General features: G+C 36.8%; 1 protein-coding gene across 4 annotated transcripts; it reads left to right on the top strand.

The window, feature by feature from the left end:
- Window positions 1–5,708: 5,708 nt before the first annotated feature.
- MBD5 (methyl-CpG binding domain protein 5) lies at window positions 5,709–198,832 on the top strand. 4 transcript variants are annotated; one of them, XM_081261072.1, is made up of 16 exons: window positions 5,709–5,777; window positions 46,672–46,795; window positions 74,307–74,382; window positions 74,495–74,565; window positions 133,309–133,482; window positions 144,560–145,228; window positions 148,630–148,732; window positions 149,771–149,951; window positions 154,546–156,681; window positions 168,749–169,774; window positions 171,356–171,564; window positions 175,298–176,506; window positions 187,362–187,474; window positions 193,024–193,110; window positions 195,025–195,100; window positions 198,170–198,832. In XM_081261072.1, the coding sequence occupies exons 6-16, from the start codon at window positions 145,077–145,079 to the stop codon at window positions 198,239–198,241; spliced, it is 5,364 nt and encodes a 1,787-aa protein (XP_081117198.1). In that variant the 5' UTR covers window positions 5,709–5,777; window positions 46,672–46,795; window positions 74,307–74,382; window positions 74,495–74,565; window positions 133,309–133,482; window positions 144,560–145,076; the 3' UTR covers window positions 198,242–198,832. The 4 variants fall into 4 exon arrangements, with proteins under 4 accessions (XP_081117198.1, XP_081117199.1, XP_081117200.1 ...); XM_081261073.1 differs by lacking the exons at window positions 74,307–74,382; window positions 74,495–74,565; window positions 193,024–193,110 and having other exon boundaries at window positions 5,712–5,777; XM_081261074.1 differs by lacking the exons at window positions 74,307–74,382; window positions 74,495–74,565; window positions 193,024–193,110 and having other exon boundaries at window positions 5,713–5,777; window positions 187,401–187,474.
- The last annotated feature ends 89,526 nt before the right edge of the window (window positions 198,833–288,358 follow it).

The raw sequence follows: 288,358 nt of genomic DNA on the forward strand, positions 1-288,358 counted from the left end.
GGAAATAATTGTTTCTTCCTCTCTTCAACATTTTACTTAGAAAGTTTCAGTTGTCATTCACAGTATTTGTAGAGGATTATGTTAAGCACAGTTGAGAATACAAAGTAAGTGTAAGGTCGGGTTCAATGCACAATAATTATATTGGTAAATTAACTAAGGAACAATTATGAGAAATGGTAAGAGCTTATGGAAATATTGGGTCCACAGTGGGAGGGTCTGCAGAGTCTCAGGACAAAGGGAAGGAGAGAACCATAATCCAAGATGCCACACATACTCATATACACAAGTAAATAATTCCTTTCCTCACCTCTAATCTTGTTCCCTCTCCAGAGGGAATCGCTGTGAATATTGTTTATGAGGACAAACATAAAAATAAACACTCAGCTTTCATGTGCAAAAACAACAACAAAACAAGCTTATGGACAGCCCAAAGCCCTAAGTCTAAAAAGAAGGATAAGATTTGGTAATGGAAAATTTGGCGTTTATATGACACTTTGATATATTTGTAGAAATTTTTCCTTTTCTTGAATTTTACCAAAGAAAGTCTTAAGCATAAACATAGTTAATACATCCTACATATACTACACCCATTCAGAATATCAGCTGTGTCCCAAAGTTTCTACTATTCTATGATTTTTATGCCCTTTTTATTTGTAATATCTTTTGTTTGTACCTGCTCCATTTCATCAGTCTTGCTAGAGATTGGCCTATAGTATTATCTTTATCATTTTCCTCCATCTTCTTTTTTACATTCTCTCATGTTTTTCTTACTTCTTTGATTGAAACACTATCTGATTGGTTTTTGATCTATTCTCTGATTAATAAATGCATCTGAGGCAATGCATTTATTATTGTTTTAACCAATCAAGCAGGGGTTTTGAAATCAAGTTAATGTATAATTTGCATAAAGCAAAATCTTCTTGTTAGTTTGTAATTCTGAGTTTTGGCATGTATACACATTCATTCATTCACCATCATAGTCAAGAAACAGAACTTCCATCATCCACAAAAATTTTCTCATGCTCCATTCATAGCCTCCCCAGCTCCATACCCTGGCAACCAATGATTTATTTTCCTTCCCTATAGTATTGCCTTTTCCAGAATGTTATATAAGTTTAATATCATATGTGGCCTATTTGTCAGTCTTCTTATAACTGACATAATATATAATGAGATTCATTCATCTCATTATGTGAATCAAAAGATCATTATAATCAGAAGTCTGGTTTATATGATTCTTATTCTTTGGTGCTTATCAGGACATTTGGAGGTTTACAAACGTGTATGGTCGGTTATCAGGAATGGTCCATGTAGGTGGTGCTTGAAAGGAATTCTCCAGTTTTTTACTATAGAAATCTAAATGTAGCTGATAGAAAATCTTATTGATTTTGTTGTTCAAAACAATTGTTTTTACTAATTTATAACTGTATAATCTCTGGTTTTGATAAGGGTATATATGTGTGTATATTTGTGTAAATGTAAATCTCTTGCTGTATTTATGGATTTTTAAATTTATTTTGGTAATTTGTATGTTTTTCAGTATACCAGTATTTTAAAATCTAGATCAACTGTTACTTGTTAATATACTGCCGTCCGTCCCCCCCCCCTTAAACTTATTTACCCTAAACTCTGTTGTTCTAATTTATTTTATTTGTTTGAAGCAGGGTTCTTCAGAGACAGAACAGAAAAGATAAATAGATATATGAAAAGAGATTTATTTGGGGAATTGGCTCACTTGATTAAGGTGAATGGAGGCAGATTTATTTTTATGTATCTTTCTCTAGACTTGAAAATGGTGCTTTCAGTCTGCAGTATCACATTGATCTTTAGTACTGGACATATCTCAGATGTTATCTGTCCACACTGCTTATCTGCTTTCTCTCTTCTACATTCTACTTCTGAAATTTGTTTTGACATGAGCTGCTGATATTAACAGGGGTATGTCACTCTATCCTCATTTACATTTAATTACTGTTTCAGTTTTCCTTTTTCTTTCTTTCTTTTTTTTTTTTTTTTTTTTGGTGCCAGGAATTGAACCACAGCCCTTAATAATTGTATAATTTTGAGTGTGTCTTCCTAAGTTGCTTAGAGCCTCCCTAAATTTCTGAGGCTGGCCTTGAACTTGCAATCCTATTGCCTCAGCATCATGAGCTGCTGATATTAACAGGCATATGTCACTACCCTCAGTTCAGTCCTATTTTCTAGTTTACTGTCTTTTCTGCTATATCCCGTTGGTGATTTATACTACTAGAGTTTTCTTTTTTAATTAATAGATTTTCATTTTCAAAAATGTGTGGTTTTTTTTAAGTCTACATATCTTTCCAGTTGTTGTGGTTGTTGACTCTCTTGGTCTTAGTTTTTTTCAAGTGCTCTTGAAATTCGTTTATATTTTTTTCCTGAAGGAAAATATTTGTTTCTCTGTCTTTGCTTATCCCAGTCATTGAGTCAGTGGGTAATGCACTGAGACCAGTTCAATTATTTTGCCAGGTAGTTCTTTGTAGTCTGATGGCTAACAGATCTGGAGCCTAGCAAGCTTACAGTGTAGCTTTGCTTACCACTTTGTGCTCTGTTATGTGGTGGTTTCTGTTTTTAGTACAGTTAAATATTTTTCCTTTATTTCTTATTTTATTCTCTAACTTTATAATTCATCTTTTATTTCATCATATTGCTGAGTATTTGTATAAGAAGGGGAAAGAATGTATTTGTATCTATATTGTTGTTTCTGTCTGTCAAACATCAGGAAGACTTGAAACAGCAATGACTAGAAAAGGAGGTGGTACTGGCACAGATGGAAAAAGGGTAGAAATAAAACAGATAGTATATACCACTTAATATTGTTTTTATTTTCAAACCATATAAGAGGTAAGAAGATACTTAAGAAAGAAAACGTTAAAAGACCTGAATAGGTGTCTAAATTTATGTGTTAACTCTTTACTTGGCTCAGAGTAGCAGCAATTTTACTTTAAACTTTGTCCTTCTGTAGCAAGTACAAAGTGTGTTCCACTTTGAGAAGTTTCAGCTGTATCTGAGTATGGAGAAGATGGAGAAAAATTATAATGGGGACATACATTTCTTGTGACTTAAAATACAGCCACCAGCGAAAGATAAACAGCTTAGTCCTTAGATTTGTTTAGTCCAGTCCACTAACGGTATGTAATGATTTTATCTGAATGGAAAGAAATGCCTGCTCAGCTTACTTCAGAACTATAATGTTGTTTCTTATATTTCTGCTTCAAATTGCTAAAAATTAAATGTTGTATAATGTGGCTCAAAGAACAAAGGATTCTAATACTTTGGTCTCAGTGTTTGAACCAGATACAAATAACAGATAATATATATCTACTTCATTGTCATCCCCTAAGAGTCATTCTCCATAGAACTTTCACTGAGAGTTTCTCTTTCTACAAAAAGTACAGAATAAGTAGTCCAATCAATAAATGAGCCAAGGAACTAAACAGACACCTCTCAGAAGATGATATAAGAATCAACCAACAAATATATGAAAAAATGTTCAACATCTCTAACAATTAGAAAAATACAAATCAAAACTACTCTAAGATTTCATCTCACTCCAGTCAGAATGGGAGCTATCAAGAATACAAACAACAATAAGTGTTGGCGAAGATGTGGGGGAAAAGGCACACTCATACACTGCTGATGGGACTGCAAATTGTGCAGCCAATATGGAAAGCAGGTATTTTGTCACAGTGACAGAAAGCTGACTAACAGCTTTCTGACACTGTGACAAAATACCTGAAAATATCAACTTAAAGGAGGAAGGACTATTTTGACTCTTGATTTCAATTAATAGTCACTTTGACTCATTTTTTGTGGTGAGGCATTCTCTCATGGCAGAGAGAATGTGGCAGAGCAGAGCTGCTCACCTCATGGTGGTCAAGAAATAGAGAAAGAGCTGCAGCCAGGGACAAAATACACATCCAAAGCTATGCCCTCAGTGACCCCACTCTTTCAACTAGGCCCTACCTCTGAAGTTTCCATCACCTCCCAGTAATGTCAGCAGCTGGAGACCAAGCCTTCAAAACATGAGCCTTTGGGGGAATTCCACATCCAAACTACAACAATAAGAAGTGACACATACTATTTATATAATACTTTGAAATTTTTTTTAACTGAACAGTTTGTATTAGAGTTTGGGGTATTTTGTTGTGGTTTTAATTCTTTTTTTCAAGTTTTATTTGCTCTAATTAGTTATACATGAATATAGAAATTCATTTTGACACATCATACGTAAACAGAGTATAACTTTTTATTCTTCTGGTTGTACATGTTGTAAAATTACACCAATCTTTTAGTCATATATTCACATAGGGTAATAATGTCCAATTCATTCTACTATCCTTCGGCCATACTACCTCCCCTCCCTTTACTCCTGTCTGTCTAATCCAAAGTACTGCTATTCTTCCTAAGACCTATCCCTTATTGTGAACTAGCTTCTGCATACCACAGAAAATATTTGGCCTTTGGATTTTTAGGATGGGCTTATTTCATTTATCATGATATTCTCAGCTCCATCCATTTACCAGCAAATGCCTTTATTTTATTTTTCATTAGGGCTAAATAATATTCCAATGTATATGTATACTACATTTTCTGTATCTATTCATCTGTTGAAGGACACTGGATTGGTTACAAAGTTTAGCTGTTGTGAATTGAGCTGCTGTAAATATTGATGTGAAAATCATAGCATTTGCAGGAAAATGGATGGAATCGGAGAATATAATGCTAAGTGATGTAAGCCAATCCCAAAAAACCAAAGGCCGAATGTTTTCTTCGATATGAGGATGCTGACTCATAATGGTGATGGAGGGGGAGCAAGGGAAGAGTGGAGGAACTTTAGATAGGGCAAAGGGGAGGGAGAGGAAGGTAGAGGGCAAAGGGGTAGGAATGATGGTGAAATGAGTTAGACATCATTATCCCCTAAGTACGTGTATGAAGACACAAATGATGTGAAAATACTTTGTGTACAATCAGTGACTACAAAAATTGTGCTGTATATGTTTAATATGTAATGAATTGCATTCTGCCATTGTGTATAACAAATTAGACTAAATAAATAATAATAAAAAATATTGATGTGGCTGTGTCACTGAAGTATGCCGACTTTAAGTCCTTTGGGTATAAACTGAGGAGTGGGATAACGGGGTCTAATTGTAGTTCCGTTCCAAGTTTTCTGAGCAATCTTCATACTGCTTTCCAGAGTGGTTGCACCAATTTGCAGTTTCACCAGCAATGTATGAGTGTACCTTTTCCCCCACATGCTCTCTGATGTTTTTATTGTTGCTTGTATTTTTGATAATTGCCATTCTGACTGGAGTGAAATGAAATCTCAGTGTGGTTTTAATTTATGCTTTTCTAATTGCTAGAGGTGTTGAACATTTTTTCATATATTTGTTGATCAATTATATTTCTTCTTCTGCAAAGTGTCTGTTCATTCCCTTAGCCCATTTATTGAGTTATTTGCTTTTTTGGTGTTAAGTTTTTTGAGTGTTTATACATCCTAGAGGTTAATTCTCTATCTGAGGTACACATTATAAAGATTTTTCTCCCATTCTGTACGCTCTCTCTTCATGTTATTGTTTCCTTTGTTGTTAAAAAAAAGAGCTTTTTAATTTGATTCCATCCATTTATTGATTATTGATTTTGATTTTATTTCTTGTACACTAGGAGTCTTCTTAAGGAAGTCAGTTCCTAACCCAACACAATGGAGATTTGGGCCTATTTTTTCTTCTATTTGGTGAAGGTCTCTGTTCTAGTATGTAAGTCTTTGATCCACTTTCAGTTGAGTTTTGTGCATGGTGAGAGAGATAGGGGCTTAATTTCATTTGTTACATATGGATTTCCAGTTTTACCGGTACCATTTATTTAAGAGGCTATCTTTTCTTCAATATGTATGTTTATGGAAACTTTATCTAATATGGAATAACTGTATTTATGTGGGTTTGTCTCTGGGTCTTCTATTCTATACCATTGTTCTACATGTCTATTTTGGTGACAGTACCATGCCGTTTTTGTTACTACACCTCTGTAGTATAGTTTAAGGCCTGGTATTGTAATGCTTCCTGCTTTACTTTTCTTGCTAAGAATTGCTTTGGCTACTCTGGGTCTGTTATTTTACCAAATGAGTTTCATGATTGCTTTTTCTGTTTCAATGAAGAATGTCACTGGGATTTTAAAAGGAATTGCAATAAATCCATATAACACTTTTAGTAGTATGGCCTTTTTGACAATGTTAATTCTGCCTATCCAAGAGCATAGAAGACCTGTCCACCTTCTGAGGTCTTCTTCAATTTCTTTTTTAGTATTTTGTAGTTTTCATTGTATAGCTCTTTCACCTTTTTTGTTAGATTGATTCCCAAGATTGATTTTTTTTGTTTGTTTTTTGAGACTATTATGAATGGGGTAGGTTTCCTAATTTCTCGTTCAGTGGATTCATCACTGATGTATAGTAACATATATAATTTATGGGTGTTAATTTTATATCCTGCTACTTTGCTGAATTCATTTTTTAGTTCTATTTCTGGTGGAATTTTTTAGATCTTCTAAATATTAAATCATGTCATTGGCAAATAGTGATATTTGAGTTCTTCTTTTCCTATATGTATTGCTTTAATTTCTTTCCTCTAATTGCTCTGGCTAGAGTTTCAAAAACGATGTTGAATAAAAGTGGTGGAAGAGCCAGGCATGATAGTACATGTCTGTAATTGCAGTGGCTGGGGCAGGGGAGGCTGAAGTAAGAGGATCGCAAGTTCAAAGCCAACCTCAGGAGTTTAGAGAGGCCTTAAGCAATTCAGTCAGACCCTGTCTCAAAATACACAAAAAGGCTAGGTTATGACTCAGTGGTTGAGTGCCCAGCACCAAAAAAAAAAAAAAAAAAAAAAAAAAAAAAGTGGTGGGAAGAGGTCATCCTTGTGCTAATTCCAGTTCTTACAAGAAATACTTTCACTTTTTCACCATTTAGAATGATGCTGGCCTTTAGTTTAGCATATATAGCTTTTACAATGTTGAGATATATTGCTGCTATCCCTAGTTTTTCTAATGTTTTGAACATGAAGGGGTGCTGTATTTTGTCAAATGGTTTTTCTCCATCTACTGAGATGATTATATGCTTCTTGTCTTTAAGTCTATTGATGTGATGAATTACATTTATTGATTTACATATGTTGAACTAACTTTGAATCCCTGGGATGAACCCCACTTGACCATGGTGCATTATCTTTTTAATATGTTTTTGTATGTGATTTGCCAGAATTTTATTAAGAATTTTTGTGTCTGTGTTCATCAGGGATAAAGTTTTCTTTCCTTGATGTGTCTTTGCCTGGTTTTGGTATCAGGGTGATATTAGCTTCATAAAATGAGATTGGAAGAGTTCCCTCCTTTTCTGTTTCATGGAAAAATTTGAAGAGTACTGATGTTAATTCTTCCTTGAAGTTCTTATAGATCTCAGCTGAGAATCTGTCTGATCCCAGGCTTTTCTTAATTGTTAGGCTTTTGATGGCCTCTTCTATTTCATTTCTTGAAATTGATCTGTTTAAATTGTGCATGTCCTCCTGATTCAGTTTGGATAGGTCATATGTCTCTAGAAATTTGTTGATGTCTTCAAGATTTTCTATTTTTATTAGAGTATAAATTTTTTATACCTTTATTTTTGTTTATTTATTTTTATGTGGTGCTGAGGATCGAACCCAGGGCCTCACACGAGCTAGGCAAGCGTGCTACCACTGAGTCACAACCCTAGCCCCTAGAGTATAAATTTTCAAAGTAGTTTCTGATTATCTTCTGTATTTCAGTAGTGTTCAACATAATATTTCCTTTTTCATCATAAATGTTAGTAGTTTCAGTTTTCTCTCTTGTTCTTTTCTTTCACATGGCTAAGGTTTTACCAATTTTATTTTTTCAAAGAACCAACTTTTTGTTTTGTCAATTTCTTGAATTGTTTCTTTTTAAATTTTGTCAATTTTTTTGTTTTGTCAGTTTTTTTTAATTCTTTCAATTTTATTGATTTTAATTATTTCCTGTCTCCTACTGCTTTTGGTGTTGATTTGTTCCTTTTCTCAGGCTTTGAGATGTTAGGTAATTTATTTGTTGATTTTCTATTCCTTTAATGAACAAGTTCAATGTAATGAACTTTCTTCTTAGTACTGCCTTCATAGTATCCCAGAGATTTTGATATGTTGTATTGCTATTCTCATTTACTTCCAAGTATTTTTTTTTATTTCATCCCTGATTTCTTCTGTTAAACATTCATCGTTCAGTAGTGTATTATCTAGTGTCCAGGTGTTAGAGTAACTTCTGTTTTTTTTTTTTTTTTTATTTTAGCATTGATTTCCACTTTCATTCCATTATGATCTGACAGAATACAGAATAGTATCTTTTATCTTTTTGGTATCTGTTAAGAGTTCCTTTGTGGCATAAGATATGATCTGTTTTATTTTTTTAATTGCTTTTATTTTTTAAATACATGACAGTGTAATGCATCACAATTCTTATTACACATATAGAACGCAATTTTTCATATCTCTGTATATAAAGTATGTTCACACTAATTCATGTCTTCATACATGTACTTTGGATAATGATTTCCATCACATTCCACCATCATTGCTAACCCTCTGCCCCCTCCTTTTCCCTCAAACCCCTCTGCCCTATCTAGAGGTTGTTTACTCCTCCAGTGCTCCCTCTCCCTACTCCACTAAGAGTCAGTCACCTTATATCAGAGAAAACATTCAGCATTTGTTTTTTTAGGATTGGCTAACTTCACTTAGCATTATCTTCTCCAAATGCATTTATGTACCTGCAAATGCCATGATTTTATTCTCTTTTATTACTGAGTAATATTCCATTGTGTATATATGCCACATTTTTTTAATCCATTCATCAACTGAAGGGCCTCTAGGTTGGTTCCACAGTTTAGCTATTGTGAACTGTGCTGCTATATACATTTATGTGGTGCTGAGGATCATGTGTCCTTGTAGTATGTGTCCCTCTATGCCTTCCTCTATCTCAGTAACTCTTAAATTTGGTCCTTTTATGCTATCCCATATTTCTTGAATGTTCTGCTCGTGGGTTCTTACCTTTTTCATTGTGTGGTATACATTCTTTACAAGATTATTTATTTTGTCTTCAATGTCTGATGTCCTGTCTTCCAAGTGGTCTACTCTGTTGGTGATGCTTTTATTTAGCTTTTAATTTGGTTTGTCGTTTCTTTCGTGTCAATGATTTCTGTTTGGTTTTTGTTGTTGTTGTTGTTTTTGTTGTTGTTGTTGTTTTAAGAAACTCTGTCTCCCTGTTGAGGTGATCTTTTGCTTCCCATATTTGTTTATATAGCTCCTTATCAAAGTTATCTTTCACTACCTGTATTTGCTCTCTTATATTTTCCTTGAGTTCACAGATCATTTTAACCATGTATATCCTAAACTCTTTCTCTGTCTTTTCTTCTGCTGTGGCTGCTGATGATTCTAATGATGTGGTGTCTTCATTTGTTTGGGGCACTTTCTTCCCTTGTAAAGACATGTTGCTCATGTCCAGTACTGTGGCTCTAGATTGTCAATGTTTTTACCCTGTAGGTTTGTAGTATTCTTGTAGGGCTCAAAGACCTCTCCTTTGTGAGAAAGGACAATGTTAACAGATCCCAATATCAACAATATACCATCTATGAACTATTTGTAGTTATTAAGATGTTTACAGTTTAGTCTCAATATACAGAAATGTTGGATTCAATTATTATCTAAGATATAATCAATAGTTTTGTAAAAGGTTTACAGTTTCTAACGGTGGACAATAAACTGGGGGTGGGGCTTAGAACCATACGCTGAGAAGGTAGGATGTGAGGATATAGAGTTAATATAGCTTAGGAAGTGTGAAAGAGAAATCTAATGAAGAGGGTTAGTAGCAAGAGAATAACAGGAAGTAATTTAGGGTGGGCAAGTACATGGGATGACAGTAGAGTACATAGAACAAACACAAATATGTATTTAGAAAAATACAGATGTTAAAACAGTAAAATTTGGAGGGGGAAAGAAAAAGGAAAAGAAAAAAGAAGGGTATATACAACACCTCTATATTATATTATTCAGATTACTCGATCCTCAAAGTCTTATTTCATGCAGAGTTCTTGGTTTCATATATGTTGGGGATGTGAGGGCCAGAGAATGGAGGGATAGAAGAGAAAAAAACAAACAAACAAAAAACAAAGAAACTAGGGTGTTAGCTACTCTTAGAAATCCATATCTTCCCTGCTTCTCTTCTCATCCAATAGGTGGGGTTGTCTGTTGTAAGCTGGTATCTCTGCCCTCCAGATGGTGGAAGTAATCAAAGTGGGAAGACTGGTCCTAGAGCAGGGCTCCTGGATTTGGGGATTGGCCTCCGCCAGTCCCTGCAGGGAGACTGCACCTTACAGGTCTCTTTTTGGGACTGCTCTATGATTTGAGTGCCCGTACTATCTTCATTGGAGATTTCCCAGTTTCTGGTCTCTCTGTTAGGCTCCAAACTTTAGCCCCATCTCCCTCTCCCCTAGCAGTTCCCAACTGAGGAACCTCTCACCCCAGGGCTCCTGGTCTCACTGCACACCTGTGTTGGATTACCGTCGCTGGGTGGTGGGGGAGGTTGGAAACCTGGTACCTGGTCACTGGAGATCTGATCTGGGAACTGCCCCCACCTAATATGGCGAGAATGTTGAGCAAGATGGAAGCAGTCTGCTTTCAATGCTGGGGTGTCTGGTGAGGTGGGGGGAGCCTGATGAGGTGGGGGGAGCTGGCAATGGTGTTGTGCTGTGGGTAGGTAGCAGCTGAATGACCTGCTTTGGAGCAGTCTTGGCAATCTGCAGATGTGTTGATATGTGATACTGCTTGGCGCTCACCAAGCCTTGCGTGGGCTAGAATTTAGGGCTTCGGGTCCTGCTCCAATGCCAGGTATCCTACTCAAAGGCTGAGACCTGGAGCATTGCACTGGGTCACAGCACTGGTGATTTCTACGGAGAGCAGCTGTTTAGGGGTCCTCTAACACTCTCAGAGGTGTTGTATTGTGTCTAGGTGAGATCTGGATCACAGAGCAACACAGAATGCTGCCTCCCTCTGGCCTGCCATCTTGAGAAAAGCATGGTCTGGTTTAGAGAAGGATCCATATGCTGCTGAGAAGAAAGTGCATTTGCTCATTTTGGATAAAATATTCTATATATGTCTGTTAAATCTAAATTATTGATTGTATTATTTAGTTCTATATTTTTTTGTTTAATTTTTGTTTGAAGGATCTATCCAGTACAGAGAGAGGCATGTTACTGTCACCCAGTATTATTGTGTTGTGGTCCATTTGATTCTTGAAATTGAGAAGCATTTGTTTGATGTACATAGAGGGTGTATTGTTTAGGGAATAAATATTTACAATTGTTATTTCTTGTGGATGTATAATTCCTTCAAGCACTTTGAAATGTCCTTCTTTGTCCCTTCTGATTAACTTTGGCTTGAAGTCCACTTGATCTTACCTGAGGAAAGAAACGTCTGCTTGTTTGCAAGATCCATGTGAATGATGATTTTCCCATCCTTTTACCTTTGGTCTGTGGAAGTCTTGCCTATAAGAGTCTCTTGGAGACAGAATATTATTGGGTCTTATATTTCAATCCACCCTGTCAATCTAAGCCATTAATGTTCAAGGTTAATATTGAGATATGATTTGTATTTCCAGTCATTTGGGTTTATTTCTAGTTTTCAGTTTGAATTAGTTTCTCCTTTGACTGACTATTCTTTTAGTGTAGTTCCTTCCTTTGCTGGTTTTCACTTTTTTTATTTTTTTTTTTTTTCATCTTCATGGAATGTTTTGTTGAGAATGTTCTGTAGTGCAGGCTCTTCTAACTTGTTTATCATGGAAATTGTTTTATCTAATATTCTTATCTGAAGCTTAGTTTTGCTGGATATAGAATTCTTGGTTGGCAACTATTTTCTTTCAGAGCTTGTGTATATTATTCCAGGACCTCCTAGTCTGGGTTGAGAAATCAGCTGAGATCTAAATTGGTTTTCCCTATACATAATCTGATATTTTTCTCTCACAGCCTGTAAAATTCTATCCTTATTCTATATGTTAGGCATTTTCATAATAATGCGCTTTGCATGGGTCTGTTGTAAGTTTGTACATTTGAGGTTGTGTAAGCCTCTTATATTTGATTTTCCATTTCATTTTTTAGGTTTCAGAAATTTTCTGATTTATTTTATTGAAAATATTGTACTTTCATTTGGTTTTATACTACTTTCATCTATTCCTATAAATCTTAAATTTGTTCTTTTCATGGTATCCCATAATTCTTGGAAGTTCTGTTCATGGTTTCTTAACATTGTCTCTCCATGGTCAACTTTATTTTCAAAATTTTGTATTTTGTCTTCATTGCCTGTAATTCTGTCTTCCAAGTGGTCTAATCTGTTGGTAATACTTTCCATTAAATTTTTAATTTGGTTTATTCCTTCATTTCAAGGAGTTCGGCTTGATTTCTTTTCAGAATACCTCTTCATTGAATTGATCTTTCACCTCCTGAAATTTGTCTCTGATTTCTTTCTTCACATTGTCCTTACGTCACAGATCTGATTAACTATGTATGTTCTAAACTCCTTTTCTGACATTTTCTTCTACTGTGTTTTCAGTGGAATCTATTATTGGAGCATCTTAGTTTGTTTGGGGTACTTTGTTCCCTTGTTCGTTTCATGTTGTTTATGTGTCTCCCCATCTAGCAGTGTGGATCTGAGGCTGTACAGATTCTACCCTGTAGACTTATAGTGTCCTTGAAGATTTCCAGTAGCTCACAAATAATAACAATACCCAATGCTAACAATATACAACCTTAAACCAAATAACTCCTATTAAGATGTCTACAGTTTTGTCACAATAAACAGAAATGATATGTTTGTTTATTGTCTACAATATAAACAGTAAGTTTGCAGAAGAGTTTACAATGTCAAATGGTGGACAAAGAACAGAAGTGATGTATAATGTGATGTTTATGAGAAAGGTAGAAGTCAAGAATTATAAGAAGAGTGAAAGAGGAATTAATAGCGATTGGCTGTTAGCAGAAGAAAAGAGAGAAAGAGAATCCAGGGATATAGATATATTAGAGAAAGAAGAAAAAAAGTAAAAATAAAAGAATACACAACAAAACTAATATACTATTCAGACATCCCAGTCCTCAATAAACTGATGCATGTAAAATATTTGTTTCAGAAATGGTAGAAATGTGAGTGGGAAAAAAAAAGGGAAAAATTGAACAATTGTTTCCATTGCAATTCAGAAGTTTCTTAGGTTCCCTTCTCAGCAGTTAGTTGGGGCTGTCTGGAGTTTGATGCTAGCTCCATCCTCAGGATGGTTGGGGTTGCTAGAATGAAAGGGATAATCCTGGACACAACTTCTGGAGGTGGGCTGTAGGCTTAGGTATGCTCCAGTTCTCCTGGTCTGGAGATTGAAGTCAGCACATGGCCAAGGCCCAGCAATTGCCAGTCCACATTGGAAGACTACACCCCGGAATTTCCTTTGGGTTTCACTCGTGTGATATAGGAGCCTGTTCTTAACCCACTACTTTACTTTCAGACTCCACAATTCCTGGTCTCTGATTCAATCTCGAATTCCATCTCTCCTGCCCTGGTTCTTTCGAATTCCTAGTCAGGTGCTTCTCTCCCCACTGATCCTGCAAGTAGCTAGATTGGAGCTGGAGGGGGAAGCCAGGTGGGTTTCCATGACCAGTATTCCCCAATGTAAACCTCTGTCCATGCTTGATTTTTTTTCCTGATCACTTAGGACACTCTTGTCACACAGCTTAGGTTTGCCCAGCTTATTTTTTGGGACAGACTCAGATCTGCCAGTAATTGACTACCCTAGCTGTTGACCCCTACACCATGGCTGCAAAATTGTTCATTCTGCTGTCCTCTGCACACTGCCAAGACAAATGGTGGCTTCCCTGTCTTACATGGATACTGTAAATCACAGTGTTCTTTGAGCAGTGTCTCTCATCTCTAAGCTCTCTGTACCTTAATATGCCTCAGTCTTTCCAAGAATGGGGGTTCCTTAATTCCTTTATGCTTTACTACATTCACATAGGGACTATTCTGGCTTGTGCCTCCAGCTGCTGTCACAGCTATAGGGCTGGGGATCCCCCCTACCCCATTTTATTATACAACATCTCCTGAGTCCCTTTTCTGTTTTGAGTGTCCTGTGTTAAATTCCAACAATGTTCCCCCTAATTCTTGATCATTTACCCATAGAGCACCAGGGAAGCAACCCTTCTATTTTGCCATCTTCCTCCTTGCTCTGTTGTTTTAATATCATTAAATAGTATCTTCATTCTTTTTGAGAGCTGAATTTCATTCTATTTGAAGTATATTCCATAATTTATTTAACCAGCTTCTCATGGAGTATTTGAGGTATTTTCAAACTCTTGCTGATATAAATAATGGGATAGCATGTATTCTCGAATATTGTCATTTTTAAAATGTGCTCAATAACTGTAAGATAAATTTTCAATAGTTGATTGCTGAATCAAAAAGTAAACTTTAAAAACTTTATTATTTCAATTACCTCAGAACAACAGAAAATGGGACCTTAGGGATCAAACCAGCAAGAGGTATGCGGTCAGGCCTGGGTTTAATCTGAGCTTTAACACTCTCTTAGCACATGGCTTTAGGCAAGTCATTTCCCCTCTCACAGAGCCTCTGTGTCCTCTGTAAAACATGAGACTAGTTACTATCTTAATTAAGTGATTATAAAATAATGTATGATAATGGATAGAAATTATCTCTACTGCTTGCCTTAAGGTACTGAGCTTATTAGCCTAAAAGTGTCCACAACTCTTATGCCTGCATGCTAGACTCATCTTCTCTTTTCTGCCTCTTTTTTTAATCATACAGTAAAATTGGCTTTTTCTTTTAATGCATAATTCTATAAATTTTAATACATGCATAGATTTGTATCACTACCACCATTCTCAGGATATAAAATGGTTAATAAATGCATTTTGAATCTTGATAGGTATTGTCTAGTTAACTCTCCATAAACATTGTACTTGCACACTGCACTGCCCTGAACAAAATATGAGTGACTTTTTCCTCACAAGAGATAAGAGTTGATTATTTGTCTTCTTTGTGTTTGTTGTTATGCCATTCACAGTACAAAAACATGAGCAGTGGACTAGGGCTACAGCAGCTGTCTGGTCCTTCTTCTCTTGATTAAAGTTGCTTAAGCCTAAAATCTGAAGCTTAAAAAGAAAAATAAATTCTAAACACAGGCTTCCTATTTTAATCACATTTTAAAGAAGCTACTTTCCCCATCTGCTCCTGGAACAAATAAACAGCTTAACTTATAGCACTTTGTCATTCTGAATAACTAAAAGATAACTGAAGGAGAGCAGAAGTAGTCACAATTGCAGTTGTGTACCTTTAAGATGATAACTGTTCTTTATTATGTTCACAAGTTCTTTTTATCATTTTTTTATTATTATGTTAGTAATTTTCAAAAGCAGTGTTTTATTTTTTCCATATTTTATTATTTTTTCTATATTATAGTTATACATATGGTGGTTTCATTGTTACATATTTGTATATGCACACAATATAACTATAATTTGGCCAACATCATTCCCCAGTTAACTGTTCACAGATTCTGGTTTACATATATCTTTTTCTTTCTGTTCTGCTTATGCCTAATGTTAAAACATTTGGAAATAAAAGCTGATTAAAAAGATCTTACAATTTTGAATTTCCATTTGTAACTTACTGACAGAAAAGATAGTGGTAATGGGATTGATGTGAGAAAATTGGACTCGGGTATTTGAAACATCTTCTGTCTGTACTATAAATGTAAATCATCTACACATAACCAAAACAACAGGCTTACAAACAAGTATCCTATGGGTCAGATTCAATTAACAGCCTGTTTATCATTGGCCTCACATATACTTCCAAAATTGGGAAGTATTACATTCAAATACAAATACCTGGCTTCTCTTGCATAAGAAGGATTCTGACCATAATTGCTTATATCATCACATCACAACTGTTGATTGAGGCATGCACTCTAATTTACTACATTTTTATTCCTGACTACCACATTCATTTTTTTCTAGTTGTTCTTCAGAATATTATAAAATTTAGTTAAAGTTTTAATAAGTTTTAAGGTCAGCAAATACTTGTTTTTATTACCAGTATTTTCAGCTACACATATTATACTAAGCAATAATATTTAATTTTAAAAATTTACACATGTGACTAAGATGTTTATTCTCACAATCATGAAATCTACCATTTGATTTAATGACTAGACTATTTAGCATAAAGCCTTTTTTCCTCCTTTTTATGAACATAGGAGAAATGGGGTGAAGGGAATATATGAACATATATTTTCTCAATGATTCTTCTGCCTGATATATTGATTATTCCATATCTGTGTCATTTGACTTTATAAATATTTAGTCACTAAAAACATTGCAGCAGATATAATTAGAGTTATCATATTTCTTCTATATTTTGATCCCTGAGCTGATGAGCTAACTTAACATATAACTTCTCATTGATTTTAATCTTCTGGACTTTGTAGGCCCCTATTTACTTAGGTGAGTTTTAATCACTTAGTTGCCTACTCCCTACATTCTCTGCATTAAAATCTATCATGATATAAACAGAGATTGAAGATGATGGACATTATTTACTTTCTTTAACACTCTAGAACAATGGGATTTATCTGGGTGATAAATTCTTTGCTTATGTGCACATTTAATTAAGATTTACATCTGAATTTTAAAAGAACTCACTGAATCTGGTTGTATTCATTGTTAAGACTCAAAATTTGTTTTATGACATGTCCTTTATAATTACTGTTGCTATGTAAGAATAATTGGCTACCAGGACCAAGAATACACTAAATGAAACAGGAACCAAAGATTTGTGGTATATAGTGAGGGCATGAAAACAAGGAGGGAAGGTTTAGTGAGATTTTATTATGAAAAGTATTGAGCCAGTTGTTATATAAGTTCAAGTTATAATTTTAACTGAGGGACAAATGAAAATCAAAAAAGAGCAATGACATTTTGATTTTCTCTTTTGTAATTTCTAACAAAGTTCTTGGTAACACAACATGACATCCTGCCCATAATGTTTAACTTTCAGCATGATTTTCAAGAGGTTCTTCATTTTGCAAGAATATTGAAAGTTTTTCAGTTTTCCTAAGGATCTCTCCAATCCTTTGATATTCACAATATTCTACATCATATATCCATTGAATTATAATCCTTGCTGATTTTCTGTATTTCACTTTTTAGCTGGTCTTACTGGCTTTATGTGTCATTTAAGTAGTGTTCCAATAACACTTCCATTAACTCCATGAAATCCTACATCTTTCCCCATATTGACTTAGGTTAACTTGTATTGTATTATTCAGAGCCATAAATGCATCGGAAAAAAAAAAAGAGATACATTTATACCCTTCAGTAATTGGGAAAACAGACCAACCAAATTTGTCATGAAGGGTAAGAAAAGGCTCTTTAGTGCTGGGCAGAAAAGCATATATGAGTAGGGTCCAATTTGTGAGTGATCTGTACCTTAGTAGGTATTTTATACTGTGAGAACTTTTGACTGAGTATATTCAGACAATTAGACTCTCTGTCTTATCTTTATAGTGTTCTGAGTATGAGAACTGTGCCTTTCTGGGTGATAAATTCTGAAGATTTTCAAGTTTATTTTAATACCTTCCCCATCTTACATACACTCATCAACTATGATATTTATTTTAAAGTACTATAAAAGTGCATTTGTGTGGGAGAAAGAATGTATATAAATTTGACTCAATTGAAAAAAAGTGAAATGGTTTCTCAAAATAACAAGATAGAAATTCATAACATTAACTAAATTGAGCTGCCAGTATTAATAGTGATGTTTATTTAGCATGAATAATATTGTGCTATCCAAGAAAGATATTTTTCTATGCAATAAATATGAAACAAAAGAATCTAGTACCAGCTGACTCACCATTATGTTATAATAGATGCCGTAGGCACAAGTATATACCAAGGAAAAGAAAGCCTTGGTGACAGGAGTAGGTGATCCTCAGGTGCAATTAACCACTCAATGCACAGATTAATTTAGTATAACCTATCACACAATAATTTGTTAGAAGTGAGTCTTGAAGTAGAAATGATAAAAAAAAAAAAAGAACAGTAATCTAGCAGTGGGGAATACTGATGGTTTCTAAAGGTCAAATTTTGTAAATACTAATTGAGTAACATAATTTTTAAAAGACTAATGTTATGCAAATACTTTTTGTAGACTTCCTATGTGTTTTTTAGGTTCTGAAATTAAAAAGTAACTCTCATCTTAATCTACAGTGATAGTGGGCATGCGCTCCAGCGCGCTCGCGCGTGCGCTCGCTCTCTCTCTCTCTCTCTCTCTCTCTCTCTCTCTCTCTCTCCTGGAATATTAATTTTCTGTATTTTTGTCTTTGACAAATAATTTTGTGCTGATCATAAGTAACTTCTGCTAGTTTTTGAAGCTGTTTTACTTAAATATCATATTGTTATTGAACTACTTTTATGCTTAAACATATTCAACCAAACTGTAAGCTTCTTGATTTCTGATATCCACTACAGTTAATAGTGGATTTAGGAGATGTATCCAAAATGTGTTTTTTTCTTTGCTGTCCAGATTAAGAAAAATTAACTTGACTCCTATTTAATGTATAGTACATTTATCTCACAAAACCGTACAAAGCCTTCGTAGCAAATGTTAATTATCGCCCCTAATTCTAAATGTATGAGTACTTCTTCCAACATAGGCTAAAAGTAAAATTTCAGGTTCATGTGTTAAAGGCTTTCTAAAACAATAATGCTCATGAGAATAATATTCATGAGGGCCTTAATGGACCTTCTTTCATTTTATCAGGACCAAGCCATTTGAATGGCTGTCCATTTTCAGTATAGCAATCCTGACTCCTACCTCACCCATTATTCTTTTTTTCTTTCTTATGAGACCAACCAGAATGGTCCCTCATCCATTTGACCTAATCACTGGTGCTGAGTCCTACCTTGTGTTCTAAGTAGAGCACCCAAGTGAAGCTATATTTCTGTTTGAAATGATCTCTCATATGTTGTTTAATGTCACTGAAGTAGGTGGCTCAAACCCCCGTGGCACAAAATTTCAATTTCTTAAATCCAGTTTGCATCAGAGCCCTAATTAAGGCATACTAGTGTAGCTGGATCATGTCTTTTTCAAATATACATAACTACTTTATTCATATGGAATTCATATGTTGCATAATTTACTTTTTTCCCACCTTTTGTAATTTAGACAGTCTTCATCACAATATATTTTAGAATATTCTTCTCAGCCCGAAACATAACCTGGTCTCATTAGCAATAATGGCTCATTTCCTTGCAAGTTTCATCCTATCTCTTACCTCAGCCTATGCAACTACTGGTATTTATATTTGAAGAGATTTGCCAATTCTGGATATTTCTTACAAATGGAATCATACAATTTGTGGTCTTTTGTGACTGGTTTCTTCCACTCAGTATAATATTTTTATTGTTCATACAATATTGTAGCGTTATCAGTATTTTATTCAATTTTGTTGCCCAGTAATATCCTACATGTGTATACCACATTTGATCTACCCATTTATTAACTAATGAACATTTCACTTTCTATATTTTAGCTATAGTGAATAATTATACTATGATTATTTGTGTACAGGTTTTTGTACAATTTTTCATTGTTCTTTGTAACATAACTGGGCATGAAATTACTAAATGTTTTATAAGATTTGGATCTTAAATGTCCCTCAGAGGCCTGTATGTTAAAATCTTGGTTGCCATCTTGTGGTGTTGTTGGGAGATTGTGGAACTGGAACCTTTAAGAGTAGGGCCTAGTGGAGGGAAGTTAGGTCATTAGAGACATGCCCTTGAAGAGCACATGGGGACCCGTTCCTTCCTGTCTCTTTGCTTCCAAGCTGCCATGGGATACACAGACCTCCTACACCACACATGCCTTCCATGATGTATTATGCCACAACAGGGCCAAAGTAAATGGGGCCAAATAATTGTGGACTTAAACCTCTGATACCATGAACCAAAATAAATCTTTTTTCCTTTATGTTGATGATCTCAGGTATTTTGTCACAATGAAAGATAGCTGAATAGCATACTGAGTCATACAGTGACTCTGTATTTAACACCTGAGCAACTATTACACTATTTCCAAAAAGATTGTCCTGTTTTACAACCCTGTCAGGAGTGTATGAGGGTTTCAGTTTCTCTTTGTCAATATTTGCCATTATCTGTCTTAGTGAACTGGTACCAGGTTTCAAGAGTTCTTTATATTCTAAATACAAGCTTATTTCAGGTATATGATTTGCAAATATTTTGTCCTATTCTGTGGAGTGTCTTTTCACTTTCTGTGTGTTTCTTAAAACATAGTTTTTTATTTTGATGATGTAAAATTTATTGATTTTTTTTTCCCTTTAAGATTTTCTCATTTCCATCGTGTGTATTTAGGTCTATTATCTTTTTTGAGTATGTTAAGAGGAACAGGCTCAACTTCTTTTTTAAAAAACATGGGTATCCAGTTATCATACCACTGTTTGTTTAAAAGGTTTTTCTTTCTCCACTGAATTTTCTTGGCACCATTGTTGAAAATCAATTGACTATAAATATGAGTGTTTCTTTTCAATTCTTTTGAATTCATCTACATATATATCTCTATGGCCTGTGACTAAGCACCTCTATATCTGTTGAAACATCATAATTTTTATTTAGCTTTGATAAGTTTGAAATAAAGAAATAGGAGTCTTCCAACATTTTTCTTGTTTTTCAACATTGTTTTGTCTACTTGGTTACTTGGGGTTTTGTTTGTTTGTTTGTTTTTGCTATTTTGAGTCCTTTCAATTTCCATGTGAACTTGAAGATCACTTGCCAATTTCAGCAAAGAAACAGGCCTGGATTTTGACCAAGACTGCATTGAATCTGTAGATCAATTCAGGGAATATTACCATCCTAACAATATTAGGGCTCAGAACCATGATCATGAGATGCCTTTATATTTGCTTAAATCTTTGATCCCTCTTAACATTGTTTTGTGGTTGTTAAAGTGTAAGTTTGTACTTCCTTTGTTATATTTATTACTGAATATTTTATTCCAATATGATTTTAAGTGGAATTATTTCTTCATTTCCTTTCAGATGATTCATTGCAAGTTTAAAGAACATAACTTTTTAAAAATTTTATCTTAATCCTGTATCCTATAATCTTGCTGATAGTTTTTTACAAGATTCCATTGGCTTTTCTATGTACAGGATCATATCATATGAATTAGTTTTACTTCTTCCTTCTCAGTATGATTCAGTCTTAACTATTTCCCTTGCCAGATCCTTCAGTACAGTGGTGAATAGAAGTGGCAGGCAAGAGTAGACATCCTTTTTCTTATTCCTGATCTTGAAGGAAAGTACTCATTCATTCACATTTAAATATAATGTGAACTGTAGATTTTTTTTCATAGATAACCCTAATGATTGTGGAAATACCCTTGTATTTCCAGTTTATTGAGTATTTTTTACATGAAGAGGTATGGGATTTTGTCAAATGCTTATTCTGTGCTTCTTTATGTTATTGTCAAATATATTACTATATGTCATATATTATTATATGTCAAACTTTATTTACATTTTGTTTTGGATATTTCCTTTTTAAGTCAGTTAAGAGAAGAAAGGAGAAGAAATGTTCATACATACTGTCTATTATAATTACCTTTACTGGTGCTTTTTGTATTTAAAACATGGGTATTGTTTAAAGTTAAATTACCAACTGAGGCCCTGAAGAACTTTGTTAGTATTCTTTGTAATGTAGTTGTGTTTTTTCTTATTTGAGAACATACTTATTTCACCTTAATTTTTAAAAGATAGCTTTTGCTGGATGTAAGAGTCTAGGCTGACGAGTTTTGAGTGGTTTTTATTTTATTTTTCCTATTTTTCTTTCAGCACTTTGTATTGTATTATCTCACTGCCTTCTGAAGATAAGTCAGTTGCTGATCTCATTGGTATTGCTTTGTATGAGACAAATCCTTTTTCTCTTACTACATTTAAGATTCTTTTTCTTAAACATTTTTACCATAATGTGTCTTACGTAGGATCTCCTTGTGTTTATCTTATTTGGAGTTTGTTGGGTTTCTTAGATATGTTCAATCTATAATTTCCATTATATGTGGAAAGTTTTCAGCTATTATGTCATTGAGTGTCTGTTTCTTTCTCTACTTTCCTTTTGCTACTCTCATTATGCATTTGTTTCTGTTTAGTGATTGTCAACATTTCTCTGAGGTTCTATTCATTCTGTTTTCTGTGTTCTTCCCTCATGTAATCTCTATTCATCTTTCTTCCATTTCACTGATTCTTCTGCCAGCTCAAATCTGTGACTAAGCTCCTCTATATCTGATGAAACATCATAATTTTTATTTAGCTCTTTAAGCATAGTTTCTTTTAGTTATTTGAATATATTATGTTTAAATGACTTCTTTAAAGTCTTTGTTAAGTCTGACATTTGGGTCCACTCATAGGCAGTTTCTGTTCACTGCTTTTCCCACCCCACCCCTGTGTATAGGTAATATTTTCTTGTTACTTTGCATGTCTTATAATATTTTGTTCAAAACTGGACTTTGGCGATAGCTACATAATATCTGTTTGCTTCTTTATCTGTTTAGTGACTTGGCTGGATCATTTTAATCAAGCCAGTTTCACCACGTATGTAACACTTTTGGTGTTACTTCTTAGGAGACACACCTTGTCTAAGCATATATTCACCCTGAGATGCCAACTGTTATGACAGTTCTCTTCGACTGTCTTTTTCCCTGTTATGCCTTCTGCCTCTATTAATTGTGTCCATCTGTTAACTTTCACTGCTTGCTGGTGGAATGCTCTGTTGTCACAAATTACTTGAACAGTTTGTTCCAATTAAATTCTAATCTCTTTATTAGAGTAATTTTTCAGACCATTCTTTGAAGTTTATTCGGACCTCAAAAAGACTCTTCTTACTTGTCACTTTTCTTGATTCTCTAATATTCTCACTTCTATAGGTATATTTTTCTTTCTTTTTTTTTAATAACTAATATCCAGTCATTTTCTGCTGTTCACTGGTGTGGCCTAACACTTGTCTCATTTCTTTTCCCGAAGATACTAGATACTAGTCTCCTCTTAATTACTTACTACCAAAATCTCCATTGTTTCAAGAGCTCCTTGAGGCGTATGCTTTTTTATACTCTATTCTAAATAGTCATTTCTTTTGGGAAGAGCTTTGGAACTTTTTTTTTTTTTTTTTTTTTTTTAAAGAGAGAGTGAGAGAGGAGAGAGAGAGAAAGAGAGAATTTTTTTAATATTTATTTTTTAGTTCTCGGCGGACACAACATCTTTGTTGGTATGTGGTGCTGAGGATCGAACCCGGGCCGCACGCATGCCAGGCGAGCGCGCTACCGCTTGAGCCACATCCCCAGCCCAAGCTTTGGAACTTTTTGATCTATGGCCTTGTTCTTCCCCTGGGTAAAATCTCTGAGCCAATTCTCTGAAATTAAGGGCAGGAACAGTTTTCTTAGAGTAACACCCCTGTTTTATGAACAGGGCAATGTGCAGAACAGTAGCCTCTAATCTTCTTGGTTTGCTTCTTCCAGCATAAGAAAAGGATGATGTGGGGCCCAGTGTTTTCAGTTTTCAGTTTACTTACCTGAAGTAGAACTTCTGCTAACCAGGTAGAGCTCAGTGTAAGAAGGCAGTCTGTGACCTCTCAGCTATGCTTGCTTAGAATTTGAATTCTGCAGCTTGTAGCTGGGATAATGATGACTGGCCCCTCCCTGAGAGATAAAGCCATTGACTTGGAGCTTGGGAGAGAAGGCCCCTATATTTTTGGCCACACCTACATGGAATGAAGTCCCTGTTTTACTGAGCTGGTGGGTGAGAGTGAGAGAGGAATGTGTTGTAATTCAAGTGCCACTTACTTTTGTTGTTCTTTCCAAGTGCTAACCAACTATCTTACATAAGTGTTTTTTTTATTAGTTGTGTACAATTAAGATGATTTCCAATAATTTTAAATAATTTTGTTTTCATAATTTTTGCCAGTTGTGGTTATTTTACTGGGAGCTCTTCATTCCTCATCCATTCCAGAAGGAGGTATGAGCTACCTTTCTGTTCTTCTCAGAAGGATTTTTATTATTACATGATTTATACTTATCAATACATTACTTATAGCTCTAGAAATCACCATCATCATTCCATTAACCACTTTGTATACTACTTATTAATGACTAACAGCATTCTCAACTATCAATAATATATGCATGGTCTTAGAACCAACGTGTATGAAAAGGGATTACCTAACTTAAGTTCACCTGTTTATATACTTGTTATTTTATAAGCCATAGCTCATCTTAGTTGTTGTCATGCTACCACCACCAATTCAATATGACATTAAAAGAATGAGGAAAATCTCCCCTTTCTCTGAGAGAAGATGTTTTCTCAGTTAATCCATACTAAGATGGCATGGCCAGGCCTTTCTTCCTTCTTCCAGAGTCATTTGCTTCCCAGAGCTTTCCTGGCAAAAGGTGATCTTTGCCTTGTCCCCTAATGAACTTAAGTGAAAAATTATGCAGGGCCCTAAGAGTTCTACTGTAGTACTGCAACCCTTACTTCTCCCCTCCCAATCTCTGTTAACTACTAATCCTCCATCCTGATTTAACCAAGAAAAATGGAGAAACAGACGTTCAGCTCTCTTGCTTGATTAAGCCTAATATATTTTATATACAAAATATATTAAAAGTTCTGTTTTATTCCATTTCCTTGGATTATTTTTCTGTTTTGTTTAATAACTAATATCCTGTCATTTTGTTGTTAATCATACTTTACCCACATGCAGGGTTTATAAGCTTCTACAGTACATCATTTCCATTTTCAAAAATGTCTGGGAGCCTGTAAAATAAACTTCAAACTCTTCAGGAATTCATTTGTAACCTTTTATATTTGTACAGTTTTCTTTCTTGTTTCCTCCACAGTCTTCTCCCTATGCTCCATTTATCCTGGGCCAACAATTTGCTACTTTCTCCAAACATAACATTCATTCCACATATCCATGCTTTTGCTTTCATAGATTTAACCAAGCAATTGACAGAATATCCTAATAATAACATGAGGTGCCAGAGATGCAGTCCACACTACTAAATCAATACCTTTATATTTGAAGATTTTTTAAAAGCTCTTCAATTAATTCTAAGACTACTTAAGAGTTTTAGCTATGTTGTTTTGTCTTCCTACAGTATCCTCCCTATCACTTGCTTTCACTTTGCCTGACAGAATCTTGCTTAACCATAGCAAATAAAAGAAAAAGAAAAAAAAAACAACTAAAATATTATCTTTTCTGAAAAAATTCTCAACTCTGTTTTTATTCGTAATCTGATAAATATGTTTTGTAACTCTTGGCTAATTCGTATCAGAGCCCTCTTTCTGTGTTTAGAGAGTACTCTGCCTTCTGAGTCAGAGAAAATTCCTGGCCTGGAGGCTCAAAATGCCAACTACTCGGCCTCTCTTTACACACTGGGCATGAGCTCACAATCAGACTTTGCCAGTCAAACACACCCACCATGAATACTGAAGCAAAACTAGAGATATGAAAACACAGAGACTGCAGACTCCATTTCTGGAGATAGATAGATAGATTCAACCTCTGTTATGATTATTTCTTTGAAGTTTACATAAAATTGTCCAGCTTTAACTTACAGGACTTTGGGAAAATGGTAGCTTTAGTTCTCAGTTATGTCAGGTCAGAAGGATGGAAGAAAAATTAGAAATGGTAGTTTGGGAAGTTGTGGCTATATATTGGAAGCAACTAGAATAATTCAAGATTCATTCCAGTTTGCAGATAAATGACAAAAACCTCAGACAGTGAACAAGGTAATACTCATACCAATAGGTGCAGTATAGTTTCCCACTGAAACAAAATTTCTTTTGATGGTCACCTCACTTTTTATTCTTGTTTACAAAATAAGTCTGCTTTCATTAAATTGGGCCTGGTTATTTACAGAAGTGTAGGAAAAATAGTAATTGACCACATGGCCATTTTAAAATTTGCTTTGATGGAAATTTTCATAAGGAATCTTATATTAAGCTTTGAAAAGCCTTTTGAGAGTAGGAAACCAACTGTTGGCTTGGCCAAGATTTTGCCACTTGTACCGTTAGCCACTTGCCACTTGTTATCACAGAATTGAGTGTTATTACAGAATTGAGTGAATTCCCCTAATCTCAAGGTCCTCAAAGTTTTCTAAATTCTCTGGGCTTGCCCAGAAGTGATCATCTATACTCAGTTGTAAGAATAGGAAAGCTGTAAGCCAGGTATTCCAAGAAAGCTGATAAGCATTGGCTTCACAAAGCCAACCACATGCCTTAAATTACTAAATCTGGTTACATCTGATTCTGTGCACATAATTCTCAAATGTGCCATTCAGATTCAAGCCTTTGTAATATAATCAGTGTTTCTACTTCTGTCCTACTATAAGAAGAACAGATTCTTATTGCATTCACGCAATGATGTTCTAAACTCAATAATAGTATACATATATTGGAGGAAAAATTAATTTTGCTTACAAAGTTATAATCTATCAACTTGCTGCAAATTATAGACAATTTAAAGGTAAAAAGAAAAAGGTTTCCTTAAATCTGAAAAACAAAACAAAACAATAAAAAAGCAATATTTCAAATAAAAACTCCATAAAAATCAATTAATTCAGTCCCATATACTTAATTCTAGTTCTGTTTGATCTTAGGTTAGCAGTTTGTGGATTAGCTTCTGAAAATCTGATGTGAATTCATTTGTCAAGAAAATTTTAGTATTTCTGTGACATACCAAAAAAGAAAAGAAAACAACCAACAATAACAACAGGTAAGGTATTAACAGATTTTTAGTTTTGAACTTCATACAATTTCTGGAACACTAACCTTAATAATATATGCACATACAAATGTAAAGTTAAATCATATACTTCCTCTGTAATTTAACATAGTAAATAAACCTAATTAGTGTCACATTTCACATTTTACAAGGTAAGAATATTTAAGATTTTATTTTTGGAAGTCTGGCAAAAAAAAAAGTTAAAAGTTAAACATTTGATTAAATGGCATCACAATACTTTAATTATTCATTTAATTAAAGACTAGAGTAACAAACTTTTTAAAGACAAATATGGAAGGATACATATATGTGCACACGTTACTCAGACACATTTACTCACACACATACACACACATATATACATAGAGATACACATATATCTGAGAGTGAAATTAGTAAAGCAATTTCATTCACAGTGACCACAAAAAAATAAAATACCTAGGAATAAATTTACCAAGGAAGTAAATGAACCCAATAATGAAAATAACAAAATACTGATGAATGAAATTGAAGAGGACACAAATGGACACACACACACACAAAAAAAAAAAATGTTCTATGTTCATGGATAGGAAGAAGTAATATTGTTAAAATGCCCATACTACCCCCAAGCAATCTACAGATTAAATGCAATTTCTATCAAAATACCAATGACATTCTCCACATAACAGAAAAAAATTTTTAAAATGTGTGTGGAACTATAGAAGACCCTGAATAGCCAAAGCAATCCTGAACAAAAATAGTGCTGGTGGTATTACAATAGCTGACCTCAAAACTCACTTTGGAGCTGTAGCAACCAAAGCAGAATAATACTGGTATAAAACAGACACATAGACAAATGAGACAGAATAAAGACCCAGATATCAATCTACATATATACATCCAACTGATTTTCAACAAAGACACAAGAAGTTAACATTGAAGAAAGGAAGTGTCTTTAATAAATGGTGGTAAGTTGTACTGCAAAGGAAACAACTGGGAACGTGAAGAAAAAACCTACAGAATGAGAGAAAATCTTTGCTAGCTACTCTTGTGCCAGAGGATTATACCCAGAATACATAAAAAACTATGCCCCCCAAAATCAAATAACCCAACTAATAAATGAGCAAATAAATTAAATAGATACTTCTCAAAGGAGGAGAGTAAATGGCCAACAAATATATGAAAAAAATGTGCATCGTCATTAATCATTAGGGAAATGCAGATCAGAACTACGCTGAGATTTCATCTCACACTAGTCAGAATGGCAGTCATCAAGAATAAAAATAATAATAAATGCTGGAAAGGATGTGGAAAAAAACACTTTACATTGTTAGTGGGATTGTAATTCGTACCACCACAATGGAAGTCAGTATGGAGATCCTCAAAAGACTAGGAATGGAACCATCATATGACTCACTTCTCAGTATTTATCCTGAAGAATTAAAGTCATCATATTACAGTGATACAGGCATGCATATATATGTGTATAGCAGCACAATTCACCTTAGTCAAACTATGGAACTAACCTCAGTATCTGTTAATGTATGAATGGATAAAGAAAATGTGGTATATATAGACAGTAAAATTTTATTCAACCATAAAGAAAAATGAAATTATGTCATTTACAGGAAAATGGATGGAACTAGAAACCATCATGTTAAGGGAAATAAGTCATGTGTTAAAGGTCATATGTTTCCTCTCATATGTGGAAGCCAAAGGGAAAAGAAATAGAAAAATCAAAGGGAGATTGGTCGAGGAAAGGGATGAATGAGTGGGAGGCTGGTAGGGGAAAGAAGTGCTGAGGAGTGATATTGGACAAATTATATCATCATATTGTGTATTTTGTGCGTGTATAAATATGTGACAACAAATCCCATCAGTATGTACAACTGTAATGCACCAGTTTAAAAAAGGTAGGAAAACAAATAAATAGATAAGTGATGTTAAGAAAACTGGATATTCATATGCAGAAGAAAGAAACTAGAGCCCCATCTTTCACTATATAAAAAAATCAACTCAAAACAGATCAAAACCTTACATGTAAAACCAGAAGTTATGAAAATACCAGAAGAAAAAGGCTAAATGCTTCAAGATATTAAACTAGACAGGGCTTTTTTTTAATAAATAAGAATTCAAATGCACAGGCAAAAAAATGACAAAACTTACAAATGGAATTACATCAAACTACACAGCTTCTACATGACAAAAGAAACAAACAAAAGAGAAAAGAGACAGCCTATGGGACAAAAACTTTTAAGCCGTTCATCTGAAAAGGAATTTATATCCAGTACATATTAAAATAGCAAACAAACAAATAATATTATCTTAAAATGAACAAATGACTTGAATAGATATTTCTCAAAAGAAGATATACAAATGGCCAGCATGACAAATTTTTTAGAAAATGTTCAACATAACTAACCATCAGGGAAATCAAAACCAAAAGGAGATATCACCTCACTCCAGTTAGAATGGCCATTGTCAAAAGGACAAAAGATCACAGTGCGGGCAAGGATGCACAGAAAAGGAAACCCTTTTACACACTTTGGTTAAAGAAAAAAAAATTGAAATTGAATCATGTGATCCTGCAATTCCACTACAATGGAATATTACTCAGCCATAAAAACAATGACATTCTGTTATTTGCAGCAACACAGGTAGAACTGGAAGCTTAGGTTAAGTGACAAAAGTCAGGCACAGAAAGTAAAATACTTCATATTCTCACTCTTATGTGGAAGCTGAAAAGTTTACTAATTGAAGTAGCAAATAAAATCATGGTTACCAGAACATGGAAAGGCTATACTGGAGGGGAAGATGAAAAGAGGATAGTTAGTGGGTACAGGGGTGCATTCAAGTAGGAGGGAAAACTTTTTATATTCTGTAGCACAATAAAACTATTGTGGCTGACATGGCAATTAATTGAATATTTCAAAATAAATTTGTTTAGACTTTCTATTAAATGAATGGATGAATTTATAAAGAAACCCGAGACTTTTTTTTTAAGGAGAGAGAGAGGGAGAGAGAAATAATTTTTTAATATTTATTTTTCAGTTTTCGATGGACACAACATCTTTATTTTATTTTATGTGGTGCAGAGGACCGAACCCAGCGCCCTGCGCATGCCAGTCAAGCATGTTACCGCTTGAGCCACATCCCCAGCCCAAGACCTTTTAAGTTGTGTGTGTGTGTATGCGCGCGCATGCATATGATGCTGTAGATCAAACTCAGGGCCTTAAGCATGTTAGAAAGCACTCTACCAGTGAGCTACACCCACAGCAACTTACATCTTTCCATTTTGAAAAGGCTTCAGTTTTTTAAATACAGATGATCTCCCACTTTTGTAGTTGTGTGAAAGCATACTCAAATGATGATTCTGTTTTTCACTTTGGGAATATATTCAGTAGATTAGATGAGATATTTAGCACTTTATTGTAAAAAAGGATTTGGTAGTTGATTTGCACAACTGTAGGCTCATTAAGTGTTCTAAACACATGTAAGGTAGGCTAAACTATAACATTTAGTAGGTTAGCTATATTAAATGCATTTTAACTTGATATTTTCAACTTACAATGGGTTTATCTTAATATAACCCCATACACTTCATAAGTTGAAGTGTATCTATAATCAAAAACATGATAAAGCCAAAAAAGCTTTTCCTTTTAATACAGAGTAAACCATTCTAGGGTTTCTATCCATACATTATCGAGCCCTTTACAAAATTATAAATACATCCATCCAATTTTAGTTTCTTGAGTATACCTAAAATTTATTTTCTATAAACTTTTTGCAACAGTTTTACACCCATTTGAATTTTGGCCCTATTGTTTTCTGTCTCATTCTGGAATAACCAGACATTTTACTTTCACACAAAATCACTCCTTTTTTCCCCCTTACCAAAAAGACAATCTCTGTATCATTAAACTCTTCCTCATTAAAAACACATATTACTTTCCTTGAATACTTTGAATATAAATTACTGATTGCTTTTTATTATTTTTGTAGTTTTTAACTACATGTGTATATTGTGATAGTTTTAATCCATCAGTAACTTTTCTTCTTTTTCTTCCCCACATCCCACCCCCTACTCCCTTTCCTTTACTGGTCTCCCTTTGATTTCTATGACATCCCTTTGCCCCCATCTTTCTTTTCCTATTTCTTCTCTTAACTCCATCAAAAGATTACTAGAGGAAAGACAAAAAATTGGCAAAATAGAGGTTACAAAATCAACATACAAAAATCAATAGCCTTCCTCTATACCAACAACAAATCTGCTGAGAAAGAAATCACCACAACAATTCCATTCCCAATAGCCAAAAAATAAAAAATAAATAAAACCCTAGGAGTAGAATAAATTTAAGGAAGAAGGTAAAAGACTTCTATAATGAAAACTATAGAACATTGAAGAAAGAAAATGAAGAAGATTATAGAAAATGGAGAGACCTCAAATGTTCATGAGTGGATACATTAACATTGTCACAATGGCCATATATAAAATCAATATACAGATTCAGTGCAATCCCCATCAAACTATCAATGACATTCTTCACAGAACTTAAAAAAAAACAAAACCTAAAATCCATTTGGAAAAATAAAAGACCAATGCTGGAGGCAATACAATACCTGCCTTCAAATTATACTATCACAATATAGTAGTAAAAACTTTATGGTACTGACCTAAAAATACTTAGATCAGTGATACAGAACAGAACACACAAAGACAAACCAACATGGATATAGTCATCTGATCCTTGACAAAGTTGCCAAAAACTTAATAAAAGACAGCCTTTTTAACAAATGGTGCTGGGAAGACTGATTATCCATATGTAGAAGAATGAAACTAGACCTTTGTCTCTTAGCCTGCACAAAATATTGACTCAAAATGGATTAAAGACCTAAGAATTGGACCAGAAACTGCAACTCCTAGAAGCAAACATAGGGTTAGCAGTACAGCATATAGGCACAGGCAATGACTTTCACAGTAGGATCCCTAAAGTTCAGGAAATAATGCCAGAAGTTGATAAATGGGATAGCATCAAATTATAAAGCTTCTGCACAGCAAAGGAAACAATTAGGAGTGTGAAGAGAGAACCTACAGAATGGGAGAAAAACTTTTCTATCTAGTACTCTGACAGGGGATTAATATCCAGAATATATGAATAACTCAAAAAAACTTTACACCAAAAACATCAAATGACCCAATTAATAAATGGGAAAACAAATGAAATAGACACTGATCAAAAGACGAAGTACAAATAGTCAACAAATATATGAAAAAATCTTCATCATCATTAGCCGTTAGGAAAATGCACATCAGAACTACACTAAGATTTCATCTCACACCAGTCAGAATGGCAGTTATCAAGAATAAAAATAAGGGCTGGGGATGTGGCTCAAGCGGTAGCGTGCTCGCCTGGCATGGGTGCTGCCCGGGTTGGATCCTCAGCACCACATGCAAACAAAAGATGTTGTGTCCGCCGAAAACTAAAAAAAATAAATAAATATTAAAATTCTCTTTCTCTCTCTTTCTAAAAAAAAAAAAAAAAAGAATAAAAATAATAATAAATGCCGGAGAATTTGTATAGAAAAAGAAACACTTTTATGCTGTTGTTGGGAATGTAAATTAGTACAACCACTATGTGCCGCAGTCTTGGCTGGGCACAGAATCACGAGCCATTCAAGCAGGAACAAAACTTTATTTTTGAAAAAGACGCCAATACTCCGTAGGCGCCGGCAAGCCAAACCCGGTCCTCCCACGCGGGCGTCTACCGGAACTGGCCGTCTACCGGAACTGGCCGGCGCCGGAACCGGGGCGCCCCCCCCACCTCCCCCGGAATTCCCTCCTACTATCCTTCACCAACCAATGGGAACTCTCCAGGAGTCCCATAACATGAGTCCCGTAGCAGGCCAAGGTGAACAGCAGGAGTCCAATTTCCATATGAATGTAAATCTTGACATAATCATATGTCTCAGTGGCTAGCTGGCTTCACTTTACAACCAAAGGTGCCATGCATCATATTATTTGCTTGTGGCTCCTAGCAACTATGGAAGTCAGTATGGAGGTTCCTCAAAAGACTAGACAGGGAACAACTATATGAGATAGTTATACCACTCCTCAGTATTTATCCTCAAATTTAAAGTCATCATAATATAGTGGTACATGCATACCCATATTTATTTATTTATTATTTTTTTAGTTGTTGATGGACTTTATTGTCTTTATTTTTATGTGGTGCTGAGAATCGAACCCAGTGCCTCATGCATGCCAGGCAAGCACACTACCACTGAGCCACAACCCCAGCCCCGCATACCCATATTTATAGAAGCTCAGTTTATACCAGTTAACTATGGAACTAGCCTCAGTGTCCATCAGCAGATGAATGGATAAAGTAACTTTTCTTTTATAGAGAAAATTTGGAAGTAGAAAATTCAATTGTATATTACAATACCAGCATTCTGTAGGAGCAGACTAGCAAATTTTATGAATATACCATCTCACATTTTGTAGAGGCATATGCTTCCTCATAGTACAGTTTTTCAGATGGCAAAAAAAAAAAAAACATGTTTCTTAACAGAATCAAATATGTTTTGCCTCTCTATGCCATATGAAAACAAGATACCTAAAGTATATAAACTTGAACTTACATTTAGTTTCTAATGTTTCAGAAATTATCTTACTTAGAAATTCATATCTAATTCTAAGGCTTCAAGGTTCCAAAACTATTTTCGAAAACTGTTTTAGATAGATTATTATGAAACATGATTATTGTTGAAAAGTTCATTCATAAACTTTTATCTGACTTATGTCTGTTGAATTCATTTATTTTTAGCAACTGTCTTTGAATTGCTCAGAAAATTTTCATGATACATTAAATAAAGCTAGACGTCATCTTGTTTTTTTTTTTTTTATAAATCAGGCAAGTATCAAACAATCACAGCAGCAAACAGCTTTTAAAAAATAAGCAAACAGTATTCCCTTCCTCCCCCTTTTTAAAAAAGTATTGCCATATGCTTGATAAATGTCAAGCAGTTCATTTTTATCATACACTTTATTCTTAGGTTGAATTTATAATTGTGTAATCTTAAACATGTAGTAGAGATAAATGAATGTATTTGACTAATAAATATTGGTAGAATAAAATTATATGTAGATATTATATCTAGTGCTGACAATTCTGAAGTTATACCTGGTTTTTAAAATTAATCCAACAATATTAAATTAATCTTATTTATCAAGAAGTAGTAAACCCACATGAATTTGAAGAGCATTTAAATTGGTTTCTATATTTTGGTGAGTTTAAACAATTTATTTATATAGTGCTTATTTTTATGTGAGTTGATTAAAATAGAACTCTTTTTAGGAATTATATAAATTTGGTAATACCATCTACAAGTGGAAATACATACAGCATAGATATACATACATATATAGGCAAATGAAAATAAAAATCTTATGGTTTTCATTTTTAAAGCTCTAACCATGAGACAATAATATAAAATTGTAAAATTTATAGAAAACAGCTCTTACCTTCTCTCTGTATTTATCTGAATTGTGTTTCTATCAAAAATGGGCAAGTTGAACTTCTCTACTCAATGAAGGCTAAAGCTTCTTACCAATATTTGTATAAAAGACTTTAAAACTTTCTTCACCCTGATGGGAAATCTTGTGGAGTCTGTGGACTGACTGTGTTTTAGAAGGGAAACAGGAGGCATCTAGCAGTTGTTTAAAAGCCTCCAAAGGCCATGTAGCTATTCCTAGCTAGCCTTACTCTTTTTTAGCCTCAGTTGGCAGACACTGAATCCCTTGATCACTACTGATGGAGGTAGGGGCCAAAGTTCAAGTGACTTAGAGAGCTGAGGAGCTAGAATGGGAAGAGAAAGGGATAATGGGTAAACAAAGAGGTGGAACTTAAAGGGATAATAGCTTGAAAGGGGACCTACAAAAGGAGCTAAAAAGAAGACTGAAAGTGGTAGGAGGGAAGAATGGTCCTAAGCAATGAGAAAGGAGAGGTCTTAGAGAAGCTAGTTTGGATACATCTTAAATTTTCTGAAGAGGTCATAGAGTCTCTATGTTATTGCAAGCAAAATTATGCCAACAAAAAGTAAACAGTTAGCAGAGCAAGGATTTAAGTAAAGAGGTTTCCATAGCCTGAGAATTTACCCTGGGAGCTGGATTAAAAGGTCTCACAAAGGCAGGATGTGGTGGGGCATGCCTATGATTTCAGCAGCTTGGGAGGCTGAGGCAGGAGGATCGAAAGCTCAAAGCCAGCCTCAGCAATTTATCAAGGCCCTAGGCAATTAGTGAGACTGTCTCAAAATAAAAAGGACTGAGGAAGTGGCTCAGTGGTTAAGCATCCATGAATTCAATTACTGGTACAGGAAAAAAAAAGAAAAAGTCTTACAAAGGGGCACAGGACAAAACTTTTTTTCTTTTTTTCTTTTTTCTTTTTTTTGGTCCAGGCTGTCATGGCATCATAAATATTAAAGAAAAATTATCCATGATATCTTAAAAGATAGTAAGGAAGACTTTCAAGGGGGCATTCATGAAAAGTATAGGTAGCCATTGCTTTACCCCATCTTAAAGATAAGAAAAGAGAAGTGGTTCCAGGTATTACATTTATTTCTTATCTGTGATTTGAAATAGAATCAGGCATCAGTGTTTTTAAGTGATATTTGAGTCTACCCTCTATGGAGTGATGGGTCGAACAAGATATTTTGGAAAATAGAATGTCTCAAGATCTGTGTTATGGAGATGGGAAGAGGTATAGTAGACTGAATTGTTACAACCCTAAGTATAAATGATCCTTATAATCCGAAGCTAGGAATTTTGGAATAATAAATAAAAATAGATAACCTTTGTTAACCACTTTCTATGCCTCAGGCATTTTTCTAAACACTGTTCATATGTCATTTAACACTCACAGGGTCCGTGTGAAGTGATGATTTTTACAAATAAGGAAGCTTAAGCAAAAAAACAAACCAAAAAAAAAAAAAAAACTTTGTCCAAGAAGTCTGGAACCCATGTTCTCCTTCCTATTGTGCCTATTTTTGTTTATCATTAATGCTTAAAGTAATGATGCTTAGATACCTTCCGGGTTCTGACTGACTTCCATAGCAAATGTTTTGTCTTCTACAATACCTGTTTTCTAAGAACTTACTCTATAAAGTTGTCTATTGAAGCAATTCATGCGAATTTATAAATGCCTACTCAATTTCCATAAACATTATGTTTAAAGTTACTTTTTATTTTTGTTTTATTTTTAATTCTTTTTAGCCATTTTTTGGCATTTATGGAAACTAATATTTTAAAATGGCATGATGACATGGAACCTCAGTGTAGTTTTAATTTGCACTTCTCTAATTGCAAGAGATGTTGAACATTTTTTCATATATTTCTTGACCGTTCATATTTCTTCTGTGAAATGCCTGTTCAGTTTCTTTGCCCATTTGTTGATTGGGTTATTTGTATTTTGGTGTTTAATATTTGGTTTTTTGGTGTTAAGTTTTTTCAGTTCTTTGTATATCCTAAAGATTAGTGCTCTATCTGAGGTGCAGGTGGTAAAGATTTTCTCCCATTCTGTAGGATCTCTGTTCATATTCTTAATTGTTTTCTTTGCTATGAGAAGCTTTTTAGTTTGATGCCATCCCATTTATTGATTCTTAATTTTACTTATTGAGCTTTAGGAATCTTGAGGAAGTCTGTTCCGTAGCCGATATGATGGAGAGTTGGGCCTACTTTTTCTTCTAGTAAGACCAGCGTCTCTGGTCTAATGCTAGGTCCTTGATCCACTTTGAGTTGAGTTTGTGGGTAGGGTGAGATATAAGGGTTTGATTTCAATTTACTACATATGGATTTCCAGTTTTCTCAAGCACCATTTGTTGAAGAGGCTATCATTTCTACAATGTATGTTTTTGGCACCTTTGTCTAGTATGAGATAACTGTATTTATGTAGGTATGTACTGAGATTCCATCTCACTCCAGTTCAAATGGCAATTATCAAGAATACAAGTAGCAATAAATGTTGGCAAGGATGTGGGTGAAAAGGTACACTCATACATTGCTGAAGGGACTGCAATCTGGTGCAACCACTCTGGAAAGCAGTAAAGAGATTCCTCAGAAAACTTGGAATGGAACCACCATTCAACCCAGCTATCCCAGTCCTCAGTTTATACCCAAAGAACTTAAAATCAGCATACTACAGTGACACAGCCACATCAATGTTTATAGCAGGTCAACTCACAATAGCCATGCTATATAGAATCAACCTAGGTGCCCTTCAACAGATGAATAGATAAAGAAAATGTGGTTTATATACATGATGGAATATTACTCCGCTATAAAGAAGAATGAAATAATGGCCTTTGCCAATAAATGGATAGAATTGGATGATGATACGCTGAGTGAAATAAGCCAGTTTCAAAAAAAACCAAAGGTCACATGTTCTCTCTGATATGTGGATTCTGACCCATTACAAGGGAGGGTAGGTTGGGGAAGTATAGAAGTTTATTGGATTAGACAAATGGGAATGAAGGGAAGTGAAGTGGGATGGAAATAGAGAAGATGGTAGAATGAATTGGACACAACTTTTCCTAGGCTCATATGAATACTCGACCAAAGTAACTCCACATTATGTTCAACCACAAGAATGGAGTCAAAACTGTAAAGGGTTGCACCCCATGTATGTATAATATGTCAAAATATACACTACTGTGATGTATATCTAAAAGCAAAAACAAAACAGTTTCCACAAAAAAAACCATAATATTTCTATTTCTTGATTTTATTTTTTACAGATACTTTATTAATTTTCTAATATTAAAGCTATAGATTTAGATCTCTTTTTTTTTAATCTTCTAACTCCTCACCACTAATGCAATACCTTCTCAGTATGTTGTTGATCATTATTTTCTAAACGTATAATAACTATTAATGTAGCATTTACATGGTTTTGGAACTATAAGTCAAGATTTTTTAAATTATAAGGGAGGTTACATACAATATTTGTATGTAATATTTTGTGAGTTTGCTGTGTGCATGAACATTGGAACATTGGAACCATTCTCCTGAGAACATTGAATGGGACAGTAATTATATCCTGATTGCAGTATGTTAATGTTTAGTTACACAGAGTATCATAACTAAACCCATTTCTTGGCAGGTCCATATCATGTATCTAATTTTCTACTTTCTCTAAAATTAATTATTATTTTATTTTTCATTTGCTTGGTTGTCTATGTCCTTCACTATCAACTTGGGATTTCTTTTTGTTCCTGCTTTGATTTGGATCTGCTGTACTTAATGTCTTTTTCTTCTTGATTTACTCTCTCATTTTGATGGAGCATTTTCTATAGCTTTGACCTTGCCTGCTGAATATATCTTTATTCTCTACTGACATTTGATTGATGTTATGGCTAAGTATAAAATTCTAGTTTGGAATGAATTTACTTTTAGTATTTTTATGATCTCCTTCCATTGTCTTCCACTGTTGAAAAGTTGAAAGATACTCTAATTTCTGTTTTATGTATTTTTCCTTTCTAAAGCTTTTAGGATTTTCTATTTGTCCTTGAGTTTTGAAATTTTATTAGGATATGCTTTGGTGGATATTTATTTTCATTCATTTGGCTGGGTACTCAAAGAGCCCTTTTTAAAAAGAAACTTGTGTTCTTTAGCTCAGGAAATTTTTCATGAATTATTTCTTTGAATATTATTTTCCTCTTCCTTTTATCTATTCTCTGTTTCTGTTGTTTGGATATTGGTCCTCCTAGTTTAATCTTCTCAGTTTCTTGTCCTTTCCTCCTTATGTTCGATTTCTTAGTTTCTACGTGCTGGGAGATCCAGTCTTTTTTATTTTATTATTATTATTTTTTAACCAATCTTCTTCTGTTACTTGGATGAATACATACAGTTCTTTTATATCTTTGGAGACAATGTTTTTGAAATTGTATATCCTTCAATAATTCTATTTCTTGTGTGTAGCCTTATTGTTAGAAGTTTTCCTCAACTGTATAGTGGACATGGCTGTCAGCTTGTATTTAAGATAGTAGGGAAAGGGATGCCTAGATAACACATGATTGGAGTTTAATAACTATGAATTCCCTAAACTTCTGTTTTGTCTAGGAACCAACATCATTCTATTGAACAACTTTCTTTGGCACCCTCTCCTCAGAGAGAGCATTAATATCCAGAATATATAAGGAACTCAAAAAACTTAACACCAAAAAATCAAATAAAATAACTAATAAATAGGCAAAAGAACTAAACAGACATTTCTCAAAAGAAATACAAATGGCCAAAAAATATGTGAAAAAATTTTCAACCTCTCTAGCAACTAGGGAAATGTAAATCAAAACCACATTGAGATTTCATTTCACACCAGTCAGAATGGCAGTTATCAAGAATGCAAATAATGGTATCTTAGGGTGGTTTTGATTTGCATTTCTCTGACTGCTAGAGATGGTGAGCATTTTTTCATGTACTTGTTGATTGATTGTATGTCCTCCTCTGAGAAGTGTCTGTTCAGGTCCTTGGCCCATTTGTTGATTGGGTTATTTGTTATCTTATTGTCTAATTTTTTGAGTTCTTTGTATACTCTGGATATTAGGGCTCTATCTGAAGTGTGAGGAGTAAAAATTTGTTCCCAGGATGTAGGCTCCCTATTTACCTCTCTTATTGTTTCTCTTGCTGAGAAAAAACTTTTTAGTTTAAGTAAGTCCCATTTGTTGATTCTTGTTATTAACTCTTGGGCTATGGGTGTCCTATTAAGGAATTTGGAGCCCGACCCCACAATATGTAGATCGGAGCCAACTTTTTCTTCTATCAGACGCAGAGTCTCTGATTTGATATCAAGCTCCTTGATCCATTTTGAGTTAACTTTTGTGCATGGCGAGAGAAAGGGATTCAGTTTCATTTTGTTGCATATGGATTTCCAGTTTTCCCAACACCATTTGATGAAGATGCTATCCTTCCTGCATTGCATGCTTTTAGCCCCTTTATCAAATATAAGATAGTTGTAACTTTGTGGATTAGTCTCTGTGTCCTCTATTCTATACCATTGGTCCACCCGCCTGTTTTGGTACCAGTACCATGCTGTTTTTGTCACTATTGCTCTGTAATATAGTTTGAAATCTGGTATCGCTATACCGCCTGATTCACACTTCCTGTTTAGAATTGCTTTTGCTATTCTGGGTCTTTTATTTTTCCATATGAATTTCATGATTGCTTTATCTATTTCTACAAGAAATGCCATTCGGATTTTGATTGGCATTGCATTAAACCTATAGAGAACTTTTGGTAATATCGTCATTTTGATGATTTTAGCTCTGCCTATTCATGAACAGGGTATATTTTTCCATCTTCTAAGATCTTCTTCTACTTCTCTCTTTAGGGTTCTGTAGTTTTCATTGTATAAATCTTTCACCTCTTTTGTTAGGTTGATTCCCAAGTATTTTTTTTTTGAGGATATTGTGAATGGAGTGTTTTTCCTCATTTCCGTTTCAGAAGTTTTGTCGCTGATATACAGAAATGCCTTTGATTTATGCGTGTTGATTTTATATCCTGCCACTTTGCTGAATTCATTTATTAGTTCTAGTAGTTTCTTTGTAGACCCTTTTGGGTCTTCTAGGTATAGAATCATGTCATCTGCAAATAGAGATAATTTAAGTTCTTCTTTTCCTATTTTTATGCCTTTAATTTCTTTCATCTGTCTAATTGCTCTGGCCAGTGTTTCGAGAACTATATTGAATAGAAGCGGTGATAGAGGGCATCCCTGTCTTGTTCCAGATTTTAGAGGGAATGCCTTTAACTTTTGTCCATTCAGAATGATGCTAGCCTGAGGCTTAGCATAGATAGCTTTTACAATGTCAAGGTAAGTTCCTGTTATCCCTAGTTTTTCTAATGTTTTGAACATAAGGTATGCTGTACTTTGTCGAATGCTTTCTCTGCATCTATCGAGATGATCATATGGTTCTTATCTTTAAGTCTATTGATGTGGTGAATAACATTTATTGATTTCCGTATATTGAACCATCCTTGCATCCCAGGGATGAATCCTACTTGATCATGGTGCACAATTTTTTTGATGTGTTTTTGTATTCGATTCGCCAGAATTTTATTGAGGATTTTTGCATCTAGGTTCATTAGAGATATTGGTCTGTAGTTTTCTTTCTTTGAGGTGTCTTTGTCTGGTTTCGGAACCAGGGTGATGTTGGCCTCATAGAATGAATTTGGAAGGGCTCCCTCTTTTTCTATTTCCTGAAATAACTTGAAAAGTATTGGTATTAATTCTTCTTTAAAGGTTTTGTAAAACTCCGCTGTATACCCATCCGGTCCTGGGCTTTTCTTGGTTGGTAGTCTTTTGATGGCTTCTTCAATTTCATCCATTGATATTGGTCTGTTCAAATTGTGTGTATCCTCCTGACTCAGTCTGGGCAAATCATATGACTTAAGAAATTTATCGATGTCTTCACTATCTTCTATTTTATTGGAATATAGGTTTTCAAAATAATTTCTAATTGTCTTCTCTATTTCTGTAGCATCTGTTGTGATATTGCCTTTTTCATCCCGTATGTTAGTAATTTGAGTTCTCTCTCTTCTTCTCTTCGTTAGCATGGCTAAAGGTCTGTCGATCTTATTTATTTTTTCGAAGAACCAACTTTTAGTTTTGTTAATTTTTTCAATAGTTTCTTTTGTTTCAATTTCCTTGATTTCCGCTCTGATTTTAATTATTTCTTGCCTTCAGCTACATTTGCTGTTGTTTTGCTCTTCCTTTTCTAGGGCTTTGAGATGAAGTGTGAGCTCATTTATTTGTTGTTTTTTTCTTTTTTTGAGGAATGACCACCAGGCGATGAATTTTCATCTTAAAACTGCTTTCCTTGTGTACCATAGATTCCGATATGTTGTGTCTGTATTTTCATTTATCTCTAAGAATTTTTTGATTTCCTCCTTTATGTCTTCTGTAACCCATTGATCATTCAGTAACATATTGTTCATTTTCCATGTGATGTAGGATTTTTCCTTCCTTCTTTTATCATTGATTTCCAGTTTCATTCCATTATGATCAGATAAAATGCAAGGTATTATCTCCACCCCTTTATATTTACTGAGGGTTGCCCTATGGCATAATATATGGTCTATTTTTGAGAAGGATCCATGTGCTGCTGAGAAAAAAAGTATATCCATTTGATGATGGTTGATATATTCTATATATGTCAGTTAAGTCTAGGTTATTGATTGTGATATTGAGTTCTATAGTTTCTTTATTCAACTTTTGTTTGGAGGATCTGTCCAATGGTGAGAGAGGTGTGTTGAAGTCACCCATAATTATTGTGTTGTGGTCTATTTGATTCTTGAACTTGAGGAGAATTTGTTTTATGAATGTCACAGCACCATTATTTGGTGCATAAATATTGATAATTGTTATGTCTTGTTGGTGAATGGTTCCTTTTAACAGTATATAATGTCCTTCTTTATCCCTTTTGATTAACTTAGTCTTGAAGTCGATTTTATTCGATATGAGGATGGCCACCCCTGCTTGCTTACAAGGACCGTGTGCATGGTATATTTTTTCCCATCCTTTCACCTTCAGCCTGTGTATGTCTTTTCCAATCAGATGTGTCTCCTGTAGTCAGCATATTGTTGGATTTGTTTTTTTAATCCATGATACCAGCCTATGTCGCTTTATTGGAGAGTATAAGCCATTAACATTCAGAGTTACTATTGATATATGGTTTGTACTTCCATCCATGTTTGATTATTTATCGTTTTTTTAAAAAATTTAGTTTGTTTCTCCATGATTATCTTTCCCCTCGCCCTCTATCTTTACCGAGGCACTTCCTACTGATGGTTTTGGTTATTGTTTTTCATTTCTTCCTCGTGTAGTGTTTTGCTCAAAATGCTTTGCAATGCTGGTTTTCTGGCTGCAAATTCTTTTAACTTTTGTTTATCATGAAAGATTTTTATTTCGTTGTCATACCTGAAGCTTAATTTTGCTGGATACAGAATTCTTGGTTGGCATCCATTGTCTTTCAGTGTTTGAAATACATTGTTCCATGACCTTCTTGCTTTCAGTGTCTGTAATGAAAAATCCGTTGTTAACCTTATTGGTTTACCCCTGAATGTAATCTGTCTCCTTTCTCTTGTAGCTTTTAATATTTTCTCTTTGTTCTGTATATTGGATATCTTCATAACAGTGTGTCTTGGCGTTGGTCTACTGTGATTTTGTGTGCTCGGTGTCCTGTATGCATCTTCAATTTGTATATCTGTTTCCTTTTTTATTTCTGGAAAGTTTTCTGTAATTATTTCATTCAGCAGGTTACTCATTCCCTTGGTTTGAATCTCTGTACCTTCTTCTATCCCGATGACTCGTAAGTTTGGTTTTTTTATGTTATCCCATAACTCTTGGATGTTTTTCTCGTGATTTTTTTACCAGCCTTTCTGAGTTGGCTAGACCCTTTTCAAGATGATATATTTTGTCTTCATTATCTGACGTTCTGGCTTCTACTTGCTCCACTCTGTTAGTGATACTCTCAGTTGAGTTTTTAATTTGGTTTATCGTTTCCTTCATTTCTAGAATTATTGTTTGATTATTTTTTATAATCTCTATCTCCTGATAAAGATGCTTAACTTCTTCTTTTATCTGTTTATGTAATTCATTCTCAATGTGTTCTTTCGCTGCTTGAATTTGCTGTCTTGTATCGTCTTTAAGGTTCCATTCCATCTGTCTAAGGTGTTCCTTGAGTTCTTTATGTGACCATTTTTCTGATGACTCTAGGTCCTCCTGAATATTTAGGCTGTCCTGCATTGTTTGTACTCCTTTTCTTCCTTGCTTTTTGAAGCTGCTCATGTTACTTCTTGTTCTGTTTGACTTATGATACATTTATTGGATGCTTGGGAGGAATGGTATTAGAAGGGAAGGGAAGAAGTCACTAAAGAGAATGAGAGTAAGCAGGTAGAATTCAAGGAAGGGGGGATAAGATAATTGAAAAGAAATGAAAAGACAAAAGAAGAAAAAATAGCAAAGAAAAAAAGAAAAAAAATTTAAAAAAAATAATAATAATAATAAAAAAATTAAAATTAAAATTAGAAGAAAAAAATTTTAAAAAAATTCTAAAAAAAAATTTAAAAAAACAACAAGAAAGAAAAATGAATTTGAAAGAAAAACCCAAATCAAAAAAAAGAGAAAAGAAAAAAAAAACTAATAAATGCAGTCTTAGAGTTTGATTAACTTCTCTTCCAGTAGGTGGCGCTGTGCCCACCAGGCCAAGTTTCTCCTGTCAATACGCGGGAACCAATCACTGTGCAGCAGCTCCTCCCAGACTGGGCGAGTCTCCAATCCTGAGTGCCTAGGGCCTCCTCTTGTGTCTAGTCACTTCCCACTTTTCCTCTAGCCAGGCCCCTCTCACGGTGCCGCTCACCACAATACTGGCTACACGCCAGGTCTGCTGCTCCTGGGAGCCCTGTTTTCATGAATGACTGGGCACACTCTTCCAGTTTGCCATTCCCTCAGACCCTAAGTTTGTAGAGCTTGGGGCTGAGAATCCTCAGCGAATTTTACTTGCCCTCCGGTAGCCACACCCCCAGTAGCTGGTGCAAGAGACCTCAGCTGTCAGCACTGGTGGGAGTGGTAGTTCCGCACCACGTCTGATTCCCTCGGGCTGGCTATCGCGCTCACGGGACAGCTGGGAGGGGCCCTTACGGGAGAGCTGGGAGGGGCCCTTAAGGTTTCCCCGATGTGTGGAGGGGGAAGGCTAGGGAATTACACACCTTTAGCCGCAGGTTTCAATGAAGTTATCTCCTCCGCCGCCGCAGTCTGATGACATCAGTTCTCTGCTATGGTGGTATCTCTTGCAGATGGCGACAGTTCCTTTCCCTTTGCCGGGCGACCAATGCAACGGGTGGGTCCTTACTGTCTCTCCCAAGCCCCGTTTCAAACCTGTGGCCACTACCTATGAAGGCTCGGTAGGCATTTACCTCCGTAGGATCAGAAGGGCTGACCAGTTGTTTCAGCCAGATAGATTAGTGCTGAGTCACAGCTGTTTGTCTGCGGGAAGCAGGTGAACGGGAGCTTGAATTCAGCCGATCCGGGCTCAGTGTGTGTTCTGAGAGGCCCAGACTGATCGCCCCAGATCCACGTCAGCTCAGCATTGCCTAGTGATCCTGAGCAAACAGATTTAGGTTGTTTACGACTCCCTATGCCTGCACAGCTGAAGAGGTCAGAGACTTGATCTCTCTGCGCCCGCCGCCATGTTGGAATCCCTGTATACATTTTTAATGAAACCAATCCAATCATTAGCAACATGTCCCTTAATTTAGAATTTTCTGAATTTTTGTTATTAAATTCAGGTTAAACATTGTTGGCAGGAATACTACATTAATGATACTGCACCTTCTCCAAGTATTATATCAAGGTAAAAAGAAACTCTTAATGCAGTAGAAAAGTAGAATATTATGATTCAATGCAAGGTGTAAATTGAGTTTTCAACTCTACTTGCTTTAATTTTATACTAATCAGGCATTTTGTATGTGATTTGGTATTAAGGTAGATTTTATCAGTAAGTAGTGGTCCTTTTTAAATTGATTAACTTCTTGTGAATTTTTTTAACAATTCGAAGAGCAGATAAATAAAATCAGGTTTCTGATTTTTGAAGCTAAGAGCCAGGGAATAGTAATGTCTACATTATAGGACTGAGGTCAGTCTTACTCAAGATGTTAATAGAAGTGAAATGTTACTGACAGTAATATGCTCTGTGAAGGGACTATTAACATTATTAACCCCATCCAGGCATTTATTTAAAACACACACACACACACACACACACACACACACACCCCATTTAGTATTGTGCCTAGTACTGTAAGTGCTTCATGAATGTTAAGTGTTATAACAATACCAACCCCACCATTTACAGTTAGGAAACTGAGGCCCAGAGAAGATAAGTAATTTTCCCAAAATCATATAGCAAGTAAACGGTAATGTGTCCCACTCTTTAGCTGTGAGACCCCTCTTGGAAGCAGATAGGCAGTACAGATACAATCTGTACTTGAGAATGATTTTCACTCAGCTTCTTCTTCCTACATAGTTGCTTCCTGCATCTCCCCCTGGCCTCCCTTACCTGGTACTATTTTGCCATACTGTGGTAGGTACTCAACTATGACGACACTATAAGCCATGCAAGTGCATAACTCATTGTGTTTGTTTGCATACATGTATCAGAAAGCTTAAATTAGTGATTGTTCTTACTAGTACTTCATTGCTTTCTCCATCTTAATACATTTTTTTTTCTTATTTTCCTTTAAGTTACATTTTAAGGCTTAGAATTAGGTAGATCCAGACTTAAACTTAGTATGTCAACCATCCTCTCTAAGGTAATGTTCCTGTCTAAAAATGTTGGAATATTATTGGATTGTCTGAGGATTAAGTTAGATCATATTATAGATAATGAAATCCATATAAAATGTTTCATACATATTTTATACTGTATTTAGCTATTATTCCTTTTTGTTGTTGTTGTTGTTGTAATGAAGATTGAACCCAGGAATGCCCTACCAATGAGCTACATCCCCAGCTCTTTTTATTTTTTACTTTGAGACAGGATCTCACAAAGTTGCCAAGGCTGGCCTCAAACTTGTGATCTTTCTGCCTATATCAGATTACAGACATACACCACTGCATCAGTTATTATTCTTTCTTTGATATTTTACCCATTTTAAAGTCTTCAAATAAATGTGTGTACCTGTATTGTTTCTATTACAGAAAGAAGAGGAGGGACTCCTTCACTGAGACTCATAAAGGCATAGAGCCTCTGGAGATCACTGCCTCTATTACACTACTGGATCTCATAGCACTTGTTATGTTTTCATCACTTTCTCTCCAGAAGGTAGGAATCTTGTTTTCTCTTCATTGGTTCTTCATACAATTATAGTTTTCTTATCTATGGACTTAACTTTTTAATAAACATGAAAAGTTTCTGGTACCTAGTGTTGAAAAATGCCACATGTCTCTGTTTAAACATGTTGTCTCTAATAAGTATTTTTTTCAAAATTAATACATGTGCAACATAAACAAAAGATAATACAGGAAAATATAGTAATCCTACCACCTTGGTATACTACTGTTCATATTTTCTGGTATACTTTTCTCAATATATTGATATTTGTATTCTGTATAACATGAATCTATATAATTATAATAATTATGACTGGAAACCATAGGATATAAATGCTCTTTGGATACCCTGCTTTTTTCACTTAAAATTTATTGTAGCATTTTTCATGTCAATAAATGCCATGCATTTTTAATAACTGTATAATATTTCAGTTTAAAGATATAACGTAAATCAGGTAACCACTTTCCTATTATTAAATATTTGGAATGTTTCCAAGTTTTCCCAGTGGTAAACATAAGTTCAGTGAACATTCTGTACAGACATATTTGTACTCAGCATGTCTGATGGTTTTCAAAAGACAATTTCTAAAAACAAGTGTTGCAGAAACTTAGTTCCTAGCATGCTCTCTGATGAAAGCGTTCCATGTCATATAATAAAATGGAATATTATTATTCACCATCTTAGATATATGTATACCTGTGTATAGTAGTAGACCACAATCAAACTCATTTGACTATAGAATCCTTTCTTAAAATAACATATGTTTTCAGGATGTTGGAAATGGGAGAGACAGTTTGGGGGAAGTAGTATATGAAAAATTTTTGTACTTTGCACTCAGTTTTTATCATGAACCTAAAACTACCCTGAAAAATAAACTCTATTTTTTAAAGGGAAAATATTCTTTTAAATGTCATTGTATAAATTTGCATTTAAAATTAAACAAAGGCCTACACATACAAACAAATATCTATCAACACCCCACTGAATTCTTGAAAATGTTATCTTATGATATATTCAAATAATTGGATTGGTGCACCAAAGAGTAAATGAATTGAAAGGCTGTAACAATTTACATTCCTGACAATAGCATGAGAGAGTTTGAGAGTACCACTTTCTCAACAGTTTGTCAACATTTAGTATTAGCTGATTTTGTTTTAAAAATAAATCTCATAAAAGCTTTTGGCATTTAAATATTCATTTATGTGATTGCTAGTAAAATCTTTTTCTATTTTTATTTGAACTTTGAGTCCTTTTGTGAATATCTAAATCTTGCTTCATGCCCAGTTCTTATTAGGGTCTTTGAGGTTTTTTATTGATATGAATCAGGAATTATATAAAAATATTAAATCAGTAAATCATGTGTTACAATTATGCTTTTCAATATTTTCATTTTTATATTTTATTTTGATGGGGTTTTTCCCATTTTTTTTCATATAAGGTAATAATGAAGCTCTTTTACCTCAACTTGGCATCAATAATTAAAACTCATAAATAATATTGTTTTATTTATACTTCCAGTATTATTTTAAAGCAAATTCCAGACATTATATCATTTTATTTGTTAATATTTCAGTGTATACAATGACTCTAAATGAAACTTTACTTAACCCATATTTTATATCTGCCATGGTATGTCCGGAGGAAATCAGTTACTTAGACTATAACATACTTATAATATTATATCAAACATCAGCATTAGTTAATATTAATATAACCTAATTTACTATTTTTAAGTGATTCCTATAAGAATTTAATCATACTAAATAACTTGTAACCAAAATAACGTGTTGCCTATCTCTCGAATATTATAAGCAGAAAGCTTAACCTATAGGAAAAGCTTCCGTTTCCTTTTTTGCTAACATTGTCTTATTAGAAGCTATAACTCTTCTTTATAACATTATATAAAATTTCATTTTTCTAATGTCAGAAGGGACTATACTTAATTGTAAATTATACAGCTATATTACCATGGACTTTCCCTGGTCTCTTGAGTAATATGTTACTCAAGAAACATGTCTTCTCCAGAAACATAACAGTTGTTGTTTTTTTAAATCCTTCAATCAGATAGAATACTCTATGTGATTAACATCTGGTTTTGTTGGGTTTTTTAAAATATTTTTTTAGTTGTCAATGGACCTTTTATTTTGTTTATTTATATGTGTTACTGAGAATCGAGCCTAGTGCCTCACACATGCTAGGCAAGCACTGTTACCACTGAACCCCAACCCCAACCCCTCTGGTTGGTTTTTAAGGTGTCAGTTCAGAAGATAGTACCTTCCAGAGTCTTCTTTGGGGCTTGATAATACATGTAGTAGCTTGTCATAGGACATCAGGAAAATATCCCATGACAGCTAATTCCAGAAAAAGTACAAAATATCCTCAATGTAGTTCTTAAATTTAAAGAATATACAAAAATAAAGTTAGTCTCCACTAGAAGTAGAATTGGCATTCCATTTAAAGAGCAAAGAGGGACACATAAGTCTAGAATCTTAGTAACAGATATGTAAAATCATACATGTTTTTATAGTTAGGAGAAATCTTTGGGGTGATAAAGTCAAATCCTTTGGTTTTATGATCAAGAAAACAAAAGAGCAAATAATTGAATTCATATTTTTCCAAAACCACACAAAGTTTTTTTTTAATATCCTTTGAAGAATTTGAAAAATAAATAAAAAATTCTAAAAAGTTATACTTGAAAATGATAACAAACTTACTTGTGCTTACTATATATGAGATGACCTACTTTTTAAAATAATTTGTCTTGTTTAATCTTCATAATATGTACTTGAGATAGGAATTATTATTATCCCTTTACACACATAACAAATCTGGCTCTAACCCAGGTAATCTGAAACATACAGTTCTTACATTTAGTCACTGTTCTTGAAATAGGAGATTATGTTTGCTAGCTTTATTAATATATAGTTAACAAATAAAAATTGTATATATTTTCTGTATACAACAGGATGTTTTGATATATGTATGTGCAAACATGGTATAAGCAAATCAAACAAATTACCATACCCATTACCTCACATAATTTTTTGTGCTTAGAATATTTTAGATCTAGTCTCTTAGCAATTTTTGTATACACAAAACAATTGTCATTAACTGTGTTCACTAGCTGTACAATAGAACTTCCACACTGTTTTCCCTAATGGATTCTAATTTACATTCATACTAGCAATGTACAAGCATTTCCTCTTCTCCATACCATCACCAGCCCTTATCTTTGTCTTTTTTTTTATACTATGCATCCTAACAGTTTTGAGGTAATATTTTGGTGTGAAAAAGGAAATTCTTAAATGTTATAATCAGTAGGAAATGGTGTTTCATTTTCAACTGAAGCAGATACAGTTTCCAGAAGAAAAGGCAAAGGATTGCAATTGTCAATCCTAGAAATAAAGCAATAATAGAAAGTTTTAGCACATGGCAATAAATAATATTTTTATTGCCATTGAATTATTTCCCATATAAGAAAAAGTGAAAAAATCTAATTAATCTGTGGCATAATTTGACTAATCTCCTTATTTTCAGAGACCATTGCATCCCTAAATTCACTTTTGAATTTACCAAATTATTTTGGTTTTTGAAATGGAAACTGACTAATGAAAACTGTGTGACAATATTCTAAATTGATTGAAATCTTCTCCATTATCACAGTTTTTCATGTACTCTTTAAGGTGCTTATGTATCCAGATACATGTATTACTCAATGTAATCTTGAGGCATTTTGTTATTAGAATACTTTTTTTTATAAATGAGTAAAAAAACTATTCAAAACAGATTTCTACTCTAGGTTTTAATGCTTGCTATAATTTGTATCTAAAGGTACACATGAATTAAACAAAAAAAATGAAGTCATGAAACCAAAAGAAAGGATGTTTAAAATGAATTTACAAGTTTAGTTCTACTTAGCAATCACAACTTTAGCTTGAGGCTTTTCCAAGGCATCATGAATAATGATTAGGTGAGATTATAGGCCCCAGGCAAAGCCTCAGGACAGTAGTGCTCCTACTCAGTCATTTATCCTCAAAAAGTAGTCTTTAGATTGTGGAGTATTGGTTGAAATACAAGGGAGAATCAAACCTGAGTCTGTCACTTTATCCCAAGAGTCATATCAGGAGTCAAGCTTTTAAAAGTAAGATAAATATTGAAAAAAATGAAAAGGCTTCGTAAGTTTTTCATTTACTGTTAGTTTATTTTTACTTTTTCTGTATATATATTTTTATTTACCTGCAGAAAGAATTTTGTAAAAAAAATTGTAACCCCAAGAAAGTAATGATTATTAAAAATTATCAAGAGATAAGTAACAGTAAGATTTTATCAAAACAAAAGAATAAATTTCATCTCTCATTTTTATTAGAATTTCATGGAAAATTTATAGTCAAATTTTGTGGGGTTTTTTGCTAAAATATTCTTCTAGACTCATGTGGTAAAATAATGAACTGATTAGTGTGGATATTTTGAAGGCCCTGAAGTCTTGAATTTATGGTTAATTATGTATTTTCAGTTATTCAAACCTCATTTTTCATTTTCTTGTTATAACAACTTTCATTAGTGAACACTTTGTGTCTAAAAGTTATAGGAACTACACTCACTCCTTTTAAGGACATATTTACATAATAAATAGTAAAACATAGGGAATTAGCAAACTATTTACTTAACTCACAAGCAATCATCTAATAATATGATAAAGAACTACTAGGCTTTAAATAGTGTTTACCATTGCCAGCACTATTCTGACTCAAATTCTAAATCACAACTCTATTATTGTCCTCATTTTGCAAAAGAGGAAACTGAGTCAATAAAAGAATAAATAAGAGATTAAATAGTATATGATAAATACAGGATCAAAAACTAAACTGAAAATGTATCCCACTTATAGAAACCTAGAATTAAGAATACAATTTTATTCTGCTAAGACTATTTTTCTTAATCCTTTGAAATCAATTCTCCTATTTTCCCTGATAAAGCATAAAGCCGTGTCATTTCTATTTCTACTTAATTTTTAGAATATATTAAATATAACAACTAAAAATTAAGCAGCAGTACACACACCAATGTTTTTAAACTACTCTTCTTTCCTTCTTTATTGAGGCTCACAATTTGAAATAATATTAGTTCCATATATCCCACAAATATTTATTGAGATTCTACTATGTATCAATCATTATTCTTTGGGCTGTTAGAATGTCTATACCAGGATCTCCTTCCATTAGTTAACAAAAAAACAACTGAATCTATTTAGATTTAAATCCTTTCTAGGATTATTTGCTACTCTCTTATTAGCTATTGCTTAGTATGTTTAAATTTGCAAGACTTTCCTGAAAAAAAAAAATTCTAATGCTGGGGACTGAACCCAATGTTTTGTGTATGCTAGGAAAGTACTGGACCACTGCATAACACACCTAGCCCTCAAAATTTTCTTAATTCTTCAGAGCCACTAGGCCTGTAATTCATGAAGCATCCATTTATTCTGTTCTTTCATTGAATGCCCACTGTGGAAGAAAGTCAGCCAGAGCCAGAGCACATAAACCTTTATTCAAAAAATACCGAACATGAAAAGACTTTATAGGTGTACTCTGATTTGGAGGAAGATAGGATATCTTTTAACAGGAAGGTCAGCCAAAGTTCAGTTTGGGGTAGAGTTGTTTAGGAATGGTTTTTGCAAGAGAAGGAATTGTTCTTGCAGACTTGAAGCCATTGTGGGGCAATGTGGATTTTGTCAAGAAAGAAGAAGAGAAAGTCATAGGAGTTAAAATCATGTACAAGAAGTGATGGGTAGGAACAAATACTGGAGACAGGACATGGGAGAACTTCAGTGGAAAATTCTCAGTCTTTCAGAGTCTCAAATCAGTCCATAGAAGGCATCGTGCTTTGTGCTAAAGATGTAGTGATAAATAAGGTAGACCTAGTTCCTAATTCATTAAAGACAAAGTTATACAATCACTTTTTCCACTGCCGTACCACAAGATGATGCGAATGTATCTATTGGGGAACCTCATCTAGGAGAATCAGTTAAATGATTTCTAAAGCAGGCATTTTAGCTGAAAACTGAGGATTGAGTAGGATTTCACAAGGTACAGTGGCTCTGAGGAGTAAGACAGACTAGTGCTACATGGTGATTTTTCATAAGCTCCTTCCAACATAAAAAAACGTTCTAAGTATATTTTTCAACTACTGCAATATAAAGATGAATGTTAATATTACTATTAAACATTTTCTTTGACCTAAATGTCCTTTTTTCTTGTTATATTAAAAGAAATTAAAACATTTTCATAAGCTTCTAAATATATTGTGAGCCATAGGAACTTTGCCTTGTGGATGGGAGAAACTGGACCAAAAACATTTCCAATAAAGGGAACCTCCTATAGAGAAGCTTCCAGGAGTTGGCTTGCTCCTGGAATTAAAAGGAGGCCAATGTAGCTACATCAGAGAGTGTAGGAGAGGGCAGTCTGAAGTAAGGCTATTGAGACAAGCAGTGTCCCATAGACCCTGTTTAGTGTTCTGCCATTATCCCAAGAGTAGTGGAAAACCACTGAAAGGTGTGTGTTTGAATAGGTGTGAGTATTTAAATCAAAGTAATACATGTACATGCTTAAAATCAATAATTATTTACCTAGTTTTTTACATTTAAACCTCAATTCTCTTTTTTTAATTAATTGGTTTTTAAAATTTATATATGATAGCAGAATGCATTACAATTCTTATTACACATATAAAGCACAATTTTCATATCTCTGGTTGTATACAAAGTATATTCACACCAATTCGTGTCTTCATACATGTACTTTGGATAATAATATCCATCACATTCCACCAACATTTCTAACCCCATGCCCCCTCCCTTCCCGTCCCATCCCTCTGCCCCAGTCTAGCGTTTATCTATTCCTCCCGTGTTCCCCCTCCTTATACCACTAAGAATCAGACTCCTTATATCAGAGAAAACATTCAGCATTTGGTTTTTTGGGATTAGCTAACTTCACTTAGCAGGACATTCTTTAACTCCAAAAATTTACCTGCAAATGCCATGATTTTATTCTCTTTTATTACTGATTAATAGTCCATTGTGTAGATATGCCACATATTTTTTATCCATTCATCTATTGAAGGATGTCTAGGTTGGTTCCACAGTTTAGCTATTGTGAATTGTGCTGCTATAAACATTGATGTGGCTGTGTCTCTGTAGTATACTGTTTTTAAGTCCTTTGGGTATAGACTAAGGAGAGGGTCAAATAGTGGTTCCATTCCCAGTTTCCCAAGGAGTCTCCATACTGCATTCCATATTGGCTGCACCAATTTGCAGTCTCACCAGCAGTGTATGAGTGTGCCCTTTTACCCACATCCTCGCCAACACTTATTGTTGTTTGTATTCATAATAGCTGACATTCTAACTGGAAGCCTCACTTCTCTTTGCACTCTTCCTTCGATATATATCTCCACATAAAAGCAATTTGCTTCTCCTGTTTTGTTTTGTTTTGTTTTGTTTTGGGTATTGGAGATCAAACCCAGGGACTGTGCATGGTAGGCAAGTATTCTACCACTGAGAGCATCCACCTTATATTTTTATTCATCACTTTTAGACATCATATATTAATATACACACACAACACACATAAATAAGGGAGGCATTACACATTAGCTCACTCCACTTTGCCTTTAACTTTGCTCTCCCTATCACTCTCCAGTTAGTTTTATCTTCTCTTTTAATTTTCTGTTAGAATTGTAGAAAATAAATGAATACCATTATTTTTGTCCCATTAACTATAGGTGCTATTTGTGATTTTTCCCTTCTGTCAGATGAGGATATTAATATATCCACCTTCTCCTCTAGCTCTTCTCTCTCCATGATTCTGTCCCCAGTTTTTTTTATTTTTGTATGTCTAAAATTAATGCCATTTATATCTATTTTTTTAAAGAGAGAGTGAGAGAGGGGGAGAGAGAGAGAAAGAGAGAGAGAGAGAGAATTTTTAATATTTATTTTTTAGTTCTCGGCGGACACAACATCTTTGTTGGTATGTGGTGCTGAGGATCGAACCCGGGCCACATGCATGCCAGGCGAGCGCGCTACCGCTTGAGCCACATCCCCAGCCCTATATCTATTTTTGTAACCACAATTTAGTAAGTAGATTCTATTTTGTTTTTGCTGATACCTTCAGCATAAATTCACCCACATGGCCACATCACTTAAGTTCTTCCTTTCTTCCATCCTTCCTTAAGTTCTTGATCCCTATGGCAGCTGCTCAGTACTACTTCCCTAGTCATCTTACTCTAGAGAGAAACTTCTCTACCTAGAAATCTCTCTGCTTCTTTCATTGTTTTTCTTCATCTTATTGTTCATACAAATTATATTTTATTTTACTTCACTTTTTAATTTATTGTCACTCTCTGTCTACTGGACTGTGATAATTTGAGGAATGGAATAGTCTAACTAATTTGATTTTTTGTTGTTGTTTATTTTCCCCATTATTGTCATATTTGTAGTATCTTAAAGGGTGCCATTTTCCCAACTGGCATTAAATATTATTTAAATTGATAATTAATTAGAGTTGCAAGTTATATTCCCTTATCTATGCAATTTTTTTTCTTAAAATTCCTCATTGTCTTTTGTTGTTTGTGCAATATTTTTCTTTAACATACTCCTAGTTCTTTCCAACTCTCCATCATATGAAACATTCTGGTGCATATATTTTTCCTTTCTTTTTCCTGAGAACTGGTCTTCAGTGTGTTAATATCCTTTGACTTCACAAATTGTCATCCTGGGGCTTCCCTTTCCTGCTATCCTGGTTAGCAAACTATTGCAGCCTACATTTCTTCTCTTTTACATTTACATCCTTTAATGAACCATATCTCTTAGCAACTTCCTACGAAAGACTATAGGGAAAATCAATTTTTTAAAAAATTTCAGAGGTTTGAAATGTATTTTATTCTCAGGAAAAATGTATCCAGGTCCTAACATCAGAAGGTACAAGCCTCAGGGCAGGGCCTGACTGGAGAAAGGGTAGAGGTAGTCTATGTGTAGAGACAGAGAAAACACATTTAAAAGGTGCTATGTTGGATGCCTGCTTTATGAGACACTGTGTAAAAACTAGCTTTTTATACTGGTTCTCCTAATTTCTTCTTATAATAAACTTAACAATCATAACATTAGAAGTTATAGAAAGAGCACTATCTTTAAAGAATATGCTGAGGAGAAGTAACTGATACCCATTTAACTGTCTGATTCTTAATTCTAGTTACTATGGGATTCTAGGTTACAAATCATTCACCCGCTTCTAAAATTCAAAGGCAGCTTTACTTGGGCTGGGAAACTAGCTATTTCAGTCCCCTCAACACTGTTCCTTGCTCTAGGTTTGATTTCTCCCAAGAACTCTTTGATTAAGGTGTGTGTGTGTGTGTTGTGTGTGTGTGTGTGTGTGTGTGTGTGTGTGTATGTGTGTATTTTGCTCAGCCCTAACCCTCACTCCCATGCTCACTTTCCTCTTACCTGGACCTCTGAGGCCCTGCCCATCTCTTGATTCTGTAGATTGATGGGTCCTGGCTACTCTAGGGTGAGGCTTCCTTGGACCCACTTCAGCAGTTCTTCTCACTCTGTTTTTTCCAGCTTACATTAATTTATTGAAATCTTTCATCTGTTGATGACCTGTCCTCCATCTATTGTAGTCTTTCATTCCTGTACTATCATTTTAATGGGTCCTAAAAGAAATAAAAATGTGTTAAACCTGCCATCTTTAAGAAGTCATTATAAGTTTGTAAGCAGAAAAATGACCATATGGAATGGCATTTTGCCAAGATCACTCTAAATACAGTGTGAGTCATGGTAACATAAACTAACATACTGGGTTTTCCTGCATTTAATTATGTAAACCTTATAAAACAGCATAAGGTACAAATAATGAAAGTATTTATTAGAATAATAACATGAATATTATATCCTTCGATATAAAAAAATACATATTTAATATTTAAAGAAATACAGTCATCTAGGAACAAGTTAAATACTTTCTCCTATTAAAATAAAATATAATTTTAGAATTCCTAGGCCAAAGCTCAAGTGACTTTCTTTAGAAATAATCTGATCTCTATCTTCTGTAGCAGTTTTCCATCACTTAATTCCAACTCATCTCTTATTTTTGAACAGTTAGCTATTTAGGCAGTACTGCAGACCAAACTCAGGACCTCTCGCATGCTAGGCAAGCACTCCACCACTGAGCTATACCCCCAGCCCTCTAGAAGCTTATAGTCTTTTATTTTCAATTAGTTAACAGAATTAGGGATCAAAATACAAAATACAAAGCACATAGGTTAGCAGTGATAACTAAAATGAAATAAATTATTTGATATTTATTTTTCCCTTCTTTTATTATCCCATGTTTTAAATCACCGGTGGAATATCTCTGTAACTATAGTAAATTCCCTAATCCAAGTCCTCCAATTTGTATCTGTATGAAAGTTTTGGTAATTTAAAAGGGAACTGTTCATGGAAAAGTAATGTCCAATTCATTCTACTATCTTTCCTATTCCCATCCCCGCCTCCATTCCCTTCACTCTTCCTTTATCTAATCCAAAGTACTATTCTTCACTGCTCACCCCTACCTTATTCTGAATTAGCATCCATATATCAGAGAAAACATTGAACTTTTGGTTTTAGGGGATTGGCTTATTTCACTTAGCAGTTCCATCTACTTACCAGCAAATGCCATAATTTTATTTCTTTTTATAAGTCAGTAGTATTCTATTTATGTACTACATTTTCTTTATACATTCATCTCATGAAGGGCACCTACACAACTAATGTAATTCTATATCATGTACAACCAGAAGAATGGGAAGTTGTACTCCATATATGTATTATATGTCAAAATATATTCTACTGTTAAGTATAAGAACAAATTTTTTTTTTTAATTTAAAAAAGGAACTGGGCTGGGATTGTGGCTCCGCAGAGGAGCGCTCGCCTAGCACGGGCAGGACCTGGGCTCGATCCTCAGCACCACATAAAAATAAAGGCATTGTGTTGTGTCCATCTACACCTAAAAAATAAATATTTTTTTAAAAAAGGCAACTGATGCCAACTGATGGAGCATACATTTTAAAAGTGTCATTCCTGTTTCTTTTGTCTTAAGCAGCTCCTTTGTGTACTTGATTAAAGAATATGTGTTAAGTTTAAGTACCATTACAGAAACATTCATTTATTCTCTTTAATTCTGTAGATCTTCTTGATAACATGGATAATCTATTAATGAAAGTTCTAACTCTACAAATTCTAGTCATTTAAATGTGGCTTTCAGTGTTGTCCCTCTTAAATGTTATATTGGCATATCTGTGATGCCCTTTAGTGTTTTCAAATGGATTAAGAAAACTGCACTTTGACAGTTGTTTTCATTTTTATTTTCCATGTGAAGTAGTATATGTATATAAAAATTATATACTAAAAGTTTTATGATAGAGTAGCTGGGTGCAGTGATGCAGGCCTATATTCCCAGCATCTCAGGAGGCTGAGGCAAGAGGATCTCAAGTTATAAGCCAGCCTTAGCAACTTAGTGAGGCTCTAAGCAACTGAGCAAAAACCTGTCTCCAAATAAAATATTTAAAAGGGCTAGGAATGTGGCTTGGTGGTAAGCACCTCTGGGTTCAATTCCTAGTACCAAAAAAAAAAAACTTGTTTTTAGGAGAAATATTCTTATTCTTCACATGTAAACTTAGAGAAAGGATAAGGAGAAAATTTAAATCCATAGATTAAATATATTCAGTAGATTTCAAGGAAAATAACGAAACTATAAAAGACCATTTCAGCTTCCACATATCTGTAACTATATGATTACAATGAAAAGAAATTGCAAAAGTGGTATGCATTTTTCATAATTAAAATATATTGTAAATTCTCTGAGTTTTTTTCATGTAAACAAAAAGATTGTAATTTTAGTTATTATTATTATCATCATATGTATTTACCTTTATTATAAATCAAAACTATAGTTTCTGATTATTGCTAACTACAGTGGGATTTTTCTCAAAATTGCATATACTTTTTTATTAGCAATACATTTATTTTCAGTACATATTATTTTTATCTGCTTCTGACGGTTCAGCATGCATACATATGCATATTGAAAAGAGCAATGAAAGCAAGACATTTTATTAAATAAATAATACTCCTCAAAATAACAGTTTACTTAGTAGATGATATGTTCATTTTCAGGGCACTGTCTTTTACTTAGTATAGGGTTTTTTTCATAATTTAAATGTTGTTATGATTTCTTAGTGGCTCTACAGCAATCTTTCTGCGTTTTTTTCCTATTCACAGTATTCAAAGTAGTTCGTATGACCTAGATATTGAGAATCAAGGTAGAATGTGCTGCATTGCTGATATTTACTATGAAACCTCAGAAACAGTCTGATTCTATATGCTAGAATTACAGGGTGCACCAAGTTTATTGCTGTCATTTTGAAAAGTCTCTGCCAGTCTATACAATCATTTTTAAAGTTAGAATGAAAATATTGTAAAACAATATTTTTAAATGAACAAAATTTTAAAGTAATGCTTTAATATTCCAGTTAAATGCAGCAATTGATGTTTTACTTTTTAATTATAGATCAAGCCAGATAAGAATCATGATAAATTTCCCACTCATTATTTATGAGGGAAATTAGATTATTTCCCTATATATTTAGGATCATAGTAACCTATTAAATTTAGAAATCTAACCCCAATAAGGTACAATTATTAATCAGTTGCTCTTTCCTAATTTAGAGAGAATGCTGTTAAAAGTGTTAAAAAAAAATAAAATATCATCTAGAATCTACATTACAAAAGTCTGTTCATCAGGATAGGTTAATCATATGTCGGATTGAGGTAGAGATCTCTTCAAACAAAAGCATCTTTTGCATTCAGGAAGCCATTTTCTCCCAGAAAGCTGTTTCTTTCTTTAATACTATTGTTTGAAAAACGAAACTCCAAAAATAAAAGCATTTGCACAGGTGACTGCTTTCAGGTAGAGAATCATATATGCACTTAAAGAATCTGATTTGCTTTTCTTTTCACATTGCAGAAAATTATAAAATAGAAATGACAGATTACATCACAAGTCTCAGCTGAGAAAATTAAAGCAGATATGCTAAAGATCTGCTCTATAGTTTTGTCTATCCTCTTCTTTTTTTTTCTGTCTATGACTTCTGTAAATTTAACATTTCTTATATGAGGTATAGACATTTCCACATATTAGGCAGAATTTTTATAATTTTGTACCAGATGCAAATAGAATATACTCTATTAAGGATTGGATAAATATTGAGCTAATACAGAAAGTTGCCTGATCTTGTATTCAAGGTCTAACAGAATAATCACTTGGCAAGTTGGCAGGAGAGATACGAGTATCACAAATCTGGCACGTAGAGATTTCCTTTAAGATATTGTCCACTTTTTAGATTTTTTTTTCACTTTTCAGATTTTTGTCCTCTTCTTGATAGGAAAAAAAAAATAGCTTACCAAATGCATGTATAGGTTTGTATAGCTAGAAAGAACAACAGAGTTCCAGGTCAGATGGCCAGAATCATTATTGAGAAGGTTGTAGGCTGAACAAACATTCAGTGCCTGTAATCAAAACTGAAATGCAAGGATAGAAGAAAATGAGTATGGAATGCAACTGGGTAAGGCAGAAGCTGTACAGAATCAGATGCAAGCAACAAATAAACAAATGCAAGGGAGTGGCCCATGACCAGGATTCAAATGTGGTGCAAGGCATATTAATCTTTTTGAAGAATGGGCCTGAGACACTTACTGGAACCCACTCCTATAATTTAACAGTAAATCTAGCTCTCATTTGTTTTGAGCTCCTGGTTGAATTTGTTCTTTCTTTCTTCCCAAAGTGTTTAAATTGGTAATTCATAGAACTGTCTTCTAAAAGCTGTATTATGAGGGCTGGGGATGTGGCTCAAGCGGTAGCACGCTCGCCTGGGATGCGTGCCGCCCGGGTTCGATCCTCAGCACCACATACCAACAAAGATGTTGTATTCGCCGAGAACTAAAAAAATAAATAAATATTAAAAATTCTCTCTCTCTCTCTCTCTCCTCTCTCACTCTCTCTTAAAAAATAAATAAATAAAAGCTGTATTATGAGACTAGGGAGAAAAATACCAGTTGCTAAGTAAATTTGGGGAATTAAAATATTCACATGCATGCACATCTATGCACACTCTTCTTATTTCTCTTTCAAAAAAAAACTTCTCAGAACTCCTGGGGAAAAGAATATAAACTCAACATCTCCAAAACTTGTTTGACCATCAAACATATACAGCCCTATATTGTGGAGCAGAGTGTTCCATGACACCAGTTGGGAGGAACTGTCTTCTTTGATTTAAGTTTCAATGTAGAAAATTGTAGGAAAGCAAAGTAATTTTCAAGAGGTAGCTTATGTGTTGAATGACATGGATGAATTTGTCAAATATTTGTAGCTATTCGAATTTGCACAGAACCCTGACTATGACACAAGAAAGGCTGACATTATTTATAAAGTTAGACAAATAGGAACTTAACCATACTTACTTTTTTGTGTGTGTTTTTAATAGTTCTTTATTTAGTTTTTATTTTAATTAGAGCTTTATAGTTGTACACAGTAGTTGAGTTTATCCTGACAAACTCATACATGCATAGAATTTGATTTCAGGTCATGATCACCTACTTTTACCTCCCCCTTTTCTTTCCCCTCTCCCATTCTCCTTCCTCTACTAGACTTCCTTTTGCTTGTACATTAATTTATACTTGATTGGTTCTTTATGTTATCCTTTCCTTCCTTCCTCCTTTCCTTTATTTTACTCTAGCTTCTTCATAGAAGAGAAACATTTGACCTTTGAGTTACTGAGTTTGGCATATCTCACTTAGCATGATATCTCCATTTCCATCCATTTACCAGCGAATGCCATAATTTCATCCTTTTGTATGGCTAAGTAGAACTTAATTTTATATATGTATACCACAGTTTCTTAATCCATTCATCTACTGACAGGCATTTGGGTTTGCGCCATGATTTAGCTATTGTGATTGTGCTGCTGTAAACATTGAGATGTCTTTTTTACTATAGTATGATGATTTTAGATCTTATGAAAAAATACCACAGAGTGGATAGCTGGGTCATATAGTGTTTCTATCCTGAGTTTTTTGAGTAATCTCTATACTACTTTTCAGAATGGAAATGTGCAAGTGTACGTTTCCCCCCACATCCTTGCCAGCCTTTATTTTTCATATTCTTGATCATTGCAATTCTGACTGGAATAGGATAAAATCTTAGTGTAGTTTTTATTTGCATTTCACTGATTGCTAGAGATGTTGAACATTTTTTCATATGTTTGTTGGCCATTTGTGTTTCTTCTTTTGAGAAGTTTCTGTTTAGTTCTTTCTCCCATTTATTGATTGGGTTATTTGTTTGAGGGTGTGTTAAGTTTTTTGAGTTTTTACATATTCTGGATATTAATCCCCTGAGTAGACAGCCTTGTCAAGATTTTTTCCCATTCTCTAAGCTCTCTCTTCATGCTCTTATTTCCTTTTCTGTGCAGAAGCTTTTTAATTTGATGGGATCTCACTTATTGATTCTTTATTTCTTGTGCTTTGGGGGTCTTGTTATGGAAGTCAGTGCCAGCACCAATATGATGGAATGCTGACCTACGGTTTCTTCTAGTAGTTGTAAAGTTTCTGTTCTAGTTCCTGAGTCTTTGATCCATTTCAATTTTAGTTTTGTGCAGGGTGAAAATAGGGGACTAGTTTCATTTTTCTACATACAGCTATTCAATGTTCCCAGCATCGTTTGTTTAAAAGGCCATCCTTTCTCCAAGATATGTTTTTTCATTTTTGTCAATTATCAGGTGGCATTAAGTGTGTGGGTTTGTCTTTATGTCTTCTTTTCTGTTACATTGGTCTTCATGTCTATTTTGATGTCAATACTTCATGTCTATTTTTATGCCAAAAACAATGCTGTTTTGTTACTATGGCTGTGTAATGTAATATAATATCAGATGAGGTATTGAGATGCCTCCTGCATCACTTTTCTTGCTCAGTATGCCTTTGGCTATTCTATTACTCTTCCAAATGAATCTCTTACTCTTCCAAATGAATTTTAAAAATGTTTTTTGTATTAATTCTGTGAAGAATGTCATTGGTATTTTTATGGGGATTGCACTAAATCTTTATATTATTGTGATAGAAAGATAACTAGATCATTTTTTAAATATTATATATACTATATATACATATATAGCCATTTTGACAATATTGATTCTGCCTAGTCAAGTATATGGGATGCATTTCCATTATCTAAGGTCGTCTTCAATTTTTTCTTCAGTGTTCTATAATTTTCATTGTAGAGTTCTTTTACCTTCTTGGTTAGATTAATACTCAAGTTTATTTTGTTGGTGGTGGTAGTGGTGGTGATGGTTGTTTCGTTTTGATATTATTTTGAATGGGATGGTTTTCTAATTTCTTCTTTGGCTGAGTCACTGTTGCAGTATAGAAAAGGTGTTGATTATGGGTGTTGATCATTTATCTTTCCACTTTACTAAACTCCTTTATAAACTTCAGAAATTCTCTGATAGGGTTTTTTGAGTTTTCTAGATATAGGATCATATCATCTACAAACAGATAGTTTGACTTCTTTTCCAATTTGATCCCTTTGATTTCGTTTTCTAGCCGATTACTCTGGCTAGTGTTTCAGGATTATATTGAAGGAGTGGTGAGAGTAGACAGCCTTGTCTTCTTCCTGATTTTAAAGGAAATTTTTTAGGTTTCCTCCATTTAGTATGATTTTCTCTTTGGATTTGTCATAAATGGTCTGTACACTGTTAAGTTCCTCAGTTCCTAGCTGCTTCATCATTTTTAGCATGAATGGTTGTTGGATTTTATCAAAGGTCTTTTCAGCATTTATTGAGATGATCATGTGATATTTGTCCTTAATTTAGTTTAAGTGATGAATTACTTTATTGATTTGTGTATATTGAACCAATCTTGCATCCTGGAATAAAATCCACTTGATCATGGTGTATTATCTTCTTCTTGATGTGATTTTGAATGCAATTTGCTGATATTTTATTAAGGTTTTTATGTATTTGTGTTCTTCAGGGATATTGGTCTGTAATTTTCTTTCCTGCATTTGTCTTTGTCTGGCTTTGGTATCAGGGTTATACTAGCTTCATAAAATGTATGTGGGAGTGTTGCCTCCCTTTCAATTTCATGGAATAATTTGGAAAAGACTGGTATTGGTTCTTCTTTAATGGTCTGGTAAAAAGGCAGAATGTTCTCTCTGATATCCAAATGCTAACACACAATAAGTGGGGGGATAGAAGCTCATTAGACAAAGGGGAATGAAGGGAAGGAAGGAGGGATGGGAATAGGAAAGACAATATTATGAATTGGACATAATATTCTTATGTTAACATATGAATAAATGACCAGTGTGACTCTACATCATGTTCAACCACAAGAATGGGATCCTAATTAGAATAAATTCTACTCCATGTATGTATAATATGTCAAAATACATTCTACTATCATGTATATCTAAAAAGAGCAAATTTTTAAAAATAAAAATAAAAATGTTGTAGCACTCAGCTAAAAATCCATCAGGTCCTAGAAGGCTTTTAATTACTGCTTCAATGACATTACTTGATATTGGTCTGTTTAGGTTTTCAGTATCTTCCTGATTCAATTTGGGCAGGTCATATGTGTTTCAAACTTTGTCAATATCTTCCAGATTTTCCAGTTTTTTGGAGAATAAATATTCAGAATAGGTTTTGATAATCCTCTGGATTTCAGAAGGATCTGTGGGGATATCTCCTTTTTCATCTCTGATCTTGTTGATTTGTCTACTCACTCTTTCTTTTAGTTAATTTAACTACAGGCTTGTCAATCTTGACCTTTTCAAAGAACTAACTTCATTGTATTGATACTGGGTATTGTTTTCTGATTCTCAATTTTATTTTTTTATTTTTTAGCTCTGATCTTAGTTATTTCCTGTTATTTACAGGTTTTGGAGTGAGTTTATTTTTCTTTTTCCAAGGTCTTGAGGTAGAGCATACTCTTATTTATTTGGTATCTATTTTTTTTAATGTAGGGACTCAGTGCTATAAATTTTCCTCTTAGAATTGCTTTCATACTGTCCCAGAGAACTTGATATGTTGTATTTCTGTTCTCCTTCATTTCTAACAATTTCTAGATTTCTATTCTCATTTCTTCTTTGACCCATTCTTCTTTTAAGAGAGAATTGCTCAATCTCTTGTGTGTTAATGTGGTTTCTATTCTTTTTCATGCTGTTGATTTCTTGCTTAATTCCATTATGATCAGATAGAATACATGAGATTATATCTATTTTTGTCTTTTGGGGGTTTTTTATTTGTTTGTTTGTTTTGTATTTGCTAAGATTTTCTTTTTGGTCTACGATATGATCTATTTTTTTAAAACTTTCATGTGCAGCTGTAAAGAAGATAAATTCAGCTGTTTAAGGGTAGAATATTCTGTAGATGTACATTAGGTTCATTTAATTTGTAGTGTTGCTTGTTGGAGATTTCTTTATTGATTTTATGTTTTGGTGACTTGTATATTGGTGGTAAGTGTGTATTGAAATCACCCAGTATTATTGTGTTGGGGTCTTTGTAGGATTTAACATCAGGAACTATTTTTCCATGTAATTGGGTATGTTTACATTTGGGTCATAAATGTATACTATTTTATATCTTCTGTTGGGGTTTTCCCCTTTCCTAGGATGTAGTGGCTTTCTTTGTCTCTTTTGGCAAATTTTTGCTTAAAATCTGCTTTGTCAGATATTAGAATAGCTATTCCAGCTTGTTTTCTTGGCCCATATGCATGGAATATTTTTTCCAAACCTTTTACTTTCACCCTATGGACGTTCTTGCTTATAAAATGAATCTCTTGTAAACAACATATATAGTAGGATATTGTTTTTTGATCCATTCTGCTAATCTGTGTCTTTTAATTGGGGAGTTAGGACCGTTAGCATTCAATATTGATATGGATATGTGTTTGTGATTGCCTGCCATTTTGGTATTTTCCTATATTTTATCCTGTCTTGATAATCATTTAGTGGATTATTTTTCTACTGAATTTCCTCTTTTGGGGAGATTTGGAAATTGTTTTATAGTTCCTCTGTGTGCAGTTTATCTTTGAAAGTATTCTTTGTAGTGCTGGATTTGTGGTCAAGAACTTTTAGTTTATTCTTGTCATGCAAAGTTTTTATTTCCTGCTCAAAATTGAAACTGAGCTTTTCTGGGTATAGTAGTAATCTTGGCTATCAGTCATTTTCTTTTAGGGCTTCGTATCTTATTCTGGGCCCTCCTAGATTTTGGTGTCTGAACTGAGAAATCAGCAGTGAGCCTTATCAGTTGGCTGTAAATGTGACCTGATGTTTCTCTCTTGAAGCTTTTAATATTCTTATTTTCTATATTATGCATTTTGATTATGTCTTAGTGAAATTTTCATTTGATTAGATCTGTTTGGGGTCCTGTTAGCCTCCTGTATGTAGTTGTCTACCTCATTTCTGATTTGGGAAAAGTTTTTTCTGACTATCTCATTAAAAATGTTCTTAATGCCTTTACCTTGCATCTCCATATTCTCTTCTATCTCAATGATACTCAGGTTTGGTCTTTTAATGTTGTCCAAGAATACTTGTATATTCTGGTCATGTTCTGTAATTTTATTTTTCCTTTTATTGCATTCTGTGTACTGAATATCATATACCCTGGCCTGCCTTTATGGCATGCCTTTATGTCTTCAAGGGCTGAGGTTCTATTTTCTATGCATCTAATCTGTTAGTGATGTCCTCAAGTGATCTTTTAATTTGATTATATCTCATTTCTTGGAGTTCTCCTTGGTTTCTTTTCACTATTTTTTATTTCTTTATTAAAATTGTCTTTCATCTCCTGTAATTGCTCTCTTAATTCCTTCCTTAGATCTTCTTTTAGTTCATTGAGCATTTTAATAATCCATTTTTTATAATCTTTCTCTGGGCTTTCATCTACCTCACTATCAGTAGAATCCTTTGTTGGGATATTGTTGATGTTGGGCGGAGATATTTGCTTTTTTCCTCATGTTTTCAGACATGTTGGATTTGCGCATCAATTGAGGTAGATACCCCTATCTCTTTTGTGTGTGTGTGTGTGTGTGTCCTTCACTACTGTGACTAAAAGACCTGACAAGAGCAACTTTAGAGGAGGAGCAGTTTAGTTGGGGCTCACAGTTTCAGATTCCTCAATTTATTTCTCAGGGCTTGAGTTGTCAGAACATCATGGAGGAAGAGTGTGGCTGAGAGCATCACATCAGGAAGCAGAGAGTGAGTCTCCATTTACCAAGTCCAAAATTTATACCCTAAAGTCATGTCCCCAATTACCCACCTCCTCCAGCCACACTTATCTGCCTTCAGTTACCACTCAGTTAATCCCTATTAGGAAATTAATTCATTGATTATGTTAAGGCTCTTATAACCCAATCATTTCACTTCTAACTCTTCTTGAGTTTTTTGAGGCCACCTCATATCCAAACCATAAAAATGTATAATTATCTTATTTATTCCTGGACTTCCGTCTGCTTTTGATGTATGAGCAGATGCCAAGGGGTGGGACCTGAGTTCCCTCTTGGATTGTTCTTCCTGTGTCCTTGTTGTTGATTCCCCTGCCCCCTCACTTCATTGAGTTGGAATAATGTCTGGGAATGTTTAGTTCAGCAGAAGAGTCTCTAACCTGTGAACATTTATTGTCCCTGTTGGTTCCCAGCACCTCACAGAATGAGTGAATTAATAGTAACAACTGTTGCAAACAGACCAAACATTAAAGTAAATGCCCGATTCCTACTATGATATCTTCAACATTAATTACCTTCAATAAACAGGAATGGTGGGTTCGGCAATTGTCAACAGTAAAAACAATGACCATGAACTAGAACTGGTTTTAAAGCAAACAGCAGGTGTCAACTATATCATCCACAGCAGTAATGATTATGTTAGCATTAATGGTGGGAGCAGCATTTATATAAACCATTTAATTCTGAAAGATGGTAAAAATGCAGTTAGTTAATTAGGGGAAAAGAATTATGTCAGTAAGTTAGAGAAGAGTTAATTTCTAAAAATGAACAGAGAATGCAGAAGAGATGTAGCAGGTGATGTTTATACGGAATGAGGGGGAAAATGGGGAAGCAAGGAATTGAGAGAGAGCAATAGAATGTGGCTGATAGCAGGAGAAGATTAGGAGAAATAGAAATAAGAGAAATAAACAAATGAAAACAAAACAAAACAAAAATATACATTTCAAAAAGCCCAAACCCTCAAAAGACTGCTAGGAAAAATAATTACATTTCAAAAATGCTAAAAATGGGAGAAAAAAAATATATATATATCCCCACCAATCAACACAGCCGGAATTCACACATGTGCATACACACACACACACAGAATAAAAATATATTAAAAATTGTAGCGCGGTGGCAGAGCACTTGCCTAGCATGTGTGAGGTACTGGGTTCGATCGTTAGCACCACATAAAAATAAAACAAAATAAAGGCATGCTGTCCATCTACAACTACAAAAAAATTTTCTTAAATAAAAATAATTTTTTTTAAAAAAGAACCAAAATCTTAATGAAGAATGAAGGAATCATCTGCACTGAGGTGGTCAAAAAATTGACCAGATTAGATGGTCAGTATGTCCCATGTCCTTCTTTCTAATTCTTCTTCAGTTTGTCCTGATAGAGCAAGAGATGAGAGTTGTTAACCCCTTCCTGTTTTTGTGTTGTTCTCTGAGTTACCAGTCAAGAGTGGCCTAGGATTGAAGCTGTTTGATAAAAGACTCAGCTTCCCTTCTCACCAGCATGAGGTGGGATGAGTCAGGAAGTACTGTCAGTTGGCATTTTGTCCATTTGAACCAGTTTGGTGCACTCCCAGGTACAATTTCTGCAGAGTTCTGTTAGGGAAGTTCAAGTAGGTGGGGCTTAGGTCTAATCAAGTCTCAGGGGCTTTGTTGAGTGGGGCCTGCTGTGGAGAGATTTGATTGACAGGCCCCTATGGCTTGACAATTGCTGATCTCTGATGTAGGTCTGTTTCTCAGGAGCCTCCCAAGAAATCCATTTGTGGGGCTAGGGAACCAGTCCTCCACTCACTGCTACCCAAGAGCACACCTTGAACGTATTGACCCCCACTCCCTCAAACTCCCAGACTGCTTCATCTGGTCATGTGAACTGCCAGACACAAAGGAGAAGTTGTAAGGCTCTCCTTCGCCCTTCTGACTCAAATCCCCATAGATACACTCTTCACAGGGCCTGTTTTACTCACATTCCACGAGGCCTAGTCTAGGTCACACTAGGCGATATACACCTGCTAGGATATTATGACTGTGTTGCCCTGATTTCCGGGTCCTGCATCATTGTAGCAGCGATCACCCCAAGATGGCTCTCACCTCACCACTCCATGGCTGATTGAGATACAGAGTGTATTTTTTTCAAGCACTAGCATGCAGTGCAGACTCTGAGTCAGCTAAGATTAGGCTGCAATTTTGAGCTCAGGTTTTTTGGTACCAAAACTATGTTCTCCCATTCTGGTGAATATCCGCGGGTCACTCACATGTATTTGTTCTCCTTTGTTTATTGTACCCGAATTTCTGAGTACTTGAGCAACTTTGAGTGTCCAACATTAAATTTTAGTGAAATCCCTCTTTCACCTACCCTGCCAAAAAGCTACACACCTGCTGCTTTGGTCCAAGCCATGATGCAGCTTAGGATGCAGCTTTACTCAGTCATCTTTTGTCTCACATACTTATTTTTAAAAACATATTGCTGATACCTTCTTTTGGGCAGCAATCACTGTATTAATAAGAGCATCAAGACTTGTTTCACATTAATTATCCAGGAGATATGCATTTTTCTATTCTGGATCTGCCATCAGCTATCTATAATACATTAAAATGCAAGTGTGGCTGGGCACATGGCACATGCTGTAATCCCAGTGGCTCGTAAAGCTGAGGTAGGAGGATTGTGAGTTCAAAGCCAGCCTCAGCAATTTAGTGAGGCCCTGAGCAACTCAGCAATACCCTGTGTCTAAATGCATATGACCTCTAAGAGTTACTAGGTGCTATTCATTGGCTGTGATCAAGTTTAAAACTATAATATTAAAAAGGGCTGTGGAGCTGGCTTAGTGGTTAAGCATACCTGGATTCCATCCCTGGTACCAAAAAAAAAAAAAAAAAAAAAAAAAAATTCAAATGTGGTGGTACACATGCTTTCAACACATGAGACTTTGGGAGGCATTCCAGATCCAAACAATAACACCACTCTATAAAGATAATTGGTTATCTATTACATTGAGAAACATGTTTCCTTAAAATGAATTTCTTTGTTCAAGAAGTTGCCTAGTTTTTTATACTCGCTTTGTGTCATAAATTATGTTTGTTTTTATTTTTAAAATGTAATAATTATTGAAATATGCTCAATTTTAAATATTTTACTATGTCACATTTTTTAAACCTGGTACAAAATGTATATTTACATTGTTTTAATTTCCTTACTTTTCTCAAAGTATAAATTCTGCTTTCTTTGTGCTTATAAGCTATCTGATCTTTATTCCCAGAAATGTAATATTGTATTTTTCTGTTCAGCAGTGAAAATTACTTTTTGGTTGTTTCAACAATGAGAATTGGTAACTACAACAAAAATCCAGAGACTAAATTATACTATGATATATTTTTAAAAGATATTTGCCATTAGACAGGAGGAAAAGACAGTTATACATTCAGGCATCATTATAATTCAGAGATGTGATAATATTTTAATCTATGAATTTAAACAAAAGCAAAAAGTGTAGGTAAAAGGAGTAAACTAAGGATCAAGTATTTATAAATATATGAGAATGTTTGACTCAGGATTCCAAAATTGTTTGATGCTTCTGTGTAAGGAGGAGTATTATTGTTAACATTATAATTATGAAGAAAAATAAAGGATTGTTTCCTCATGGAAAATTTAGTAGCTTTCTAAGAAAAGGGAATTTTAAGTATTTCAGAAAATGAATTATTTATCTGCTGTATCTTAGTTTTTTTAATTCCACCAAAAATTTTATAGTCTACATTAAAAATGTACTGAGTAAAACATGTTAATACTATTCTTGCCCTTTAACATCCATATAATTTCTATGAGAAAATGATTACATATTATGTAAAATTATTTTATAGAAATCTGATTAACTTTGTTAAATTATTTTATAGAATTAAATCTCAGAGTCTTTATTTACAACAGAAAGGATTCAGCATCAGTATCAACCTACTCTTTTCTCTCATTGAGTTTTTTTTTTTTTTAGCAAGATAGTAACTGTCTCACACCAGGATATAAAGCTAGAATTCTTACTGTAACATATTAAAAAAGAAAAACTTATTTTTTGCTGTCTTTCTGTAATTTGAATATAAGGTTACACCATATCAACAACTAACAGATGGAGAAAAATAATGCTCTAAGAAGCTAGGCTATAAATACTAGATTAATTCCAGAAATTTAGAATTCTCAGTATTTTTCTAAGACTTCCCTAGACAATATGATTTTTTGTCGGAAATTTATAATTTAGAATATAAAAGAAGGGCACAGAATTTTAACTTAAGGTCTGTTTATTATGTCAGATTGTCCTTATTGTCTTATATTTAATGTGAAAATCATTTCTGTTTCTCTGAACTCTTAACTTGTAGGAATAACTTTATCAGGAATATTTAAGTGATTTTTTTCTCTACCCTTATTGAGTTACATATAGTGACCTGCCTATAAAATATCCACATATTAAATTCACCATTCATGTTAGAATGAAATGCCCTTTTGAAAAGCTGCTTTAGCTTGTACTTATTCATTCATTCAGCTTAAATATTATACATATATGTAGTAGATATTGTGGTTGATCTAAACCAATAGACATAGATGACAGAGTTTCCATTCTCAAGAGAAACCAGAGAACCATGACAATGCAATATAATGTGATAAAGGTAAGCATAATGTGCTGTGGAGGTGTACATAATAAGAGCACTGAACCCATACTGTGTAGGCAGTTGTGGAAATCAATTAATTTGATTACATAAAATTGGACTAGAAAAATATGAAGTGAATTTTATGATCCAAGTCAGGATTTTTTCCTGTGTATGTTTTTTTGTTTGTTTGTTTTGTGATGCTGGGGATCAAACCCAGGACTTCATGCCTGCTAGGCATCTGTTCTACTACTGACTAAGCTACATCCCCAGCCCAACCAAATTACTTATTATTTCAAGATAAGCATAAGTCTTATTAATAAGTGTGCCAATTTATTGAATGTCTATAATATGCTAAATGTTAACAAATTCAATCTTATTATCATTCATGAGGTGTCTAAAATCATAATAATAATAGAGTTTTTTTCTTAAGAAATATTTGTCTTATTTTTTTCCATTTGTTCAGCTCTTTCCAATTCAAGCCACACTACTCACTCATACCATAGACTTTTAGAGGGACTTGGGGAAAAGAATATTAATGCAAATCAATCCTTTTCTACTGAAAATACAACTCAGAATCATGGTTTACTAATTAATGATTGTTGGATTATTAACTTACTGTTGTGTGTAGAGGACAATAAATCATGATCATAAGTCCTCTTTCTAGTAGGAAAGTGTTATGATTTATTGTTTCTAAAAGGTACTAGTGGTGAATTGGAGAAACAGTCTTGAATAAAGAATGGAAATTGCCAAAATAAAAATAATAAAATAAAGAAAAATGGTAATACAGGTTAAAGATATAAGATAAGAGACTGGGAGAGAGATTACCAAAGTGAATATGAGTCTACCTGAAATAAGTTTAAGACAGTAGAGTGGGTTCATGAGTGGGCTCAAAAGTTTGAGGATTGTGATAGTTTAGTATCATGATAAAAAGACAATGCAAAGTCACTTGTACTTGAAGTTGGAGTGTTGAGCATTCATTGTTAGTTTCTACAGTTCTTCCTCTGAATTTCCAGTGATTTATGCTATTAGTGAACTGATGAAAATAATTTAACCTTTAAGCAGTTGAATTTAACTCTCTGTAGTGTAATGAAGACTTGTATCTTTTCTTTTAGTCACATATTGGAAAGAACACACTTTAAACTGAAAAGTGAAAAATCAGTTTTGTAATACTACAGGAAAGCAAAATGTTCTATTTATATGGATGTGTACATATTTATATGTATGCATGTATATATGTGTATGTATGTATGCATATGTATACACATATATCTCCAGTAATAGACCATAGACTTTCTTGAACACACTCTTAGAACCTGTAGGATTTTGAAAACTAACAGTACAGATATTGTATAAATATGGATCATGGTTTAAATTTTAAAATGGACAAGCTTCTGTCCATAAATTACCTTTTTTTTTTGAGACCCTGGGATGAGTTAAATATATCAGAAAACTGTTAATGAAAACACAAACCAAATAAGCTACTCTTTAGTCATCAGGTGACTATATTCCTTTTAAAAAAAATGTTTACTAGTTAGAATTACTCATAACATTTTAATTGACTTTGTGACTCTTCCCTGTAAACGCTCTCCTTGTTCAGTACATTTCTTTAAAGGATGAATCTAGGCCTACCTGATTTCAATATTGACATAAACACTGGAATACTTAATTAGGTTGGAATGAACTACCAGATGTCAATTTGCCGAACTCAGAATGCTGCACACAGGCTCACATACTTGTTTCTAACAAAATAAGTACACACAAACATACATGGTTTCCATATATATTTTTGCTACAAAGTCACATAGAGGAGGGAACAACTCTGAATGTACATATCAATGTTTAATAATCCTCAATTATATCATCTCTTACAATGTAAAAGACCCTTACGCAGTATTAAACAGTAAGAGACCCCATTCTGTTTTTCTTTTTATGTCTACTTGTTCATTTATTTGTAACTGCTATAAATTAGTAGGTTAATAAGTGCTTATTATAGTTAGCTAATAAGTACATTTTCTACGAATATCATAAAATGTAAAATGATAGTAAAAAGAAGAAAATTAAGGTCCTGCAGACCTTCCAGTTAAATGTTTTCCAATAGTAGGAAAGCCTAAAGCATGGCTCATTTGCTCCCTTACCCTGAATTAAGTTTGGGAGGACAGACTACCTCCTCTCTGGACTCTGGGATACTGGAGAAGATGATCTCTCAGGCAGATGTACAAATAGGTACAATAGATACAAAATAATGATAGTGCAGATTATGCTATCCTCTTGCCAATATTGGTGATCTACTCCTATAGACCCAAATGCTCGGAGACTGAGGTAGGAGGATTGTTTGAGCCCAGGAGTTCTAGATCAGCTTGGACAACATAGCAAGACTTCATCTCAAAACACAAATAACGAAACACTGTTTTCTTAACTTGTCATGTCTAGCTTCCTTTCTGCTATACATACATATGACTATACTTGTATTTATTCTTTTACTCTTATATGTGCTTTCTTCTTTTTTAATATTTATTTTTTAGTTATAGGTGGACACAATATCTTTATTTTATTTTTATGTGGTGCTGAGGATCGAACTCAGTACCTCACACATACTAGGTGAGAGCTCTACCTTTGAGCCACAACCCCAGCTCCATGTGCTTGCTTCTTTTTTTTTTTTAAGAGAGAGAGAGAGAGAGAGAGAGAATTTTTTAAAATATTTATTTTTCAGTTTTCGGCGGACACAACACCTTTTGTTTGTATGTGGTGCTGAGGATCAAACCCGGGCCGCACGCATGCCAGGTGAGCTCACTACCGCTTGAGCCACATCCCCAGCCCCATGTGCTTGCTTCTTAACATCAGAAAACACTGTTTTAAATAGTTGATAACTTGCCAACTTATTGGTATTGTTTTGAATTTGTTTAACTTTAAACTAACATTATTCAATACCTGCTATGTATAAATATTATGTTACGTATTGATTTTGAATGCCATAACCTTGGACTTTTCAGAGTATAATACACATCAGTAATGAAAGTACTATAAGCACAAGATCCAAAACACTGATTTGACAATAAAATGACACAGACCTACTGCTGAATCTTTAGGCACTTTTTTCAAAAGAATTTGGAGAGGACATATATTTTTACATTATACATTCTCAGTTGAGATTCCTTATTACAAACAACATAATCCTTCTGGGCCAACTTAACAAAAAAGGAACATTTTAAAGTAGCTAATAGACATCAGCAGAACCAGAGACAGTTCTGATGTTGCCTAGTCAGTGCCATTGTGTAAACACACTCCAGGAGCTAATCTACCAAAAACACTATTTTCACTGGCACTCAGAACCTATGATGCATTGGTGTGAATACCACTATCATCCCTTCTTCCAAAAAAGCAAATCTCCAGAAGAGTTACATCATTAGGTTGTTGACTTCCAATTTAAAAATCACACTCTGGGTTTGATTGCTAGGGCCTGGGATACTTACCTAGCTCTAAGACATACTGGGAATGTTAGTTTTCTGATTTATGCTTTAAGAAGATTGGAGTCATGTTGTAGGAAATTACTAAAATACAAAGAAAAAGTTCAAAATCTTGGGTGACTGCATGTGACAGATGTCCACAGATACTAGTGAACTAGATTAATTTTTATCTTAAATCTTCATTGTGTCACTATAAATACCAGGAGTCAGATACAGGTCACTGTCATTCTCTGGAAAATATATCCCTATTTTTATCTTCAGCAATCATTGAAATTATTTTCTTAGTAGGTCACTTCCACCAACAGCTTCTTTAACCATCATCATTCACTGCTTAAACTGAAAGGGAGAAGCACATCTGGGATTGTAATAAAGGGTTTCTCAAACTTGGCATTGACATTTTGGAATGAAAAATAGTTATTGGATGTTTACTTGTATATTGCAGGATGTTCCTCTTTCTGCTACATGCCAATAGCGCACATGCTTACTCACCCACAGTGATATCAAAGTTGTCTTCCCTGTGGGAGTTCCAAGGAAAGATTCTGGGGTACTGGTTTTATTCTTTTATTTAGAATGATTCTAGTTACCTGGATACATTCACTTTGTAAAAATATATCAACTCTACGTGTTTGATTTATACTTTTTAACGGTTTATATTTCAATAAAATGAATTTACAAGGGAAAAAGTTGTCTTCAGATGTTGTCAAATGTCCTTTAGAGTATTAAATCATTACTAGTTGAGAAACACTAAGAAAACTATGTCCCTGCTTAGTGGGCAATTAAAAGATGTTTCAAAATGACATAAAATAGGAAAAAAAAGATAAATACATGAAAAAAATGTGAATTTGTAGACTAAAATACAAAATTCTAAGGCTAGTCACAGACTTCCAAAGGCCAAATAGAAGAAAATGAAGGATAGACATTATTTATAGAGATAATGGCTAACAGAGCATGAAGATGCCCAACTGTAATCCTAATGACTTAGGAGGCTGAGGCAGGAAGATCTCAAGTCCAAAACCATCCTGGGAAACTAGGTAGACCCTTTCTCAAAAAAAAAAAAAAAAATACCCGGAGATGTAGCTCAGTAGTAGAGTGTCCCTGGGTTCCATCCCAGTACAACACACACAAAAAAATAGTAATAATAATTATTATTACTATTAATTAATTATTATTATTATTTTCCAGAAATAGTAAACAGAGGTCCAGAAATAATGGAAGCACAATGTATATAGCAAGTAAGAGAAGGGAAAAGAAATCCATACTTTGTATTAGCATGGTTAAAATGCAGCTCACCAAAGATGAGAAAAGATAATAAAAAACAACCTAGGTACAAAAACACAGACCTCCTGAAGAGAAACTAGGAAATGAACAACAAACTTCTCAAAGACCTTAAATGGAAGCTAGGGGGAAAAAAAAACGAAGAAGAAGAAATATTTTTTTTTTAATTAACACATATTTATTTGCATATTTACAAAATACATTATGATATTTCAATATATACATACAATGTGTACTGATCAAATCAGGGTGATTAACATTTCTGTCTCCTTGTCATTTCTTTATATTTGGATCCTTCAAGCTCTTCTAGTTCTTCGTAAAATAGGTTATTGTGAACTATAGTTACCCTACTGAGCCATAGAACCCTAGTATTTATTCCTCCTAGCTGTGTCTTGGTACTCATTATCCATCCTCCCCTATCCCTCTAACCCCCTGTCCTTCCCAGCCTCTATTAGTCTTCTACAGTCATCTAATTTGAAATCAGCACTTTTAACTTCTTTATATGAAAACATGCAGTATTTGTCTTTCTGTGTTTAACTAATTTCACTTAGCATAATGTCTTATAGTGAAAGTTAGTTTGCCACAAATGACAGGATTCCATTCATTTTATGACCAAATAGTGTTTTGTTGTGTATACACACACACACACACACACACACACACACACACACGTGTTCCTAATCCATTCATCCATCAACGGACACCTATAATGATTCCATATCATGTCTGTTGGGAATATGCTGGAGTAAGCCAGGGATTACAGGTATTCTTTGAAATGTTGGTTTCATTTCCTTTGGATACATACTCAGAAACAGTAGAACTGGTAATATGATAGATCTATTTTTAATTTTCTGAAGAACTTTTATACTCTTCTTCACAATGCTATGATAATTTACATTCCCACCAATGATAGATTCCCTTTTCTGCCACATCCTTGCCATCATTATTTTTATTCTTTGATAATAGTCATTCTGACTGAGGTGAGGAGCTATCTCTTTGTGGTTTTGATTTACATTTTTATGATTGCTAGTGTTGAGTATTTTTCGTATATTTTTTGGTCATTTATATTTCTCATTGTGGGAAATGTCTATTCATATCATTTGTCCATTTTTAATTGTATCATTTATTTTTTGTCTTTTTTTTAATTTCCTAGTATATTAATTAATCCTTTGTCAGATGAATAGTTTGAAAGTATTTTATGCCATTCTATAGGTGACTACACTGTTGACTGTTGTTTGGATATGCAGAAGCTTTCAAGTTTGATTTAATCACATTTCTATTGCTTTTGTTGATTGTGCTTTTGGGGTTTTATCAAAAAAATCATAGTGTATATATGTTGTAGTATTTCCCTTATTTTCTTCTAGTAGTTGCATAGTTTCAGGTCTTACATGTATAGATCTTTGATCCATTTTTAATCAGTTTTTTTTACATGGTGAGAGATACATGGTCAAGTTTCATTGTTCTATATGTAGATATCCAGTTTTCCCAGCAACGTTTACTAAGAAGGCTGTCCTTTCTCCAATGTGTATTTTGGGCACCTTTGGTAAGAATCAGTTGGCTGCAGATTCATAGATATGTCCCTGGGTTCTCTGTTGTGTTCCATGTTGGATGTGTCAATTTTGATGCCAGTACCATGCTGTCTTTGTTACTACAGCCCTGCAGTATGTCTTTGGTTCAGGTATTATGATGCCCTCAACTTTGTTCTTTTTTCCTCAAGATTGCTTTCAACTATTCAGGGTACTTTGTGCTTTAATAGGTATATTAGGACTATTTTTTTTCTATTTCTGTGAGGAATGTCATTGGTGTTTTGATAGGGATTGCATTGAGTTTGTAAACTGATTTGGGTAATATGAACATTTTAACACAATATTCATTCTTTCAATTTGTGAACATAGGAGTTCTTTCAATTTTTATGAGTCATCTTCAATTTCTTTCATCATTATTTTGTAATTTTCATTGTAGAGGCCATTTACTTCCTTGGTTAAATTTATGTTTGATATTGCTGTTTATAAATGCTCCAGATTTTTATTTGGTTTTGTAATCTGCAACTTTATTGAATTTTTTATCAGTTCAAGCAGTCTTTTGATGAAATCTTTAAGGTTTTCTGTATGTAGAATAACCATATCTATAAATGGGAATAATTTAACTTCCTTCTTATTTGAATGTCTTTTATTTTTTGTCTTTTCTAATTGCTCTAAAACTTCAGTCCTATACCGGAGAATTATGGTTAAAAAAAGAAAAAATGGTAAATGTCTTTCTCCAGATAGAGGCAATGCTTTTGGGTTTTCTTCATTCAGTATGATGTTGACTATAAATTTGTCATACACTGGAAGTACTCTATTGAGATGTGTTTTTTCTATACTAATTAATTCAAAGTTTATATCATGAAGGGATATTGAATGTTATTAAGTGTTTTTTCTGTGTCTCATATTGTGTTGATATCCTGTATTATGTTTATTGATTTGTGTATATTGTACTATCCTTACATCACTGGGATAAATTCCACTTAATCATGGTCAATGGTATTTTACATACGCTGTTGAATTCAATTTTATAGTATTTTGTTGAGAATTTTTGCATCTGTTTTCATCAGGGATATTGTCCTATCTGGTTAGGTATCAGGGTATTGCTGGCCTCATAGAATGAGTTTAAGAGAACTCCCTCTCTTTCAATTTTTTGGAATGGTTTAAAAAGAATTGGTGTTAGTTTTTTTTTTTAAGATTTCGGTAGAATCCAACAGCGAAGTCATCATTCTTGGGCTTTTCTTTGTTGGAAGACTTTTTATTAAGGAATAAATCTCATCTCTTGTTATTGGTCCTTTCAGGTTTTCTTCCTGATTCAATTTCAGTAGGTTATATTTGTCTTGAAATTCATCCGTTTCTCCTAGGTTTTCCAATTTGTTGGCTTATAGTTGTTCTTACTAGTCTCTGATGATCCTTTGTATTTCTTTGGAATCAGTTTTAATGTCTCCTTTTTCATTTCTGTTTTAGTTTATTTGGGTCTTCTCTTTCTTCTTTCCTACTCTCATTTTTTCTTGAGTCTAGCTCATGGTTTTAGAAGTTTACTCCATAGCTTTGGTCCTGAGGTGAGGCACAACATCATGAATGAAAGGAATGGCAGAGCTCTGCTCACAAGGAACAAAATATAAACCAAAGGCATGCCCCTAGTGACTTACTTCCTCCAGCTATACCCTTCCTTTCAATAGTTACCACACAGTTAACCCATTCAGATGGATAATCCACTGATTTGGGTACACCTCACATAACCTAATCATTTTATCTCTGAACATTCTTAAATTATCTCACATGAGCTTTTGTGTGATACTATATATCCAAAGCATGACCTTGTATTTCCGTTTTCATTTGTGTCAAAAAATTTTGAAATTTTCCTTTTGACTTCTTTGATGACATTGCATATTCAGTAGCATGTTGTTTAATTTCCTTGCATTTGTACAGGTTTTGAATTTGTTTTTGATTTCTAGTTTTACTCCATTGTGGTCAAAGGAGATACATGCTGTGATTTCAGGGTTTTTTTTTTATTATTGATTTCATTTTGTTTTATTGGCCTATCAAAGGTCTATCCTGGAGAATCTTCTGTGTATTAATGAGAAGAATGTATATTCTGCAGCTTATAGAAGATTCTGGAAATACCTAATAAGACCATTTGGTCTATACTATAGGTTAACTCCAGTATTCCTATGTTAATTTTTTGGTCTGGATGGCCTGTCATTGATGAAAGTGGGGTGTTAAGGTCCCCAAGTATTATTGTATTGAGGCTTGTCCTTTTTAGATCTAATAATGCTTGCTTTATAAAACTGAGTGCTCTAGTATTAGGTGCAATTGTATTTTCTTGTTGAATTTATCCTGTGATAATTATATAGTGGCTTTCTTTGTCTCTTTTTACAGTTTTGACTTAAAGTATACTTTAAGTATGGCTACTCAAGCTCACATGCTTTTGGTTTCTTTTGCAGAGAATATTGTGTGTATATGTGTGTGTTGACAGCAACAGGTTTCAAAGACAGATCAGGTTGATTGACCAAATAAGTTACAAAGTTTAGGGTTTAGGGTTTTGAGTTTAGGGTTATAGATAAGTTACTGTAGACCTGTAAATATTTATAATTTATTTCTTCATTTTGTATCTTCAAATCTAAGTACCATTAGCTGAACAGAACTATTGTTTTATACACAACTATAAATTGAGCTTAGAACTGTCCCTATGGGAGTAGGCACTGCACATATAGAGTTACTACAAATGTCTGTTGTGGAGCCTTACACACAGGAAACACTCCACAAATCAGAGGGAAGAAAAGGGTTCTTGGAGTGCTGAAGTCACCTGTGCAGATCACATTGAAAAGTTCCAGACTTAGTTCCCCAGTCCTCAGGTGGGTCTACTGTTCATTCACCCATTTATCTCACTTATTCAAGAAAGATTTATTAACATCCACTATGCATATTCTATTTTATTTCTACTGGTTTCCAAGATACAGCACAACACAAGGGATAAAGTCTATACTCCATCCCAATCCCAGGAGACACAGTCTCCCAGGTGATAGTGACTTGGCATTGGCCTCATCCTTCATAGAAGACCTGGGTTGACATAGCTGCCAAACATGGGTATCTGTCATCACCCTCATCATCAACTTAACCAAGACCACAGAATATCTTTGTCCATCCTTTTCTTTCAATCTGTATTTATCTTTACTGGGGAAGTATTTCTTGTAGGCAGCACATTGTTGAGTCTTGTTTTATAAGTCCATTTAGCAAGCCTATCTTTTAATTGGGGAGTTTGATCCATTTACACTCTAGATTACTATAAATCTATAAAGACATATTACTGTAATTTTGTTAATTTTCTCTGGTTGTTTGAATATCCTTTGTTCTTTTCTTCCTCTCTTCTTGTTTACCTTTGTGGTTTCGTGGTTCTCTGTATTGATAAGATTTGAATATATTTGTTTTGTATATCTGCTTTAATATTGAGTTTTATATACTTTTGCATGTTTTCATGGTGACAGTATTCTTTCACTCCTACATAAAGGACTCCCCTAAGCATCTTCTGTAAGGTCGGTTTGGTGGTGATAAATTCCCTTGGTTTTTGCTTGTCTTGAAAAGTATTTATTTCTCCTTCAGTTCTGAAGAATTGTTTTGCTATGTATAGTGTTCTTGGCTGGCAGGTTATTGTTTTCTTTTAGAACTTTGACTATGTCATCCTATTTCCCACTTCTGAGCAATCTGCTATTAATCTAATGGGAGTGTCCCTTAAATATGACTTGGACCTTTTTTTTTCTGTTTTTACAATTGGTTCTTTGTTTTAGACTTGACAGTTTGAACATAATATGTTGAACTGTTTTGGTCGAATCTCTGTGGGACAGTTTGTGCCTTCAGGGACCTGGATGTCCATTTCTTTCCTAAGGTTGAGAAAATTTTCAATAATTATTTCATTGAATGGGAGTCTATGTATTTTCCCTTCTATTCAACTTCTGGACTCATAATTCAGAAATTGGTTCACTTAATGAGTATCTCATAAGACTCAGAGGTTACTTCACACTTCTTTTTTTAAATATGTATTTTTTAGTTGTAGATTAATACAATACCCTTATTTTATTTTTATGTGGTGCTGAGGATCAAACCCAGTGCCTCACGTGCGCCAGGCAAGCACTCTACCACTGAGCCCCAGCCCCAGCCCACTGAGCCATAACCCCAGCCCCACACTTTTTTTAAAACTTTTTTTATTTTTGTTTCAACTGGGTTATTTCAAAAGACCTGTTTTAAAGCTCAGAAATTCTTTCTTCTACTTGATCTAGTCTATTGTTCAGGCTCTCAACTATATTTATTAACTTTAGGAAGTTCTTCATTTAAAAGATTTCTATTTGGTTCTTTTTCATGACTCCTACCTCCTTGCCAAATTTCTCATTCATATCATGAATTGTTTCCTAATTTCATTGAATTACTTGTATACTCTTATATCTCACTACGTTACTTTTATTTTTTTAATATTTATTTTTTAGGTGTAGATGGACACAACACAATGCCTTTATTTTGATGTGGTGCTGAAGATCGAACCCAGGTCCTGCCCGTGCTAGGCGAGCGCTCTACCGCTGAGCCAGAATCCCAGCCCTCATTACATTACTTTTAAATCATTCCTTTGAATTCTTTTTCAGGCATTTCATCAATTCTTTTTTCTTTGGGGTCTGTTACTAGAGTTACTATATTTTTTTTGGAGATATAGTATTAACTTGCTTTTTTGTACTTTCTATATCTCTGTGTTGATATTTATACAACTGCCAGATCAATTTTCTCTACCAATTTAAAAGTGTGGCTTTCAGCATGAAAGACTTCCTCTGAAATCAGTCTTACAGTGTTGGTTTGGTAGGCTATGTTGGCTTTGATTCCAGTTGTGCTTTAGTATAGTCTTTATTTCATTTCTTCTAGTGGGTGCATTGCTTATGGGAATGGGGTTGGAAAGCCCATCTATCTCCTCAAACCTTGCAGTTCTGGGAACAGCAGCTCTGGTAGTTGTGGTGCACAGCAATGGGATGGGATAACAACTGTGTGGACATGCCAGTGGGCCTAGGCAAGTAAGTGCAAATCATTGTGTATACATGGCAACGAGTTTCTGTGGGCTACAAAGGGGTAGAGACACTCCAGCATGCCTGGCAGGTATGGTTAGGTGCATTTATTAGCCATAATAGAGCATTATTCAGTATCAATAGGGCTACATAACAGCAAGGCTATTCCAATGGGCCCTAAGTGGGTGGGATACAGGTTGCACAGCAGCAGAGGCAGGGTTCTTATGCAGCATGGAGCACACTTGTCAGTATCTGAGGACTGAGCAGAGGTGGGGTCACTCTAGCATGCCTGGGTACAATGCATCATAGTTCAGGTGGTGTGTTTGGTCAATCTGCAGGTCTTGTAGAATTGGAACTGTTCCAGTGGCCTAGGAAGTGAGTCACACAAAGTAATAGGGGCAGGGCACATTTGGTTTTTGTCTCAAAATGGTGTAATGCAACAGCAGCCTGGGTGGGAGAGGTCACTGTGTGAGCTGAGTTCCCCTTCTGGAGCAGTACAGTGGTGTGTACTCCCAGATAATTCTTCTAAACTCAAGGCATGCAAGGTCTGTAGAATTCCTAGTCAGCCAAAACTTTGGATGTCCTTGGAGCCAGTGTGGACTCTTGGACACCCCTTTGCTTTTCCTACAATAGGAGTTCCTGGATTCAGAAGGATCTGAATAGGGGCAACAGGGCAGGTGATGCAAGGCTCGTTGTTCCTTTCTTTACCAAACCATCCTGAATCTCTGCTCTAGAATTTCTCCATTTCTTCTGCACTGTATCCGAACATTCTTCCCCAAATAGTCTAGCCTAATAGTTGCTGATTATTTTTCATTCTTGATCCTCCTTTGTGGGAGAAGTGCATCTGGTGCTTCTCATCAGCCATCTCCCTCCCTTTCCAGAATAATATTTTCAAAGTGCTGAGGGAAAATATTTGTCAACATAAAATTGGATGCCTAGTAAAACTTTATTTTAGGCCAAAGTTTAAAAAACAGTCAATGGAAGATAGTTTACCACCAAGACATAATCTATAAAGGAACTTCTAAAAAGAAAAAAAAATGAAATTAGTCAACAGAATAAATGGAAGGAGACCCTCATGGTTATACAAAATTACATACAAGAGGAAGTGAGGGGAAAGGGGGAAAAAAACAAGGGGGAGAAATGAATTACAGTAGATGGGGTAGAGAGAGAAGATGGGAGGGGAGGGGAGGGGAGGGGGGATAGTAGAGGATAGGAAAGGCAGTAGAATACAACAGACACTAGTATGGGAATATGTAAATCAGTGGATGTGTAACCTATGTGATTCTGCAATCTGTATACGGGGTAAAAATGGGAGTTCATAACCCACTTGAATCAAAGTGTGAAATATGATATGTCAAGAATTATGTAATGTTTTGAACAACCAACAGTAAAAATTTTTTTAAAAATGGAAACAATTTCAAAAGAGAAGTCTAAGATACTGGAAAGAATGGTAAGTGAAAAAAATATTGGCAAATGTGAGTAAATTCCATAAAATTTATATAAAATACAATTATTCCTTCTGTCACTAATAATAATAATAGGTTTTATTACATCTAATTTTTGAGGTTGACAAAGGGACAAAAATAAATATTAGACCGCAATAGTATGAAAGCCAGGAAAGGGAATATCAATATGAATATTAAAATTTCCAAGGCAACTTATGATTTAGATATGAGGTGTCCCCCAAAAGCTCATGTGTGAAACACTACAAGATTATTCAGAGGTAAAATTATTAGATTATGAAAGTTATGACCTAATCAGTGTATTAATCCACGATAGGGATTAACGGGGTGGTAAGTGCAGTCAGGTAGGGTATGGATGGAGAAAGTAGGTCACTGGGGGCATGCTTTGGGTTTTATATTTTGTTCCTGGTGAGCAGGGGTCTCTCTTGCTTCCTTGGAGCAAGAGAGCTACTTTCCTTCCACCAGGATGTTCTGCCTCACCTCAGGCTCAGATCTTTGAAGTTGTTCAACCATGGACTGAACCTGTGAAACCATGAACCAAAATAAACTTTTCCTTCTTTATGTAGTTCCTGTCAGGTCTTTTGGTCACAGCAACCAAAAAAAAAAAAAAAAAACCTGACTAAAACAGAAATCCATTAATATATTATAAAACTAATATATGTTACTCAGTCCAATACAAGGAGAAAAATGGGGTAAGTTTCAAATAAAAACTACCAATTTATTTTTAAAACAAGGGGGTTAAAGTATAGAAAAAAATGGGACAAATAAAAAACAAGGTAAAATACACAGAACAAGTCCAAATACATTAACAATTAGTAGCACTTTGAAAACATAAAGGTGTGAAAAGGTTGAAAATAAAAGAATAGTAAAATGTCATGCCAGGCAAATAACACGCAAACAAAAGCTGAGGCAATGTTAACGTGACAGGAAGGTCAATGCATAATAAGGAAAGGTTCAGCTCACTAGAAAAATCTAAGAAATATTCAACCTCATTCCTTTCATAAATATATAAAGTTCAATAAAATTGAAGAAATTTAGAAATTCACTGTCATAATAAATTTTAAAATATATTTGTCTATATCTGAATAACACAGCAATTAGAGAATATGCATTTTTCTCAAATGATTGGTCTCAATAAATTTCAAAGAATTGCCATCTTGGAGACTACATTCTCTGACAAATAAATAAATTCAGCAGCAGAAAGATCAATTTTGAAATTATTTTACATGTGTAAAAATATCTTTGAATAACTTATGAACCAGAAAAGAAGTACATTTAGCTTTACAAATATGAACATAATAAACTTATAGGATATGTAATCTTAGATACTTGCATTGATAAGAAGAGAAACTGAAAAGTAATGACCTAGGCTTTCAATATAATGAATTAGAGAATGAACAACAGCCTTTAAAAAGGAATAATGAGATAATAAAGATAGAAATTAATAAAATGAAAATGTCCATTCAGCAGGTAGTATGATCAGTAAAACCTGAAATTGTTTCTTTTAATAGACCTATAAAATAGAGAAACTCTGGAAGTTAAATTTCAGTTAAAAATTAAAGAGAGAAAGCAGAAATTAAATGACATTATGAGTTAATAAGAAGGAGAGATTGGTGGTGTAGCTTGCATGTGTGAAGCCCTCGGTTCAATTCCTAGCACCGTAAATGGATGGAGAAATGAGATGGCACATGCCCACAAATCAAGTTTAGATTTAAAAGACTGGAGATACTATTAAAAGGTTTATACAATAAATTGTGAACTCTTTGATGAAATATATGAATTGCTAAGAATTACAGCTTACCAGAAATGACTCAAGAAAACACTGAAATCCAAAATAGTCCTGTAACCATTAAGGAATAAAATATTTAATATTTTATATCTGATCTCTGTATTTGTGGGGCTGAGGATCAAACCCAGGGCCTCAAAAGGGCTAGGTAAGCCTCTAGCACTGAGTTACAACTCCAACCCATACATTTTTTTTTTATTCACTTGACTCATTCATGAGAAGAAAATAAAGAAGAAATACCTTTGTAAAATTGGAATAGAAGGGAAGTCCTTAATTTGACAGAGTATCCAAAGTTTGCAGCAAATATTCTTGCCAATGAAATACTAGAAGCACTTTCTTTAGAGTTGGAACCAGACATTTTAACATTTTCATGACAGTCCCAGTCCCCACACAAGAACAGGGAGAAAAAATCTAAGCATTGAAAAGGAAGAAATAGAACTGCCTTTATTCATATATGACATATTGTTTACCTAGAAAAACTCAAAATAGTTCTGAAGTAAATTATTAGAATAATAGGAAATTTTAGCAAAGTCCCAACTATAAAATCAATATACAAAAATAAGTTCAATTTTTAATGCAAAAAAAATTGCAAAAGTACTATTTACTACAGTAACATAGCATATATATTATATATATATAGAAATAAAAGTACCAACAATTTGTCAGGTGTCTATAAAATCTATAAACTTTATTGTGCAATATTAAAGATCTAAATGGAGATTGTACTAATATGTTAGATTGAGTATAATCAACATGTCAGATTTATCCAGTTTGATTTATAGATCAAAGTGATTCCAGTGACAAATACTAACAACATTTTGAGTAAATTGACTTGGTTCTAAAGTTTATATGGAAAAGTGAAGGGCCTGAGAAGCTAAGGCAATCCTAAAAGTGAATTTACTGTGTCAGATAAGATTTGTTATACAGCTGTAGGATTTAAGAAAATGTTATATTGGAAGAAGAATAAACAACCAAAGGAATAAAATATATTGCTTCTAGATACTTAAATATGTGATAAAACTTTTATTTTTCCTAAAGCAAAGGAATGATGGATATAAACTTGAAGATAATGATTCTCTCTGGGACAGGAAGTTTGAAACTAAAGAGTTAGTATGGATTTGTGTGCCTTTATTATTATGCTTAATAACTCACATGTATGTTATATACATATTATATGCATAATATAATTGTATTGTTGGCCTCCATATCCACACATTTTGCACCCATGGATTCAACTGCAAATAAAAAATTTAAAAAATTATATTTGGACTTAACACATAGACTTTTTTCTTGTCATTATTCTCTAAACAAAGCAGCTATTTACATAGCATTATATTATGTTAGGTGGTATTAAAAATAATCTAGAGATGATTTAAGGTATGCAGAAGGATATATTTAGGTTATGTGTAAATACCAAACAATCTCACATAACAAGACTTGAATATCTGAAGATTTGGATAGCCACCAGTGGGCCTGGAACCAATCCCCCCATGGATACCAAGTGACGACTGTGTTAGTTTTCTAGAGTTGCCATAACAAAATACCACAGACTAGATTTGTTTTAACAACAGATATTTATGTCCTCGTGGTTCTGGAAAAGTAATTTCAATATTAAGGTCCTGGTGGATTTGGTTTCTCCCAAGACCTTTCTCCTTATTGCATATGACCTCTTCTCTCTGTATGCCCATGTTGTCTTTTCCTATTCTTGAAAGGCACCAGTCTTATGAGATTAGGGCAACACTCCTATGACCTTCTTTAACCTTAATTACCTCCTTAAAGTCTCTCTTCTAAAATAGTCATATTGAGGATTCGGGCTTCAACGTGTAAGCTTGGGGAGAAATCAGTCCAATTCATAACAATAATTTTTAATTAAGAACTTACAACTCACACACTTATCCTTTTTGTTGTCCAGAAGTTCTTAATAACCTGTTTTGGAATTTCTTTTTGTATTTCTATGAGAAGAGCATTTAATTAAAAAGGCCTATACAATAGTATAGAAATAGTTACATAATTTAACAACATATTCACAGATCACTTATACATCTGAAAGGTTTACATTTCAACCCAGTAGATTAAAACTCCCAAGACTCTTCAATATACCTAGTTAAGAAGAAAATGCTCTGAGGTTTCTGAGTATTCTATTTAATCTTAGATAGTCTCAAGTCATTTCAAGATTTATTTTCTTCCATAAAGGGCTAAAAGAAATGCTCATTATTTTTTGATGTTTTAGAAGAGAATGTTAAAGAACAGTACTTACTAGGAAAAAAATGTCTAAATATAGTTTTATCACAAGAGCTCAGATTTTAGCACACAAACAAAAAGATACAGATTTAATTTGCAATGCAGTTATATTTTACAATTTCTTGCTTTGCTCAGACTGAATGGCTTAGTGGCTTAATATTTCTCTGTAGTAAGGTTTTAGAAAATGCCAACATGATTTAATATAATTTACAATATTTAAACCTCTTTTTCTTGCCTGAATGTAATGCTTGACTTTAGAATGCTTTTCTTTTGACATCATATACTTCACAAATAATGTACTTTGGGAGCCACCTAAAACAACATCTTATTAGCAGACAGCATTCCTGTCTAGTATGTTCACCTTTTTTAAGAAGTATGTCAATAAGAATTAATGGAAGCTTTAAAATGTTTTGTACAATAGAAATATTTCATCAATTATTCTGTATCTTGTCAAAGCTTAATGGCCTGAAAGCTAATAAATATATTGATAATGTTGTCAGATAAAAGCTAATGTTTACAAATCCTGATTCTATAAAGAGACCAGGTAGTATTTATTTGCTTAGGTTTTGCATTTGTTCCTCAAGGGATATAGACATGCATGATGTATTCTATAAGAGGATATTTCTGTTGACCTTTATATACCTTCTTTTTCCCCCATTCTCTCTGACTTGGGTCAAATTATTGAAAAATGGAGGAAACTATATTTTTTTGCTGTAGTTTACCTCAGTCTGGTATAGTATATTATATAAATTTGCTTATTTTCTCACAAACTAGAAACTGCTTTATTGGGTTTCTTTAATGGAAGAATGATGCTGTTTGGCCTCAGCAACTTAGCAAGGTCCTAAGCAATCAGTGAGACCCTGTCTCTATATAAAATACAAAAAAAGGCTGGGGATGTGGCTCAGTGGTTAAGTGGGTTCAATCTCTGGGTTCAATCCCTCGTACCAAAAAAAAGAAAGAAAAAAAGAATAGTGCTGTTTATTGCAAATGTTGATTTTTCTAAAAATGCAGACAAAGTTCACATTACAAAAGGTTTTTTGGAATACTTGATGTCACATTTTGCTATTGCCATGGTTATTTCTGTAATAATAACAATGTAGATAGTACACAGCAACAAAGCATAAATTCAGATTTCAAATTTTGTTACAGGTTTTGATTGATTTTTATTAACATAATCAACTGGGGAACTGCCAAATACTCTTTTTTTAATATTATAGACCAATGTTTTTTAATATGTTGTGTCTAGACCTGTACTGCTATAAAATTACCTGGAAGTATTTGTTAAAAATACAAGTACCTAAGTGCTACCATCTTTCCCAATCAGAATATCTTCAGTCTAGCCTGAAGTCTGCAATTTAATAAGCAATACTGGTAACTCTTAAGTACACTATTGTTTAAGAACAACTGATACACATCATAGCCCCAGTATTGTACAAGCTTTGTCCCTGCTTTTTTGGATGTGTTTTGTACTCCAAATTATTTCCTAATGTCCTCCAGTTCTTTCATGTCTTAAGTCAAACAGCAACTTAAACCAAGGAGAAGTTCTGGCTCTGTATTAAGTAGCCTTCCCTACTTTAGTTTACCTGAAGACTTTCTGTTCAAATGTTATTGGTCCATTTTCTGTTGTCAATACCACAGCTTAGGTAAATTTTTGTTTGGATTTTTGGTTGTGTTTCTTTTTAGATATACATAACAGTAGAATGTATTTTGACTATTATACATACATGAAGTATAACTTCTTATTCTTGTGGTTGTACATGACGTGGAATTATACTGGTTGGATATTCATATGTGAATTCATATGTGAACTAGGAAAGTTATGTCTGATTTATTCTACTGTCTTTCCTGGGTAAATTTTAATGTAAACAAGTTTCTTTGGGCTCATGGTTCTGGAGGTTCAGGATGGAGGGGCCACTTTTGCTGGCAGAGTTCCTAGGCAAAGCAAGACATCACATGACAAGAAACAGAGAACATATGTGTATGTCTCATCTAGTCTCTCTCCCTCTTCTTAAAAAGTCACCAGTATTTAATCATGAAAGCTCCACCCTGATGATTTTATCTAATCCTGATCACTTCCCAAGGCCCCAGTTTCTAAACACCATAGTCAAATTATTTCTACCCTCTTAATGCTTTGCAATAGGTATTAAGTTTCAACACATGAACCCTTGGGGGACACTGTCAAACCATCACCAGCCTTTATAGCCTGTGTTCGTGTTTATTAGGCTTAGAATATAATTATCATTTGTAAAATAGGGAGGGCCATTCTTTGTTATTGTGAGCATTGGAATTATTATCTCTTTTTTAGCTTTTTTTTAATTTTTAATATTTATTCCTCAATTTTCGGTGGACACAACATCTTTGTTTGTATGTGGTGCTGAGGATCGAACCCGGGCCGCACTCATGCCAGGCGAGCGCACTACCGCTTGAGCCACATCCCCAGCCCGGAATTATTACCTCTTGATTCATTTAAAGAATGTTAATTTAGGGGACAATGGTTAAAATGAAAGATTCACTTTATCCTTGTATTCATTGGAAGTACAATTTGGAGAAGTTTAAAAGAAGTCGTTGTACTTCAGTCTCTTGAATATATAGCCTATAATTCTCTACTAGGAGGCTCAATTTCTTTTCTGCATTTCTGGGATTGAGTTAGTTCCAGAAATATTATAGGCCACAGGACTTTTGATCTTCTTTTTGTTATATAGAGACCAAGGGAGCTAAAGAAAGAAGCCTTCTAACAAATTGTTCACCTTTCACTCCTGTAGGAGTTTCTGAATAAAATAAGGAAATACCAGCATGTCTTAGAGAATTGAAAAGTTTGGCATTCCATTGCAAAAGTATTCATTCCAGTGTAACCTTTTAAATTTAAGTCCACTTAATCTGTTTTAAATAAGTTTCAGAATCTTCTTCTCTTCCAAGCACAAATCCCAATGGTCCAGGAGGCTGAGGCAGGAGGATCGCAAGTTCAAAATCAGCATCAGCAATTTAGCAAAGCCCTAAGCAACTCACTGAGACCCTGTCTCAAAATAAAAAATAAATGTAACTCAGTGGTTAAGTGTCCCTGAGTTCAATCCCCAGTACAAAAAAAAAAAACAAAATTAAAATTTTGAAAAATTAAATCTCCTCTCAACTCCTATGATACTAATATTAAGAAATGTCACCTCCAGAGCCAAATAAAGGAAGTAAACAGTACCTTATCAGACTTCTTTGTTCCCCTAACTAGTTAAAATAACAAAACTATAAAGCAATGCAATCTATGATCAATATCTCCCTTTCCCAGGCTTCTCTTACCTTATGTCATCTTTGAAGATTATCAGGGAATAAATGTTGAAGTCATATTGGAAAAACAGATGGCCTTTGCCCAAAATGTAAAACAATAAACTGCTAATTTATTGATTCCTGTGCACTATCCAAAAAAAAAAAAAAGAAAAAAAAAAGTCTGTTAATTTCAACTTATCCAAACCAAAGTTAAGCAGGGGGCCAGCAACAGACTCACCTCATGATTTGATTGGCCTCTTTTAACTTTTATCCTAGTTTAAGAAGTCTGATCTTAGCTCTACTTCACAACTTTGAAAGAAAACATCCCATCTCCTCCAAGACAATAGCAGGTGTTCCTTGTGTTTGTGTTCATCCTAAAACACCTAAGGGATTAGTATTAGTGACACAGTATAATGACAGATGAGGAGAGTTGGAGGTATGAAGGGTTGTTTAACATCTCTGTGGATACAGGGTAATTTTGAATGGGAAGGAAAAGATCATCTTATCAATGTACACATTTAAGCAATTTTAAGATATTGTTATCTAGTATGTTATTTACACATTTCACTGCTTTATGCTACAAATCTTAAGATTTACAAATAGCAAATGCATTTTTGCGTCAATCAACATAGGATCCTATTCTTGTTTTCTAACATACTAATACCATTGTGCAGCTAAATTGTATAAATTGTGGTATTAATTTTATCCTGTATTGGAATGATTATATTAGCCTCGTGATAATTTGGATAGCTTTTGCACTTTTTGTATTTTCTGGAAGAACTTATATGAAACAGTGACAATACTTGAAAATCTGGTAGAACCTCCTAGCAAAGCTGGTCCTATACTTTCTTTTGAGTAGTGGTTTTTAACTGTCATTTCAGTTTCTTTATTTAAAGTTCTTTTTTTCTTCCTGTAACAATTTTGATCTTTTACATAGCCTGGGAATTTACTCATTTCATCTCTTTTATAATATTTTAGTATGAGGTTGTTCATAGTAAGCATTCTTATGTTTACTTATTTATGTAGTATCTATAATTATTTTCTCTTTTTCATTTTGGACTGTGCACATTTTCTTGGATATTTTCCCCCCAGTACAGGGAATTGAACCAGGGCCTTACATATCCTAGGATCTTAAGCAAGTGGACATTGCACATGATATCTCTCTCTCTCTCTCTCTCTCTCTCTCTCTCTCTCTCTCTCTCTCTCTCTCTTTCTCTCTCTCTCTCTTTCTCTCTTTCTCTCTCTTTTAGTTTTAGCAGAAGTCTGCTTACTCTATTAGGCTTTTCAAATAATCGACTTTTAGTTTGATGTTCTTTGGTGTTATTATTGTGATTGTCATTAATGTTTTTCTCTGTGGGATCCTGTGCTTGTTTTATTTTTTTTTCCTTCTTGTTTCTTTGGTCTTGCTCTGTATGTCTTTGCAAACTTCTTTAGTTGAATGCTTAACTCATTAATTTTAACCTTTTTGTTTCTTAATTAATGTATTTGAAGCCACGTGTTCTTTCCTTAACATCTAACATTCACAGCAACTTCCTTCTACAGTTCTACTCCCTTGGTTTTGATAAAAAAATATACATTTCTACAGTGGTGTTTATGACCTTCTGGCTATTCTTTTTTTCCTTTTATAGGCTTTTTCTATGCTTATGGCTAAAATGTTGATATCCCTCAGATTTGAAACTTAACCCACCCCTCTTTATACCGCGTACTCTCCACTTTTATATTTTATTGGTTCCAAATTTCCCATTTTTCAACCTAGATTTCTTCATCAACCTTCAGATTCATATAGCTATGACGATCTTTGGATATCTCGAAGTCAACATATCCTAAACCAAATTTATTGCTGCTTTAAAATTTTTCCTCTTGTTTTGTTTTGTTTGTTTGTTTGATGGTGTTTGTTTTCTATTCTTCTTGTGTTTTGTTTTTGTTTGTGGTGCTGGGGGTTGAACCCAGGCCCCTGCACATGCTGAGCAAGTGCTATACCACTGAGCTAGCTTTTCCTCTTGTATTTTTGTTTCATATATTGATGCAACCATTCACTAGTCAGACAGTCTTGAAGTGTGGCAGTCCAGGGTTGGAGAACATATGACATACATGCTATTATATTTCCCCGTCCCATCCCCAGAAGAGACATAGGACCCATAAACATGCATGCTGCCAGTCTTCTTTTCACTCTCATAATAGACACATGCCTCTCATAGTTTCAGATCCTAGTGAGATTGAATGACATCACAGAATCCTTTTCCAAATAATGTTTTAGGCAACCACCATCAGTCAGTTAGGATTGGTAACCTGCTTATTTTTCCCCTTTGCTATGTTTGCAATTACCTTTAATGTTGTTCTCTGTGGCATTCTGTGTTGTCTTCCCTTGTGTGTTCTAGTTGCATTTGGCCCAATGGGAAGCATTCAGGGAAGATCAGAAAGGGGAAATGAGTGAAATTTGGGTATTCTTGTATGGTTACCATAGGTGGAATACATCTCTCTTTTTTTAATATTTTTTTGGAATACATCTCTTTACTGAAAGATACAGTTCTGGTCAACACCCAGAAACTGCTCTGTTCTGGCTTAAGTGTGATGATGACTTTATAGCATTGCCAGCCCTAGGGTCATACACTATCCCTAATTAGTTCCCCAAATCTTCCCATATCTTGTGAGTTTTCTAATAAGTACCTAGTTGCTATATATTTTCTTGTTTTCTGCCAGGACCCTAACTCATATAGCATATAAATTAAAACTTATTTTCCATTCCTTTCCTAGATTCCTTATGTCATCCACTGACCCCACACATTCATTTAATTACTAAAATGTGCTGGTTTCATATCTCAAATGCAAGTACAGACTATCTTTGTCCTTCCTTTATTTTCACTCTAAAAAATTCCTTTATTTTCAGGCCCTCAATATATATCTATGGAATGAAGAATGTGTGAAATCAAAAAAGAGTGATATTAAGGTAAACTGTTTAGCAAAGGTTTACAACCCTTGGCAAACTGATTACCTGGTCTTCTTAATATAGTTGAACTTATTCTCTGAGTATATAATGAATGTGCATCTTGTGGGTCCTGTTCTTCTGTTTTCTATTTCTTATATTTTAAAAGATCATTGTGGGCTTTTGTTTTGTTTTGTTTATAAATGTAGAATTTCTTGTCTAACAGACTCTCAAATGGAATCCTAATATATAGAGTAAATCAAAGAGGAGCTAGTTCCGGTTAAAGCAGAGTTAGCACCTAGGACACATTAGGAAAATTACTTCTTAATATCTAATACCTGTATATACTAAATATTTGTTTCTGTCATCTGTTCTCCAGCTCCAAACTTTATACCATCCCAGCCCTGTGCTGAACTGACATAAAACAGTAATAAATAAACTTCTCCATTTAGCCATAAAACAGTAATAAATAAACAAAACTTCTCCATTTTGCTAACAAAATTTGTCCTACCCATATTCACGAACTTCAGTTTAGCAGAAGAATCTCCCATATTAATGTAGAGTAAATATCACAATTTGGTAAATATGATCTCCTTTTCTCTTACCAACTGTTTTGTATGAACAAGCCTACTGAAACTTGGAAGTGTTTACATCATATACTATAAATTATATCTCTTTCACCTTCCATTTAATCTCATTTTAAGGCCAAAAAATGTATCCTTTTTATGATATTTGGACTATAATTCTGTTTTGCATCCATTCTTCTAACTCAGTGCAGATACTTTCTAGTTAATGGAAAACAATATTTATTTAACTAGATCTGCAGAGATCCACCAGTAGGGAGTTCTAATAGACTGGCCTTGTGAATTGAGTCATAACTCTGTTCAGTCAATAAAAATATATTTGGTTTTTGAGTTATCATCTAGCTTTTATATAGCCATCTCGTCCACAAGGAGATTTTGAATAACTTTGCAAAATGGCTTCTTGAAATCAAATTTATTATGTATAGAGCACTTTTTAGAACTGTTAGCCAAGTAATACTGTGAAAAAAATTATTAAGACTAGTCTGACAGTATGTATTCCTGGTGAAGCCAAACTAGTTCATAATTATCCTTACCTTCCTTTCTAAATACATGTTAATACTCATCAATGTCTCTTAGAAACCTGCAAAGTTTAACAGCATGGTTTAAGACCTAGCTGCTTATAATCTGAGTCTCCATACTCTTTTCCTTTAAGGGAAAAAAAAAGTAGATATAGTTTCTAGGCTAGTTTCTTTAGTCCTCCAGCATTGCTTCTTTCTCTTCAAAGATTCTTCAAAGATTACCATCATTAATCCACTCATTTCAACTCCAGGTTCTCTCATTCATTTATTTCAGGAAATCTTGTGAGTCAAGATGCTTGACTTTAAAACAAATAGAAGATTTTTACTACTGTTTCTTCACCAGTCTGAGCCTATGATTTATTCTTTATAAAAATTTTTACATTGTATTGATTTTAGGTTTACAGAAGGGTTGAAAAAAGTGGTAAAAAGCATTTCCATATGCCCTTTACCAATTTTCCCCTAAAGTTAAGATCTTACATAACTATAATTATTCTTATAACATTGAGAAATAGAATTAGTACTAAAACTATAGTCTCATTTTGCAGGGGAGGGATTAAACCCAGATGTGCTTTACCACTGAGCAACATCCCCAGTCCTTTTTATTTTTTATTTTGAGACAGGGCCTTGCTAAATTGCTGAGGCTAACCTCAAACTTGTGATCCTGCTGCCTCAGCCTTCCTGAGTTACTGGGATTACAGATATGTACTGTCAGGCCCAGCTAACTATAGATTTTGTTAACTGAACTATAGAATTTCTTCTGATTTTGTCAGATTTTTCATTAATGTACTTTTTCTGTTTCAGGATTTAGTGCAGGATTCCACATTACATTTCTTTTGGAATTCCTTAGCCTCACCTTATCTTTCATGACCTTGATACTTTTACCACTATTAAAGCATTTTGTAAAACAACCCTCAATATGGGTTTATCTAATATTTTCTCCTGATTAAGTTGAGATTATATATCAAGGGGCAAATGCTTAGAAATGTTGTAGCCTTGTAAGTGCATTATAGTAGGGGCACATGATGTTGGTATTTCGTATTATAAATAATATTAATGTTGATCACTTTTTTTATTTGTTGGATTTCTGCTTTGTGACATTGCTGTTTTCCCTTTGTAATTATTTGGAAGGAGAAACTTTGAAACTATGCAGATATTTTCTTTTTAAACTTTCACTGACCATTTTTAGTATTAATTGATGAATCATGTTTGCTACAGTTATTGTGGGATTCTAAAAGTGATTTTTTATTTCCCTCATTCCCTCTACATTTTATTAATTGGAATTATTCTCAAAGGAACAGTTTTTTCTTTATTCATTTTAACAGCTTTATTAAGATATAATTGACATGTACTGAATAGCACATTTGTAAAGAGTACATTTTGATATTTTGACATATTTGAAACCATTACTACAACCAAAATAATGAACAAACACATAACCATCAAAATTTTTTGATTCCTTTCTAAATCTCTCCTTCCCCATTCTCCCTCTCTTTTTCTATCCCCAATTACTATATTATTAGTTATTATTTATGGCATTCTATATAAATGAAATAATACAGTATATATTCTTTGTTTATTTGGCTTCTTTCAATCAGGGTAATTATTTTAAAATTTATTGTTGCTGTTCATGGATCAGCAGTTCCTTTTTTTCATAGTTATGTTCTACTACACAGATATACCACAACTAGTTTATCTATCTATTGATCTGTTTATGGATATTTAGATATTTTCCATTTTGGCTGTTACAAATGACAATTCTAGCCTACCTTTGATTAATGTTAACAAAATTTATCTTTGTCCATAATTTTAGTTTTTGCATATTATGTCATATCTAAAATGTAATTTTTATAGGCAGCATATACTTAGATCTTGCTTTTTTAACATAATCTGACAACCTGTGCCTTTTAATTGAAGTGTTTACATCATTTACATTTATTATGAATCACTGATATGATAAAGTTTAAAATGTTTTTCTTATTTGTCCCATATTTCCCATTTCTTCCTTGTTTTTTTTCTCTTTCTGCCTTCTTTTGAATTGAGTAATTTTTATGATTTCATTTTTATTTCTTTTTATTGACTCATTAGCAATTAACTGTTTTGAAACTTCAGTCATGTTTTAGGGTTTATAGTATACATTTTTAACTTTTCATCATCACCTTGAAGTGATGTGATAGCATTTTATTTATAAAATCAACACCTAATGAATGTACTTCTATTTTCTCTTATCTGGCTTTTGTGGTATAGTTGTTATATATTTTATCTTCTTATTCGCTATAAACCTCATGTATGTTTATTTTAAATAGTCAATTCTTTTTAAAATTTTTAAATAGAAGAAAAATCTCTTACATTTTTACCCATGAAATCACCTTCATTTTTTTTGAGAGAGAGAGAGAGAGAATTTTTTTTTAATATTTATTTTTTAGTTTTCGGCGGACACAACATCTTTGTTTGTATGTGGTGCTGAGGATGGAACCCGGGCCGCATGCATGCCAGGCGACCGCGCTACCGCTTGAGCCACATCCCCAGCCCCTCATCTTCATTTTTGAAAGATATTTTTACTATATATTGAAAAGTTTCTGGATTTGATGAAAACTATAAACTCATAGACCCAAGAAGCACAATAAATCTCAATAACAAAAAGTATGATTAAAAACAGAACTACCTAAGGCACATCATAATCAAATTGCTCAAACCAATGATAAAGAAAGAAAAGCCTTAAAAACAGCTGGCAGGGGCTGGAGCTGGAGCTCAGTGGCAGAATGCTTGCCTAGCCTGTGTGAGGCACTAGTTTGATCCTCAGTACCACATAAAAATAAACAAATAAAATAAAGGCATTCTGTACATCTACAATTACAAAAAATATTCCTTAAAAAAAACAGCTGGCAGTAGGGATGGGACATGTTATAGAAAGAGGAACAAAGTTAAGAATCAGTTTTCTCAATGAAGAATAATGTAGGTGGGGAAAGAGTGGACCCTCATCTCTAAAGTACAGAAAAACAAAACTTTTCATCCATTATTTCTTTTTTCTTTATTAACACGTATTAATTGTCCATGTTAATGGGGTTCTGTGTGCTAGTTACATAAATGCATACAGAATTCATTGACCAAATCCAACCACTCTCTTTGCACCACCACCACTTGTTACCTTCCCAATCCCTTGTAGTTACTACTCTACTTTCAGATTGAATTTTATATGAGTTTCTACATATAAGACAGAGCTTACAGTACTGGTCTTTCTGTGCCTGCTTACAGTACTGGTCTTTCTGTGCCTGGCTCAATTTCACTTAACATAATGGCCTCTCTTCCATCCATTAGGCTGTAAAAGATTTTGTTTTTTCTATTTGTCTGAGTAATACTCCTCTCGGTATATACACCACTTTTTTTTTTTAATCCATTAATTTGTTGATGGGCATCTATCAGCCATTATTTCTTTTAAAAATTATTTTTTGTCGTCTGCTATCTTCTTTTATTGGAGGATTCCAATTATATATATAGTAGGCTATTTGAATGGATCACTGACGCTTTGTTCATTTTTAGCCTTCTTTTTCTTTGTTTTTTCCTGTTTATCTTAGGTTTTATCATTATACCTTCAATGAGTTTGTTAATCTTTTCTTATATTTTATCTAATGTCTTCTAGTGTATTGCTCATCTCAAAGATTTTGGTTTTCATCTTTAGAAGCTCACTTTGGATCTCTGCAAATGTGTTTTGTATATCTAGTTTTTAAACATATAGAATACAGTTAGCTATTAATGTTAATTTAGCTATTAGTGTTCTTACATGAAAATTCTTTAATCTGTGTCAATTCTATTCAATTGATACTTTTTATATATATTTTTAGTTGTAGGTGGACACAATACCTTTATTTTATTTTTATGTGGTGCTAAGGATAGAACCCAGTGCCTCACATGTGCCAGGCAAATGCTCTACCACTGTGCCATAGCCACAGCCCTCAGTTCTTTTTACTGAAATTGTTTGAGTTAATTGTAGATTTGTATGCAATTTTTTTTAACACCCATATTGAGTTCAGGGGCACTCAACCACTGAGCCACATCCCAAGCCCTATTTTGTACTTTATTTAGAGACAGAGTCTCACTGAGTTGCTTAATGCCTCACCATTGCTGAGGCTGGCTTTGAACTCAAGGTCCTCCTGACTCAGCTGCTGCAGTCTGGCTGGGCACAATTCAGGAGCCACTTGTCAAAAGAAATGAACTTTATTTTTAGAACACACACACTGCACCACACAGCTCTTCAGGAATTCCCTCAGAGCCCAACTGCCACCACCGGCTTCCCACAAGCCTCTCAACCTCCCCCACTCCTCCTGCTCTTGAGCCCGATTGGCTGGGTCCCGTGAGCAGAGCCAAAAAATGTCCCCCAATGAGCAGCTCTGTGGTCTGAAAGGGCGGGGAAACAGCCCAATGAGCATCACTGCAGAGGAGCCAATCAGTTGGCAGCTAGAAGTTTGCTGGGGCTGCTGTGAGCCAATCATCAGCTGGCAGCTGGAAGTTTGCTGGGGCCCCTTTGGCTGTGGCTCTCAACACTCAGCCTTCTCAGCCACTGGGATTACAGGCATGTGCCACTGTGCACAGCCTGCATGCAATTATAAGAAAGAATGCAGGAAAACAAGGTTTGGTGGCATATGTTTGTAATTCCAGCTACTTGGAGGCAGAAGCTGTAGAATGCATAGTTCAAGCCGAGCCTGGGCAACATATTGAGATCCTATCTTTAAAAATAAATAAAATAAAGGAGAGCTGTGGGTGTATAGCTCAGTTATAGCATGCTTACCTGGTATGAACACAGGAAGGACAGAGGGAGGGATGGAGGGAGGGAGGGAAAAAGGTAGAAAGGGAATGAGGGTGGGATTTTATGTACCCTTCATCAAGATTGAGTTTCCCTCAATGATAACATCTTATAAAACTGTATTAAAACATCACAACTACAATATATTGATAGCATACACAGATCTTGTTCTTATTTCTCCAAATTTATTTATATTCATTTGTGTGTAGGTATATATTTAGTTCAGTAAAATTCTATCCCATTTGTAGGTTTACATATCTAATTCCAGAACCAGGGTACAAATTACATCCTCATATTGCCCTTTACAACCACATCCACCTCTATCTTGCCCCCACCCCTAATCCCTATAACAATTATTCTGTCCTCTACTTCTAAAATTTTGTCATTTCAAAATTGTCATATAAATTAAATAATAGAACATGCGATCTTTTGAGATCTTCCTTCACTCAACATAATTCCCTGGCTGTTCATCCAAGATTGTTTTTTCTCCTCATTATATGTTGTATTTTCCTTCATTTTTGCACATCTGATCATCTTTACTAGATGTTAAACACTAGGATTTTTATTGTTGTATTCTGAGTATTTGCTTATGCCTTTAAATATTCTTTAACTTTCTTCTAGGGTGCATTTCAACTACTTAGAAAAAATAATTTGATCCTTTTAGACCTTACTTTTGAGACTCATTTGTTAGTATCAAAGCAGTGTTTATGTCTTTTTATTTCCCACTAGTGAACAGGACACTGCCATGTGTTCTACCCTGTACCTTGAATGAAGAAGTGTTTGAGTTTCCAGTTCTTTGTTACTACTATTCCCTTTTTCCTTTCAGGGGATTCTTTCCTCAGCCTTAGTTTTTTTCACATGCATGCAATTATGAATATTCTGCTTAATACTCAAAGGAAACTACTGCAGATTTCTGCAGTTCTTTCTGTGTGGCTCTCTCTTCTCCAGCACTCTCTATTATAAACTCATATTGCCTTGGTGTCTCCCATGACTCATGAGACACATTTCTTTAAAGGGTCTGCTAATTAAGCTCCAACTAGGTTCACCTTCTCTGCATGCAGCCTAGAAATTCATGTTCAGTAGTAAGCTAGGGAAGTTTGGGGACTCATCTCATTTATTTACTAAGACATCACTGTCTTTCAATGGCATGTTTTATATATTTTTCCTGCTCTTTGTCTTTTTGTTTGTTTGATTGGTTTGGGTTTGGGATTTTTTATTTGTTTTGGTTTTGGTTTTTGCTTTGTGTTTTAGATTTTTTTCTTGTTGTCTGATTCAGTCTTCATCAAATATATTTTATTACCTAAGGTATATTTTCTTTGATCAAGTAGATGAAAGCAAAAAGGAAATTGAATTTTCTTTTCTTTTTTTATTTTTTATTGTGTGTGTGTATGTGTGTGTTAGTGTTCACCCAAGTAAAAATCTTTTTCTTATTCTTCTTGTTGTTCCAATAATAACTATGAAGGTTCATAGCTTCAGTATTTTTTGAAACTGGACTTCATTAACTTTTCATTTATCTCACATGCTTTTTCGTTTTCCCTTTCTTCTTTTCATCCTAACTTTCTTCCTTCTTTCCATCCAATAGATTTTTTTGTTTAATTGGAGTATTATAGTTATAGGTAGTAGTTAGGTTCATTCCAACAAAATCATATATATATGGTATTTGGTTTTTGTTCATTCTTCCCTCTTTTCCCTACTCCACTCCCATTCTCCTTCCTCAATTGTACTAGACTTCCTTTCACTCATCTGCTGTTTATTTTTGATTGGCTCTTGTTACTCATATATAAAAACAAAATTGTCTGTGGTATATTTATAGATGCCCTAAGATGATTTTTTTAAGAATCATTCTGCATTTCCTCCCCTTATCTATTACTCCACTATGCTCTCAATCTCCTTCTACACTACTGATCTTACCTAGATCTTTATAATATGCTATCCTTTCCTCCTTCTTTTCTTTATTTTACTCTAGCTTCCTCATATAAGAGAAAGCATTTGACCTTTGAGTTTCTGTGTCTGGTTTACTTTACTTAGCAAGATCTTCCCCACTTCCATCCATTTGCCTGAAAATGCCATGATTTCGTTCTTCTTTGGGCTGAGTAGAACTGGATTGTGTAGGGCATCTAGGTTGATTCCATAATTTAGCTATTGTGAACTGTGCTACTATAAACAATGAGGCACATGTATCACCATAGTATGCTGATTTTAGTTCTTTCCAAAAACTACTAAGGAGGGGGAAAGCTGGTGGCTCCATTCCTAGCATTTTGAGGAGTCTCCAAATTGCTTTCTAGAGTGTTTTTACTAGTCTGCAATCCTATCAACAATGAACAAATGTACCTTTTCTCTCAAATTCTTGCCAGCCTTTATTATTGTTTTTATTTTTGATAATTGCTATTCTGGCTAGAATGTGGTGAAATCCTGGTAGTTTTTATTTGCATTTCCCTGATTGCAAGAGATGTTGAACATTTTTTATACATTTGTTGTCCATTTGTGTTCTTCTTTGGAGAAGTTTCTGTTTAGTTCTTTCTCCCATTTATTGATTGCGTTGTTTGTTGAGTATTAAGTTTTTTGAGTTCTTTATATATTCTGGATATTAATCCCCTGTCAGAAGAGTAACTGATAAAGATTTCTCCCCATTCAGTAAGCTTTCTCTTCATGCTCCTAATTGTTTCCTTTACCATGCAGAAGATTTTTAATTTGATGGCACCCCACTTACTGCTTCTTGGTTTTACTTCTTGTACTTTTAGGAGGTCTTGTTAAGGGAAGTTGGTTTCAGAACCAATATGATAGATTTCTGATCTAATACCTAAGTATTTGAACCATTTTTATTTGACTTTTGTGCAGAGTAAGAGATATGAATCTAGTTTCATTTTTCTACATATAGCTACCCAATTTTCTCAGCAGCATTTGTTAAAAAGGCTTTCTTTTCTCTATAATATATTTTTCACACCTTTTTCAATTATCAGGTGGTTGTTGTAAATATGTGGCTTTTTTTTTCTGAGTCTTCTGTTCTGTTCCATTGATCTTCATGTCTATTTTAATGTCTATAGCATGCTGTTTTTGTTAGTACAGCTCTGTAGTACAATTTCTGATTAAGTATTATGAGGCTTCTTGTGTCACTTTTCTTGCTCAATATGGCTTTGGCTATTATGAGTCTTTTTTGTTGGGGGTGGGGGGGGGTGCTGGGGATAAAACCCAGGGCCTTGTACATGCGAGGCAAGCACCCTACCACCTGAGCTATATCCTCATCCCCTATTTTGGGTCTCTTATACTTCCAAATGAATTTAAGAATTGTTTTTTCTAATTCTATGAAGAATGTCATTGTATATTGCTTTTGGTAGAATGGCCATTTTAACAATATTTACTCTGCCTATCTAAGAACATGGGAGGTCATTCTGTCTTCTAATGTCTTCTTCAATTTCTTTCTTCAGTGTTCTATAATTTTCATTGTAGAGGTTTTTTACCTCCTTAGTTAGATTAATTTCCAAGCTGGGTTTTCTTTTGTTTTGTTTTTAGGTTATTGTGAATGGGATGTTTTTCCTGATTTCTTCCTCAGTTAAATTACTGTTGAAGTATAGGAAAACTATTGATATATAGGTGTTGATTTTCTATCTTCCTTCTTTGCTAAACTCATTTATAAGCTCTAGAAGTCTTCTGGTGAAGTTTTTGTATTTTACCACAAACAAATAGTTTGATTTCTTTTTTTCCTGTTTGTATTCTTTTAATTTCCTATTTTTTGCCTGATTGCTCTGACTAGTGTTTCAAGAACAATATTGAATAGGAATGGTGAGAGTAGACAACATTGTCTTGTTCCTGATTTTATAAGAATGCTTATAATTTTTCTCCATTCACTGTGATGCTGGGCTTTGGGTTTGTCATAAATAGCCTTTATGATGTTGAGGTAAATTCCTTTCATTCCTAGTTTCTCCAGCATTTTTAACATGAATGGGTACTGCATTTTATCAAAGGATTTTTTCTGCATTTATTGCAATAATAATATGATTCTTATCCCTAATTATGTTTAAGTGGTGAGCTACATTTGTTGATTTGCATGTGTTGAACCAACCTTACATCTCTGGGATGAAACCCACTTGATCATGGTGTATTATCTTTTTTGATGTGTTTTCCAATGCAGTTTGCTAATATTTTATTAAGGATTCTTGCATCGATGTTCTTCGGCCATATTGGTCTGTAGTTTTCTTTCCTTGATTTGTCTTTGTTGAGCTTTGTCTATCAGGATTAGACAGGATTCATAAAATGTATTTGAGAATGTTCCCTCCTTAAACTTCATGGAATAATTTGAGAAAGACTGGTGTTAGTTCTTCTTGAAAGGTCTGGTAGAACTCAACTGAGAATCTGTCAGGTCCTGGACTTTTCTTTTGTGGAAGGCTTTAATTGCTATTTCAGTATCATTACTTGATATTCATCTGTGTTTGTTTTCTACACCTTCCTAATTTCATATAAGCAGGTCATATATATGTGTCCTCGAATTTGTCAGTATCTTCTAGATTTTCCAGTTTATTAGAGTACAGATTTTCAAAATAATATCTAGTGATCATCTGGATTTCAGATGTGTCTGTGATAATATCTTCCCCCGCCCCCCCGGTACCAGGGATTGAACTCAGGGGCACTCAACCACTGAGCTACATCCCCAGCCCTATTTTGTATTTTATTTAGAGATAGGGTCTCACTGAGTTGCTTACCACCTTGCCATTGCTGAGGATGGCTTTGAACTCCCGATCCTCCTGTCTCAGCCTCCGGAGCCACTGGGATTATAGGCATGCGCCACCACACCCAGCGATATCTTCTTTTTCATCTCCAGTTTTGTTGATTGGTCTTTCTCTCTCTCTCTCTCTCTCTCTCTCTCTCTCTCTCTCTCTCTCTCTCGTTAATTAATTTGACTAAGGTTTTATCAATCTTTTTATTAAATTATTTATTTATTCTAACTTATTATATATGGCGTCAGAATGTAATTCATTTCATATTACACATATAGAGCCCAATTTTTCAACTCACTGGTTGTACACAAAGTTTTCACACCATTCATGTTTTCATACATGTACTTAGGGTAATGATGTCTAACTCATTCCACCATCTTTCCTACCCCCATGCCTCTTCCCTTCCTTTCCCTCCCCTTTGTCCTAAGTAAAGTTCCTCCATTCCTCTCATGCTCCCCATTCCTACTGTGGGGCAGGCCTTTCCTTGGGCTAGGGGGCTGTGGGACATGGGACGGCCTTTCTAAAAGGTCAGCCTTTCAATCTGGATTTATCATTTCAAAGAACAAACTCTTCATTGCATTCGTCTTGTATATTGTCTTTTTATTGTCAATTTCATTGATTTCAGCTCTGATCTTAATTATTTCTGTCTTCTACTGATTATGAAATTCATGTTACTCTTTTTCTAAGGACTTTAGGTGAAGCAGAAGATCTATTAGGATCTATTTTTTTAATATAGGCACTCAATGCTATAAATTTAATTCTTAGAACTGTTTTCATACTATCCCATAGATTTCAATATGTTGTATCTCTGTTCTCCTTTGTTTCCAAGAATTTCTTGATTTCTACTAATCAGTCATTACTTCTTTGATCCATTCTTCATTTAAAAGAGGATTGTTCAATCTCCAAGTTTATGTGGTTTCTATTGTTTTCTTTTTTTTTTTACTTTTTATTTGTCAATGGACCTTTATTTTATTTATTTTTATGTGGTGCTGAGAATCGAACCCAGTGCCTTGCACATGCTAGGCAGGTGCTCTACCACTGAGCCACCACCCCAGCCCTCTATTGTTTTCTTGCTGTTGAATTCTAGTTTCATTTCATTATCATCTGATAGTATGCATTGGATCATAGATTTTTTTTAATTTGCTAAGATATACATTGTCACCTAAAATATGGTCTATTTTGGGAAATAGTCCCTGAGCTACTGAGAAAAGGTAAATTCAGCTGATTGGAAGTGAAATATTCTGTAGATACCTATTAGATCCATTAAACTGTCTATTGGTGATAAATGTGTGTTGAATCCCCCAGTATTACTGTGTTGAGGTCTATAAAAGATTTAATGGCAAGGAGTATTTCTTTATGATATTGGATACACTGACATTTGGAGCACAAATATTTGCTATCATATCTCATTGGATTTTTCCCTTCTTTATCTCATCTGATTAATTTTTTTCTTGAAAGATGCTTTGTCAGAGATGAAAATAGCTACTCATGATTGTTTTGGGGGTCCATTTCAGTGGGATATTTTTTTCCATCCTTTTACCTTCAGCCTGTGAGTCTTTGCCTATAAGTCTCTTGTAAGCAGCATATAGTTGTATCTTCTTCTTTTATCAATTCTGTTAACCCATGTCTCTTAATTGGAGGTTGATATTATTAACATTCTGTGCTAGTGTGGATATGTGTTTGTGGTTTCCTATCATTTTACTTTTTTGCTGTACTCAGTCCTGTTTTGATTCTCATTTAGTGGATCACTCTTCTATTGATCTTCCTCTACTTGGGAACTCTGTGGTTTGTTTTGAGGTGTCTATATGTGCACTTTATCTCTGAATATTCTTTGTAATGCTTGCTGGATGGTCATGAATTCTTTAAAAAGTTTATTCCTGTTATACAAAGTTTTATTTCCCCTGAAATTTGAGACTGAGCTTTGTTGGATGTAGCAAGCTTGGCTTGCCAATTGTTTTCTTTTAGAGCTTGTAATATCTCATTCCAGGCCCTCCTTGATTTTAGCAGCTGAACTGAGAAATCAGAAGTGAGCCTTATTGGTTTGCCCCTAAATGTGACCTGATGTTTTTCTCTTACAGCTTTCAATATTCTTTCCTTATTTTCTATTAGGCATTTTTAATGTGGTATATCTTACAGAACTTCTTTGTGATCAGGTCTATTTGGGGTCCTATAAATTGCCTCTATGTGGTTGTCTATCTCATTCTGATATAGGGAAAGTTTCTGTAACTTTCTCATTGAAAATGTTCTTAATGCCTTTAGCTTGCATCTCCATATTCTTTTCTATCCCAGTGATTCTCATGTTTGGTCTCTTGATGTTGTTCCAGAGTTCTTATATATTCTGATTCATGGTTTATCATTTTTTCACTTTATTGCATTTTGTGTATTCTAGTTCATGTACTCTGTCTTCAAGGCCTGGATTTCCGTCTTCAAGGGCTGAAGTTCTATTTTTTATGCAATCAAATCTGTTAGTGATGGTTTTCAAGTGAATGGGGGCAGGATGGTACCACAGATTGAATCCAGGGGTGCTTAATTACTGAGTTATATCCCTAGTCCTTCTTATTTTTTATTTTGAGACAGGATCTGACTATGTTGCTTAGGGCCTTACTAAATTGCTGAAGCTGGCTTTGAACTTGTGATCCTCTTACCTCAGCCTCCTAGGTCCCTGGGATTATGGGCATATGCCACCATGTCTGGCTCAGGTGAATTTTTAATTTGATTGATTGTATCTTTCATTTTTAGGAGTTCTCATTTTTTTTCAATTTTTCTATTTCTTTATTGAAGTGTTCTTTCATCTCCTATATTTGCTTTCTTAATTTCTTCCTTAGATCTTCTTTTAGTTCATTGAACATTTTAATAATCAGTTTTTTTATAGTCTTTCTCTGTGATTTTGTCTACATCTATATCAGTGGAATTCTTTGTTGGGAGATTGTGAATTTGAGAAGGTGTAATTTGTTTTCCTGTTTCCTCATGTTTTCAGAGATCTTGGACTTGCGTGCATCAGTTGAGATGAATTCCCCTTCCTGTTTATTATGTATGTCCTTTTTTGTGTAGTTAGCTTATTTGTCCTGGGACTTCTCTCTGTTTTTGATATATGGATAGATATCAAGTGGTGGGACCTGAGGTTCTAATTATTGGTTTGGGGTTTTTGACTCCTTGTTTCTTTGAGTTGGAGTAATGTTGAGGCTCAGGTGGGCCTACATCATGTAATGAATGAGATTTACTATTGTTTGACTGAGATGAGTATTTTTCAGCAGTAGGATTTCTGCTGTGTGATCTTGAAGTGTCCTAGTCTCTTTCCAGCACCTCTTAGAAGGGGAAGCCAGGAATTTTAGCAACAGATGTACAGCCTTAAGATGAATGGTCCACTAACACTCATTGCCACCTATATAGGATTGGTAGGATCAGCATTTAACAACACTACCAACAATAAAAAACTAGTGCAGGAGAAAGATATTAATGTGTATGTAAAGTTATATGAACATATATGTATATTTTTAAACCTATTTATGCAAAGAACATACACAACCACATATGCACACTCATATACACAAAATCATGCATGATGAAAATGAGTGAAGAATAAGACAATAACATGAATTGATGTTTCAAAAAAATTTTAAAAACATTAAAATTTAGAAAAACTAAAACAATGGAAAAATGGAGGGGGAAAAAAGAAGAAGGAAGAAATAGAAAAAAAATGTTTTTTTTCCTTCTCCCCATCCCCTGCTCTCCTGTTCCCTCCCCTCCTGTCCCCTTCCTTCCTCTTTTTTTTATTTTTTTATTAGTTGCTCAAAACATTACAATGATCTTGACATATCATACATTTGATTCAAATGGGGTACGTAATCGTAATCTTATTTTTCCACGTGTACAGATTGCAGGATCACATTGGTTATACAGCCATGTTTATACATAAGGCCATACTAGTGTCTGTTGTATTGTGCTGCCCTTCCTATCCCCCCTCCCCTCCCCTCTTAATGAGTGATAGAGGGATTGTTTCCTCTGCAGTAGTCAAATCTGTTGGCAGGGATGGATTTTCATTCTTTTTATTTATTTTCGGCTCTGTATTTTTGGCCACTGTTTTTGTGCTCCTCAGCTAGGTGCAGAGTATAGTAGCTCCCAGCTTCCAATCTCCCACTATTGATTGGGATAGACTGGTCAGTACTGATGAATTGTGTAATCCTATAGCAGGGATAATGCAGAGTTCTAGATTGGAGTTTCCAATTGTTGGGGGTTTGGACTTTGGTGGGTTTTAGAACTTTCTTGGTAGGTATTCAAGATTTGTTCCATGCCCCTATTGTTGTGGAACTGCCAATCTCTGCTTGACTTCTGGATCTCTTGGGCTTCCAATAAAATCTGCTTTTTAGGGGATAGGGACAAATCTTCCACAGTTTTCACATTCACCACTATGGATGTGAATTACCAGGTATTCACCCTGTTGTGCATATACATTTTTGTGGTCATAATGAATATCTTCGCAATAACTTTTATGGGATGCTAGCTATTATGAAAATTTTCTCCATTAGGATCCAGAGACTGAATATCCAGGTAAAATATGGTGAATGAAGAAATTTTAAAATGTGCCTATTTTGTGCCCATTTCAGTCTCTCTGGTTCAGGCGCCCTCTGGGAATTTTTTAGTTGGCCTCTTGTAACTTTCTTTGAAAATTCCCAGTACCATATCTGTTCACAAATATGCAAACTATGCCGGGACAGCTTTCAATGCCCAGGAACATTTTTCTCACCCGCTGGTGTGTTCTGTACCCCACAGAGGGCTTTCCACCCCTTTGGAATAATTTTGCCCTGCAAAACACTTTGCATTTGTTTTACTGCCATGTTTCCGATAACCAACTCTGTGTTCATTAAAATCAGCCTTCCTCTATAAACCACTTACTTTGCCAGTCAATTTTCTTTATTTTTTAATTTCATCATTCACCAGCCACATGTCTGTTTTTTCTTAGCTCCCCACTCCATTCTTCTTCTTCTTCTTCTTCTGCTGCTGCTGCTGCTGCTGCTGCTGCTGCTGTTGGCAGCCAGAGTTGGCGCATCTCTAAGGTAGTTATCTCATATTTAAGTTACCAACTTTCTGTAGCTCTATGAATTCTTTTTATAGATCAGTATTGAGTGGAGGTCTTTAGTTACCTCACTGAGGAGCAGTCTTCCCTCTTTGTAAGTTTGGTCCTGAGGAACTGCTGGGACCTGCTTCTTTTCTCCAATCAGCCATCTTCTCTCTGCTCAATAGATACTTTTTTTTTTTTTTAATTTTTTATTGATTATTTAAAGCATTACATAGCTCATGATATATCATCTTTCATACATTAGACTCAAATTGTGTTTTGAACTCCCATTTTCACCCCAAATATAGATTGCAGAATCACATCTGTTACATATTCACATTTTTACATAATGCCATATTAGTGTCTGTTGTATTCTGCTACCTTTCCTAACCCCTACTATCACCCCTCCCCTCCCCTCCCCTCCCATCTTCCCTCTCTATCTCCCCTGCTGTTGTTCAATTCTCTCCCTTTTTTTTCCCTCCCCCTTGCCCCTCATAGCCTCTTGTAATTTTATGTATCCTTGAAGGTCTCCTACCATTTCCATATGCTTTCCCTTCTCTCTCCGTTTCTCTCCCCCCATTCGTCTTTGTTATCTGTAGTCTTTTCCACATGCTCTTCCTTCCTGTTCTGTTCTTAGTTGTTCTCTTTATATCAAAGCAGACATTTGGCATTTGTTTTTTAGGGCTTGGCTAGCTTCACTTAGCATAATCTGCTCTAATGCCATCCATTTCCCTGCAAATTCTATGATTTTGTCATTTCTTAGTGCTGCATAATATTCCATTGTGTATAGATGCCACATTTTCTTTATCCATTCATCTATTGAAGGGCATCTAGGTTGGTTCCACAGTCTAGCTATTGTGAATTGTGCCGCTATAATCATTGATGCAGCCGTATCCCTATAGTGCGCTCTTTTAAGGTCCTCAGGGAATAGTCCGAGAAGTGCAATAGCTGGGTCAAATGGTGGTTCCATTCCCAGCTTTCCCAGGAATCTCCATACTGCTTTCCAAATTGGCCTCACCATTTTGCAGCCCCACCAGCAGTGTACAAGTGTACCTTTTTCCCCACATCCCCGCCAACACTTGTTGTTTGACTTCATAATGGCTGCCAATCTTACTGGAGTGAGATGGTATCTTAGGGTGGTTTTGATTTGCATTTCTCTGATTGCTAGAGATGGTGAGCATTTTTTCATGAACTTGTTGATTGATTGTATGTCCTCCTCTGAGAAGTGTCTGTTGAGGTCCTTGGCCCATTTGTTAATTGGGTTATTTGTTATCTTATTATTTAATTTTTTGAGTTCTTTGTACATTCTGGATATTAGGGCTCTATCAGAGGTGTGGGGGGTAAAGATTTGTTCCCAGGATGTAGGCTCTCTATTTACCTCTTTTATTGTTTCTCTTGCTGAGAAAAAACTTTTTAGTTTAAGTAAGTCCCATTTGTTTATTCTGGTTGTTAACTCTTGGGCTATGGGTGTCCTATTAAGGAATTTGGAGCCCGACCCCACAATTTGTAGATCGTAGCCAACTTTTTCTTCTATCAGACGCAGTGTCTCTGATTTGATATCTAGCTCCCTGATCCATTTTGAGTTAATTTTTGTGGATGGCGAGAGAAAGGGATTCAATTTCATTTTGTTGCATATGGATTTCCAATTTTCCCAGCACCATTTGTTGAAGATGCTATCCTTCCTCCATTGCATGCTTTTAGCCCCTTTATCAAATATAAGATAGTTGTAACTTTGTGGATTAGTCTCTGTGTCTTCTATTCTGTACCATTGGTCCACCCGCCTGTTTTGGTACCAGTACCATGCTGTTTTTGTTACTATTGCTTTGTAGTACAGTTTGACCTCTGGTATCGCTATACCTCCAGATTCACACTTCCTGCTTAGAATTGCTTTTGCTATTCTGGGTCTTTTGTTTTTCCATATGAATTTCATGATTGCTTTGTCTATTTCTACAAGAAATGCCGTTGGTATTTTGATTGGCATCGCATTAAACCTATAGAGAACTTTGGGTAATATCGCCATTTTGATGATGTTAGTTCTGCCTATCCATGAACAGGGTACATTTTTCCATCTTCTGAGATCTTCTTCTATCTCTCTCTTTAGGGTTCTGTAGTTTTCATTGTATAGATCTTTCACCTCTTTTGTTAGGTTGATACCCAAGTATCTTATTTTCTTTGAGGATATTGTGAATGGAGTGGTTTTCCTTATTTCCATTTCAGAAGTTTTGTTGCTGATATATAGGAATGCCTTTGATTTATGCGTGTTGATTTTATAACCTGCCACTTTGCTGAATTCATTTATTAACTCTAGCAGCTTCTTTGTAGACTCTTTTGGGTCTGTTAAGTATATTATCATGTCATCCACAAATAGCGATAGTTTAATTTCTTCTTTTCCTATTTTTATGCCTTTAATTTCTTTTGTCTGTCTAATTGCTCTGGCTAGTACTTCGAGAACTAAATTGAATAGAAGTGGTGATAGAGGGCATCCCTGTCTTGTTCCAGATTTTAGAGGGAATGCCTTCAATTTTTCTCCATTCAGAATGATGCTAGCCTGAGGCTTAGCATAGATAGCTTTTACAATGTTGAGGTAAGTTCCTGTTATCCCTAGTTTTTCTAGTGTTTTGAACATAAAGGGATGCTGTACTTTGTCAAATGCTTTTTCTGCATCCATCGAGATGATCATGTGGTTCTTGTCTTTAAGTCTATTGATGTGGTGGATAGCATTTATTGATTTCCGTATATTGAACCATCCTTGCATCCCAGGAATGAATCCTACTTGATCATGGTGCACAAGTTTTCTGATATGTTTTTGTATTCGATTCGCCAGAATTTTATTGAGAATTTTTGCATCCAAGTTCATTAGAGATATTGGTCTGTAGTTTTCTTTCTTTGAAGTATCTTTGTCTGGTTTTGGGATCAAAGTGATGTTGGCCTCATAGAATGAATTTGGAAGAGCTCCTTCTTTTTCTATTTCTTGAAATAGCTTGAAAAGTATTGGTATTAATTCTTCTTTGAAGGTTTTGTAGAACTCCGCTGTATACCCATCTGGTCCAGGGCTTTTCTTAGTTGGTAGTCTTTTGATGGCTTCTTCTATTTCTTCTTTTGTTATTGGTCTGTTTAAATTGTGTGTGTCTTCCTGTCTCAATCTGGGCAATTCATATGCCTTAAGAAATTTATCGATATCTTCGTTATCTTCTATTTTATTAGAATATAGGGTTTCAAAATACTTTCTAATTATCTTCTGTATTTCTGTAGTGTCTGTTGTGATATTGCCTTTTTCATCCCGTATGTTAGTAATTTGAGTTCTCTCTCTTCTTCTTTTCGTTAGCGTGGCTAAGGGCTTGTCTATCTTATTTATTTTTTCAAAGAACCAACTTTTAGTTTTATCTATTTTTTCAATGGTTTCTTTTGTTTCAATTTCATTGATTTCTGCTCTAATTTTAATTATTTCTTGTCTTCTACTACATTTGCTGTTGTTTTGCTCTTCCTTTTCTAGATTTTTGAGGTGTTGTGTGAGTTCATTTATTTGTTGGTTTTTTCTTTTTTTGAGGTAAGAACTCCAAGAAATGAATTTCCCTCTTAAAACTGCTTTCATTGTGTCCCATAAATTCCGGTATGTTGTGTCTGTGTTATCATTTGACTCTAAGAATTTTTTCATCTCCTCCTTTATGTCTTCTATAACCCATTGATCATTCAATAACATATTGTTCATTTTCCATGTGATGTAGGATTTTTCCTTCCTTCTCTTATCATTGATTTCCAATTTCATTCCATTATGGTCAGATATGGTGCATGGTATTATCTCCACGCCTTTATATTTACTAAGAGTTGTCTTATGGCATAATATATGGTCTATCTTTGAGTAGGATCCATGTGCTGCTGAGAAGAACGTGTATCCACTTGATGATGGTTGATATATTCTATATATGTCGGTTAAGTCTAGATTATTGATTGTGCTGTTGAGTTTTATAGTTTCTTTATTCAGTTTTTGTCTAGAGGATCTGTCTAATGGCGAGAGCGGTGTGTTGAAGTCACCCATAATTATTGTGTTGTGGTCTATTTGACTCTTGAACTTGAGGAGAGTTTGTTTTATGAACGTTGCAGCTCCATTGTTGGGTGCATACAAATTGATGATTGTTATGTCTTGTTGGTGGATGGTTCCTTTTAACAGTATATAGTGACCTTCTTTGTCCTTCTTGATTAACTTAGGTTTGAAGTTGATTTTATTCGATATGAGTATGGCCACTCCTGCTTGCTTCCGAGGGCCATGTGAGTGGTATGATTTTTCCCAACCTTTTACCTTCAGCCTGTGTATGTCTTTTCCTATCATATGAGTCTCTTGAAGGCAGCATATTGTTGGATTTGTTTTTTTGATCCAGTTTACTAGCCTATGTCTCTTGATTGGTGAGTTTAGGCCATTAACATTTAAGGTTACAATTGAGATATGATTTGTATTTCCAGTCATGCTTCTTTATTTATTTATTTTAGTTTGGTTAGTTTTGCTTTTTGGTTATTTTCCTCCCCCTTTACTGAGATACTTCCTGCTGTTAGTTTTGGGCACTATTTTTCACATCCTCTTCTTGTAGTGTTTTGTTCAAAATGCTTTGCAGAGCTGGTTTTCTTGCTGCAAATTCTTTTAGCTTTTGTTTATCGTGAAAGATTTTAATTTCATTGTCAAATTTGAAGCTCAATTTTGCTGGATATAGTATTCTTGGTTGGAATCCATTATTTTTCAGCGTTTGAAATACGTTATTCCAGGATCTTCTCGCTTTCAAAGTTTGTGATGAGAAATCTGTCGTTAGCCTAATTGGTTTACCCCTGAAAGTAATCTGCCTCTTTTCTCTCGTAGCTTTTAATATTCTCTCCTTGTTCTGTACGTTGGCTATCTTCATAATTATATGTCTTGGGGTTGGTCTATTATGGTTTTGAATGTTTGGGGTCCTGTAGGCTTCCAGGATTTGGCAATCCATTCCATCTTTCATCTCTGGGAAGTTTTCTAGAATTATTTCATTTAATATGCTGTCCATTCCTTTGGTTTGAATCTCTGTGCCTTCTTCTATCCCTATGACTCTCAGATTTGGTTTTTTTATGACATCCCATATCTCTTGAATAGATTGCTCGTGGGAATTAAGCATCTTTTCTGTGTTGACTATATTCTTTTCAAGTTGATAAACTTTGTCTTCATTATCTGATGTTCTGACTTCTACTTGATCAAGTCTATTTGTAATATTCTCGTTTGAGTTTTTAATTTGGTTTATAGTTTCCTGGAATTCTAGGATTATTGTTTGATTTTTTTTTAATATCTCTATCTCCTGGTAGAGCTCGTTCTTTGCCATTTGAATTTGTTTGTTTAATTCATTTTCAAAATATATTTTTATTTCTTGGACTTGCTGTCTCATGTCTTCTCTAATATTCCTTTCCATTCGAGTTAGGTATGCCTTGAGTTCTTTCCCTATACCTGTTTCTGAAGTTTCTATGTCCTCCTGTAGAATTGAGTAGTCTTGCATTGTTTGTAATCCTTTTTTCCCTTGTTTTCTCATGTTGTCCACGTTACTTTCCAGCTCTTTTTGATTGTCGTGTTTCTGCTCTCCTCTATAGATTTGTTTTGTTTCTGTATTACTCTGATGTCTCTCCTTTGTGTTGTTGAAGTATGACTGCTAACGTGGATTCCGCTGGGAAGGAATTCCGACGTTCGAGCTCCAGTGACGACACTACTCTGCTATGACGGGCCCCAGTCTCCTTGCTGGGGTGCCCTAATGGGGGGGTGTGACTGGACTGTCTCTGTGTGGTTTCAGCTCCCGGTCGTGGCAGGCGGGTAGACTCCAGCCGCCCAGTATCACAGGCCGCGGGCAGGTGATCCGTCACCAACGGGAGGGCGTTCTCCTACCGCCAAGTTACGCGGGCAGTGGGTGAACTGTCGCCGGTGGGCCTGCAGTTTACAGCTGCCCAGTCGCGAGGGCCTTGCCTCTAGGCTCCTGGTTTCTCCTGCTAGCCTTGGTTTCTCCTGCTAGACCAGATTTCCCCTCAGTGATGATACTCGGCAGTTCAAACTGTACTCTGTGCCTGTTTTGTTGTTGCAATCTGTCGGACAGTGGCGGTGGATACTTCAGCTGTCCAAGATGGTGGCCGCTGGTTACCTTAGTGGAGTGTCCCTTGTGGGGGGTGGGGCTGTACCGCTTCCGTCCCCGCCAACAATCCCGAACTCAGCCCGGGGGTCAGTGCGGGCTTGGGCTTAGCTGGTGGGATACCACCGTGTCGCAGCCACTTAATTCCCTGCTGACTCGTTAACCCCTTCTCTGGGGCGCCACGCCTTCTGTAGCCTCGGGGCAGGCCGCGCGAATCAGACAGCCTGGATCTCCGGGGTCACACCGTTGGCTTTTGGGATCCCCAGCACTCTATGGTTTTGATTTTTTCTGCTTGCCCCTCCCCAGCGCTGGCTAGACAGGTTTTCTTTTGGCCGCTGATGGGAGGGGGGGGGGGTTGAGGGTCAGGTGCCTCTAGCTCTCCTTTAGTCTTTATGCAGGCTCACTCTGATAGTCCCTCCCCCTGAAAGTCTAGGAGAGATTTTAAGCGAAATCCCCCTATGTATGGGGGCTGAGCTGGGTGATACACACCTGTTTGTTGTTGCAATCTGTCGGCGAGTGGCGGTGGTTACTTCCGCTGTCCAAGATGGTGGCCGCTGGTTACCTTAGTGGAGTGTCCCTTGTGGGGGGTGGGGCTGTACCGCTTCCGTCCCCGCCAACAATCCCGAACTCAGCCCGGGGGTCAGTGCGGGCTTGGGCTTGGCTGGTGGGATACCACCTTGTCGCAGTCACTTAATTCCCTGCTGACTATTTAACCCCTTCTCTGGGGCGCCACGCCTTCTGTAGCCTCGGGGCAGGCTGCGCGAATCAGACAGCCTGGATCTCCGGGGTCACACCGTTGGCTTTTGGGATCCCCAGCACTCTATGGTTTTGATTTTTTCTGCTTGCCCCTCCCCAGCGCTGGCTAGACAGGTTTTGTTTTGGCCGCTGATGGGAAGGGGGCGGGTTGAGGGTCAGGTGCCTCTAGCTCTCCTTTAGTCTTTATGCAGGCTCACTCTGATAGTCCCTCCCCCAGATACTTTTTTTAAGGTCATATAATATGCCAGATGTTGGCTAGGCACTGGACATAATGTCATAAAAAGGGTAGACAAAATTATTGATCCTTTATTAAATTCTAATAATGGAAAAATGGCAATAAATACATGAAATTATTTTAGTTAGGAATATCTGCAGTGAAGGAAATAGCATTAATTTTAAGGTGATATTTGAGCCAAAAAGTTAGCATTGAGTATCAGAAAAGTGTTTAGTCTAAGTCTACATATCCCCTCTACTAAGCAAGGTACTTCTGAGTGTTCCACTCTAACCTGATGAGTTAATGAAGTAATGAGCAAGAGCAGCCAAGAAAAGAGCTGAAGGAGTATTACAGAAGATAGAACAGCAACTTTGGAAATCCAAAATAAAGAGTAGGTTTGATGTGTTCAAGGTCAGAAAGGACAGCATGACTGGAGAGTCATCTGTGAAGATGAGAGTAATACAAAATAAGGTCAAGGAAATATTCAGAAGTCAAATCACATAAGCCTAAAGGGCCAATTCTTAGACTGTATGCCTTCCTTTTATTTTTGAAACATGTCCTTTTTATACCTGAGTCAGTCAGAAAACTCCCTTTGCAATCACTTGAGCCTATATAGATCATATATCTCTCTTTTTCATCTTTGTGCCTATGCTTGTTGTATATTCAGAGTGTCCTCTTTCCCCCACCTTAATATCCTGTAGGTCCTTATTTGTTACCATTATGTAACAATTTCAAAAACCCTTCTTTGTCATCTGTATCACAGATGATGGTCATGTACTTTGAGCTGGCTTTGAAAACTCTGAACTATGTTTTTTATCCAGTCTAAAATAACTGTGTGACTACTCCCAGTGTTCACTTCTTGAGCTTTTATAATCTCAAGAAAATATTCCCAGTATTCCAATAATGCCTGCTGTTAATGATTAAAATTAATACAAAGATGCTGTTTTAAGAGAGAGTTGTAAGCAAGGCATTTAAAATCAGATGTCAGCTTTTAAAAGTCCCAAAGTCTTCTAACAGATTGCTTTACCCAATCTATTCTCAACACAGCAATAAAAGATACATTCCTAAAGTACAAATAAGGCTTTGTCCCTCCTCTGATTATACTTTTTTGATGGCTTCTCATTGCAGTTAAAATAAAAACCAAAACATAATGGTAACAAATAGAGCCCTACAAGATTCCTTCCCTTCGTATTTCTCCAACCTCATCTCATGCCATTCCCCTTTCTCTCATTACACTGCAGTTATACACCATAATGCTGCATCTCTTCCCTTGGTTTCCAGAACATACCCAAATTTTGTCTAACTCTTGAGTATTTTGCAGGCAGTTTTCTTTGCCTGGAGTACTTTTCCCTAATTCTTCTCTCATGGTCAGTTTGTTTCTCACTATTTGGCTGGAATGTCACCTCCTCAGAGAGGACTTTCCACCCATCTAAAAGAGTTCTTTCCTACCCCTCACCTATATTCCTTTTTGGGCCTTATTTAATTCTTTCATCACACCTAACATGATCTTCAGTTATTTTGTTAATATATTTATTTACTGGTTTTTGAACTATCTCTACTACTATGATGTAAGCTTCAGAAAAGCAGGATCTAGATCTCTATTGTTCTTTATAATATCCCCATAGTAGGCCCTAATGAAATATTTAAATAACTTCATTCAAGTTTATACTTAGCTCATATGTTGTTGAATGGATGAGTGAACAAACACAAGAAAATTATGAAACTTATAACAAAATTGAATTTTCAATTAATATTTTCTTTAATACTGAAGTATTAAAGTCCAGTGATGGGGAAAGGACATATGTGATATAAAATCCTCATTATCTGAATTTCTGATTCAATGTTACCCTGTTAATCTTGTGAATCCATTGCTAAATATTAAAAAGATTAACATTATAATCTTATAGCATGCATTTTATTAAATATAATATCATTTTTAGTCATTTTCAGCAAGTCTTCCTCTTGTATTTGTTAGACTGATACAGACTTAGTAATGTAAAATTTTTCATCAGCTCTCAAATATATACATAGATAATAGGTAGATATAAAAAGATTGAGGCTGCTAAGAATTTTTTAGAAAAATAGAGCCAGTCCCAAATAAACCAAAGGCTGAATGTAACAATTTCAAAAATTTCATATGTGTATACTAATCCACAACACAAAAAGGTGAGAGGAAAAGAATAGAAGTCCATTGGATTAGACAAAGAAGAACAAAGGGAAGGAAGGGAGAGAGGAATAGGAAAGACAGTAGAATTAATCAAACATAACTTTCCTATGCTTATATATGAATCCACAATCAGGGTAATTCAACATCATGTACAACCACAAGAATAGAATCCTAATTAGAATAAGTTATACTCCACATATATACAATATGCCAAAATATATGCTACTGTCGTATATATCTAAAAAGAACAAATAGTTTTTTAAAATGCAGTTTATATAATATTGAAATCTTTAGCAATACATGGTATAAAACCATAATTGAAAATATGAATAGTATGGTATTTTATCTTTTTATAATTCAGCATTAGTCACACAATACTGTTAAGTCACAGGCTTGTATTATAATATCCTAACTTTTTTTCAAAAATGATATTGTGTATTGAACTGTTCATGCTTAAAATATGCAGATTAACTATAGTTGTTTATTGAAGTGTTCATGCTTAAAACATTAGAATTATTGCAGACATGTCTTTAGATTTAATTGTTCATTATTAATAAGAACCTTAATATCTAAATTTGAAGTGTGAGGGTTTCAGGATTATTTTCTTATCAATTTGGTATATTCCCTTCATTTGTCCCTCTTCTTTTTTAGTACAAAACTTTGGTTATATTCTATAGTTTCCTACTGTGCTTAATAGATTATTTATATGTCAACATCTGTTTCTGATTCCATTTTGTATCTTTTTGATAAAATGAACAAGTCAATATCTAGCAATATTGCTTAGCCATGAGCCAGAATTAATATATTCTTCCAAATATTATGTAACCTATTTCAGAGACTTTGTATAGGTCATTAGAGACTGGTTTGTCAGATGATTTGTTTCTCTGACTCACAAGTATCCATCTTAAGAACTATTAAAAATTAAAATATAACCCATTTGTGTTTAAAACAAAAAGCTGCAATAAAAAACACATTCTTCAAATGATACTATACTTATAAATAAAGAAATCTTTATCTTTTTATTCTATATCATTGCTTCTGTTTCAGGTTGCCATGGAAATTTTTTCATTAACATTAGATTGATTTACCCAGAGAAAAAATTGCTTGCATCATTTCATCTCCTAATGTTCCTTAAGCCTCCTAAGCCAACTTAGCATTTTAACCTCCAACTCATTCCAGATTCCCAGAGTTTCTTATGATGAGTATTATTGAAACGCAAATACAACACATTGGTGTGCTCAATGTTAGCATCAAGGTCATTGTCATGTTTTCATTCGGTATTGGTGCAAAAAAAATTAAGTATTTTAAGTCATTAAGGAAAAACTCTGGGGGCTGGGGATGTGGCTCAAGCGGTAGCGTGCTTGCCTGGCATGCGTGCGGCCCGGGTTCAGTCCTCAGCACCACATACGAACAGAGATGTTGTGTCCGCCGAAAACTAAAAAATAAATGTTAAAATTCTTTCTCTCTCTCTCTCTCTCTCTCTCTCTCTCTCTCTCTCTCTCTCTCTCTCTTTAAAAAAAAAAAAGGAAAAACTCTGGATTTTAAGCTGAAGAATTCCAAGGACATTTACTTAATAAAATAAAGTCAAAAGTCAAAGTCTCCATAACACCTTCAATGTCATGGTCTAGGATTTTTTTTTTTTTTTTTTGCTATGACATATCAAAATCCATGTTAATAAGCATAGCAAAATGGTATTTAATTGAGTAACTAGACCTCATATACCTGTATATAATGTGTTAAAATTTGTGTTTGTAAGTGAATATTCAACTTGCAGAGATTGCCTAAAATAAACATAATTTTGTCCTTTCTAAATACTTTGATTGCTTCATGTCACTCAAGTGAATCTCTCAAGTGTTGTCCAAGTTATTCCATACGTTTTAAGGGAACATGCCATATAATTATTTGGTTTTAGTATCTAATGACTAAAATACAAAGAATACTTTTACTAGGTCACCCAAGCTGTAAAGGTCAGAAATTAAAGGTATTTCATGTTTAAAAAAAAAAAAAAAAGAACCCAATTTCACCATTTATAAATACTAAATTACTACAAGCTTGTGTGGGATATTTAAATGTTTTTACATTTAAAAAAAATGTTCTTCAAGTCACTTCACTGGACAGTGAACAAATCTAAGAAATCCTACCATACATCTACAAAACTACCTATTCTGGATGTGTGTTCTGTTCCATAGTGTGAATATACTATAATTTGTCTAGTCTCTAGTAGGAATTTAGGTTGTTTCCCATATTTTTCACTCTAATGACCAATGCTGTAGAAAATATCATTTTCATGACTCTTCTTTGTGCACATATTTTATTGTTTTTCACATATATTAAAGAAGGGGAATTGTTTCAAATGATATATATTTCTTAAATTAATGTGAATACTGATCTTATGATTAAATGGCAATACTTCTTTATTGCTTTATTTTGCATTTGCTGATTACTACCAAGATGGAGGGAGCAACATTTCTTATGTTTACTGGCCTTTTTGCATTTCTTCTCCGTCTGTTCATGCAGAGGGAGGATATTTATCTTTTTTTATTGACTTATAGGTGTTTTTTAGACATTCCAATTATTATTTACACTTTGACTTTTATCTGTGTTGCAGAAAATTTTTCCCAGACCATCAGTTGACTTTTAGGAGTTTATTTGTTTCTTTGTTATGGTTGTTTTGCTGAACAGAAATTTTAAGTTTTTATGTAGTAAAATTTACCAGTCTTTTACATTATGCCATTTTCTTTTTATATTTGTTTTAGTAAACCTTCATAAATTCAGCAAAGTTAAATGTATTCTTTTATGTTTTCTTAATGTATTTATATTTTAGATTTGCTTTTGCTTTTTTTATTTTTGCTTTTTACTTAAGTCATGAATCATCTGGAATTCATTTTTGTGAATTACATCACTTACAGAACTATTTTTTTTTCCCAAATGGATATACAGTCACTCCTAATACATGTATTAAATTTATCATTCCTTTTCCACTCCACTGATATGTACCATCCTTAAAATGTCACTGCTATGGTGAAGAAAATTTGTTTATCTATGGGTTATTTGTGACCATGCTCTTCTTTTATTTTATTTCCCTATTTCTGCACCAATACTCCAACTTTTGCCATATTTTGCTATTGGATAGGGCGATTTTCCTTCCTACTTTTGTATATTAATATTGTATCCAGTGATCCTCTAATATCTTTCTCAGTGGTTGTAATTTTTAATTCAGGTTTTCTGAGTAAGTAGTAGTATTGACTTTAAGATTAACAGTCTTTATTCTTACTAATTATGCCTCATATAAGAGTTATTTGTCCTACAAAATATTCAAGACCAATCCAATTCCACATAAACATCTGTGGAGGTTTGAGTTATTTCTCCTAATTTCTATCATGCACCTACATCTTTTAAATATAAATGTAAACATAAATGTACATGTATACATACACACACATATATACCATCCTTTACCTTTATTCTAACTCTCATATGAGGCTGGGGAAGATATTCAAAAGTAGAATAGCTCATTATGATATCAGCAATTTCTGACCTGATATGAATTATGTTTCTTTCCCCTTTACTTACATGAGCATTTAATTGCTTTTTCATGAATTTGGTTTTTTAAATATTTTTATTTGTTGTTGATGGATCTTTATTTTATTTATTTATTTATGTATTTATTTGTATGCAGTGCTGAGAATCGAGCCCAATACCTCACACATGCCATGCAAACGCTCTACCACTGAGCCAAAACCCAGCCTTTCATGAGTTTGTTTTTGTTTTTTCAACATTTGATGTCTGTCAGTCAAATTATTTCTCCTGCCACTTATGTGCCCAGTGTCTTTCCTTCCCCCCTTATATTTATATACTCTACACCCTTTAACTTCATATACACCTTTTATTACAGATAAAATTCCATTTTCTGTATCTTAAATAATATAGCTCCAATATCCAAATATTGGTTGGGTTTTTTTATGTTTAAAAAATTCATAATTTGAAATAATACCAGCCTTACATAGAAGTTGCAATGATGCAAATTACTCTCTTCATGCAAAGAATAGCTTATCTAAGGATAAGAAAACTAACATGGATAAGAAACTGAGGATTAGAAAACTAACATGGTCTAAGTCACACATCATGGAGCAGAGGTCAGATTTTAATCCCAATAAGTGTAAATCCAGAATTTATGCTATTAACCAACATACTGAGCTAATTTTTCTACTTTCCCTTGTTGCTTTTTTAAAATGTATATCTATACTTCTTACAGATTTTTATAGTTCTCTGTATATTTCCAGCAGACCAAACATGTTAGTTATATAGTTCAGATCTTGTGCATCTTTATTAATTTCTTGCATAGTAGATGTCTCATTTTTAAGAACTACTTGTTTACTTATACCAAATAGAGAAATGTCCATTTGTTAATTTATAAATTTCCTATTTAAATTCTATCATCTTATGGCAATTATTTTTAGAATACTACGAGGTTATGTATTTTCAGAGTTTTTATTTCTTGATAATAGATTTTTCATTCAATATTTAACTCTTATCAAAATGTTTTTTTTAGAATGAAAATAAACCTCATACTCCAAACAGCTTCATCTTTTCAACATGAAATTTCAGACTTTCAGTCACAAACAAGTATTACTTTTATAGAAGCAAGGGGAAATCTCTTATCTAACACAATCTGAACTTTAGTTGTTCCAGTAATTTTAAAGATTTATTAAAACAGAATTATAAAAACTACTTGCAACTAAACATTTGTATTTTAACTTATAATAGAAAAAATGTATGTTCAACCAGTAGTCTTTTTGATCAAGACCTTTCTCTTTATTACTGTATAGATTGTAGTAAAGTCCAAAATCAGTATAAATTATCTTTACATCAATAACATCATATATGCTGTCAATCTCTCTCTCCCCACACACACATCTTCACTTTAGGAAGTAATGGGAACTCAAAGACATTAGCAGTAAACAAAATGCAAAATTATTGAAGATTTTTAGGGTCTAGCCCCCAATCGACAGGATTCTTCTTTTTTCTCATTCAACCTTAGATGTTAAAACTTTGTTTTCAACTTAGTTTTTGTGGACACGATCATTCACTTTTTTATAATTGTATTTCATCAACTTACAAAATATTTTATTAAATTTCTAAATCAGACCAACAAATATTGTCAGCTCAGATAGCTTTGGAAAAAACACAGGTGATTTGGGGAATCATATAACTAATAAGAACAGAGTTAAGCATTCCATCTGTTTTCAAAAGGATATGCAGTTTTGATGAATTCTGTGATTTGTTTTTTTTTAATTGATTTTTTAAAAAAATAAATGTCAGCAGAATGCATTACGATTTTTATTACATATATACAGCACAATTTTTCATATCTCTGGTTGTATATAAAGTATGTTGACACCAATTCATATCTTCATACATGTACTTTGGATAATGATGTCTATGAATTCCACCATCCTTGCTAACCCCCTACCCCCTCTCTTTCCCTCCAACCCCTCTGCCTTATTTAGAGTTCTTCTACTCCTCCCATGCTCCCCCTCCCTATCCCACTATGAGTCAGCTTCCTTATATCAGAGAAAAGATTTAGCATTTGTTTTTTGTGGGGGGATGGCTAACTTCACTTAGCATTATCTTCTCCAGTGCCATCCATTTACCTGCAAATGCCATGATTTTATTCTCTTTTATTGTTGAGTAAAATTCTATTGTGTATATATGCCACATTTTTTTTATCCATTCATCAACTGAAGGGTATCTAGGTTGGCTCCACAGTTTAGCTATTGTGAATTGTGCTGCTATAAACATTGATGTTGCTGTGTCCCTGTAGTATGCTGCTTTTAATTCCTTTGGGTATAGACCAAGGAGAGGGATAGCTGGGTCAAATGGTGGTTCCATTCCCAGATTTGAAAGGAATCTCCATACTGCTTTCCATATTGGCTGCAGCAATTTGCAGTCCCACCAGCAGTGTAGAGTGTACCTTTTTCCCCACATCCTTGCCAACACTTATTGTTGTTTGTCTTCATAATAGCTGCCATTCTGATAAGAGTGCGATGATATCTTTTAGAGTAGTTTTGATTTGCATTTCTCTAATTGCTAGAGATGATGAACTTTTTTTATATATTTGTTGATTGATTGAATATCCTCTTTTGAGAAGTGTCTGTTCATGTCCTTGGCCCATTTGTTGATTGGGTTATTTGTTTTTTTGGTACTTACCTTTTTGAGTTTTTATATACCCTAGAGATTAGTGCTATATCTGATGTGTGAGGGATAAAAATTTGATCCCAGGATGTAGGCTCTCTGTTCACCTTACAGATTGTTTCTTTTGCTGAGAAGAAACTTTTTAGTTTGAATCCATCCCATTTATTGATTCTTAATTTTAATTATTGCTCTATAGGAGTCTTATTAAGGAAGTTGGGGCCTAGTCCCACATGATGAAGATCAGGGCCTACTTTTTTTTTCTATTAGACACAGAATGTGGTTTACTTCCTAGGTCCTTGATCCACGTTGAGTTGAGTTTTGTGCATGGTGAGAAATAGACGTTTAATTTCATTTTGTTGCATATGGATTTCCAGTTTTCCCAGCATCATTTGTTGAAGAGGCTACCTTTTCTCCAGTGCATGTTTTTGACACCTTTGTCTAATATAAGATAATTGTAATTTTGTGGGTTAATCTCTGTGTCCTCTATTCTGTAACATTGGTCTACCAGTCTGGTTTGGTGCCAATACCATGCTCTTTTTGTTACTGTTGCTCTGTAGTATAGTTTAAGGTCTGGTATAGTGATGCCACCTGCCTCACTCTTCCTGCTAAGGATTGCTTTAGCTATTCTATGTCTCTTATTTTTCCAGATGAATTTCATGATTGCTTTTTCTATTTCTATGAGGAATACCATTGGGATTTTGATCGGAATTGCATCAAATCCTGTATAGTACTTTTGGAAGTATGGTCATATTGATAATATAAATTCTGCCTATCCAAGAGCAAGGTAGATCTTTCCATCCTCTAAGGTCTTCTTTGATTTCTTTCCTTAGGATTCTGTAGTTTTCATTGTATATATCTTTCATCTCTTTTGTTAAGTTGATTCCCAAGTTCCTTATTTTTTTTTTAGATTATTTTAAATGGGATAGTTTTCTTCATTTCCTTCTCAGAGGATATGTCACTGATAAACAGAAGAATTCTGTGATTTGTTTAAGTGAAGGTAAGGTAAGAGAGTTTCTTCTGTAGTTCAAATGAGAATATATTCTTCAAGCAAATAAAGGCAAAATTGCTGAAGTTATTTATATCTGACAGGTGTCTTTATCAGAAAATAACTGCAGAGGAATGAAATTACTTTTTTATGAATTAAATTACCTACAGACCATCAATGTTTATTTTAGAGGTTTCAAGAATCTTTAATACTGGCTGGTTTTAGTTTATGTGATAGGGATTTTTCCTGTAATAGGAAGATCAGCATGTTTTTTTAAAGTCATAGTTTTTGTTACCCCCTAATTCAAGTTTTCTACTTCTGTTGGATCCTATTCTTCTGTCCTTCTGTCTAATCTCACTAAATGTGGACTGAAAAAACTGGAAATAATTTTTATAATCTTTCTGGCTTTTAAAACTTATGTAGAAATAATAGAATTAGAAAGAAGTAAAAAATGCACACTCAAATAATTAATCCAATTGTAACATTAGAGATCACACAAAATGAAATAAAATCATACAAAAATAAAGTGTGCTGCTAGTTAATGTTTATGGATTTCTGACTAAAGTTTCCCTACAAATTTTTATGAAAATGTTTGAACTTACAAGTATTTGTTTGTATTTTAAATTTTATAGTTGGCCTTTTTATAAGCATGGGTTCAATATTACATATCCAAATCAAACTAAGCAAGCAAGAACACTGCTCCTGCATCTTTGCCAGAATGATGAAATACAAACAAGATATGTGGGCATCTTCCTACTGCATGTCCTTACCACTTCTCAACAATTTTGCAGTGGCTCCAGGTGCAGTGCTACACTCCTGTAATTCAGTATCTTGGAAGGCTGAAGCAGGAGGATCATAAGTTCAGTGTAGACAGTCTAGACAACTTAGACTCTGTCCCAAAACAAAATATTAAAAGGTCTGGGACTGTAGTTCAGTGGTAAAGCACCCCTGGGTTCAATTTCTCATTTCCAAAAAATACATATTTTTTGCACTGACAATTAATGTAATAATATTTTATATTAAAGAAAGTATTTTTGCTTAATTTAATTTTAGGTAGTTCTTGCCCATTTTTTAATATTCATGAACACAAACATGAATAATGATTATATATAGGAATTTTTGGAAACAAGATTTTTTTTAAAGAGAGAGAGAGTTTTTTTAATATTTATTTATTTATTTATTTTAGTTTTCGGCAGACACAACATCTTTCTTTGTTTGTGGTGCTGAGGATCCAACCCGGGCCACACACATGCCAGGTAAGCGCGCTACCGCTTGAGCCACATCCCCAGCCCCTGGAAACAAGATTTTTTTTAACTCTTCCTCCAAGCTTCTGGGCAATTTTAATTGTAGAATCTTTTAATATTGCCAAATTAGCTATTTTTTTAAATTGTTGCCATTTGTAGTAGCTTATCTGTGGTAATTAGAATGAGTCAATACTATAAAACCAAAACAAAATTTTTATCAATCAAAACAGTCCATTTTTATTAATGGATTTTATGAATAATAACATAATTTGATCTTATAAAATGATCAAATATCTATTTGGTTATGTAATTGATGCTCCATTTAGATTTCATTTAACAGTAGAGGCTACTGATAAAGTGATCTGGCCCAATCTATTAATTTTACAAATAAAAAATTTTACCGGGGGCTGGAGTTGTAGCTCAGTGGTAGAGTGCTTGCCTAGCACATGTGAAGCACTGGGTTCAATCCTCAGCACCACATAAAAATATATAAATAAAATAAAGGTATTGCATCCATCTACAACTAAAAATATATTTTTAAAAAAAAAGAGGGCTGGGGATGTGGCTTAAGCGGTAGCGCGCTCACCTGGCATGCGTGTGGCCCGGGTTCAATCCTCAGCACCACATACAAACAAAGATGTTGTGTCCACCGAAAACTAAAAATTAAATATTAAAAAAATTCTCTCTCTCCCTCTCTCTCTCTCTCACTCTCTTTAAAAAAAAAAAAAAAAAAAAAAAAAAGAATGTAACCATTTGACCCAAAGGACTTAAAATCAGCATACTACAGTGATGCAGCCACATCAATGTCTATAGCAACTCAATTCACAGTAGCTTAACTATGGAACCAACCTAGATGCTGTTCAACAGATGAATGGATAAAGAAAATGTGATATATATACACAATGGAATATTACTCAGCCTTAAACAAAAATGAAATCATTGCATTTGCAGGTAAATGGATGGCGTTGGAGAATATCTTGCTAAGCAAAATAAGCCAATCCCAAGAAAAACAAAGGCCAAATGTTTTCTCTGATATGTGGATAGTGATCCATATTGGGGGGTGGAGCGGCTGGCTAAGAATGGAGGCACTTTGGATTGGGCTGAAGGGAGGGGAAATGGTGGGGATGCGAAGGATGGTGGAATGAGACAGACATTGTTACCCTATGTACATGTATGATTGCATAAACAGTGTGACTGCATAGTGGATATATTTTTGGAAAAGAAATAAGAAGTTGTGCTCCATTTGTGTAGAATTGAAATGCATTATGCTGTCACATATAACTAATTAGAACAAAAAAACTTTAGAAATAAATTTTTTTAAATAATTTTTAAATATTTAAATCAGAAAATAACTGATTTACAACTCAGTTTAAGTGTCTTGCTCAAAGTATGTAACTAGAAAAACCACAGATAAAATCTTTCTAACCCTGAGTTCACTGTTGTTTCTGTTTTGTTACATTATCTAGGTTCCTGGGATACATCTAGTTTTTGCCATGACATTTAGCATTTAATGACATGATTTAAATACAGACATTCATTTATTTATTCAAAAAGTCATTTTGTGGGTACCAGGCACTCTTCTAGGCACAGGAGACATACTCTGAATCTGGAAATTGTGCTGAAAATAAAATAAGAAAAATAGTTTCTAGTCAAATCTCCATTCAGTGTTGGGTAGATATATATTTGGAATTATCTACCTTGTGTGTGTTTGTATACCACTTGCTATTTTTTGACATATCATTAATAATAACTTTTCTATCTGTGATTATATTTTAGAGAAGTAAAAAAATGTTCTTTAGTATTTAGAAAGACAAGAAAAATGAATTCAACAGAAGGCATGTTATTTGTACGCCATATACCTAATAATATGTTTAGTAACCAAAAACACAAATGAAACAAGGAATGTGTGTACATTAAAATGGAGTATGGTAAGTGTAAGCAGTGCTGTAGGCTGAAAGACGAATGTATGAGTAACTTAGCAGAACAAAAGGTTCATTATCCAAAGTACATATATGAAGACACAAATTGGTGTCAATGTACTTTATATACAACCAGAGATATGAAAAAATGTGCTGTATATGTTCAATAAGAATTGTAATGAATTCCACTGTCATTTATTTTTTTAAAAAATGAAATTAAGTTTAAAAAAAAAAAAGTTGCTCTGAGAAAGTGAAAAAAATCTTTGTATGCCCAGGGAATAATACATGCATAAGCATAGCCTTGTGAGCAGCACAGACATTTCCAAGAAGGTTTAAAAGTTTAGTGCAGCAGGATGCTATGTGTTCTTGGGAGGAGTGATATGTGAGAATTTCTAGGCATAAGCAGCTAGTTGAAGAATCGGAGTAATTAAAGTGAGAACTTCTTATTTTATGCCTTAGGTAATCGTTATGCTTCTACCTTATTTCTATTCCTTAGTGCAAGTTCTTTTAGACAAGCACTTCATTTTGTATTTTTCTATATTATGGTGACTAGCTGAGTCAGGCTCAGTATATACTTATTGATTAACTTTGCTCTTTATCCACTCAACAAATGTATTTGACTCAAACATACATGAGATTCTATGTGCCATGGGAAGAAAAAACTTGTGATTCAAAACCAGCCTTTCAAAGAGCTATTGAACTCAGGTCAAGAAATACAAGGAGTTTTTGTTGTTGTTGTTGTTTGTTTGTTTGTTTGTTGTTGTTGTTATATTGACTACTGTATCCATACTACATAGCAATAAATGCTAAGGAGAAAAAAAATGTATGTAAGAGTAATATACATTATCAAGCCTAGAAAGAGAAAGTAGTTACTTTATTTTGTCTTGCCTTAATTTCCTCAACACTAGAACAGAAAAAATAAAGTTTCCTATCATATACTGTTGTAGTAAAGATTAAATAAGTTAACATATGTATGTATAGAGTGCTCAGTGCAGTTTCTAGGAGATGGTAACTTGACTATCATCTACATATTTGGCTAAAATACCTTCAGCACCACAGTCTTCTTTTCATCATTTACAGACTTCTGTTAAATCATGTACTTTCCAGTAGTTTAAACTACTTCATCTAATATTCCCTTTACCCATGTATTGCTCCTTTTGGCTTTGTCTCCAATATACACTCAAATCTGATATTCCTTTCTCACCAAAATTAACCAATCATTCTTTGATATTACTTTTTCTCAATGACAATATTTGCTTCTGTAGATATTAGGACATCATTTTTTATTTCAGGCATACAGTAGACATCCACATCTTCCTATGGAAAATATTCATTAATTAATGCCTCATCACTTATCACATCTCAAGGTTAAAAAGTCTAAAAAGATGAGATATTTATGTTTGCTTACCAACTAATAATGAGTACGATATTGGAAGTGTTGTTAACAGACAGAAATGTAAAATCCGTAATATTAGTCTTTCAGAAGAGAGATTGTTTGCATAGATTAGGTGAAGTTTCAAGTCTCCTACTAACCTTTCTTTGTCTATTTAACCTCTGTGCATCCCTAGATATACTCTTTCCTTACTGCATCCCCCATCCATGAAAACCAGATTAACTGTGCTCATTTAGTATTCCATGCTTAACCTGTACCATAGCCAGGATCATTTGATATTACCTGACTGCTGCACTCCCCACTCTCACTGTCAGGCAGTTGTCTGCTTGAGATGGGGACCGTGTTGGCTTCATGTTTGAGTTCCCCATGTTTATCTTGGTGCTTCACATATAGATAAACATGTAAGACATTAAATATAATTCCAGAATACCTTTTACTTCACAGGTCAGTGATTTGGGTTTTTTTTGGGGGGGGGTTGGTTTTTTGGGGGGAGGGGGTTGGGTTTGGGTTTTTTTGGTTTTTATTTTTGTTGTTTGTTTTGTTGTTGTTTTGTTTGGTGTGTGTGTGTGTGTGTGTGTGTGTGTGTGTGTGTGTGTGTGCTGGGGATTGAACCCAGGGCCTTGTGCATGTGAGGCAAGAACTCTACCAACTGAGCTATATCCCCAACCCCCCAGCCCCAACCCGGAGCACTTTTTTATATCAGGATCATAGAAACATGGTCATTTAGCCTTGGCTGCACGACCCTTAATTTGCTTCTTTGCCTCTCCTGGCTGCTTTCTAAGGAACAGCACTGTCTAATCATATTCCCACATCCCATGCTACACATTACCTTGACCTGGGTGATGATGTCATCAGAGGAAGGTGGCCCTAAAGCAAACAAACACACTAAAAACTAAAACAAGCAAACAAACAAATGGTAGTCTGGCCCTCAGGGAAAATCTCAAAGGTGGTAGGCACCCTGTGGAGTAACTGTGGTACAGGTTTTGATCCTAAACTCTTCCAAGTTAAAAACTTGATTTTGCTATTTACTCTCAAGAGTAGTGGGCTTCTGGGATCTAACAAAGACCTTCTATATTTACAAAAGCTTTTTTAAAAATTAATTTCTATACCAGGTGACCTATTTATTATATATGTATGTTTGTTTTTAGTGACTAATATTTGTACCTGCTATCCAGGTTGTTAACTAAATTATATCACAGTGCCTATGAAATCTATCACATAATTAGAAGATTGTTCAGTAGCTATGGAAACAGAAAAATAAGTTAAATGATTATAAAGATTATTTTACCCAGGCTGCAGAAGACTTGTCGAACAGCATAGTTTATCAATGTCTCCCTGAAGGCTAGAAGAAAATAAAGCAAGCAGTTATGAGGTCTCAAGTACACCTTTGAAAGACCTTATGAAAAATGTTCTTAATTGCTAAAAGAAAACAATGTTGTAAATTCTGGGAGTGGTGAGTAGGAGAGGTAATCAGTGGCATTTTATATATCTTATTAAGAATAAATTATATAGTTTGGTTCCAAAATTCTTTGCTCTCAAGATTAGTTCTTAAGATAATGGTAATGTGATATTGTCAACAATGGTGCTAAGAAAGAAAGGTAGAGGACTAAAGTGAAATGGAAGGTCTCATACTATTTACATCCTCTAACTCAAGAATTACCAGTCTTGGGGAAAACTCACTTTTACTAGAAAAGTTGTCTGGATACTTATGGTTTTAGCTGGCTTACTGGTGTTTTTATATGTACTAATAATGCATGATAATCTACCAAGTATTCATTTAAAAAAGAAACTGAGATGTAGGCTAAATGATCAGTAAAAATGAGTTTTACCTCTTGTCAAGAGCTACATTGAGTCCTTCAACCCTTATCTCAAGGTTCTTTCTATTCCAGAGGTTGGAAACCCAAATGCCTACAGAGGCCAGACTGGTGGGAATGAAGCAGGAAGCCACTGCACTGAACTGGAGAGCCAAGTCCTTTCTGGAGGAGCAGCCACTGCTCCGTTCCAGATAATTGTTGCAAGGCAGGAATGTTGGCCTATTGTTACCACATTGTCCAGTTTCTCAGGTAAAGCAGGAAATGCAAATTTTCATGTGAATCTTTTGATATAACTATTGTCAATTAATTATATTATTTACGAACCATGTAAAAGGAAAGCACTTCTTTATGTGGAATTTAGCCCAGCATTCTTTTTATAACTGATCTTATATTTTGCTTAATTATTTGTTAAATTAGAAATTTTATTTTTACTGGTTTTGCTTTTTTTAATATATCATCTCTAAAATATTCTATGCTTAATTTTGTCAGAGTGAAATTCCCTAGCTCTTGTATCTGTATTTATCAGTTTTCTTTCGCTGCTACATTTTTCCTGCCATTCTCAGCATTCCAGCAAGCTGTCAGTTACATGCTAAATGAAGTCCCTATGCGGCACTACATATGATGCTGTTAAACATCTGTGGGTATTACTGCCTACTGGTTTTGTTCCTGATGTGTGAGCTACAAAAACACAATAAAAAATCATTTATCTCATGGAGCTTGTGAGCTCTGTGGGCCTCCCCCTTTCTAAAAGCCACACAGAAACGGTCTTCCTCATCTTGTTTCTTGAGAGAACTTATCAGACATTTTATTTAGACTATAGTTATCTTTTACATTTAGTTGTTTCGGAGACATTGATTGGACTTGAGTATTCCTAGATACTTATATATATTCAGAGACAATGTTTTTGGATGAGTTTCTTCAATGGGTGAGTAATATCATTTTCACTTTAAAAATAACCTAGTTGGGCATGATGGCATATGCCTGTAATCCTAGCTATTCAGAAGAATGATGCAGAATGATCCCAAGTTCAAGGTCAGCCTTGGCATTAGCAAGTATCTGTCTCAAAATAAAAAGAGTAGGTAAAGTACCTGGGCTCAATCCCACCATACAGAGAAAGAGAGAGAATATATAACCTGATTTTCACTCAAAATGGATTTAAGACTTGAAACTATGAAATAATAGAAGAAAACATAAGGGAAATGCTTTATAAATTGACCAAGGCAAGGATTTTTTTTTTTAAGATCCTAAAAGCACAGTCAGCAAAAGCAAAAAAGAACAATGCTCTGAGTTAATGTAAGAAGCTTCTACATAGCAAAGTAAGCAACAGAGTGAAAAGACACCTACAGAAAGGAAGAAAATATTTGTAAACTATACATTTGACAAGGGGTTAATATTAAAAATGTATATAGACTTGACTCAGTGGGAGAAAAAAGAAAAAAAATAACCCGAAAGATCTGGAAAGACATACAAATGGCCAACAAATATGTGAAAAGATGTTAAACATCACTATTCATCAGGGAAATGCAAATTAAAATAACGGAGACATCATCTCACTCCAGTTAAGGGTGTCGATTATCCAACAACAAAAAAAAAGTCACAAGTGCTGGTGCAGTCATGGAGAAGAAAAACTCACATACTGTTGCTAAAGTTAGTACAATCATTTTGGAAACCAAGTATGGAGGTTCCTCAGAAAACTAGAAATAGAAACTTCCATAAGAACCAGTAGTGCTACTACTGGTAATGTATCCAAAGGAAATAAAATTAGTATGTTGAAGAGGCCTCTGCACTTCCATATTTATTGCAGCACTATCACAATAGCTAAGACATGGAATCAAAGTAAGTATCAACAGATGAATAAATAAGATAGAATCATAGGTAGATAGATAGAGGAAAGATATAATGGAATACTATTTGGCCATTAAAAAGAATGAAATCCTGTCATTTACAATAACATGAATGAACATGCAGAGTATTATGTTAAGTGAAATAAGTTAGGCACAGAAAGACAATTAATGCATGATCTCACTCTTTAGTGGAATCTAAAAAAGTTGATTGATCTCATAAAAGTAAAAAGTGTAATGGTGCATACCAAAGGCTGGGTGGCTAATGCTACAGGGAGCAGACATTGGCTTAGTATATGTAATTATAGTTACATAGGAGGAATAAAGTTCAAGAGATCTTTTGTACAGAAAAGTGACGATAGTTAATGATTATATCTTGTATTTTTAACAATGTAAAGAGAGTAGATATTATATGCTCTCACCATAAAAATTATAGCTACATGAGGTGATACATTTCTTAATTAGCTAAATCTAATAATTCTGCAATTTATATGTACTTCAGAATATCATGTGGCACAAGATAAAAACATACAATGGTATACATAAGTTTTAAAATAAGTAAAAATTTTGAAAGAGTTTGGATAAGGCTTAGTGTAAAGCACTTGCATAGTGTTCATGAAAAACCCTGTGTTCTGTCTCCAACCTCACACACACAGAAAAGAGTAACCTTATTTTCAAGGTTATTGGGGGACTCATTAACTCTGTTTGGTACTGTTTGCTCCAAGTAGGAACTTAATCCACTCTCAAATTAATTGAAAAATGCTAAATATTTTATAGTAAAATAATATACATATGGGTTATTTTGGAATATTACAAATATAAGCATAATTTGTTGTTATTCTCACAGCACAGTTTTAAGAAAAATCAATATTGATGTACATCAGTTTTCAACAACGATTTGACCTGTGTATTTTAAGTTGCATCTTAAGTGACTAAAATACTACTGATGCAATAATAAATGGTGAAAATTACCATTTAAATCTGCTGAGTTTACTCTTAAATAGATTATGTAAATGCAGACAAGTTTTTTTAATCAATATTCTCCATGAGAAACCTAATATTATAGAAAAGCAAATAAGTAACATTCTATGCTGAGAACTAATATGCAGAGATATATCATAATAATTTTTTCCTTCTGAATTATACTAAGTTTGTCAATTATTTTATAAATATTCTAAGGCAACCAGAATATTCTTTAAAGTTATTCTTTAAATTTTTTAATCATATGTATTTGAGAGCTGATGACTGCTCACCTTTTTACTTTTAAGAGAGAAAGTTTTCTACATATGCATTCATAACCTCCCTTTCCACATCTTTTCATATTTTAAAGGTAGAAAGGGAAGATTTAACTTGAAGCTCTCTGTCTCCACCACTTTTTCTTTGTAGTCATGTAGGATGCCAAGGACAAAGAAAAGTTCAGTTATAAGGAGTAATTCATGAGGAGGAAAGAAGTGGGTATTTTAAGAGAATTACAAAGGGAACCTAAGTGGGACTTGGAAACTCAGATATATTTGAGTTTGGAGAAATTAAGGAAGACCTGTGAGTGACATTTAAACTGAAATAAATAGGAACTAGTTTAATGAAAAACAAGAATATAGGAAAAGAAGATGGTATTCTAAGCTGACAAATAGGATTAAGCCTGGAGGCATTTTAGAACCAAAGTGACAGGCTTAATTTTTCTTTGTAGTATTTAAGTTGTTCAGGTTAGTGCAATGTCCTCTCTGAATCTCTGTATATTCTCTCCACTTGATTAAATATTATTCTCCTTTTTTTTCAGTTGTAGATGGACATAATACCTTTATTTTATTTATTTATTTTTATGTGGTGCTGAGGATCAAACCCAAAAATACTATAAAATAATTGTGGAATGTTATTGTGGAACCTTAGAATATTTATAAAATAATTGATGAGGGCTGGGGATGTGGCTCAAGCGGTAGCGCACTCGCCTGGCGTGCGTGCGGCCCGGGTTCGATCCTCAGCACCACATACAAACAAAGATGTTGTGTCTGCCGAGAACTAAGAAAAAATAAATAAAATATTAAAATTCTCTCTCTCTCTCTCTGTCCCCCTCTCACTCTCTCTAAAAAAAAAAAAAAAATTGATGAGCTTACTAATTCAGAAGGAAGAAATTATTTATGATAAATCTCTGTGTATTAGTCCTCAGCATAGTATGCTATTTACTTGCTCTTCTATAATACTAGGTTTCTCATGGAGAATATCAATAAAAAATACTTGTCTGCATTTACATAATCTATTTAAGAATAAACGAAGCAATGGTAATTTTTACCATTTATTCTTTCATTAGTAGTAGACTAGTGCTCTACCGCTGAGCTACGACCCCAGCCACACAAACATTATTCTTATTTCTAGTAAAAGTTTTCCTTAATGCTCTTAAGGATTAAGAAAACAATTAGCTAATCTACAGATAACAACACTTTAATTTATGGAAATAACATTTTTCCTGATTACAGACCTAATGCTTATTTACTGTAGAAAATTTTGCAAGTACAGAAAAGCAACAAAGAAAATATGTTTTTTCTAAAGAACTTAACAGTAGTAACTGGGCAAATAATGCTATTCTATTCCTATATTTACATATGGAGTAACATTTTGTAATTTAAGATTTATCATTGTATATATGGCTTTGTATTATGTTTTTTCCACCTAAAAATAACATAGTCCTTTCCCAGTGCTGCAGAATTTTCTATAACATGATTTTAATAGCTTATTCATAATAATTTGGATATTTACTATGTCTTAGGTACATATAATTAATTTATCTTTTCACAGAACAATCATATAACGTTATATTCTCTTTTGCCCAAGGTCACAAGCTCATAAAGGGTAGTGCCAGTGTTCACATACAGACAGTCTGACTCTGGAGCTTATACTCTTAACCAGTAATGCTAAGAGCCTTTCAATACTATAATTAAAGTCTATTTTAGACTTTCATATTATTTCCAGTTTGGGTTTTGGCTATATGAAATAATACTTAACAATTCTGTGAGTTGGCAGTTTAGTCTGGACTCATTTGGGCCAGCTCATCCTTATTCCACATGATGTTACCTAGGCTCATTTTCATGTCTTGGACCCCACTTGCCCTGGATGGGCAGCTAGACTTCTGTCTATACAAGTAGTCTTTCATTCTCAAGTAAGCTAGTCCGGGTTGTTTACATGACAATGGCCTTCCAAGAAACCAGAATGGAAGATGCAAGGCCTCTTAAGGTTAGGATCAAAACTTGAACAGTATCATACCCATTGTATTCCAATGGTCAGTGTAAATCACAGGCCAGATGAAATTCAAAATGGGATAATAAATTCCACTTAATAATAAGAACTGCAAAATATTTGTAGCACTTGCAGTCATACCATACTTAGCATTTACTTCTCTGAAAACTTCTTTATGACTAGAATATGTAAGTTGCTAAACTTTCATAGCAAAAAAAAAAAAAAAAAAAAACCACTCTTCATTATAAGTAAACTTCCTCCCTAGAGGGAGGAATGTAGGCCAAGGTACTTCTTAACCTTGACTCTGAGGATTGGCCTAACTCTTGGGACCCTGTCCCTATACTTCAAAGTTTGTGAAAAAATGTAGCCGTCCAACTTGAATTCAATCTCTTATTCACTGATTGTGAACTTTTATACCCTTCTAAACTAAAAGTACAAGAACATCTGAAACTGAAATACTTTAGTTGTTAGGGCAGGAAAGATATGCTTATTGAGCATATCCTGATACAATTGTGTTAAACAAAATGTAAGTACACAAATGTAGTTTGAATGAGTTAAGTGGAGGCAGGCAAAGATATTGGGTCTCTTATAAGGATATATTATCTCCTCTCTTACTCTCTTGCTCTCCTTCTCTCTCTTACTCTCTCTTCTCTCTTCCCCCCCCCTCCTCCCTCCTCCCTCTCTCTCCCCCCTCCTCTCCTCTCTCTCTCTCTCTCTCTCTCTCTCTCTCTCCACCCCCTTCTCTTCTGTGACTGGCCGCTACAATCGTGCTAATAAAATCTCGGACAGGTTAAAAAAAAAAAAAAGATATATTATCTGAAAAGTATGTGTTGGAAGAGGTGGCTGCCCAGTGATAAGAGCCAAATGGAAATAATAATCAGAATAAAAATGGGGTTAATTTATTGCAAGATTTAAAAAGAATGAAAGAAGATATACTGTAAAGATAAATATACTCATATATCAAAATGCCTAGCTTGAAAAACTAAATGAAGGGTTAAATAGATGAGGAAAAGTTGGGGACTGGTTAGGTAATCCAATCACACATGTTGTATGTATATATTGTTTGAGAATTTAAGTACAGAGTCAGAGGCAGGATTTGAGGGGTTTTTTGTTTTGTTCATATATTGGGAATTGAACCCAGGTCCATGCTCATGGTAGGCAACTGCTCTTCCATTTAAGCTACATCTTCAGCCTTTTTTTTTTTTTTTTAATTTGAGATGGGGTCTTGCTGCATTGACCAGACCATTCTCAAATTTGTAATCCTCCTTCCTAGACCTCCTGAATAGCTGGGTTGCAAGCATATACCACCACACCCAGCTCAGAGACAAGTTTTATGTGGGACTCAATTTCAACTAGAGAACATAAGATGTTCACTCTTGGCAATGTAGGATTCTAAGTGGACTTATTTATCTTTAAATATTTCATGAGCTAAGTTTATAATCATGTTATAAAAAGTATGAATGATAATTTAGGCATATCAAATAATATGTTTTTCTTAATTTACAGTCTCGTGATAAATTAATAATTCATTACATGTTAATTCTATACCACTGTGTATTCAAGTACACAAGACCAGTAAGCATAAGATCAATGTGTGATGACATTATAAACATTTTAATAGAATTTACTCATAATAATCACCACTCTAAAACCAATTCATTACTTTTACCATTAATTAAATTTGACTTGAAAAATGTATGATGTTTGATGTTACTTAGAAGAATAGCTATTTACTTGTTTTTGTGATGTCAGATTCTCTGATACTCAGTCTTTATGATATTTTGGGTATGATTTTTTTAAAGTACACACTTAACACTGTATAAAGTAATGAGTTTATTCTTAAGTTAACAAGATTGTCAGTATAACAGAAAAAGTTCATTGCATTAATTAGCATCTTATTGAAATATAATTTTAATTTTATGTTGTTGCATTTATTTACTTTACCATTTTTATTCAATTTAAATGTGTTCATAAATCGCTCAATAAATAAAACTAATAGCTTACAAATAAATTTTAAAGTTAACATATTAATTTGATTTTTTTTCCTTTTGCAGTACTTAGTATCAAACCCAGGGCTTTGTGCATACTAGGCAAGTACTCTACTACTGAGATACATCCCCAGTGCAGCATATTACTTTTCTTAAAAGGCCTATCATATTCATGCACAGAAATTATCAATCAAAAATTGTGAGATCATTAGGGGAAAATCTAGAGCTTTTTATATTTTATCAACATGTATACTCATTAGCTTATTTTAACAACTTCTCATGTATTGATAAAATTTTGTAAGTTTATATGGCAAAGTTCAGAATGTAAAATTACATTATCAATTAGAATATACACAATCTTGGGCTGGGGTTGTGGCTCAGTGGTAGAGCCCTTGCAGTTCGATCCTCAGCACCACATGAAAATAAATAAATAAAATAAAGGAATTGTGTCCAACTAAAAAATAAATATTTTTAAAAAAGAATATACACAATCTTCAGGAACTAGCCAACATACCTACTCTGTGCCAGGAATTATATCAAGAACTAGGAACATAAGGACTTGGAGAGACAAGGTCCCTACTGCTCTGAATGTGTTTATATTCCTAAAGGGAAAGATAGTTAATAAGCAGTAATAATAATCAGAAAATAAGAGGTATCAGTGAATTAACAAAGTCTAAGAGAGTGGCTGGGGTTTGCAATTTTCTTGTGGAGATGACATCTAATTTGAATTCTGGATGATCAGAAGAAGCCAATACAAAAAAAGAAAATCAAGTCACTCAAATTCAATTCACTGGTAGCCAATTTTAAGAGACTTAATTTGCATATTGAAAGGAAAGAGGAAAAATGAAAACATTAGTGGAATTGTGTGTTCTCAGAACACACACACAAACACATAACATGCTTTTTGAATTTTATTGTTATTGCTACAAAACTGTTTGTCAAATACATATAAATTAAGTCATAAATATATGATCTCTCTTGGATCCTGAGTATTAGTGAAATGGAGGGTAGCTTTTATATTACAGTATCTTTACCTTTTTAACATGTTTTATTGGGCTTTAATAAAGCCACATTAAATAGGTCTTTAGGGAAGGAGAGAGAAACATGTGGAATATGTAACTTTTTTTAAAAGCATAGTAATATTAATATGTTAAATTCAGAAAACAGGAGAAACTGCAATTTTTACAATGCAAACTATAGGAAAAAAGACTGACTAATTTTGGACAATGGGTCTCTGTAGAACATAAAATTCCAATGTCTTGGAAGCAAGTAGAACATACTTTCATATTTAACCAAAGAAATCATACATGGGTTTCAAAAGTTTAAGACACATGGCCTGAAGTGCTTTCCTAAAAGTATCATCCTAATACTTAAAGAAATGAATCGAGAGCCCTAAAATTACACAATTCTATTTTAGCAAATAATTCTGAGTGAATTATCAAGGTGGGCATAGATTTACATGCAGGAATATTTCTCTTGTATTTATTTGTAATTATGAAAGTTTGGGAGAAATGCTATCTCCACAAAAGGAACATAAATAAACAAAATTTTAAATAAATAGCCAAAATTTTCCATCCAGTATTTAATGTTCATGTTTTAGAAAAATATTTAATGCCATATAGTAAAATGCCTAAGAAGAAAAAAAATACAAAATGGGATGATTCAATATTTAAAAGGAAAAAATCCCACTTATATAGAAAATATTTAGAATCAGTATAACTGCTTTGGAGAACAATTTGGCAGTGTCTATAAAGTTGAAAATGTACAAGCTCTACAAGCCAGCATTAATGTGCTTGACATAATGATATATTAAGAGTTGTAAAATCTTAAGATAGAATATTACTCAAATGTTAAAAATTAATGCATTTGAACTGTATATCTACAACAAAGATAGGTCTATATATTTCAGCAGAGACAGTTTTCAAAACAATGTTAAATTTTAAAAAGAACGTTGCAGGATGGTATAATATGGTAGTGTTTATATAAAGTTTTAAAACACATATAACAATACAAATATTGTTTACAATACACATGTAGGAAATAAGCACATAAAATTATAACCAGAAATGATACAGGCCAGAATCATGATGGTAGTAGCCTTTGGGGCAGAAGGGAGAGGAATGGGTCTGAAAAGAAAATCAAGTGGGACCTGATGATGGTATTATACTTTATCTGAAATATTTTCTATATCCTTTATTTGAAAAAAAAACTGACAAATGCTTATATTGCAAATTTTAGTGGTGATGATACATTCTTGTTTATTTTATGAAACTCATTTGTGTGTGTACTTTAAAACTTTAAAAAACAAATGATTGAAAGAAAATATGTCAATGTTTGCAGTGATTATTAATCTTCAGGGAGATGACTTCAATTTTTATTTTCATATTCAGGCTTCCACATTGATGCTGAACATTACACTATGCTTAGGATAAAGTGGTACCTTACTGCTTGAGTCCATTCAGGCTACTATAACAATATTCCAAAAACTAGGTAGATTAGAAACAACAGCAATTTATTTCTCACAATTCTGGAAGCTGTAAAGTCCGAAATCAATGAATCAGCAGATTCAGTGTCTAGTTAGCTCACTTTGGGGTTCATAGATGATACTCATAGCAGCTAGCAGAGTGCCTACTACACAGAAACTGCTCTGTAATGTTGAAGGAAATGTGAATAAACACATAGATGAACAGCAAAAGTCACAGTCAAAAGTACAGTGAGTGGAAGACAGAACATTAAGTGGGTCATTTCCATGAGAAGCAGAGCACAGTGGAATGGGCCCAGTGATGCAAATTACCACCTTCGGACGGTTATTATTTGGTACTTTTCTTTATATCCTGACTTTTCCCTCAATAAATTTTTGCTACCTTTCTCATTTCCTGCCAGTGCTGGCCACACCCATAAACACAGTCCCTGATTTACAGCTAAATGAGTCTTTACTTTATTGCATATCCTTAAACTGTCTCAGAGCCAAGACTACACATAAATACAAATAAGGCATATACCTGATGGGCTTTGCTATAAGATAATCTCTTGCTTTCCTAGTGAGGAGATCCAAAAAAGTGTTTCTGACCAACTTAGGTGTATAGAGTTTTAGGAATGCAGATTAAATAGTCATGTTCATTCACATTTTTTAATTTGTTAATTTATACATGCATATTTAAAGCATTATCTAGAAAATGCATTAATTTTTTTCATTTAAACTTTATGAAATCAGTTTAAAGCTTCCATATGAATCTCAAGTCATTTAACATAGATTTCCAGAGCAGAGCATCTTCACTTCTATTTCAGTTCTTTGAGGTACAACATTTTTTGATTTTTGTGGATGAAGCTATCACTGAAAACTTTTTATCACAAATCACAAGTCCCAACATATAACACTAGGATAATTTTTTACTCATCTTTTAGTGTAGTTTTATGAGGCCAACAATACGACTAAATGCTAAATACTAAATTGATCATTAAAAGGCTTGTTTACAACAATAAATGGTGCTACCAACTGTGACATCATATTTTCCACAATATTAAGTACTAAATCTTTTCAAAATGTACTTGTCTTTTTTTATGCAACAGCCTCATCAAGATGAATTCTATAAGCATTCTACAGTTGCAGTGGTCACTACAGTTTCGAGTTAATGTGTTTTCTCCAAAAAAAAAAAAAAAAAAAAACCCTGTGACTTAATAAAGCAATTAAGAAAGTACACCTTTATGTGAGGGATTTTGTAAAATCTTGACTATAAAGCAGCTCCCAATCTGAACAGTCTATAACACTGGGGGGAAATCTTCTATTTGAAAATGTACTATAAATTTATTTTCTTTAACTTTTTTAAAAAGAGAAACCTTATCTTCTTTATGCTAATGATTAGGAAAGAAAGCTGAAGCATAGCTGCATGTAATATTAAGGAGTAATCAAAATGTGAGTGGATTAACATCATTTTTTGGTTTACAGGACATTAGAGGTTTGAATATATTTTGATTTCAAGTTAGAAGCAGGCTCTGTGTGTATGTATCTGTGTATGTACTTGTAATGCCATAATTATGGGTCTATGTCTAGGAATTAGAAAGTTGCAAATGGTGAAGAGCAAGTAAATTGGTTTAACTAGAGTAAGTGGATCAATTTAAAAGAAAACAAGTTCACTTCGATGTGTTATTGTGATGGCAGAGGACATCAAAGTGATAGGGAACAGCTAATAGTTTATTCTGTTTGAAAATTGTGCAGCTTCTCAGTTTTCAACATTAAATATACAGTTTACATATTTGCATATGTTTCAGGCTACATTATTGGAATTTTGAAGTCATGAAAGCATCAGATGAACCAGCCTGCAACACCTTGGATTCAGATTGGAAGATAAAGTTTAGAAAATGTGGCCTTTAAGGACTGGTAGCACCTGAAAATATTAATCGACTCACATTGTAAAAATGACACCAATTTCTAAACAGTAGAAATTATTTTAGTTCAACATCAAGGTTCAAGACAAAATGTACAACTAAAAACTTTACACTCCTCCCTCCCCCACTTCAGACAGGTGCCAGCATTGGTGAATTATGATTTTCCTTAGTTGTAAGCACTCATTTTTACCCATGTAAACCATCCCTAGGAATTAAGTATTGGTTATTTAATGTAGAGTATAATGGGAAACTGATTAATTTTACAATGGCAGAGTTCAAGGACTTGGTTCCAAACTGAGCCGAAGCTTCCCAATGCTTTTTGTACAGTCTGAGAAAAACTGTGCTGCATTGGCCCATTTTTGAAGGCCATCATGCTCTGTAATATGAAGATATCATCTTAATGCTGATATCTTTGGAGAGTCCCAAGCAGACACAGAAAATGAATGGAGGCAAGGAGTGTGACGGAGGGGACAAGGAAGGAGGTCTTCCAGCTATACAAGTTCCTGTGGGTTGGCAGCGTCGTGTGGATCAAAATGGAGTTCTTTATGTCAGGTGAGCCCTTATTTATTACCTATGTCACCTCCAAAGTCATAGTTCCAAAGTTAAGGAGGCAGAGTCTGTTCTTCTTTGAGGGAACAAAATATTGTGACTGACAGCACCTCAGATAAGTTTCAATAACTGACCTCTGTGCTAGAAGTGCACAATTATTTTTATTCTATACTGTTTTGTAGTGTAAATTGACATAGATTATCAGAGAGAATTTTTATGCATTAATTGTGTTTACATGAGGTGTCATTCTGCTTCTCTGTAATAAGGATAAAAAAAATATGAAGATTTCTAAAAAACTTAAAGCATCATTACTACATTCACAGAAGAATGCAAAATACTGGAAATAGACCCAATACCATTTGGCAATATTACTCTGTTCTTAAAAGTACTTCAACTGACTTTTTCTGATACTAAAGTTCTGTTTTTAATCTATTAGCAGTCTTACTTATTAGACTTCTTAATGCTTGATATTAACCAAAAATAATTTGCTTATTTTTTTCTGCACAGTTTTTAATCTATTTCCTTGCATGTAATAATAAAAATAAAGTCATGATGGAGATAGCTCTTCATATTACAAGTAAAAATCATACGACTAAATGCAAATGCCTCCTCTTTAAAATTTTTATGTTATATCTCTTTTAGAACAAGTTGAATGGAATAACTGAACTGTTGGCAAGAAGTTTTAAGTCTTATTTAATAAATAATTGGCATCTAAGTTCCTTATTTATAATTTTCCAATAAATTTATAAAAGTTTAGTTTACCATAAGTCTTTCTTCATGATATAATAAAAAAATTAGAAGTAGACTTCAGATTTTATTAATTCCACATTAAGCAGCATCATTAAATTGATGTTATTACTTTCAGTGTGGCTCTTTGCATCCCAGCTTCAATAGAATTTTCAGTTCCCTATAGATGTATTTGTATGAATGAGGTATTTTCTGTGGTATAAACAATTTCATGCTTTAACAACTCAAAAGTCAGTTCAGATGTGGGTTTATTGTTTGTTTGGTTGGTTGATTTGTATGCTTGTAAAGTGCTTCTTGAGGAAAACTTAATTACCCACTGAAATTCTTTTGTCACATAAAATTCTTATATCTGTAATATTAATGATGTGCTCTGTATTCGAGGAGGTGAAGGAATAAAAACTCAGGGAATGTGGAGCTCATCCCATAATAGAAAATATGAACAAAGACACAAGGAATAACTTTTTCCAAGTGTTTATATTACCAACGTGGCTCATAAAGTGCCAGAAATACTTTGTTATAAATATAACAAATTATCAGTGATATATGTTTATATTTATGGTTATTCTAGTTTGTAAAGAGATGATGTATGTTCAACTTGAAGCAAATGACTTAAAAATCTTGATGATTTTTTTTACTCCATCTTATGAAAGATAAATCAACTTTTCATATTGCTATGAGCAAACCATGTCAAGTCTGGGAATCAAAAACTAAGAAGTCTAAAAGTTTTAAAAAAAAGAAGTCTAAAAGTTGATCAGTCACTTTCAGTTAATATCAGTTCATAATTTTCCAAGACTGACTTCACTTTTCTGATAATCATGTTAGTATGAGTTCTCCAAATTTAAGTCTGTACACTTGAGAATTATTTTTAAAACTAAACTTTTGCAGGTAAGGTTAAATGCTTTCAAATTAAATCAAGCCACCTGGGCTTGATTTGTTTGTATATAACCAATTAAAATACTACTTGAATATATGTATAAGGCTAGCCTACCTTCAATAGCTACCTTTTCAATGTATAGTTTACCTCTCATTTTTAGGTTAATCTTCAATTTCTCCTGCCTCCTGGTAGCATTTTGAGGTGACACATTAAATTTTCCACGTGTTTCCAATTTTCTAAACTGTATCCATGCTGTAAAACTTGTAACTATTTTTTACATTAATTATTGCCCCCAAAAGTTAATTATAAGAACTACAACTAAAGGAAAGAATCCAACTGACTAAGAGGAAGAGTTTCAAGAGGTCTAGAATACTGTAAAGGAATTTAGGAATTCTTGCCTTTGATTTTAATTTCACAATGAAATTCCTTTAGGATTCAGTGCACACACTTTCTCTTAAGCAAAATGTTGGCAATTTCTCTTCCCCGAATTCATCAATTTTTATTGTGAAAAATCAATAAGGTAGTTATTGGTGACCTTGTTTTATTGAAATTATTATACCTCCAAAGCCTCTTGTTGCCTCTCCTTGCATATCATCTAAAAGTAGCCTAAACAAATATGACGGTTTTCATTTAAATTGTTCTTTGTGCCCAAGTCATTTGGACAATTGTCCTTAAACAAAATATGAATTGCATTTTAAAGCTAGTTCATTTATGACTGCACAACTGCTTCTTGTGTTTTTTAGAGGCAGGAAGTCTATGGCCAGTAGTGCAATACTTTGTGTATGAATTGGAGAGTATTGTTTCTGGATGAATTGGATCTAAAGGCTTAAGTGAGGGTTTTACCTAATAGTCATAAATAAAAGAATTTCAAATGAAAAGTTCATAGGAATTTCAAAGCATAATACTGATTAAGTTGTAAAATCAATATATTCATAAAGCCCCAAAATGTAAATTACCCATTTTAAACTACTCCTCATTGTAAATAAAAAAATCAAAAACTTATCCTATCATCTAAATTAGTATTTAATCTGTTTTACTAATTTTTGTGACCAGAAGAGCAGTAAGATGAAAAAACCTACCCACTTACCAGCCCAAAAAATGCAAGGCACCTTTTGTCCACCTAACATCCGGTTTCCTCAAAAACTTCCCATCTTTTGTCAGCTCTGTTAGATTCCTCTCTGCACAATGTTTCTTCAGTACAATTTGAAGTAGGCCACAATGATCTATCTTCAAAGAAACACACTGGTAAAGGAGAGAAAGAAATGTTTTTACATAGGGTCAACTTGGTTTTAGACTCCAAAATAAACAGGGAAGAATATATTAGCTCTGACGTTTGTAGACTTGCCAACTTTCTGGTTTGAACTTTAATATGTTCCTAAGTTTCAGTTTTTCCTCAACAAGCTTTGAAAGTAAATGTCGTAGTTTAAAATGATAGTGATTACTTTTATGTAGTTTTTTCCCCCTGTTCCTTTCTTGCCTGTTTCTGTCCTTTCTTAAGAGTAGTATTTTTCCTATCTTTAGTCCACTCTTGGTTTTCAAAATACTTTTGTTTAATTTTCTGTGAAGATCTGTATTTTTCTGAGAAATATTTTGGTACAAAAGAAAGAGCGATAGTGTTAAAGGCTATAATTTAGTAGCTAGCATAATATTGACAAAGAAAATGCTTTCCCTAGCAGGAAAATATTATCCTGTGAAGGACAGTAAGACTATAAATTATGCCTTTTTTCATATACTATGTGCAGTCAAAATTATTTCCTGATGTATTTTTAAACTATTTTTACAGTCCCAGTGGGTCTTTGTTATCTTGCTTGGAGCAGGTTAAAACATACCTGCTTACTGATGGAACATGCAAGTGTGGCTTGGAATGTCCTCTTATTCTTCCCAAGGTAACCATTTCACAATAGAGCTACAGCAGTTTTTTATTTTTAGGTATTTTATATATTTGCTTTTCTCATTTGGCATTTCATTTTTATATTAGTTCTCCAATCATGTATTTGTTTTAACTTTTTATCTAATTAGACATCTTTTACATGCATTTTGGAATGATTAAAGATTGTGGGAAATTTATTCAGGTCATTTTCAAAGGTGACAAACTATATTCATATTAAATATTTCTTTAAAACCACAATTACACCTTTTTATTAGAGCTGTACCTATGCTCAATATTTAGTAATGCAGTATTTTCTTTAACTTACTCTAACTGCAGTATTACTTTTAGCATGGTTATTGATAAGTCTGTCATAGATGTTTCTAAAATTGTAAAGCCAAACCCTCATAACCAAAATATGAAAATGTTTTACTCCTTTACAAGGTAAAAAGTAAAATTACTTAAAATAGTAAAATGTTATTTGCTATAGAAATAGATCATTCTCTGAATGTTTTATAGTATTAATTTTCAAACTAAAAATTAATAAACAACTTTTTTCTTTTTACTATGTTACTGCATCATAAAAAAATTCTAATAAGTAAATTTTTAATAGAGCAGTAGATTTTCTAAGTCAGTGAAAAGGTAATATAAATACAGTAATAAAAGGAAGCCAAAGGAAAGTTAGCATGTAGAAATATCATAGTTTTTTGTTTTGTTTTTGTATCTAGATTTTATCTGTTTTTGTACTGGTATAATAATATCAAGAACTATCTAAAATTGGAAACATTATTAGATATTAAACTTTTCCATATATTTATCTTGGCTATCTTAGAATTACTGTAATTTTCATTATTTATTTTGCTACTAAAAACCGTAAGTTCAGCAGAAGTATTTATTAAGTTATATAACATTGTTTTCCTTAAGTTTAAAAACTTAAGAAAGTTTTATTCAGATTTATGACTTAATCTCAGTACAACGTTTTTCTTTTTAAACAAGAGGATCTTTTTATTAAATGTTTTTGCAGACGTATTCTAAACAAAGACTGTGCTTTTTCCAGGTATTTAATTTTGATCCTGGAGCTGCTGTGAAACAGAGAACTGCAGAAGATGTTAAGGCAGATGAAGATGTCACAAAGCTATGCATACATAAAAGAAAAATCATTGCAGTGGCCACACTTCATAAAAGCATGGAAGCCCCACATCCTTCTCTGGTGCTCACCAGTCCCGGAGGAGGAACAAGTATGTAATATGGCTAAGGGGTTAGGAATTCTCCTCCCTCACTCCATTGCAAGAGAAGGAGATGCTGGAAATCACTTTGCCAAAGCATTTTCCCTTTTCACTTTTCAAACATGCACAGTGTTTTTAAGGTTTTATATGATCTATCATTTTAGTGCAAATAGCAAATTAATTCTGAAAAATTACCATGAGGTTATTTCCCAGAATTCCTTGTGCAGATCATCTGATTACATAATCAGAATAAACACTAATTAGCACATCCTAATGCTATGCAGATGTGCAGAGCTGAGCTCACAGAAAAGAAAGTGCCATTGGTTTTTAGGAAACAAATGTAGCCATTTTCATAGGGCTGTACTGGAAGATGTGATGTTAAATCCCCAACAATTTAGCAGTTTTGTTAAAAACAAGCTGTTTCTTTTCTTTTTTCTTTTTTCTTTTTTTTTTAGTCATTTGATAACTATTCGTTGAACACCTACTAAACAAAAATCATCTTGCCAAGAACTTTTTATGAGCCCCCACTCAACTCTCTCTAAATCTCTCTCTCTAAATCTCTCTAAATCTCTCTCTCTCTCTCTCTCTCTCTCTCTCTCTCACACACACACACACACACACACACACACACACACACACACACAATTTTTTTTATATCTTTATTTTATTTATTTATTTTTATGTGGTGCTGAGGATCGAACCCAGGTCCTCACATGTAATAGGTGAGTGCTCTACCACTGAGCCACAACCCCAGCCCACACACACAATTTTTTTCAAAAATTAAAAGCTGCAGAAAAAGTACAAGGATGGTTCATTAAGTAGCCATCTACCATTTGCTTAGAAAACCACTTATATTTTGTTATAGAAAGTTGCAGGTATTGTCACAATTTACCCCTCAAGGACATTTCCCTACATAACAACAATCTAATGATCACATTTGGGAAATTTAACAGTAATATAAAAATGATGTCTAACATGAGGTTTGTATTTTAATTTCTCCAGTTTTCCTAACAATATCTCTTTTCACTTTTTAAAAAATTGACTTTAAAACCAGAATGCAATCAAAGATGGTGCATTGCAGTTAGTGTTACATTTCTTTAATCTATATCAAGTCCCCAGTGTTTTTAGTCCTTCATGGGACTGAAATTTTTGAAGAGTTCAGGCCAACCAGATTTGCAGGCTGTTCCTCAATTTGGATTTGCCTGATGGTTTCTTCATACTCAGGTAGTACACATTTGATAGGAATTCTGCATGGATGAAGTTATATCCTCATCAGGATAAACACCTTCACCCATATCTATGACACTGTTTGATTGCTTGGTTAAGTTTGTGTCCATCCAATTTTTCCATAGTAAAGTACCCTTTTTCCCTTTGTGATTAGTATGTGCTTTGTGCCATTATACTCTGAGACAGAGGAACCTCTTTCTGTAAAGGCAAGAATATGAATTCCCTCTAAAATATTACAATCTGCTTAAGACTTGATTAGTGGTTCAGAATAAAATATGGCAAGCACCAAAGCATGAGTTGATGAGGGGTAATTGATAGTGTTCTGCAAAGTTCTGAAAAATAGGGACAATGAATGTGACCTGTAGAGCTCAGAGAAGGCTTCATGGCAGAACCCTGATTTAGACCAGCTTTGGGAAAATAATAGGATTTAGGCATATGAAGGGAATAGGAAAATTATACTTCAGAATGAGTGTGACATAATTAAGGTATAATGTGGAAACTAACCTAACTTGAATGGAAGATAAAAGAAGTATAATAAATTGCGGCCAAACTATCGAGAGCCTGGAATGTTAAAAAAAACAATTGCTACATCATACAGGTAATTAAAATCTCTGACTTAGAACTCAGGTGAAGAGACAGATTTTGCAGCTATAAGCATAAAGCCTCTTTCCAACAACCCTCTAACCTTTAAATATAAACGGGACTAATTTTTACAAATTGATCCACTTCTATATACTAAGATATATAAGGAAAAAAAACTTTTAGGGAATGTTATTCTTTTAATAAGGTACAATTTTTAAATTAAAAGAGTTGCAACAATTTAAACATAAGTTTAATAATAACAGATTATTTAAAATTTGCCATTAACCTGCCACCTTGATGTTTTAATTTTTGCATATTATCCTGAATGTATTTTTGAACATACTTTTGTCTGCTGTTGATCTCACATCACATTATGTCATACAGTTTTACCTTTTTCTACAGTCTGCCTTATTGCCTTTCTTAAGACCCAGAAGAATCTTAATCTAAGTCCTTTGTCATACCTATACATACAAATTTAATTATTGAAATTAAGGATAAATATTGAATTAGTATAGGCAATAATTGGTATATTTCTATCCCTTCTAAGTGGTACACTTCATTGGATTAATTGTTACTCTTACTCTCTTCAGCAGTAGCATTTTTTTCATAACTTTAAATTATTTCATGAAGTTGAGGTTTAATAATTAAAAATCAAAAGTCTCACATAGTAGCTTTTATCTCCTTTTAAATAAATATATAAACATTTACATTGTTACTGTTTATTCTTTAAAAGGTCTACCTGAATGTTAGTGGGTGCCTGGTATTTACACTTGCCAACTCTTGTATACCTTACTTCCTAAATGTCATATAGCCTCAGCCTGACTTTTGCTAGTTTGTTTAGTATTTCTGTTACTTTAAAGAGGATAACTATTTTGCCTTAAATATGGACAAAATTCCTTCTAAAACACAGCGATTGTCTAAATTCTTTTCGTTGAATATAAAAATGCCAATATTCATATTATTTTTAATCACTGAACTATAGATAATTATATGAATACATTTTTATCTGAGAAAAGATGCAAGCAAGTGATTATGATTAAAGAGAACACAGCCAGTCCCATTATAATTCTAGTGATATGATTACATGTAACTATTGTTACTATATTGCAAGCATAGTACCCTACATATTTTTAATGTTATTTCTTTAATTACAAACTTTAAAAATAGGCTTCAAATGACTTTATCTGCTGCCATTCTGTTATGTTATTGGTTCTCAACATTTTCTATATTATATCCCAAAATTACCTTATTAAATAACCTCTACCATGCTAGAATTAGAAAGTCTGCATTTTCCAAGAAAATATCTGTTCACTGCTTTCTACTTGAATGTACTCTACCTTGACTTCTGTATGTCCCAGGTTGTGACTGACTACTGTAAAAATCTTTATTATATGATTTCATCTGTATACTATCTAGCAAGTAGAAGTATTTATCTTAAATGTGCATTTCACCTTTTAGATAAGTATACCTCTGATTGCAAATGAATCTAAGTATATTTGCTAATATGTTTTGGGTCTATAAATAGTTATGGCAAATATATAGTAAGAAGGGTATGACTTTCATCTCCTCTGACCTGACAGACTCATTGGCATTTTCTCACAGAGTCCATCTAAGCTTAGCATCCTTTTCAATACAGCTCTGTAACCAGCCTCTATAAATTGATGGGAATTGGCATATGAAACAAATTTTATTTGCCATCTCTGTTTTAGAAGGCACAACTTCATGAAAGAGTTAAACATCCGTAGGGGCTTAGAAACTGAAACCTAGAATTCTGACATGATAGAGTGAAAATTCTGTATGATGAACCAGCTTGCTTTTGTTGCCTCTATTCTGTCTGATCTCCAGAAGAACTGAAGGGATTCCAAAAAGCCAGAGAGGGAGAAATGCATTCATGTAAAAAGAGAATTCTCAATAGCAGCCCAGTACTGAAGGTTTTAGCACTCCATTGAATTTTACATTAGAATTCTATCCTAATAAAAGATTTGTAATCTCTTACCTAAATTGGTTGATTAAAGCCATTTGACAACAATGACAAAGGGCAAAGAAATTATAGTGTTACAGTGTTGTAGACATCATGAAGCTAAGAATGATTGTAATATCACTGCATTTATTCTTGTTATCATTCCTATTTTAAAAGATGCAGAGTCCCATTCATGTAATTCACAAAAATAAAGAGTCTTACTCTCAGAGTGAAAATGTTGAGATAAGGAAATAAGGAAATAAGGAAACCTGATAAGGAAATAAGGAAATAAGGAAACCTGTCCTGAGCAGGTTTCAGTAAGGTAATAGATGCATTGATAGAGTAACAAATTTTCTTATAGAAATGAATATTCATTTAAGTCATACAAGAAAATAAATATGTCACACAGATTACGATTTCCAATTGTAATTGTGCACTCAAAAATTTTAAATCCAATAAGATAGTAACATCACCACTTCCATCTGGGCTGTCAGTCTTGATTTTGCATATTCTAAATCTTATTAGAATGACTGATGTCAGTATGTACTGATTTAGATGCCTAGGCTTTCTCAACAGAAAAGAGGTAAACAAGACTAATGAACAATTACTGAGAATCTTTGGTCAACTAAGGAGAATAAAGTACATTTTTTAAATCAAAGTTTAAGGTAGCTGTTTGCAGAACCTTTTTTCATTGCATAGAATCATAATTTTTATTTGCAAATTTGTATTTCCTGATGACCTTTTTCCTATTTCTTCCTGATTTCCTCCTTCCTTTCCTCCCTGCCAACACAAAAGAAAGAAAACTATTAACAGAATCTTTTTTCTCTTTCATATCAGATGCAACTCCAGTAGTACCTTCACGGGCAGCAACTCCAAGATCAATAAGAAATAAGTCTCATGAAGGAATTACAAATTCTGTAATGCCTGAATGTAAGAATCCTTTCAAGTTGATGATTGGATCGTCAAATGCCATGGGAAGGCTATATGTACAAGAACTGCCTGGAAGCCAGCAACAAGAACTCCACCCTGTCTACCCCCGGCAGAGATTGGGCAGCAGTGAACACGGACAGAAATCTCCATTCCGTGGCAGCCATGGAGGCCTGCCAAGCCCAGCATCATCAGGTTCCCAGATATATGGAGATGGTTCAATCTCTCCACGGACTGACCCACTTGGAAGCCCTGATGTTTTCACGAGAAATAATCCTGGTTTTCATGGAGCTCCCAATTCTAGTCCTATTCACCTGAATAGGACTCCTCTTTCTCCACCTTCAGTAATGCTACATGGTTCTCCTGTACAGTCATCCTGTGCAATGGCTGGAAGGACTAATATACCTCTTTCCCCAACTTTGACTACAAAGAGTCCAGTAATGAAAAAACCAATGTGTAATTTTTCAACTAATATGGAAATACCACGAGCAATGTTTCACCACAAACCACCCCAAGGCCCACCACCCCCTCCTCCACCTTCTTGTGCTCTTCAGAAAAAGCCATTAACATCTGAGAAAGATCCACTTGGCATTCTTGACCCTATTCCTAGTAAACCAGTGAATCAGAACCCTGTTATCATTAATCCAACCAGTTTCCATTCAAATGTCCACTCTCAGGTACCTGTGATGAATGTAAGCATGCCTCCTGCTGTTGTTCCTTTGCCAAGTAATCTCCCTTTGCCAACTGTAAAACCTGGCCATATGAATCATGGGAGTCATGTACAAAGAGTTCCACATTCAGCTTCAACCTCCTTGTCCCCTTCTCCAGTGACATCCCCAGTGCACATGATGGGGACTGGAATTGGAAGGATTGAGGCATCGCCCCAAAGATCACGCTCATCTTCCACATCATCAGATCATGGAAATTTCATGATGCCACCTGTAGGACCCCAGGCCACTTGTAGTGGTATTAAGGTTCCACCCAGGTCACCAAGGTCAACTATAGGGTCCCCAAGGCCATCAATGCCATCAAGCCCTTCTACCAAGTCCGATGGACATCATCAGTACAAGGATATCCCTAACCCATTAATTGCTGGAATGAGTAATGTACTAAATACCCCAAGCAGTGCAGCTTTTCCTACTGCATCTGCCGGAAGTGGTTCTGTAAAGAGTCAGCCTGGTTTGCTGGGAATGCCTTTAAATCAGATCTTGAACCAGCACAATGCTGCCTCCTTTCCAGCAAGTAGTTTACTCTCAGCAGCAGCCAAAGCACAGCTAGCAAATCAAAACAAACTTGCTGGTAACAACAGTAGCAGCAGTAGCAATTCTGGAGCTGTTGCCGGCAGTGGCAACACTGAAGGACATAGCACTTTAAACACCATGTTCCCTCCTACTGCCAACATGCTTCTCCCAACAGGTGAAGGGCAAAGTGGTCGCGCAGCACTAAGAGATAAGCTGATGTCTCAGCAAAAAGACTCATTACGGAAAAGAAAACAGCCACCTACCACAGTGTTGAGTTTGCTAAGACAGTCTCAAATGGATAGTTCTGCAGTTCCTAAACCTGGACCCGACTTGCTGAGGAAGCAGGGTCAGGGTTCATTTCCCATCAGTTCAATGTCTCAGTTACTACAGTCTATGAGTTGTCAAAGCTCTCACTTGAGTAGCAATAGTACCCCGGGTTGTGGGGGCTCAAATACTGCTTTGCCTTGCTCTGCTAACCAGCTGCATTTTACAGATCCCAATATGAACTCCAGTGTTCTTCAGAATTCACTGACACAGAACATACCTTTAAGAGGGGAAGCCGTGCACTGCCACAATGCAAACACTAACTTTGTTCACAGTAACAGTCCAGTCCCCAATCACCATCTTGCAGGTTTAATAAATCAGATTCAGGCTAGCGGGAACTGTGGGATGCTCAGTCAGTCGGGCATGGCTTTAGGAAATTCATTACATCCCAATCCACCTCAGTCAAGAATTTCAACGTCCTCCACTCCAGTGATACCAAACAGCATTGTTAGCAGCTATAATCAAACAAGTTCTGAAGCAGGTATGGTTTTATTAGAAAAAAGTACCCAAAGGTACTAAGTTTTTCTACGTTTTTTTTTAATTTGTACCAAAATATTTATTATAAGAAATTATCATTTCCCCATTGTGAAATTTTCTTCATTTCTTTAGTATTTATAATTTTATTTACAGAATGGTAGGGATTTGTCTATTGGAAAGAATAACAGCTAAGGGGATTCCATATGTTTCTGTTATTTGTTATCAATCTGTGTCATTTTGAATATTGTTCAACTTTTAGTTGGTTTTATAACCAATGGACTATAAATTGCAAAAAAAAAAAAGCCATAGAAAGCAGGGTTTTCTGGTTATGAGACATGTCCTGGTCTATGCCAATATAGAAGCCGTTTCCCCTTGCTTTTGTTTGTATTCAGGTAAATTAAGCTCATCTTGGAAAATCCAAAAAGGCAAAAATAAATGGATATTATTTTTCTTGCTGCTGAACAGAAATAGGTGAATGGATAGGAAAAAGTAACTAGAAGTTGTATGAAGTAGGAAGCTGTCTTCTAATGTGTTTTCTTATCCTAGTTTGCTATCCTTTATTATAATTTGTTTGAGAAAATTCAAAAATGAATATTGGCTATTTCTTTTTTAAAAAAAAGTAATAATTTAAGTTTTCTAATAAAAAGGCTTGAAAACCTGATTTCCAGAATTTTTGATCTTGAAATTGCTTTAAATTTTCTTATAGAACTAAACCATTATTTTTACCATTGACACTAAGGTTTTGAACCCAAATTTAATGTAAATCTTCACCCACTATTAGTGAAGGAGACAAGTTTATGTAAAAGTAGACACATTAGAAAAAGAACTATGTTTTGTGCAATAGAGTCCTCAGAAATCATTATAAAAACTATATGGAAGCACTAAGGAGATGAATTCGTTGAGACTTCAGAAAATTTGACCATGAAAACATTAGAAAAACTACTAAGAGCCCAACACTAATGATTTCAAATTTGTGGGAAATGACAGGGAGGCAATAAAAGATGACTGCAGAGTTATTATAATTCTTATTTGAGAACAGCAAGCTTTAAAAACCAGATTGCTCCTGGAAATGAGAAAACTGCTAAGGCTTTTACTAATCAACTACCATTAGATTTTGTGGACTGTATCACACCACCATGCTGAAAATGGATACTCTACATGTCTATTGCTGTAGTAAAACCAAAGTGTTTTCTTCCTGGTGTTGCCATCTTTCACAACCTGGTTATATGTTCTGTGTTGATGTCAGTATTTAATGAAGAACTGTCCAGTGACCTCTTGTGTTAAAAGAATACAAGGTTTAGAAGATATTCAAAATTATTAGTGCCTTCTTGATATTCTTAGTTTAAGGAATCTTATGAACCTTTATTTTTTATGTGTTTAACAGAATTGTTATCCCATAAGGGGCTTCCAGCTGTTCACTGACTCCTTTTTCATTAATTCTACACAAAAATTTAATCTTATACATATAGAAGATTAAAGTTACATGATTTCTATAACTATTTAACAATGTACCATATTCAATGAGCACACATTCAATCATTTTGATGAGACATTGGTAGTCTCATTATATTATGTAGTTTTGAGAGTTTTGATACCCCTTACCTCAATTTACTTAATTTCAGGTCAAAATTCATATGTGCAAAGTATATGTATTTTATTAGTGATATATTTCAATTCATCCATAATGGAAAAGACCAATGTTTGTTAACATTCTTGTTTCTTCTGATGCCAACTTTAGCCTTATTTTATATAAGATAAAATAAGGTCACTTATTTTTCTGTCCCATGTATCTATGTAAAACATCTGACTTCAATTGCTAGTCATGATGGTATCAAAGCACAAAGGTTAAAATGATATTAATATAAGAGAAGCTTTAGCATATATATAACTAAAAAAGAACTAGAATAAATGACTAGTAATGAAATGATGTGACCAATGATGCTCAAGCTAACCTGAAAACATATGTTTAATTAAAATCTAAGTTAGTAAGAATTTTTAAACTATTTAACCTAATAAAATTAAATACTAAGTAATGTACTTAGGTCTGCTGTGCAGCTGGTTATGAAAATGGGTTGACTTACTAATTAATGTAACTCTTTTGATGAGCTAAATATTGAAGAGCTCTTTAGTGCATGTTTCTTTTTGCTATGAAGTAAATTGTTTCAATTGAATGTACTGTTCTTATAATCACCTGGCCTAAATATCTGTTCACACTGACATTTATTCATTCATCAAATAATCATTAAGCACCAAGGCTGGGCATCCAGAATGAGACAACAGGTGACAGTCACAGCTATCCCAGTAAGAGGTTTTCTAGGTATTCCTACTACAACAGTAATATATGAGAAGAAAAATGGCTGTCGTTAAGTATCTACTATGTGCCAAGTGGTTTACCTGTGTTATTTATAATCTGTACAGTTTTCCAGAGTATAGAATTTTATTGTCCCTGTTTTCCAGAAAAGGAAACTGAGCCTTAGAAAATTTAACTGTCCAGGATCAAATGTAACTGAATCAGGACTTGAACTCAGGCTCATCTGATTCTAGAATCCATTTTTCCCCAGCTGTATAAGTTCTTCATCTGTAATGTTTAGTGTACAAAAATAATTGTTTTCTACTTCCATTTCAAAATCTTTTAAAATGTTCAATAGAAGATGAATTGAAGCACGTCAATACATGTTAGAAGACACATTTATAAATTTATGATGTATTGTTAGACAATATCAATTTTTGAACTCTACTATCATAGCACAAAATGATTTAAATGTTTTTGTCAGTTACAGAAGAAATATCCAAAATATCATGAGAACTGCCCTTATTCATGGATCATAGTTGGGGACCTTTCTGTCAATGAGTTATCACCTCACTCAGATAAGAATGGGTTTCCTACTGGGTGGCCTATCACTAGACCTTCGAAAGAGGTGACTGTGCAGATACTAATCATGTTGTTCCAAGACTGGTAGCACAGTAAGTGTGAAAGAGACCCACAGGTACCACGTCCAACTGCACCCTGTGCTAACAGCCTAGACACAGCTCAGGTGACCTGCTCCATTCAGTGCCTTTATTCACTCTCCTAAGCAGCAATTCAGAAACATCACATTAAGACGTTGAAACAAGAAATTACTTTCTCTGAAAATGCTTAATTTGATTGGTAACTTATTTTCAAAACTTCTTTTTAAAATGATTTTTCTATTGTTAAAATTCCAAATATTGAGTCTTAGGTCTATATATGAGTTCTGTATTATTTACATTTAAAACATACAACTCAAACAGAGGAATTAGGGGCAAAGATTGTGACAAAATCAGATAAATATATGAAATATTTAGAAATCATTTCTAAAACTTAGGGGCTTTATTAATTCTATTTGGTGTTTTCAGAATGGCTTTACACTAGAGCTGCTCAATACTCTGGATTGCAATGTGTATAGGTTCCTATTAGTTTTTTGAATATAAAATTGCAAGTCAAGCTTAATACTTTCATGTAACAGATGTAGAACTAACAGGAGGATATTTGGTGACATGCCCCAAATTCTAATGCTCTGGTGAATGTGGCAGCCAAACCCCAAAGTTCCTAAATCACAGTCCAAACAAACTGCTGAGCACAGGCATATGCTCAAAATCCTTCAGCAGTAAACATTTCAAACAACTTTCAGTTTTTAAAGAGAGACAAATTTCAGTACTTCAGTGGTTCCAGCTCATGTCCTGTGGTGTTTTGATATATGGAGGGAACCAAAATCAAGTGCCCTTGACTGGCAGACTTCAAAAGGCCCATGCTTCCTGGGGCTTCTGGCTACAGCACACCTGCTAACCACGTCACTAAAACACCTATGCTGGGAACCCTGGCCTCTGTAGGGGACTTGGCCCAGTCAGCATCCATACAGCAATGTGTCCCTCCCATGACCCTGTGATGTTTCACAATTTTCAAAGAAGAAAGATTTAGATTATTCTAGTAACATTCTTTCTTACTAACAATCTTCCTCCTTCCAATATAATAAAGACATTAAATATAACCTTTTCATTTAAAATGCTTTTATATCCTATTTTCCTTAATAAAAACATTTAATCAACTCTTTTCAGCACATGAAAATATAATCATGAGGGGACAGAGTATGGATTTATGACAAATGAGGAAATAATTAAAACATTTGCCTTAACTCTTAAATATATACATTGACTAATAAGAATATAAATAAACCTATCAATGAATATATTCGTGAGTATTTATATAAATATATGTGTATATTTTTAAACTCTGCAAAAGCAAGTGTTTTCTTTCAGCACAAAATACATTTGAAACTCAGGACAACCATTGAAATGGTAGGTATAAGACAATGAAATAGTTGAGACCACAAAAAAAAAAATGCTTTGGGTAAAAGACTACAAAGTAATGTGTTTAATTTTTCTGTTCTTGTGTTTATTTATTCTCAGAACAAGCCAGTAGAGAAAATAAGGGAAGTTATCATCCCCTACCTACATTGTCTAGATGAGCCTACAAGTACAGAAATTTTAAGGGATGAAAAGTCCAAGGGCAAATTATACTATATGTTAGCCTTCTCAAAGTATGGGAAGTTTGTGTGGAAATAATCATCTAGTCTCATACAGACTAATGTAGACTGAAGAAAGAGGCAGAGGCTCATAGAAGGTGGTTAACTAGATTAATAACAATAGTCACTATTGAAAGTATTTCCACCAAATTTTTGAATAGCTAGATTTTATTCTTCTGAGGCACAAGGCTTATAGGTTAAAATTTGCTCTGTGCTCTTGTTATTTAACCAGACAACAAAACTGTATTAAATTCTGGGATGTGTGATAAAAACCTATGTCTATTCTTTTAGTTAAATTTTTGCAAAATGAGCCATTTCTTCTTTGCTGTAAGATATTTTTACTACAGGCAATGTCTTGCTGTTTAAGAAGGTTTCCTAATATCAGAGTTAAACCATTTGTTTTGTTTACATGTTCCAGGTTAAATGTTTCCTTGTGTACAAAGAAAAAGTTAAAATATGTTTGACTTTAGACATTGAGTCTATGTAATCAATGGTGATAATAGAACTCAGAGTGGTGTGATATGTTTGTTGATTCAATTATCTATTTTGTACCTTTCAAGAAATAAATTGCCCCAGTGTGCAAATTGGGAGAATTTTATTCCACTGCCATACATTATGCTTACTTATAAAGCCAATAGAAGGCTTTAAGTTCTCTAGGTAATACCTAACCTGTTATTTCCTACAATCCAGTAGCCCAAAAACATTTAAGTAATTTTTAAAAATGCCTACATTCTAGAGAGTAATGTCAGCGTTACACAAATTTGACTCATAAATAATGCTCAAAAATACCCTATTGCATCATCAAAATGGATTTCATTTCCACATGCATGTTGTACTAAATAATTCAAATCATGAAGTTCTTACTTTCTAGGAACTTAAACATTATTGCCAGCCAACTAAAGAGTAGAGGAAGGATTATCTTTTTAATTACTATACTTATTGCAAATTCAAAGTAAAAACTTACCCTTTTATTAACTAGGAGTGGAACTAGATAGACAGAAGTCTGAAGGAATTTCTGAGGTATCTCTGGTGTTGGAACTAGCCCAGGGAAGCTCAGTATCTATTCAAGACCCAGGGGCACAGGTACAAGAGAGAATATTCATCAGACATAGAGCAGGGCTCCTCTGTTGGACGAACCCCCAGGGACCCCTTTCAGATGCTTCCGGGAGCACAACTTCAATCCCCAAAGATTGAGAGGCCTGGTCCCAAAACAGTTTTTCAACTTTTTCTCACAATAAGAAATTAACGTGTATTATCGTCCACTAGACATACATATTTAATGCATAACAAAATTTTCATGAAAAAAATACTTATTACTTATGATGCACTTTGATACTTTCAGTCCCATTCTATCACATTCTTTTTCTGTGACAGTCAAGACATACTGAAATGATTTTAGCAACCCCTAACATATCATCTATTTAAACTATCAGAAACAGTTTCCACAAAGTAACTATGCAATGTTCTCTCTATTTTATTTTCTTTTTTATTTCACTTATCAAAAAATACTAGTTGGGGCATACTAAACTAATTTTGCATCCCACTACTATGTCTCAAAACTAATTTGTGAGATAATTTGTCATTTACTGAGCACCTAGGATGTGGTAGGCACTGTTGTAGCACTGCAGATAAAATGGGATATCATAGAAGGATACAAAGATGGCCATGTTAGAAACAGCATTCTCCACTCCTTAAACAAAATAAGGTCCAGCTGCCATTCATGAAGTATTTCAACTATTATTCATGCATAGTCAGAAAACAGAAATCCCACCAAGCTAGGGATTTAACCTCTTATCTCAATTCTTGTGACTTCATAATACATACTAAGAAAAATGGGATTAAAGAGGCATTTGGGTTTTTTTTTAAACAAAAACTTCATTATTTGAGTAATCTGAAAAAAATTCAAGCATATTTAAATTACTTTCAGCAGTTTTCAGAGTTATTCTATGTTAGCAAAGTAAACAACATGGTCAGTCACAGGATTTTTTTTTTCTTTTTGTAACTTCATTATTACCACAAGACTGACCTCCTCCATGTCGTCATAACTGTGGGGAGGTCATTCCCCAGATTTAAGCTGGATCCCATCTTCCCTTCCCCACCCCAGAAGCTGGTCCTATTGTGGGAGGACAGCGTCTCCTCAAACATTGCCGTTGCTCCCTTCTGTCTTCCCTACCTTCTGTGTGCTTTAGTTTTGGGACCAGCTACTAGTCACTAAGTCTTCCTTTCTATTGGAAAGAAGGAATATTAGGGATTTATAGTGGAGTCCAAAGCACAAAGATGGAGGTTGATTTGTTTTTATAAATGCATATTACCATGCTCTGTTACTAAGACATGAGAATATTAATCATGTCTTATTGGAAGATCTAGACTTCTCTTAAGTTACCTTTTGATTTATTATTATTCAAAATCAGTCCTTTAAATATAAAGATCCCCATTTCAATGAGATTGAAAAACATTTATTAGACCACTAGACCATCCTAAGTTCTGTTATCTCTAGAGCATTTATTTTCTTGTTTTCAATTGTCTTATTTTTTACATTGCTGGGGATTGAACCCAGGGTGTAGTGTGCTAGACAAGTGCTCTAATACAGAGATATACCCATTAGAAGCACTTATTTCTATTAATGACTACCATTGACCATTGGTAAGTGTAAAGTACACTTACTAGAGCAAATGATAAAGTTCAAGTGTGAAAGAATACTTTGTATATGACTCAGTTCTTACATTCCTGGGTTATGGGTAAAAATAAAAATCAGCATTTGGGCATAAACCAATATGTATTCTAAGTTGAAGATATATAGATCAAACTAGTATAATAACATTTCTTAGATACTATATTGATCTGCTTGGTATGAACTTCATGCCCTTTTTTTGCACACATACAAAGTCATGTGTAACAGTATTTAAGAGTAAGCCATATAACAGTTTAGCACAGTATAAATAATGACTTTCTCAAAGAATGTTAATGCAGGAAGAAGAAATAAATTTAAAGAGGCACACGTTGCCTTAGTTTTGAAGAGCAAGTCTAAAACCAAAGCAAATAAAACATCTTAAGAATTAATATTAGGAAAATTCCTTTAAAAGCTTCTGATGCTATTTCTGTAAAGACATACATAGACAAATACACATATATGTATAAAACTGTAAATCTGTGTAGATTACTGTTTATATTCAGAAATCTACCCCCACTTGGCAAACTACCACTGCTTCCTCATCAGACTAGACACCTCAATCACTGGGGGTCTAGGCATGTGACCCCAATAACAACTAAGTTTATTTGGGTGACTTTCCATTCTTCTCTCCTGTTATTTAAAAGCAACAGACTCCTTCCTTGAATCATAAATATGGATACTTCTCTGTTGCAAATTAAGGATAATAAAGAATACTAACTTATAAGGAAAACTCATCTACAAAGCCTTGCCATGTATATCTAGAGTATTTAGAAAATGAAAGTGCCAGTTTATGGTGACTGGTGTGAAATAATCATTATTTCTAATTAAAGGACTAAGTTGTTCCAGAATCCCAGCCACCTTTTGATTATTTAACTGCTAAACATTTAATGGATAATTTACTTTTTAGAAAATTCTTAGCCACTATTTCTTTCATTAGATTAAGCACAAAACATGTTGGCTGGATGGAAAAAAAAACTGTCTTAACACAACACTTTCCCCATATGCTTCAACACACCATAAGGTTTTTATGCAGAACTATGAAATAGGTTCACCAGATAGTGCCTATTTAAGATTAAGTGGTTCAAGAGTAAACAATCTCCAACTTCCCCTCCAGCTATAAAAATTCATCCAAATTCTTGTTCCTTTTTGAAGTTATTCATTATTGCTCATAATTGAGCAATAATGAATAACTAAGAATTCAGAGTATATTGGGGTCAACTTCTCCTTCTGTAAGGGAATTTTTAACTCAGACTACCTGAGAGCCTTCTGAACTAATTTGTCATCTTCCACCCATGACCTTCCCATTGTGCCTTATCTCCTGAAATTAGACCAACACACTATAAAGTGAGTTTTCACTTTCTCCACATACCTACACACAGAGCATCAAATTATCTAATTTCCAGAAATTGAGTGCAGGTTTTATGACCTTTCTAGATATTCAACCAACAAATATTTTTTTGAATGTCAGCCATGTGTCAGAGATTGTGTGGAGGCTTGAAATTAAAAAGGAAAATAAGAAATGATTCTTCCCTTGAATGGTTTAGAAAATGGCCTCAGATTTCTTCAATGTTGTCACAAAGCAACAAATTTAACTGTGGGCAGAGGGAGCTGGTATTTGGGGAGTCCACACGCCTTCTCAGTCATATTTCTTTGTTTTGGGGAAACACAAGACTGACTCTTCATTACCTTCCATCCACATTATCTATATTTTTTAAAGTTATTCTGCTTCTACTAAGAACCCCTTTTTAATCTCCTTTTCATTTCTCAAGTCCCTGATCAAATATTATTACTTATGTAGTTTTGAGACATCTTTAGTTTATAATGTCCCTTTTTCTATACACCTGTTATAGCTCTTAGCATATTGCATTATAGTTACACTAGCTAATATGTGGAAAGCACTTTCAAATTTCCTAATTTATTAACATGTTCAATATATATTAGGAAGGAAAAAGGAAATTTTCTATATTGCTTTGCCTAAACTGAGTTCCTGGAGGAAATGGCAAGTTTTTTAAAATTCGTATCACCATTCTATCCTATTGTACAGCAGAGTGTAGCTGTTTGTTGAATTGATTTGTTGAAAATTAAAGAAAATAAAAAATACATCTTGATTCATATATTACCTTTAATACACTTGTTATCCACTACCATCTTGTTGATAAGACAAAAATATACTATACTTTTTAGTTGTAATTCCTCAAGAATATTCAGATGGAGAGATTTTAAAATAATGTTATCCCCAAATGATTCCTTCCTTGAATCATAAATATGGATACTTTTCTGTTGCAAATTAAGGATAATAAAGAATAGTAACCTCTAAGGAAAACTTTCATCTACAAAGCCTTGCAATTTGTATGCTACAGTATTTTGAAAATGAGCTCTGCCTATGGTGAGAGGAATGGTGATCTCTGCATTTAAGTATGCCATTATTATTTAGCAGGTAGGAAAAATTGTCACTGATAGTGATTATTAGTAAATAAGACTTTACAAGCTCATTTAAAAAGATAGTTTCCAAATGCAAATAATGCACAGTACTTTTACATGGAAATAACAGTAAGATTGAAAAAGCAATGAAATATTTAAGATGTTGATTGTTTTGTAAAAAATATGAATTAATATTTAAAGAATTGTATATCATATGCCAACTTCAGCATTTGGGATGTCCTCTTACCCTAATCTTTGTGAACATAGTTATTATTTCATGATAATATTTCATAAATATTTATACTTTTTCAAGGAGGTTTTTTTTACCTCATTCTTCAAATAAAACACTGAGAGCTTAAAAAAGTAGATTATGACAAATTAGGAAAATTACAAATCCTTGTTATGGAGATACTCTGTGAAGTGACTCAGATATACTGATTTTTACTTCTGTTAAACACAGCACCACTACTAAGGTCATCACTGCTAATGACTACCACTGTCAGCAATAATTAGAAGAATAACTCCTTGTATTTATATAGATTTTTACACCTTACAAACTTTTCACTTATTTTTGATTCTCACAACAATAATGCCAATGATGGAATATTTTCTAAGGAAAAAAAATCCAGTGGTAGCAAAGAATATGTACATAGATGTTCATCCCCATGTTAAATATAATGATGCAAAGTTGAAATATAAATGCCAAGCTTTATCAGAATGTCTTAATAAATATAGTCAGTTCATTTACTACACAGTGAACAGTATAATTACAAAATTAATACATCAAAAAGTAGAAAATTGTGTTATTCTAGAGGGTAAAAAATGAAGAATATAAAATTATATGGATACTAATATTACAGCTGAGGAAACACTTCTGTGTATTTGGATCTGGCTTCGATGGTAATATGGTCAAATGTTCCAGTTATTTTAGTTTTTCAATGACACTGGTATTGTTCATTATACCATATACGTGTTTATTACTGTAAAATAAAATTAAAAGCATATGCTTATAATAACAAAATATTTGTTAAACATATGATTACAGTTAATAATGCATCTTTTTAGGAGAGACTTTTTACCAAAAAATGATTGTAGGTTCCTTTTTAGTAGAATGTGGGCTTTTCTTTCCCAACTCCACCAACCCTTGAACATTTGATCACTTGGGGTGATTTCAAAGAACACTGGTGCCTGGCTGTATCCTAAGAGATGAATTTTTCAGTGGATTTGGGTTTAAGCACAGGTATTGGGTTGTTTAGGTGTGTTTTTTTTTTTAATTCTCTGTCTATAATTCTATTGTGTAGCTTGGGTTGAAAATCACTAATACAATCTTAAGAAACTGAATTTTCATCTTTAGAATAAGACTTTCAAGAATAAGAATGCTATTTGGATGCTAATTAGACTGATGTAATTTAAGGAATTTTAAAAACAAAGTATCTTTATACTATCAGAATGGCAAGATCAGTAATCATCTTATTCGTTGTTAAAAATAATATAAAATAGAATATTGGTGAGAGATGAGCACTATCCTACACTGTTTGTAGGAATGTAAACTGAGTGTATTGATCAATTTCACTGAAGGGCTTAACAATATGTCTTCAAAGCTTTTAAAATATGGAAATCTTTCTGTCCTTGCTATTCCACATTTAAGAATCTATCGTTAGAAAATAATAGGACAAAATGGCAAAGATATATTAATAAAAAAGCTTATCATAATTTTGCGTATAATAGTAAAAAAATGGAAGCAACCAAAACATTCATGAGTGGGTTGATTAAATTGTGTATAGATCAATACATGGCACTAGTAAAATGATTCTGTAGCTCTATGTGAGTTAACATGGGAAGATGGTCATAGTATGTGGATAAATGAAAAAGTTATAGCATTATAGCATGATACTAATTTATTTAAATATATATATACATATATATATACACACACACACACACACACACACACAGAGGCAGGGAAAATCCTGAAAGCTATATAACTAAAATATTAATAGTCATTGTTTCCATAAGTGCTTTTATATTCTGCTTTATACTTTTTCATACATTCTAGATTTGTGGAAGGTTTGGGGTTTTTTTCATTAAAACTAAGTACTAGTTTTACAAAAAATATGGAAATTTTAAAAAATGAAAAATATATATTTTCAAAAGTGAAGCTTTGCACTTTTATTTCCCCAGTTGAATAAACTACAAAAGACTCTCCCATCTTCACCCTGTCTAATTGTGAAAAGCAAGCTATTTGATATTCAACAAGTTATTTTTTAAAATGCCACACTTTTTTAACATGTTTATTTTTCCCAGTAAGAGATATAAAATCATCTCTGATACAGTTAATCTAGTTACAACCAATGAAGATGCCATGTAACAAATAAATTGAAATGTATCTTAATATCCATAATTACTAACAGGGTTTCTTTCTTTCTTTTGCATTTTAGGCAGTTCAGGCCCATCATCCTCCATAGCCATAGCTGGCACCAATCACCCCGCCATCACAAAGACAACATCTGTACTTCAAGATGGCGTCATCGTCACCACCGCAGCTGGAAACCCACTGCAGAGTCAGCTGCCCATTGGGAGTGATTTTCCTTTTGTTGGCCAGGAGCACGCACTTCATTTTCCACCCAACAGCACTTCAAACAACCATCTTCCACACCCCTTGAACCCCAGCCTCCTCAGTTCTCTACCTATCTCTTTGCCAGTGAATCAACAGCATCTCCTAAACCAGAATCTATTAAATATCCTCCAGCCTTCAGCAGGAGAAGGCAAGTCTGAGATCAACCTCCACCCTTTAGGTTTTCTCAACCCGAATGTAAACGCTGCTTTAGCTTTTCTCTCCCGTGACATGGATGGGCAGGTATTACAACCTGTTCACTTTCAGCTCTTAGCTGCTCTGCTTCAGAACCAAGCCCAAGCAGCTGCCATGCTTCCCCTGCCATCTCTCAATCTGACCATCTCAGATCTTTTGCAACAGCAAAATACCCCTTTACCCTCATTAACACAGATGACAGCCCCACCAGACCATTTGCCAAGCAATCAGTCAGACAACAGCCGAGCTGAGACCCTTTTAACCAGCCCCCTGGGGAACCCTTTACCAAGCTTTGCAGGCAGTGACACTACTTTTAACCCCCTGTTCCTCCCAGCTGTCACTGGGGCCTCAGGATTAATGGCCTTGAATCCCCAGCTGTTGGGAGGTGTTCTGAACTCGGCATCAGCCAACACCGCTAATCATCCAGAGGTTTCCATAGCAACCTCCTCCCAGGCAACCACTACCACAACCACTACATCATCAGCAGTGGCAGCACTGACTGTCTCAACACTTGGTGGGACAGCAGTGGTGTCAATGGCCGAAACATTGCTGAATATATCTAATAATGCTGGGAATACACCTGGTCCAGCTAAACTCAACAGTAACTCTGTGGTGCCACAGCTACTTAACCCTCTACTGGGGACAGGTCTGCTTGGTAAGTTAAATTTTTTCACAAATTTTTTAAAAAGAAACGTTTTTCTAATTCTATTTTCTCCTTTTTAAAAACTCCATTTTGTCACACTATTTTTTAAAATGTTTTTGTTATGTCACAGCTTAAGGAACTAAATATAACAACACCCCACATGACCATGGTTATACAAACATGAGAATGACTTTTTCCTTTTCCCTTGTTCTAGCAATACTAAATATTATTTTAATCTGCTTTCTCTTCTAATTCTGATGCCACCTAAACCTAACCTACCCATCATTCTCTTAAGCCAAGTAGCATCTTATTTTTCAAATAATAAAGCACAGGTACATCTTAAAAATAATTTTTATTTCAATTTTAGTTGGTGTGGCATCACAGGGTTAGTATGAGCAGCTGCACGGTGACTGGAAACAGCTTGAGGAAGTGTTTTCCAGGTGAACCCTAAATAAACAAATCTAAACACTTGTCCAGCAAAACATAAACAAGGCATAAAAACACTGAAAGCTAAAGTCTATCCAAGTTCAAGGAACAATCCCTCTAGCGGTTGCTAGATTTCCTCAGAATTATTCTTTTTAGACGTTTGTGGCTTAAAAACAAAGTCTTTCTTATGCATTGTCCTCTCTCAAAGAGTTAGAAAATGATGTTAAGCGTATTTAACTCTTGAATGCAGGTAACTATAATGTAAAACATAGGGATGGTGTCCATAAAGTCCAGAAGCATATGCAAATACACATGATGTGGTCAAGGCCATGTTCAGTGTGTAAAAAAAAATATGTTTCTAGATATTACGGACATCTTTAATAATAATAATTAGTTTTATCTGGCATAAATCATTGTAATTAAAAAATCTAAGTAGCATCACAAATCTACATATTTCAAGTTATAGGGGAATTTCTATGAAATTGTCCTCAAAATAATTTCAGTACTTTCAAAACAATTTTGAATATAAATTTAGTTATTAAATAATGCTAATTAATTATATGATAGTTATTTTAAAGATTGTGATAATGAATTATTTTGTTTTGTTAGTTTTCCTTACAATTTTAATTTTAGGTGACTTACCTTGTACTCCAAAACAAAAATGCATTTATCTAAACTAAATCTCTAATTTTATTTGGTGGTATTTATTTATGATTATGGCTGAATAATGAAATTTTATAAACAAGGCCTGATCAGACCCACTCATTTAAGTTATCTGATCAAGTATGTATGATTACTAAAATATTTTAGGACTAATTTCTACCTTTAATTATAGACATTCTCATAAAAAGAGAGCCAAGAAATCACATAACATTGACACTCAATATATAAGGATTAGTTAATGAATAGAGCAACTTCCAAGTAATCTTTGCATGATATAAAATCCAAAAACTAATTATGCAAGATAAAACTAAATAATAAAGCTACCCTTTCCTTACCACTTAGTAAGACTTTGAGAAGAAAAAAAAAGAAATGAAATGAAATGAATAAATGAATTACCCATTAAGTTCAGCTTCTAGTTTTGTTTTAGGAATTCTCAGGTACAAAGATAGGCATAGGATCTCTAAAGGATCACATTGACTTGTATTTATGTTTTTCAAACTGTAGGTGATATGTCATCAATAAACAATACTTTGAATAACCATCAACTGACTCATCTACAGTCGCTGTTAAACAACAATCAGATGCTTCCTCCAAATCAGCAACAACAGCAACTTCTCCAAGGGTACCAGAATCTCCAGGCCTTCCAAGGACAGTCCACTGTTCCTTGCCCAGCTAACAATAACCCCATGGCTTGTCTGTTTCAGAACTTCCAGGTATTCACCTTCCACTTTTGTAGAAACCAATGTCTGGGTTTGTTTAAATATTTACTTTGGGGGGAAAGAGTGAAAAAAAGTAGATTTTATACCTTTTTATATCTATTTACTGTTATTTCTCAATATTGAGTATTATTCAATAGGCCAGTCCGTTGTACAAAGGTAATTTTGTTTTATGTAGTAGTCTTTTTTGAAACTCCGAATGTTACTCTCTTAAACGCTTTTGTCTTTCTCCTTGCACTCTTGATTAGGACCCTCATCCTTATTAATATACCCACTGACCTCACTTCTCCAGGCTCAGCTTTCAGCCCTGATCCTGGGCTTCTGCCATATAGTCTTTTATTTCTACGAAGTAAATTAATCCCTGATAGATTAAGGGGTTTGATGGAAGAAGTACCACTAAATAAATATAAGAAGAAAATATATAAGATTTTAAATATATATATATATATATATATATATATATACACACACACACACACACACACATTTATGTGTGTGTGTGTGTGTGTGTGTGTGTGAGAGAGAGAGAGAGAGAGAGACAGAGACAGAGACAGAGAAGGCTCTGTAAGCAAAACAAAAAACCAAAAAGTCAAAAGAAAAAGAAGTAACAGAGCTGACTACATAAAACTTTTAAATCTCTGTATAATATCAAGGATATTCTGAACAAAATTAGACAACCAACTGGTAGAAAGATATTTATATAATATATACCAAAATTATTGACACCTGTAATATAGAAGGAACACCTATGAATCAAGAACAAAAAAGGATAATTGATTAGAAAAATGAACAATACATATAGATAATTCATAGAAAGTGAAATATAATTTATTAATAAAATACAAAAATAATAATCAAAGTTATACAAATTAAAATGCTGTGTCCACCAAAATGATGTATCTATTTCTGACAAGAGTGTGACGGAATTGATTTTCTCACTCTTTTGTTAGTCTGTTTGAAAGCAGGAGGGTAATTTGGCAGTATATAAAGTTTTTAAATACACATATCTCTGTGCCCAGAAGTTCAACTTTTATGTTTCCATTTAAGAGAAATCTTCAAATGTAAACAAAATGGTGTATACCAGAATTTTCATTACATGAATTAAGTATCCATCAGCAGGAAAATAGTTAAATGTGTTATAATATATCCATCTACCTAATAACTTAAAAGGTTAACTAGACTTAGACAATCCAATATGGAAAAAATCTGTAAGACTAAAGACTTCAATACTGCTCTATTGCCAAAACAGTACTACAGTAAAATTACATTCATTTTGAGTCAAAGGAAATGGAAGGAAGGAAGGGGAAAAGAAACTAGGTTTCCTTTACAATTCACCTACACAATTTTAACATATTAAAAAGTCTGCAAGGGCTGGGGATGTGACTCAGTGATAGAGTACTTGATTAGCATGCATGAAGTCCTAGGTTCAATTCCCACCCCCAAAAAATACACAAATAAAGTGTCTGCAAGGAGTGCTCCAGCACTGCTTACTTCTGAAAAAGGAATGGAATAGGAGTGGAGTAGGTGTTTGGGGTGCAGAACAGTGATGTAGAAAGCTTTTATCTCTTTTGACAATAATAAAATATTCACATGTATCTTGTATATAAAATAATTCAGAAAGGAGGAAGAAGTGTTCAACCATGTCACCACAAAAAGCAAGCAAGATAAAGCCTGAAGAGAATTCACTAGACTTAGCTATTAGTACTTAACCAGTGAGTTGGCAGAATGTAGTTTTGGTAGAGTAATGGGAGCAGGAACCAGATTGCCATAGATGGAATGGTGAATGGAATATTAGGTGTGTATTATGCCAGGCCCAGTGGCCTACACCTATAATCCCAGGTTCTTGGGCAGCTGAGGCAGGGAGGATCACAGGTTCAAAACAAGGGTAAAGTGCTAAGCAATTCAGTTTAAATAAAACACAAAATAGGGTTGGTGATGTTGCTCAGTGGTTGAGTGCCCCTGAGTTCAATCTCTAGTACCAAAAAAAAAAAAAAAGAGTGTAGATTACATTTTCAAAACCTTAACTATGCAAAACACAAAAGAAATAGGGTAATACTCCATGGGGAAACTTCAAATAGAACACAATTTTAAAATATGGAAGCCATGCACATGATTAAATGCCAAAGGAGAGAGCCACAAAAGTGAGAGACTGAGCATGAAGAGAAGGAATAACAAATGAGGCAAGATACCTGAGAGAGAGGGCTTAGCATCCAAAGCCTTAATGGAGAGCTTACCCACAGAGCACAGAAGGAGCCCCTCTTATCCTGGAAAGTAGGACAAGACAGAGGACAGGTATAGTTGCTGAGAAATGTGTGCTATCACAGAGCAGGGAGTATCAGAGGTATAAGAGAATATGAGAACTCTTATCTGGTGGGCTGCATGCTCTAAGTAAGGTCATTCACTAAGAATAATGCAGGAGATGGCATAGCCACTAGCCTGAAGAAGTAGAGGAAGATTTGAATAGTTGTGGAGAGTAAGAATGATATCTAATGAGAAGATCACAGGATTGAAGGGCAGCAGTGGCCCACAGTGGAGGTTGAAAGCCATAAATTCCTATCAACAAGGTATCCAGCACCCTCAGTGTAGATATAAGTAAAAGAGGCAGTTGAAATGATCCAAGATTGAGATTTTTATCTGGTAATAGACAAGAGGATAATAGCAAGAGAGTAGTTGATGTGTTGTTGGATCCAAGGTTGTAGTTTAGTTAGGAAGGGCACAGAAGCAGAAAGGGAGTGATCATTTCAGGGTAGGGGAGATCCAAAATATCAAGGGTCTGGAGGAGCAATTTTCAGATAGATGTTAATGAGATTAAAATAACCTTGAGGACTTTGTCAAACTGTACTCGTCCTTCCTGTTCTAAAATTCTAATGTACTCCTCTATAGGCATTCTCTCCCTTCACTCTCCCCAATTCAGAATCATTTCTGCAGTAAGCCATGGTCACATTGTCAGCATGGGGATATCTCTTAGCCAACAGCTTGATGAGGTTGAGGAGTTAGCATTATTAGCCCATCTGAAATCTTCAAAATATAGTGTCATATCATCAAAATATTTTATCATTAAGAAAGGAGTCTATTCACTTTCTTTATTTTATTATAGATTGTATTTCACTTAGTTAAACAGAATCATCAGTGAGTTAAAAATCAGTGAGCTAAAATTTTCAAAATCTGGTTCTTTTGGTTTGGTTACCTGTGACTTGTTACCCAAGATGCAAAGACCTTTAACCTCACAAAGTAAGTGGGTCATCATCTGAAAACATCTAGTGTCAACCACCTCAAGCTTAATTTTTCTAGAGAACATTAAAAAAGAAAGAAAATGTGTTAAATGATTTTAACCAAAGAAACAGTACTCAAACATGAACAATATGTAAGCTTTTCTATGTGGGGTGACTTTTTCTTTTAATTTTTAGTCTTGTTTATTATATTTCCTTTCTTGTTAGATCTGCTTATCTTTTTTATTTTTTATTTATTTTTTAGTTGTAGATGGGCACAACATGTTTATTTACTTCTTTTTCATGTGATGCTGAGGATAGAACCCAGTGCCTCACACATGTTAGGCAGGCACTATACCATCTGAGCTACAACCCCAGCCCAAGATCTGCTCATCTTTTTGATAAGCTTAAAATCATGGCCTTTCTCCTCAAGGCCTTTAAATATCTATCTCTCTCTCTCTCTCTCTCTCTCTCTCTCTCTCTCTCTCCACCTCTCACTGCTTCCTGTCCATTTCTTTAAGGTAAGAATGCAAGAAGATGCAGCTCTCCTAAACAAAAGAATAAGCACTCAGCCGGGGCTTACGGCACTTCCTGAGAATCCAAACACTACACTTCCACCTTTCCCAGATACACCCTGTGAGCTGCAACCAAGGATCGACCCAGCTCTTGGTCAGCAGGTGAAGGATGGACTCGTCCTGGGTGGCCAAGGTGATGCTTCTGTAGATGCCATTTACAAAGCAGTCGTTGATGCAGCCAGCAAAGGAATGCAAGTTGTCATCACCACTGCCGTCAACAGTACCACTCAGATCAGCCCTATTCCAGCTCTGAGTGCCATGAGTGCCTTCACTGCCTCAATTGGTGACCCATTAAACCTGTCCAGTGCTGTCAGTGCGGTCATTCATGGGCGGAACATGGGAGGTGTTGATCATGATGGCAGGCTGAGGAATGCAAGAGGGGCTCGGCTGCCCAAGAATCTAGACCATGGCAAAAACTCAAATGAAGGAGATGGGTTTGAGTATTTCAAGTCAGCTAGTTGTCACACATCCAAAAAACAGTGGGATGGGGAGCAAAGCCCCAGAGGAGAGAGAAACAGGTGGAAATATGAGGAATTTTTAGATCATCCAGGCCATATCCATAGTAGTCCTTGTCATGAAAGGCCCAACAATGTCTCTACACTGCCATTTTTGCCTGGGGAGCAGCACCCAATACTGTTACCACCAAGAAACTGTCAAGGGGATAAAATTTTGGAGGAAAATTTCAGGTATAATAACTACAAAAGAACTATGATGAGTTTTAAGGAGAGACTAGAGAACACTGTGGAAAGATGTGCGCACATTAATGGGAACAGACCTCGACAGAGTCGGGGATTTGGAGAGCTGCTAAGCACTGCAAAGCAAGACCTAGTCCTAGAGGAGCAGTCTCCGAGTTCCTCAAATAGTTTAGAAAGTTCTCTAGTCAAAGACTACATCCATTACAATGGAGACTTTAATGCCAAAAGCATTAATGGGTGTGTGCCTAGCCCTTCAGACGCTAAAAGCATCAGTAGTGAAGATGACCTAAGGAATCCAGACTCCCCCTCTTCAAATGAGTTGATACATTATAGACCAAGGACGTTCAACGTTGGTGACTTGGTCTGGGGCCAATTCAAAGGACTGACTTCTTGGCCTGGAAAATTAGTAAGAGAAGACGACGTTCACAATTCATGTCAGCAAAGCCCCGAGGAAGGGAAGGTATACCAATCTTTATCCATTGTCAAATACTAACCTTTGTTCAGATATCAATTATTGTTTTTTGTTATCATCACTTTGGATTCTTTGGATTTGAATTTAAGATTCTTCATGACTCATTGAGGTCTCACAAGCTTCTGGAGCATAAAATGAAGAGGGGATGGTTATAGTCACCAAAATGTCATATCAACAAGGGGTGAGTTGTGAAGTGTTTATAGATCCCCTTAGGCTTAGGGTGGATCTAGCCCAAGAATGAGATTTCCAGAATTTTGTCAACTCTGCCTTCCTTCCCTGCGTTTACCTATTTCTTTATTCCATAATCAGAGGAGGAAGGCAAGTGTCAATCACTGGGGAAAAAATGTGGTTAACTGGGGGAGGGTCTCTGAATATGGCAGAGGTAGGGGTCCTACTAGGCAACAGGAAGGTGAGGGAACAATGTCTCCTGCATGTGCTTACATGTGACACATAGGACTCAGCAAGGGTAAAAACTGGGTGGAGTTGCAGCAAGAAGCAGCAGGTAATGTCTGTGAGTTCAGAATGGTGTCTCCTTTCAGGAAAAGTTCTGGGCCTTTGTAACATACGGAAATGTTTAACCTCACAATCTGGTTCTACTTAACACAATCTGATCACATAAATTAAATGAAAACTCTCCATGAAACTACCATTCAATTTAGAAGAAATTAGTAGGAGTTTTCTTGTCTTTTCCCCTTTTACAAATGGTAAAATTGGCCCACTAGGCAAGAAATATGTGGAATGTTTAAAGCAGAAAAATTTATATTTGACCAGAAGGAAATAATTATACTCATTCTCCTCATATGATGAAAAAACATAATTTTTTTATCTTCTTAGGTAATAAAAATTACTCTTACAGGTATATATTATTCTGTTAAAGAGTATATTACATGAAGCTATTTTAATTCTGCCCAAACTTTCACTGGCACTTAGGTTTAATGGCAGGAAACCAAAAGCATTTCTGCCAGCACAATAAAGGATTGTCTTTCTTCAAAGAACCAGGAGGTCCTTAAACCCTTACTTGTAATGCCTAATATATACTTGTCAGGATACACTCTGGGAATAATGTTTCTAGGTTTGATAAGAAAATGAATTCCATACTCCTATTCTCAAAATATTTTATTCTCTGTACTTTCTGAGACCAGACAAGCATTCCTTGGGTTGATAAACCCAAATATTTTTGACAGTTTATTTAAGAAATAATTAGAAACAGCAAAAAATAGACTTTTATGATATAAATGGAATTGTTACATATACAAGATATAGTCAATGAACTGTTTTTCCATTTCTGTGCAAATGAACCAAGCCTCTTCATGTGCCATTTTATAAGAAGCTGAACTAGAAAAGAGATTATGGCTCTCCTACCCAGAAAACATCCTTCCTGTCCTAAGTGCTTTGTCTAAAAATCTTTCTTTTTTTTTTTTTTTTTTTGCCCTGGATGGAACAAAGGCATGTATTTTTAACACATTTCACATTGAACAATGATGCAAAGTCATTTTTTTATTAATCTGTTCTAAAATCCTGAGGATGAGTTATTCACTGATGTTCAAATTTCTTTTTTTAAAAAAAATCATATTTTAAGAGTACAAGAAGTTATTTTGCCTCACCTAAATAAGCAACTAGTTTTTATTCACTATAAAGAAATAGTAACTCTGGAAATCCAGATTCTTCTTCTTTATTTTAGGCAATAAATTCTTAAGAGGAGCATGACATTGTTTTTGAAAATTCAAATATTCCTCCTCCCATTGACTAACATTGCAATTTTGCATTCTCAGATTAAAACCTTGGTATCAAGATACAAGATACATTAAAAGAATTTTAGTAATTCAGAAAACCTAATTTAAAGCACACATTTTAAGATGAAAAACTGAAAACATGTAATAAAATATTAGTGATAACACATGAAATATTTATCATTAAAAAGCAAGATATAGCAGCCTTAAAAGCTCTCGGGCACTCAGCATCTTTAACAACCTCTAGTCTTTTCAGGATCCATCTCACTTTTGCACATAAAAAAGCAAACCACTACTTCACAACATTCTTTTTTATCCTTTGGTCCAAAAAACAAAGGAAGGACTTCCTCGGGCTTTATTTAATGATGCCCAGGGAACACAATGGTGCTAGTTTATAATACCAGAAAAAAAAATAAATTTCAACAGGCCTGTCTAACTGCAAGCCAGGAATCCTTTACTTGATGTATTAGTGACCCTGGTTAATCAAGAAAAGATTAAACTATTTCTGTGTAATACCAAAGCATGATCTATTTGAAAAAAGGTCTGTGGTAAAACATTATTTTTAATTTGCCCTCTTATCCAAGTGAATCAATTATGATGGAAATTTTATTTGCATAGAATTCCTTAATGCTCAGCAATGTTAGATAAATAAAGCCTTGTACATTAATAACTAGGCTTCTGCTTTTTAAAAGGTAAGCAGTGCCTTAAGTTCCCTTCTGTATACTAAAATGCCTGACATTTTAATAAAGTCTACAGAGAATGAGAGAGACTAATTCCATAAACAATTTATTTATTATAGTAAAACGTTATTAATTCCATCTTGCTGATGTGAAAAGTTGGCTCATTTCCCCTAGTGTTTATCTTTGAAGTTTTGAAAAGAATAGGTTTGCCAAACATTTTAAATAAACCTTCTTAGCCTCTTAGCTTTATACTATCTCTGTGTCCATCAAAGTAAATTAATCTAAGATCCTGTCAGATCCCACCAGATAAAAATCTATGTTAATTCAGGTTTTAAAATAGATTTATTATCCCTCCTTCCATTCCATAGCCTGTCATTTGTATTTTCAGTTATACCCTTCTTCTCAGCAAACTACCTCAAATTCTTTCTGGAAGCAGGCAAAGAAGAAAAAAAAGAACAATTAATTAACTTGATCACAGATTACTATTTGAAAGCGAGCTGGATCCCTCTCTAGTTTTCATGTTGCATGAGTGGTCTTTGGTCTAGGTGAGGCCAAGGGTATAGTTGAAGTACTGGAATCTTCCAAGACCTGAGATAGCCACCTTGTCTTTAAGTTCATAATTAGCAGACTCTTTGGTTGTTAGAAAAAAATGGCTTAGTCAGTTTATGACTTTGGAAAAGAATTTTTAAGCTTTGGTGGGTTAGTATATATAACAGAATAATAATGCATTAGAAATGTTCTGCGGTTTCTGAGGTGATTTCCTAAGCATCACACACTGCATGAACATAGTCTAGAGGGAACTTGTGTTGATAGAGCAGTGTGGTAGAAAGAGGCATGGACTTGGGCATTCTGAAGTGAGCTTTATCCAAACTCTGTCAGTTAAGTGACCCTGTGTGGAGTTATTACTCTCCCAAGGAGCTGCAACCTCCTTACCTCTCAAGTGGGTATATTAATTCTTACCTAGAATGCTATCTTTTAAGAATTAGATGAGATACCACAGCTAGATTGTCTAAGCAAACAAAAGTGGCTCAATAAAAATTAGACTCTTTATCCCTATTTTCTATGTCAGACAATATATTAATTTGGAAGCCACAGTGATGGGAATGAAGTAGTTGACCTCAGTTATTGTTGAAATTGTTCAAGACTATTTTATGTACAAATTGGCATCTGATTGTAAGTTAGTATTAGCTGTTAATTTCAAGCAAGAGTTCTACCTAGAAGCATTTTAAAGTACTCAATTTGTTGAGTGAACTTGAAAGTTCCTCTTCCCTCAATGTTTCCAAAAAATATCAACTCAGACTTCCTACCTTCCCTGCATATACAGACACCAATATCAATTAGTAGAGATGGTGGTCGACAGTCTATGAAAAGTTGGGCTGAATCACGTGTGTACTCCTATTCTAATACTGAAGCTATGCAACAGCACTGGAGGGTGTTGGGTGCCTCGTATTGTACTGTTTAGGAAGTGGCATCTCCTTACTAATGTTTTTCCCTTGGTTATCAGTTTGTAATAAAGTGTGTTATAGGATATAGTTATATTTGTTCTAAGTATACCTGTGCAAGTTTCTCTCTGAACCATGAACCTTTATCATTTTTGGTTTAGTCGCCAAAAATAGGACTTCAGTGCTATGCTCTAATGCATAGTCATGTCCAGAGACCTCTGCTTCCAGATCTTGGCATGGTGTTAGGGAATTCTTGGAAAGGAAAGTGGCTACCCTGGCATTTCACACATATGCCATGTTGGGTGAAGATTCTTAAGCCTATGCAACTATGGGAGGAAATGGAAATCTTTATGTACTTATTATTTCAGTAATTATTTTAAAATTTAAAAATGCTCATTTTCTAAAACATATTTCATAACTGTCATTGGCCACTTTTGATCTTACATGAACTAGCCTGAAAGGGTTGCCTCTCATGTAATAATAATCAAAACATGAAATTCTTGGATATTTTTTCAGCATAGATCATTGATTTCATTCTTTTTGAACATTTTCACATTGGTTTTCATGTTTCATTGTTCTTACAGCTGATGTGTATTCTGACCTGAGCCAAACTTGAGAAAGAATTTATTAACAGAGTGGTACCAAATTGTCTCTTTTCAATGGAATGTCTTTTCTTGGACATGTAGAGAAATACTTCTAATTTCCAGGAAAATGTCTATAAAAGGCATAGTGGGGCAGGCGCCCCATTCTTAGAATCACACTTGGGCTTTTTTTTTTTTTTTCACATGGTTGTATATGGCAGGTATCAATTAAAAATAGCTCTCTGAATATGCATTCAAAATTGACAAAATTCATTATTGTTAAAACTCATAATCAAATTTACTTGGGAGCAAGACACTTTCAGTACGCAAATTCAGCATCATACCTTTGACAGTGTGATGCATAAGCAAATATGGCTTCCCTCAGAGATTGGGCCTAGAGACCCACCTGGGGTGATGTGCCCTCCTTCAGAGTTTAAAAGTTTTACTTAGAAGAACATTCTTTCTGTGACTGATTCTCAGTGTTAACTAATTTTTTCCCTTGGTAATACAATACTCTTTTGAAAGTGTTCTTTGTTTATTCACTTTGCCTTATTCTTTAACTAAAACTGTTAGAAACTGGTCCTTTTTCTTTGTACCCAATCAAGGTCCGTAATATTTAAGTTGCATTTCAGCTGCTAGTGTGACAGGGAAAATCAGTGCTCTGTCAGCACCAGAGTCTCCTTGGAAAGGAAACAAAATAGTTTTTGGAAAGTAATAAGGTGTAAAATTCAGGCCAACAAAACCACTTCCTGATCAAAATTTGAAAGATAACAAGAATGAAGCACCAAGTAACATCAAGAAATGTGACTATTGGGGATAAAAGACTAAAGTGAGCAAAAAGCTTGAGTAAGACTGTGAACCATACTGTAGTGAATTGTAGAATATAGTGAACATTTTTCATCCTGAGCAAGATTAAACAGGAGTGGGAGGCCTGTCTCCCTTCACACAGGTAACTGAGATCTACTGCAGGGTTCACAAGCCTGACAGCACAATTTTCACATAGATAGCAGTAAATGGAATCTGAAGTCTAAGGCAAACGCATGTGACATGAACTTTTAAACACTGTTTTCTTAGAAATGGAGTTTATCCAAAACACATAATTCTGTTTATGTATTGTGGATTGACATGAGATCTGCTATCACATTTAGAGCACTTACTTTCCTCCTGTAATATAGTTCTGTAGCATTAAAAACACTGTTATCAAATGCAAAAAGGAGCCGGAGTGGTGGCACACACCTGTAATCCCAGTGGCTTGTGAGGCTGAGGCAAGAGGATCATGAGTTCAAAGACAGCCTCAACAACTTAGCAAAGGCCTAGGCAACACACCGAGACCCTATCTCTAAATAAAAAAATTTTTAAAAGGGCTGAGGATGTTGCTCAGTGCTTAAGAGCCCCTAGATTCAATCCCCAGTACCCACCACCACCACCCACCCACACACAAAAAAACACACACACACATACACAGAGGAAAGGAAGTACCGGATGTCTCAGATAGTACCACTGCCCAAAATTGTCATAGTGTGGACCTGGTTAGTTAATTTAAAAATGAAAAATCCTAAAAATTAGGATTCATTTAAGGGGTTTCTCCATGAACACTATCACTATTCATTTTGCTGTAAGATGAGGTTTATCCTTTCTGTGGAATCAACTTTTTTACATAAGTTACATATTATTTACTATCAATTCACATTATTTAAAAAAAGTTGAAATACTTCACTGAAGTTAGCAGGATTTTTTTCAGTTTAAAGATGTTATTTTTGAGATACACACTATCATTTTAAATATTTACTATTTAATAAACTTTTGATAATAATGAACTTGATAAATGCTTCCTATTTGTTGATTCAGATCTTTGTTTCCCAGAATTCAGCTAAAGTTGCATTTTTTAAATTTATTTTTTAGTTGTAGTTGGACATAATACCTCTATTTTATTTATTTTTATGTGGTGCTGAGGATTGAACCCAGGACCTCACATAAGGCAAGTGCTCTACTGCTGAGCCACAACCCCAGCCCTAACGTTGCATTTTGCCTATCCTATTGTTTACCTTAATTTTTTTTCTTTCAATTAATTTACTAATTTATTTATTCGTTCAATAAATATTTGTTGGCTATCTATGTACTAAGCACTATTCAGACCACTTTTAAATTTAAATATCTACTTTTAACCTAAGTTATCATATATGTGAAATCATAGGCATGATGTTATTTGTATTTTTCTAACATAAATTTACATAAATATATTACTATTAAAATGTTTGAAGATTTGTTCATATTCCACCTAAAATAATTTCGTATGTCACCAAGGCGAAGTACTTAGGTAAAAGCTGCTTTGGTATTTATGTATGTATGTATGTATGTATTAAATTTTCTTTTAGTTGTAGAACGACACAATACCTTCATTTTGTTTATTTAGTTTTTTTACATGATGCTGGGGATCGAACCTAGTGCTTCACGTGTCCTAGGCAAGTGTTCTACCAGTGAGTCACAACCCCAGCCCGTTGGTATTTATAAAGTACATCCATGTCGACAGTTTTAGATCTTCTCAATGACCCATAATGACGTGCATGATTATCCCCACTTGACCAAAGGAAGAACTGAAAACCAGAGAAGTAGCATTCCTAAGACACAAATTACTGACAGTTAAGGCAGACTCCAAACTCTGGTCTTCTAACTCTGAGCTTGTACTTTTTTCATTATACCATTGCCCCAACATTTGTAGAGATAGAGTGGGGAATGAAGACCGAAGGGGGAGCTGGAGGTCAGCTGTCTGGCCTATTGTGAAATCTGTCATGCAGCTTGTGCTCCATCCACTGACCTTTATGTGATGGCTTTGCCCCAGCACTAAGTATTAGTAAAGAAATCACAGAGTGGTATTATCAGGATTAAAGCCTGCAGGGAATTTTGACCTCATCTCTAGTTAACTGGGTCTATTCAAAAGTGATCTAGGATCATTGATCCAAGCTTTTCTAATATGTACTTTATACTTCATTTTAGAGTCTTGGTGGGTCTTTCTGAAAGGTTCCTATTTCCTTTTGTCATAGACTTTAAGTTACTTCTGAGATATACTACATGCTACTGTGCTGACCCCAAACCAAAATTAAATTTCCAAATGTTATTAGTGTGTACCTTCTGAACTAAATAAGCAACAAGAGAGATTCAGTCTTGTTCAGAAAAGCTCTCAATCTTCTACTAAACAATAGTGTCTGAGTATGACACTATGTCATGTGTGTTTCTAACGCCTCTGCACACACTCCAAGACTATATATGGAAGAATTATTAAACTTAAAGAATTAAAATGAGAGAAAGAAGAGTTTTTAAAAATAATAAACATGTATATTTAGACATGAGGTAGTATGTGACCTATAAATGCATCTAAATTACAAGTATCTTTTTCTAATTCTTAAATAGCACATGTGTAAAGAGGTCTATCATTATGACCATTAATACTAGCATCATTATTGTTAGGATGAAACTGTGGACAGATTATGACTAAAGAGAAATATAAAAAGTCCTCTCTCAATTTCTCACTAAAATAGGAATGAAATCATTTATGAAACTCTTCTAACTTATAAATGTATAAGAACCCAAGATTATAATTATAGGTAAAGGTATTACTTGCTTCTTCAATATAGGTTTTAGAAGAGTACTTTTGTATGTTTAACCTTTTCTAATGTTATACTTATGTATTTGATTTCCAGGTGCTTTTTTTGATTTACAAGTTAACTGAGTGATTAATAAGGGAATGTTCATTATATCATTAAACATGATTTCCATTTGATAAGAAATTGGATTTATTTTTTTCTCTGATACCATTTTGGGGGGAGTATTTTCAAAGAATTTCTTAAATATTGTTCAAGCATATAAATACTTCCCCCAGAAATCTCACACAGTCTTCATATATATTTCATGATACACATATATAAATCTGAAAGAAATAAAATAAACATTTTCCTCTGGATATGTATAATCTTGTCATAGCAGAAATGCACACCTTATTTATATTTAGTTTAAAATAGCACTGCCATTACCTCTTTTGAGGTCATTTAATCCTTTATAAATAATATAGTTCATTATGACAGTGCCTTAGTGTCTTGAGGTAGATATAAATGGATAAACTATAATAGAAATTAGTTTTGAAAAAAAATTACTGGAAAATTGTGCAAGCATAAAAAATTTGAAGATTGAGCAAGTTATCACCTAAATTTCTGTAAAACTGTAACTTGATTTAAATAGTTATGTTTTTTAGTGTGCATGTATGTTTTTTGTGTGTAACTTTATATAATTTATATACATAAAATGGTTGTATATTTCAATATATATTAGAGTTAGTCTGATGGAAAGAGGTTGAACCCTTTGGAGTCAGCTGAGTTTTAACTCTGGTCATACTACTTAAACTTATGGGTCTCATCTGCAAAATAAAAATAATATTAGTTTGCAGTATTATCATATTAAATGATAAAACAGTGCCTTTTACATAAAAATGCACAAGGAATGTTTTCACTGTCCCTTATTTCTTTAATTAAAAATAAAAATTGATAACTTTACAAAAATAGTTTTATACCTAACAGTTTTTTAAAATTCAGATCAATAGGGCAAGTTTTCATTGCTGTGTCTTTGTTTCTGCGGCCTCAATCCATTTTTGAGTTCTGTCATTACAATAGCTTGTATCTAATAGGACTTTTTTGTTACAGGAGAGCTTTCTTTCACCTAAAAGAAGTTTATTTAAAAATAAGTAGAATTAGTTTTTGATACATAAATGTAATGTGCACAGCATCTTTTATATTCCCTTCATGTGACTGAATGTAGGATAGAAACTCATTTCTAATGTGAAGTATAAAATATAAAAATGTAAAAATATATTGAGGAACTTTTATTTTATTTTGTTAAACAATAAATGGATACATTCAACTTACTTAAGCTTCTCTAGTCATCCAATAGGACATGTTTCTTTAAACAAAGTGTTATGGGAACACAATCCTGTCTTTTTGTAGCGCACAATGGATGGGTACCCCCAATGAACATGTATGTATAAGATATTTGTATTCATCAGGAAAAAGTACAAAAATATAAAAAGGAAACCATTCCCATTATTTGACTGTTTTTCTTTTCATTGACCAATTAGAAATGTTGGTCCTCAGACACGATAATGGAAACATTTTGTTAATCTAATAATAATTTCCTTGCTTATTAGTGTTTATTTTCTTAACCATGAGGCATTTTAATGAACTCTCAATTTTCATGTAAAGTGGACTGTGATGAGGAGGACAAACTGTGATTAAGAGACCGCTTGAAGCTGTGTTTACACAGCAAGCAATAGTGTTTCTACAGAGGCTGATTTATTTTATACATCAATAAAAATAGCAAAATTTTTAAAATGTATTTTTAAAAATTCATTAGTCACATACAGGTTTTCCTTTTTTTTTTTTGTTTTGTTTTTGGAGGGAGGTATGGCTTCAAGAACCATGAACCAGCGGGGCCTGGTGGCATGCTCCTGTAATCCCAGGGGCTCAGGAGGCTGAGGCAGGAGGATTGCGAGTTCAAAGCCAGTCTACAAAAGCGAGGTGCTAGGCAACTCAGTGAGACCCTGTCTCTAAATAAAACACAAAATAGGGCTGGGGATGTGGCTCAATGGTCGAGTGCCCCTGAGTTCAATTTCCAAGACCAAAAAAGAACCATGATCCAGATCAATGGGAGCATATAGCAAAGGCTGCATACAAACCCCCAGCCACTTTCTGTTGGCCACACTCTGCTGAGGTAGTAGACTTCACACAGACTGGCACTGATGCCACAGGACAGCAGCGGGGTCATGCCCATACAGTATTAGCAACACCCTCTTCCCACCTCAGCCTGGACTGTGGGTTGCCTATGGTCCTGCTGGTTCTGTGGCTTCTCAGAGCCTAAGCAATCCAGATAATAGCTGCTCCATGCCAGAATGTGCTCAATATGATGTCACATTTTAAAGCTCACTTCAAGTCTAGCAAGAAGGTAAGTGTTATTTTTCTCATCTTAAAGAGGAGGAAAAAAGACTCAAATTCCGACCTGTTGTCTCCAAAGGCCACCCTCTTCCCTAACCATAGCTCTTGTATTCCCTTTAGGGAATACTAATGCTCGGTGACTGAGCATCAGGAAGTGTGAAAGTGAATCAGAATTTTTTATTTGTATGATTTTGTGAATCGAAGGTTATTTAAATTCCAGGTTTTCTTCCCCAAACATTATTTTCAAAATGTTGACAATTTCAAAGCCAAACAGTCTTTCATTTCCATTGAGACTGCAGCTTAAAGCCACAGAATCAATCTCTAGTTGAACAAGGACAAAAAAATTGACAGGGCAGTGAAGGTCAAGGCTCCCTTCCCCCAGTGCAGCACCTGCTTGTACAACAAGAAAATAAAAACTGTGTTGAATGATTGCAGGTCTGGGTAATGTGGTTTGGTGTTCATACCTTCACTCAGGTGGAGCCGGAGAAGTTGAAGACACTAACAGAAGGTTTAGAAGCCTACAGCCGAGCCCGGAAAAGAAACAGAAAGTAAGCACTTTTGTTTCCCCAATTTGTTTTTCAAGGATATGATTTACTGATTTTTCTTCAAGGAAAAATGAAATCTCACTGATCTGGTCCATGTTGTAACCTGTGTAAGTGCAGTTTAATAGCTATCACCAAAGAGGACCATTTTAGACAGGCCAAATTAACCATTCCAAAAATTATATTGTTTCCTAACAATTTGTGTTTTCACTCTGTGTGGGATTTACTTCTTTATCAGCTCTTTCCCCACTCCCTCCATCTCCTTGCCTCTCATTTAGCGGGAAAGAAAATATGATTGATGTTTCTTTAAACAGCAATTAAATATGCTCCAGAAGTTTAGTTAGCTTATCCATTTGCAATTCAAATGCTTTGGTGGGGAGAATACACCCATTTGTACACATATAAAATATTTTGGCAGATTAGCTATTAGTCATAAAGATCCTAACTAATGATTTTTTATTGTGGCAGGGGTATGGACTTTAAAATAGGTTTTATTTGGAATTATAACAAGAAGTTGAACTTGGGCCATTATTTAATCAAGTTTTCCTGGATTTTTTTCTTGAGGAAAATGTAGTACAGATGAGAAGAAAATATTAGAAACCGTTTTTACTACAATACAATGTCTTATGTATAATAATTATTATTTCATATGAACTTAGAGAACTACAAATGCACTTCTGTTTATGTACATAAAGTTCTTATAATATATCATTGGCATACCTGTGCAGTTGCTATAAATCCCACATTATCAAACAACCTCGAATCTCATATTACTTTTTATTCACTTATGAAATGATCTTCACATCCTTCCCCCAAACATTTACACCTAGGCTGTCTTTTTGTATTGTATCATCATTTTAAAAGCATCACTTTAACTTATGTGTATATCAAGATTTATAAAATGGAGATTAGACTGATTAGTAGTATATCTTGCATAAAAGACTTAAATAATGATACCAATAATATCTACTAAAGGGCATGCTCTTGCCCTTTGTGGTGTTTTCAGTAATTCTTCTCAGCGGCACAGTTATAGAAGTCAATAAATCTTGGAGAGACTCCTCATCTCAATAGACTGTCTCATAAAAAGACAACAACCACAGGGTAACTCCTGTGTTCTTGTGTGCATACTCTTTGGAAGGCAGCACTTGGGCATTGGTTATTGTGAGGGCTGAGTAAACTGTCAGATAAATGTCGTACATGTCCAATGAAGATCATAGAAATCCAGGTCCCCTTCTGCTCTAACTAAAGTGGTACATCTCTTCAGAGGTTAGGGTAAGTTAAGGCCAAAAAAATTAATAGCAGTTCTGCATGAAAGGAAGGAAGTTGCAAAACAGTCACATCACAAATTTTTAGTGGGCCAGTTGCTATAGAATATTCAATAGTACATATTTTTTTGGTGTAAAGATCCCCAAAATATTTCCACAGTGAAGAGCATGCCAGTTATTTGGATTATAGGCAAAATAGAGTTTATAACACAGAAATGAAATAATGCCTCCAAATATTTGGATACACTGCCTTGAAATGAATTTCTTTTGCCCATATATTTGCTGTTAATCAGTTTCTAAAATGTAATGAGTAACAAACAAAGCACAACTTTAAAATCATTTCTTTACAACCAGTTTATTATGTGTGGTGAATTAATATGGGCACTATCTGAGGGAATTCTCCTGATCATAACCAAAAACTTAGATTACATGTTGAAGAGGCAGAAAGAAAAAATATGAAGTAAATATTAGTAAAAAGCAGCTTTGTTGATCATACTATTATCTAACCAGTCTGACTTACCTTGTAGATACCCAGTAGAATACATTTTGCACATATAATTTCAAATCCATGATTTTTTTTCCTCCCAGTCACAAGATAGAACAGAATTACTGAGCCTATTTACAAATGAGGACACTCAGACCCAGATATCTTAAATAATTAGTTAAAAGTTACATAACTGATAAATGATACATTAAACTAAATAATTTATTTATTCCCAATTTAAGGAGACTAATTTAGAAAAAAAAATATCTGCCTGTGCCAGGCATACTGCTACTCCAGTCCCTGGAGCTCACTTCTAAGTAAAAGAACAGATACAGAAACAAATAAAATGTGAAGATAGCAACGATAGCAAGATATATAATGTATTTGGGGATCATAGAGAAATGGCATTAAACCCAGGTAAAGAAAGGTTTCTAGAAATGATATCTGAAGCAAGCCTTACACTCCCATAGGTTTGTAATGATTTCAATAATATCTATTAAAGGAAACCAGACCAAAATGGGGGGTGGAGTGGATAGTGTTTAGATAAGAACAGCACTTGGATTTGTAGGAAAGTATCAGATAGGAAGTTATAAGAGATGTGGCCTGGGGTGTAAGCAGGAATCAGATCATGAAGGGCTTAGAAACAGCCAGTAAGATCTTTATCTTATTGGAAGTGCCTGAAGGGCTCAGATGGTTGGATTTTCACTTCAGATATGGATGTGGAAGAGAACAAATTTTAAGAAAACAGTATTGGAGACAGGGAAATCATCTAGGAGCTCATGCCAGAAGACAAGGGAGGAAGAGGACCCAAACCAAGAGGTGGGTAATGAGAATGGATGAGAATGAGGGTGGCCAAGAAATATTGAGGAGGTAAAATTGACAGAGCATGGTGATTGATCACAATGTGAAAGAGGCCAAACAATCAAGGACAGCTGTCAGGTTTTTAGCTTGGGTGACTTGATGGTGGTGGAAACACTGACTGGTGTGGGAAGTACAGGGGAAAACTGATGAGTGCAGTTTGGGGAGCCTGTGGACTGGACTCACAATCCTGAAACTAGGAGAAGTGGTACTTGACAATGTGAAATAGCTGTAGTCGCACAGAGATACTTTGATCACTTGACAAATTGTGGGCTAAGTATTGAATGCTGGAAAAAACTGAACACTTAACAGAGAGAACAAAGAAGATGGGAGGAGGAGAGGAGAATCAGGGGAAGTGGGTAAGGTCTTAGAAGACAAAGATTGAAAAATTCCTGGATGATAAAATGATGGACAGAAGTCCAGTAAGACAAGAACTGAATATCTCCATTGTTGGGCAGTTTGGAGACCACTTGTGGCCATACAGAGCAGTCTCCAGTATAGTGATGGGGGAACAAAGTACTCCTGGTTGAGGAGAGAACAAGAATAAGAAAGTAGAGGAGCAGATAGAGGCTATTTGCACTCATTTCTACACATGTAAAAAATTCTTGGAAAAGAACAATGAAGAATCTTTCAGATGACAAAGATTTCACTGCTTTGGTAGAATGAGAAGAAAAGAGGAACCGTCTAAGAAAGGAAGGTGGTGTTTGGAACAAGAGGGTTAAGAGGTTGGTTTTGACCTGGGTTCAGATCCTATTCTGTGACCTCATAGCCGTGTGCCTTTGGGGATGTTGCTTGATCTCTTGAAGTCTAAATTCTTCATTTCTAAAACAGGAATATTACTTCCTATCTTGGGTTTGTTATAATATCCTTACCACAGTAGTTGGCTAATGATATTTAGTAAATGGCTATTTTTATTATAAAGAAACAAAAATATTTTTGCCAGTTGAAACATTCTAGCACTGTATTAGATATTTAGAACTTTATGTAGTTTTTGTTTTGTTTTTTGTACTGGGGATTGAACCCATAGGCACTTAAACACTGAGCCACATCCCAGCACCTCCCTCCCCTCACCTTTTAAAAGATCACTTATCTTTTATTACCATAATTCCTTAACAATGTTGAAATTGGGCCTAGCCTGTTTTTATATTTTATTTAGAGACAGGGACTTGCTAGAATTCATAATCCTCCTGCCTCAGCCTCCTGAGCAGCTGGGATTACAGGCTTGCACCTGGCTCATGTAGTTGTTTGAATCCTTAAGATCTATCTTAATCCAAACTATACAATAAATAAATATCTTCAAACAGATGTACTAATTGCATCCTAATCATATAATTAGTATAAAATGTTTATATAAAACATTATTCTGGGAATTTTGTACTTAAAAACATATAGCTTTATAAAAGAAAATTTTCATATCTTTTAGCTGTTATAGTTTTCATTTAAATGAGGATCAAATCTTCTCTCAATATGTACAATTTTTTGATAGCCTGATATTTTATGAAGCTGCAAAGTGCTGAAGTGATAAAATAAATCTTATTTTCATACTAAACCAAGAAATGATACTTAGCTTCTTTAATTTCTTAAATCTGCCTGCTTTCTGTATGTATTTGATTTTCAGACTATAGGGTTCTTGATTTTCAGGTCTCACTTAAATTTGTTCTGTTCTACCTGCAGTGAGTCACAGTCAATCTGAACTGTCACTGGAGTAACATGCCATTTCTCAATTCCCTCCTATTTCTTGTATCATTCACAGATCTGTACCTGGCCTTTTTCCCCTCTAATTAGCGAAGATAAGGATAATGTGTGACAATATAGGCAATGAAGTTGAGAAGTGGCAATTATCTCCATTAATAATTAGAAAGGTGATTATATGAACATCTATTACTTAATCAAGTAGGTTTTAGAGTGTCCATTAGTAAAAATGTTTATTATTAAATGTCAGCAGGGAATAGAAAATAGTAGAGGAGACTCCATGGGGAGGCCCTCTAGACTGGAAGACTAAATTTTGACTAATTGTTCATTTCATGAACTCATGGAGTTTTTTCTTCCTCTTTTAAATTAATTCTTCCCTGACCTAACCAGTTAGTGTGAAAATTGGTTTACAGATTTGACATCTGGGAGAGTCTATCTTTACCTCTTGATTCTCATGATGTATTCAAATAATTTCATGCCCCACATCTATGCATTTATTTTTCTCTTCCAAAAGTAGTAATTTCTCCCTCTACTAATTGTTTTAACTTTATTACAGGCAAAACATTATACTAATTTCACTTAAGTTAATGCAAGGTTTTTACAAACGTTTTAAATATTTTGCTGAAGAAAAAGATGTGCTGGGGATTGAACCCAAGGCCTCACTCATGTGGGCAAGCACTGCAGCAAGCCACATACAGGTTTATTTTAGATAATTATAACTTTTTAGATACAGTCAAATTTTTTTCAATAATAAGGGTTATTAATTGTTTTGGTTTTTAACTTTTTTCATATTTTTAAAAATTTGTTCTTTTTAGATATACATGACAGTAGAGTGCATATTGACATTCTATACATACATTGAGTATAACTTATACTAATTAGCATCCCATTCTTGTGGTTGAACATGATGTGGAATTAACAGTGGTCATTTGTCATTACATGAACATAGAAAAATTATGTCCAATTCATTCTACTGTCTTTCCCATTCTAAACCAGAAAGATTTTATAATCAAAAGATACAACAACTAAATATCATTTAAAACTGATTTCCATACTTTCCAAAAACAACAACAAAAAATATTAAGGATACATTTATTTAACACATTACACAAAGCATGATTTTTCTGGGACATTTGGTAGTGCATGATATTCTCAGAACCTTCAACAAACAGCCTCAAAAAGGTCCCAGCCTAACCTCAGCCAAACTCAGATGACCCTGCAGACACCTGAGATTGGGTTCCCTCTTATTCACTCAGGATCATGCTTCACAAACTCCTCAATGGAAAAACAACTCAGACTGACTCTCCAAGGTGGCCAGGACCCCTTAACACAGGAATGGGAATGTGAGTGAGAGACGATGCCTATGTGAGGAAACACTGAGCACTGGTTAGGAGAAATGAGTGCATTCTATCAACTTGAACAGTGCTCATAAATAATGGTAAAGGGAAAATGGGCAAGTATGTATGTATATCATGAAACCTGTGTGCATATAAAAAACATAGTATGATATTAACTCCTGTTCATGGATGTGTCATGTAAGATATGAAAACAGACCAGAAGCTGGGGAGGAACATAGGAAAGAATGTGACTGGAAATTATGGAGAGATGGGAAGTCCAATTTTTTTTCTTTTTAAATAAAACTTAAAGAAAATATGTAGTTTATTGACAGTTAATTCTGGAGAGGGAATGTATTAGGGTCATTATTTTATTCTGTGCTCTTTTCTGTATTGTTTAAATTTCTAAAAATGAATAAGAAAAATATAAAAGCTAAAGGTTATCTAACAAGACCAGCAAGCCAGAGAGGGTTGGTGCTATATTGCTCTTATAATTTTGTTAAAACAAGTACACGCAGTCTTTCCTTTTGGTTAGACTGACTTAAGTACATACATGTCTTCCAAAACATAGGACCAACCATGTTCGTTTTGGACAAATGTTTTTATTTAGCAAACATATGCAGCTTTCATAGTGTGCCTAGAAATGTAACACTCACGGGTAGAAAACTCAAGAGTTCTCTAAGGGGCAGAAATATGAAATGAAATATATAAATTGTCCAGTCATGGTATGAGGGCAGTGGTGAACCAAAAGGCCTCATCTGAAGTTCAAAATGTTTCTGCGCATATTGCACTAGCCAAACTAAATGGGACTGTGAGGAAAATCCTCCCACAACTACAAATTTGCAATCTCCATGTGATGCTGAGATGGGACTTAACTCTTGGAAAACCATATGACTAGTATTACCTCTGCAGCTTTTCTAGTAAATGTCCTATCAAGATAAATGAAATGGGGCTGGGGTTGTGACTCAGAGGTAGAATGCTTGCCTGGTGTGTGTGAGGTTCTATTCTCAGCAGAACATATAAATAAGTAAATTAAATAAAGGTCCATCAACACCTAATTATATATATTCACAATATTTGAGTATTCACAATAATTGAGTAATTATTTATATGCATAAAGGAGGAAAAACAAGTTAGCAGGATGAGCAAAGGGTGAAAAACCACAGAGAGGGATAATGTGGATTCGCCTGATTTTAGTAATCAGCGCAAGAGCTTCATAGGTAGTTTCAGAAATGTCAGATGTGTGTTATTCAGTCCAAATATACATGATAGAATGCTGAGAACAGAGAAAAAGTCAAAGGAGTGATAGGTCTCCTGAAAACCATTATTCTTTATCCGTTCAAATAGTTACATTTTTTTGGCTTTAGGGAAAATATGATGAGGAACAGGCTCAGAGCAAGTTAAAAAGAAATTTCTCACTTGTTAAGAATTTTAGCCTTTACTTGCTCAATTCCAGAAGCTAGGATGCTCCAAAGAGGGCAGAGGGAGCTCCCTAGTGGCCAGAGCCTGTAGTTCAGCCCCTCCGCCCTTCAAGCCACAAATTGGCAGATGGCAGCCAGAGAAAAGGCAGTGCATAGCAGGCTGGATTCAGGGAGTCTGAGTTGCATTGGTGGGTGGGAAAAGAGGCCCCCGGCCCAGTTTTTTCCCAAATCACCAGACTATGGAAGTAGCATGTAGAAGGGGAAAGAATTCATTTCTCTCCACTTCATATGTTCAATTTTCTTAGTAGCTTTCTGGCTTTAGTCATTAGTATTCAGTGATAAGAAACATAAAGTAACATTTTGTCATCTGAATTTTCCCAATGTGAATATAAATTGACTTTCTCTGGTGGCATTGGTACTTTTGTTTTCTACTTAGGGAATTAAATTGAAATTTTTGTTTCTTCAATTTATTAAACTGGTGTGTTGTTTTCATTAATTCCAGAAGTGGGAAGCTAAATAACCATTTAGAAGCTGCTATTCATGAGGCCATGAGTGAACTGGACAAAATATCTGGGACTGTAAGTTAATTTGTTTTTCCATTATACTGTGTTTCTTTGAAAATAAATTGTATTACACTTTTTGGCAAAGTCTCTCAAATATTGTCAAGCAACCCATGCAGCAATTCTAAATTACTAGACTAAGAAAGAAGACTGATATCAGGAAAGATTCAAAGTCATTTAAGAAAAAATAACCTAAAAAATTAACAACATCCTTTTTTCTGAGATAAGTAACTTTTGTTTTTCTATATAACCTTCTTTAAAATGTGAACAACAATATATTGAAGTTTAAACAACAGCTTTCTGCATTGACTTTGTTAATGGCAGTAGCCATTAGTGCTACCTAAATATTCAGTAATGCAAATTTCACTCTGTCCATTGGACAAAAAAGTGAAATTGAAAAGTTGGGTCAAGATCAAGCGTATTTAGACCTTTCATTTTCCACCTACTGTTACCTTAAAAATATTTGGCACAAAATTATATTGTTAAATTATAAACTATAAACTCGGGTTTTAAAGTAGTATCTACTTTTTTTTACAATTTTTATTGAACTGTGCATATAGTAGTGTTGAATGTGAGTTTAATTATTATCATTTCATTCACATTGATTCATATAAATACTCAAAATATAATTTTAATAGTCTCTAAAAAGTGTGACTTATCTACAGCTATATAGCAATGAAAGGTAACTTCTTTTATTTGATGTTTGAATTAGCAAGATTATCTGAATTTCAACAACCTATCTAATGGCTTCTTAATGATAAATGGAAGTTACAGATTGAAAAACAATGTTAGGATTCATATGGGCTTAAGAAATTTTGTGATCCAACTCATCACTTCATAAATAGGGAGATTGAGACACTGAGACATTAAATTTCCCTGTAGAATTATAGGAAAGGTCTAGATCAGGGATTAGAAACTCAAAAGTCTTCTAGGGTCAAGCAAATAATATTAGGCATGAGAACAACAGCAATTGGAATGGACTGAGAAAGGCCAGAAAAGTGCACTGGTTACAGTAGGCTACCTACAGGCTTCCAATCCTGGGAACCCCACCTGGCAAAGGCCATTGTTCATTTGAGTTTGGTCCTGGCGGAGGACACTGTTATTCTACACAGTCATTCAGGGACCCAGATCCTCTCTATATCAAGTATCTGCCATTCCTCAGGACATCAGAGTGATCCCTATATCCTTTGCATCCAGTCCAAGCAGGTGAAAGAATAATGTGTGCAGAGGACTGTCAGCATAGTTCCCATGGGCCTGGCCCAATTATATGCCACCTTAAGGAAGTGGACAAGGCACTGTGGTAGGCAATGTGCCTGCCCAGAAAAAAGATAAAATGGGTTTGGTCGTCATCTCATTACTCTCTGCCTCAGGACATTTTACCTTTGTGGTCAATGGGCATCTCAGAGTGATGAGAACCATGCAGCGTGGGGCACATTCTCCTGGAGTTCCTTCTTCCACACTCCAGCAGATGTTAGCCATGTGGGAATCTATGTTAGTGTGGTAAGATCGCACCATTTTTCATGACAATTTTGAAAAAATCAAATAAAATACCTTTTTAGGCCACATTTAGTTTACAGTCTTGAATAAAGATTTCTGTCTTCAATTATAGACAGCCTTCAGTTAAGGTTTTCCATTATAGTTAATCTTTTTTTTTTTTTTTAGCTGTAGATGGACACAGTACCTTTATTTATCTTTATGTTGTGCTGAGGATTAAACCCAGAACTTCACCCATGCTAGGCAAGCATTCTACTGCTGAGCCTCAATCCCAGCCCTATAGTTATTTTTTAAAATGTATTTAGAGAGGATTAGGAGGAAGAGGCAGTTTGAAGAACTCATAAACATTATTTTAAATTTTTAAATATTATCTTCAGATAGCATTCTGCATTTGACTAGCATTAGCCTCTACTGTTAGCTAAACTCCACCCCTCCCTATGCTGGAGATGGATCCCAGGGTCTTGCCTCACATTCTAGGAAAGCACTCTACCACTGAGTTAAATATCCAGCTCCTAAATATTAATTTTAAAATGTATAATCCAGCCAATTTGTAGTGGACCTCAAGAGCCGATTGTACGCATCTCTTCCCTAACTTAATTTCTGTGACATCACATTGGTAGGTTGCATTTGCCATGGAGGAAATATTTACACCACATAAATTGGCAAGTGCTACAGTGGATTTGTGTTCAAGTTAAGAATTTGCTGTGCCACTGCCTTGGGCCCATCCTGCCTTTCCTGGGTCTTGACCTTGCTGCCTCAGTAGACACATTACAATGTGAGGCACCTGATTACCTCATCACTACCCCTCAACATCATATCTGCTATCTAATGCTCTAGTGCTATTCAATCTCTGCTCAATGAGATGCACAGCCTCCAGTGCTGCTAGTTCCTGCATTTCTCTAAAGATGAGCTCAATTGAATAAATGAAGCAAATTATGTTATATGCATTTTTAATATGTCACAATGAGCCCCACTATTATATATAACTATAATGCACTAATAAAAACATTAACATTCTTAAAAAGAATCAATTGCTCTTCCTAGACTACATAAGCTCAGACGTGCCAACAGATGGTAGTGATAGTCTATTTTCCATCTTGATTCTTCTCAGAAACAAACATCCTTGGGCTGAGCTATGTGTGTGTGTGTGCTTCTAATCTTTGACACTTCTTAGTAGTTGTAAAATAAGTAAAGTGATAAACATGTCAGGTATGTATTTACACACTTTTCCAGGCTGTAGAGAAATTGGTGATCTAGTGCCCTCTGGCAAACAGACTTCATTTTTGAATGTACAGGGGGGATAGCAACTGTGTGCTGACTTCCCCACACACTGGCTTTCTTCAGTTCTTCCTTGTGTTCCACTGTTTACTGGAGACCCCAGAGTGTTGCTCTGTTTATCAGTTTCTAGGATTCTCTAACCTTTAACTGACTGTAGGCACACTAAGGTCTTGGGAAAGATTCTAAACACCTCAGTATATCAGTGATTGAAAGTGAAAATCAGAGTCTGTTCCCTATCCTATTTCTTTGCCAGAAATCATATAGTGATTGTGATTTCAACCACTTTTGTTATTGTTTTCACCTTTTTATTTCCAGGTTCACCAAATCCCACAGGGAGACAGACAAATGAGACCCCCCAAGCCCAAGAGGAGGAAGATCTCCAGATAACAGAGACTACTCCACTAATGCCCAGTGTTTATCAAGGAACATGCACAAATGTATCTGTATATAGGTATTGATATGGCCACAGTTATATCAATATTTAAACTATGGCAGATAGTTACCACCACAGGGTGCTAAAAGAAGCAGTGATACAAAAGTTGTTTGATCAGGAAGGATAATGAATGCTGGAAAAACTAATCACAGTCCCCCTATGATGAAAGTGATCAATGGTCAAGAGATTACTGAGAAACTCTTTTTCTATAATACTAAAATTGTGATTATAAGAAATAGTCCAAATGTTTCTGAAAAATTTTCAATGTTGTATATAGAAAGTACAGAATTTCATGGTGATATCAGAAATGTAAATATTGTACAATATTGTCATGTACAAGCGTACCTAATGCACACTTTATCTTTTATTGTACAAAGAAATAGTGTACAAAATCCTTTTGGTTTCTATGGAGTACACCTACCAGAGACTACCAGTGTAAAGTGATAAATAAAAATACAACCTAAATGCTTTTCTATGATAATGTAAAAGATGCTGTTTTTGTATTTAACAGCAGAGAAAAGGCATGATGATGTAATATCTGAATTATGACATACACTGCACACCACTGAGTGTCCATTTATATTGTCTATTTGGAATGAACCTTGCCTGGAAGCACTGGACTCAACTTTAGGTGTCTAGGAAATTGCAACCTTACAGATTTGTAAAGGGATGAGGGCTCACAGGTCTAAATTAAGAATTCAGAAACTGCAACCATTTGTTGCATATTTTTTTTACCTAAGTTTTAAAATAGAATAGGTTTTATAAAAAGAAATCTTAGATGGAATATTTTACTCAGCAGCCATTTCTGTAGTTCACATTTGATAGCCACCTGTTGAACTAGATAGATTACCACCATTGATGCTCAGAATTAAGGTTCTTTTGCAAATGATATCTGACAAGGTAAAAATTTCTATTTCCACACACAGAGGCAAAATCCCCACTTTGAACCCATTTCAAAGGTAAGGGTGATTATAGTTCAGTTTTTCAGTAATGGCAAAAGTAAATACAAATCATCAAAGCTAACTTCATATCCACTCGTCAGTATTACTTAACCCAGAAGTTAAGGTGGCTTACAAAATTATTAGCAATGGTAATTTTTTATCAGTATTATGTAACATATCAGATTTATTTTATTTAAAGAATTATTTATACCATTAACAGATTCTTATATATATATATATATTAATGTGGCTTAAATGTGCAGGTTAAATCTATTAGCCAAATTATTTATATTATATGAAGTAAGAAAAAATGTGAAACAAATGTAGAGAGAAAATACCACATTACAGTGTACAAACCTAAAACTGTGAGCCATTGTAAAGTACAAGGTAATTAATAAGAAATGTAGCACAACATAACTTCCCATCTATTTTTTACAGTTTTTGTGGTGGTGGTACAACCCTATCTCCTAGGCAGTTAAGCAAAGCTTCAGGCCACCAGACTTCAGTTGAAGATTATCAAAAGAAGGGGTCTATTATTCCTTTTTCTTGGATCCACAAGCCCTCACCCCCAAACCACTCAGAGCACTGCCTATCCGCTAGTGGGGGCGCACCCATGGCCATTGTAATGCTCAGCTGCTATATCCCCAAATGCTACCACCTCCCCACTCCTTTCCCATCCACCTGCAAATTCCACAGTCCTGTCATGTAGCAGAGTTCCAGTAACTCAGGAAAAAGGAGACCAAGGTCATTCCTCAAGTTGGTTTCTTGGGGCCACAGCACAGAGCATGCCACCTGGGCTTACTTTTCATAGCAACAATTATTAGCTCTTCCTCCAGGTCCCCTGTGTCTCTCTGTCCCTTCTGTTCCTAACCTCACCCCTCACCCCTACCCTTGAGCCTGATGGAATGCAACTGGCTACACTAGGCTTCATGGCCTGGAAGTAGGAACCCTTCCTTCATGGGGTAGGTTCATTTTGTCTTTTGTGTATTGGTGGGATTGCCCGCCTAGTCCTTCCTGAAATCAGAGGAAGTAATCTTTGGATAGCTTAGATGACATATTTTTGTTATAAGTTGAAATATTTAAACCATTAATGTTCATTTTTTTTGCACCAACCCGCTTTTCTACTGTTTTGTCTACACAGTTGTGTTTATTCACAGATAGATGCATAAGTGTGTTTGTTTGTTGGGTGTGTCTGCATGTGTTATGTTGATATGTAGAAGACTTTTTTAGTTTGCCTTTCTGTCTTCACACTGAATTTGTGTCAGTCAAGCCTGCCTTTGGGTATCTTGAGGGATTCAGTTCATGCTTCCCCATCATTGTATACTTTACATCAGTAGACCATGTAAAGTACATCTCCTCCCATGATTTCACTGGTTGCTTATGGCTTGATATGGGTGCTAGGTATAGTTGTCTCAGTCCACTGGGGGTTTTTTTTTTCCTCTCTTACAGTTGAATGGTTTCATGTAAGCAGTTAATGTAAATATTGTTAGCATTTTAGGTCATGCAGTGCTGTAACATTTTTTTTAAATGTTGCACCTACTTTACAATTAAAAAATTGGTCACACACACTTCAATTCTGCCCATAGAGCCATTTCTTTCTCTTTGTATTAAAGCCAATTCATTTTTTTTCAAATGAAGGCTAGCCCTTCTATGTTAGTACATTTTTTTATTCCCTAAAATCAACTTTTAAAAAAGAACAAATCCAAGAATGGGAACAGAGTGAAAAATTTTTGCTTCTTTAAAGAACATAATAGTCCCCACTGTAAAGGGAAATCAATTTTACTTTGTGTCCCTTAACAGTCCTAGGAAGCTCAAGGAGAACAAACTACATATCTAAGTAGTTTTTAAAGATTATTTCAAATGAGTGAAAATTAACTGAGCAGCTCTTGTGTGGTTTGTCTTTGTTTGTAGCATTAAAAGCAATCCAGGATTTTTATTTATTTAAAGGAACATTTTTGGCTTGTACTCTTCAGTGACATTATGAATGAAAATGCTTTAAGAAGAACATTCATTCCTCGTAATATCATGGGCCATATTTAGTCTTTTGTTTAGACGCTGACTTTGAGTTTTTGCTAAGTCTGTTTTTAAAGTAAACACAGCCTTCTCACTTGGACTTAACACTGCAGAATTGTGGGAAGAGCAGAGGGCCACTATTTTTTTTTTTTTTACTTTCTGTAGTTTTTTATGAAGACTCTCATATCATATGAGTTGATGCCTTTTTCATTTCAGACCATGAGAGCAAGTTGTCATCGACTCTGGTGATCTTCCATGCAGTTTGCAGTATCCTCTTGCAAATCACAAGCAATTTTGTATTAGGATTTTAAAATCGGAGATGCATAAGATGTTGGTGGCATTGCTCTTTCTGAAAAGAAAGCCAAGATTCTAGACCTTCCTGAAAATCTGTCATCTTATTTTACTTTGCCCATTTATGCTCAAAAGGCATAATACAAGCAAGATTCAAGACTTTTCAATGTAGTGTATAAAATAAGTTATGCATTACTTGATTCATTTGGGGGATATGAACAAAAGATATCAACTAGCCATAACTGTAATATTGAATTAGTTTCTCTCTCTTCCATTCACTCTATCACATTTGCATTAGCCAAAGAGATAAGAACATTAGTAATTTATCTGTGTAAACAACCCAGAAGTGAATATGAAATCAGTGAGCCAAAAAGCAATAAACAACTCAAGCATGGGAAATCCTGCTGACAGTGGGAGTCTGATATAGAAAAAAAAATATATATATATAAAGCATTATCTTCAAATATGAAAGATTAATTTGTATCTATTGTAAATATGTATTATCAGCCTTATCTGCTTTTATACACACTGTGTGTGTACCTCAGTGACCTTTTATAAACCGGAAAAAATGGTTGATTTAATCATTTGTTATGTAAATACAAAACTGTCTATAAATTGGAAAATTTGATGCCATATGGCTTCATAATATACAAATGTGTTTTGTAACATCATGCCTTTATGGGTTAAGTATAAATACACTGGATTGTCTGTGTAGAAGAGTAGCAGTTTACATTTCACCTGCATTTCAAGTGGATATTTTCATCCAAATGGTTATACAATTAGAAAAAGAGAACCACTGGAACATTTTCAATGTGAAAAACAAACATGGTTTTGATTTCATTGAGACTTCTTTTCCAATCAAGAATGTGTGCAATTTTATGTTAAATGCCTTGCATTATGAGATTTCCATTAAGAGACTCATTCTCTGACAGGGATTTACCTAGGAAAACTCCCCAGTCATTCTTCTTAAGAGATAGGCTACATATCTCTTTTTCTATTATCAGGCAAGGAAGAACCCTGGCCTTCTTATTGCTTTTCAACCTACTCTTTGCTTTGATTCCATACATCTTGGAAAGAACCACACAGATAAATATGGCCTAGTGCCCAAGGTCAAAGAAATCTACAGAATGTCACCTGAGTGCAGGGCTTTCCAGTCTTGGGCCTATTGACATTATGGGCCAGGTTATGTTCTATATGGGGGAACTGCCCTGAGTATCTAGGAGGTTTGGCAGCATCCCTGGCCTCAACCCACTAGATGTCAGTAGTTCTTCCTCCCAAATTGTAACATTCAAAGATGACTCCAGACATTACCAAAATGTCTTCTAGGATGGGAAGGTGAGGGGTTCAAAAGTAGATTCGAACCACTGCCTTAATGGAACCATTTAGGGAGTACTACATGTGTGAAATATGGGCCAACTTGCCTGCTATCATCAATAGAAAACTGATTCCTAGAAGCACCCAAATCTTCGCCACATGGTTAAGGAAGTAAATACATTAGCATTAGCTTTACTTTGAACTTGATGTTTTAGATCATCATATAAGATAATCATGTTTTGAGAATTTCCAGGTAGTGGTTTAGGAGAGTTACCCAGACACTTGTATCTCAGTATTTGCAAGAAGTGTGGTAACCCTCTCAGGGCAATGTAAGGAGCTGTAGGTAGTGCAAGGCCTGCAGATGGAAGTGTGGCAGCCTCCTTTAGGTCAAGACAAGGAATTTGCTAAGGGAGCCATGTTATGTATGAGTTTTAACAGCTTTCTACAGCAGCCTGGTTCAGTTTTATTTTTATTTATCTTCTCATCGGTTCTGACAGAAGCAATTCAGAAGATCTTGGAGGTATCATTGATATTTTTTCATACAATGAATATTTATCAAATGCCATCATGTACCACACCCTCTATGCAGCATGGGGATACAATGGTGAATAAGACAGCCCATTCTCTGCCCTCGTAGAGCTGACAGAGAAGACAGCAAATAAACATGTAAGTATAATAAATAATGCCCTTGTAATTCCAGCTCCTCAGGAAGCTGAGACAGGAGGATTGTAAGTTTGAGACTGGCCTGGGCAACTTAGTGAAACCCTGTCTTGATATAAATTTTTTTCAAAGGCTGGAATGTTGCTCAGTGGTAGAACACTTGCCTAGCATATACAAGGGCTTGGGTTTGATCCCCAATACTGAAAAATAAAAATATGATAAATTATAAGGGCTAGGCTAGGGTAGCACATTGCAAAGCTGCTGACCTTGTTTAATGGGGACAGGGCTTTGTCAAGACTCTGCCCTTCGAATGCAGTGAGGTAGAGTTATTATAGGCTTCTAATAGGCGATATGATCAGGTCTCGGTTTAGAAAGATTATTCTGGCTGCAGTGTTAAGAATAGGCAGTTGGAGGGGGTAAGAGTGAAAAGCATATATCGCATTTGAACTGCAGCAGTTTTTAAAAGCTTCTTCAAATACTGAAAAAAAAAATTCCAGATCCACCATTATTTTTCATGTTACATTTGTGGAGCAAGCTTCATTACAGTCTAGAAGTATGCATGTAAAGAATATATACATATGTATGTGTGTGTGTGTGTGTGTGTGTGTGTGTGTATGTAAATTCATTTGTAATATAGATTGAGCATTCTTTTTTTTAAAGCTTTATTTTTCACGACTTTTTTTTAGTTGTAGATGGACACAACACCTTTATGTTATTTATTTATTTTTATGTGGTGCTGAGGATCGAACTCAGTGCCTTACACTTGCTAGTCAAGCACTCTACCACTGAGCCACAACCCCAGCCCAGACTGAGCATTCTTAATCTGAAAATCTGAAATCCAAAACGCCCTAAAATCCAAACTTTTCTTTCTCAAAACCAAAAAAAAATGCCCACATGATGCCACAAGTGGAAAATTCCACATCTGATTTCATGTGATGAGTCATAGTTAAAATGCAGACACACTAAAAATTCTGTATTAAATTCAGGTTATGTGTATGTCTCAGGTTTACCTGAGACATAAAGAATCCTGTGTTTAGACTTGGGTCCCATTCCCCAGATATCTTATTATGTATGTACAAAATTCCAAGATCCCAAAATATTAAAAATCCAAAACACTTTTGACCCAAACATTTCAGATAAGGGATACTCGGCCTATAGACATGAAGAAATGCTATTCAGTACACTTATACTTTCTACAGTAACATTACTTCCTATTTCTACACAAATTGGAAAACAGTAGTGTTTCTGCTTTCATCAATGGTTGGGAAGATTTAAAATCCCAAAGCATTTTGCTAAAGTAATAGGAAGCAAGACCTGCTAATCAAGATGCACAGGTAAGTGTTCAACAGGTGTGGGCCTTTAGGGTGATCTCCTTGTTCCATATATCTCCCTCCAAAAGGAGAAACTGCAGTGGCAGAGTTAAGATGCAGGAGGTACCAGGTGAGCACTGAGGATTTTGGAAGTACAGGAAAGCAGGACCACAGGGGGTCAGGCCCAGAACAAGGCCATCTGGCTATGGGGATCTCTGCCCCACAGCAGGGGAGTCCACAGTGGCCTTTCATCATCTCTTCCAGCCTGTGATTATGTGCATGCTCTCTAAAGTATCCTGGACCTCAATCACCTTCCAGACTCAAGAACAGTGAATTTGAGGGCTTTTCAAAGCTAATTATTGGTTTATAAAACAGAGGCAATGCAATAACAGGCATCCAATCCTATGATCCAGAAGCCAGAAAATAGCCCTTCCCTCTAGCACAGACTCCTGTACACAGGAAATGAACCCTCAGCCCATTATAATGGATATAAACTGGGCCCTGGAGAGTCCCGGCTAGATACATTCAAACCTAGACTGTGCCACTAACTAGTTGTTTGACTTTCAGTAAATTGCCTGACATATCTGTACTTAGCTCCCTCATCTATAAATAGCATATCTAATATCTAATAATACCCACAACAATCTAGTAATAGCACTTCCTTCGTGGGGTTGATAAAGGGTTGACTGGGATAATGCAGATAAAGTTCTTGGCACCTGGCATATGGCAGGAGCTCAGGAAATGTTGTTATTAAACTGCTATGTGAAAGATTTTGATGAGCAAAGTGATTCCCCCTCTGTCAGGGATGGGTGATGTCAAACACAGGAGCAGTCGTGTCCAGAGTTGCTGTACCTCCCTGGGAAGCCTCTGTAGGTAGGTGAGTATTTGCGAGTCCAGGCAGTGCTGCCGAAAGGGGACCACTTTGTAGAGTCCCTTTCTGGCTCCCCCTTCCAGTTCCAAATTTCCGGATCTACTATCATATGTGTCCTAGATGAATTCTACAACCTGTGGTGCCACATGCAAAAATGGACCAGCAAAATTATTTCACAATAAATTAGTCTAGAAAATTATATCTCCAAGAAGCTAAGTGAGCTGACTGTAGTGACCAGGGCAGAATCAGAATCAGGTAGAATTTGAAAGCTTCTAATATTCAGCTTCAGGGTGAAGTTAGAACCAGTCAAATCTGGGAATGCAGATTTAGTACAGGGAAAAGTATATTTGCTTCAGAGATTGAAATTTGAGGTCTTAGTTCTTGATACCAACTGGCTCTGATTTAGAACAAATTACTTAAAAGTCTCTATAGCCAGACTTGAGAGACAGAGAGCCCAGTTATGCAGTAGCTGTGTAACCTCAGAAAAATCCTCTCAGGCCTTAATTTCATTGCCTAAAAAAATGGGGATAAAAATAGAATCTACCTCAAAAAACTGCTTGAGGATTACATAAATTTAACCCATTTTTCCCATCATCCCAGATATGGAACTCCTATAAAAACCTAGATATAACATATAATACATAATATATATATTATATAGCAATAATATAATATTAATACTATATATGTCTTAATACTATACATGTATGTCTTAATACTATACATGTATGTATTGATACTATACATATATGTATTAATACTATATATACATATGTGTGTGTATATATATATTTATATATATTACGATGTCCAACCTATTTTAATGGACGTATGTTGATTTCATTGAAATATTTGCAGAATTGAAAACTTGGGACTTGCCATGTAAGTTCAGTTCTTATTGTTAATAACTGTATCTAATATATGATTGCATACATTATGACACACAACAGAGGAGTTCTTTCACATACTGGTGGGAATGACACAGTCCTCATGTAAAAGAACCATTCTTCTGTGGGGTAGTCATCTAGGAAGATCTTGCTGTTCACCTTTAACCATGATTCTTCATCTCTGATTTCAGCATGGATACTCTTAAGAGGAGTAAGATTTTGAACCAAGCAAGAGTCAGGAAGTTCCCAGAAGATTTGAGAGTATAAGGGGTTGAGGGATAGAGGGAGGTGTTCATAATTACCCTGGATTAATTGTACCCAAAAGACTAACATGAAAACGAAGAGAGATAATACACTGAGAAGTGCATTTAAAACAGAAGAAAGAGATAATATTCTAAAGTAGTAGTATTTTAAATCACTATTAAGGATTCTTATTATTTCTCAATTGGAAGTATCAGTCCAAATACTATACCTAGACTTTTTCAGACTGTAAAGACCTAGGCACATCTTGCTGAGAGAGAAGGGGAAGAATGTGCTCAATACTGATGGAGGAATGGGTTTAGCTGAATGCTTAGCTCCTAGGGCAGAGCCTCCTTAAGGTTTCCTGTCCATCCTGCTCCCTGAGCCACCACAGAACACTGTGTATGGGGAACGTGGCCAGGAGGACTGGTGGCCTGAGGCTTTGGTCTCTGGACTGTCACCAAGTCCCTCCAGAACATAGCTATCCCTGCCAAGTTAATCTTAAATAGCGTTGATGATCAGGAGGATAGCCTTAGGAAATCTCCTGTGACCTTTTGCAAGCTTCATCCCCCTTTTACAATTAAATAAGAGATTATTTGGAATCAGTAGACCCCCCCCCCACCCAATTTCAAAATAAACACAGAGGCCAGGAGCTTGTGATTTTAGCCTGATTCTCATTGTTCTGGTTTATTTGGCAAAGAATGGGAAGAGCAATTTCACAGGAGCTAGAAAAAAGCATGCAAGAATCGAATAGAAGAAATTCACAGGGCTCTCCGGACAAGCCATCTGCTGGGGCAGGAGTCAGCAAAGGCGAGAAGAGACAGTTTATTCCCTTCTCTTTTGGCTTCCTGGCCTACCCAAATGCCCAAGGGATCACAAAGGGACCAACGATTCTAGGGAGGATGGGCAAGTCTCTGCCTTTTTTTAAAATTAATTTTATTTACATATTACAGTGGAATGCATTACAATTCTTATTCCAAATGTAGAGCATAATTTTCATATCTCTGGTTGTACCCAAAGTATATTCACACCAATTTGTGTCTTCATACATATACTTTGGATAATAATTTCCATCACATTCCACCATCATTTCTAACTGCATGCCCCTTCCCTTCATACCCCCTGCCCTATCTAGAGTTTCTCTAATCCTCCCATGCTCCCCGACCCTACCCCACTATGAATCAGCCTCCTTATGTCAGAGAAAACATTCGGCATTTGGTCTTTTGGAGATTGGCTAACTTCACTTAGCATTATCTTCTCTAACTCCATCCATTTATCTGCAAATGCCATGATTTTATTCTCTCTTATTGCTGAGTAATATTCCATTGTATATATATATGCCACGTTTTTTTATCCATTCATCTATTGAAGGGCTTCTAGATTGGTTCCACAGTTTAGCTATTGTGAATTGTGCTGTTATAAACATGGATGTGGCTGTGGCCCTGTAGTATGCTGCTTTTAAGTGTTTCTGCCTTTTAAGGCAAGCAGGGCAGTCAAAAGAGTTTATGTCCAGTGATTGCCATCATACAGAGCCATAGCTTTCTGAGTGGAGACCAAGACTAAAAAGATGTGTGGTTCCAACCTTTTACCAAGAATTCCTGTAAGTAAAATAAAATTTAGTACATACTGTATATTATACATGTATGTATGTATATAACATATGTGTACTACTTACTGAATTAATATATCATATATGTTATAAAACACACAAGAATAGAAATCAGGAAACACTGAGATGAATTGATAGAAGTATTTCTATTTTCCTCCCTCACCCTGGGGATTACCTTGCATCATGCCTACAGTGGGTACATTCAACTGTGGAGATCCCTCCTCTAAGCAATGAAAACTAAAAGGTCATAGTATGTTGCTCCACTGACTGTAGGTGGGGATGGAACCATCAAAGAGAGCCATTCAAAGGGAACCCAGCTTTTCTTACTCAACTTTGCATGCTCAATCCTCAGAGAAAAGAATTCCTGAAAACCTGATAGCTAATAGAATATATGTTTTATATTAGGTCTGAGAATAACCTTGATTTGTCTATAAACTCAAAGTTTCTATGCAAAATATTTATCTGGATCTGAGATAAGTTCACTGAATTTCCTGTCACTTGCTAGGAAGAGTCACCTACCCAGTTTGCAAGGGAACAACCACAGGCAGATACTTTTTTTTAAAGAGAGAGTGAGAGAGGAGGGAGAGAGAGAGAGAATTTTTAATATTTATTTTTTAGTTCTCGGCGGACACAACATCTTTGTTGGTATGTGGTGCTGAGGATCGAACCCTGGCCGCACACATGCCAGGCGAGCGCGCTACCGCTTGAGCCACATCCCCAGCCCCCAGGCAGATACTTTTGTGCTGCAATTGGTATGCATCAGAGGGCACAGCAAGGCCGCTGTAGAACTTCCAGTTTACAGGCTTGCTCAGTGCCCTAACTGTGCACATGCCTGTGTGCTCCAAGTACTCTCAGCTCAGGATAGTTCTGGAACTTTTTTTGACAGGTACTCAATTCATGTGGTTCTACACAGTTCATTCATAAGGGCATTGTATTGTGGGAAAGGAGCTGAACTGGTTGTGGTTCTGCTTTTTAGTTGAATGAACTTGGGCAACTGCCTTAGATTCTCTGAACCCGAGTTTTCTCATCAGTCCCTAGAGATACAAATATACCCTACCTACCTCTGCCACAGGGTTCTCATGAAACCTGTATAAAATGAAGTCAGAATGTACCCATGCCCATGTATTAAGTAAGGTCTTTTCAAGGCACCAAGATAAATATGTCCTAGGAATCCTAGAGTTATTCACTCTCAGGAATTTTCTCTTGAGAAGCCCGCCCAGAGGAAAACATAGTAGATTTGTCCTCTGAACCCACAACCTGAGGCTTTCTAAGCCTAAAGAATAAACCAGGTGGACAAGAAAAACTTCCATGAAGCAATGAGATGTGTTTCCATATGTTCCTGTAATGCCAAGGTTTTTAAGGGATATTCTTGCTTAATCATTCATTCATTCATTCATTCAAAAAATACTTATAAATCATCTTATCTCTGAGATAAACTGAAACAGGCTCTTCAAGAGTTCAGTGAATGACAAAGAGAGAAACAATCACTACACAACATCAGCAGGAGCCACAGCCAGGTGTGTATTACAAAGAGCTCTGGACAGTGGGAGGCTTGAATACTGGGGAACAGAGTTAAAGGACTTAAGGAGGAGTAGGAATTCACGGGTTGCCCTCAGGCCAAAGGATATTCAAGAGACCAGGAACAAAGTGCAAAGGCCAAGGGTGGAGGTGAGGGGTAGGTTGTTTTAGAGATCAGCATGGTTTTCTGGGAACCATAATGGATCTCGGAAGTCCTCAATGTCATATAAGGAAACAGAGGGAGAGATAATAAGCCAAGAAAGCAAGCAGAAACCAGATCATGGTGGAAGTACAGTGCTTCTGGTCTTTCAGGTCAGCAGAAAACTATTTGAAGTATTTTAAACCAGATGAGTGACAACCAGCCACACAGAAAAATATCAACATGTATTTATTGTGCACCAGCACATGGCAGCACTATTCTAGGATACAGTGGTGAATACCCTCATAGAATATATTGTTTAATGTCAAAGACCCATGCCGAATAAAGTGCAAAAAGTGTTATGACACCTATAGAGTTCAATGGCACCATATATTTTGTTTTAGAAAGGTCACTCTGATCATAGTTCCAGGGTGGAGAATTTCTCCTATCCTCCTAGGAAAATGTCGCTAGGGCAAATTTGCTCCACTGACCCCAAGGTAAAATTTAATTTCCTTCTGAGAGGTTCCACCAAGATATCATTGACCCTGAAATTAAGGAATGGGGAACAGCCTGGATAAAGTCAGCAATTTAATAGGGTTACATTTAGAACCCATGAGAGTTGAAGTCGGAGTCCTGCAGTGTAGTTTCAGTTCTGTTTGATTATCCATGTGACTTTGGACAAAATGCACCACTCACTGGCCTAGTGAATTTTTTTATTTGTTCTAAATAGTTATACATGACAGTAAAATGCATTTTGATGGCCTTATGATTTTAAGGAGACCATAGGGCTCCTTTCAAAGTAATACACTAAGATTCTATTGAAGAGGGCTACTACTTAGTATGTTCCAGCCAATTCTTGTTTACTAAGGAGACTTCTGCTGAGGTTGTCTGTGTGGACCTTTCTGAGATCTTTCTACTCACAGACTGACAATAAAAAGACAATCTTCTGGGGGCTAGGGTTGTGGCTCAGTGGTAGAGTGCTTGCCCAGCACGTACGAGGCCCTGAGTTCGATCCTCAGCACCACATAAAAATAAATAAATAAATAAAGGTATAGTGTCCAACTACAACTGAAAAATAAATATTAAAAAGAAAAAAAAAGACAATCTTCTGAAGCACCCTCTCCCTGCTGGTCCCAGCACTTAACATTGTCCTTTTGGGAGGGCTGAATTAAATAAAATAAATGGGTAACAAGGAACAATTTATGCATACACTTCATCTATACCTTAAGTCAGAATGGATTTATACCTCCCTTGGAATGTATTTGCCATTTCCTTCCTTCCTTCCTTCCTTCCTTCCTTCCTTCCTTCCTTCCTTCCTTCCTTCCTTCCTTCCTTCCTTCCTTCCTTTCTTTCCTTCTTTCTTTCTTTCTTTCACTACAAAAGATTAGATGAGGTAAAAAGATAATAATGTATAGGATGAGCTTTGAGAGGCAGTGGAAAACCCTCTTCAGTCCATCACAAAGTATATTCCTTGGTCAAGATTTCCAAATCCAGGTTGGGACTGGGGCTCAGTGGTAGAACACTTGCCTTCCATGTGTGGGCACTGGGTTCGATCCTCAGCACCACATAAATGAATAAAATAAAGATATTGTGTACAGCTAAACATTAAAAAAAAAAAGATTTCCAAATCCCTGTGAGAACAAAGAAATTACCTAAAGACCTGACAGTGTGGTAAGGATGGCAGGGAAGATGGGGGTGAGATCTTCATCCCAGTTTCACATTCTGTCATACCAAGAGTCAGAGAGGTAGTACACCAGCCAATATGCCTCATACAGAAGCCACAAAAGTTATGGCATGTAATTCTTGTGTTGTTCTACAACTATGTTCACCCATCTTTGAGATCAGAAATAAGCAACTCCCATCCAGATTCCACACGCCCAGGTGGCTGTGGTTTGGAATCTCAGGTGCAGCGTGACTGCCCAAGGAGTCACAGTAAATAATTTCTTCTTCTCATATTCAGTGTTTTTGGATGTGGACTATTAACTGGGATCCTGGCTGGCACTGGTGGCCAGAACATTTGCACAAGGCCTTTCTGTGTGGCCTGGGCTTCTCACAGCAAGGTATCTGGGTTCCAAAAACAAACATTCCAAAAGAAGAATCAGGTGAAAGAGGCCTTGCATTTTCTAGTCTAGCTTCAGAAGTCACACATCAATGCTTCTGCCAGATTCTGTTGGTTAGAAGCAAGATCTCACAATCAGCCCACATTTAAAAGGTTTCAACTCCATCTCTTAATAAAGTGACAAAAAGTTTAAGTCACCCCACAAGTTTTTAACAAAATATGTGATTGTCATGCATTCTCTTTGCTATTGTGTAAGGATTGCTAATATAAAAATAATTACTCATATTTTTCAGCATTTATCATATGCCAGGAATACTTCGTAAGAGTCAAATGGCACACTTCTCCATTTATAAGATATATGCTATTACTTTCCAATTTTTCATTTAAATTTTTAAGTTTTTAAATTAGTTTAATTATTTTGTAGTGCTGGTGATACAACATGGGGCCTTGCTAATGCCCTGTCACTGAGCTGCATCCCAAGGCCTATTTCCCCATTTGGTTTCAGGAACCTAAATCTTAAAGATTTAAATAATTTGTCCATGTTACCGAGTGTAGAAAGATACAGGCCCAGGAAGAAGCCCTCAGAGTTCAGCGTCCAAGTACCTATCCACTAAGCCATAACAGTCGCATTTCTCCAGGTTAATTTACACATATAAGATAAAGTTCAGGTATGTGGATGCATAATAATATAATCAACCTCACAAAAAGTATTTGTTTAGCTCATGATATGGAAAATATTTTGTTGGTAGCTATTATAATGAAGATTCCTGGAGGGAGGAGGTTGGATTTGAGGCAAAAATGCTAGGGTAAAAAGGACCCTCCTTAGGGACTAGGGTTGTCGCTCAGTGGTAGATCATTTGCCTTGCATGTGTGAGGCACTGAGTTTGAATCTCAGCACCACATAAAAATAAAGTTATTGTGTCCATCTACAACTTAAAAAAAAAAAGGAGCCTGTTTAGCCAGGTTTCATAGAAGGAAGGAACTTCTTGGAGGAAGAAGTAGTTACTGAGTATTGGATAGGACGGATAAAAAAAAAAGAGGTAGTTTCTGGGTTCCCTAGGTACCTTGCTTCCATAAGAGGATAAGATTTGGAGAGGAGAGATTTATCTTTAAAAGATTTCTTTCTCATGAAGAGATTTATAAGAGAGATGCTACGTACAATGCAACATAAACTCTCCCTGTGCCTTTAAAAGTTTTTTGTGAAATTACAAAAAAGAAAAATATTATGATGATTTTGGTGTAATTGACTTTATTATGATAGCTAGTCTGGAGGCAGCCTGAGTTTTGTATCAAGATGGTTCAGAATCAGTCCATGCTGAAAAGTGGGGAGCTGAGCTCTGGATTTTAAATCATGCCCTATAGTGAACTGTTCATGTTCCTCACTAATAGCTTCAGGGCCAGTAGACACCTCTTCATCCTTCCCAGGAATTGATGTCAAACCTAGTTCATTCCAGAAAGAATGAGTCTCCTCCGTGAAGCATGTGCTTACTGAGGCCTGCACCCTTATCACAGGTAGACACAGACAAACTCAGAAGGTCTAAATTCTGCTCTGAGGGACTCTTCACCTTGTTTTTCCCTCTCTGGATTCCAGGAACCTAATAGGAAGGTGGATCCGGTTCAGTCCAAATATATAAGAATTTCTCAACCGAGTCTTTGAAATCAGCTCCAGGCACTTGTTGAACTAAGCCAACACTCTGTGCTGAGAATCAGATACATTTTATTCTCACTGCTTAATGGATTGTCTCTGGCTCCTCTTCATAAAGGAAGCGGCAGTAACTCTTCACCTGTTTAGCTGAAGGTGCAGGTCTAGTCTAAGCTCGGTCAGCTTTGGGTTTCCTGTGTTATTCTTGACGGATGTCAACTGCTACCTCTTGCCACAGATTCCAAATGATGAGTCTTGGCTATTGCACAAAGCATAGTTATCTAACATTAAATATCGATTGTTTCCTGCCAAATGCTCTGAAAAATAGTTTGTGTAGCTTCCTTTCTCTTCCACCTACACATTGTGATGATGGTTGTGTTTTCCCCTTGGAGATGAGTGAACATTCACAGCACCAAGAGGAGCAAAGTCTCTAGACCCATTTTCATGGCTTTGAATTGGTTTTGCTCTGAATGGAGTCATGACTTAAGGTTCCTACCCGTGTAGATGGACATCATGGAGCTTCCCAGTCAATGCTTTTAAGCTTCTCTCTCCAAGTCACCTTCAGAGTCCTGTCTTATCACTTTGTAGAATATTGTTTCTGTCTCCTGGAAGCTTCCATTATAAGACAGAAGATTAGCTACCCAAGGGTCTGTTGAAGCAGCAGAAGTGGAAAAGCTGAAGAGTGTGGCAGGAGGAATGTGAGAATGGCTGGCACATGGACAAAAGAGGTTTTGTAGAGGAGGGCTCAGTGGTTTGAGCAGAAAAAGGACTGAGCAGATGCCTGTGAATTTTGTTTTCAGGAGTTAAGTAGCAACTTCCAAGAAATACTTACGGGGGAGTGACAAGAGGGGCAGGCAGGTGCAAGGGGCTAAGGAGACAGAGAAGAAGCAAAGCCATCAAGAACTCACTCTTTCAACTTGTTGAGCACTGGAAGAAGCCATCATGATGGGACGTTCCAAGGACAGAGGTTATTTCCCAGGGTGATGCAGTGGCCATTGGACTTTTTGACCTCCCTGTGTTCCCTCTCAGAGTCTCCAACCCAAGCACCTGCTGAGTGAAGAGGATGCTGGTTCTCTCTATTCTTTATTCTCCCAGATTGGACTGAGGTGGACACCTGGTTCAAACTAAGTTTCTTTAACTGATTGGGCTTAAACAAATGAATAGGAAACAATCAGATTCCTTCTTGTAGGAACCCCAAACCAAGAGGCACAAATAAAAGATGCCCTTCAGGAATGAGACCTTGAGCTGAAATTCAGGGTGACAAGAATAAAGTGGCTTTGGGGAGGGGGGCATGTTCATGTTTAAGTCATAAGAATAATGGGAAGTGACTGGGAAAGAGCTCAAGAGAACAAAACCACCCTCCAGTGCTTACTATATTTTAGATGCTGTACTAAATCCTTTTGATTAATAAAAGACTCGCTTATTTCTCATAACAACCCTAGCAGATGGTACTATAGTTATCCTCATCTCACATCAAGGATGCCAAGTTGTGCCCAGAATGTCTCATGATAAAGCCCTGGTATAAGCTATATGCTCTCATGAATCCTTGTGTTAGCCACCAGGTGACACTGCTTCTCATAAGGGAAGTGACAGAGAGGTGCTTCCTGAAGCACCTGGGGTCCGGCTCTTCCTAAACTCAGGCACTTGGGTTTTATTGGATTTTCCCTAGGTCATCTGGGCTTGTCAGAGCTCATTCTCCTAAGGGGGTTTCAGTTCCTTGCAATCGAAAGAACCCTACCCAAATCAGGTGAGAAAAGTGAGCTTTCCAGGCCGGAGAAACTAAAGATGTTAGAAAAAGGATTGTTGATGATGCAGAGCTACATCTGGGGTTAAAGGGGAGAGGAGTTTTTCTTCTCCCACAGCTAAGACCTCATGGCTTAATTTTACTCACAGTGTTACAGGGTAAGTCAACTAACTAGCCAAATTATTGGGGATTACAACACTCCATTAGCTATGCTTTTGCAGTTGGCTCAGTCATAGTGGCTTAGGTGACATTGGGCCCGTCATGGCTCCTGGTTTCTGAGCCTTAGTTTCTCTGTTCATTACAATGGGAATGATGATAAAAGATACACAGAATTGGACTTAGCAGAACTCTGAGAAGGCTGGGGAAATGCAGATAACCAGAATGGGGCCGCCCCTGGTGGCAGTTAGACCTGGGATCTTGAGTCAGGTTTTCCAGAGTCATTTCTAGAGATGGTCTTTGAGGTGGCGATGAATACAGAAGTTTTGTCAGGGAATATGTGCAGGGTCAGCACCTGTGGAGCGTGATGGCAACAGGACTGGCAGAAGAATGCCACAGGACTTCAGCTGGAGAACTGGGAACTGGGGCTGGGGTGGCTCTGTAGATTGTTCCAAATGAAGGCACAAAAGTACCCTGGAGACACCACTAGGTCTAAGGAGCCCTGTTAAATGATGCAGCTTCCCACAGTCCAGGGCATTTCCTGGAGAAGGACCCTGGTGAGAACATCAGGAGGCAACATGCCAGGTAGACAGGGGAGGGGAACCTCACTCTAAAAGGGAGAAATTGGCACGTGAGAACATCCACTACCTACAGAAACTACGCCACACTCCTTAGGGGTCAAATAAGTGGGGGAACCTGGATATCAGGGGAAGGTGGGAAGAGAGTCCAGGGGGAGATTACAGGAGGCCATTTGTGCTGATAGGATCCTGCTCTGTCCCCATCTGAAATCACTGGGAAATTGAGTGACCCATGGAAATGCCGCACATGCCTGAATGCATGTGGAAACTGAAGGGATGCATTCTGTAGCTAGTCTGAGGCCAGGAAGCCTGAGGACCCTATAAAGGAGCTACAGAGAAGCTGGAGGTAACAAGGCAAGGAAACTGTAGGGAGGCCACAGAATTTGAATGTGGGTCAAAGTTAACCTAAATCTCCAAAGACAGGGAGGTCCCAAGTCTCATGTTGGATAAAGGCACTTTTCCTGGCATACATGGAGATTTGGGGATCCAGACCTCAAATTACAAGTTAGGAGGAAAGCTCTCTCTCAGCACGTGCACTCCCAGTCACCCCTGGTGCTATTGAGTCACTGAGAACTGTACTGGGCCTTATTTGGGGAACACACAATGAGATGTGCAGGAGAAGGACCTTCACCCAGAGCACCTCCAGCGTAAGTTAAGGGGTGCTACTGTCTGAACCACCCCCCCACCCCCAAAAAAGTTGAATTCCTAATCCCAACTATGACCATATTTGGAAATAAGGCCTTTGGAGGTGATAAAGGTTAAGTAAATGATAAGAATGGGGCCCTAATCCTATAGGACTAGAATCCTTATAAGAAGGGATACCAGCGATGCACCCACCAGGAAAGGCCACAGCAAGAAGGTAGCCATCTGCAAGCCAGGGACAGGCTTCAGGAGAAACAAACACCACCAACTTGGACTTCTGGTCTCTGGAACTATGAGAAATAAATGTCAATTGCTTAAGCCACCCAGTTAGGGCTGCCCAGCCAACTAAGATAGGGAGACAGGCAACTAACAGACTGAGGAGCTTGGTGCCAGAAGCAAAATCCAACTGAATGTCCTCACCCTGAGTCTGGAGGGACTGGACTGTGGCCAGAGGGTGCTACACGTGACCCCGAACACACAGATGTAAGGTGCCAGAAATCAGGACCTCCCTGTGGCTTCACATCAGCAAACAGCAGCTTCCTGTTCACTGTCCCTGGCTGCAGGAGCTGAGGAAGTGAAGCAACTTGACAGGCACGCCTCCTCCTCCTGACACTGCCTGTGGGCCAGTGTCAATGTCATTGACCTGAATTCAGCTTTGAAAGGGAAGCTTTTTCTCCATCCTCTGTTTGTTTCATTTGTTTGTTAAAAGGAGGATCCAATTTAAGAAAACACCCAATGCTCAAATCAAAACTCAAAAGGTGAAGAGTTAACTCTCTGGGTCTTCTTATCTGAAAAATGACACAGTTGCAGGAGATTTGTGGCTTTTTCTGTTCTTTCTCTTTCTTTTTTAACCACAAGGAAACTTTCTTCAAAAGAAATCTTACCAAGAGGCAGAAACAAAAGAACTGCTCCTTCCAAAAGGTGAGGGATGAGTTCCAGTTCCTGCCCTCTGAGGGGGCTTTGCAAAGCAGTCTGAAGACCATTCACTATCAGCTCCTAAGTGCTCCCCCAGCCTCCTCTTTGTGGAGAGTTGGTATCCTGCACACGTGGCTATGACCCCATCAATCACCTGAGCAAGGGCTGAGGACCATCCCTCTGCAACCCTATCAGGGAGCAGGAACAGGAATTCAAGAGGGAGGTGACAGTCGGGCCCAGAGAGCTTTCTCACTCACCTCTCCCAAACTCAACATCCATCTGCTAACACTCCCCACAGGGGAGGGAGGGCTGGTGAGAATCGGGGGGCCTAAAGAGTGGGTTTGCAGAGGTTTAATGCAGAGGTGGGCTCCTCTGCATTAAACAGGAGGAGTGGGTCAGAAGGGACACATCTGGTCACAGAGAAGGTAGAAGCAGCAGATAAGATTCCACTCGCCTCTGGAGACCTTCAGCTCTCACCTCAGGTACCCTCTTCCAGCCACCTTCAGCTTCTTTTTCTCCTCCAGCCTTTTCCAATTGGCAGGAGCTGTGTCTCTCTCTCCTCATTAAATAGCAAACAAAACTCTGAAGACCTTCAACCCCTGTACTCCTTGTTCACAACTTTTTGAAAGTGTGCCTACAAGTCTCATCTCCACTTTCTTATCTCGTAATCACATTCTAAATATTCTTTTTGTATTTACATGTCTGATTCCTTGCTCTTTTATTGATTGCATTTCCAGTGCCCTGTTAAACATTTATTCTTGTGGTGGGCCACTGGCTGAGCACAGAGGTCTGGAACTTGCTCATGTCTTTTGCAGGGGGAGATTGAGCAGCACCCATCCCCATGAGACTTGCATGGCAGCCCTCCAATGAAACCAGATATGACAAGTCACAGTCAGAGTTCTTGCTCTTGGGTCCTTTGGTGCTTATCTCACTTCCCATATGTGCCACCAGCCCCTCAGCTCCGGAGCTCACCAGCTGCCCTTATCCCAGCTGCCCCTGCCATCTCCAGGAAGAGCAGCTCCCTCCACCAGATCTTCCTCCCCACAAGCCAGTGGCCACCTAATACCTCTCCATTCTCATTGCCTTTGACTTTCATTCATTCCCCCATCATCTCCAACCTGCATTACTACTACGACTTCCTAACTTAGCTCTGTTCCCACTCACTCCTTTCTAATTAAGAAGCCACATGCTACCAGAGTAGACTTTTAAAGACTGATCTGTTGCTCACCAGATAAAACCTTAGCTCCCGAATGTTGCCTTAGAGGCTGGTACGAACTGAATTGTATCCCCCACAAATTCATATGTTGAAGCCCTGATACCTACTTTGTCTATATTTGGAGATGGAGTCTTTAAGGATAGAGTTAAGATTAAATAAAGGGCTGGGGATGTGGCTCAAGCGGTAGCGCACTTGCCTGGCATGCGTGCGGCCCGGGTTCGATCCTCAGCACCACATACCAACAAAGATGTTGTGTCCGCCGAGAACTAAAAAATAAATATTAAAAATTCTCTCTCTCTCTCTCCTCTCTCACTCTCTCTTTTAAAAAAAAAGATTAAATAAAGTCAGAATCCTATAGGACTTTTTCCTTATAAGAAGAAGGAGAGATACCAGGAGTATGTGAAGCAGAGTGTTTACAGTCTGAAGAGAGGCCTCAGAGGCCAACCCTGACAGCACTTTGATCTTGGACTCCTAGTCTCCAGAACTGAAACTGAGTTTGAAAGGAAAAACATATGTTTGTGAAAAAAAATAGTTTGTGAAAAATAAATGTGTGTGAGCTGAGGATATAGCTCAGTGGTAGGGCATTTGCCTTGCATGTGTGAGGCCCTAGGTTTAATTCACAGTACCTCCACATACAAAAAAAAAAAAAAATTAACCTCTTATCAGAAAAAAAAAATGTGTATTATTATGTCCCCCATCTGGGGTAGTTTGTTATTGCATCCTGAGCCATCTAAGACAGGGTTGTTTATGGGCTCTGCCCAACCTTCCCTCTTCACCCACCTCTCCTGCCTGCCCCCTTTGGTATCTATGTTCCAACCAGATGGAACTACATGAATGGCCTTAAATGCACCACACTGTCCCTCAAATCATGTTCTTGCCATTTCTTCTGCATGGAAATGTCTTCCACCTTACCGTGCTTACCAATTGGATGACTTCAATGAACACATTTCCAACTGAACCAGTGGGATTCCTCAAGGATGGCATGCAGGGTTTGGAGTTGGCTACAATTATCATCTCCAATTTCTAGTCTCTCATTTACATGAAAAATTTCTGTTACAGGGATTCATTTCTTAATTTTTTGTTGATGATGCTTTACATTTTTTTTTCATTTGTTCTTGGGTATCCTCTGTGCTTTGTAGCCATCCTTTCAAACTCAGTCTCAAACTTGCCTATTCACTTCACACCATATGTAAAAATTAACTCCAATTGGACCAAAGACTAAGTGTAAGAAGTAAAACTATAAAGCTCTTAGGAGAAAAAAAATATATATATATGACCTTGGATTGCACCGTGGTTTTGTTTTTGTTTTTAGATATGATACCAAAAGCAGGAGCAACAAGAGATAAACTGAACATAACAAATTGTTTTGTGTTTTAAAAGACACCTTCGAAAAAATAAAAAGACAACCAACAGAATGGAAGAAAACTTTTGCAAATTAGTAACTGATTTGGAACTTGTATCTAGAATGATTTACAACTCAACAATAAAAAAGATAAATAACTCACTAAAAACAGGCCAAGCATTTTTGTGTATACACAAAAAAATATACTAATGGCCAATAAGCATAAGAAAAGATGCTCAACATCACTAGTTATCAGGGAAAGCAAATGAAAACCAATGAGAAATTACTTCACGCTCATTAAGACTGGCTCCAATAATAATGAAAACCACATGTGCAATGGCATGTGTTGGTGAGGATGTGCAGAAATTTGAAAACTTACAGGTTACAAGTAGGAATGTAAAATGGAGTGATGGTTTGAGTACTCATCAATGGTCAAACACAGAGTTTCCATATGATTCAGCAATTCCACTCTAGGTATGCACCCAGGGGAAAGAAAAGCATGTCTACAGAAAGACTTGCCCATGAATGTCCACAGCAGCATTGTTCCTAATAGCCAAAGAGTAGCCAAATGTTCATCCATTGGATAGACAAAATGCAGTATATTCATACAATGGAATATTATCCAACAATAAAAAGAAATGAAGTGCTGATATATGAAGCAACATGAAGGTAACACTAAAGACACTGTGGTAAGTGAAAAAAAAGCACAAAGGGCTATGTGTCTTATGATTCCATTTACACAAAATGTCCAGACTAGGCATATTGTAGAGACAGAAGGAGGTTCTCTAGGGCATGGGAGTGAAGGTTGAGGGGTGCAAGGCTTGTTTTTAGGGTAATGAAAACATTCTAAAGTTGGTTGTGCTGCTGAATACATAACTCTGCATATACTAAAAGCCATTGAAGTATACACTTCAAATGGGTGAACTATATGGTATATATATAATATATTTCAGTGAATCTGTTTTTTATTTTTTTAATCTTGCTTATCCCAAACCGCTAAGAACAGAGGGGCCTGGTCATGAGAAAAGTTTAGTATCTGATTTAAAGGAAAATGTTAATGACTCACTGCATCTTCTCTTTTCCCTTTGAAGTTTTATTCGCAATTATTAGAACATGCCTTCACTAAAAGGAATAAATTTACAATTTAAACCTCACTATTAAAAATTTTCTTTTTAAAATTTCTTTTTCCTGGAATTTTTCAAAAATATAATTCTTTGGGCTGAGGTTGTGGCTCAGCGGTAGAGCACTCACCTAGCACATGTGAGGCTCTGGGTTCGATCTTCAGCACCACATAAAAATAAATAAATAAAATAAAGATATTATGCCCAACTACAACTAAAAATAAATATTAAAAAATAAATAAATATAACTTCAATTTTTTTAAATTTTTTTTCATTGTAGATGCACACAGTATCTTTGTTTTTACTTATTTATTTTTCTGTGTTGCTGAGGATTGAACCCAGGGCCTCATGCATGTGAGGCAAGCGCTCTACCACTGAGCTCAACTCTTCAATGTTTAATGTTATCCTCTGTTCAACAACTCTTCCCACCAGATTATAAACTTTTAGCAGAGCAGAGTTCAGGCATGTCATGTTCTTCAATGGTGTCGCTAGCACCTAGGACAGGGCCTGGCTCAGAATAAGCTCTTCCTAAATATTTGTTAAATAATGTTTTATGGTTAAGCAAATGCCTGAGTGAGTGGGAATAATTTCTGGTGTCCCTAAAATATCTCACATCAATGTACCCATTAGTAAGTCTGGTCCTGGGGAGAAGTTGAGGGTCAAAGAGTCTATAGTGTGGCAATGTAGCCCTGGTGCCTTTGGAATTGGCACCCTGCCTGTTCCAGTGAGGCTGTCCCTGCTCTAAGTATCTCTGGCAGAGATGGAGGAGTCAGTGGAGGAGCAAGGACTTTGTAGCTTTTACAGCCTCTCCCTGTTTGACCTCAAGTGCTAATCCCTACCTAAACCACCCACTGCATTCACCAGACCTTCGGCTGCATGACTTCTAGTCACTCCTAAAACTCAATTGACCTCCTGAATGATAAAGTTCTACTACGATCAATATCATTCCAAAGATAGTTGAAGGGCTTCTGAAGGGAGTCCCAGGAGTCTGAGAGGCGGCTGTGGATTCAACACCACGAGAGAGGAAAAATCCTCTCCTATGTATAAACTGGATGTGCGTATGAAAATATATGACCTCAGGTGACATCAGGTATATCCCTAAACAGACGGGGTCATCTCAAGAGGGACCCTGTGGTTCAGGTGGGAGGTGCCGGAGATGCTGAGATGCCCTCAAAGACAGAGAGAAGCTCACCATTAAAAAAAATGAAGAAATGAGAAATGATTTATCTCTACCAAAGAAAAGCATGAGCACATGTTGGAGGTGAGGGGAAGCTCTCACTGTGACGACCTCTGGAAGCTGGACCAGGAACACACAGTAGATAGAGGAAGAAACGCATCCAGTGACAGCATCTTCCCTACCAGACATCCCAGACTGGAATCACTGGATGGAAGCTCCGCACAGTTTTAAGGCTCTTGATTATACTGACTGCTTTTCCTGAACGTTTGTCCCTGGCACCTCATTCTCAAAAATCCTTAAATTGATATTATATGTCACCCCCAATTTGCATTTCTGAAGGCAATAGACATCTGAGGTCATTGGAAAATGGCATGAAAAGCCAGGGTTACAGCAGGTGTTTTACAAGCACGGGGCCCTGCGCTCAATCCCCAAATAGATGTTCTTTTCTTTCTCTGGAATTGTTTGGACAATATCTCGCTCTTGCTGTATCCCTAGGCTTTCTTGCCACATGTAGAGTAGACAATCCTTCATTCTTCCCCCCTCCCCAAATGGAGCAGATTCTGAGCATTGGAAATGTACCCAGGGCTGAGGAGGTAAGCACCCAGAAGTGCACATGATCTAAGCTCACTGTCAGTTTCAGGATCAATGTTTTTCTCTTTAGTGAGAAAAGAAAATCTGAAAGGAAAAATGAACCAAACTGGCTGTCATCTGTGGATGTCCATGCCTTGGACCTGTGCGGTTCCCTCGACTTCCAGGGCCCACACCCACTCCTCATTCCATTTTCTCACACCGGTGAGGGGCAGGGACTTGTGTCCCCTTTTATAAATGAGGAGAAAAAGAGGTGACCTGCTTACCAGTGCCCTCAGAGGAGATGGGACCTGCACTGGCTGGTTGTCCTCCCCTGTCCCCTCACTTGTGTTGGCTGATTTACTCCCTCCCACTGAGGACCTCCATTCACCAGGTACTGTGTGCCAAGCACCAAGGAGACATGATCGCAAGTAACAGCCCCTGTCCTCTGAAGGCCACGCCTCTCAACCCCTACCCCACACTCATTCACCTATCTACTTGATGTGTCCACTTGAGCCTCACAGACCCTTGTTATGGTTTGGATGTGAGGTGCCCCCAAAAGCTCACATGAGACAATGCAAGAAGGCTCAGAGGTGAAATGATTGGAGAACCTTAACACAATCAGTGAAGTAATTCCCTGATAGGGATTAACTGAGTGGTAACTCAAGGCAGGTAGGATGTGGCTGGAGGAGGTGGGTCACTGGGGGCATCCCTTTTGGGTGTATATTTTGTATCTGGTGAGTGGAGTCTCTCTCTGCTTCCTGATCATCATGTGAGCTGCCTCCTTCAACCACACTCTTCTGCCATATTATTCTGCTCCACTTGCGCCCTAAGGAATGGAGCCAGCTGTCTATGGATGGAGACCTCTGAAACTATGAGCCTCCAAATAAATGTTTCCTTCTCTAAAATTGTTCTTGTTAGGGTCTTTAATCACATCAGCAAAAAAAAAAAAAAAACCTGTCTAAAAACTCCATCCCCCTAGCTTGTACACCCCCTGCCTCCTGCCCAGCCACAAAAATCTCCCCACCCTCCTCTCCTCACCATCCACAAACCAGAGGGCCAGTGTTGTCCAGGACACCTCCACCTCCTCAGCTCACATCCAGCCCATCCTCTCTGCCAGTCCTACTGATGCCTCAGTATTTCCCTGAGAGTTTCCCAGCTGTCCCACACATTCATACAGACAAGTGGATGTCATTCTCACAAGCAAATTACTTCAGGGCTTCTCCAAAGTCATACAAACTCCCACATTCCCACTTCGCCAAAAAGTCCCAAGATACATATATGACAAACTAATCTGGAAGGTATAAAGTGACCATGTAGACTAGACTTGCAGAGTGACACCTGAAATAAGGGAAGAGCTGAGCCACATTGCCAGTAAAGGCTGGGGATGTGAGCCACAGAGAAGGTACCGCTGCAGAAAAGATGTGTGGGTAGCCTGGCCTGAATCCTCCAGGTCTACTCTCCCCTCCCTGAACAGATGCCTCCTGGGAGAGCACATCAAGCAAGTGTTTGATTGCCTGTCTGAACATCTGGAACCAAATACAGTCGTATCTGTGGGTTCCACATCCATAGATTTAACCAACTACCTCTATACTGAACCTTTCTTTTTCTTGCCATTATTCCCTAAAAAATACAGTATAAAAATTGTTTAGTTAAAATTTACACAGTATTAGGTCTTATAAGTAATCTAGAGATGATTTAAAATATACAGGAGGATGTTCAAAAGTCATATGCAAATTCTACACCATTTTATACAAGGGACTTGACTATCCACACGAGGGACTAACACCCACATCCTCCAGAAGCACTGGTGGTGTAGGAAAGGCTCTGTGGCTCCTGCAATCCAGGTGGGTGCAGCTTGGATTGTAGACCTGGGCCTCACTGTCCACCTGCAGGTCTGTTTTCCATAGGGCTAGTTTTGTTGTCCTCTTACTGTTTCAGGATGGGGGCCTGACTTTTCCACAGATCCAAGGCTGATTTTAGAAAACTCTTAATTGACAGGACAAAGGCTGAAAGCGTCACCTTTGGGGTTTGTGTTGGTTTTGAGCCTCGGCCTGGTTAAACAGAAAGAGGTTCATGGAAGCAGAAGGAGGGCAGGGCTTCCTTACCATTCACTTCTCAGAGAGATCAGTCCCGTTGTATCCAACCCGTCTCATGAGAGGCCACAGGAGGGAAAGGAGCCTAGAGCAATCCATTTCATTTACAAGAAGGGCATCTGTACATCTGGCCATGCTGCTTCAGCCCCATAACCAGCCCACTGGGGGTCGGCCCCCTGCTATCTTTAAGGAGCTCTGTAGCATCAGAGAGGCTGGAAAGCAAGAGGTCCCCACCAGGTAGGATAGATAAGGATATCACCTGGCTCTGGATGTCCTCCTGCCATCTCTCTGAAATCTCTGTCAGTAACAGTGTTTCACCTAAGACAGGATGTCTCAAAAAGTTAACTGTTAAAATGCAAATGGGCCATAAATCTCAGATCACAAATCCAGGAATACTGTAAGTGGAGCATTCTTTTATTTTCTGAATAAATTAAAAATTTCATAATTTTGAATGCATCCCACTCCCCAAATCCTGCAGGACTGGTGGGAAATTCAACACTGTCTTCTCAGAGCTAGAAGGTCCCAGAGCCTCACTTGGCCCAGGGGCTGGTTGAGGCCTCATGTGGGCCACAGGGTTCTCTTGTAAGCTAGAATACTCTGCCCAGTGTGGGGCTGGCAGCCTCTGTGGGTCGTGTTCTCCCTATGGGGGCTGCCGGAGAAGTAGAGAGCAGGACTCACCAACCCCACAGACCCCTCTCCTCCCCCACAGACCCCTCTCCTCCCCCAGGTCAAAAGAAGGACCTGCTCTTTCACATGGGCTCCTTCCTCATCTCCCCAGTGGGCTTTTCCAAAACAAAAACAAAAGCAGAAGGTGTGCCACCTGCCTATCATTTTTTTTAAGCAAGAAAGAAAAAGAAAACGGAAGCGATACTCCATGGAACAGGAAGAAAAACAGTATTTTGCCTTCAAATTATCACACCATACATATCTATTCCAGGAGAGGTTATGACCCAAAGGCTTGGTGTTTGAGATACTCCTGTGCAGCCCAGGGCCCTTGCCACCACAAAGCTGAGCTAGGCAGATTGTCAGCCCAACACCACTAACTGGCAAAGATGGAGCCAAAGGCGTCTCCTGCCCTCCCAACATGCCTTTGCCCCCACCAGGAGAGCAAGGTCAAAAAGCATCCATTGGGGTCCCTTCCTGGGGAGAAGCAGGCAGGTGGAGCAGGCCCTGTGGATTGAGATGAAGGACCCAAACATCTCGGGGCTGTGCAGGAGTTGGTGGTCGGATGTGGCAAGTCAGGGGGAGGCAGGAGGGAGGCAGGGTGAGATCAGCTTGTTCTGTCCATGGGGCAGCTCACTGATTGATAGGTGCCTCCTCTGTTGCCCCACATGGGAGTTCAGGAAAGGAGAAGAGGACAGAGATAAAGGGGCAGGATTTCATGTCCTCAGCCACTCCTGCTAAACTAGGATCCTCTTATTCATTCTTCATGCCACTCAGTCTTCTTAACCACCCCCCCACCAGCATTCTAGAACAACTGGTGGGAACAGACCTTCCTCCATGACAAGTGAGGCCCAAGTTCCCAAGTTTGTTTAGTTCCCTTGCTTCTTGATTCAAGATCATTATCATAATTCTGGGCATTAAAGAAATTTTTCTCGAAATGTGGCAAACAGATCATCCCTTAGCACTGCCTGAGAAATTCACATAAAATGAAGATTTTCTGGAACCCCAGCTACCTGGTCACAATCCCTACATTGAGGCTTAAAAACCTGTGCCCAAAACAAGTTGCCAAGTCCAGTTGATTCTGATGGACACTGACTCTAGAGGGCTGTAGGAAGCCCCTAGTTCTGGTCTTTGTGTGTCTGTGTGAGTATGACTCGGTGTGTGTGTGCATTTGTCTCTCTGTGTGCAGGTAAGTGGTTCCCTGTGTGCATATGTGTATGTATGTGTGTGTCTGTGTGCATGTCTACAGGTACATGAGTGCACGTCTGTATCTGTCAGTCTGTTGTGTGTCTGTGTGCACAAGTGCATGTGTGTACACATGCTGTTCAATATCAGACCTCCTTCCAATCGGTGCCCTCTCCCCCACAGCCCAGTGATTTGTCTGCACCCTGGAAACATTCCCACAGGGAATATTGTGCTCCAAGCTCTTGTCAATATGGAGGTAAAAATGCAACTGTTGATACACCTAATTTAAGACTCCTCCCACCCTTGTGTGCATCCTTACCAGTGCACTGCCACCTTTGGTGACCTTTGGATGTCATAAACAAATCAGGCTTATTAGCTGCTGGTGCTCTCAGAGAAGGAGGAGGAGACAGAGTTAAGAGCAGAAAAAAAGGTGAACTAATGAATAGCTTCTGGAAGAGCCCTGTTTTCCTGGATATAAAATCAAGCCATAGCCAAGCTAGCTCTTCCCAAGAGGATCATGTCCTACCACCAACCAAGCTTATTCCAGGCAGTACTGTCCTCTGAACTCTCATCAGAATACAATGAGGAAGGAAGAATGAGGACCCTCCCCTACTTCTATAGGAGCAGAACTAGGGGTTCCAGGGAGCTTCTTGCAGTCAGTGTACCTCAGAATCACCTAGGCTAGGTAACTTGTTTTGGACACAGGTTTTCAAGTCTCACCCTCACACCTCCTCAGCTTCTCAGCCCCTAAAAGGAGCTGAAGACCAGTGTGAATTTGGTTCCTTGCAGCCTCATTCTCCAAGTCCGGTCTTATTGCCAAGAATAGGGTGACGCTGACGAGCAGCCTTAGAGCCAAGCGAGGGCTCAACCTCAGCGTAGCTTACACGTTTGCTTAACCAATATTTGTTCATCAGCTGTGTGCCAGTTCTTTAGAGGCACTCTCAGTAGTCATAATCACAGCAAACATGTGAGGTCACAATGGCCAGGAGCTGAGCCAAATCCAGGGGATGCATCCTCTCATTCAAGCCTACAACCACCCAAGGCAGCAGGAGCCATTGCTACAGCAAGGGGCCTCTGCCACTGCCTAATACCTGAGATAATGAGTACTGGCCTTGAGCCCAGGCCCTGGGTCCAGGCCCCCTGCCTCACACCTGCTTCTTTGGAAGCAACAAGGGTCACAGTGGCTCAGTGTCAGCAACTTGTCAAAGATTCACTGAGCTTTTACGTGTGGGAGTCAGGATTCAAACCTGGAACCGTCGGGTACCAAAGCCCACTCACTTCATATTGTACCCCAGGTTGTGCCCTACCTAGAGGTGGGTGCTCACTGGGAGCCTCAGAGGGACAAAGACAGCAGTGGGTTATACTGGCCTCAGGAGGGTGGAGGTCCATGTCTGGGGCTGCAGAAGGATATGGGAGAGCCTGGGGTGAGAGAGGCCTTGTCCAGCTCTCCAGGAAACAGCAGCTGGCCACTCAGGCATAGCAGAAGATGTAGGCCTAACTGCTGTGGAAGGCTGAAGAAACCTGCTCAGCCACCCACAGGGAGCCTCTGTCCACCTCTTGGTGACCTGTACTGCAGAGGTGGGATCTGGCGTTGGGATTAGGAGGCCATAGCCCAGGCTTGCCGTAGGAGCTGTGTGGGATATTTTGAGAGCCTGTCCGAGGACTTTGTCTTCAGGGAAGAAGTAGCCTTTCCAGATTTCTGAGCCATAAAGTGGTAACTTCCCTGTTCCTAAAAACTCTTCAAGCTCTTATTTCTGGATATAGGTACCGAATCCTAGGACCCGATCTAAAATTACCCTGAGTCCCAGGAATGTAGTTTTTAGTAGCAGAGCATGTGCAAGGCCCTGGGTTCAGTTCCCAGAACACAATAGATAGATGGTAGGTAGATGGTAGAAAGACAGATAGATGATAGTAGATTAAATTAAATGACCTTGAGAGCCTGGTAAAAACAAACATCTCCAATGAGCAGAACCCAAGGAATGAGAACAGGGCCTTGCAGATCTAGATTAGAAGGTAGGAATGCCATCAGTAGCTGCTGGACAGACTGGAATTATTCACAAGTTCCACTGGGAGCAGCATGTGTTGGGTGCAGATTGTTCCACCATGATTCCTGGTTACAGCCAGTCCAGCTCTGCATTTTTCCTACCCCAAGAAGCTTAAATTTCTTTGCTACACAATTCACAATAGCTAAACTGTGGAACCAACCTAGATGCCTGTCAGTAGATGGATAAAGAAAATGTGGTATTTATACACAATGGAATATTACTCAGCAATGAAAGAGAATAAAATCATGACATTTGCAGGTAAATGGATGGAGTTGGAGAAGATAATGGTAAGTGAAGTTAGCCAATCCCAGAAAACCAAATGCCAAATGTTTTCTCTGATATAAGGAGGCTGATTCATAGTGGGGAGGGGAAATGTGAAGATGAGACAAACTCTAATTTAGAAGAGGGAGGGGAAGAGAGGGGGCAAGGGGTGTAAAAAAGATGGAGGAATGAGATGGACATTACGTGTATGAAGATATGAATGATGTGAATATATGCTTTGTATACAACCAGAGATATGAAAAAATGTGCTCTATATGTGTAATATGAATTATAATGCATTCTGCTGTCATATATAACAAATTTGAGTTAAAAAATAAAATTAAAAAAAATCTAATGGGAAGACATATTAGAGCTGATCTCGTGTCCCCTTGTGATTTGGCCTTTATTGAAACTCTTTTTACAAAACCCCAGTGACTGTACTGGTTTCTACGCATGTCAGACAGCAAGCCCTTGCTCTGTTTCAGATGAGTAGAGCAAGTCAGACAGATGCCCATGGACTCCCGGTACCTCACCCAGCTCGTGCTACAACTGACAGAGGGAAAAAGGAAGAGAGAGAGGCAGGGGAAGGGAGAGAATGAAAGGACTCTTCATGGGAGCGTGGGCAGCCCACACCCAGAGATGGCTATTGGAACTTGGGCTAAAGAGCTGGTTCTCAGTCTAGGCTAATGTCTCCAAATATTTCTGATAGTCCCAAAGGTCAATCAAAACTTTCTGAACAGTCATCCACAATATGTGAATATTTATTTATTTAGTGACATGTAAATATATGCCATGTACTACATGTACTACATTATACACTATAGCATATAAAATATACACTAAAATGGTAACATTAAAAATACATTCAAGAGGAATTCTAAATTTTCTTCCTGCACTCAGTGGACTGGCTTAAGTGCCCCTGACTTAAGCCTTTGCTAATCCCGGGGGCATGTAGGCACCCTCCCTCTCCAGCCAAAGGACGTCATCATGTGACAGAGGCATCGGAAACTGCAACAGATATGCTACATCTTCACAGAGTGTCAGTTTTACTCAGCTATGGGTAAGTCAAAATATTTTAATGTAGACCTGACTATATTATGGAGCAGGATTCACAACCCACATGAATTTTTAAGTTTGAACAGGAGGCTTTGGGGAAAGTTCATCTGCTGTGGGACATGCTGGACTCTGGGATGGATGGCCAAGATTATGACTTCTGAGGTTGGGACACTTGGTGAAAACATTTCCAATCAACATTCTAAGTGAAGGCAATTAAGCCCAAGCATGAGAGTGTTAAGAAACTTTGAGGTACTGAGTGGCTGAATGTTAAATAAGAAAATCAGTGCTTTACTCTGAATAAGGGTTTCCTTATTCTTCATTCATTCAACAGATATTTACTGAAATGCCTGCTCCAGTCCAGCAACCATTGAAGATGTTGAGTCGAATTATTTAAGAAGAGACTTGTCTTAAGAGTATCAGACCCAGAGAGAAGGAAGGACAACTATGCTTAGAAAACTGCAGTAGCCATTCCTCTGAGCCCCATCTACTTTTTTGAGTCTGTTTCTCTAACTGGAATCAAAGTTACCATGAAGATGCAAAGGGAGAGATATTTTGAAATTAAAGTTGATAAATGGGTGGAAATTAATCTAAATTATGCCTGAAGTTTATTTCTTTGGGCAATATTGAACCTGAATGAATGCCCGGACTAGCACTGGGCATATTGGGGAAGAGCAAGCAATCCTGACATGAGTCCTGGCCACAAAGGGAAGGTTGACAAGGAGACAGGAGATCCCGAAATATGGTTGTCTAGGGAAGCATTTGGATGCATCAAACAATGGGTAGAACTACCAGACTGCCAAGAGGAAAGAGGCGATCTGCCTCGTACACTATTAGTGCTGTGGTTACTTCTTATTCTCCTAAGATTTCACAATCCTTAAACATAATTACTATTACCAGAATAATGGCCACACCATGAAAGGACTGCAAGCAGGAAGATGGTATGTCAATCGTCATCAGTGATGACTAATCAGCTCAGGTTTAGGACAATACTGAACTCAGCCTTGCCTGTGTAAGACAAGGCTTAAACCTCATCTCAACCCAGGCATTATGTGTGTCTGAGTGCTGTCCTGAGTAGTTGGAAATAAACTTGGGAAGGCAAGGCCTGCTAGATTGAATCACTGATGCAGAGGGAAAAAAATGAAGTCCTAATATTTGGTGAGCTGATTGGTTGGTGTTGAGAGCCACAGCCAAAGGGGCCCCAGCAAACTTCCAGCTGCCAGCAACCAGCTGCCAGCTGATGATTGGCTCACAGCGGCCCCAGCAACATCTAGCTGATAGGCTCCTCTGCGGTGATGTTCATTGGGCTGTTTCCCTGCCCTTCAGACTGCCAGCTGATGATTGGCTCACAGCGGCCCCAGCAACATCTAGCTGATTGGCTCCTCCACGGAGCTGCTCATTGGGGGACTTCTTTGGCTCCGCCCACGCAACCCAGCCAATCGGCCTCAAGAACAGGAGGATTGTGGGAGGTGGTGAGGTTTGTGTGGGGGTGAGAGGCTTGTGGGAAGCCGGTGGTGGCAGTTGGGCTCTGAGGGGTTTTTCCTGAGGAGCGGTTTTGTTTGGCGTTTGTAGTTCTAAAAATAAAGTTTGTTTCTTTTGACAAGTGGCTCCTGAATTGTGCCCAGCCAGACTGCGGCATTTGGTGGCCCGCACGGGGAGCGACTGAGGGTAAGTAAACTGCTCGCCCCTGAGGGCAGGGCGAGAGGATGGGTAGCCATTCTAAGTTTCCTCTTTTGTTTTGCTTCATTTTTGTTTTAACTTGCCTGTCCCTGGAGATGAGTGAGATGGAAGAAAAAACGCTCACATCTGAGGAAAAACTATTTGCGTCTGAGGAACAGATAGGGAGAAAGGACGGATGCACATGTCAGGAGGATAGAAAGGCTGATATAATGAATTTTTGTTCCAATTTTATTTCATTCTGTCTCGGTTTTGTTTGGTGTCATCTTGTTGGGTTGTATTATAGTAGAAATACGGGATCAGCAATTAGTAAAAAACAAACCGAAAGACTGTTAAGTAAATTGTTAGAGGAAGGAGGCATCCCAGTAAAATCAAAGGCAGTCAGGGCATACGTTGATACAATACAAAAATGTAGCCCATGGCTTTTTAAGGAGGAGTTGTTAGATATATCACAATGGAACCATCATGGTGAAGATTTTAAAAAGAATAGAAAAGAACAACCCAGGGACTCTGCCAGTTGGCACATTGCCATTGTGGACGTTCATATCTGGTTTACTTAGTCCAAAGCCTTCAGTTCAGACAAAGGTAGAGGAAGGAGAAGACATAAAGATTCAAGTAAAAGAGAAGGTCTTTCGAGCTAGTGAGTCAGAGGAAGGAAGTTTAGAGCAGAAAAAGCCATCAGGGGAAAAGTTACAACAGGAGACTGCTAATAACACCTTTCTATCAGAGAGCGTAAGTGTCCAACCATCAGCACCACCTCTACAGGAGACTGCTACTAACAGCATTCTATCACCAGAGGACATATCAACAGCACCACCTCCATATGCTAGGAGGCTCCCAACGCCCGCAGTTGATAGTTGGGATCCTGAGACAGGATCTCAAGTATGCCCTGTATTTGAGGTAGGAGGGCAGCGAATTTACCAGGGTTTAAATTTCAAAACAGTGAAGGAGCTAAAAGAAGCTGTAACAACCTATGGTCCTCAAGCACCCTTCACTGTAAGCTTGGTCGAATCCATTAACAACTTGAACATGACACCAGCAGATTGGGCTAAAATGTGTAAAGCTGTGCTAAATGGAGGTCAATACCTGTTATGGAAGGTTGCCAATGAGGAATTTTGCAAGGAGACGGCTAGGCGAAATGCAGCAGCTGGTTATCCTCAGAGAAATCTAGATATGTTGTTAGGAAAGGGACCTTATGAGGATCAGCAGCAACAAATTGCATATGATCCTGGCGTATACTCACAAATTGCTGCAGAGGCGATTAGGGCATGGAAGACTTTAAAAGGACATGAAGGTTTACAAGGTCAATTATCTAAGGTAATACAAGGAGCTAATGAACCTTACGCTGAATTTGTAGATAGGCTTATTCAAACAGCTACCAGAATTTTTGGGAATACAGAACAAGCAATGCCACTAATAAAACAACTGGCTTATGACCAAGCAAATCGTTGGTGCAGAGATATCATTAGACCATGGAAACAGGAAGATTTAAACACATATATTAAATTATGTAGAGACATTAATGAACAAGAGCAAGTCATGGCAGCTGCAGTAAAACAGGCTTTAGATGCCAGAGACATTAATGAACAAGGGCAAATTGTGGCAGCTGCAGTAAAACAGGCTTTATATACCAGGCCAAGAACATGCTACAATTGTCAACAAACAGGACATTTTAAAAGGAATTGCCCCATAGGAGGAGGGTTTAACAAAACTAGGTATCAAAGGAGTAGAATACCGGGTATTTGCCCACGATGCCATAGAGGGAGACATTGGGCTAATGAATGCCGTTCTCAAACCACCATAGAGGGTACTCCATTACATTGGGCTAATGAATACCGTTCTCAAACCACCATAGAGGGTACTCCATTAAAAAACGAACAAGGACAAGGTGTTTATCCACAATATCGTGGACAAAGGCATCGGGCTCCATTGCCAAAAAATGGACAGGGGGCCTCAATGCTCCGGGGCCCCAAACCACAAATATACGGAGCACTGGAGGAACCCAGCAACCCCATCAGGGTAGTGCCCAGGACACACTGTCCATCAGATCCCTCATCAGACAAACCAGAGGGAGCGCAGGGTTAGACATCTGCGCCTCCGCCAGATCAGTACTAACTCCAGAGATGGGAGTTCAAATCATTCCCACAGGAGTAAAAGGACCTCTTCCCAAAGGAACAGTAGGCTTATTATTGGGACGCAGCTCTTCTACTCTAAAAGGACTTTTGATAAGTCCTGGGGTAATTGATCCCGATTATGAAGGTGAAATAAAAATTATAGCCAGTTCTCCAAAGGGTATATCAGTAATTTCACCAGGAGATAGAATAGCACAGTTACTAATAATACCAAGCCTACATGATAAATTTTCCAGTCATGCTGTAGAAAGAGGTTCCAAGGGATTAGGCTCCACAGGTGTAGATTGGGCTATGCTTTCTTTAAATTTAGATTCTCGCCCCATGCTAAAACTAAATATTCAAGGACATGAATTTAATGGGCTACTGGATACAGGTGCAGACCTTAGCATCATCTCTCGTCAAGAATGGCCAAAACATTGGCCATTACAACAAGCCACTCAAACGCTTCGAGGCCTAGGAGTGGCGACTAATCCTGATAGAAGTGCAATGGTATTAGATTGGAAGGATCCTGAAGGATGTGAAGGAACTATACAACCATATGTATTGGATCATCTTCCCGTAAATTTATGGGGACGAGATGCCTTAGATCAATTAGGTTTGACATTAACAAATAACATCAATCAAAATGCACCCACTATTATGGCTAGACAAGGTTTTAGGAAAGGAAAAAGATTAGAAAAACAAGAACAAGGTATAGCAGCACCAATACAAATAGATCAAGGAACAGACAGACATGGGTTGGATTTTCACAAAGGGCCACTGAGACAATAAAAATTACATGGAAATCAGAAAGACCAGTATGGGTTCCTCAGTGGCCCTTGACTAAAGAAAAGATACAAGTAGCCCATGATCTGGCCAAACAACAATTAGCGGAAGGACATATACAACCTTCTGTATCTCCCCATAATACTCCCATTTTTGTCATCAAAAAGAAATCTGGTAAATGGAGATTATTGCAAGACTTAAGAGCCATTAATAATGAAATGGTCATTATGGGACCTGCTCAATCGGGGATTCCTCAATTGTCTGCTTTGCCAAAAACTTGGTATGTTTTAGTTATAGATATTAAAGATTGTTTTTTTTCAATTCCAATTCATCCTGAGGATAGTCCACGTTTTGCATTTACTATCCCTGCACTAAATCATGAAGGTCCTGATCAGAGATATGAATGGGAAGTACTCCCTCAAGGGATGGCTAACAGCCCAACTATGTGTCAAATTTATGTTAACAAAGTAATCCAGCCACTTAGAAATCAAAATCCTGAACTACAAATATTTCACTATATGGATGATGTATTATTAGCACACAAAGCTAAAAACACATTGCTAGAATGTTATGCCACACTTACAAATTTAGTAAAAAATTATAATCTAGAGATAGCAATAGATAAAGTACAATTAAATTTTCTAATTAATTATTTAGGAGTTCTATTATCCTCAACCATGGTCCGTCCACCAAAAATTCAAATACGAGTAGATCAACTCAAATCACTTAATGACTTTCAAAAGTTATTAGGAGACATAAATTGGATAAGGCCTTATCTAGGTATTCCAACAGGAGAATTGGGACCTTTATTTGATATCTTAAAAGGTCCATCAGATCCAAATTCACCCCGAATGTTAACGCCCGAAGCAAGAAAGGCATTAAAAATCATTGAAACATATATGGAAAATATGCATTTGGATAGAATTGATATAAGTTTGCCTTTATTATTTATTGTACTACCAACAAAAAATATTCCTACAGGAGTATTTTGGCAAGAAGGTCCATTATTGTGGATACATTTATCTTATTCTCCTAACACTATTCTTACTAGGTATCCTGAGGCTGTAGGACAATTAATACTCAAAGGAATAAAAACAGCAAAGGGAGTATTTGGAATTTCTCCCAATAAAATTATTACTCCATATACTATGAATCAAATTGATGAATTAGCTAATGAGCTAAATACTTGGGCAATAATCATGTGCAAATCTAATGTTTCATTTGATAACCACTTACCATCTAATCCTTTATTGTCTTTTTGGTCATTGCATCCTGTAATTTTTCCAAAAATGACAAGAAAAACACCTATCATGAATGCTCCAAATATATTCACTGATGGGTCAAATAATGGTACAGCAGCAACAGTTACACCTGATCAAACTTTTACATTTTTAGTACCCAAACAATCAGCTCAAAAGGTAGAGCTTAATGCAGTATTACAAGCTTTTGTGATGTTTAAAGATTCTGTATTTAATTTATTTTCTGATAGTCAGTATATAGTTAATGCTATAATATCCCTTGAAGATGCTGGTAGGATTTCCCCTTCTTCTACTGTTTTCTCTTTGTTTTCCACTATACAAAGTTTAATCTGGGACAGAAAAGATCCATTCTTTATAGGACATATCAGGGCACATACAGGATTGCCTGGAGCCCTTAGTTTGGGCAATGATTTAGCAGATAAAACTACACACGACATACATATTTTCTCTACACTAGAAGAAGCTATAAATTTTCATAAAAGGTTCCATGTCAATGCTAATACTTTACAAAAGCGTTTTAAAATAACTAAGGAACAAGCTAGACAAATAATAAAACAATGTCAAAATTGTGTGACCTTTTTACCACAAGTTAATCTTGGAGTCAATCCTAGAGGATTGATACCTAACCATATTTGGCAGATGGACGTCACACATTTGCCAGAATTTGGAAAATTAAAATATTTGCATGTTACAGTTGATACTTCTTCTGGATTTTTGATGGGCTCCCTTCATGCCGGAGAAAAAACTAAAGATGTTATAGCTCATTGCTTACAAAATTTTGCCACTGTGGGCATTCCAAAACAGTTAAAAACAGATAATGCCCCTGGTTATACTTCTAGCTCTTTTAAACAATTTTGCTCATCATTTGGCATTACTCATATAACAGGAATCCCATACAATCCACAGGGACAAGGCATAGTTGAAAGAGCTCATCAAACTATTAAAATGTACTTATTAAAGCAAAAAGACGGAATTGGGAAGGGGTATATATTCCCCAAAGATAAACTTAAAATAACCCTTTTTACTCTAAACTTTTTAAATTTGGATTCATCAGGACTTAGTGCTGCAGAAAGGCATATGTGTCCAAAAAATGTACATAAGCCCAAGGTACTTTGGAAAGATATTCTAACAGGACAATGGAAAGGTCCTGACCCAGTAATTGTCTGGAGTCGGGGGTCTGTTTGTGTGTTTCCACAGGAAGAACAGCAGCCGATTTGGATTCCGGAGAGATTAACTAAAGTCCTGACCCAGTGATTGTCTGGAGTCGGGGGCCTATTTGTGTATTTCCACAGGGAAAACAGCAGCCGATTTGGATTCCAGAGAGATTAACTAAAGCGATTTCTACAGACCAAAAAGAAGATGATTTGGCTCAAATCCATAACAGCTGATATCCAAAACTCCAATTTAGCTATCCTTACATCTGTGACAGAACCAGGATGCTTTTTTCAATATCTATTTTATTATTGCCTTTTCCCATATCATGAAGTTCTATTTTGGTTTTTGAGCTCATACAGACCTAAGTTAATGTTTTGCTGATCAGTTCTATTTTTTTTTTGACTATAGAGTTTTTAAACATTGCAATGGAGATTTCACCTGTAAAAAGTTATAAGGCCTTTACTATTATGTTATGTGTTATATGTATTATATTATGTGTGCACACTTGTGTTTTGTGTTATATGTTTGAATGTACGTATGTCCATATATCATATATGATGAGCGCTCATGAAAAAATGGATCCAAATATTTTTTTTATTCACGTGATTTAAATGGTTTAATTTAAATTGGGTAAATAACTGTTAAGAATTGTTTTAATATGTAAACAAAAAAGGTTAACAGATCTGTTTGTTTACTTTCACCTTTCCTTTTCATTATATTTAATAATCCTCTTCAAGATAATGTAAATTGTTAAGAAAATTGTTTTCTTTTCTCTTCAAGATAATGTAAATTGTTAAGAAAATTGTTTTCTTTTAGTGCCTTCTGGAATGTTACATAATTTTTTCTTTAGCCATTATTGCCAGAATTCCTATCTTCATCCCAGTGCCGGTGAAGACAAAGATAAAACTAATCTACAGTTTCTGCAATAGCCATCACTGAACTGCTTGCAGAACTTGCCTAAACTATGTGTCACTTGTATGCATTGTGAACTCACTTGTATGCATTGTGAACTATCTGTTGGTGCAGCGACTTGTGGTAGTGTTGGAGTATTTATACTGATGATGTCATCGATTGTACAATTTTTCCAACAAGAGCCGTCAATTGGCGTGGTGTATCTTCCTCCCTTCTGCTTGTCATGACAAAGACCTCTCCACAGGTGTGGCTGTATACTGGACCGGTAGTCAATGACGGGTAAGATCCAATTACAATGGTACCAACCTAAGACAGGAGGCTGACGCCCTGAGGTCAGCTCATCCGAAGACAGGTAAGGACCATATGTAGTATTGGACAACCTAAGGCAGGCACGGTCCCCAAGCCACATACTTGTTGTTTAAACAGAGAGGGGGAGATGTTGAGAGCCACAGCCAAAGGGGCCCCAGCAAACTTCCAGCTGCCAGCAACCAGCTGCCAGCTGATGATTGGCTCACAGCGGCCCCAGCAACATCTAGCTGATTGGCTCCTCTGCGGTGATGTTCATTGGGCTGTTTCCCTGCCCTTCAGACTGCCAGCTGATGATTGGCTCACAGCGGCCCCAGCAACATCTAGCTGATTGGCTCCTCCACGGAGCTGCTCATTGGGGGACTTCTTTGGCTCCGCCCACGCAACCCAGCCAATCGGCCTCAAGAACAGGAGGATTGTGGGAGGTGGTGAGGTTTGTGTGGGGGTGAGAGGCTTGTGGGAAGCCGGTGGTGGCAGTTGGGCTCTGAGGGGTTTTTCCTGAGGAGCTGTTTTGTTTGGCGTTTGTAGTTCTAAAAATAAAGTTTGTTTCTTTTGACAAGTGGCTCCTGAATTGTGCCCAGCCAGACTGCGGCAGGTTGGAATGGAGGGGACCAAAGAGGTGGATCATACATATGGGAGATTTCTCTTCCTCTAAGTTCCTGTCCACGAAATGATCCCCACGGAAGCAGCTGGAAAGCACTTGCCTATCCTTGGCCTTAGAAGAATGACAGAGAGAGGGAGAAAGTGTGTGGGAAGGTGAGAGAGAGAGACAGAGAGAGACAGAGAGATTAAATGTGGATGACTCCAGGGTCATTGGCAAATGACTCCAAGCATAACCCTCTGGTGAAAGCCTCATTGCCACCTCTGAATCCAGAGGACAAAGCACCAGCAAGCAGTTCTGTTAAGGAAAGGGTCTAGGGAACAAAGGCAGGAAGTCATACTTGCGTTGTTCTGCTAGGACTGCCACAACAAAGCACTACAGACTGGGTGGCTCAGATGACAAAAATGTATTTTCTCACAGTTCTGGATGCTGAGCATCTGAGATCAATGTGTCAGAGCATTAGTTTCTTCTGAGGCCTCTCTGCTAGGTTTGTAGATGGTTGCCTCCTCTCTGTATCTCCCTAGGGTCTCCCTCTGTAACTCTTCCGTGTCTAATCTCTTCTTGTTTTTATCAGCCATATGTAGTAGGGCCAACTCCAATGGCCTCATTTAACCTGACTTGCCTCTTTAAAGACTCTATCTCCAAATACGTTCTGAGGTACTAGTCGTTGGGACTTTAATATATGAATTCTGGGGGCAGCAGACACAATTTATTTCATGGAAAATAAGAAAATAAAAAACAGAAGTGTTTCCTTAACTTTGGTGAAAGGAAGCAATGGGAGAAAAGAGAACCAACAAGTTCACTGGGTCGAATGTGAGAGGGAGACTGACCAACTTGGCTCCTTGTGGCGGGACCTCAGGAGTGATCGGCTCCTCACAAAGTCCTTCTTTGTGATCCTCACCACAGCAGGGTGGTGAGGATTCTAGGAGCATGTTGGCCCAACCACACACATGAAAAGAAAGGTCATCCTTGATCCCAAACTGCCTTGGCCTCATTGTCCCATGGGGTGGAGGCGTCTGCATGCAGCAGCTGTGAGGGACCCCCAGGGTCTGACCTCAAGATGGAACTCTCAGGGGCCAGGTCTTGATTCTTCCTCTGCTCTCCTGGGAAACAGTCCCCCAATATACATCGCCTTACTGGCTCTAGGACAAATCCCTTTGGTCAAGATATGGTGCTCTCAGGAGCCATTTTGTTCAATTTTGGGATCTCTGTCACTGTAGCGGCCTGAGAGTGGAGGGAGAGAAGCTCTTGCTTCCAGGGTGCTGGCACCGGGAGGCATTTGTAATGCTGCTAACAGCTCTGTGCAGCTCCAATCTGGCTTATGCAAACCCAGTCACTTTGCAGCCCACAGGGAAGTCTAGGAGGAGGGATCTGCTTTGATGTATTATCAAAGAAGATTTTTGCATTTATGTGGGAATAGCTAATGCTAAAAATATTGCTATTTGGGAGAAACACAGGCCCATCTATTCCCTAAATTTGGATATTTACAATGATGCTATGACGTCTTAGAACACTCATCATTAAACAAACAAACAAACAAATGTGAAACTCCCTGTTTCCTTCTTCAAAAAAAGACCAAATTAATGGAGGGCAAAGCATCCACATGCTTGTGCATATTTCTTTTCTTTTTTATTTCTTCTTCATTGTCTTCTTTTTTTAACCTGCAATTGAACCCAGAGGTGCTTAACCACTGAGCTACATCCCCAGCACTTATTTATTTATTTATTTATTTATTTGTATTTTGAGACAGAGTCTCACTAAGTTGCTTAGGGCCTTACTAAGTTGCTGAGGCTGACTCTGAACATGCAATCCCTCTGCATCAGTGTTATGGTTTGGATTTGAGGTGTCCCTCAAAAGCTCATGTGTGAGACCATGCAAGAAAGTTCAGAGGAGAAATGATTGGGTTGTAAGAGTCTTAACCCAATCAGTGAATTAATTCATGATGGGATTAATTAAAGTGGTAGGGTGTGGCTGGAGGAGATGGGAATTGGAGTGTGGTTATGGGGTATGTATTTGTATCTGGTGAGTGGAGTCTCTCTTTCAGCTTCTTGATATGCTTCTTGATGTGAGCTGCTTCCCTCTGCCACACACTCTACCATGATGTTCAGCCTCCTCCCGAGCCCCAAGAAACAGAGCCAGCCTTTTATGGACTAAGACCTCTTAAACCATGAGCTCTCAAATAACTTTTTCTCCTCTACAATAGAGCTGGTTGAGTCCTTTAGTCACAGCAGTGAAAAAGCTGACTAAATCACTCAGCCTCCCAAGTTGCTTGGAGTAGAGGCCTGCGTCACCATGCTGTTGGTGCATATTTCTTGCCTCCACTCTTCAGACAAGAGTCCTCCATGACCCCTCATGCTGGAGCATGAGTATGACTGTAGCTTCCCAGAAGTAGGAAAATGCTTTTCCATGGCACAAGGATTTGCTCACAAGGGCTGGGGCCTGGCACATTTTGTTCCATGAAAAAAAAAATTTTTTTTCTATAATCTGATCCAACCCAAGGAAATAGGAATAGATTCAAGTCAGGATCTGACTGACTGAAAAGCTCTGTTGCTCACCAGTGATAAGGGATTCACTTGGGCCTCTCAACCTCTGAGTCTGGGCTTCATTTGTAAGATGGGAATAATAGTATCTGACTTTCCCCTTCATGAAAATCAAATGGTGTCGTGTAAGTGAATGTATTTGTAAGTGACAAGGCATAGGACATTCCTTGGTTTTATCACCCAGCATTTTTTACCTCTCCTTCCAGTAAAGGTGTAAAGACTAACTAGAACTTAAACCAACTCTGACCAACCCTATCTCACCATTAGTCCCTGAGCTACAGGTGGACCTTGACCCTTTCTTAGTCCTGGGAGCAGAAAGCTGTAAGGACCTGGCCCAGGAAAGCCTTGCGGCCTCCCAGGCTCCTCTGTGGTGAACTGGCCCTCCAAAGCCTTTCCACCCTCTCTCCCAGCATGCCACCTGTCTTGCAATGTTTGCAAGGGCTGTACAACCAGAAACTACCCTTCTCTGACTCCTCTGCAAGCAATGATCTGAATGTAAACTGTTACCCAAAATGTTCCACTCAAGCAAGATTTGGAAGGCAGATATGAGAGATGATGGTTTCCCCATGACTGAATTTCCACTCACATACATGCTGACGAAGATACCAGCTCCCACAGCAAGTGGTCCAATATGGAATCAATGTTGTCTTGAATTTGAGAGACAGTTTGGTGGCAGAATGAAATTCCTGAATTCAGTCATTTCCCTGGCGGCCTCCTAACCCCCAACCCCCTACTTTGCCAACTATTTCAAGCTCTGCTAGATTGTGGGACTTATTACTGAAGATTCAAACTAGAACTGACTCCTTCAGGCCATGCAACAATTTTGCAAGCATCTAATTCTTGTATCAAAGCCCTATCTACCCTAAGTATCTAAAGTGCTTTCTGTATTTTACAAATGAAATTGGCCTGGTCCCGGAGGAGATGGACACTGGAACTAACCAGGACAGGGAGAGTCGGATCACAAAATTTTATTGCAACAAATGAAAAATGGAGTCTAACTTTCTAATGGACTTGGAGGTTATGAGGCCAGAGCATCTGGCAGCCATTTCACCTTTACCAGATAACTTGTCTGAGAAAAAAACAGCCCAAGAAGAGCCAGGCCAAAAGATGAGAGAGGACAAAGCCTGACACCATTTGAGTAGCTAGATCAAGCAACATCCTTGCCAAACCTATCCCTGGATTTTCCAGTTACAGGAACCCATGACTTCCCCCTTCCATCTAAAGCAGTTGCAGTTGGTTATTCCATCATTTAAACAGAATATCACTTTTGAAGCATAATGGTGACAACAGAGAGAAACCACATAGCAGCAGTGGTCAGATGATTACAGACCACATATTCTCAACTGGGAATTGAGAATCTCCTGGGTGCACTTCATAGTTTACAGGTGAGCAGGTCTGGGCTGGGCCTCCTGGATCATATGGGGGACACATGTGCAATTGGAAAACTCCCTCAGGGAAGGGGTTCTCACATGTACCCTTGGAGTGGCTGCTGTGGGACAACCCACAGGAAGGGGAAGGAAGCAATGGGCATTCCTTGGTGACACTTGAATGTGTTGAATCACCCATTCGTCTTGAATCCCAGTTTCAGGCACTAATATTGTATTTTACTCAATTTTTATTTTATACTTTTAGGGTTAAAAAAACCTTTGCATTAATTTACTCAGTATTGTAACCACCAGATGAGAACCCTATCAAGTGAAATATTTCAGCCCAGCTTGTGTAAGCTGAAGCAGCTGGGCCATTTTTTTAAAAAAAAATGGTAATAAATAAGTGAATACATAATCAATCCCTTGAGTGCCAGCTCTCTGCTCTGTGTGCTCTGGGAGCTGTGCTTTTTTATCTTCTCTGCCCCCAAAAGAAATGCAGTGTAGGGGAAAATGTTAACATACTGTTCTCTGTGACGTGAACCAACAGAAAAAAAGCTAAATGGTTAAAGCTCATTCCAGAAGGCATATCTACCAAGGGTTTTTGTGGGTACAGATTTAGAATAATCCTTCCTTTTCTGGAATAAATATTAACTGTTTAACACCCAAAGCCACCGAGAAGAGAAGGCAAACATTTTGATACTGGTTTCTGCAAGGCCAATAAGACAGCATTATGAAGTGGTATGAATAACCACAGAAATAAATATTGATCAAACATTTCTGAAGCACTTGGACAGGGCTTCGGTGGTCAAAGATGAAGCAGACATGCTTCATGGGTTCAAGAAATTTATAGTCGACAGAAAAGCAGGCTTGGTGAAAGAGCACGCTTATTTGACAGAGGATTTTATCTTAGGAATCAAACAAAAATTATTCAAAGGCAAAGCTGAAGGATAAGTTGGTTGATCAAACCAGCTGACTCCCAAGTATGACTCATAGAATAGCTCTGAAGTCAGCTCCCAAAGACGATTTCTGAAAATATTGCAAGCATCTTGGAACTCATGTGTAACCAACCTCCTGAGATACCACTTTGAAGGGGCAAATTCATTTGATATACTGTGTAAGTTCCAGTTTGCTTGCTTTCTGTTTCTGTTTTTGGAACCATACATGAACAAAAAAAAAATCACATGATTAAATGCTTGGTTGATGGAATTTTCCTCTAAACTGAATTTCCCTAAGCCTTCCTGGGATGGAGACAGTCATTAGGGCACATAAAAATGAGCATTAAATTATACTGGCTCATCGCCTCTGCATTGGCATTGACTTTGAGCTCCCCTCCCCCATGTATTACTGGGTCTCCTCTGTGTAAAAGAATACTCTCCTCTCCCAAGATCTTCTGCCTGGATCCCTCATTGCTGGTCACTGCCCACAAAACCAGTTGGGGCCATTTTGGCCAGGATCTCTGGGTATATGGACTTCCCCTTGGGACCCTATTTATTCTGCAAACATGGGGCAGGGACCTTCATCCCAACCCTGTGTTGTATTTCATCCTCTGGACTTGGGTCTCCAAAGTCTCTGTTGAAAGAAGCTCACTGACATGAACGCAGTTTCTTTATAACTCAACCTTGTCATCCCCAGCTGGGGAATGGACACCACAATGTCCAACTCCATCCTTCCTCCCACCAGGCTCTCAGTTGAAGCCCCACAGCCTCCTGTGTGCACACAGTCCTGCTAGGAAAGAACCCCCTGTTAGATCCAGCAGAACCCCAGCTACTTAAATAAAGATCGGGCCAAGGCCTTAAGAAGTTGTCATCTCCTGTCATTCTCTTGGTTTCTCACAAAGCTAACCTTAGGCCAAAACTTACTTGTAATTAATAGAATTGGATCTGGGAAGGAGGCTGCAGCTCTCTGTGATCATAGTGTCTGTAAGTGACCATACAGTGGAGACACACCTCACAGGCTCCGGGGGTGGGGTGGTCAGCAACTCTGGAGGCCAATAGAAGATAACATAGCTACTCTTCACCAGGGTTTCTTTCGGGGAATCAGATTGTAGGGGGGTGTTCACATTCTACTTTGTGAAACCTGTAATGTCTTAATTCTTTAATAAAAAAGATGTTTCCTCTAAAAAAAAAACCAGTCTCCTCTTCAAAGGTTGTGGGGAGAATGAACCAAGGCTTCAGATATGAGGGTCCAGGCTCCCTTCACTTCCTCACCACCCAGCCCCCTTCTTCTTGCAACTGTACATTTTATTTGAATATTTGAGGGAAAGAATATATTTATATTAAAACAAGCATGAATAGAATATGGAGTCAGATGCAAAATTCACATGAATTTTTAAGGCATAACAGGAGACTTGAAAGAAATTTCATATCTGCTGCTTCAGGGCAGCCGTTCGCTCTGGTTAGGGATACTTCAGCAAAAAGTTTGAGAAGTTCTGATGTGGGTCCCAGGGGGCCTCCAGGAGCTTCCTCACTGGGTACTGATAGTGTGAGGAGCTACCGGACGGCAGCTGCGGCGGGGGTAGGGGGGGGGAGAAGGAAAATGGCAGTTCTTGAGATCAGCCTCTGTATAATCATTGCCTCTTGGTCCTGACACCCTGTGAGCTGAGGAGTCCCCAAGTGTCTTCTTCAGGTCCATACCACCAGTCAGCATGGGACAGCCCCAGAGAAGTGAAGCGCTCAACATCACATGGCCTGAATTCAAGGCGGCCCTACTGATCCTGCTACCCGCTGCACCTCCATGCTTCCCACCTTCTGACCTAGCCTATCTCCAGGATGGCAGGCCCAGAGTCCCTGAGCCAGGCCACGAGGCTTCATTTCCCTGGGCTGGGTCCAGAAACCTATCACTGTGCTTTCTTGACCCCAGGCTGCTCTGGCTCTGGTCAGTCTCCCCTGTTAGTGATCCCTTCCCTGACAGACTGGTCTCAGCCATTCCACTTCTACGTCCAGGATGAAGCGATTCTGTGGTTCTTCCAGACACAGGGAAATGAGTTCCAGGTGGTTGTGGCCCACTTTGAGGACAGGGCTGCTCTCTTGCCTGTTGTGGAGATGAGGCTGAGGTAGCCCTGAGAAGGAATGCCTGGCAGCCTTTGCAGAGGAGAAGGTGTGGCTCCCGACCCCCACAGGCCGCAGTGCCCTTCAGGAACTTGAGCTGTTCTAAATATCTGTGTCCTTCCTGGGGAGGGATCCAGAGGTTCCCCCATCCTCAGGGGTCTTCATGTGGTTCTCAACCCCTGGACATCAGAGCCAGTGGCTTCTCCCACCAGACTTCTCCCTGAAGCCTGGGGGACAGGGGGTGCTGACTTAGGAACTTTAAAGAATTCCACTTATCATAGAGGACAAAGGAAAAGGCCAAGGACACCCTCTCCCCTGGAGTGGACTGCTGGTGAACAGGAAATGGCTCCAGCCTTTCTTCTTCCCAGCTTTGCTTTCTGTTTTAAGTCTATATCTTTGAGTCACATAAACATTTTAGAGCAAACAGTAAGAAACCAGTCGGGTGTGAGGGGAATGTTCTGAATTCTAATAAGCCATTCTCTCTCTGGAAGGCAACAGCATTGCTTCCAGGTTCCAAATTGGACTTTGCTTTTATCTGCATTTGTTCTTTTCGTGTTCTGTCCCCTCCAGCGGGAGCTTGGTAGATGCTTATGTGGCCAAATAAGGTCTTGAGGCGGGTGACTGAGGCCACAGTTGTGGGAGGCCTCAGCCGTGGCTACTCCAGACGGGTAGCATTCGATATTTACTTATTAAATAATATTACTTATAATTTGGTTATGTGCCGGACACTGTGATGGGTGCTTGGGATGGAGAGTGGAATCGTGTGAACAAAATCTCTACCCTGTTAATCTTAAAATCTAGTGCAGAAGAAAAGCAAAATGACAAAAGTTTCCCATTCTGTTGAATATTTAAGGAAGACAGGCAAAATACCATGGTGTATAGACACACCTGAAGAGGATGTCACTTGGCTAGAAGTGAGAGAGAGTCAAAGAATGTCTTCCCCAGCAAGTGACATTGAAGATGAGACCGAAGGGCATCAGCAACACAGAAATCAAGAGGAAGGTTGTGTTAGTCAGCTTTTTGTCTCTGGGACAAAATACTTGACAAGAACAATTTAAAGGTTTATTTGGGCTCCAGTTTTAGAGATTTCAGTGCATGGTCAGCTGGCTCCATTGCTTGGGGTCCAACATGGTGGAGAGGTGTGGTGGAAGAAATCTGCTCAACTCATGGCAGCTGGAAATCAGAGAAAGAGAAAGAGGAAGGGGTCACGGACAAAAATGTACCCTTTCAAGGCATGCCCTCCGTGACTACTCTAACTAGGCCCCACCTCCCACAGTTTTCACCAAATATAATGCCATCAACTATGAATTCTTCAATAGGTTAATCCACCAATGATGTCAGAGCCCCACCCAAGAGACCTGCCTCTGAATATTGCTGCCCTGGGGACCGAGACTTCAGCACACGAGGAGCCTTCGGGGGACATTCCAGAACTAAACCGTAACAAAAGTGAAGATCAAAACTCCAAACTGAGGAATCAGCTTGTGTGAAAAGCAAAAGGATGGGATGTGCTTAAGGAACTTAAAATGTGCCACATCTCAGGAGGGGACTGAAGGGAGGTAGGCAGAGGTGTGGAGAACATCAGTTGGTGGGAAGCAATTGACAGGAAAAGCAAAGTCATGATTAGATTTGCATGTTTAAAGGGTCACTCTGACTGTTGTGAGCAGAATGGAGAGACCCAGGAGGGGATCGGATGGAAAGTTAGGGGTTGGCTGCATGCAGTGGGTGTGAGAGAGCGCTCAGGATGACCTCTGCTCTTGCCCTTTCCAATGTTACATCGTAATTGCTTCCTTCGACAACAGTACCCACCAGAATCCTAAACAGAAGATCTGTGCCTTATGAGAAATCCATCCCTCCCACCTCGGTTCATTCTGTGCTGGAATTATGGCTGAATGCCCTCGGAGCAGAGATCAGCAGGATCAGGTTGGGGGATTATATTTGGCTGCTACTGTTCTTTTCTGGGTCTGAGCAGGCTGGGAGCCGTGCCCTGCCTATGTGGGGGCTGGGTGGGCAATACCTGGCCAGGCCCTGGTTTTATCTCCAAAAGGAGGCCACTCTGCCCCTCCAGGAAGTTCTGCCAGTCCCCTGGGGTGTCTATCAACCTGGTCTTGGATGCATGGCTCAGGGGATCCAGGTCAAAATTGTATGACCCCGAGCTTCTCCTACATGCTCTTCCACTCTTTAAATGAAAATGAAGTAAGAGTATCAGTTACTAGGAAGAGCATCCACTCTCCTTTTAGCCTCATGCAGGAAGTTGCTTAATGAGCTCTAAGATGTGACCTGCATTGACCAAATTTCCTACACTGAGTCTTTCTGCCCTCTGCTCCCAGTCCTCTCCTTGCCTACATCTCCCTGAACTCACGTGACACCCTCCTCTCCTCAACCTTCTCTCTCCTTGTTTTTGCCCTACTCCCCCCACCCAACTCTAGGCTCAGTAAGACTTATTTTTCCTGACGCATGCCATAATGCTTATTGTTCATCTGTTTTCTGAAAATGTCTCCACTTTTAAGAGATTTTGTGGCCTTGCCTGGCTCTCCTTCCTGCTAGACTGCCAACTCTGAGGACACACCCATCTCTGGCCCTCACTCCATCTCTCCCAGATCCAATAATGTGATGATTGGATTGCATCCCTCTAAAAAAAAAAAAAAAAAAAAAAACACACTATATTGAAGTCCTAATCCCCAGTGCCTCCAAGTATGATATTAATTGGAAATAAGGTCATTGCAGGTGTCATTTCTGAAGACAAAGTTGTACTGGAGTAGAGTAGGCCCCTCATACAGTACAGCCGGTGTCCTTGTGAGAAGGTAGTCATGTGAAGGCAAAGGGATTCCCAAGGAGAATGCCCCATGACGATGAGGCCAGAGGTTGGAGCTATGCAGCTGCTAGCCAAACAGTGAGGTGAATGGCCAGGAACCACCAAAAGCTAACAAGAGGCAAGGAATGATTCTTCCCTATGAATTTCAGCGGGAGCATGGCCCTGCGACATCTTGAGTTGGGACTTTCTGGCCTTTACAACTGTGAGACAGTTTCTGCTATTTTAAGCCATCCACTTTGTGATGGTTGTTATGGCAACTCTGGAAAACCAGTAAAAAGCCATTAAGAATGTCCCAGGACTTTTCCTTCTGATGGCCTCTCCAACCACTGCCGCAAGTTTTACCAAGCTTCCGGTTCTTACCTGACTATCTCCTTCATCCTGAGAAGGGTGATGTTTCTGTAAGTGTGAGAGCTCTCTGTTTAACTGTGACTCACAAAGGTCAAGTAATTTGCTGACCTTCACAACTTCCCTGTTCCAGGTGCCTTTCCCCATAGCTCTCAATAGCCTCCTCACGTGCTGAATAAATTATTATTGATAATATATGTTGAGTATTGCCCATGTTCCCCTCTTAGAATGTGAGCTCCATTGGAAAAGGAATCTATTCTGCTCACTGGCATACAGTAGACAATCAATAAGGGGTGAGCAGGCTGGAATTCAGTGATTAAGTGCTAGACAATCAAAAGTTAATTTTTCATTGGTCTGAGGAATCCAAATGAGACATACAGTGAAGGCAGGGCCTATCTTGGTTCTTGTCCATCTATGAGCTTAAATTCTCTTCTGCCTGAGGGCCCCACAAACTTGATTCTCACTGTGATCTCATCTGTAGTGATGAGCCCAGCCAGGTGCTGGCTATCTAGCACTCCAGCATAGGGTCTCCAAAGACAATATTGGCTGGCACAACCAGGGGATCTAATTGTTCCAGACTGGGACAGTAAGGCTGAGCAGAGCTCTAGAGGGGCATGTTTAGAGGACCAAAGTGTTCTTTTCCCTCTGAACTATGTGCTGCCCATACAGTGAAGCTCTATGATTTCAAGCTACAGCTACAACTTGTTCATAGAAACACATGAACAACTCTAAGGCAGAAATAAGCACCACAGAATTGGGCAAATTGGGAGGGCTATGGTGGGAAGATGTCAAGGGACCTAGAAGTAGCCCTTGAAGAAAGGGAAGATGTGAGAGGGCATTTCATCAGGACATAGTGAGAGCAAAATTGTAAACAAAGACTTGGGCATCAAAATACATTTAGAAGACAGTCCCTGACCATGCACGAGTGGAGAGGGCACTGACCTGCTGATGATTCCAGGACAGAAAATGCCAAGGCAGATGGTACTTGGACCTTCTCACCTGGGAACATACGTGTCCTGGTGCCAGACACAGAAGGACTAGGTTCTGAGCTAAAGAGGGAAACCTCAGTCTTTTTTTCTACTTGGATAAATAACATCCTAATAGTTTGGTTATGGGCACTCTAAATAAACTATAGTGACAGAGGTAATATAGCATCAGTCAAGTTGTCATTAAAAATACCAGAAGGTGGTTGTTGGCAGCGTTGGACCAGAAATATGACTCCCCTGAGGAGGTGCCATCATCTGCGGGCTGGCAGAGGGGCCTCTCTCTTGCTCTCTGGCAGGTTTTCCTTGTTTCCTCTCTGGCACCGGCAGAGTGGTAGGCTCTTTAGGTGGACCAGAAGGGACCCTACTGAGAGTTTGAGTGAGCACACCCCACCCTCCTCAGAGGCCTTTTGGAAATGGACAGTGAAAGGTTCATGAAGAGAATGTGGTGGGAAAGAGAATCAGCACTGGGGGAATTCTCTGCAATGGTGCTGACATGGAATCGATTTCTGAGAAGAGGTGGGCATTAGCCACCAAAGATAATATGATGGAATAGTGGATACAAGTCTCAAAGACCACTAAAACACCCAGTCCATGGTGGGCAATTGTTTTTCATTATAATGACAATTATAGAAAAATTGAAAACACACTGTAGAAGTTATTAATTGATGTTTTTGGTGTCACTCCAAGGCATAAATTTCTTCTCCTTATTATTATCAAGATCTTATCAAATGGAGTACCTTCATTTTCCTAGATTTAACCCATTCATCTTTCTTTTCGATGAAACTTGTTTAGCTGCTGTGAATCTGTGAGTCCACTCTTCCTTTTCTGCAAGACAAGATCCATAAAAACAGTCAATTATTCATTAGGTGTCCAACTGCTGCTTCTTTTTCCACTTCCTGAAACCTAGGGCCTCGTGTAGGAGGAAGTTGGCCTCATGTATGTACTTCCTTTGTCATCTATATTTTTTATGACTCACTGAAAGTAGAAAGAGCTGTGGTTTTTTAAACAGGGAGCGGGGTGAAGTGGAGGGGCTTTGTGCTAACTCCTGTCTCAAAGATGCATGTAGACCACTTAGCACAGTAGCTGTCCCAGAGCACCTGTCAATCAATACCTGTTACCTTTCTGAGATGACTAAAAAATAGTGAAGGAGTGGGTGAACACAGCCGAGACAGGGCACACACAGATGCCCATTCACATAACCCAACTACAATTGCAAGAAGAACAGGGAAAGAATATCAAACAGCAATGGAGATGCCCTCAGGGCTTCTGCTCATCAGTACATACATGATCTTTTGGCCCAGTTGGAGGGAATTATATCACACAGGGTTCTGCTCCATCCCCAGGGTTTAGACCCCCTCCAGCCTTTCAATTTTACCAACCCACAAAACAAGTATGATTCTCAGGTTGAAATATATATATTTACAACATGTCTCTTAGACACAAGTCATCTGCACATCTATTACTTGGCCAAAGAAAGTGATTTTTTCCTTACTTAGGCAGAAGAGAAAAGTGAACACTGGGTTAAACGTTTTAGAAGATGGCTTATATTTAATGTAGCACATAAGTACTACCCCATGAGCCATTTTCAATGCCCAATTTCAAGGAGATTTTAAGAGGGAAAAAAATCCTTGACCACATCCAGGTTTCACCTTATGAGCTACTCCCCACGTCAAACCAAACAGCCCCATGTCAAAAGAGGACACTCTCATTAGCCCTTCTTTTCTTATTCTGCTGCCCACCATCTCTGCCTCTCTCAGCCTCATTCCCTGTGTCCTCCGGAACAGTGACTCTCCTCTATTTTATATTCAACCTGAAGTCCCTGGGTGGAGGAGGAGGGGATTTCCAGCAGAATCCACTGGTAAAAAGAAACTCCTTCTCTCTTGGCTCCTTGTTCCCAAGAACAATCCCACAAGAAGGCTGCTCTGTGTTTGCCCCTTTGCACTCAGAATAGGCTGAAAAAATCCCAGACAAGACTAGTTAGCCCCAGAGAGCAGGCCTGGGGCCTATGGCAGTGAAGCTGGCAGGGTCACTATGGTTCAGCGGACCAACTCCCTCTTCTTCCCTCTTCAGTAGGCTTCAGCTGAAGCCGCAGCAACTGGGTGCCCAGCCCAGCTTCCTTCTTCCCAGGGTGCTGCCTTCTGACTTGGGTTCAAGTACAGCTGAAGGTGATAGACTTTTCAAGTGGGTAAATGGCTGTGAACAATTTGGAGAGGGAATCCACTTCCAGAGTCTTAACTTCTAAAGTCGTGATTTCTAAAATCGTCTCATAAAAGTTCCCATGCCCCCCTCACCCATTGTAATCTCACCACAGAGCCTTGCTCTGGGGTATAAAAATCTCCTCCAGTCAAAAGAAAGGAGATGGATATGTAGGTTTCTGGGGGCTCCTTTAATGATTCATCAAGGCATCTTTCCCCCTCAGGGCTTCCCATCTTTCCCTGGCTCAGGCATAGTTCTGTCAAGGGTGAAAAGCATGGCCCACATTGAGATGCTCTAAATTTAGAACAACTAAGGCAGTATAGGTTAGTGATGATAGACTTTTTTTTTACATGATTTATTTCAGAGTCAGTCTACATTATTCAGTAATTAAAACTTATTTTATCAAACCAGCTCATGAAATATTTATTCCAATTATAGCTAGTCCTCATCTTATTTCATCTTACGAAATGTTTAATCTTTTATAACTCCTAAAAAAACAAACTTTTATACTAAGGATGAAGCATTTAGATGTCAACTTTAATTTGTGCAATGGGGTATATGGCTGTTAAAAATTGTTTTAGGAAGTACTTGAGTAAAAGTGTTTGTAGTCCATGGCCCAAAGCATCTCCTGTTCCCACTGTTGGATCTCATTTACATAGGTTCCTCCCGTCTCCTACAGCTGTGCTATCCAATGCATAGGCCCTAGTCACAGGTGGCTAGCAGTCATACTGGCCACATTTTAAGTGCCAAATAGCCACATGGAGGTGACTGTTATATTGGACAATGCACATAAAGAATATTTCCATCACCACAGAAAATTCTATTGAACAGTGCTGGTCTGGAGCATTCTGGGAAATGACATGGCATTTGAGGGGCAGGCACAGCTCCAGGAAAAGATGTGATCTGGTTAAAAAAAAATGTAATCGTTCTATCTTTTTAAAAATGTAATTCGAGCACATGATGCAAAGTTCAAAAAACACAAAATGGTTGATAAGGTAAAGTAAGCCTCTTTCCGTCCTTATCTCCAATGACCCAGTTTCTCCTCCCACCAGTTTCTTGAGATTCCCTCCAAAGATATTCTACTCAAATGCAAGTGGGAATGTTGGCATCTAAGTGACTTTTGTCTGACACTTTTGGTATGGATGGGGCAAGTTTGTGCCTCTTTCTGAATCTGGGTGGAATATTACTGTTTTGAGCATTACAATATGGAAGAACTATCATGTGATTCCCAGGTAAAGTCCTAGGCCTTCCGACTTGACTTGTTTGCTAAAACACTTACTCTTGGAGCCCTGAGCTGCCATGTGAGAAGTCTGACTACCCTGTCACTACCAAGCCAGAGAGACCATACATCAGCACTGGGTCAGCTGAGTCATTCTTTAACCCAGAACAACGAAAGTGCCAGACTTGAGAATGAGAAGTCATCTTGACTGGTTACCCGTGAATCATGAGAGGAGTTTTACAGTTTGATTGGAAAGTTTTGAAAAACTTAGTAATAGATAGAAAACTGGGTAATGAGAAATATGAGGTAATGAGTAACCCCATGATAACCAAAATTGACTCATAAAAGCATCCTATATGGGTCAGCTGTGAGAGCTTAGTAATGCTAACACAGAACACTGACTTAACCAAAACTGGTGATAGAACTACATTAACAGGATGGAAGGAGGGGAAATGTTCATGGGGAAGGTACATGGAGGCAATAGAAAGCTTCTAATATTGAAGAAGCTAAAAATAGCTGTATTATTTAGAAGTACAGATATAAGTTATAGAAGAAGCAGATGGGAAATACGGAAGCATGTGTGAGAGCCAGCAGGACCGATTCAATAGAGAGGGAGATACAGATGGGGAATAAGTGAATGAATGGGGGGCAGTCACTCAGAGCACTAGGAAAGAGTCTGGCAAGTCATGCAATGCCATGTTGCGATGCAGTCAGAAGGCCCTCCCCAGATGCTAGGCAAGTGACAGCGTCATGTCTTAGACTTCCATCCTCCAGAACCATGAACCAAATAACTCCTATTTTTTTAAATAAATTACCTGCTATTTTATTACAGGGACATTATCTTCCCTGCTTACATGCCATAGGTTGGCAATTAGCTAGGAAGACAGCAAAAGAAAGAAAGAGTGGAACTATATTATCAAAACCCTCCTTAACGCTCATTAAAAACCATGAGCATCAGATAAGCACTTCTCCGAATATGTTGTTAAGAGGTGATAAAAAGAGTTCTTTGATCAAAAGAATTTAGGAGATGCTGACTTACACAAACAGAAATTAGGATTTGTGTTTTGACAGGACCTCTTAGAGGCATTAACCTGTTAACCTACTTGTGACTCCTGAAGGGCTTTCCATACACAACATTTCCCAAGCCTACTGGAAGAATTTTCTACAAGAACTTGCATTCCATGGACAAGCCTTGGCAAAACTCACTGAACGAGGTTGGCCTCTTATTGAAGCATTTCTTAAGAGAGGGAGGCTGAGATAGGAAATAGGACCTAGGAGAGGTGAAAGGAAGTGGTTTGTCTCCAGACCCCTCATTTAGCCTTCTGCCTGCCAGGGATTCCTCAACTTTAATATCTCACTCCTACAAACCTTCCACAGCAACACTTTCTTATTTCCTCTCTTCTTTGTTCTCCTGTGCTTTCTTCTCTCAGAGCTCTCTTGAAAGAATAATGGAATTACCCATTATTGTAAATTCATTTGACGTGCTTCCCCAAAGTATATTTTATAGAGAATTTATGGATCTGAACTACTTGGCTTAAGTAAATGGTTCTCTATTGGAGATTCAGGCTGGTGGGAGGGATTTTTAATGGAAGAAACTTACTGAGGGATGTCCGCTATCTGTTTTGAAATCAAGGGGCAGCTGGGAAGGACCAGGAAGCTATCATTGTTACCCCAAGACTTCGATCAGTTCTACTTTGAGACATACGTACTGTAGTTCTGTGTAATACTTTAAAAGTCGAATACAGTTTTTAGCATTTTGGGGTAAAGATCAATTTTGTCCCCTACCGCTTATTTATGTGATATTTCTGAATCAAATTTCTACTTTTTTCTTCCTCTGAACTACACTCACTTTGACCTTGTAACTGAGCATTTCTTATTAAATGTATAGTCAACACATTGCAGAGGTGAACAGTACAAGCATCAATGGACAAAGTTTTACATTTATTTTTCCATGACTTGGATAAAATATAACTGGGAGGGATCTTTTTGTTTCGGGTTTTTTCTCCCCATAATCTATGAGCTTCTCAAGTAAAATGCCCCATCTGATACCCCTTTGTCAAGGGCCTACCATATAATAGTTTTAATAGTGCTTAGCTAATTTGAATCTCACAGTTGCATTTCAGACCAAGGATTTTAGACCCTTTCCTCATTTAACTTAATGGTTGCCTGTAAATCTCTCTGCATTTTGCTTTGCCATTATTTTCCAATCAAATATGAGCACATGCATCTCACAAAATTTTTTTAAACAAGATATTTTAAGTTTTGAAATCATTTTTTTAAAGAGAGAGAGAGAGAGAGAGAGAGAGAGAGAGAGAGAGAGAGAACTTTTTTAATGTTTATTTTTTAGTTCTCGGTGGACACAACATCATTGTTTGTATGTGGTGCTGAGGATTGAACCCGGGCCGCACGCATACCAGGCGAGCGCTACTGCTCGAGCCACATCCCCAGCCCAGTTTTGAAGTCATTTTTAAGGTGCTGAGATACTTAAAACTTTTACTATCTCTTCCTTACAGCAACATATAACCAGTCTTTGCTATCCAATAGGCTTCCAGCCACTGATGACATAACCCCAACTCAAAAGGAAGTCTGTGATACAGAAATGCATTATCTCATGGGTAGGCCCAGAATGGGACCACCATCAGTGCTGGTAGAGTCATTGGCTCAACAATTGGTTCAAGTTGCTGGTGAGACAGCTATTTTAGTGGACATTGTACCCAGATGTGCTGGTGTTGAGGAAGAAGGAGAGAAAGGACCATCTTTCTGTCTGTGTCATATGGAATTGTCCCATCAACTCCTATATTTTCCTCTGATTTGGCCAGTTAGGACATGTCTACTCTTGGACCAAACACTTGGTCCAAGAGGAATAGGATTGTTATGATTGCTTGGACAAATTGGGATCAACTTCTGGACATGGGCTGGGCCAGCTTACCCTAGGACAGATGCTGCACATGGGTGAGGGGGATGCCCACATCAGACAACCTTCTGGCAGGAAATAGGTAGCTCATGACACTGGGCAATGTAAGGAGAGTTTAATAGTAAGACAAAAGTAAGGGCAAGGTGCAGGAAAAACACAAAAAATACCCTGGCACCCACCAAGGGCTGGTAACAAGGAGGCATGCCGGGTTTCTATTCTCCTGACTAAAAGGCTCAGGGGTTACTCCAGTTGAACTGGGCTAACTGGGCTGCACAAAATAACCACACAAGAGACACAAATACCTTTTTCATTGGGGTCACTGTGACGGCTCCTCTGACCTTAAGGGTCTGCAGGAAAGAGAGAGAGAGAGAGAGAGAGAGAGAGAGCGCACACATGCGCGCGCCCTGACCCCTTTTATTGAGGAGAAGCTGTTCAAATGAGGCAAGGGGTCAGGTTTCAGGGGGCTGAGTCTATCTTCATGATGTCCACTGTCAGCAGGTTGACTGACACCTGGGTAGGCCACACCCAAGGGCACAGTAAGAGAAGGGGACACACACAAGGCACTTCCGTGGAAGATTCTATCCTAAACAGGGCAAGGGGTTATATTACAAAGGAACAGGTGAGCGTAGCTTCACCCATAGGGCTGTAAGGAAGACAAGCCTGGGTAGGAAGACCCAAGTCACTCTAACCCTAGAACCCTAGAAGATCGGGGCAATCTAGCAGTATGGGGAGTTAAGTCAGTCACATGAGAGTCATGCTCTCCACCTGTATTAGTTTCCTGTGGCTGCTGTAACAAATCAACATAAATTAGGTAACTTTAAAAAATTCAGATTTATTCTTTTACAGTTATGGTGACCAGAAATCTGGAACTCTCCCTAGAGCCCCTAAAAGAGAATCTGTTCTTTGCCTTTTCCAGCTTCTGGAAAAAGGGGATATTGGCTTTTCTTGATCCTGCATGGCCAGGATCTCTACCTCTGTAGTTACATTTTCTCCTCTTTAGTAGGTGAAATCTTCCTCTGGCTCTCTTATAAGGACACTTGTCATTGGGTTTAAGGCCCACCCAGATATTCCAGTATAATCTTCTCATCTTAAATTACTCAATTACTACTACAGAGACCCTTTTTATAAATACAGTCACGTGCACAGGTTCCCAGATTAGGATTTCTTGTGGGGGTGGGGGTGGCACCATTCAGCCCACTCTACCACCCCAAAGCTGGCAGGAGTAAGGGAGGGAGCCAAAACCACAGAGAGCTTTGTGCAGAGGGCCATCTGATGGGGCATGGCCTTCAGAAGGAGGCTCAGCAGGCCCACTGTGAGGGAGGCAGAGGGATCGATACCCCAGCCTTATGCTCCTGTCTCCCTTTGATCTCCTGCTGCTGTTCCCTATTAGCCAAACCCAACCAGAGCTTTTTGATGCAGTCCATAAAGGTCAGCCTCTCTCCAGGGCCACAAAGTGATGAAGAGAGAAATGGAGAAGGTCTACAGGGGCAAATGGAAGATCCAGAGCACAATGCTGAAGCAAAACTGAGGCTCTGGCAGGGATGAGGAAGGGGAAAGGATGCTGGTAGGTAAGTAACAGCCACCAAGCCTGCTCACATCCGCCCACTGTTCCCTGACACTTTAACAGAACTACCAGTTTAAGTAGAGCAACCAGCTTAAATGGACCTAGTGCTACCAGTTAAATAAGCTATTTGATTTCTCTGTTTACAAAAGCAAGGCATGTTGGTTACAGAAAATTAGCAACATAAGTGAAAACACAAAGAAAATAAAGGTCCATGTGTCCTTCCAACATACCACACCTCCAGCATGGATGTGTATGTTTAACAAGATAAGTGGACTCTGTGTCCATTGCTCAGAATACTAGCAATTTTTTATCTACAAATATATCATGAAATTTGCCCATGTGTTTTTACACATTCTTTAAAAATAGTATATTTTTAAAGGCTGCATAGTATTATATTATGTGGCTGTACCATGCTTTCTGAGGTTTCAGGTTTGAAATCCCTGGGCTCCAATGTCACCTGATCCATGGAGAGGTCATCCTGTCAGACCTCACAGGCCTTGTTGGATGCTTGGTTTGGTAGCTTGGAATCGAGGCCAGTTCAATAGGATTGGCTTCTTCTCGAAGGAACTAGAATGGGTAACTGGGCTGGGTCTGGGCTAACTGGTCAGCTTCGAGCTTCGTTGTCTCCCTTTCTGGATTCTGCCCCTGCCTTCCACTGAAGTACTTACTCCCTGCTCCCACCAGAGATTTAGGTTAACTGCCTCCTGATTTATAAACAACCCCACCTGTGGGGGTGGAGCACCCCAGAAGTGGATTTTGTAACAATGAATTTGGGGCCTCCCTATTTCTCTTCATATCTCCATCCACCATGACTACGTTCTCTCTCCCCACCTTGCTAGCCATGGCTTGCAGAATTCCCAAACATGCTTCCTATATTCCTATATATTAAGTTCTCAGCCAGGTGCAGTGGTGCACACCTGTACTCCCAGTGACTCAGGAGGCTGAGACAGGAGGATTGAGAGTTCAAAGCTAGCCTCAGTAAAAAGTAAGGCTCTAAGCAACTCAGTGAGACCCTGTCTCTAAATAAAATAAAAAGAAAATAGGGCTGGGGATGTGGCTCAGTGGTTGAGTGCCCCTGAGTTCAATCCCTGGTACCTCCCCTCCCGCAAAAATGTTCTCAGCTTAATGTCACCCCCTCCCTGGGCTTTTGCAACTGTCAGAAACACTTTCATAATATCTTGGGAAAGTAAGTTTCAGAAATTTGGGGGAGGATGAGAAAGCTATGTCCCTCTGCTTGGGTGAAGTCCTAGACTGCCTATAAGGACACTGTTCCAAAGATCATTCCTTGAATGAGCAGGTCTCAAACCTAGCCAGGAGGCCTGGGAGGACCAGCCAGTGGTAACTTGCCCCAAGAAAGCCCAACCTCTCTCTCTCTTGTCCTTTGTGAAGATGCCCCGGGCCACCGTGTAACCCAGACAAGGGAGCAGCAGCACTCACTCTGTTCCCAAAGGTGTCCACAACCACCTAGCAAAGGGCTCAGGTTTCAGAGTCTTCCCAGAATATTCCAACAAGCTCAGGACTCTGCACAGCTGGGAGTCATTAACCAGGAATCAAAGGGCAGCATCAAGGAGAAGCAGGGCCTCCGGCTTGCCCAGAGCCCTCACTCTTGGCCTCCACAAGTGGAGGAATCAGCCTCAAGGCAGAGCTGGAGGGCCCGTCTGGATCCTGATACCTGCTCTGACAGTGCGGGGCAGGGGAAGGCATCCCAGCCTCCAGGCATCTTCTGCAGGATGGGGTGGCTGAGGAGACCTTGAAGGGACAAAGCAGCTGGCCCTGACCCTTTCCTTTAATCTCTTGGGCACTTGTCCTACTAGAGTCAAGGCCAATGCCTTGACTTAGACACCTCACTGGGCCTCTGAAGAGGTCGAGAGAAAGTGGACCCTCATGGAATTGGTGCTAGTCAGGAGGCTCCAGTCATGGCTGACACTTTAGGATACCAGCTGCACTGCTTGAAGCCTGCTTTCCAGGGCTTCCGTGTGGGCCTGTAAAGAATTCAGCAGACATTATAAGTCTTTGGTTAGGCCTATTTGTGTTCTCAAGAAAATATATACACAATGGAATATTGCTCAGCAATAAAAGAGAATAAAATTATGACATTTGCAGGTCAATGGATGGAGTTAGAGAATATCATGGTAAGCAAAGTAAGCTAATTCCAAAAAAATCCAAAGGCCAAATGCTTTCTCTGATAAATGGATGCTGATCCATAATGGGGGGACATGGGATGAGTGGAGGAACTTTGGATGGGGCAAAGGGGAGGAGGGAGGGGGCACGAAGGTAGGAAAGATGGTGGAACGAGACGGACATCATTACCCCAGGTACCTGTATGATTGCATGAATGCTGTGACCCTACTTTGATACAACCAGAGAAGTAAAAACTTTTGCTCCATTTGTGTACAATGAATCAAAGAGCATTGTGCTATCATGTATAACTGCTTAGAATAAATAAAAAGAACAACTAGACAATCAGTTAATTTAGCTAAGGTTTTATTCTGTCTGAAAGTCCCAACCTGTCTCAGGGATAAAGAAGTCCTCAGTCAGGGGCCTCCCCTCTACTGCCTACCCTTCCCAGAATCCCCCTCCTGAGGTCTGCCCTATTCCAACAGTTCCCCAGCAAACCCTCTCAGTAGCCTGCCCGCTCCCTGGCTTGAGGTTAGTTAGAGTCTTTCTTTTCCCAGAGCCTGGCCCAAGCAGAGATGGGAATAGCCTCTTTTCTTCCTGTCAGGGTTGCTGGAAGCCACATAAGCTCAGAAGAACTGCCGGCAGCTGAAATCAGCCCCTCCTCTCCGCAGCTCAGGAGGGAGACCCTGGGAGGGCCAAGAATGTGCTGTTACAGACCAGACTTCCTGCCTCAGGTGCCCTCTGACCTTCAGTAATTACAGCTTCGGAAGTGGCTGGCTCCCCATCTAGAAATTGGAGATAATGAGCCCCAACTTCTTGGGGCTATTGAGGGTTTAATTGATTCATGGTGGCTAAGTGGGGGGCAATCCAGGCCTGGAATTCAGGGAAGACAGCTCTGTCAACAAGGTAAGAAGGCAGTGTGGCCTGCCTGAACTGGCCCCCAGAGAACAGCCCTGGCGTCTGGAGCTCGCTGGCTCCCTGCCCCACGTTCCTCTCTTCCTCTAAATTCTTCAAAGTCTTCTGATGCTGTGCTTCTAGGACCCTCTAGGTAAGGCTCCATTTTCAGACCTTTCATATTGCCGCTTTTCTCACATGAGATGCCCACCCCATATTTCCTTGTCTAGTTCATTCGAATAATTTCCTGCAGAAATCCCACTTTGCCTGCAGTGCTTGCTATTTACACAGGCCCAAATGGTCTCTCTCTGGGAAGTCCTATAGAATAGCGCTTCTCAAACTCCAATGGGAGTCCAATCTGTTGAAATGCAGATCCCGATTCAGAAACTCTGGTCTGGAGCCCGAGACCCTGTATCTGTTATCAAGCTCCCAGATTGTGCTAATGCTGCTAATCTGAGTAGCACACTTTGGGGGCCAGGCCATGGGGCTTAAGCCTCCTAAAAAGATACAGGCTTTTCTCCCCTCAAATGAAATCATGTTTCATTAGTTCAAGTGCGTAGTTTAAACCTAATGACCTTTACTTGTAAAGTCAATTCATTAGACTGATAAGTATGAAAGTGTGAAATTGAGTGTTGTAGATGACTGTGGTCTTATGTCAGCTTGTTTCCAAATTTATTTCTGTATTTTACTGAGAAAACCTTGATGCATACAGACAATTAATTGGGAGTGATTAGTTTTTTTCAAGTAGTGGTTCACCTGGAAATTTTCAGATGTTCTTCATAGTGAGTGATCTTGTAAGAAAAACCACTGTGCCAGGAAGAGTCCGTCCAAGTTCTCCATAAATTTATTTAATTTGGTAGCACAAAACAGGTTAATGTTTTGGTAAGCACAACATGTTAAAGTATGTAACAATTGTCAACGTATCTGCTGTTTTGCTACTATTCTTAAAGTGCAATTTTTAAAAATAAAATTCACACCAAGTTGTTGTATTACCACGAAGCAGCTTTCTCAGCCTCAATACTGTGGCAACGTTGGGCTGGATAACTCCCAAAGGTTTTGTCCTATACATTTTAGATCTTTTGCAGCTTCCCTGTCTCTAGATGCCAGCAATGTACATGCTTTATTCTTCTTGGCATGGCTGTGAGGGGGGTGTGAGAACCAAAAGAAATGACTCCAGACATTATCAATGTCCCCTAGGGGGCAAAGTCATTCCACATTTTCAGAATCATTACCCCACACATACCAGGATCTGGGGTTTCCATGAAACCTTCCTTTAGCACTTGGCCAGCAACCCCTGAGGTTGTTCCATAGCCCACCGTAGGGATTCTTACTAGATTGCAAACGCTGGCGTGCAAAGCCATGAGGACAAGTTCACTGTGAACAGCGACTTGCTCGATGTGCTGCCCAGCAAATGTTCATTGATTGATTGATACACTAGCATCAGCCCTGGCTGCCTGATGTGGATGATTTGAGAGAAATCTGAGATAAGGAACACAACCCTGTCTGGAAAGCATAAACATATCAGAAATACAAGGTGATAGTAAAACTGCCAAAGGGCATTTGTTCATCCACATTTCTTAGCCTGTTTTCTCCCAGCCAGAAATAGAACAATGAAAACTTCTTTCATCTTTGCAGAAATTTTCTTTATTCCCTGGTTCCCTGGGCTGGGGATATGGCTCAGTGGTAGAGTTCTTGCCTAGTATGAATGAGGCCCTGCGTTCAATCCCCAGCACTGCAAAAAAACAAAACAAACAAACTAAAATGAAGAAGAAGAAATAAATTTTTTATTTATTCCCATAGAGTGGCATCAGTTCTACTCTGTATTAATGGTGAGGCTTTTAGCACTTAATCACTTTAAATCTCTATTTACTCATCTATAAACTAGAAGTAATAATATTCATTTCATGAAACTGTTTTGAGGATCAAATGAGGTAATATCGGTAAAGTACTTATCCACCCAATGAAGTCACAAAGGAAACATTTAGTAAATATCAGTTGTTCTGCTCTTGAGGCATCTTTAAATATTCCCATTCTAAAGAAGAGAGGCTGGCCAAGATAATGCAAAACAGCAGATAAGCTAAATGTCTCTTCTGGTTAACTTGAGAAGGAGCCTTCTGCTAACTCCATTCCTCACACTCACATACACACTTTCTCCTCTACACTCAGCCCTCACCTGCATCCTGCATCGAGAAGGAAGTTATCCTCCCCACCTGCATCACCTGCATCTCTTGGATCACCATCATCCACTCTACCCAAACCACAAACGGGAGAGCTGTCACTTCTCCTGTTGATAAGTCCTCCAACATCTAGTGATGTTGCTTCTAAAAGATGAATCACCTCCATAACTTGATTCCTTCTACTTTAGCACAGCCCTTTGCCTGGCCTACTTGAACTATTACAGTAAGTCCCTAGTATTTCTCTCACTGTGTAACTATGATGTCCCCAATACCATTCTCCACTGTGTTCAGAAGAGGCATTCAGTGATTTCTTACCTTAGATCAAGTTCAAGTATCAAGGCAAGACACACATGTGTTGGCAGAGATGGTCGGTGCATTCTGTACTAACCATGCTGCAGAGATGCCCGATGGTCGGTGCATTCTGTACTAACCATGTTGCTCCTCACATGTGGATGTTTAGAGGTATTCTTCCCCTAGCTGGTATGTTCATCTCTTCCCTGTTTGTCTACCCAGAAACTCCTCTTTACCCCTTGGTGGCACCCCCACCAAAGCATGCCAGTAATCAATGGCATGGAATATAATGGAATGACAGCACTCCTTGCCCATTTCCCAGCATTCCAGGAATATATGATGTACTGAGAAAATCATCTCTGCAGTCCATGGAAAGGTCTGTGTGGCATATAACAACACACAGGACACATATAACCACAGACGTTGTGAATGTGGACTGACTAGCTCGCCAGGCATGTCTCGCCCAGCTGGTGATAGTGCATTCACTTCCGGGATTGACATGTGAACCTTTGGGGTGTGTTTCCTCCACAGGGCCGATCTTTCTCAGAAACCCTGCAGATGTTCTCACTTTGGTTCCTGTGAGGCCCTGGGGAATGTATCACTTGAGAATATAGAATTCATTTCTTTGGCCCTTGGCACACAGAGGCTTGGAGGCATGTGAGTGACGGCCCCATTCACTCGGGATTCACCTCCCATTTCTCTCCTTCCCTTCACCCTTCCACCCCCAAATTTTTCTTCTTCTCTTCCCTCCTCTCTCTCTGTCTCTCTCTCTCTCTCTCTCTGTCTCTCTCTCTCTCTCTCTCTCTCTCTGTCTCTGTCTCTCTCTCTCTCTCTCTTTTCTATCTCTCTCTCTTTTTATAACTGCTGGGCAAAATGAAAAGATTCCCATCACTGGAGGGCAAAAACCCATGTTCTAAAATGGCCTACAAGCTAAGGTTTACTGAGCACTTCACACACACCAGGAACTGTGCCAGGCGCTTCCTGGGGCTTATCTTACTTAGTCCTCACAGTGAGCCTGCAGGGCAGGAGCTTCTGCGTCTTCACTTTTATAGAGAGGAAACTATGACACGGAGAGGTCAAGTCACTTACTCAAAACCCCACAGCCAGCAAGGAGCAGAGGCAGAAGTTGACCTCCCTTGTGTGACTCCAGGGCCCACACTGCCATATTCCATATTCCCACTAGGGAGTCCTACAACAGTTTCATGGGTTGCATTTCACTCTTCAGCTCATGCGTCTACTCTGTGGGGTTTCCTGATTACCTCTCTTTCAAAAGGGGGAAATGATTTTAGACAATAGAGGGAGTAAGGAAAGAAAAGAATTGTTTCTTCCAGTATAGAATGCTGTTTCTATACACTTTTTTATTATTACAAGTGCCATATCTCAAAGGTAGTATTTTGAACTCTACCTTCTCAACAGTCTTTCTACCCTAAAAGCCTAACAATGCACAGAAGTTTGTCTGAGGGGAGATATTTTTCTAGAAACAGCCTAATCACAGAGCCATAACCTTCAGCTCTTCCCACCCCAGCAGGGGTGGTGTCTGACCTCTTCTAGCCAGATGGCCCCTGTCATAGGCCCAAAGAGATTGCTGGACCTGCAGGTGGTGGAAGCTCCTGATGGAAGGACCTAGCCAATGACGTAAATGAATAGCAAAATGATCAGGAAAAAAATACCTGTGTCCTCCTCCCGCTGAACCAGAAGGCTCCCAGGCCTGAGCTTGGGATGTTCGCCTGACCACAGGCTGTTCTCATTAAAACCATTTCTAAACCAAAGGGAAATAAGAGCTCTCTCAACTATCATAAAAATTGTCTCCTCTAGGGCCATTATTGTTCAGACCTAGGAGCGAACTAGTGACAGCAGCAGTGTAAAGAAGTTGGTGGCCTTGGCTGCATGTCACCCTGCATGCAGCCTGGGTGGGATTCTCTGCTTCACTATGTCCTGGCTCACTTGGCGCCACAAAGTGAAGAAGTGTTGCACCTTACACAGGGCATGCTTGATCCAAGAAGGCTCTGAGACCTTCTGAAAATACCCGGATCCCAGCCCTCAGAGAATGAGGCCAGTGGGTGGGGTGGGGTGGATAGAGAGGCCCAGGAGGAGTGGAAGGGACCAGAGACAGTGCCTGGACCGCTTGTGCCTGCTCCTGCATGTTTCACCTGCCCGAGGACGAGCATGCAGGATAGCTCAGCCCTTGACAGCAGGAGGGAAGATTGGAAAAGAGTCTGTTTAGTAGGCAACTGCAGCCGAGCTGGCCACCATGTCATTGTAGCTCATGGTAAACCTAGCTTTTAGTGACCTGATGGTTTTCAGGTGACACTGACAACTTCCATCCTATGAGTCAGACCTGCCTCTATAATGGGCAGCCAGGGAGAAGCCAAAGGAAATGCCTCCAGCCACCTCTTCCATGCCCCACTTGGTGCTTGCAAAGCCCTACTTTCTGCCTGGGAGACACCGGGCTGAAGAGGAAGGCAAGAGAGGGAGGGAGGGGAGAGATTATAATAGGAACCAAGTGGCAATCCCCTGCCACTGCTTCCCTCTGCCTGAGGGTGAGCGCAGAGAAGCACTGGTTGGGGGAAGGGACAGGATGCTGGCAGCCCAGCATCTTTGAACCTGCCTGAGAGATGGGTCTGTTCCCTCTACTTTCCCTGTGCAACCTTGCGATGAGGAAGAAACCGCTGCCATTCTTCTTTTGCATTTTTGTCATTCTCATTATTATTCTTGCTCGTGTCCCCCTCTCCAATTCTGACGTTAAAACATGGGCTGCATTTGGGACTGAGGAAAATCTGGCTAAAATGTACATAGCAGATTTTTACCTTGTGCTAGGAGTAAGAACTGTAAGGGAATATCATGATTCATTCATGGTCTCTCTAACTTGTCCCCCCGTCCACTCTCCATAACTCTCTGTTGACACTGACCATCTTTAAAAGAAAGATGGTAAGCCAGGTCCTGCTTGGTAATCTTCCTCAGTGTCTCTGAGGAGACACTTGGGAACAGGATGGAAGAAGCACTTTAATTTTCATTCCTGGCAGGTCTTAGCTCTTTCTCTGGTTGTTTATAGGAGCCCTCTCAAAGGAGCCATGACAGGAAGAATCAAAACCAGTGCAAAAAAGCAAAACAAGGGGCCCTCTGGCTCCAGGCTCTATGAGAAAGTCCATAGAACCCCTGGCTCCGGTACTGTTGCTGCTGCCATCATGAATGCCAGCCAATGGCCAAGGATGCAGAGTGACCATGTGTGCATATGCCCAGTGCCGCATGTCCTTGCTTCAACCGTACCCATGACCATAGGGCAGGAATCCCTTCCTCACCAACAGGTGACCAGGAAGTGATTCAAACCAGCAGACAGCACAGCTGGGGTGAGGCGGAGTCTAGAGCCACACCCAGAAACAGAGAATCTCAAAGCTGGGGAAACTAGCTCTGAAAGTCAGGAAACAAACCTAGGGGCCAGGTTTTCTGATCATCTGTGCCTTTTCCATGTCTCACAGGAGAATTTGAGGGTCAGGGTGGGAGACACATGTAAAGTAAATACCACTGAATAATGGTATGAAAAATTATAGATGTTCTGGACGCTCTCTCCCTCCAGAGTTGGTTGACTTTTGCTTCCGGAGGGCAGTTTGACTTGGGCTATTTGCAGTAATCCAACCTTGGACTGAGCTGCTCTGAGTTGGGTTTCCGTCTTCCTGAGGACAGAATTGTTTCTGGTTCTTCCTTATTCCTGCAGGGTTGCCCTTTGGGGATCTCGATGACTTCAAACACATGGATCTTCTTTAACCCAACTGTTCTAGTTGTTTCAACAGAGAGTTGATCTAATACAATTTAGGCTAGCAGAGCCAGAGTAGAAATCTAGTTAATCAAGTATTTCTTTTTAATCTAAAGAGAACAAATAAAAATAAATAAACTTTAAAAAAAAGAAAAAAATATTTTTTGAACATCTATTATCTGCTTAGCATTGTAGAACTTCAGTGCATGTAAGAAAAAATACTTGTGTCTTACCCTCCATTCATTTGAGGGGATGAGAAAATAGCTGGAATGGTTATAGCAGCCACAAGAAGAGGACATCATAGGAGAGAAGTGGTCATCAGAGAAAGCTGTGGTCATCACAGAAAGTTTCCTTTGTTCCTCAACTCCCATGCCACAAAAATAGTAAAGACTCCTTATCATGTTGTGAAGAGGTGTGTGCAGCTGGATGTGTTGTGTGCACAGAAACACACACAGGAGAGAGTGGGCTGGATTGGAGAGCAGAAGGACAGGGCAGTCGTGGGTGGAGAGCACGCAGTGATATCCTGCCTCGCTTTGGCCAGTCCAGTGCAGCCACGTAAGAGGCACCTCACAGGGATGAATAATTGCTTAAAGAGATGCTCCCACTACAGAGGTTTTCTTTCCTCAACTTGGTTGTCTCTTTGCTGCCTGTTCCTTTCTTGTCTTAGTATCAGGACGATATTGAGATATGTCTAATGAAATAGGCAGGACCACTTGCCTCCAAATGACCTGCAGGGTCAAAAATATCTCATTTAATATCCACTCCGAGCAGGAATTGTTTTCCTTCTGTGATGAATCGAGAAAGTAATTGTTGGTGTTCAGAGAAGCTACATCACATAGTTAGTAAGAGATGCTTTTACTCCAAAATAGATGCCCTTAGGCTACACCCTTTTGGTTGTACCCTTCACCAGAACCTCCTCAAACAAACAAACAAACAAAAAAACCCACCTGATTTCCCACTTAGATCTTGTCTTAGTTTCTCTGATTTCCCTTATAATGATGCTTTGGGGAAGTCATTGAGATATTTTGAGTGGGGCTTTTGGTAAACTTCCACCAGTCTCTATTAAATTAGTTAGCTTATAAAGTTTCCCTGAGGCAAAATTACCTTTTATTTTTGTTGATATCAGAGCATCAGGAGAACACATGATTGTAAACAGTTTAGTTGTGAGAAAAACACTAGAGATTTGAAGCACACACACATCAAAAGAACACATCATCAAAAGAACCACCTACACCACCGCTCAGCTCCACAGCTTTGTTCCCCCAGCCTGAGAAATGGGTGTGTTCTCTGTAGCCAGGAAGCCAACCAGAAACATGGGAGTGGGTCTGAGAAAAACCAGAACTTTAAGCAATTTTCTGGATGGCTACATTGACTCTGTCACTTATTTTCCTCCCCATTTCCACATCCCCCCACTCTGCAGGTGAGGCCTACAACTCCCTCCCTTCAGTCAGAGATCATCGGTCTTCCTTGCTGAGAGGGACAAAGAGCTCACAGCAGGGGCTCCTCAGTCCACTGTCTGAGAAAAAGACCTAGACCAGCGGCTTCTTTGGCTTTCTGCAAAGTATCAGGTAAGCCAGAGGGACTTCTAAGGAGGGTCAGGAGAACATGTCAGAGGGAGTGACAGCTTGGGAGAAAGCCTGGAGAGTAGAGAGTGGGGAAGGATGAGGAGAGATGGGAACAAAGATACAGAGAGACAGAGTGTTAGGGAGCTTAGTTTTCCCATAGGAATGGTGGGCACGTTCTGTGAAGCCAAGTCACTCTTCATTCTTCAGCAATGGCTATTTCCTTTGTTGAATAATGAGACCAAGTAACACCAATGTCATGTGGTCAAAAGGCAGAATGAGGCCTGGGGAGGTAGCTCAGTGGTGCAGTTCTCACCTAATATGGGCAACGATCTGGGTTCAATCCCTAGCACCACGGGGAGAAAAAGGGGCAGAATGAATCTGGGAGGAACTGAAGATTGTCTAGTCCATCCAGCTGTTGAGAAAGCAAGACATAGCTCAGTCAGCATGGACTTCACAGGAAAAAAGTCATGTTTCCCCAAAATTTGAAGTCCTAACCCCCAGAACCTCAGAATGTAATCTTTTGGTGGGGGAGGAGGGGTAGGGTCTTTACAGAGGTAAACAAGTTGAAATAAGGTCTTTAGGGTGGGTTGCAATTCAAGATCACTCTTGATCATATAGAAAAAGGAAATTTGGAAACAGCACACACACACAGAATGTCATGCCAAGAGAAAGGATCAGGGTGAAGCTTCTACAAGCCAAGGAACACCAAAGACTGCCAGCCCACCACCAGAAGCCAGGGGAGAAGCAAGGAACAGGCTCTTCCTCAGAGGACTGAGGAGGAACCAACCTTGTCAGCATCTTGCTCTTGGACTTCTCACCTCCAGAACAGCGAGAGAACACATTTCTGTTGTTGAAGCCACCAGTTCATGGTACTTTGTTACAGCAGCCCTAACAAACTCTTACCTTCCTCCATGTCCAGCTCTAATTCTCCAACATTTTCCCCCAAGTGATAGCAATTTTCTTCTTTCAGTAAATAAACTGAGATATTGAGGAAAGTGAAAGAAAAAATATACCAAACTACAGATGATGTATTAATCTTTTATAAACAAAGTCCCAGGAAAGTTTTATTTCAGGAACATGAAGGCATAGTAGTTAGCACCTCACATAACTTTCTTCATCCAAATTATTCTCTAGGGCTGCAGTTATAGCTCAGGGGTAGAACACTTGCCTAGCATACGGCAATCCCCAGCACCACATGAAAAATAAAATAAAGGTATTGTGTCCATTTACAATTAAAAATATTTTTTTAAATTTATTCTCTAGGGGCTGGGGATATAGCTCAGTTGGCAGAGTGCTTGCCTTTCAGGCAAAAGACCCTGGGTTCAATCCCCAGCAACAAAAACAACAACAACAAAAACGTTAAAAATTTATTCTCTAGCTGTTGAATAGTAATAGGAGGAGAGAACTGGTTTGGTAAATAAAAGATTGAAAGTTTTTGTTATTGTTGTTGTTTTATTTTGGCAGTGATTGAATCCAGGGACTTGTGCATGCTAGTTAAGAACTTGGTCACTGAGCTACACCCCCAGTCCTTTTTAAAAATTTTTAATTTTGAGACAGTGTCTCACTCACTAAGTTGCCCAGGATGGCCTCAAGTTCGAGATCCTCCTGCCTCAGCCTCCTGAGTATCTGGAATTACAGGTTTGTGTAACCATGCGTAGCAAATGGTTGAATGTTTTGGGGATGCTGAACCAGCAAGAGAAAGGCTATTGCAAAATTACAAAAGGAAGGAGCAAAGAAATAAGGTGCATATCTATTACCTATCTCCCCATTTTGGAAATCAGGTGTACTTTCAAAATATAATTAAGATCACAAAGTAAAGAGCATTAGTGAGAGATGTATCAAGTGAGGAGGAGGTTAATTCGTTTATAAAATCCTTCTCCTCCAAATATGCCATTATACAGAAATGAAACCTCTTCCTGCCAGTGTCTGATTTCCAAGTGGTATTATAAAACAGATCTGTGGGTATCCCAGGACCCCAAAATTTTGTGGGGCCCTTGTATGTACTGAGTTTGCTCTTTGCATAATCCCTTAAGAAACAGTGAACAATTCCATTTGACTTAGACTCCTTCCAGGTGAGATACCTGGAAGCTCTAATTACATTTGCAATGATTGGGGCTACAGCAGGGAGCAACCTCCTATAATATCCTGCAGAGAGTCTTACCCACAGGAACCTAGAATCAAGTCATATAGTTTAGATTTCTTTATCATGCTGATAATGGAGGAAGAGATTATCATCCATCAGAGACTGACCATGTCAGAACATGTGTTTTGTAGTCTTCCAGGCTTTATGAAACAACTCCATTTCCAATATATCCAAATCTCCAATAAAAGATGATATTTAGTGGGATATTACTGTGATAAGAACATGATGTGGGGCTGGGGATGTGGCTCAGGCGGTAGCGCGCTCGCCTGGCATGCGTGTGGCCCGGGTTCGATCCTCAGCACCACATACCAACAAAGATGTTGTGTCCGCCGAGAACTAAAAAATAAATATTAAAAATTCTCTCTCTCTCTCTCTCTCTCTCTCTCTCTCTCCTCTCTCACTCTCTCTTAAAAAAAAAAAAAAAAAAGAACATGATGTAATATATACCCTTTGTTGTATATACCACCACCTTGAGATATGCTACATCGATTCTGGCATCACAAATTGTTTAAAGGAACTCTTCCACAGAATCTAACATTTAAATATGACTTAGATTTACAGACACATGCACATATGTATAATATTCCTCCATGATAAGAATTTCATTCAATGCCTAGAGTTCAGTCCCACTCCAGTATCAAAGAGGGTAGAATTTTTAAAGAGCAATTGTCTGATTCTAAGAAAAGAAAGGAATGTTACTTGCATAGTAGAATTCAGTCCCTGGAACCCTGCTTAAGTCCATAGAACCCTTTCTTTTTCCATAATGTGGATGTCATATCTGATTTCCCCACTGGAGGTACTCCCTGCCTGATCCCCCAGTTACATGACCCTGGCAATGAGGAATCCGGGAAGCAGGGATGCCCATGGAGGTGGACTCAGGGCTCTTAGGTGTAGCAAAGACCTCATGCTGGTCATTTGCTGCTGAGGGAAAGGCTAGTAAATGACTCACTGTAACCATGGCAACAGGAACAGTGGAGCTGGTGGGGATTCTATGCCTTCCTTGTTTCTAGGAAGTAATGTGGTACCATGGCACCACCTCATCATGCCTTCATTCATTATTTGAAGCTTTTTCTCCATTAAATAAATATGGGTTAAGTGTTTGAGATGGGTCAGGCAGTGTGGGGTACGACTTTGAGAAGCTTCCTATTGTCATCACTGAGGTCTTTGGCACATGTTTATTGATTGCACACTCAGACAGGTTCTGAAAATATAAGGTCCGTGTTCTCAAGAAACATCAGAAAAGATGTAATCTGTTATTACACTGAGCTCTTGATAACTTCACACCTCTCACTTACATATGAATGATTCTAATACAATAATAATTCTAATACAATACTTCCTATAAATATATGTTTCAAAGCAGAAGTTCTTAACAGATCACTGAGGCAGCTTTTCAAAAACCCTGTTGTTTCAGCCCTGCTTCAACCAATTGATTCAAAATCTCTGGAAATGAGGTTCAGTCATTAGGTTCTACTGTACAGGGCTCTTGGATGTCCTTAGAGCTCTTAGATGCTCTTGGAGTCCTAAACACATGCAGAAGACTTATCTCTAATATATTTTAACCATCTTATCTTCCTTTAATTCTTAGCAAGCTCATAGCATATTCCTAGCACAGAATAGGGACACAGAATGGAAAGTATGGCTGTTCCTTTCCATTCTTCCTCTTTGCTAGAAATTATCTGGAGAATATTAAAACACATTAATTTAGGGCTTGAAATGCACTTGTCAAAATGCATATGTTGAGGGACCTTTACATTCAAAGAAATGATGTTACTCTTATTCATATAGATTTGTCAAAGTGCTTTATTATATATAACTACATGAAATAATGTTCCAACAATAATGTTTTATCATCCTTGACAGCCAATGCTGAAAGGATAGTTGGAAAAAAAATTTTGAATCTGCTGATGGAATATGACACGGAAATGAAATGCTGACCACACTGGAGTCTGGAATGTTTTCAGATCAGAATGGAAACCTGGGACTAAGAAAAGAGTAACCTAAAGATATAGCAATTTTCTCTTACATTCTCCATGTTTAGGAGGAGCTACTGGCTCTTTTGTCTGTCTGTGAGTTTATGTTCTGATTGGTTCATTTCATTTGGGTCTTCTTAATAACCAACTTCTGCTTAGTCATTGGAAACATTTTTTAAATGCTTTGGATTTTATTTGATTGTTAGAATGACAGAAAATGGGAACTCACATAGCCCTTGACAAGAATCCAGAGTTTCCACAAGGACTGAAGGAGGAGAAGGCTTTCCCCATGAGGGAAAATGATTCCATTCATTCATTCATTCAATAAGTGTTTGTTGAATATTGACAGACAGAAGGAAGGAAGGGAGAGAGAGAGGGAGGGAGGGAAGGAGGGAAGGAGGTCTACAAGAGAGTCCTTTGGACAATGCTTTCCAGGGAAAATATTTCCGTATAGAAATATAAAAGTGGACTGTTTTTCATGTGAATAAATTCACCCACACTGTGGTTACTTTATGTGGATTTTTGCACTTCCCTTTTTACTCAGAGTCTTGCAATTTTACTACGTGGGACAGGTATATTTCTAGGTTGGCAAGCATTGGGACTTAAGATAGTACTGAGATTTGGTGGGAAGAAGCAAGAAAATTAGTGCTGTGTATTTTTATCTTATTCTGAGCCTCAGAACTTCTGTTTAGCTGAAGGACCACAAGTTATGGTTTTGGGTTTTGATTTGAATCTAAATTTACATTTATTCTTTTCCTCTAAATAAAATTTTACTTCCTAAGTTTTCTCTGCAATGTGGTATCCTTCAAAGACGGTAGACGGGAAACACATGAGAATCTGATGTTTTTAATCTATCAGGAACCTCTGTGCCCTGGGATATGTCTCTGAAGGATTAGTTTTAGACAAGCCATGGCCAAGTTCCGCTTCCATGTCTTCCAATGCTTCTCCAACTTTAATATGCATACAAATCACCTAGGACCAGGAAACATGAAGATTTCAACTCACCAGAATTGCCATTAGAGCCAGGCCTGGCCATCCATATTTTAAGTCCACTATCCATATTTAAGTAAAAAGAGCTCAAAGGACTTCCCACTGGTGATAATAAAGGGAAAACAGTGTGTAATCTCTAAAATCTTTTATTTTCTAAGAATCTTTCCCAGACTGTTTAGAACAAATCTACTTTCCATAATCCCAAACAAAATTTTTTAAATATTTATTTTTTAAGAAAAGATCGAATCTGAAATCCCTCATATGTTTCCAGGAATAAAGAAATCTGATGTTTTTTGCCATAATAAATCTAATTACACTTCAAGCTCCAGTAACTCTAATTATACACACTTAAAAGCTGTATATGGTTAGTATCTACTTTTGTTTATATATGTGTACTTACGCATATATACATATGTTTATTATATATACATATATGTGTATTGTATATACACATTGTATATATTGTGTATTGCATATACATATATTCATTATGTATATATACAGATATACATACATATATGTACATTTATATGTACATCTATTTGTTCACAGCAGCTTTGACTCTCAGACTTTAAGCTCTGGGAAACAGATTTTGTGCTTCTGATGACTTAGAATCATGGAAACACCAAACACAGGAGCTAAGAAAGCACCTAGGGATCAGCTAGTTCCATGTTATCCAAGTACCGCATAGCTACCCCTGGGGCTAAGTGAGATGATTTTAGGTAAAATGTACACACGCATTTTATAGTTTTTTATATTTCTATATGTACTTTAATACATTAAAACATAGCTTATATATGAGGGAAAGGTATAATTAGGTATATATGGCCCAGGATTTCATAGATTTATTAAAATCCATATAAATAATTGAGGATCTATTTTTGTTTTTAAAAATGTATCAGTGTATATACTTCCATTGTATTCTAATGTATAAAAATGCATTGTCTTAAATTTTAAAAGTAAATTGTTAAAGGCTGGAGTTGTGGCTCAGCGGTAGAGTGCTCGCCTAGCATGTGTGAGTCTCTGGCTTCGATCCTCAGCACCACATAAAAATCAATAAATAAAGTAAAGTTATTGTGTCCAACTACAACTAAAAAATAAACATTTTTTTAAAATTAATTGTTAAAAGAACAAATATATTAATATCATTATCATAGCACATACATATAGCAAAAATTGCAAGAACTGTTTACAGATAACTGAGGTTTCCAGAACTAGAATTAGATTTTAGTTCTAGAACTCATAGTTGATGAAACTGAAATATCAGCATGTTTCAAAAAACTTAAGGTACCATGGATCACAGGGTGTATCTTAATTTTTGAAGTGCTACTATATGAGGGAATCTAAGAAATAAATGAAATATGAAAGTAGGTTAACCAAAATCAGACATCTATAATTAAAAGTGGTTAAAGAATAATTTCTTCTCTCAGGGCAGTTCTACTTCAATAGGTGATAAAGTGTTGATCTAAAGGAATATTATTCTCCTGATGGAACTTCAGGTACTACCTATGGCAGGTAGGTGGTGGAATAGTTTCAGGCAGAAGACTTTCCCTGATAACACCCTTGTAGAGGACAACCTTTTCCCCTCTAAGATCTTCCCACCAGAGATCACCAGATCACTATCTGTAGGTGAGTTGGGTCATTATTTAGTGCAATGAGAGACTGAGAGTGGGATTTGGGTTTATGCTGCATGATTTTGAGGAGAGTTCGAAGAAGTTGGGCTGCACTCTGGATTATTAGATGCTGTCAGAAAGCAAAGGCAATTCAGTGGTTTGGTATCTCTTATCTAGAAGGTGAAAGAAACAAAGGTGAGCTAATGCTGGGATTGGAAAGCAAGCAGCATTCACTGCGGTCAACCAGGACAAGGGATGTTTGGTCATTTTTGTGGTTTGGACAATGTTCATGTTTTGGTCCATGTTCACAGGACAGTGGTCTGGTCTTTGTCTTGATCCATCAGGAACAGAGAGCAAGTGGTCTGACCTGATGTTAGTGTTCTGTGAAACTGTGTCCAGCAGGAGAACAAGACCTAGCTGTGAGTTCAAGTCAACTCCTGGATGTTGGGGTTACTTTTCTTTTCACGCCTCCTCTATGCAACCTTCTCCTGAACCATCTTGTTCCATTTTGAAAATAAATGCTGGTTGTTAGTAAAAGGACAGCAAGTTGAGTTTTGTAGTATGCTAATGAATTTAAGGCCCACCTTAAACTCTATGATGGCAGATGCTTTTAACTCTGAAATATCAGAGTTAATATTGCCTTGCTATTTTATCTCTATAAAAGAATACAATCTTCAGCCACCCATAACAATCAATATTGTACTCAGTGAAGGGCATAATCCAGGTGCTCATTGGTTAGTCCTACCCCAGCTATGTCATACATATGAATATTTGTCCTACTGAAACTTGCTTGGGGTTTCTGTGCTTGGTCATTTGTGTTTACTGATGGTGGCAGAGAGAGAAGAGCATCTTAGAACTCTCTCTAGGCCCAGGATGCTAGCAGCCAGTGCTTTCCCAAAGCTAGAGACAAGTAGCAGGGAATGAAGGTAGATTAGTGTTTCCCAAGAAGCTGAGGGCCAGGAGCTCCCTTTGAGGGTAGTGAAAACATTCTGGAATTAGATATTGGTCATAGTTGTGCAGTCTTGTGAATATATTAAAAACCACTGAATTGGACACTCAAAAGGGTGATTTACAGTATGTGAATTTTACCTCAATTTTTAAAAATTTCTAGAGGGAGTTAATAACAAGAGGGATCAGCTAATAATTCTCCAGAGAGACACTCTGAGTGGCCATGGTTGGATTTTTGTCTCCTAAATTGTGGAGTTTTTCTAGTTCTTTGGCATTATGGCGGTATTATGGAGTTTGATGTGATTGACTGGCTTAGTAACAAAGGTACTAATGACAATGAAAGCTTTCTTCTCTGGATGAAGATGACTAATAGAATTGGTAATATAAGCAGCATTTTTAAGTCAGTCGTTGTGTATTCAGAAAGGATTTGTACTCCTCTTCTAAAATATTTTGTCACTAATTCTGGTGGAAGTCTAATCAGAAGCACTCATAGAATTCATTCCTAAAAGGGTTTCTCTACAGGCCAAAAGAAAGCATATGCACAGCTGTGCGGTGCATATAAGGATGCTACCTTCTGTCGGGCCCTGGGCACACAGGATGGACTGGACACAGCCTGCGGCCAAGATCTTCCAGCGTGGTGGCACCACGGAGCTTTTTCCATCAGCTGGGTGAATGGGCTGGGCTGCATTTTGTTGGTTGGCTTAAGCTAATACCCGTCTACGATAGTGAAAATTAAGACTGCAACTTGGAATCAAAAAAAGAAAAGATACCTTTATTTCTTATTTAGGTAAAAACTCTCAGAGAGGGACTCGGTCTTTTCTTAGGGACTTGTTGAATCCAGGGATAATGACTAGGATGGCATTTGAGCCAGGACAGATGAGTGGGGCAGCTACCAGAGCTGCCTCTGGCCCAGGACCTGCTCTGCTCTGCCATTTTGTTTTTGTTTTGGTTCAGGGATTGAACCCAGGGGACCTTAACCACTGAGCAACACCCCCAGCCTTTTTTTTTTTTTAAGAGAGAATTTTTTAATAGTTTTTGGCAGGCACAACATCTTTGTTGGTATGTGGTGCTGAGGATTGAACCCAGGTCACACACATGCCAGGTGAGCGCGCTACCGCTTGAGCCACATCCCCGGCCCACCCCAGCCCACTCCCAGCCCTTTTTATTTTTTATGTTGAGACAAGGTGTTGCTAAGTAGCTAAAGGCCTAAGTAGCTTAGCTTAAGTTGTTGAGGCTGGCTTTGAACTTGAGATCCACCTGCTCCAGCTTCCGCAGCTGCTAGCATTACACACAAGCATCTCTACATATCTCTACACCAGGCTCCGTCATTGTTTTTCTGGGAGGTATCACATCAAGTGGAATTCTCATGCAAAAAAGAGCTCCCCAGTAATTGTGGGCTTCCAAACATTTTAAAATGTGAGTACACCTTTTTTGAAAGAAACAAAAACATAAACTTCTGCATAACTATTGATTGATAAAATGCATAACCATAAATAGATCAAATAATTCAATAACACTTTAAAATGATTTTGTATTTCAACAACTACACCATTATCTATATCCACAGGAAACAAAATAATAGCATTTACTCTGTTTAGACACTAATCCTCTCAACCATCAGATTTTTCAAAGATTTAAAACTGCTATCCTACTTTGTGTTGGTGAGAAGGTGACAAACTCCCACACTCTGGATAGGATAGAAATTTGGTATGGTCTTTTTAGAAAGATATTGGGAAATATCTATCAAAAATTTATAAATATATATATATATATATATATATATTTTTTTTTTTTTCTCTTTTAGCTGTTCCATGTCTGTAAAATTATCCTACACAGGTTTATAAAAGGAATGAGGATGTTCATTGCAAAGCCCCTTATGAGATATAAAAACTGGAAAAAACAAAAATAACCATCAATGGAGACTGGCTAACTACTCATATAACAGAATACTCAAGAGCTATTAAAGAGATGGAGGTCTCTGACACATCATGAAATTCAAATCCCAGAGTGTGTATGTGGGATGGTCTCATTGATATAAAAAACATGTTAGGATACATATACATATATGTATATGTATCCTAAAAGCCTACACAGAAGCAAGGGACACTTCTTAGCTTTACACTAGGATTTCTCAAGTTTAAGTACTATATGGATCCTATAAAGGGAAATAGTTCCTTAGTTACTCATTATGGTCTTAAATTTTTTTATCCTAAATTTTACTTATGTAGGTACAAGTTTTAGAAATCAGTGTGCCCTTTCTGCTTTTAGCACTAATAGAAATATAGCTCCAGGGCTGGAGTTATGGCTCAGTGGTAGAGTGCTTCCCTAGCACATGTGAGGCACTGGGTTCAATCCTCAGCACCACATAAACATTGATAAATAAAATAAAAAAAGGTATTGCGTCCATCTACAACTAAAAATGTACATATACAAAAGAAACATAAATCCAAAAGCAATTTAATTTATAAATTAAAAGCTTCTAAAAATCTAGGAATTTTGAGCCATGATGTGCAAAAATGAGATCTCTGATGGAGTTAAAATTGCAAAAAGGTATCACCTCAGGTACACAGGCATATTAATTTTTTTGCTTTTGACCTTGAAAATACTTCATATTGCTATTATATTGTAAAATTGCCAAAACTTCAAGTCTATGTTTGGCATTTGAGATACTCAGACCACCTTAAACTAAAACTATGGACCAATTTTAATGATAAGGCACCTGAAAACTCTAAATTGGTTTTGTTTCCTTAAAATTATGTTTGATGGGTTTTTTATAAGCATTAAATATTTTGGGAAACAGGAAATAATATATGAATCTGCTTGTTGAGAAAAGGCATAATTTCAACATAGAGTTCACAAAGTTTGGAAGGAAAATGATTCTATTTTGTTTATAAATGCAATGTTTAAACTCCTCCCAGCACTATGTCCTGTGGCCTTCAGATGGCCCAAATGCATCATCTTCATGTTGTCAGCTTCTGGTCTTTTCTCATTATCCCTCATTAATTAAACTAGTACATTACTCATTTTAATTATGTTAATGTTCAGGATGTCACCTTGAATTATCAATTTATTAAATAATTTTAAGAATTTTAAGTCTTTGTATATGAAATTGCCATTCAACTGCAAATTATCACAGCCAGTGAGAAGTTTTGTCATGATAACTAGAAAAAGTATTCAACCTAAGGGTTCCAGTATCATTTTGACATTGGGACCTGCCAACTTTGTGGCTGTCAGACTTGCTTTTGTGACTCTTTCAAGGTTAAAAATCAGAGAATGGTCAAAATGATTATGGCATGAGTGGAAGGATTTTGAGTGGTTTTTACATTTTCCTTGTCCTTTTGTGTATTATCTGAAACATTTGAAATGATCGTGATTATTTACATAAACTTAAAATTAAACAATACAGCTAATTTTGTTATGGAAAAGAATTTTTTAAATGCTGTCAGTTTATCTCTTGATGCTCAAAGATTATAAATGCAAGTGAAAATGAGAGTGACACAGATGTGACCTAGCATTGAGTTAGATGCAGTCATCTTTTAGAATTTGGATGATGGAGTTTTCCTTATCCAATCATCTAGAGGGCTATCCCTATGAATAGATAAAATTAAAAATAATTTTGTGTAAAATACCCTAGAGGTACTTAGACCTGGTTAAAGAAATACTTTATATCCTTTTATGTGTCTTAAAGTTTTCATAATAAGCAAGATAAAAACAAAGTGGCACCATCTTCCAATATCCCACCTTTCCAATATCCCCCACTCCTCCCACCTCCTTTCTAGGGTTTTCTGTCCCCTTCTATGCTGATTAGAGCCCTACTGGTTACCTTGAGATGATCTTGACTTCCAGGACCGTGCTTTGATCTTATACAACCAGTGCATGAACACCAACCCTGGAGCATTACTAAGACAGAAAAGAACAACAGACCAAAGATTGAATGCCAAACAGAAAGCTCAGTGCTTTTAGGATTAGGTGTGGGAGAGAGTTCGGAGTTTTAAAGCCTAAAACCATATGCTCCATATTAAGAAAGCCAATTTTTTTAGTGTTGCTGATTGGTACAGATATCTGGTCTTGCAGATGGTGGACACTGGGCCACCAGGACAACAGATAAACCACGTTTTCTGCATGGGTGATATTCCTAAGTCCAAATTCTGGAACCCAGCCAGATTTACAGCAAGATGATTTGATCGGGCTTTGTCAGCATCCACAGATGCCTTAAAACACCCACTACGCAAGAAGAGACCTTAAAATTTTGCTAGTTTAATTTTTTCAAATGAAGAGAAAAGGAAACTCATAGTGATTATTACTTGTCCAGTAGATTCATTGAAACTAGAATCCAATTCTCTTGACTTAACTCTTTGAAATTACAGTGCATCACAAATGCATCTTAAATGAGATAACTACATAGCCTGTATTCAGCCAGATGTGGTAAGTAGCACCCACTGAGCCAGAGTTTTGTCAAAGAGTTGCCTTTTATTAATGTCTCCCTCTGTTTCCTCTTTCTTAGGCTGGGTTCCCAGAAGAAGACCCTGAGACCAGGATTCTTGTGCTACCCAAGTAGGGTAGGGTTTGGATGCAAAGTGTCCTCCAAAAGCTCATGTGTGAGACAGTGCAAGAAGGTTCAGAGGAGAAATGATTAGGGGAGGAAAGTTAATATGAAGGCTCATGGTTTCAGGGGTCTTAGTCCATAGAAGGCTGGCTCCATTCCTCAGGGCTGGAGGTGAGGCAAAACATCATGGTAGAAGAGTGTGGCAGAGGGAAACAGCTCACATGATGATGCAAAAGCAGAAAGACTCCACTCTCCAGTTACAAAATATATACCCCATAGCCATCCCCCAAGTGGCCCACTTCCTCCAGCCACATCCCACCTGCTTCTAGTTACCACTCAGTTAATCCCTATCAGGGATTAAATCACTGATTGGATTAAGACTCTTACAACCCAATCATTCTCCTCCAAAGCTTCTTGCACTGACTCATATGGGAGCTTTTGGAGGACACCTGACATCCAAACCATAACAGAAGGGAAATCACAGATGTGTGTGATTTGGAAAAAGTTTAGAGGAAGGACCTTTGGAGTAGAAGTTATGCTTCAGAAATTTGTCCTCCTGATTTGAGGTAGGGAAACCAGCCCACATACCCCTGGGTCCTGATGGAGGACCTGCTGCAGTAGCTTAAATTCCTGGCACTTATGGCCCTGCAGGGGCAACTCCAGGGAGAGAGCTCCAGGGGCCATAGGAGACACATGCCAGGGCAACAACACACAACATTGAACAGGGGACCACAGGGATGTGGGGAGCAACAGTAGTATCCACGACACCCCCAAATTTCATAGTCCAATCTTCTGTCAGATCATTTCCCTTTTCTTCATAAAAATGTGTTGCACACCTGTAATCCCAGCAGCTTGGGAGGCTGAGGCAGGAAGATCTTGAGTTCAAAGCCAGCCTCAGCAAAAGTAAAGTGCTAAGAAACTCAGTGAGACCCTGTCTCTAAATAAAATAGGGCTGGGGTTGTGGCTCAGTGGTCAAGTGTCCCTGAGTTCAATCCCCAGTGCACCCCCCACCAAAAAAAAAAGCATCATAAAAATGAATCTTCTAGATCAGGAGTTGGTAAACTTTTTAAGTAAAGACAAGTAAACATTTTAGATCTGTTTTAACTACTACACTCAACTCTGCCAAAGCAGCTGCAGACAACATATAGACAAATGGGTGTAGCTACATTCCAGGAATATTTTGTAGACACTAAAATTTGAATATCACATAATTTTCACATCATGAAATGTTCTTCTTTTGAAATTTTTTCAAACATTTAAAGATGTAAAAGCCACTCTTTGCTTGCAGGCCATATAGACAACAGGCATTGAGTTGAATTTGACCTGTGGACTGAGTTTGCCAACCTTAGCTCTAGGTCAGTGGCTTTTAGACTCTTCTTGACCGTGAGCATAAGAAAGGCATTTGCTTTTGTATTAAACCTAGAACATACCCGCACACATATACCCCATCTGCAATTAAAACTAAAATTTCTTTAAAAAAAATAGTTCTTACCTGCTCTATAAACAACAAACTCTGGTGGGTTTTTTTTTTCTTTTTATTTCATTTTGTTTTATTTTTCGATGCTGTTGTGACCCTCTGAATTGCTCTTCCAACCCTCCCCCCACCATGGGTCATGCCATCTCCAGTTTGACAGACCACTGGAAGTCAACTGAAGTCTGTGTTCTGGGGTGTGGTGGTATCCAGTCCCAGCGGCCGGTTTGTATTCATCTACGCTGACATTACTTGGAATTTGCCAGTAAATAACATGAAGACAAAAAAAAGATCCTATCACAGACCTGTCAAGGGCAGCATGACAGGATCGCCTGCCTCAACCTGCCTAGCACCAGGTGTTTCAGCAAGTTTCAGATGGCTCCTTGTCTCTCTTGATATGTGATGCAGAAATTTCATTTGAACTGAGCAGAATTCAGAGCAAACAGGGAATTTAAAGCAACTGCAGGCCCCAGCCCCAAACGTCAAGTTTGGCAGTTCCGAAGAGGCTTTGGACCATTTGCAATATAGCCATGTTTGCCACGAGCTGAGGTATTTGAAAAGTGTGACAGTTTCAAATATTAACCTCCTGGTGTAATTCAGCTTAATATTAAAGTAGACCAGACCATGAATGCCTCTAAAAACAAAACAGAACAACAGTGATTGGAAGACAAAATATGGAGTGTCTAAAGTATTTTCTTCTAATGGAGGATGGCCTCAGACTCTTCATTTTGGATTCAAGGATCATGGGATTTGGGAAGCAGGCATTAGGTGAAACTTGGCCTTCATCATTTCCCATTGTCCATTTCTCCCTTGTCATTTTCCTCTGGGCTCCTGGTCTTGCTTCCCTGCCTAGATTTTTTAATTGACACATAATTATGGTACTTTTTTATGGGATACAGCGTGATATTTCAATACTTGTAGCCCATGTGTGTGATCAGATCAGGATCTTATCTAGATTTTAAAGGTGGGAGGAGAAAGACAGGGAGGGATCAATTTGAAAACCTATTAAAAGAATTCATGCTCATCCCCATTTTCAACATCCTCCTTCCTAACCTCGCCCCCACCCCCACCCCATGCATGTGGACGCATGCTCCTTTCCCTCTCTAACTGCAGTTCAGTTCAGTTGAAAACTGCGATTGTGAGGGTTGCATGGCTAGTTCCCAGGGATACAGTAGTGAATGAGATAGGAACCTGTGGTTGATGAGCACAGAATATAGGCCCCCAGGAGAGTGAGATGACTTGTGCAGTTCTCTGTAGCCATGAAGCCACCAGTAATCCTGGAGGTGTAGCCGTCCATCATTCCTCATAAGCACAGCCATGGGCTGCCTTCCAGGGTTAGGCTCCACCAGCAGAAGCCTCTGACTTCTGCAGTCCCAGCTCTCCCTCTTTAGGTGCAAAAAGACATAAACTCTTAATAATTACAGGGGAGAGCATCTTCTAAAAAGTTCATCCATGATAAACACAAATAAAGCAATACTTGAAAAATACATTCCAGGATAACCTAGAAGGTGAATTCTCAGGAACTTTATTTTTCTTCTCTAATATGTTACCTTTAAAGTACGTAAAAAGTATGTCATAAATATAATAGCTATAAAATTTATATATGTGTACATGAGCTTATACATTATAGGTATTTCATTTATGTGTGATTGTAATAACCTTTTAAAAAACTTATATTGTGGGCATCTTTGCTTATTTTTGCAGTAGCTGGCTTTCCATTGAGTGACGATACAGTTAAATTGCTTTCAGTCTTTTAGTTCTGAACACAGCGTTACAGCCACCCATTTTAAACATTTGCTTTTATGTAGATGCACGAAATAAGCACAGGATAAACTCTTGGAGGTTAGTTTATTTATTCAAAGATTATGAACACGTCATGCCAGATTACTCTTACCCAATCAAGACGTAAAATTTCTCTACAACCCGATATGCTGTAAGTTTTTAAATCTTTGCTAATCTAATGATGGAAAAATTAATCTTCATTATTTTTTTAATCTGCATGCTCAAGGGTGCTATTGAGTTTGGCCATATATTCCCATGTTTATTGGCAATGTACCTTGTTTTCATTTTTATGAGAAAATTATAAGTCACTGGGTTCCTTTAAAAGTCATGATGTTAAAATGTACAGTTCAGTGGTTTTAGTATATTCACAATTTTATACCGCCATCAACATTATCTAATTCCAAAACATTTCCATTGTCCCCCAAAACACTCCACACCCACTCTCCAGTCCCTGTCAACCACAAATCTATCTCCCTGGTTTTGGCTACTCTGGACATTTCCTATAACTGGAACCAGATAATGTCTGACTTTTGTGACTGGCCTCTTTAACTTATGACAATATCTCCACCCACGTTGTAGCATGTATCAGGATTTTATTCCTTTTTGTGGCTGAACAATATTTCCTTGTATGAATGTACCACATTTTGTTTATCCATTCAACAATTGATGTACATTTGGGTTATTTCCATCTTTTGCATATTATGAATAATTTTGCTGTGAACCTTTGTGCGCAGTTTTTATATGAACATATATTTTCCATTCTCTTGAGTCATGGAATTGCTGGGTCACATGGTAACCCTGTTTAACACTTTGAGGAGTTGCCAACTGTTTTACACAGTGGCTGTACCATTTATATCCCATTAACAATCTATGAGAATATAATTCTACATAACCTCATGATACTTATTTTTCTACTCATTTATTTTATAAAAAATTATAACCATCCTAGTATATAAAGTGCTATCTCACTGTGTTTTTTTTTACATAATACTTTATTTATTTATTTTTATGTGGCGCTGAGGATTGAACCCAGTGCCTCACACATGCTAGGCGAGCACTGTACCGCTGAGCCACAACCCCAGCCCCTCACTGTGGTTTTTATTTGCATTTCCCTAACAACTAATGAGAAAAAGCAGGCTTTTTGTGCTTATTGGTCATTTGTATATTTTCTTTGAAGAATATCTATCCAAGCCCACTTTAAAATTGGCTTGTCTTTTATTGATGAGTTTTCAGCATGCTTTGTATATCCTGGATATTAGGCCCTTAGCAACATACAAGATTTGCAAATAGTTTTCTTCCATTCAGAGCATTGTCTTTTCACTCCCTGCCCCAGTACTGGGGATTAAATCCAGGGCCTCATGCATGCTAGGCAAGCACTCTACCACTGAACTGCAACCCCAATCCTTTCTTTATTTTATTTTGAGAAAGAGTCTCACTAAGTTGCCCAGGCTGGCCTCGAACTTGTGATCCTCCTGTCTCAGTCACTTGAGCAGCTGGGAATATGGGTGTGTATGACTGTGCCTGGCTCTTTATTTTATTAATAATGTCCTTTGACATGTAACAATTTTTAAGTTTGATAAAATTCAATTACCCTGTTTTTCTGTTTGGTTGCCATACTTCTAGTGTCAGATCTAAAGACTCTTTGGCTATCCAAGGTCACAAATGTTTACACTTTTGTTTTCTTCTAAGAATGTTATAGTTTTGTCTTTTACATTTAAATCTCCAACTTATTCTCATCTAACTTTTGTATGTGGTGTGAGGTAGGGGTACAAATTCATTTTTTTACATGTCAATATCCAGTTGTCATTTACTGAGAGGGGAAAGAAGAGTGCAGTAGAAACAAGTTTAGCAGGGAAAAAAATGGTTTTAGGTATGTTGAATCTGAGATGTCTATTGAACTTCAAGTAGAAATTTCCAATGTATCATTGGATACAAAAACATTGAGTTCAGTGAAAACATCTGGCCTAGATAATTGAATGTTGGAGTTTTCTGTGTATAGGTGATATTTAAAAATTAAAATTGGCATAAACTCATCAGGGCAGTGAACGTACATAAAATGAAAAAAAAAAAAGAGGCTCTCTAACACTTGGATGTCAAGAACATGAGGAGGTACTGGAAAAGAAATACATGGCGTGGCTGAAAGGAATAAGAACCATTCCATGCATGTTGGGGTGCATTCTACATATCTCAAGATGACTGATTTCTGATGTAATAAATCACACAGGAAACACAGTCTGCATGATTTCAAATTTAAAAAGAAGTAATGCAAATGCTTTTTATATTGATTGTATCGGTTACATACATGTCAAAACTGATCAAACCGCATACTTCAAATATGTGCATTTTATTGTAGTTTTATTTTACTTCAATTTTACCTCAGTAAAGCTATGGCGGGGGGAGAAGAATAGTTCCATGATGCCCATGTCAAATCAATGCCCTTATGTTACACTCTAGAAGGCTTCCTGTAGTTTCTAATGTCATACTGCCATCAATCCTGCACTGGCTGAGAAGTGTATAGACAGGTCTAACTTCTTCAAGAGCCCAGTCTTACTTACAACGGGCCAGCAGCTAATGGCCAGGGGACTGGGCAACCTTCTCCTTGTGTGGACTTTCAGTTCTTGTCTGTGTCAGGTTCTTGCACAAACAACACAGGGCCTCTCTATCTTAGTCTCGCCCTGCTTCCTTTTTCTCTGCCTTATCTCACCTCAACTCTTTTTGTTTGTGCCATTCTGTTTGCTCTCCATACTCTTCACAGTGGAGTATGTAGGATCTTCTTCCTAGAATGTCACATTTTCACCTTTGTCACTGCAGTTGCCAGCATCAAGCAGACTCTACCTTCAAGGACATTACGTAACAATCCCTGACAAAGCGTGTCCTCCAAAGTCCCTTTGGAACAAAGTTACAGGCACCTCCTGACTTTTGGAAACTTCCAGTACGACAGAGGATGACATGACAGAAGATGAGGAGCAAGACCTGGATGCTGCAGCTGTCAACCCTCATATCCAGAGCCCTGTGCGTGGTCTGTCACCCCAGGGCCCACCTGCTGTGGGCCTGCATCACCAATTAGCCTTTCAGCCATTCTGGAAGGAGCCAGATCAAGCAAAGGGGCCTGCTTGGGTTTGATCACCCTGACTGCCAAATTGTGCATCTCTTCATATCTTATCAAAAGTGGGATGACACCAACAAGGCACATGGGTATCCCGGGCCTCTGTGGTGCTATTCAGATCAACATTCAAAGCAGATGGTCTGGGGCATGTGAACAGATGTGTGTGCTGGTCCATCTTATCCCGGTGCTTCTCAGTGGAAGCTCTATGAGCAATTTGGGAAAGACAGCTCTTCATTGTATAGGATTGTTCCAAGCACTACAGGATGTTTCATATCCCTGTTTCATTCCACCAAAATTCCAGTAGCACCCAACAGTCACTGCAACAATGAAAGCAGCCCTGCACGTCCCTACACAAGTCTGCCCCAGGTCGAGAGTCTACAGAGCTGACCTTTCTTTTGCTGCTATAGATCCCCTCTCCACAGCAGTATTTTTATCTCTGAGCATAAGAATTCACAGGGTACACAGAATTCTAAAGATCTCCCCCAAGATTCCCATCTCCTTCTAAGTCAAATGAGAATCTAGGTACAGCTGTGAGAGGACTTTGCAGATGTAATTAAGGTGACTAGCCAGCTGAATTGAAAATAGAAAGATTATTCTGGATTATCCAGGTGGGCCTAATGTGATCATACGAGCCCTTTAAGGCAGCAGCAG

The sequence above is a fragment of the Spermophilus citellus genome (assembly GCF_964194105.1).
Source record: "Spermophilus citellus genome assembly, chromosome: 11".
Taxonomy (NCBI): Eukaryota; Metazoa; Chordata; class Mammalia; order Rodentia; family Sciuridae; genus Spermophilus; species Spermophilus citellus.

Bases quoted from the DNA above. Each gene is read 5' to 3' on its own strand.
- MBD5 (XM_081261072.1), top strand. From the start codon at position 145,077: ATGCTGATATCTTTGGAGAGTCCCAAGCAGACACAGAAAATGAATGGA. The intron at 145,229-148,629 runs GTGAGCCCTTAT...CTATTTTTACAG, and splicing joins AATGGAGTTCTTTATGTCAG to TCCCAGTGGGTCTTTGTTAT. The intron at 187,475-193,023 runs GTAAGCACTTTT...TTATTCACTCAG, and splicing joins GCCCGGAAAAGAAACAGAAA to GATCATGCTTCACAAACTCC.